We start from the raw sequence: 230,722 nt of genomic DNA, 5'->3' as shown, positions 1-230,722 counted from the left end.
GTTAATCAGTCAATATTAATAGAAGCTGCAGGAACATTGTTCTAGCTAAACTTTAAAAACTTATATTCTGGGCCAGGTGCGGCGGTTCATGCCTGTAATCCCAGGACTTTGGGAGGCCAAGGCGAGTGGATCACCTTAGGTCAGGAGTTCCAGACCAGCCTGGCCAATATGGGGAAACCCCCATCTCTACTAAAAATACAAAAATTAGCTGAGTGTGGTGGTGGGTGCCATAATCCCAGCTACTCGGGATGCTGAGGCAGGAGAATCGCTTGAACCCAGGAGTTGGAGGTTGCAGTGAGCTGAGATCATGCCACTGTACCCCAGCCAGGGTGACAGAGCAAGACTCTGTCTCAAAAATTAAAAATAAAAGTTATATTCCATAGTCATTTTTTTTTTTGACGGAGTTTCGCTCTTGTTGCCCAGACTGGAGTACAATGGCATGATCTTGGCTCACTGCAACCTCTGCCTCCCGGGTTCAAGTGATTCTCCTACCTCAGTCTCCTGAGTAGCTGGGATTACAGGAGTGCGCCACCACACCTGGCTAATTTTGTATTTTTTGTAGAGACAGGGTTTCGTCATATTAGGCAGGCTGGTCTTGAACTCCTGACCTCAAGTGATCCACCCACCTTAGCCTCCCAAAGTGTTGGCATTACAGGCATGAGCCACCACGTCTGGCCCATAGTCTTGTTTTGTCTTTACTTCTAAGGCAGTATAACATGTCACAAAACTGATATTTTAATCAAACTATGTCTTGATAGTATTAGATTAATATATGTCCTGCCTAACTAGAATATTCACGTTTTAAATTGGTGTCTTCATGCAGAAGGGTGTCTAATGGAGATTTGTGGGGTTGCTGCTTGAGACTGGCAAGGATATGTTGGAGCATTGAGTTCTCTGTTGCCCTTCAAATCATGCCTTGTGGGTGACTTCATTTATGACTGATCCTGGGGTCTTCCTTCTACATTTTATTCTAATATTTTCTACTTCTCTTTTTGCATTATATTACTCATGATCATCAGGACTAAACATAATTCTTGTATTGGCTGTATTTGCATCATCTCCTTCCTATAAGCTTAGACATTTTTTGAAGCCAGGATACATTATTAACATTGTATCCCTTACCTGTGCTAGTACAGTGTCTTGGCACACAAAAGGAGTTTGATACATGTTTAATTAAATTGTTAAAAAATAATTTTGGCTGGGCGTGGTGGCTCACACCTGTAATCCCAGCACTTTGGGAAACTGAGGTGGGTGGATTATGAGGTGAGGAGTTCAAGACGAGCCTGGCCAACATAGTGAAACCCCATCTCTGCTAAAAAAAAAAAAAAAAAAAAAAAATTAGCTGAGCATGGTGGCGCACACCTGTAGTCCCAGCTACTCAGGAGGCAGGAGAATCACTTGAATACAGGAAGCAGAGGTTGCGGTGAGCCAAGATTGCATCGCTGCACTGCAGCCTAAGTGGCAGAGCAAGACTCCTTCTCAAATAAATAAATAAATTTAATATTGCTTTCTCTTTTTTGTGCCACTTTAGCTTTCACAATTTCCTTGACAAGATTTCCAAAAAATTTTTTTTCACAAAGTTCTATGTCATGACAGTATCCTTTAACTACTTGCTGAATACAGCAATGAGCTTTTTATTCTCAAAAGCCAAGAAGTAATAAGTAACAAAACAAGAAAGTAATTATGATACCAAAATACAGAAATAGGTCATAAGTTAGGTAAGCTTTTAGTTGTGAATGTGTAGAATACTTTAAATGTTATTTGATGAGGTAGTTTAGGTATGATATTCATTTGATTAAATATTATAAACACACTGAAACTAAACTTTTGAACATGTTAATTATAATTTTCTAAACTTACATTGTTCTGAAATAACAATGAACAACTGTATATCATTAATTAAATGCCACAAATCATTAAATCAAACCCTATGTACATAATTAAGATAAATTAGTTATGGTAGTATTTAAATTTGAGTATGATCATGGGAAAACTAAGTATGATAGCTTTTGATGAAAAAGAATAAAATTTTAAGTTAGTATAAGAAAAAATCCAACTTAATCATTTGTATTTAATAATAAAATAACGACTTTTGATCATGATTTTAACAAAATAAATGACTTATCAAACAGTAAGATCTAATATAAATATTGAAGTATTCAGAGAGAATTTCATCTGTGTTTAACTGTTAAGTTGGGATTTTGAGTTGTGAGGGTGATGCTTCAATGATAGGTTGAAAATTATCCATTCTCCCAGTCCCCCTTTTGAGTTTACCTTTGTGGGCTCTAAATTTTTCACCTGGTAAATCAATAAATACTTTCAAAGCAGGGAGTTCTAACTTATCATTCAGTATACTAGTTGGAGACAGGGTTAAAACACCAAAGCTTGGCCAGGTGCGGTGGCTCACGCCTGTAAGCCCAACACGTTGGGAGGCCGAGGTGGACAGACCACCTGAGATCAGGAGTTTGAGACCAGCTTGACCAACATGGTGAGACCCCTGTGTCCGCTAAAAATACCAAAAAAATAGCCGGGTGTGGTGCTTGGCGCCTGTAATCTCAGCTACTTGGGAGGCTAAGGCAGGAGAATCGCTTGAACCCGGGAGGCGGCGGTTGCAGTGAGCAGAGATCGCGCCACTGCACTCCAGCCTGGGCAACAAAGTGAGACTCTGTCTCAAAAAAATAAAAATAAAAAAAAAAAGAAAAAGAAAAAATCACCAAATCTGTAAACTCTTAAAGAGTTTATCCAGACTAAAGTGTATACTTACTACTGAGAGCATTTTCAAACTTCTGTGACTTCAATACTTGTACAGTTAAGGTACATTTATAGTATTAGTGAATTTTAAAACACCCAAAGAACAGTGCCTTTCACAAAGGTTTATTTCACTAGCTGTATGAACAGTTAAGAACAGCCTGAAAGATCAAAAATAGTAACTCTTGATTTAGATTTCTTACATTTCTGCTCCAAAGTACAAAGGTACTTAAATTAGAAGTTATAAAACTGATCCCACATTTTTTTGTGTAATTATCATTTCGCAGTATTGGTAATAATAAGAAATAACGTGTCTAATGACTATTCTTCAAACTTACTTTTAGACTCATTCTTACATACTAATTTGCAAATAAGCAAATGTTAAGGACTATATCAAAAAAGGCTTTAAAACAGCTAGTGAAAATTTGGGTTCTAGTTTCTTAAATTACATTGAATTCAAAGGTCACGTGTATTATGTACATTATAATTGTTTTCATGAATAAAAATTACTGATATGGGAAAGTTGCTTTAGGAGAATTTTCTCAAGTAAATCTAGAGAGTAATAGATTCGCATTACTAATTAGCAGTGTAAATATTACTTTTTAAAGGTGCGTTAGTTTCAAGAATGTTGGGGTCCTACAGGCATGATGACACTTTGTAACACATACTTTAAAAAAAAAATCTTTTCCTCTGCTCCCTAAATCTCTGAAGTGCCGTAAGTATTAAACAGAACTGATGTGAAGGTATCTTCTGTTCAATCTGGATGTTTACACATGCAAAATATTTTTGAAGATATGGATTCTAATTTGGAAGAAGAAACATAGCAAAAAATTTTATTTCTTATTAATTTATTTTCACATCTTTAAAATACAAGTTAAATCGTAATTGGAATCCCTTTTCCTATCGTGTAGTCAAACGTCATTACCAGACTTGAAGGCTTTACTTTGTTATCCATGTGTTTATGAACCCCCAGCGCTCTCCCTAGATCTTTTGGCTGATAATCTCAAACATGGAGGATGCTTCTGAATCTTCACGAGGGGTTGCTCCATTAATTAATAATGTAGCTCTCCCAGGCTCTCCTCTGTCTCTTCCTGTATCAGTGACAGGCTGTAAAAGTCATCGAGTAGCCAATAAAAAAAAAGGTAGAAGCGAGGAGTGAAAAGCTCCTCCCAATAGCTCTTCCTCCTTCAGAGCCGAAAGTAGATCAGAAACTTCCCAGGAGCTCCGAGAGGCGGGGAAGTGGCGGTGGGACGCGATTCCCCGCGCGGAGTCAGGCAGTGGCAGCGGGAGAAGCGGCGGCCCGGGGCGCGGCGGGGCCGGCCAGAGGCGGTCCCCCGGGAGGACAGGGTCTCCCCTCGGTGCCTTTGTAGTGGCGAAGGTGGACAAGTGGCCGTCGGCGTGTTCGCAGGTGAGGGTAGCTCGGGAGCCGGCCGGCGCCGGCGGGGTAGTGGAGGCGAGCCGGGAACAAAGCGTAGCAGCGCCGGGGTCCGCCCGCGGCGAGCGCCCTGGCGGCGTTGGGCCGGCCGGCTGCGCGCCGAGCACGTTGTGAGCCTGGCGGCGGCGGCGGCGGCGGCGGCGGGCGGACAGCCGGCCCTGGGGGAGGGGGCCGCCGCCGCTCCCGCACTGCCCCCCGCGGCGGGGCGCCCTGCCCCATTGTGAGCCGCGGCCGGGCGAGGGGAGGTAGGGCGCGCTCGGAGGGCAGGGGCGGCGGCGGCTCCGCTCGCTGGGAGCCCGGACGGCGGCGGGAACGAACTCGGCTCCGGTAGCGGCCGCGGCGCGTCAGTCACACAAAAGGCAGCCGAGCTTCTTTCCCCGCGCGCGGACCGGCCCACGCTGCCGCCGAGCGCTCCCCACCTTACCGAGGCTTTCCTTTCCCTCCAGTTCTGATAGGGAAGCGGGGCCGGCGCCGGCGGCGGAGGGTCCGAGCGAGCCCGCGGGCGGACGGGAGATGCCGCTGCTACACCGAAAGCCGTTTGTGAGACAGAAGCCGCCCGCAGACCTGCGGCCCGACGAGGAAGTTTTCTACTGTAAAGTCACCAACGAGATTTTCCGCCACTACGAGTAAGAGCCGGGCCGGGCGCGGGGCTGCGAGGGGTGAGGGGACTCCCTCCCAGCGCCCTTTTGTCTCTCCTTTTCCTCGTTCGGGGCTTCTGGCGGGGCGACTGGAAGGTGACGGGTGGCCCTGGGACCGCGGTTCTCTGCCTGCTAGTCTCCACCTGGAGAACGCGCGGGGCCAACTGGCGGCGGCGCGTGTGCGGAGTGCGGCTCGGTCCGGGCGGCGGAGCCTGGGGTCCCGGGGCGGCCTCGGGGACCCCTCCTGGCCGCTGCTGACGCCCTCCCGCCCTCTCTGCCGCGGGGCGGTGGAAACTCCCCGCCTCGCCCCTCCCCGCCGTGGCCACACGCGCACTCCGGGGCCAGTTCCGGGATCCCCGCCCGGCGGCCGAGGGGATCCCCGCTAGGGTCAGCGACGCGGGGCCGCGGTCCCTGGGCTGGGGAAGGGAATTCCTGCGGCGGTGGGCAGGAAGCCGCTGGGCTGGGCTTCGTGTTCTCCGTTGGGAGTGAGGTCTGACGTTGGAGCTGCCCCGGGCAGGGGAGACAGGAGCGGAGTTAAGACTCGCTTTAGACGGGAAGGAGGGGGCGTCCCTGCGGGCCCGGGGCGGAGGGCACTGGGCGCGAGAGACTCCGCCGGGGTCTCGGGTCCTGCGCTGCTAGGCCTTGGAGTACGACGCGAGCCGCGCTCTCTGTCACCGCCTCTTCTTGGTGACTAACTCTCGTCTCCGGGGATCTCAGCGTCTCCGCCCCCGGGAGACCAGTGAGGAAGAAGTCGCGGCTGGGCGAGGGGAAGAGGAAGGGGGAAGAAGCAGGGCCTTGGGCGCCCCTCGTTTTCACTTTCGCGTAGCCTAGAGCGCGGCGGTGGGTGTTGGGGGGGGTGGTTAAGGCAAGTTCAACTTCAGACTCAGCCAGTCGCCTCTTTATCCCCCTGCGCATGTGGGCTGCCTGACATGTGCCACTCGCTATTGTTTTGATAAGAACGCGGAGCTGCTGCTGTTGTAGTTTCAGCGCCTACATTTTCACCCAGTCGCCTGATTTATACCAAGAGATCTTGTCCTGTGACACGAAGCAAGGGGGTGTGTTTTAGCGACTTGTGTTTAAACAGGATCTCTTAGTGAGAACCTGAATTGATTAATCACTCAGTGTGATCCTCTCTTTTTCTTATGCTTTATCCCCTCCACTCAAAAGGAATCCCTTTGTGGCTTGGAAACCAAGTGTAATGCAGCCAAATAAAGTCGAGTGTAGGGAGGCACCTTTTCTGAGTGGGAGCTTGACTGAGGGAGGGTTTTGGGCAAACAACACCTAAGAAATGAATAGTGAGGTTAGAAAAGTTCCTTTGAGCATTTATTTTAAGTAAACCTTTTTCTTCAGCTCCACAGGAAGTTACCCATTAAACATTTTATATCTAGAGGAGAAGATAGAGTACTTGTTATCAGGCAGTACTTTTAAGTAGGAGTGCACGTCTCATTTTCCTCCTGTGGAGACTTGTTTTGTTACTCAAAAACTAGTTAAGTGAACTTGGATTAGGTAATTGGACAAGGAATTTTTTTTTTTAAAGGATTTTAAAGCTACAGTCCTTGCTAATAATTATGATCTTTTAAAAAACTAAGTATTGCCGGGCGCGGTGGCTCAAGCCTGTAATCCCAGCACTTTGGGAGGCTGAGGCGGGTGGATCACGAGGTCAGGAGATCGAGACCATCCTGGTCAACACGGTGAAACCCCGTCTCTACTAAAAATACAAAAAATTAGCTGGGCATGGTGGCACGTGCCTGTAATCCCAGCTACTCAGGAGGCTGAGGCAGGAGAATTGCTTGAACCCAGGAGGCGGAGGTTGCAGTGAGCCGAGATCGTGCCATTGCACTCCAGCCTGGGTAACGAGCGAAACTCCATCTCAAAACAAAAACAAACAAACAAAAAAACTAAGAATACCAATAAAGTAGTAAATAAGCTTAAATTTCAAATTGTAGCAGTCTTTTAAGAGGCTTTTCTCACTTTAGAGGATAGGATGAATATGGTTGTTATCCTTTGTGAATTAAATCCTCTTAATGCACTTTGGTTCTTGAGCTGAATTACTCTAACCATGGAGAAATCTGAAGGAAATACAGAAGATTTTTCGCATTCTAGAACTATCTATTTTCCACTATTTTTATTTGCTGATTTTGAGACAGGGTCTCGTTCTGTCGCTCAGGCTGGAGTGCAGTGGCGCAGTCTTGGCTCACTGCAGCCTCAGCCTCCTGGGCTCTAACAATCTCCTCCACCCCCATCTTACCACCTTAGCCTCATGAATAGCTAGGATTGCAGGTGCATGCACCACTCTAATTTTTGTATTTTTGTAGAGATGAGGTTTCGCGGTGTTGCCCAGGCTGGTCTTGAATTCCTGAGTTCAAGTGATCTGCCTGCCTCAGCCTCCTAAAGTGCTAGGGTTACAGGTGTGAACCCCCCCACCCCCATCTGTATCTTCCATTAAGGAACTGATGCCAGGCACAGTGGTGCACGCCTGTAGTCCCAGCTCTTTGGGAGGCCAAGTCAGGTGGATCACGAGGTCAGGAGACTGAGACCATTCTGGCTAACATGGTGAAACCCCATCTCTACTAAAAATATAAAAAAATCAGCCAGGCGTGGTGGCACACGCCTGTAATCCCAGCTACTGGGGAGTCTGAGGCAGGAGAATTGCTTGAACCCAGGAGGCAGGCAGAGCTTGCAGTGAGCCAAGATCGCGCCACTGCACTCCAACCTGGGCCACAGAGCAAGACATTGTCTTAAAAAAAAAAAAAAAAAAAATTAAGGAACTGTATCTTTTGTATTCACAGGGCATTTAAACATTTTAAATAACTAGATTTTTATTTTCAATTTTTGTTTTTTCCCGTGTGCTGAAGTGGAAAGGCTTTTGGAAATTACAAGCAGTCCCAGGGAGATTATTGGTTTGGAAGCGAAGGTGTTTGATCATTTACCCTGAATTAAGCAGTATTGTTGATGTTCTTAGGTTTCTATGACTGAACAAAAAGAATTTTGACAAAATTGGAAGAAGACTGCCATTATGTTAAATTTTGAATTACTTTGTTTCTCATAAATGATTACAAAGAGATCTTTCAAAAAATACATTCCTGGTACATGGTATATGGTGATCTGTAGTATGGTAATCTGACCTTTGGAACAACTCTGGAGAAACTAGGAAGGAAACCTCTGCAGGCCATTGTTACACTGCATATGGGATAGCCACCCCAAAACAAACAACAACAACAAAAGCACCTGTTTTCACTTGTTAAATCATCAACTGGTTTATGTGAATTTGTTTGAAGACTAGCCTTTTAGTGTATTATTTTGAATATTTTTCTTCTGTATTTCTCTGAAGACCACTATGCTCACTTATTTGCTTGCATTTTTTATTTCTTGAATATGTTTCTCCAATCAGTCTAAAAAAGGTTTTCTACAACTTCTAGCCTTACTCACTTCCCAACACGATACAAACTTGCCTGTAATCGTTGTTAGTAGAGGTTGCCAGTGACTTTTTTTTTTTTTTTTTTTTTTGAGATGGAGTTTCGCTCTTGTTGGCCCGGCTGGAATGCAGTGGTGCGATCTTGGCTCACTGCAACTTCTGCCTTCTGGGTTCAAGCAGTAGCAGTTCTCCTGCCTCAGCCTCCTGAGTAGCTGGTATTACAGGCGTCCACCACCATGCCCAGCTAATTTTTTATATTTTTGGTAGAGACAGGGTTTCACCATGTTGGGCAGGCTGGTCTCAAACTCCTGACCAAAGGTGATCCACCTGCCTCTGCTTCCCAAAGTGCCGGGATTACAGGTGTGAGCCACTGCACCTGGCCACCAGTGACCTTTCAATTGCTAAATAGTTTTCTGTCTCTATCTTACTTGATGTAATAGCCTGCTTCCTTTTTGTCTTTCTAAGCAGCAATGGCCACTCCCTCCATTTTATCTAGTGTAGCATCCCATGTTATTGCCTTGTCATGCAGTGTATTTGTTGCCTCACCTTTTTTTTCTTTCTGAGATGGAGTCTTGCACTGTCACTCAGGCTGGAGTGCAGTGGCACGATCTTGGCTCACTGCAATCTCCACCTCCCAGGTTCAAGCAGTTCTTTGCCTCAGCCTCAGATAATTTTTGTATTTTTAATAGAGACAAACTTTCATCATGTTAGCCAGGATGGTCTCAATCTCCTGACCTTGTGATACACCGGCCTCGGCCTCCTAATGTACTGGGATTACAGGCATGAGCCACTGCACCTGGCCTGTTTGTTTCCTCACATTTTGCCTTCTGCAAGAACCTGAACTCTTTGAAACAGCGACAATGAACAGTATGCATCCTCAGTGATTATAGAGCACAAACCTCTTCCTACATTCTTCTTAACTAATTGCTAACTCTTGTTTGACCTGCTTTCATAGGTAAAGAAGACTCAATAGCACATCAGCTATAGGCAAATGCGTAAGCTAAGGTGCATAATTTAGCCTCTTAAATATGATTTATTCTGGCTGGGTATGGTAGCTCATTCCTATAATCCGAGCATTTTGGAAGGCCAAGATGGGAAGATCACTTGAGGCCAGGAGTTTGAGATCAGCCAGGTCAAAACAGTAAGACCCTTGTTTCTACAAAAATAAAAGTGTTCTGCAATTACGGCTAGCTGACAACAATTTTGTTTATTTTTGGCTGCAGATTGTTAAAAAATGGAACAGTCAGGTCTGAATACAAGAAATTCTAGACTTGAGGGATAGGAAAATGATTTGTTGTATTACCTAGTGATTTCATCTGATCAATAAAATAACATTTTTTTTTGCCATGTAGGCACTTGGAATTGGGATATATTTCCCATCTTTGAATGAGTCCAGACTTCCATACAGAATGTATGACTCTGTTTCACAACATTACTAACAGGTGGTCCAAATTATGTTTCACCCTGGCTTTTCATTGAAAGAGGTTTGACTAGATTTTAAAGCATCCTGTTTTCATTGTTCAAATGCTCTTCCTTGTTAGTAAGTCAATCCTTTCAGCAGCCTCTCTTTTTACAGATGAGGAAACTGAAGTTGGGGTGGGGGGTAAATCCAAGACTACAGTGTCTAAAATTATTTAGTAACTGTTAATTGTTAGAATCTAATATCATGATTCTAGAATTTATGCTCTTTTTACTGTTTACTGTCACACAGTGCTCATTATGGAAAATTCTTCCTAATATTTGTTGAAGTATGCACTAAGAAAATAAGGGCATTGCCAGGAATTCAAACTGGCTGCCTAGATCTTTGTGTAGATACCACTAAGTACTGTCTGCTTAGACATTTGGTTTTTTACTATACCCCAAGTGATTAAGCTCTGGATATTAAATGGACACACCAGAACATCATCAATTTGTAGTGGGGAAGAATGTTTTTCATCCTGACCAGTTTCTACACTAATGGTCAGTTACATGTGAAATCTAGTTATAATCAAAGGCTATTTGGTGAGCATGGGGTTTTCAAAGAAAGTTGGATAATTTTCATAGCTAGTGTCTTATTTATTCATTTATTTATTTTTAAAATGGGATTTCTCCATGTTGGTTAAGCTGGTCTCAAACTTCCAACCTCAGGTGATCCACCTGCCTTAGCCTCCCAAAATGCTGGGATTGCAGGTGTGAGCCACCACGCCTGGCCAGTTAGTGTCTTTAAATGAGATATTTAGCTTCCCTTTAAGGAATAAGCCTGCCACATAGTCCTGATACTTGGATCCGTGAGTCCTTTTTTTTCCTGGATGGTATAGCAGAAATTCCTAAATGCTTTTCTTTTTGAGTTTTATCTTTTATCTGCGTAGCAGACTACTGTGTTTTAAATGCTTCCTTTCTTCAGACTCCCTGGCTGAAGCGATTCTCCTGCCTCAGCCTCCCGAGTAGCTGGGATTACAGGCACATGCCACCACACCAGCTAATTTTTATATTAGTAGAGACAGGGTTTCTCCATGTTGTCCAGGATGTTCTCAAACTCCTGACCTCATGATCCACCCGCATTGGCCTCCCAAAGTGCTGGGATTACAGGTGTGAGCCACTGAGCCTGGCCAGTAGAATTTGTTGTTTCCTACACTTGCCCTCAGGAGCTGACAAGAAGAAATATCTTTAGATGTTTGAGATAGTTCTGTCTCTTTCTGCTCCCATTCCCAGTGTCTAACTTTCTCTCAGGAAAACATGTTTCTCTGACATTGTTTCTCTACCATACTGGTTATTCTAGAATTAATCTGCACATGTGGTACCTGTATAATAAGAATTGATACTCTTTTATTGAGTACTCTTACATTTTAGGGGCATTTATTTGCTAAGAATTCTTTTTTTTTTTTTTTTTTTGAGACAGAGTTTCGCTCTTGTTGCCCAGGCTGGAGTGCAATGGCGCGATCTCGGCTCACCGCAACCTCCGCCTCCTGGGTTCAGGCAATTCTCCTGCCTCAGCCTCCTGAGTAGCTGGGATTACAGGCACGCGCCACTATGCCCAGCTAGTTTTTCGTATTTTTGGTAGAGATGGGGGACCAGGATGGTCTCGATCTCTTGACCTCGTGATCCACCCGCCTCGGCCTCCCAAAGTGCTGGGATTACAGGCTTGAGCCACCGCGCCCGGTAAAGAATTCTCTTATTTGATTTTCACATTGACATTCATAGAGGAACCAAATTTAGAGAGGTTGTGTAACTTACCCAAAGTTACATTCTTTTTCTTTTTCTTTTTTTTTTTTTTAAAAAAAAGATGGGGTTTCACCGTGTTGGTCAGGCTGGTCTTGAACTGCCAACCTCAGGTGATCCGCCCGCCTTGGCTTCCAAAGTGCTTGGATTACAGGTGTGAGCTACCACCCCCGGCCTCAAAGTTGCTTTTTTTTTTTTTTTTTAAACATGGGGTTTCACCATATTGGTCAGGCTGGTCTCGAACTCCTGACCTCAGGTGATCGATCCGCCCACCTCAGCCTCCCAAAGTGCTGGGATTACAGACGTGAGCCACTGCGCCCGGCTAAAGTTGCATTCTTAAAGTAAAGCTGGGATTCAGACATTTTTCTCTCTCCTTCATATATGTGTGTGTGTGTGTGTGTGTGTGTGTGTGTGTGTGTATATTTCTCTTTCATATTTATATGTATATGTATATGCTCTATATATAGCTCTATATGTATATCTATATATATAATGTATACATATACATATATATGTATATATATACAAGGGCCAAAAAACACACTTTGTCTGTATAGATATGTATACTCTTTCTCACTCGCTCTCTATATATAGATATATATATATATATATAAAGAGAGAGAGAATGTGTGTTTTTTGGCCCTTAAGTAGAGTACACTTTGTATTTTATCTGAATTGTACTCAGTTTCTGATTTTTATGTGACAATTTAATGTTTCACTAGGTTTTTTTTTTTTTTTTTTTTTAAGACGGAGTTTCGCTCTTGTTACCCAGGCTGGAGTGCAATGGCACGATATCGGCTCACCGCAACCTCCGCCTCCTGGGTTCAGGCAATTCTCCTGCCTCAGCCTCCTGAGTAGCTGGGATTACAGGCACACGCCACCATGCCCAGCTAATTTTTTTTTTTTTTTTTTTTTTTTTTGAGACCGAGTTTCGCTCTTGTTACCCAGGCTGGAGTGCAATGGCGCGATCTCGGCTCACCGCAACCTCCGCCTCCTGGGTTCAGGCAATTCTCCTGCCTCAGCCTCCTGAGTAGCTGGGATTACAGGCACACGCCACCATGCCCAGCTAATTTTTTGTATTTTTTAGTAGAGACGGGGTTTCACCATGTTGACCAGGATGGTCTCGATCTCTCTTTTTTTTTTTTTTGAGACAGAGTTTCACTCTTGTTACCCAGGCTGGAGTGCAATGGCACGATCTCGGCTCACCGCAACCTCCGCCTCCTGCGTTCAGACAATTCTTCTGCCTCAGCTTCCTGAATAGCTGGGATTACAGGCACGCACCACCATGCCCAGCTAATTTTTAGTATTTTTAGTAGAGACGGGGTTTCACCATGTTGACCAGGATGGTCTCGATCTCTTGACCTCATGAACCACCCGCCTCGGCCTCCCAAAGTGCTGGGATTACAGGCTTTAGCCACCGCGCCCGGCCCTCTTTCACTAGGTTTTTAGTTTTCTCAATACCCAACGAATTAATAGTATGTTGCACTTTGTTCCTCAGTTTGTTCACCAGAGTGTTGGTTGACTTTATATTACAAGTGTGTTGTTAAAAAGTACCTTGTAACTCAGCAATTTTTCCTTATGAAATGTTGGTAAAGAGGAAGGGTCGTCAAATTTTTCCCGTAAAGGGCCAGATAATCAGTATTTTTGGCTTTGCTTGGCCATAGGGCCTCTTTTTCCTATCTAGCTGTGCAGAGGTAGGGGGAAAGCAGTTACTGACAACACCTAAAAATATGAGTATAGTCGCGTTCCCAAAAAACTACAAAAATGGGTGGAGGGCAGGATTTGGTCTCTGGGCCAGTAGAATGCCCACTTTTAGTGAAGAGGATGATTGAAGGAGTGCAGTCATAAATCTTGACATTAATAACCTGTATTAGCCTAAATTTACATTCATATAAAAATGTTTTGGATGTTATTTTTGCTCACAGTAGTAAAATGTGCTTCTTGTAAGTTTCATTAGTTGTAGTCTTACAATGTAGAAATTGAAGAAGCATTGTAACCAACCCCCTAGAGTTCAGTATTAACAAACTCTGCACATTTAAATGTCTATGATAAATGGGTCAAGTGTGAGCAGAATTACTGAAGTGGGAGAAAGTGAAGGTGTATGATATTAGACATGGTGCTGTGGGGTTATGAGTAGGGGAGAGATGACCCTTGGACTTTTCTCCCTTGCATTAAAATTGCCGCTGTGGTAGAGTGTGTCCTGCTCCTTAGGGTAGATCTTTGTGCAGAGTAAAGCTATAATGTAACAATAACTTTGTAAACAGACACAAAGTAAACAAATGGCACAAACATTTTGTAAGAGATAGTGGGAACCTTTGGGTATAAAAGGGCAGCTAAACATCACTGGAACATCACTGGTTGTGGCACTTGTGCCATTGCTCTCCTTGGTATTTTTAGGCAGTGTTAGATCTAGTGTTTGTTTGCAACTCACTTTGCACTTAGTTGTTCCCCTGCTGTGGCATGAAATATCCCATGCATGTTCTTCTCAGTACCCCAGGCACTTAGCTGCTGTGGCTAGAGCTGTGCTGTCCAGAACAGGAGCCATTACTTGGCCAGATGGGTTATTAAGCACTTGAAATGTAATTAGTCCGAATTAAGATAGTAAACACAAAATACACATTGGATTTTTTTTTTTTTTTTTTTTTGAGACAGAGTCTCACTCTATTGCCCAGGCTGGAGTGCAGTGGCACGATCTCAGCTCACTGCAACCTTTGCTTCCTGGGTTCAAACAATTCTCCTGCCTCAGCCTCGTGAGCAGCTGGGACCATAGAGGCATGCCAACATGCCCAGCTAATTTTTTGTATTTTTAGTAGAGATGGGATTTCACTGTGTTAGCCAGGATGGTCTCAATTTACTGACCTCATTATCCACCCACCTTGGCCTTCCAGAATGCTGGTGTGAGCCACTGAGCCCGGTGAATGTTGTTTTTTTTTTTTAAGAAGAATGTAAGTAAAGTATCTCAATTTTTAAAATGTTGATTACATACTGAAATGAAATTATTTTGTGATATACTGGGTTATTTTTATTTTTAAATTTTTAAATGTGACCATTAGAAAGTTTAAATTATACATGTGACTGACCATTCTATTTCTACTAGCACTGGTTTACAGACTAATGTATAAGATATTTAGATTTGAAGTATAATTTTCTTGAGCAGTACTAAGTAATGTTTTAGTACTAAATACTAAGTATGCTTCATGTGATAGATACACCAGTTACTCTGATTTGATCATTACACATTGGATACAGGTATCAATATGTACAACTATTATATATCAATTTTTAAAAGAGGAAAAAAGTATACCTGATGTACATTATGTGTTAGCTGTGTATTGGCTTGAGAAGCTGAATCTTACAGATGTTTGTTTAACATATAAAGTTAGAACGTTCTTTTTCTTTTTCTTTTTTTTTTTTTTGAGACAGGGTCTTACTCTGTCACCCAGGCTAGAGTGCAATGGTGCAATCTGCTCACTGCAATCTCTGCCTCCTGCCTCAGCCTCCTGAGTATCTAGGACTACAGGCATGTGCCATCATGTAGACCTGGCTACTTTTTATATTTTTAGTAGAGACTGGGTTTTGCCATGTCACCCAGGCTGGTCTTGAGCTTCTGGACTTAAGCATTTCCCCTGCCTCAGCCTTTCAAAATGATGGGATTACAGATGTGAGCCACCGTGCCCAACCTAGAACTTTTTTAAAGAAAAAAAGCAGCGTTGTGCTCTGTCACTCAGGTTAGAGTGCAGTGGTATAATCATAGCTCACTGCAGCCTTGAATTCCTGGGTTCAGGTGTTCTTCCCTCCTCAGCCTCCTGAGTAGCAAGGACTATAGATGTACACCACCTAAGTTTTTTCTTCAGTTTTTGATGGAGACAGGATATCATTTTGTTGCCCAGTCTCGTCTCAAACTCCTGGCTTCAGGTGATCCTCCTTCCTCAGCCTGCTGAAGTGCTGGGATTATAGGCATGAGCCATCCTGTCCAGCTAAGACCTACCTGTTAACATCACTTCCCCCCAAAAAAGTTCTAGTATTTTTTAAAACCTTTTTTTGCCCTCTGAGTTCTTCCCTTCCCTTTCTCCAAATTCTTAGGATATCTGCCTTCTGTCTTATAAGGATAACTGCCTTTTACTTTGTATTTTTGATAATGTACACCCATTATTTCCTGTACTAAACCACACTTCAAAAGGATCTTCGTACCTAATTAAGAGCCATATAACTTGGCATGTGTATGTTATTTCTGTAGATCTCATTTATGTTAAGGTATGATTAATGTCTCTTGCTTTATTTCCATAGATACCTTTTTTTAAAGTTGTTCTATAGACAGGTACAAAAGGCACAATCTAAATGGAATTGTCCCAGATTTTTGGAGATGAAACTAATAACAGAGAAAACCTACACGGATAGATGTGCTAACCAGGAAATAGGCCATATAGCAATTTAAGTGCTTTTAGAATGATGGGAGGAGTGAATATTTCAGGAAGAAGAAAAAAATTGAAGAACAATGAATCATGGTTACATATAATAATTGAAAAGTAGACCAAAGTATAAAGGAGGAAAAAATTTTACCTGTATCTTACCACTTAGTGGCAGCCATTATTAACCCTTTTGCATATGTGTAACCATATACACACACACATATATATATATATGTGTGTGTGTGTATGTGTGTGTGTGTAACCATATACAATATATATATACACACACATATATATATATATACTTATATATGTATATATATATATATATATACTTATATATGTATATATATATATATATTTTTTTTGGCTGGACACGGTGGCTCACGCCTGTAATCCCAGCACTTTGGGAGGCCGAGGCAGGCAGATCACCTGAGGTTAGGAGCTCGAGACCAGCCTGATCAGCATAGAGAAACCCTGTCTCTACTAAAAGTACAAAAAATTAGCTGGGTGTGGTTGCACATGCCTGTAATCCCAGCTACTCTGGAGGCTGAGGCAGGAGAATTGCTTGAACCTGGGAGACAGAGGTTGCAGTGAGTTCAGGTTGCACCATTGCACTCCAGCCTGGGCAACAAGAGTGAAACTCCTCAATTTTTTTTTTTTTTTTTTTACAGACAGTCTTACTCTTGCACAGACTGGAGTGCAGTTGCATGATTATGGCTCACTGCAGCCTTGAACTCCTGAACTCAAGCTATTCTCCCACCTTGGCCTCTGGAGTAGCTGGAATTACAGGCTCATGCCACCATAGCAAGCTAACTTTTTACATCTTAAAAATATTTTATTGCAAAATGATATATGAATAATGCTCATTATAAAAATTTAAACAGGGCCAGATGTGGTGGCTGGTTTATGCCTCTAATCCCAGCACTTTGGGAGGCTGATGTGGTGATTTTTTGAGGCCAGGAGTTTGAGACCAGCCTGGCCAACATGGTGAAACTCCATCCCTGTTAAAAATGCAAAAATTCGCTGAGCATAGTGGTATGCACCTGTAGTCCCAGCTACTTGGGAGGCTCAGGCACAAAAATTGCTGGAACCAGGGAGACAAAAGTTGAGTGATCTAAGATCGTGCCACTGCACTCCAGCCTGAACAACAGAGTAAGACTCTCTGTTGAAAAAGTAAATACATAAATAAAAATAAAAATTGAAATAGGCTGGGCATGGTGCCTCATTCCTGTAATCTCAACACTTTGGGAGGCTGAAGTAGGAGGATAGCTTGAGCCCAGGAGGTTGAGACCACCCTGGGCAACATAGCATGATCCCATTTTTAACCCCTCAAAAAGATTAGATGAGTGTCCTGATGCGTACCTGTAGTCCCACCTATTCAGGAGGCTGAGGCAAGACAGAATTATTGATCCTAGGTGATTGTACCATTGCCCTGAAGTCTGGACAACAGAGTGAGACTCTTTCAAAAAAAAAAAAAAAGAAATCAATATAGAAGTATTTAGAATCACAAAAAAAGTTTTTCTTTTCCCTCTTTCCCAGTTTCTCTTTTCTCTATAGGGAATATATATTTTATAGTATGTATATAAATACATACATTTCTGTGATTATTATAATTAATGTATATGGGATTGTATATTCATTGATTTGTGTTTTTCCTACCCGTTATGCCTTAGAAATCTTTCTATGATATAGATCTCTTACATTTTAAAAGAAAATGGATAGAAGTTTTGAAAATCAGTAAATGCTATTATTAAGGAATTCCAGCAGAATAGAAGAGCACTGAATAGAATGGTTCCCCAGTCTTATCCCTAATCCCTTTTACCTTGATTTTTGTATGACATTCCAGAAATCTGTGCTTCTATAGGTACCTGTTATTTTCTTTCCTTTTTCTCTTTTCCTCTTTTTCTTTTTCTTTTTTTAAAACACAAATGAGATCATCATATAGTTTCAAGAAAATACAGGAGCAATCAAACTGGAAATAGGTATTTTTTTCCATTAACAGTAATAGAAATGTTCATTAAGAATTTATAATTATACCTTTTAATGACTGCTTTTTCATTATACAAAGTGCTAATTTATTTCACTTTTCTCTTATTGTTAAATGCTTAAATCTTTCAGTTTTTCACAGTTATGTCAAAGCCTTTAAAAATTTTATAGTTAAGTGTTTGAATTGACTTCAGAGTTCTGACTGCCTTGGAACAAAAAGATTAAATTTTTTAAAAAGTTGAATTTATTCACTTTGACTTCCAGTTTCAAAACTGATGGAACTCAAAAGTCTAGTTTTGACCAATGTGCCTTTAAATTGCAAAACGTAAATATTTAGTTTATATTTTTCTTACATTTGTATTAACGTTTAGAAGTTGATCAGTTACCAAACCCTTGAATTCTGTGAGTCTAAATAAAATTTTGCGTTAAAGGCACAAAAAGAAGCTGATAAGGCTGTGAGCTTTTAATGTAAATTTTGTGAAATGGTAGGTAATGAGTTTTTGTTTTTGTTTTTTAATCAGTGACTTTTTTGAACGAACGATTCTGTGCAACAGCCTTGTGTGGAGTTGTGCTGTGACGGGTAGACCTGGATTGACATATCAGGAAGCACTTGAGTCAGAAAAAAAAGCAAGACAGAATCTTCAGAGTTTTCCAGAACCACTAATTATTCCAGTTTTATACTTGACCAACCTTACCCATCGTTCACGCTTACATGAAATTTGTGATGATATCTTTGCATATGTCAAGGATCGATATTTTGTCGAAGAAACTGTGGAAGTCATTAGGAACAATGGTGCAAGGTAAAGTACTTTTAATTTTTCCTCTTGGTAAGTTTATATTCACATTGCTCAAAATTCAAAACACACAAAATGGTAACCTAAGGAATCTTTCCTTTTAGTGCGCTCCAGCTATCCTATTAACCCACAGATAGCCTTGGCGTTAGCTGTTTCTTACATAGCTTTCCAAAGCCAGTTTATACATATGCCACCAAAAACATGTACATGCATATGTCTGTGTGTGTATATATAACATGTGTCTTATGTAACAAACATGCAAACACAAATTCCTTCTCTTTTTAATGCAAAAGAACATATATACTCTAAATCCCTTTCCACTTAAAAGATCTTGAAGGTTAGTCCATTGTTACATATACCACCTTCCTTCTCTTTAATTTACTGTATAATAAAGTCCCATTATGTGGTTGTTCCATCTTTAAGAGTAGAAATCCTTAGCTAATGATATCTCCTGTGTCCTCATTATGTCACTTAATAGTTTAAATATGCCTGTATTTCTTGATTGATTTTAGTGTTTTGTTTAACAAAACCAGGATTGAGTTTTATGTACTCCACTAAGTTCTCTTTCTTTTATACCTCTTCACACTGCTTAATTGAGATATAATGTATATATGATACACTTCTTTTTTTTTTTTTTTTTTTTTTTTGAGACAGAGTTTCGCTCTTGTAGCCCAGGCTGGAGTGCAATGGCATGATCTTGGCTCCCTGCAACCTCTGCCTCCCAGGTTCAAACCATTCTCTTGCCTCAGCCTCCCGAGTAGCTGGGATTACAGGCATTCGCCACCATGCCCGGCTAATTTTTGTTTATTTAGTAGAGATGGGGTTTCTCCATGTTGGTCAGGCTGGTCTTGAACTCCCAACCTTAGGCGATCTGCCACCCTCAGCCTACCAAAGTGCTGGCATTACAGGCGTGACCCACTGCGCCTGGACCACTTCTCCATTATATAGTATACAAATGCAGTGTTAGTGCTGTTTTCTTTTACCTAGTTCTTCAGGAATAGAGTGGATTTTTCATATATGGAAATTGAAAATGATACAATCTATGGCAGTAAATTAAAATTTATCAGTGTTTTTCTGAAGTCTTAAGCTTTGTGATTGGCTAGTCACTGACATTTATTATATTAACCTTTATAAGCATTAAAACTTTTTGTAGCCTCTTGACTCTAGGATATTAACTGTTTTTTGGATGCCCTGCTCCCATTATTGACCTGAATACTATTTTTTTTTCTGGATTTTAAACTTTAGAAGCCAAAAATTATTTAATTATGTTGTTACTATTATCTTATTTGGAAGATCATTACAAGTTTATATGTAACTTTAGAATTAATATCTTAATAAATTAATATCCATTTTGATTGTTAGGTGCTACCCTACTTGAATCTTTTTTGTTTGTTTGTTTGTTTGTTTGAGACAGAGTCTCACTCTGTCACCCAGGCTGGAGTGCAATGGTGTGCTCTCAGCTCACCGCAGCCTCTGCCTCCCAGGTTCAAGTGGTTCTCCTGCCTTAGCCTCCGTAGTAGCTGGAATTACAGGCGTCTACCACCACACTCAGCTAAATTTTGTATTTTTAGTAGAGACAGGATTTCACCATGTTGGCCAGGCTGGTCTCAAATTCCTAACCTCAGGCGATCCACTTGCCTTGGCCTCCCAAAGTGCTGCGATTACAGATGTAAGTCACTGCGCATGGCCTAAGGCTTCATTTCTCAATATATTGGCTATTCTTTTCGTTGTTGTTTGGGATGAAGTCTGCCTCTGTGGTTTTTTTTTTTGGTTTTTTTTTTTTTTTAAACTTTTAGTATAGATGAGGTCTGACTCTGTTACCGAGGCTAGAGTGCAGTGGTGCCATCTCTGCTCACCACAACCTTCACCTCCCAGGTTCAAACCATCCTCTCACCCCAGCCTCCTGAGTAGCTAGGACTACAGGTGTGTTCTACCACGTCCAACTAATTTTTGTATTTTTTTGGAGAGATGGGTTTCATCATGTTGCCCAGGCGGGTCTCAAACTCATGAGCTCCAGTGATTCACCTGCCTGAGATTATAGGCTGAGCTACCAAGCCTGGCCTATGTCGACCATTTGTAACTGGTGATTATGCCTGAAGTTTACCCCACTTAACTGCAGCATTCTGAATGTATTCTGTTAAAAAGTATGAAACTCTTGTTCTAATACACTTAAATAATTAAACATAGAATTGGGTTAATCTGAAATGTGCTTGTAAGAACACGAGAACATAAATTCAGTACTTTATTAGTTTTATCTAAAAACTAAGAATGGTTATAGTTATTAGATCCAATCCTTAGGTCCTTTGTTCCCATGATCACTTAGATTATAAGTACCATAGGGTTGGGGCTTTTGGGAAGGGTGGAGGTTGTGGAACTTGATACCAGAGACTCCTCAACTCCTCTAGAGACTGGAGACAGCACAAATTAGAGTTCGTATGCATATTTTACTAATACATCCTTCAGGTTGGCATCTTTTACAAAGCTATTTTGTTTGCCTTCTCGTAACTTGCTGTGAGCACTATTGACAAGGGAGTAATAGGTAAGGTAAGAATAGTGAAAATACTAAGAGGTGGCATATGAAAAAGGAGATTAATTGGGGATGATGAATTACAGGAAAGTCATGATTTAAAGGAGGCTCAGGAAAGAGTTAAGTAGAAAAGGGGTCTCAAAATGCCAGTGGATAATGTAGTAAGTTTTTAAGCTAAGTAATTAAATTTTTCAACCAAAAGCAAAAAGTCATCAGGAAAATATTTAGAAATAACTGAAAACCTCTTTCCCTTTTAGGATTGTTATGCTGTTATTTGTTTTTCTGTGGATTTTTTTTTTTTTTTTTTTTTTTTTTTTTTTGCTGGGCCTGGCTCTGTCCTCCAGACTGGAGTGCAGTGATACAATCAGAGTTCACTGCAGCCTCAATCTCCCAGGCCCAAGCAATCGTCCCGCCTCAGCCTCCTGAGTGGCTGGGACTACAGGCATGCGCCACCACACCTGGGTGATTTTTTTTTTTTAATCTTTTAATATAGATGAGGTCTGGCTGTGTTGCTCAGGCTACTCTCAAACTCCTGAACTCAAACAGTAATCCCACCTTGGCTTCCCAAAGTGCTGGAGTTATAGATATAAGCCACTGCACCTGGCCTTTTGTGTGGATCTTGTAAGTCAACTCCATTGCACTATGAAGTGTGAAATTACAACATAATTTACCTTTTAAAGGAATGTACCTATATATGCCAGTCTTGCTGCTATACGATAGTTATATATTTGAGTTCCTTCTTTACGCCAGACACTGATTTAGGTGCTGTGGATATAATGGCTCCCACACTCACAAAGCCAGACATACTTGCTGCTTCTCAAATATGCCAGTCATGATCCCTGCCTCAGGGCCTTTGTATTACTCTTCTCTTTGCCTGGAATTTTTTTCCCCAGATATCAACATAGTGAGTTCTTTTTTTTTTTTGAGACAGAGTTTTGCTCTTGTTACCCAGGCTGGAGTGCAATGGCACGATCTCGGCTCACCACAACCTCCGCCTCCTGGTTTCAGGCAATTCTCCTGCCTCAGCCTCCTTAGTAGCTGGGATTACAGGCACGTGCCACCATGCCCAGCTAATTTTTTGTATTTTTAGTAGAGACGGTTTCACCATGTTGACCAGGATGGTCTCGATCTCTTGACCTCGTGATCCACCCGCCTCAGCCTCCCAAACTGCTGGGATTACAGGCTTGAGCCACCGTGCCCGGCCTCATAGTGAGTTCTTCTACTTCTTCATGTCTTCCTCTATATCACTTTCATTGAAGCCTTCTGTCCTATCTAAAATTTAGCATTTTCTTGCCCAACTTTTATTTATTTTTAAATTTATTTATTTTTTGCCTCCCCTCCCTTGCCCCAACTTTTAAAACATTTTTATTCAAACATTTTAAATTGTGGCCAGGAGTGGTGGCTCATGCTTGTAATCCCAGTACTTTGAGAGGCTGAGGTGGGTGGATCACCTGAGGTCAGGAGTGGCCAGCCTGGCCATTATGGCGAAACCCCATCTCTACTAAAAATACAAAAATTAGGCTGAGCAGGGTGGCTTATGCCTGTAACCCCAGCACTTTGAGAAGCTGAGGCGACTGGATCACCTGAGGTTGGGAGTTTGCAACCAGCCAGACCAACATGGAGAATCTCCGTCTCTAGTAAAGATACAAAATTAGCTGAGCATGGTGGCACATGCCTGTAATCCCAGCTACTGGGAGGTTGAGGCAGGAGAATTGCTTGAATAGGAAGGCGGAGGTGGTGGTGAGCCAAGATTGCGCCATTGCACTCCAGCCTGGATAATGAGCAAAGCTCTGTCTCAAAAAAAAACAATACAAGAATTAGCCGGGTGTGGTGGCGTGTGGCTGTAATTAAGGAGGCTGAGGGAGAGCTGTTTGAACCCAGTAGGGTTTCAACCCAGGAGCATTTTCAAAAAAAGTTTTTTTTTAATTGTGGAAAAATACACAACATAAAATTAGTGATCTTAACTGTTTTTGAGAATACAGTTCAGTCCTCTTCCCAACACTTTGTATTTCTCTTCCATGCTTTGTTTTCTCTTCACATTGGTGCTATTATATTTTCTTTCTTTCTTTTGTTTTTTGGTGGTTTCCTTCACCAGAATGTAAGCTCCATGAGCTCAGGAGTTTTTGTTCACTACTGTATTGTTAGCACTTAAAATGGCACATAGTATGTGAGCAGAGTAGGTATTAAAGTATAAACAATGCAAAACAAATTTCAAATAGAAGTGCTTTGAAGGCAGTGGTATGGTAGAGAGTGAGGGGAGGAAGTGGTTGGCACTTCAGCTAGGGTGGCCAGAGAATGTTGCTGTGGAGGAAATGACGTTTACTCTGATAACAGAATGAAGGAGAAGGAACCAAACATGTTAAGAACTCTTTAGACAGAGGGAAAGGCCCTGAAGTGGAAGTGGTATAAAATACTGCTCTGGCTGCTGTTTGGTGAAATGATTGGAAGGAAGTCAAGCATGGAAATCCTGGAACCAGTTTGGAGACTATTACAACAGGCCTTTCTAGTGCAGATAAGAATTTTGAATCAGACGATAGCAGTACAGATGGAGAGAATTGGATGGACTCAGGATATTTTGGGTGGAGAACTAACGCAGTTTATTCATGGATTGGAGGGATGCTGGGTTGGGCAGGAGAATGTGTGGGAAAGGAGAAATTACGGGTGATGTCTCAGTTTTTTGCCTCTAGTGGATGGTAAGATGAAGATGCTTAGCTCATGCTTATAGTCTCAACTACCTGGGAGGCTGAGGCAGGAGGATCAGTTGAGCCCAGGAATACAGGGTTACAATGAACTATGATCATGCCAACTACACCCCAGCTTGGGTGACAGAGCAAGACCCTGTTTCTAAAAAGAAGAAAAAATATGCGGAAGCCTCAGGAAGTAATATATCAGTTCAGCCATCTTTGCACTCAAATCAGGCCCAGTTATTTTCTGATTGCTCTGATTTTGTGTTTCATGGACCTGTTGCTTATGTTATTCGTAAGTGCCTCTTTTTTTTTTTTTTTTTTTTTTTTTTTGAGATGGAGTTTTGTTCTCATTGCCCAGGCTGGAATGCAATGGCACGATCTCAGTTCACTGCAACCTCTGCCTCTTGGGTTCAACCGATTCTCCTGCCTCAGCCTCTTGAGTAGCTGGGATTACAGGTCTCTGCCACCACACCCAACTAATTTTTGTATTTTTAGTAGAGATGGAGTTTCACCATGTTGGCCAGGCTGGTCTCGAACTCCTGACCTCAGTTGATCCACCCACCTTGGCCTCCCCAGGTGTGAGCCACCACACCCAGCTTCATAAGTACTTCTTACAGGCTACATACGGGGCTGGTTATATGGGGGTTTTGAAAAGAATTAAGATGCTCTAAGCAGCCTGGGCAACATGTCTATACACAAATTAAAAACAAGAAAAAGCCAGGCATGGTGGCATATGCCTGTAGTCTTAGCTACTCAGGAGGCTGAAGTGCGAGGATCACTTGAGCCCAGGGATTCTAGGCTACAGTGAGCTGTGATTGTGCCACTATGCTCCAGCCTGGGTGAGTGAGATCTGGTCACTAAAAAAATAAAATAAAGATATTCTTAAGGAGTTCAGTTAAGGGAGAGACAAACATGCAGACTTGCTAAATATTAAAGTTATGAATAAGATAATTGAAGAGCTTCCGAGTTCAGTGTGGCATTGAGACTAGGCTTAGGTTCCCCACACTCACCGAACACTGAATATTAAGTCTTTTAACCTTTGCCAAATTGGATGATACCTCATTATTTAGCTTGCTTGTTCAAGTATGTTTTTGTTCTTTTTTTTTGAGACGAGGTCTCACACTGTCACCCAGGCTGGAGTGCAATGGTGTGATCTTGCTTGGCTCACTGCAACCTCTGCCTCCTGGGTTCATGTTGATTCTCCTGCCTCAGCTTCCTGAATAGCTGAGGTTAAAGGCACACACCACCACACCCGACTTCTTTTTTATATTTTTAGTAGAGACGGTGTTTCACTATCTTGGCCAGACTGGTCTTGAACTCCTGACCTCATGATCCACCCGCCTTGGCCTCCCAAAGTGCTGGGATTACAGGCATGAGCCACCAAGCCTGGCCTTTTTGTTGTCTTTCTTTCTTTTTTTTTTTTTTTTGCCTTTTTTCCCACTTCTTTTTTTTTTTTTTTTAATTATTTTTTTAATTGCATTTTAGGTTTTGGGGTACATGTGAAGAACATGCAAGATTGTTGCATAGGTGCACACATGGCAGTGTGGTTTGCTGCCTTCCATCCCCTCACCTGTATCTGTCATTTCTCCCCATGCTATCTCTTCCCACCTCCCCACCCCCCCATCCCTCCCCCATTTCCCCCCAACGGACCCCAGTGTGTAGTGCTCCCCTCCCTGTGTCCATGTGTTCTCATTGTTCGACACCCACCTATGAGTGAGAACATGCGGTGTTTGATTTTCTGCTCTTGTGTCAGTTTGCTGAGAATGATGGTTTCCAGGTTCATCCATGTCCCTACAAAGGACGTGAACTCATCGTTTTTGATGGCTGTGTAATATTCCATGGTGTATATGTACCACATTTTCCCTATCCAGTCTATCATCGTTGGGCATTTGGGTTGGTTTCAGGTCTTTGCTATTGTAAACAGTGCTGCAATGAACATTTGTGTGCATGTGTCCTTATAGTAGAATGATTTATAATCCTTTGGATATATACCCAGTAATGGGATTGCTAGGTACCCATCTGACAAGGGGCTGATACCCAGAATTTACAAAGAACTAAAACAGATCTACAAGAAAAAAACAAACAAGCCCATTCAAAAATGGGCAAAGGATATGAACAGACACTTTACAAAAGAAGACATACAGGAGGCCAACAAACATATGAAAAAATGCTCATCATCACTGGTCATTAGAGAAATGCAAATCAAAACCACATTGAGATACCATCTCACACCAGTGAGAATGGCGATCATTAAAAAATCTGGAAACAACAGATGCTGGAGAGGATGTGGAGAAAAAGGAACACTTTTACACTGTTGGTGGGAATGTAAATTAATTCGACCATTGTGGAAGACAGTGTGGCGATTCCTCAATGACCTAAAAATAGAAATCCCATTTGTTCTCTTTCTTTTTTTTTTTTTTTTTTTTTTGAGACGGAGTTTCGCTCTTATTACCCAGGCTGGAGTGCAATGGCACGATCTCAGCTCACCGCAACCTCCTCCTCCTGGTCTCAGGCAATTCTCCTGCCTCAGTCTCCTAAGTAGCTGGGATTACAGGCATGCACCACCACGCCCAGCTAGTTTTATTGTATTTTTAGTAGAGACAGGGTTTTACCATGTTGACCAGGATGGTCTCGATCTTTCGACCTCGTGATCCACCTGCCTCGGCCTCCCAAAGTGCTGGGATTACAGGCTTGAACCACCGCGCCCGGCTGTTCTCTTTCTTAAGTGTGCAATAAGGGTAAAAATACCTTTACTTTTTATTTATTTATTTATTTTTTGAGATAGGGTCTCATTCCTGTCACTCAGGCTAGAGTGCAGTGGCATGATCACAGTTGACTGCAGCCTTGACCTCGTGATTCTACCACCTTTGCCTCTCGGGTAGCTGGGACCACAGATGTGTGCCGCCATGCCCAGCTGCGTTTTTATTTTTCTGTATTTTGTAGAGACATGGTTTTGCTGTGTTGCCCAGGCTGGTCTCAAACTGCTCGGCTCAAGCAGTCTGTCAGCCTCAATTTTCCAAAATGCTGGGATTACAGGTGTGAGCCACCATGCCTGACCTAAGACCTTTTAAATATATGTAAGAAAAAATTAAGAAATAGCCGGGCACGGTGGCTCAAGCCTGTAATCCCAGCACTTTGGGAGGCCAAGGCGGGTGGATCACGAGGTCAAGAGATCGAGACTATCCTGGTCAACATGGTGAAACCCTGTCTCTACTAAAAATACAAAAATTAGCTGGGTGTGGTGGCACCTGCCTGTAATCCCAGCTCGGGAGGCTGAGGCAGGAGAATTGCTTGAACCCAGGAGGCGGAGGTTGTGGTGAGCCGAGATCGCACCATTGCACTGTAGCCTGGGTAACAAGAGCGAAATTCTGTCTCAAAAAAAAAAAAAAGAAAAAAGAAAAAGAAAAAGAAAAAAATTAAGAAATAAAAAATAAAAATACAGTAAGCATCCATGCATTCACCACTTGTGTTAAAAGAAAAACTTAAGACAAATTATATTTAACAGGGTTTAATTGACCAGAAATAGGTTCAGAGTGACTCTGGTGCTACTGTGTGGTTGAAGAGGATTTATAAACAGAAAAGGGAAAGACACATACAGAAAATAGAACTAAGGTACAGAAACAGCCAGATTGATTGCAGCTTGGTGTTCGGCTTATTTAAACATGGTTTGAACAGTTTGCTGCTTTTGAGTGGTTGAAGTATGGCTGCTGTTATTGACTGAGACTTAGCTACTTGTTACAAGAATAGATTATAGTCTGTTTACATACTCAGTTAGATTATAGTTAACCATGTACAGAGAAACCTTTCGGCTGAACCTAAAATATGTAAGGGAACAGAATTATAGGCTAAACTTAACGTTTGGTTTTATTTATTTTTATTTATTTTATTATTTATTTTGAGACTGAGTCTTGCTCTGTCACCCAGGCTGAAGTGCAATGGCATGGTCTCATCTTACTGCAACTTCCTACCTCCCGGGTTCAAACGATTCTCCTGCCTTAGCCTCCCAAGTAGCTGGGACTACAGACTACAGGCATGCGTGCCACACCTAGCTAATTTTTGCTTTTTTTTTTTTTTGAGACGGAGTTTCGTTCTTGTTACCCAGGCTGGAGTGCAATGGCGCAATCTCTGCTCACCACAACCTCCGCCTCCTGGGTTCAAGCAATTCTCCTGTCTCAGCCTCCTGAGTAGCTGGGATTACAGGCATGTGCCACCATGCCCAGCTAATTTTTTGTATTTTTAGTAGAGACGAGGTTTCACCATGTTGACCAGGATGGTCTCGATCTCTCGACCTCGTGATCCACCCACCTCGGCCTCCCAAAGTGCTGGGATTACAGACTTGAGCCACCGTGCCCGGCAATTTTTGCATTTTTAGTAGAGATGGGGTTTTAACATATTGGCCAGGATGGTCTGGAACTCCTGACCTCAGGTGATCTGCCCGCCTTGGCCTCCCAAAATGCTGGGATTACAGGTGTGAGCCACAATGCCTGGCCTTGTGTTTATTTTGATTATTATTTTTTGAGACATAGTTTCACTCTCTTGTCCAGGCTGGAGTGCAATGTTGTGACCTCAGCTCACTCCAACCTCTGCTTACAGGGTTCTAACGATACGTGTGCCTCAGCTTCCTAAGTAGCTGGGATTACAGGTGCACACCATCATGCCTGGCTAATTTTGTATTATTAGTACAGATGGGGTTTCGCCATCTTGGCCAGGGTAGTCTCAAACTCTTGACCTCAGGTGATCCACCAACCTTAGCCTCCCAAAGTGCTGGGATTACAGGTATGAGCCACTGTGCCCAGCCAACACTTGGTTTTAATAGGATACCTTTATCTCTGCTTTTTGTTTATAGTTTGAGAAAAATTTTATGGAAGGCAGGTAGTGATAGTGAAGGGCAGGCTTTGGAGTTAGACTTTGTTAGACAAAGACATCTTTTGGGTTATTGTGAGATTGAAATGAAAATGTATATATATGTTTGTATGCATGTATTGTACACATTTTGAATTGCCATAGAATATGGTAGTATTTTACTGGGGGAAAATGCTGTTGACTTGAGGCTTATGTGGTAGTTAATTTTTTTTCTGTTATTGATTTTAATTTTCTATTGAAAATTAAATTTTATAATTAAACTTCAAAGATATCTTGCAATTTTAACATTTTATTTTATTTTACTTATTTATTTTGAGACGGAGTCTCTGTCACCCAGGCTGTAGTACAATGGCTGATCTTGACTCACTGCAACCTCTGCCTCCATGTTTAAGCAATTTTCCCGCCTCAGCCTCCTGACTAGCTTGGACTACAGGCAAATACCCCCACACCTGGCTATTTGTATTTTTAGTAGAGATGGGGTTTCACCATATTGACCAGGATGGTCTCCATCTCCTGACCTCGTGATTCACCCACCTTGGCCTCCCAAAGTGCTGGGATTACAGGCATGAAACCACTGAACCTAACCAAATTTGGTAATTTTTTAAATTAAAGTGCGCTTTGGGCAACCTATTTTCAGACTTTTTTTTTTTTTTTGAAACAGGGTTCCACTTCGTATGGAGTGCCGTGGTGTAATCACAGCTCACTGCAGCCTCTGCCTCTTGGGTTTAAGCGATTCTCGTGTCTCAGCCTCCTGAGTAGCTAGAACTACAGGCGCCTGCCACCATGCCCGGCTAATTTTTGCATTTTTAGTAGAGATGGGGTTTCGTCATGTTGGGCAGGCTGGTCTTGAACTCCTGGCCTCAAGTGATCTACCAGCCTCGGGCTCTCAAGGTGCTAGAATTTACAGGCATGAGTCACTGTACCCGGCCATTTTCAGACCTTTTTACCAGCATCTTTTTAAAAATAAGAATTAGCATATTGATGTCACCTTTGAAGTAGATATTCAAAACCGGGTTAATTTGTGAATAGGTAGCTGTTTTTCTGCACAGTTTCCACCTCTAACCTCCTCCTTTTTTTTGAGACTCCTGTCGCCAGATTGGAGTGCAGTGGCATGATCTCAGCTCACTGCAGCCTCTGCCTGCCAGGTTCACACAGTTCTCCTGCCTCAGCCTCCCGAGTAGCTGGGATTACAGGCACATGCCACTATGCCTGGCTAATTTTTTGTATTTTTAGTAGAGACAGGGTTTCACCATGCTGGTCAAGCTGGTCTCAGACTCCTGACTTTGTAATCCACCTGCCTCGGCCTCCCAAAGTATGGGTATTACAGGCGTGAGCCATTGTGCCTGGCCACCTTTAACCTCTTCTATTTTACCAGTTCTACCTACAGTTTTTTGTGTCTGGAAGGAATCTACATTTCTGTTGAAATGTAGATATCTTTACAGTCTGTGAAAAGCTACATTTTGCAACCACCATAATGGCTATGGAATACTAATTCCATTTGGGAGAAAATTGAATGTGTGCAAGAGAAAAGATACTTGCTACAGAGAAGTGGCAAAGGTTTGGCCAGGCTTGGTGATTGACACCTGTAATCCCAGCACTTTGGGAGGCTGAGGCAGGCAGATCACAAGGTCAAGAGTTCGAGACCATCTGACTAACACGGTGAAACCCCCATCTCTACTAAAACTACAAAAATTAGCTGGGCGTGTGGAACGTGCCTGTAGTCTCAGCTACTTCGGAGGCTGAGGCAGGAGAATTGCTTGAACCTGGGACACAAAGGTTGCAGTAAGCCAAGATCACACCATTGCACTCTAGCCTGGGTGACAGAGTAAGACTCCATCTCAAAAAAAAAGTGGCAGGGATTCTAAAAATTTGCCTACTTGGAGAGTCAGCACTACCCTTAAGGAACCTCTGTAATACTGTGTCTCATAAGCTAGTGTACAGACTGCTTAATAGTTCCAATTCTTTGGAATATAACTTTAGACATAAAAGTTAGCTGAAAATCTAAAACTGGGTAGGGAACACTGTCACAGTGTTCATCCATGTGTTTTACCTCTGATTAGACTATAAAAGCTACTCAAGCGCCTATTGACCTAAGTCCTATACTAAAATTAAAACATTAGTGTTAAACTGTCTCAAGTTATTTTGGGATCCTCTTTGAACTTTTTGTGTGTTCGTTTTTGAGACAGCATCTTGCCCTGTTGCCCAGGCTGGGGTGCAGTGGTGGAATCTCATGTCACTGTGATTTCCATCTCCTGGGTTCAGGCAATTCTCCCACCTCAACCTCCGGAGTAGGTGGGACTGCAAGCCCGTTCCACCACACCTGGCTAATTTTTGTATCTGTTGTAGAGATGGGGTATCGCCATGTTGCCCAGGCTGGTCTCAAACTCCTGGGCTCAAGCAATCTGCCTGCCTTGGCCTCCCAAAGTGCTGGGATTATAGGCGTGAGCCACTATGCCTGGCCTGAACTTTTTTTTTAGTCACAGGTATAGCTTTTGTCTGTTTGTACATACAGACATTTGAGTGACTGCTACAGTAGCGCTATGATGGGGTATACAAAAATGAATACAAGTCTTTTTCTGTGTAGACACTCAAAGTTTAAAGGAGCTAATAAAGGTTTAAGAATAACTGAAGAAGAATAAATTGCTATAAAAGAGGCACAGTTGGCTGGGCGTGGTGGCTCATGTCTGTAATTCTGCCACTTTCAGAGGTCAAGTGGGGATGGATCACCTGAGGTCAGGAGTTTGAGACCAGCCTGACCAACACAGAGAAACCCCATCTCTATTAAAAATAAAAAAATCCGCTCAGTGTGGTAGTGCATGCCTATAATCCCAGCTACTGGGGAGTCTGAGGATCGCTTGAACCTGGGAGGTGGAGGTTGCAGTGAGCCAAAATGGCACCATTGCACTCCAGCCTAGGCAACAAGAGCAAATGTCCATCAAAAAAAAAAAAAAAAAAGAGACACACAGTAGGCACAGTTAAGATGTTTTACGAGCTGAAAGTGTTTGTGGTAGATTTGAAGCAATATGTGGCAGAAGGTACTTCTAAAAGTGGATATACTGACAAAGCAAGAAGTGGTACCTAATAGCAAAGGAGAAGCTAGAATAAGCAGCAGCTACAAAATTATACTCATGGGTCAGTATAAAACTTGTTAACATTAGAAGACATCACAGACAGAACTGGAAGTACACTAACATTTATTGAGCTTTTCCTGTATGCTAGGCAGTGGGCTAGATGCTTTCATTTCAGTCCTCATAATCATAATGAGTGACCCAAAACTTTTAATTTGCTCCACTTAACAAAAGTAAAGTTTATAAATTTTTAAAAATCTTTTTTCTATTAAAGTAAAAGATTCATATATATATTTTATATATATACATATGTGTGTGTGTGTGTGTGTATATATATATATATATATATATATATATGAGCAAAATGCAAAAGATGAAAGCCTGGAGTTTGTTTTCCAAATACTCCCTTAAGAGATAACCACTATCAGAAATTTAGTGCGTATTTCTCTACCGTTTTTTCTCTACTATACTAACATAAAAAATTAGAAAGCAGCTTTTTTACTTAGTAATGGTTTGGCTGTCTTCTCATATCAGAACACACAGATGTGTGCCCTTTTCTTTTTCCCTCTCTTTTTTCTTTTTCTTTTTTTTTTTTTTTTTTTTTGAGACGGAGTTACGCTCTTGTTACCCAGGCTGGAGTGCAATGGCGCGATCTCGGCTCACCGCAACCTCCGCCTCCTGGGTTCAGGCAATTCTCCTGCCTCAGCCTCCTGAGTAGCTGGGATTACAGGCACCCACCACCACACCCAGCTAATTTTTTGTATTAGTAGAGACGAGGTTTCGCCATGTTGGCCATGCTGGCCATGCTGGTCTTGAACTCCTGACCTCAGGTGATCCACCTTCCTTGGCCTCCAAAGTGCCAGAATTATAGGCATGAGCAGCTGTGCCTGGCCTTAATTCTTTTTAATCTTGTAAACTGATGTCAATTTAGGCATCAAGTGATGATAAACCAATTAGAGCTCTTAACTATTCAACCATTAAAAGTATATTCCCTGCGAACCTTCTATGTTCCATTTGGTAGAATGTTTTAAACAGTTTAAATAAAGTGAAAGAAAATTAGCTGGTGCAATGGCTCACGCCCATAATCCCAGCACTTTGGGACACCAATGTGGGTAGATGGTTTGAGGTCAGGAGTTCAAGAGCAGCCTGGGCAACATGGCAAAACCCCATCTCTATAAAAACAATACAAAAATTAGCTGGTTTGGTAGTGCGTGCCTGTGGTGCCAGGTACTTGGGAGGTTGAGGTGGGAGGATCGCTTGAGCCCAGGAAGCAGAAGTTGCAGTGAGCCAAGATTGTGCCACTGCACTCCAGAATGGGTGACAGAGCCAGTCTCTCTTTTTTTCTTTCTTTTTCTTTTTTTTTAAAGATGGGGTTTCACCATGTTGGTCAGGCTGGTCTTGAACTCCCGACCTCAGGTGATCCGCCTGCCTTGGCCTCCAAAGTGCTTGGATTACAGGCATGAGCCACCACGCCCGGCCAACAGAGCCAGTCTCAAAAAAAGAAAGAGAGAGAAAATTAGCACAATAACCTATGATACAGAGCGTTAAGTACTCACTATATGTTAGAATTAAAAACGAGAAAATTGACGTTTTATCTTTGGGTTCTTTTATATTGCTAGCCCAAATGCTGTCAGTGAATCTTTAAAAGGCATTAATGTGCAGACAAAAGAGAGCTGCTAAATATATTGATGCAGTAAGATGAACATAAAATAGTCAAGAAACAAATATAGTTATTTTGATTTAAATGTATGCATGCTTGGATCCCAGTGATTGGGTACATGTGGGATTAATCAAGTAGAAGTTTTTGAGAAAGGGTTGAGTAGAAATACGAAGTAAAAAATATAGATTAGCTGAAAGGATCACAGGATGGAGACTTCTTACTTAGGGTCAAAGATAGTATAGATTTTTTAGACACACTAAATTGATAAAGTTCTTTTTTCAGAAAGAAGGCTTTTATTTGGTCAGCTTACACTACCTTTTTTTCTCAATCCTGCACCTTCCGTATATACTACTGAATTGGTAAGATTAGAATTGCTAGTTCCAGGACAAAAAAGTCCTAAGCAACATCTCAGAATTGTTTTCAGTAAACCCTGATGAGCCTAATATGTTGATGATACAATTTTTTTTTTTTTTTTGAGACTCAGACTTGCTTGTCAGCCAGTCTGGACTGGAGTGCATGCAGTGGTGTGATCTCAGCTCACTGCAACCTCTGCCTCCTGGGTTCAAGTGATTCTTGTGCCCCAGCTTCCCGAGTAGCTTGGATTACAGGTGCATACCAACAGCCAACCTAATTTTTGTATTTTTACTAGAGACAGGGTTTCACCATGTTGCCTGGGCTAGTCTCGAACTCCTGACCTCAAGTGACCCACATGCCTCAGCCTTCCAAAGTACTGCTGGGATTACAGGTGTGAGCCTCCGCATATGGCCAGTGATACAATTTTTTTTTTTCTTTTTTCTTTTTGAAGTAACAATGGGTATCAGAATACACTAAAGAATCCACACTACTTCTCCCTTTACCTGGAAAAGGAAGCTTCTAGGCTACCTCCTCCTCAGCTGTGGCATCTTGGTATTACTGATTGATACAATTTTTAATTGCTTAAAAAGGGGTTATTTGGGATAACTGTTCTTTTATTTTTAAATTTTTTTTTTAAGTTCTGAGGTACACATGCAGGATGTGCAAGTTTGTTACATAGGTAGGCATAACTGTTCTTTCTCTGGAATCTTAGAACTATGTTTTTTAGGCATATATTGTTGGGTTTTCTCTATGTACCAGAGACCGTATGACCTAATTGGCTCCTGGATTGTCATTGCAGGTTGAACAGTTAACATTTAGAACCCTTATTTACTTGTGTAAGAGTATAAATTGGGAGGTCATTTCTGGGAAACCCTTTTTTTTATATGCTAAAAATTCATACGTAGTTACAAAAACAAATGAAAATAGAAAATGAATCTGTTTCTAAACATTTATTCAAATAGCATATAAAGCTATGTTGTAAATGTTTCTGCATGGATTCAACTGCTTCACAAAATAGTTCAATAAGTTTAGACTTACCATATAAATTTCTTTAGGGCTTTCAAATTATAGTGGCTATTAGGAGCATCTGTCTAATGCCTCATAAGAAAGTCTTTGGTAAATGCTGGGGATAAGAGTGGTTAGTTTTTATGGCAATTTCTTTATTCTTTACACTGATGCCACCACATGCAGTCAGCTGAGTCTCCACTAGGACTTACGATCATTACTGTGGGGATCTTGTTTATAATAAGAAAGATGATAAAAATGGGAGTGGCAAGTAAATTGAGGTTCACATCAATGTGAAAGGACATTCAGTGTTGGCTTCATTTTGTGTCTTTCTGAATTGATTAGCAGCAGAGTGGTGAAGTAGAATAGTAATGGTTCTGAAGTTCTTAGTTACCAATGGCAGGCAAATATTCTAATAGGCTTATCACACAAAAGAGATGAGATTGTATAGCTGCTTCTAACCTAAATCCCCATTGGGAATTTCATATCTACATGGTTAATATTACAGTTTCAGATCTGAGGAATTAGAGGCTCTTCTGGATAAAATATCTCTACTACATCTTTTCCTGCCTCCATCATAATACATTGCAGTTGGCCAATATAAGATGACAGTTTACTGGTTTTGTTTTTTTGAGATGGAGTCTCGCTCTGTCACCCAGGAGTGCAGTGGCAGAATCTTGGCTCACCACAACCTCCACCTCCCGGGTTCAAGTGATTCTCCTGCCTCAGCCTCCGAGTAGCTGGGACTATAGGCACGTGCCACCACACCTGGCTAATTTTCGTATTTTTTTAGTAGCAACAGGGTTTCACCATATTGGACAGGCTGTCTCAAACTCCTGATCTTGTGATCTGCTTGCCTCGGCCTCTCAAAGTGCTGCAGTTAAAACTGTGAACCACCACACCTGGCCAGGGTTGTCTTTCTTATACAAATTCAGGCCAGGTGCAGTGGCTCACGCCTGTAATCCCAGAACTTTGGGAAGCCGAGGGAGGCGGGAGTGGATCACAAGGTCAGGAGTTCAAGACCAGCTTGGCCAAATTGGTGAACCTTCCTTCTCTACTGAAAATATAAAAATTAGCCAAGTGTGGTGGCAGGTGCCTGTAATCCCAGCTATGCAGGAGGCTAAGGCCGGAGAATTGCTTGAATCTAGAAGGCAGAGGTTGCAGTGAGCCCAGATCGTGCCATTGAACTGCAGCCGGGGCAGCAAGAGCAAGACTCCATCTTAAACAAACAAAAAAACAAATTCAGAGGTCATCCAAAGATAAAGGAGAAAAGTGTTACGGTTTTTTATTATTTATTTATTTATTTATTTACACCCATATCTCTTTAGTCAAATGTTAAAATTCTTTTAGAATTTGTCTAGCAGAATTTACCGTTTTTGCTGGAATGTCCCCCCCACCCCCGCCAGCCAAAAAAAAAAAAGTTGAACGAGAAGAGAAATAACGTGTAAAATACTTTTAAATAAAATGAAAAGGGTAGTGAAAGTATGAAAAAATACAAAACTACTCATTACAAAAGTCTGAGCAAAATCTTTTAAAATTAAAAACATATGCTGTGAATAATTCTGAGCAGGAGTTGGCACATTTAAAAAACACAAAGATCCAAATAGTAAATCTCATAGGCTTTGTGGTCCATATGGTCTTTGACACAACTGCCCAGCTCTGCTATTATAATGCAAAAGTAGCCATATACAGTATAGTAATGAATGAATATGGCTGTATTCCAAAAATATTTTATTAAGAAACACTAAAATTTGTTTCATATTGTTTTACATATCACAAAATAATGCCGGAAATTTTTTTGGCAGGGAGACAGCTTCATACTCTGTTGCCTAGGCTAGAGTGCAGTAGCTCACTGTAACCTCGAGCTTCTGGGCTCAGGTTATCCTCCTGAGTAGCTGGGACTATAGGGCATGCCAGCATACCTGGCTAATTTTTAATTTTTTTTTTTTAGAAACAGGGTCTCCAGTGTTGCCCTGGTCTCAAACTCCCAGGCTCACGTGATCCTCCTGTCGTGGCCTCCCAAAAGTGCTGGAGTTACAGGCTTGATTCAACTGCTCCTAGCCAGTGTTGGAATTTTGATAGGGATTGCATTGAATCTGTACATTGTTTTGGGTAGTAAGGACATTTTAACAATATGAACTCTTCGCGTTCATAAACATAGAAATATGTTTCCATTATTTGTGTCTTCAATTTCTTTCATCGGTGTTTTAATAGTTTTCATTGTACAAGTCTTTCACCTCTTTGGTTAAATTTATTCCTAAGTATTTTATATTTTTATACTATTGTTCTCTTGATCGCTTTTTCAAGTAATAAGTGTTTAAACCATTCTTAGCTTGTGAGCCATACAAAAAGTGGTGGTGAGTTGATTTGGCTATGAACCATAGTATTCTGTCTCCTGTTACAAAGGAAAGGCTTAAATAAGGGTTGTAGGATAAAACCACCAGATCCTAAAACCTCAGAGTATAACATACAAAGGTGGCTTGATGCAGTAGAGTCTTTGGGGCCAAACTGACAGTAGTTTTGGGAATCTTCTTTCCTGATACGTAAAACTGGAGTAAACATCTGTATTTATATGGTGGTGGTTGTAGTTAGCTTTTGCTGTATAACAAACCACTCCCAAAAGTTAGTGGCCTGTATCAGTAAACATTGGTCTTACAATTCTGTAAGGTCTTACAATTCTGTAAGACCTTACAATTCTGTGGTTGGTTGGAATGTTCTTAGAATCTGAGCTGACCTTGCTAGGAGTAGATTGTCTAGGTCCTAGAATCTAGGATAGCCTTACACATCTGGGGCCTCAGACTGAGGTGGCTAAAGTCCAATTCCATGTGACCTGTTATTCTACAGGAGACTAGACCTAACTTGTTCACAGGATGGTAGAAAGATCGCAGCAAGAGACAGCAAGCCCCAAAGTGGAAGCAAGGACAAGCCTCAGCATGCTGGATGTTGTTAGTGTTACAGTGACCAAAGCAAGTCACATGAGTAAATCCAGAGTTAATGTGGGAAGGGATCAGAGAGGTGTGATTCAGTTCAATAACTGCAACAGTCTGCCACAGTGCCTAGCACCTAAAGAAATCAGTAAATGTTAGATCCTCCTTGTATTTGTCAGAGACAAATGAAGAATCTGCCAGCTGTGATGACTCATCTTTTTTCTAGCCAGTTCCTAGTTTTCTTACATTATAGTCACCATTCTTGAAAGCTTGCTGTATGTCATTTTAGTGAGATGATGACAATACTAGTAAACTTTTGAGAGCTGACCATATGCAGGAACTATTCTAGGTTTTTGACATACACCTTTTCTTTCCATAAATTCACTGAGTGGACACCCCTCAAATGTGAATGGGCCCTAGGTGCCTTGGAAGAGCATACATGTACTATTATTCCCAGGATAGCCATGTGATCATTACTCATTTGGTCATTTTACAGTTTGAGAAGCTCATACAGAGAAGTTGATTAATTAAAATATGCCCAAGGTCATGAGTGATGATGTTTTCAAGCACAGGTAGTGTCAGAACCACCATGCTTCTGTTTGGGAGGAATAAGTAAATATAAAAACAATACCAAAGGATAGCAGTTAAGAAGGATTAAAAGATAGTATGAAGCCGGGCGCGGTGGCTCAAGCCTGTAATCCCAGCACTTTGGGAGGCCGAGGCGGGTGGATCACGAGGTCGAAAGATCGAGACCATCCTGGTCAACATGGTGAAACCCCGTCTCTACTAAAAATACAAAAAAAAACTAGCTGGGCGTGGTGGTGCATGCCTGTAATCCCAGCTACTTAGGAGGCTGAGGCAGGAGAATTGCCTGAGCCCAGGAGGCGGAGGTTGCGGTGAGCCGAGATCACGCCATTGCACTCCAGCCTGGGTAACAAGAGCGAAACTCCGTCTCAAAAAAAAAAAAAAAAAAAAAAAAAAAGATAGTATGATAGTTAAATGCATTTATTGAACACCTACTATTTTCACTTTGACGATTTTGTGATTTTTTGTCAAAGTGTAGTCAGATTAAGCTTTTGATCATTCACTCTTATTGATTCAGATTTGCTCTGAATTACTACATTGTTGAGGGTTGGAAAGTCAGCATCTTAATCTGACTATTGACTCAAAGAGAAAAATGCTTCAATAAATGGGTTGCCCTGCTGCTTAAATTCTTTTTTTTTTTTTTAACCATTGTGCTAATCAAAGGTTATCTTCATGATTTTACTTGTGTACTCTGCCATGTTTAAGCTTTTTTCTTTTCCAGTATTTTGCTAGCAGATGAAAGAATGCTATCTAGTGGCAACAAAAGGTGACAGCAAGCATGGGGAAAAATAAGATTTCATTTATTTGTTGTAGTTCTGTCTTTTGAGTTGAATTTCCAGGGATGAAAAATGCAATTGTGCCTTTTTTCTTTGAAGGTGGTAGGGAGGATTCTGAGTAAGTATTTTAACATAGGGCACATTTTATATAATCCATTCAGTAAGTATTGTGTGCTGGCTGTTGTTGCAGGCATTGGGAAAAGGGTTATAAATAAGACAAGGACTTGCGACTTACATTCTAGTGCAGGAGAGATTAACACAAATCAGAAGGATAATTTTAGATATTTATTAGTGCTATATAAACAAAATAAAACTTTGCATGTCAGACAAATAATTAAAAAGTTAGAAAAATGCAAAAATATTATAAAAATAAAACTTGATAGGATGGAGTCTTAAATCATATATATTTTTTATTTCAGTCAATTAAGTATCTTCTGAAAACCATGGTACTAGATGCAACAGGGTAATTAAATATGAGTAAAAGATTAGTACTTAATTATTCTCAGACATTATATTCATGTTTATATTTGTAGTAGGGATAGAGTTGGCAAGGCAAGGATAAGTGAAATACATATAAATGACTAGGACTGAATAAGGTAAATGTGTTAAGGACACATAAATAAGGCTGGGCATGGTGGCTCATACCTGTAATCCCAACACTTTGGGAGGCTGAGGCAGGTGGGTCACTTGAGGTCAGGAGTTTGAGACCAGTCTGGCCAACATGGTGAAACCCCGTTTCTACTAAAACTACACAAATTAGCTGGGCATGGTGGCGCATGTCTATAATCTCAGCTACTCAGGAAGCTGGGGTCGGAGAATTGCTTGAACCCAGGAGGCAGAGGTTGCAGTGACCCGAGATTGCGCCATTGTATTTCAGCCTGGGTGACAGTGTGAGATTCTGTCTCCAAAAAAAAAAAGAAAACATAGATAAGTCTTATTGGCTAGTGATTATGTCGCTAATATTCAAATAGAATGAATAAAGGGAACTGTAATGCCAAATAATTTAGCCCTGCATTAATAGCTTGCTGTGATTGGCAATTAGAACAGGCTGATATTTACATTTTAGTTTTCTCTCCAAAGATACACTTGCAGCTTTCTTCATCTCCTTCTAGTCACTGAGTCAGCCAACAGTATTGATTTTCAGGAGTTTGAGACCAGCCTGACCATCATGGTGAAACCCCATCTCTACTAAAACATAATACGAGCAGGGCATGGTGGCAGCGCCTGTAATCCCACCTACTTGATAGGCTGAGGCAGGAGAATCACTTGAACCCGGGAGGCAGAGGTTGCAGTGAGCCAATATTGTGCCATTGCACTTCAGCCTAGGCAGCAAGAGTGAAACTCCATCTCAAAAAAAATACATATATTGATTTGTTGTTATAAAGGTACCCTAAGGATGGTTAAAAGACAAAACGAAACATGTTTGAGCTCCCCAAAAGGGGTCTACGAGTAGGTGGTCTAGCTAGAAAATACCAGTTAAAAGAATTTGAGAAGGGAGTAGTAAGTATAATTTTTTTTTTTGAGACAGTGTCTCACTCTGTTACCCAGGCTGTAGGGCAGTGGTGTGATCTCAGCTCACCACAACCTCCACCTCCTGGGTTCAAGTGATTCTCCTGCCTCAACTTCCCAATTATCTGGGATTACAGGTGCCCAGCTTATTTTTGTATTTTTAGTAGAGATGAGGTTTCACCGTGTTGGCCAGGCTGGTCTCAAACTCCTGACCTCAGGTGATCTACCCGCCTTAGCCTCCCAAAGTGCTAGGATTACACGTGTGAGCAACCATGTTAAGCCTAATTTTATCATCTTAGTTAGTTGTGTATCTAATAATTTCATTGTAAATTCTTTAAGTTGTTTTTATGTACTTTATTTTCTTTCTCTTTTTATTTTTTGAGACGGAGTTTCGCTCTTGTTACCCAGGCTGGAGTGCAATGGCGCAATCTCGGCTCACCGCAACCTCCGCCTCCTGGGTTCAAGCAATTCTCCTGCCTCAGCCTCCCGAGTAGCTGGGACTACAGGCGTGCGCCACCATGCCCAGCTAATTTTTGTATTTTTAGTAGAGACGGGGTTTCACCATGTTGACCAGAATGGTCTCGATCTCTTGACCTTGTGATCCACCCGCCTCGGCCTCCCGAAGTGCTGGGATTACAGGCATGAGCCACCGCGCCCGGCCTTATGTACTTTATTTTAATGTGCATAAAGCACTTGACTTTGCTTTGACTAACTCAGGTTGTAAGAGAGAACCCACCAATATAATGCTTCTTTCTGAAAAAACAAAAAAAACAAAAAAAAACAAAAAAAAACAGGGATTTTAAGATTGATTTTTATATGCTTATGGTTGAGATAGAGACAAACTTTAGGATTTCCTTTACGTATTTTTTGCATTACAACTCTCTGGCTTTTCTACTATAAGTATAGGTAGGACCATTTTCTACTATAAGTATAGGTAGGACCACTCTATACTTCAATGAGATCTAACAAGTAGACTTACCTCAATTAGTCATGTTTTTAGAAAAGCAGTAACTGTTTTTCTTTTAAGCTAAAGAATAATTTAAATCAAACATTAACCTGTATTCAGATAAGCTTTTATTCTTAGTAGTTTAATAAATGTATTACTTTCACTCATTTTAAAAATCAGATTTATAGAATTTGCCTGAGCTAAAATTCACCCTTTTTGGTGTAGAGTTGTGACTTAAAAAATTTTTTTTGATTATTCTTTTTTTTTAAAAAAATTAATTTTGAAAATAGGAAATGTTCATTTTTTTCTTTTCTTTTCTTTTCTTTTTTTTTTTTAAAGACAAGGTCTGGCTCAGTCACCCAGGCTGGAGTGCAGTGATGTGATCTCAGCTCACTTCAACCTCTGCCTTCTGGGCTACAACCATCTTCCCACCTCAGCCTCCTAAGTAGCTGGCACTACAGGTGCATGCTACCATGCCAGCTAAATTTTGTAGTTTTTGTAGACATGAGTTTTGCCACGTTGCTGATCTCCTGAGCTCAAACGATTCACCTGCCTCAGCCTCCCAAAGTGCTGCGATTACAGGTGTGCACTACTGCACCCAGCCAAGTACTGAAATTTGACACAGTTGTGTAATTCACCAGTCAAGACCTACAGCGTTTCTATGACCCTCCACAAAATTCATTTGTGCCCCTTTGTAGTCAACCCTTGCTTCACCTTCTAGCCTTTGACAAACCACTGATCCGATTTCTGTCCTCAAAATTTTGCCTTTTCCAGAATAAAACATAAATGGAATTATGGTCTATTTCTGGACTTTATTCCCTTCCATTGATCTATTGCCCATCCTTTCACCAATACTCCAGTGTCATCATTACTGTAGCTTTATATAATATTTGTTACTTTCATCATGTATTTAATTATTTCTCTCACGAATGTTTTAAATTGGAGTTAATATTTTGTTAATATTTATCATTAGTATTTTAAAATTAAACTTTTTTTGTGATTACTGTAGGCTCACATGTAGTTGTAAAATAATAGTTTCCTGGCTGGGCATGGTGGCTCACACCTGTAATCCCAGCACTTTGGGAGGCTGAGGTGGGCAGATCACCTGAGGTCAAGAGTTTGAGATCAGCCTCGCCAATGCGGTAAAACCCCATCTCTACTAAAAGTGAAAAAATGAGCTGGGCGTGGTGGTGGGTGCTTGTAATTCCAGCTACTCGGGAGGCTGAGGCAGGAGAATCACTTGAACCAGGAGTTTGCAGTGAGCCAGGATCACACCACTGAACTAGCCTGGATAATAGAGTGAGACTGTCTCAAAGAAAAAAGTGGCTTCTCCCATGATTTTATCTTGTGAAATTATAGTACAGTATCACAACCAGAATATTGACATTGATTTAATCGTAATACAGAACATTTCTATCACTACAAGCCTCCCTCACATTGCTTTCTCTTCAGATTTTCAATTTTCTGAAACAAATGTGACTTGAAATCTATATTGCCAGTAACTTTCAAATTTAAAAACCTTATTCAGGTTCTGTGATTCATGAAGTGAATTTAACATACACAAAATGCTTATAAAGTGATCAGTGTTTAATAAATATCTAGCACACCGAATAGTAGACTGCCTTTCCTTATCAGTGGGATTTGTCTTGGATGCATATAATGGAAAAGTGTTCAATAGCATAAACAAAATAGAAGTTTTTCTCTTGTGTAAAATGAGTCCGGAAGTGTGTAGTTTAGGGCTGGTATGATAGGTCCACAAAGTTGTCAGGAACTCAGGCTTTTACTTGTTTTCTGCTTTATCATCGTGATGTTATAACAGTCGTTTTCATTGTTCAGGATGGCTCAAAATAGAGGAAAGGCAAGAAGCCTTTTCCTATGCATCTTTCACATTGAGGCCAGTTACTTTGAAAATACTGTTGCTGTGTTGAAACAAAAGGTCACTTGTCAAATCTGTGATGCCTTTTCATATTTAAAGTGTTGTCTCTGATCTTAAAATGTTAGTCTTGCCTCCTTACAGCAAGGTTATCTTACATGTTTGTGCCAATATACTGGCTGGCATAAAGCTGAGCCCACAAACAACTGAATACCTACTATTTATTTGAATATACTAGTTGGAAATTTAAAGTTTTTAGTACAGTTTAAATTAATTTGGTTGATTCTGCAGCCACACTTAATGAATAAGGCTGTAATATACTTTTGAATACTGAGGAGTTTAAGCAGCATATTAATAATATCCAGATATTTGGAAACTAATTAGAAATATGTAGGGTTTAATCCATGGATTTTCTGTCTATAATTTTCTTTCTAAAGATTTTTGTGGCTGGGCTCAGTGGCTCATGCCTATAATCCCAGCACTTAGAGAGACTGAGGCAGGAGGAATATTTGAGGCCAGGAGTTTGAAACCAGCCCAAGCAACATGGCAAAAACCCATCTCTGCAAAAAAAAAAAAAAAAAAAAAAAAAAGCCAGGCATGGTGGTCCCAGCTACTTGGGAAGCTAAGGTTAGAGGATTGCTTGAGACTGGGAGACAGAAATGGCAGTGAGACAAGATCATGCCACTGCACTCCAGCCTGGGCAACAGAGACCCTGCCTAAAAAAGAAAGACTTTTATTTGTACTACATATGTCTTTTAATAATGGATTTAGTCTTCAGTAAGAATCTAGCGATTATTATCTTGTGATATTTAGGCTGACCTATTATCTTGTGATAATAGGTCAAATGCCAGTTGGAGAAATAATAAGGTCTGGTTCTGTAGTCCATAAAGGGTCTCAGAACAGTTAAAAATGAAACACTTAAAAATTCTTTTTGGCCCGGCATGTTTGCTCATGCCTGTAATCCTAGCACTTTGGGAGGTCAATGTGGAAGCATTGTTTGAGCCCAGGAATTTGAGGCCAGCCTGGGCAACATAGCAGGACCCTGTATCTACTAAAAATAATAAATTTCAGAAAAGAAACGTTCTTTGAGCTACATTGACCTATTTCTCTAAAAAAGTAAGGAATTATAAACAAAACGTTCTTTTTCTGACTTTCCTCATTGACAAGTAATCAACATAATTCACAGTCTTTTTGTGTAAATACCTGACTTGCTTGAGTGCTGTGGTTTCTTCCACTTAAAATGAGGTATCACATAACCTTAATTTAAGGTTCTTTGATTTTTAACTGTAAACTTCAAATTAATCAGTTCACCATTAGAAAATATGGAATGAATTGTCCAAGATAGTGTTGTTGTTGTTGTTGTTTTAATTGAGATGGAATCTCACTCTGTCCTCAAAGCTGGAGTACAGTGGTGTCATCTTGGATCACTGCAGCCTCCATCTCCTGGGTTCAAGTGATTCTCCTGCCTCAGCCTCCTAAGTACCTGGGATTATAGGTGCCCACCACTATACCCAGTTAATTTTTTGTATTCTTAGTAGAGGTGAGGTTTCACCATGTTGGCCAGGCTGGTCTCAAACTCCTGACCTTGTGATTCACCTGCCTTGGCCTCGCATTACAGGCATGAGCCACCACACCTGGCCAAGCACAGTATTTTTTGTAAATATTCTTGCACCTGTATTACAAGAAAATAAAGATTAATGAGGCAGAATGGGGGGCAGATGTGAAGTATGCTATAGATTCTCTAAAAAAATTCAATTTTTAGAGACCCAAAGAGAGGGTTGGTCTCTTATTTCAAGTAGGTCCACCCGAGCTTCTAGATCTTCTTTCCTTTTGCCATTAACTATTTACCTTCTCTCCCAAATACCCTGTAGAAATTCTGCATATGTCTCAGTTTTAGAAAGTTTTACAATTTGCTTTTGTTTTGTTGAATTTTGTTTTTTCTTTTTTTTTGAGATGGAGTCTCATTCTGTTGCCAGGCTGGAGTGCGGTGGCATGATCTCAGCTCACTGCAACCTCTCCCTCCCAAGTTCAAGCAGTTCTCCTGCCTCAGCCTCTCGAGTAGCTGGCATTACAGGCGTATGCCACTACACCCAGCTAATTTTTGTATTTTTAGTAGAGATGGGGTTTCATCATGTTGGCCAGGATGGTCTCGATCCCTTGACCTTGTGACCTCGACCCGCCTCAGCTTTCCAAAGTGCTGGGATTACAGGCATGAGTCACTGTACCCAGCCTGAATTTTTGAGATATAAATTTAACTGGCTACTTAAAATACCTTTTTAGGGGAAGGTATATACATTCCAGAGTAGTCCCATGAAAAGCTATTTCCAGCCAGGCACGGTGACTCACGCCTGTAATCCCAGCACTTTGGGAAGCCAAGGCGGGCAGATCAGCTGAAGTTGGGAGTTTGATACCAGCCTGACAATGTGGAGAAACCCCATCTCTACTGAAAATACAAAATTAGCCGGGTGTGGTGCCTGTAATCCAAGCTACTCAAGAGGCTGAGGCAGCAGAATTGCATGAACCCCGGAGGTGGAGGTTGAGGTGAGCTAAGATTGTGCCATTGTACTTCAGCCTGGGAAACGAGCAAAACCCTCCATTTCAAAAAGAAAAAAAAAAAAAACAAAACTCTTCATGTCCAACTTATTACAGAATTATAGCTAATTTATGTTGTGCCCTTACATTGTACTTGCTCCCATTCCATAGTCTTGATTTCATTCTGAACTGTGTTAAAGTTGTTAGCACTTTAAGGAGCCTCTCATTGCCTGGGCTTAAAGTTCTGAAATGCCCTTGTGTCAACGTAATGGTTCCATCCCCTTCTCTCTAGTAACAGAGTGGAAAATTAGAAAGTATATGGGTTTGAGAATCACAGTTAAAGTTTTGGCTGTGCCATTGCTGGTTGTGTGATTGACAGCAGATTATTTAAATCTGTCCCTGGGCAGGGTGCAGTGGCTCATGCCTGTAATCCTAGCACTTTGGGAGGCCAAGGTGGGTGGATCACTTGAGGTCAGGAGTTTGAACCAAGCCTGGCCAACATGGTGAAACACTCTCTCTACTAAAAATACAAAAATTAGCCTGGCATGGTGGCACATGCCTGTAATCCCAGCTACTTGGTAGGCTGAGGCAGAATTGCTTGAACCTGGGAGGTAAAGGTTGCTGTGAGCCAAGACTGCACCATTGCACACCAGCCTGGGCAACGAATCAAGACTCATCTCAAAACAAAACAAAACCTGGCTCTGAATTTCATCTTCTAGAAAATGTATAACTTGTGGAGTTGATTGATAGATGAGGAGAGACATACATATAAATTACATATTTAATCAGGCACACATGCATGCTAGTAATAGGACTCTTAATTATCAACTTCCACCATGTTCTCAAATAATGGATTATAACCTTAAATAGTTTCTATACTCTTTAAGATCCTCTCGCTGGGTCTTAATTCATGTTTCTCTGTTTTTTACATAGGCCCCTGTAAACTTTGGACTCCCTAGAACTAAGAAATGGTAGCAAGTAGATATGAAAGACATAGACTAAGTCTCTGGAAACCTTTTAGAAGGTGTTGACTTGACATCTTGAGTAACATAAGTTTAGCTAAGTACCTATCGGAAGGGCTAGCCTTGATTAGATGGGCAAGGAATGCTACCTGTGGTTAGGGTGTGCTACAGAGTTAATAGTAGCATTGATAAGAACTACTACAATTTATATAATTTACTTTTGGGCAATGTCTCTGCATTGCACTGGTTTCCTTCTCCCTAATTCTTCTGTCAGGGAATTGTATTTCTTTCTGTTGGTTTTAAATATATTAGTCCTCAAATTACTGTAGCCCTGTGGGACCTACTGTGGTCACTTGTTTCCACTGATGACTGTCAGACCACTTTAGGCCTCACACCAACTATACTTGGGCTCAGAGTGGACTCATTTACTCTGTATTTGACCCATAACCACTACACTGTTGCCACTTAAAGGGCATTCAGCTGGGCTCTGCTAGCAAAGATCATTTCTGTTTCTAACTTGAGAAACCTTGTCATAGGGTCCCTGAAAAGATTCCTTCATCACTTTCGGGAAGCCTTAGTAATATTATGAGCCCTCATAGATCTGATGTCTAAGCCCTTCAAAGGCAGATCTATTTGATTTCTTTCATATTTTTGTACAGTTCATGTGATTAAAGTATAGAGCCATTCTATCAATAGGCTGCATAATTACCTAACAGGTTTTGATATGATTTCCTGTAGTTGTTCCTCTTGAGAAACACTGGTTTATTTCTGCCAGTTAGTGGTGAAAGCCTGCAGTTCTTTAGACATTATTTCCGTTTGCTACTAATGTAGGATTGGTAATTGAGCTTCTTCTCAAGCTTTTCTCTTAGAATAAAACAATGGTGGGTTTTTTTTTTTTCATTTTACTAAAAGAAACATAAAAATTTTACTATTTTAGTCATTTTAAGCGTGCAGTTTAGGGGCATTAAGTACATTCACAGTGTACTTAATGTTGTACACAGTATTGTGTAAATATCACCACTGTTTCTAGAACTTTTTCATCATCCCAAACAGAAACTCTGTACCTATTAAGCAATAACTTCCCATTCTACCCTTCCCCCAGCTTCATGTTCTTTCTCTATGAATTTGCCTATCCTGAGTACTTCATATAAGTAGAATCATATATTTGTCCTTTTGTGGTTTATTTCACTGAACATAATGTTCATTTTTTGTTTGCTTGAGCTTTTTTTGTTTGTTTTTTGAGACAGCGTCTGACACTGTTACCCAGGGTGAAGTGTAATGGTGTAATCATTGCTCATGGCAGCCTCAACTTCCCAGCCTGAAGCAATCTTCCCATCTCAGCTTCCCTAGCAGCTGAGACCACTGGTGTGCACCACCACACCTGGCTAATTTTTAAATTTTTTTTTTATAGAGTTGTGGGTGTTACTCTGTTACCCAGCCTGTGTACATGTTTTCAAGGTTCATCCACGTTGTAGCATGTATCAGGATTTCATTCCTTTTTATGTCTGAATGTTCCATTATGTGTATACAACATTTTGCTTATCAGTTTGTCTGTTGGACACATGGGTTGATTCCACCTTTAACGATTGTGAATAATACTGCTATGAGCATTGGTGTGTAAGTATCCGTTTGAGTTCTTGTTTTCAATTATTTCAGATATATACCTGGAAGTAGAATTGCTGGGCTGTATGATAATTATATGTTTACTTTTTTAAAATTTATATTTATTTATTTATTTTTTGAGACGAAGTCTTACTCTGTCGCCAGGCCGGAGTGCAGCAGCGCAATCTCGGCTCACTGTAAACTGTGCCTCCCTGGTTCAAGTGATTCTCCTGCCTCAATCTCCTGAGTAGCTGGGACTACAGTCACATGCCACCATGACCAGCTAATTTTTGTATTTTTAGTAGAGACAGGGTATCACCATCTTGGCCAGGATGGGTCTTATCTCTTGACCTTGTGATCCACCCTCCTCAGCCTCTCTAAGTGATATGTTTAACTTTTTGAGGAATTGCCAAACTGTTCTCCACAGCAGTTTTACCATTTTACATTCCCACCAGCAATGCACTAGGGTTCCAATTTCTCTATATTCTTATTAACACTTGCTAATTTCTTTGTTTTTAAAAAAAGAAATATAGCTATCTTCATGTGAAGTGATACCGCATTGATTGTCTATTTTCTTCTGACAAATGATGCTGAGCATCTTTCATATGTTTATTGCCATTAGTATCTTCTTGGAGAAATGTCTATTTAAGTCTTTTGCCCATCTTTGAATTGAGTGTTTGGGTTTTTCTTGAGTTATAACAGTTCTTCATATATTCTGCCATATCTTTGTCCACCTGGATGTCAAGGTAAGGCTGGCCTTATGAATGAATTAGGAAGTATTCCCTCTTCTTTAATTTTTTGGAATATTTTGAGATAATGTATGTTAATGCCTCTATGAATGTTGAATACAATTCATTAGTGAAGCCATCTGTTCTTGGGCTTTTCTTTGTTAGGAAGTATACGTACATGCATATATCTTCTGAGACAGCCTCTGCCTCCTGGACTCAAGTGATCCTCCAGCCTCAGTTTCCTGAGTAGCTGGGACTACAACTGCACACTACTATGCCTGGCTAATTTCTGTTATTTTGTGGAGGCAGGGTTTCTTCATGTTGCCCAGACTGGTCTTGAACTCCTGGCTCAAGCCATCTGCCCTCCTCAGCTTGCCAAAGTGCTGGGATTAGGCATAAGCTTTCGCACCCAGCCAGTATTCTCTAATAATCTCTTTTATTCCTGTAAAACTAGCAATAATATTCCCACTTGCACTTCTGATTGCAGTGAATTAAGTCTTTTCTCTTTCTCAATTTTTTAAAAATAGTGGCTTGAAAAGGACCAAGACTAGGATATTTAAATTTAATTGAACTTACGTAAATCTCAGAGGAAATGAGTGATGATAGAAGATTAGATGCTTTGAGGACTTTGAGTTGATCCACATAATACACATTTTGATGATTCTTAAGCCTTAGGGTGCTGTGGAATCAGTTATTTGTTTGGGTTTGGAATTATTAGTTTATTAAATGGAAGGAAAGATTAAACAACTAAGCCTGGAATGGGCAAGTTGCAGCTAAATCTAAGGAAGAACAAGAATAAGAGAACTGATTGCCTCTAGTACCCTTGCCATCTCTTCTCTCTTACAGATTTTACCACCTTTCACTGCACACTGTCCTCCTCCATGTAGTAGGATATATGACTGCCGACAGCACCAGAATTTTATCTTACAGATTCCACAGTGGGAGAGAAGGACTGATTTTTACTTTCTAGATTCCAAGTTTAAAAATCTTGGGAAAGATTTGTGAGCTCAGCAAAGTAGTGCCCACCCTGCATCAGCTAACTCTGTTTTGGGAAAACAGGGCAGCTCTACTAATAATTATGTGGAAGAGGGTAGAATATGAGAAGAACAAAGTTCCTAGGAGAATAGGGCTGGTAAATGAGACAGGATATTCACAGTATACTAAAACTTGTTGATATATGGGATAACCAAATGAATGATACAGTCAGCAGAGTATCTAATCTTGAATCACTTTTTCTCAGAGAATAGAGATTTAGCCCAACAGTAGGTATTTATGTACTTAGAATATTCGTAGTTAATAAAACCTTCCCCAGAATTGCTTAAGAGTTGTAGAGGCTCTAGCCTGGTCAGCGTGGCAAAACCCCATCTCTACTAAACATACAAAATATTAGCTGAGCGTGGCAGCATGTGCCTGTAGTCCCATCTGCTTGGGATACTGAGGTGGGAGAATCAGGTGAACCCAAGAGGTAGAGGTTGCAGTGACCCAAGATCGCGCACTACACTCCAGCCTGGGGGATAGAGTGAGACTCTGTCAAAAAAAAAAAAAAAAAAAAAAAAAAAGAATTGTAGAGATACCATAAGTATGATTTCAGCAATGCTCTCTCTCTTTTATATGTACTCCCTACTATATCTTGCAACTCTTTTTTTAAATGACTTTATTAAGATATATTTCACATACCATAAAATTGACCCATTTAAAATGTCTGTTGGAGGGAAATAGGGGAGGGACAGCGGAGGGTGGGGAGTTGGGGGAGGGATGGCATGGGGAGAAATGCCAGATATAGGTGAGGGGGAGGAAGGCAGCAAATCACACTGCCACGTGTGTACCTGTGCAACAATCTTGCATGTTCTTCACATGTACCCCAAAACCTAAAATGCAATAAAAATAAATAAAATAAAATAAAACATACAATTCCAATTTTAAAACATTTTCAACACCTCAGAAAGAAAGCTTTGCCCATTAGCAGTCACTGCCTATGGTCCCCCTGTCCCTTATCTTCTCTAGGGATTTGCGTATTCTGGATATTTCATATAAATGGAATTTATGGTATGCAGTCTTTTGTGTCTGGCCCCTTTTGTTCGCATAATATTTTCAAGATTCATAAATATTATAGCATGTATCAGTACTTGATTCCTGTTTTTTTGCTGAATAATATTGTATGATATATACCACATTTTAAATTATCTGTTGATGGATATTAGGATTGTTTTTAGTTTTTGGCTATTACGAGTAATACTGTTTTGAACATTTATGTACAAGTATGTGTGGACATAGATTTTATGTCTCTGGGGTATATAGCTAAAAGTGGAATTGCAGGGTCATATGGTAAATCTTTGAGGAGTTGTCACACACACAGTTTTTCAAAGTGGCTCCACATCCTCACCAACACTATTACTGTGACTCTTTTAATAGAGATGAAACCTCACTGTTTATATAAACTCCCTCTAGATAGAGAAGAATTGGATTTTTTTGGACCATACTTCTAGAAGTTGAGCGTCAGACAGTCAGTTATCTAGAGCTGAGATGAAACACCAAGGGAAAGTATATACCAACCAAGAAACATGCGGCAGAACTTTGGGGGAATCATTATATATTTTGGTAATATGAGAAGAACAAGAAGCAGGCAAAGACAGAGAAAAAGTATAGTCAGGGAGGTAGGTTAGATGATGAACAGGGAAGATTTTGGAACATAAAAATAGAGGTGGAATTTTTTAGTAAGGGGTGGACAATGGTTTACAGACAATTAAGACAACTAAGACAAGACTTTGGATTTGTTGACCAATAGATTATTGTGACTTTCTTGGGACAAGTTTTTGTGTATGATGACTACAATTGTGAGAGTGGTAGGGAAGTGGAGAGACAATGTAAATCATACTTTTGAACCAGCTGACAGTAAATGGGAGGAGAGGAGACTTCATTGACGTGTGAATAAGTCCTGGGAAAAGAAGGCACAACATTAAAGAGCAGATTATAAATTGATAGGAAGTGGCTATCAATTTATTTTTTAGCCAGTGAAATGGTCTTTCTTGACAGTCTCGCTCTGTTACCCAAGCTGGAGTGCATGCAGTTGCAGGATCTAAATAGCTGGGATTACAGGTGTGTAGCACTACCACACCTGGCTTTGTTTGTTTGTTTTGAGACAGGGTCTTACGCTGTCATCCAGGCTGGAGTGCAGTGGTACAATCTTGGCTTACTGCAATTTCCACCTTCCAGGTTCAAGCAATTCTTGTGCCTCAGCCTCCCAGGTAGCTGGGATTACAGGTGCGTGCCACCTCGCCCAGCTAATTGTTGTTGTTGTTGTTTTTGAGATGAAGTCTCGCTTTGCTGCCCAGGCAGTGCAATGGCATAATCTCAGCTCACTGCAACCTCTGCCTTCCAGGTTCAAGCGATTCTCCTGCCTCAGCCTCCTGAGTAGCTGAGATTACAGGCGTGTACCACCACGCCTGGCTAATTTTTGTATTTTTAGTAGGGATGGGGTTTCACCATGTTGATCAGGCTGGTCTTGAACTCCTGAGCTCGTAAACTGCCCACCACAGCCTCCCAAAGTGCTGGGATTACAGGAGTGAGCCACCACACCCAGCTTCAAATTTTTGTATTTTTAATAGAGACAGGATTTCGCCATGTTGGTCAAGCTGGTCTTAAAACTCCTGGCCTCAAGCAATCGATCCACCTTTCTCACCTTCCCAAAGCGCTGGAATTACAGGCATGGGAATGGTCTTTAAAAGAAGCAAAATGTCTATAGAGCAGGTTCAGATGCAGATTATCTTTGCTTCGCTTTCCTCTTCCTCTTTGGCAGTCACTATGCTCTGATATAAGCGGATATTTATAAAAATTGGATTATTTTTGTTCTTGGAATCTAACTTGGCTTCAGCAATGCCAGGTCTCTCTAGGGAGTGAGAAGAAGAAGAGTCCATACCGTGGAATCTCTAAAAAGCTAAAGATAGATATAAACTTTCTAGGATATTGAAGAGTATGTTTCTTAGCAGAGGAAAACTGAGGATACACAAGAGGAAAAACACAGTGAAACTGGATAAGAGAAGAGGTTACGGGCTGGAAGAGAACCCTTCTGACATAAGAATATGAACAGTTTGAAGGATACGGACTTCTGATGTTGAGAAGGAAGTCAAAGAGTCTAAGTCAAGATCTCTTTTCTCATTTTCTAATATTAAAGAACTGAGACTGGGACTTGAGGAAATCTGTTTTGAGAACCAACAAAAGTTATCCATAACAGTAAGATGCTAACTTTGAATTCATAGTAAATTCGTGGTTTCAAGGCAGGAAGTAAAGAATTTGGAACAAGAGGGAGTGTGGAAAGAAAGCAGGTGCTGTCTTTTCTAGCATTGAAAATTGGCACAATAGAAATGGGATGAAGCAATATTTTAATTGTGGTTGAATGAGTCTAAATTTGTGGCCCTTAAAATCCATATACGGTATGCAGAGTAAAGGGAGCCAGAATAGGGGTGATAGAGTTAGTGAATAGGAAGCTTTCCAGAGATCAGAAATCACAACAAAAAATGTGAAAATAAAAAAATTATAGTCTAAAGAATTTTAGAATTTAAAATATTGGATGCTTTAAAAAAATGTAAGTCTTAATACCTGTATAATAAGAGACTGTGCCATATTTGACTTGCTAAACAGTTAACTTTAGTTAGGAATATAATTGCTAAGAGAAACAGACATTTTTACAATAATAGCTACAGACTTCAATACTCCACTTTCCATAATGGATGGAACAACCAGGCAGAAGTTAAGAAAGAGAGGATCTGAACAACACAATAAATCAACTAGACATAACAGATATAAAGAGAACATTAAACCCAACAACAACACACATTCTTCTCAAGTGCACATGGGATATTCTCCAGGATAAACTATGCTAGGTCACAAGTTTAGTCTCATTGGATTTTAGAAGGTAGGTAACTACATTAGACAGAATATTCCAGGGAGAGAGCCAATGAGAGCTATAAATCAAGAGAGAGAGATACAAGAAGGGACGGGGAGAGAGTATTGAGAAGGGGACACTGGTGCAAGTCCCAAAATCAAGGCTGGAAAACCAAGAGTTGCTGATGTCCAAAGGCAGGAGAAGAGAGGTGTCCCAGCTCCAGGAATCAGAATGAATCTGTCTTTTCTCTGCCTTTTTGTTCTCTCTGGGTCTCCAGTTAATTGGATGGTGCCTGCTCACATTGAGAGAGAATCTTCCCCAACTCAATCCACTGACTCACACACCACTGTCCTCTGGAAACACCCTCATAGAAATACTCAACAACAATACTTTAGTGACTGTATATTTCTAACGACTAAACAGTACTTCTAGTGACTAAATACTTCTGCCTTTACCTTAATCCAGTCAAGTTGACACCCAATATTAACCATCATAATCTCATACAAGTATCTTCTCTGACCACAGCAACATGAACTTAGCAATCATTAACAAAGGAAAACTGGATGGGAATTTAAAATACACTCTTAACCAGTGGAGCAAAGAAGAAAACCTAAGGAAAATTAGACAATAACTTATAGATGAATGAAAACAAAAATATGACATACCAAAATTTATGGAATACAGCAAAAGCAGTGCTAAGGGGGGAGTTTATAGCTATAAATCCTTACATTACAAAACAGGAAAGATCTCATGTCAGCAACCTAACTTGACAGTCTAAGGAACTAGCAAAACAAACAATCCAGAGCTAGCAGAAGGAAGGAAATAATATAATTGTGAATAATCTTGATAAATTGTGTTTTAAAATAGTTTTAAGCTTTAAATCATATCTAATATTTGCTTAAATTAGATGTTACAGATTTTCTTTTTAAATTGTTGACATCAATCAGCTATAACCTCTACAAACAAAATAACTGTAGTTCAAAGCAATTTGGTTGCTCTGAAATGTTTGGCTATAAAATATCAAATGATTTGCATTTTTAAATGTATCATTTTATTTCAGGTTGCAGTGTAGGATTTTAGAAGTCCTCCCTCCATCACATCAAAATGGTTTTGCTAATGGACATGTTAACAGTATGGATGGAGAAACTATTATCATCAGTGATAGTGATGATTCAGAAACACAAAGCTGTTCTTTTCAAAATGGGTAAGTGATTTTTATTTTTAAATTATTTAGCAGATTGCCTAATGATACTCTGTTAAAATGACTTTTTTTCTTATATTTTTTGAGACGGAGTTTCACTTTTTTCACCCAGTGGTGCAATCTCAGCTCACTGCAGTCTCAGCCTCCCAGGTTCAAGCAGTTCTCCTGCCTCAGCCTCTCAAGTAGCTGGGATTACAGACATGCAAACCATGCCTGGCTAATTTTCTATTTGTAATACTGACAGGGTTTCACCATGTTGGTCAGGCTGGTCTCAGACTCCTGACCTCAGGTGATCCACCTGCCTCAGCCTCCCAAAGTGCTGGGATTACAGGCGTGAGCCACCAGGCCCCTACTTTCCATTACTTGATAAATTTCATTCTGTACTTTAACACTTCTTCTTTTTGGTGCACATAGTAAAGAAACACTGTAACCACCTAAACTTCAGACAACTGATGGTCTGTGTCAGCTGAGCACTGTTGGAGAAAAATTGCACAAACATGTAGCTAGGAATTTAAAATCTCAGCTAAGTCTGGAACTGATTAAAAGTCCTTTTACATGTTTTAGCTCAGTAACCTCTTTTGTTCTCCACAATGGCTATTCTAAATCGTTATTCCTCCATTCTGCTCCCTTTTAGGCATCTCAGACTTCAAAATGCTTTCCCCTGCCTGTCTTGTGTCTTTCTTGGTTTCTTATTTTTAGTGAATAGTACACTAATGTTTAAATAAGAAACCTGATATCACCTACTTCTCTTAATTACTTTGCTCTTGAAATACCAGCATCTATCAAGTTCTGTCTTTCAGAAACTTTTAGTTCTAATTTTCCTGTCAGTAACTACCATAGCTATAACTAGCATTTGAGAATTGACTATGATCAGACACTGTGCTAAGTGCTTTATATGCATTTTTGTCAGTTCTGGAAGAGTGTTGTAATTCTTATTTAACAAGGAAAAACCTGAGACTTAGGAAGGTTAATAGGCTTTGTCAAGGTCATCTAGCACATTGCCTGACAGAATAAATAATTTTTAGGTGAGTGAATGAAGCATGACATGGTACTATATAAGTCTTTGGATACCCGCCTCCCTCTCTTTTTTGAGTTGCTTTTCTTTTTTTATTTTTAAGGAATGGAGTCTTCTTCTGTTGCCTAGGCTGGAGTGCAGTGGTGAGATCATAGCTTACTGCAGTTTCAAACTCCTGGGCTCAAGAGCAGTCCTCCCATTTCATCCTCCTATAGTCCTGTAGGCTAGGACTATAGGTGCATGCTACGATGCCTGGCTTATTTTTATTTATTTATTTATTTATTTTGGAGGAGACAGGGTATCACTATATTGCCCATGCTAATGTCAGATGTCTGGCTTCAAGCAATCCTCCCATCTCAGTCTCTTGAAGTGCTGGGATTGCAGGCAGAACCACTGTGCCTGGCCAAGTTGCTATTATTAACCAGAAGACTAAATTACTGTATTACTTGTTCATGTATTCTATTAAATATAGAGTTTGGGATGCAAAATTCGTGGGAATTTTGGGTTTTTTTGAGATGGAGCTTTGCTCTTGTTGCCCAGGCTGGAGTACAATGGCGCAATCTTGGCTCACTGCAACCTCCACCGCCTGGGCTTAAGTGATTTTCCTGCTTCAGCCTCCCGAGTAGCTGGGATTACAGGCACCTGCCACCACATCTGGCTATTTTTTATTTTATTTTTAGTAGAGACGGGGTTTCCCCATGTTGCCCATGGCTGGTCTCTAACTCCTGAACTCAGGTGATCTACCTGCCTCAGGCTCCCAAAGTATTGGGATTACAGGCGTGAGTCACCGTGCAAGGCCAATTCATGGGAATGATAGTAGTAAATGTATGTCCTTTAGCATGTCTGACAGTAGTTCATGTATTTTGTTTGGACTATTAAAAGATTTCATCCTCGGCCGGGCGTGGTGACTCACGCCTGTAATTCCAGCACTTTGGGAGGCCAGTGCAGGTGGATCACAAGGTCAACAGATCGAGACCATCCTGGTCAACGTGGTTAAACCCTGTCTCTACTAAAAATACAAAAAATTAGCTGGGCATGGTGGCACGTGCCTGTAGTCCCAGCTACTCAGGAGGCTGAGGCAGGAGAATTGTCTGAGGTGAGCCGAGATCGCGCCGTTGCTCTCCAGCCTGGGTAACAAGAGCGAAACTCCATCTCAAAAAAAAAAAAAAAAAAAAAAAAAATTTCATCCTCAAAAAAATGTAGCTATAAATCAGATGAGTGTATACATAAGCACAGATATAAGTCAATACGCAAGTATTCATTAATAATAAATAGAAATAAATTCTCTAATTTATTGGAATGCCTCTTGAAAATTTTAATTCAAGATTAAAAAAAAACTAAGCCCAGTCTTAAAGAATTAAATACAGATTTTGTATATAAAAGGTATTTTTAAAATTCATATTTAAACATGGTAAGCATTTATTTATCTGAAAAAAAAAATTTTTTTGATGGAATTTTGCTCTTGTTGCCTAGGCTAGAGTGCAATGGCACCATCTTGGCTCATTGCAACCCGTGTCTCTCAGGTTCAAGTGGTTACATAAGATTCCAACTATGACATTCTGGAAAAGGCAAAGCTATGGAGATAATAAAAGGATAAGTGATTGCCAAGGGCTTTCAGAGAGGGAGGAATGAATAGAGCCAGAGGATTTCTGGGGCATTGAGACTATTGCGTACAGTACAGTAGTGCTCCCATATCCATGGGGGATATGTTCAAGACCTTCAGTGGATTCCTGAAACCACAGATAGTATGATACTCTATATACACTATGCACAGATTTCATTTTCCTTCTTCACAATTTCATGAATTTGAAATTTATGTGTTCTCTTTGGTGTGTACACGGTGTACGATATAAAGGGAAGATGCATGTCCTGGGTAGGATGGAGCAGGATGGCATGCAATTTAAAACTTACAAATTATTTATTTCTGGAATTTTTTACAAGAAGATACCTGTCATTGCACATTTGTGAAAACCTGTAGCCTATATAACACTGAGAGTGAACACTAATGTAAGCTGTTCACTTGAGTGATAATTATGTGTCAATAAAGTTTAGTAATTTAAAAAAGTATATTTAATGCCATTTTAAATATTTTTAAATGTGTAATTCAGTGGCATCAGTTACATTCACAGTGTTGTGCAACTATCACCACTGTTACTTTGAAATAGAAATTTTGTATCCATTAAGCTATAACTGTGCCTTTCTCCCTCCCCCCAGCCCATGGGAACCTCTGATCTGATCTACTTTATCACTTTGAATTTTCCTACTCTAGATATTTTATATAAGTAGAAATAGGTTTTTTTTTTTTTTTTGCACCTGGCTCATTTCACTTAGCATATTTTCAAGGTTCATCTGTATCGTAGCACAATCAGGAACTTCATTCCTCTTTATGGCTGAATAATCCATTGCATGTTTATATCACATTTTGTTTATCCATCAACTATTGATAGGTATTTGAGTTGTTTCCACCTTTTGGCTACCGTAAATAATGCTGCATTAAATATTGGAATACAGGGATCTGCTTGAGTCCATGTTTTAAATTCATGCAGGTATATGGCTAGGAGTAGAATTGCTGGGTCATATGGTAATCTATGCTTTACTTTTTGAGGAACTGCCACACTACTGTCCCCAGTAGCTGTGCCATTTTACATGCTCACCCACAATATCAGAGGGTTCCAGTTTCACTATATGCTTGCCATCAGTTGTTATACTCTGGTTTTTAAAAATTATAGTCATCCTATTGGGTGTGAAATGCTATCTCATGGTTTTAATTTGCATTTCCCTAATGACTAATGAGGTTGAGTATCTTCATGTGCTTATTGGTCATTTGTATATTTTTTTTGGAGAAATACCCATTCAAGTTCTTTGCCTGTTTTTAAATTAGATTGTTTGACTTTTTTTTTTTTTTTTTTTTTTTTTTTTTTTTTTTTTTTGAGGCAGAGTCTTGGCTCTGTTTGTCTAGGCTGGAGTGCAGTGGCACAATCTTGGCTCACTGGGACCTCCACCTTACAGGCGCAAGCGATTCTCATGTCTTAGCCTCCTGAGTAGTTGGGATTACAGGTATGAGCCACTACTCCTAGCTAATTTTTGTGTTTTTAGTAGAGATGGGATTTTACCATGTTGGCCAGGCTGGTCTCAAACTCTTGGTCTCAAGTAATCTGCCTACCTTGGCCTCTCAAAGTGCTGGGATGATAGGCGTGAGCCACTGTGCTCAGCTGAAGTCATGCAGTTGTTAAATAATATATTCTGATTGTCAAAGTTTTAAAAACAGTATCTTGATACATTTGAGGGGGCATATTGATTTATGTTTATAAATAAAGGTAAATTTTATTTAAAAATTGACTTCTTGGCTATTATTTAATAGTACTAGATAAGAGTTTAGACTGCATTTTAGAAACAATATTTTGTGTCATATAAAATTGAGGTAAAGAGGATTAGAGTTTTAACTCCTAATCTTTCACTCTGAAATTTTACGTATGTATTGTATGTCTGCTTTGAATAATTTTTTCTTTACCCTTCTCTTAATGTTTGCCCTTTAAGAATGGGCTTAGCCACCGCCCAAGAGGCGGAGGTTGCGGTGAGCCGAGATCGCGCCATTGCACTCCAGCCTGGGTAACAAGAGCGAAACTCCGTCTCAAAAAAAAAAAAAAAAAAAAAAAAAAAGAATGGGCTTAGTAATGTTACATTATCCGCTTTCACTCAAAAGTTACTAATAGATTTTTGAAGAAAATTTACATGTGACTATCCTTATAACTTGATGAGACAACATTGTGTGTAATTACTTGATACAGGTTTCCCCTGTTAACAGCCAAATAGTGAAGTTCATCTACAATCACACATTCTCTGGAATCTGAACTAGATTGATAAGACAGTCCTGACTAAAATATCCACTAGTTTACCATCTGAATTCAGTAGCCAGATGTGCCAGGTATAGGTGAGTTTGTGTAGCTGATTTTGGAGTTTGTAAAAGAAACAAAATACGGTATTTGTAGCAGCTCAGATTAGTATGTGAATGATGTTTTCTCATAGTATAACCTGCTATTGTGATTTAAAGCTATCAGTGAGGCTGCTGCTTATTTTTTTTTTTTTTACAATAGATCAAGTTTTATGGAACCATCTATAAACAGATATTAAAAGTTGAAGTACATTATAAAAAATCCTTTATCCTGGCCTGAAAATAGTACATGAATAAGTTACATTTTTGGTTACTTATCCTTTCCTGGTGGTGATTTGCAGGAGCACAAAGGGAAACTGATTTAGAAACAATTAGAATAATATGTATCAAAATATTATATGTGCTTTCACACAATATATTTTATCTCTCATTGTAACTTGACTAATTGTTAGTAGAATAGTGGAATATGAGTGTTATTTTTAAAAAAGCGGACCTAATTGTTTTGCTATTTGTAGTTCCACGGATGGAAACTTAATGTGTGCGAAATAATATTAGCATTTTTAATTTACACTTGTATATCTCACCATAAGTAACCACCTATGGCTAATCATTTAGTGAGTTGTCATTGTGGAATAGTTGTGAACACAATTTGATGTTTTCTCTTAAAAGAACCTTTATGTTGAAAGTATAGGGTTTTTTTTTTTTTTTGGTCATTTCTGTTGTACTGATAGAGAAAATTCTTTAATTTTTTGCATCTTTATTGTCAAATTTTCATAATAGGAGAACCAACTTTCATTATGGTAAAATCAAAGTAGAATTAAAATTTACATATATAACTAGGCATACTGAAACATACATTTGTGAACTTTTGTTAATAAATAATCAGAATGGTGTTCTGATTTTATAAGTACAATATTTGGTGTTTGCTTGTTATTGTAGAAGTAAACACAGGTCTGTACCTGTTGATAATAAAATGGTGAGTCACTGTCATAATTGAGATCACTAAAGTCAACTTGATTGAGCTATTTAGGCCAAGACTTTGGGTAGCAAGAAAAATGCTTAAAATGTAAGTTCTTTTTAATATTACCCTTGTAGTTTTATCTTGTAGGTGAGTTCGTATTATAAGAAGCAGTTTTTCTTGGTCTCTAGTAATTGTACATCTTTGGGAAGAATGCAATTAGGATTTTATTTTATATAGAATTTTGTGTAAGGATTATAGCAAAGCCCCAGTAAGAATATTTTCACTGATTAGGAAAAAATTTCTATTTATCTTCACAAATGAATTTCATGGTACAGCAAGGAAAGTAAAAGATAATTCTTTGTACATATAAACTCAGGTTACAGCCTTAAATCCATTAAGGTACGATCTGGGGCTGGGTGCAGTGGCTCATTCCTATAATCCTAGCACTCTGGGAGGCCAAGGCCGTAGATTACCTGAGGTCAGGAATTTGAGACCAGCCTGGCCAACATGGTGAAACTAAAAATACAAAAAATTAGCCAGGCATAATCCCAGCTACTCAGGAGTCTGAGGCAGGAGAATCACTTGAACCCAGGAGCCGGAGGTTGCAGTGAGCCAAGATCACGCCATTGCTCTCCAGCCTAGGCAGCAAGAGTGAACTCTTATCTCCAAAAAAAAAAAAAAGATAAGGTCTTATATGGTGGTTCACACCTGTAATCCCAGCACTTTGGGAGGCTGAGGTAGCAGCATTGCTTGAGCTCTGGAGTTCTAAACCAGCCTGTGCTGTCTCTGCAGCCTGTCTCTACAAAAACTGCAAAAAATTAGCTGGGCATGGGTGGCACACACGTAGTCCCACCTACCCAGAATATTGAGGTAGGAGGATCACTTGAGCCTGGGAGGTTGAGACAACAGTGAGTCGTGATCGTGTCACTGTATTGCAGCCTGGGATGAGTGAGACCCTGTCTCTCTCACCAAAAAAAAAGGTCCGTATACAAGTTTTCTAGACTGTATACTAATATCTGAATACTTAGTTGGAATCTAAATTTTTAGAAATTACTACTCACATCTTGGTTTTCTCTCCTGTTAGTATAGTCATTATTTTATAATTTATTAAATGTGGGGGAAATAAGATTTTTATGTATTTAATTGATTATATAAAGTATATGTTAATATATAATACATAGTAAAAATAATTTTTTTAACATTTATAATTATTTTTGTAACATTTACTTATTTATTTATTTTGAGACAGAGTCTCGCTCTGTTGCCAGGCATCAGGCTGGAGTGCAGTGGTGGGATCTCAGCTCACCACAGCCTCTGCTTCCTGGGTTCAAGCAATTCTCCTGCCTCAGCCTCCTGAGTATTTGGGACTACAGGCGGGCGCCACCATGCTCAGCTAACTTCTGTATTTTTAGTAGAGACAGGGTTTCACCATGCTGACCGGAATGGTCTTTATCCCTTGACCTTGTGATCCGCCCACCTCAGCCTCCCAAAGTGCTGGGATTACAGGTGTGAGCCACCGCACCTGGCCTTGTAACACTTCTTATTGCCACTGGTAATAATTTTTTAAGTGTAACAATATACTTGATTAATCTCTTACATGTATAAAATGGTAGTGGTTAGTTGCTAAGTTGAGACCTATTTAAAAAGTATTAAGATAACTTACGTCTCTTGTTCTTAAACTGTTGCTAATTCATTAGAACTCATTTTCTTTTTCCTTTTCTTTATTTCAAGAAATTTTCCTCTTCTTTTTTTTTTTTTTTGAGATGGACTCTTGCTCTGTTACCTAGGCCATAGTGCAGTGGCATGATCTCGGCTCACTGCAACCTCCACCTCCTGGGTTCAAGCAATTCTCCTGTCTCAGCCTCCCAAGTAGCTATAGGTGCATGCCCCCAAGGCTGGCTAATTTTTGTATTTTTAGTAGAGACAGGGTTTCACTATGTTGGCCAGGCTAGTCTCAAACTGCTGACCTGATGATCTGCCTGCCTCTCAAAGTGCTGGGATTACAGGTGTGAGCCACTTGCCCAACAGAAGTTTTCTTATTAAGAACTCCTATCATTGCTTCTTTGTTTGTTTTTTGAGACAGAGTCTTGCTCTGTCACCCAGGCTAGGGTGCAGTGGCACAGTCACAACCCACCACAGCCTCCACCTGCCAGGCTCAAGTGGTCCTCCTACCTCAGCCTCCAAAGTAGCTGGGACCACACACGAATGTCACCATATCCAACAAGGGTTTTTTTTTTGTTTTTTTGGTAGATTTCCCCATGTTTCCCAGATTGTTCTCAAACTCCTCATCTCAAGTGATCACCAGCCTTGGCCTCACAAAGTGCCAGGATTACAGGTGTGAGTAATCACACCCAGCCACCACTGCTTCTTTCTGAACATTTAGAATTCTCTCTTTGATCTGTTATCTTAAAACAGTGCTTTTAAGACCACAGGTTGTTACAGCCCCATGCAGGTTGTGCAATTAACTTGATAATGAACTTTAATGGAATAGAAAATACTAGATAACATTCCATTATAGTACAGGTGCATATTTAAATGCATCTACTGGATTATGTGTATACTGGGTCTTAGTGTAAAGATACTTGGCCTTCCAACTTAGTATTTAATGCTATTGTAGGTAAATAGTTTTACTTGTTTGTGTCATATCCCTTTTATGTTAAACCCCTCCCCTGCTCTCTGTGTGCTTTATTTATGTAACTTTGACTATATCTTATTCTCATTGTCAATGCTTCTCTTAATCATCTTAGCATATCATTTTATGCTCTTCTCTATAATCCCCACTTACATCCTCTTTACATGCACAGAGGTGGCATTTTCAGAATTCTACCTCTTCTCTCTATGGCTGCTACATACATTTAAGTCCATGCTGCAGTCAGTTCTCAGTAGCCTTCTAACCGGTATTCCTGTTTACACTCTTTCCCCAAAGTGTCTTCACATAGCAGCCAGAGTGATCCTTCCGAAGTGTAAGTTAAGTCATTATCACCTTATTATTAAAAATTCTCTAGTGACTTTACTCAGAGTAATTTCCAAAGTCTCATATTCTGGCACTGCTCCTGCATCTCCAAATCTTCCTTCATTTTCCTTATTCATTCTGCCGCTGTGTAAATTGTGCACGCCTCCTTCCACCTCAGGGTTTTTACTTCTTTTCTCTTTTTTAAAAAAATTCATTTCCCTAAGATTTTTCATGGGTTACTCCCTTGGCTTTGTTTCCCCCCCCACCCCCCAATCTCTGCTTAAATATCAACTTTCATTGAAGGTGTACTTGGTCAACTTATCAGAGATGATTATCTATATAAAATCATGGCTCCCCCACCCTGCACTTGGTTCTTTTCATAGCGCTTATCACTTCTCCTGTTGTATATGTTTTTGTTTGCCTGTATCTCTGTCCTCACTATGTTTCTATTTTGTTGACTACTGAATCTTCACTATTTAGAATAGTTTCTGGCACATTTCAGGCTCTTAAGTACTGAATAAATTCATGAATACATCCTCAAAGGGAAGAAAAGATGTGAAGTTGGTGGGGAGTAGGAATTAAATGTGTAGTCTCTTTGCCAATTAAACTACACTGTCTCCATTTTTATTCTTGGATTATATATCTATAAGAAAGTTTAAAAGCAAGTCTAAGAACTTTTTTTAATTTTTATTTTTTACTCTTTTTTTTTTTTTTTTTTTTTTGAGACGGAGTTTCGCTCTTGTTACCCAGGCTGGAGTGCAATGGCGCGATCTCGGCTCACCGCAACCTCCGCCTCCTGGGCTCAGGCAATTCTCCTGTCTCAGCCTCCTGAGTAGCTGGGATTACAGGCACGCGCCACCATGCCCAGCTAATTTTTTGCACCTTTAGTAGAGACGGGGTTTCACCATGTTGACCAGGATGGTCTCGATCTCTCAACCTCGTGATCCACCCGCCTCGGCCTCCCAAAGTGCTGGGATTACAGGCTTGAGCCACCGCGCCCGGCTTATTTTTTACTCTTTAAAGTGGGTACTCTGTGCTTCGTCTCTAGTTACTTTCTTCACCCAAGGAAAATGTATTGAGTAGCTAAAATAACTACCTAAAATAAAATAGTTCTTTTTACTGTTTTGGCTAGTAGAATGGTGGAGGGCAGGGATCAGTAACTTATAAAACCCTAAATTCAAAATGCATGGCCACATACAGTGGCTCATGCCTGTAATGCCAACACTTTGGGAGGCCAAGGTAGGAGGATCTCTGGGGGCCAGGAGTTTGAGCCTACTCTCAGCTTTGATGATGCCATTGTACTCTAGACTGGGTGACAAGGTGAGACACTGTCTCTAAAACAATAATAAAATTTTAAAATTTTGAAATATGTGGCCAAGCATGGTGTCTCAAGCCTATAATCCCAGCACTTTGGGAGGCAAAGGTGGGTGGATCACCTGAGGTCAGCAGTTTGAGACCAGCCTGACCAACATGGTGAAACCTTGTCTCTACTAAAAATATAAAATTAGCTGGGCATGATGGCACATGCCTGTATCTCACCTACTTGGGAGGCCAAGGGGGGAGAATAGCATGAACCCAGGAGGTGGAGGTTGCATTGAGCCAGGTTCACACCATTGCACTCCAGCCTGTGCAACAAGAACAAGACTCCATCTCAAAAACAAACAAATATTTTGAAATATGTGATTTTGTTATAGTATATTCTTAGAAAGTGGGTTTCCATTTAAAATCTCATTTTTTGGTTTGTGTCTTTTCCCTCCTTTTTTTAGGAAGAAAAAAGAGGCAATTGACCCCTTACTTTTCAAGTATAAGGTACAACCCACTAAAAAAGAATTACATGAGTCTGCTATTGTTAAAGCAACACAAATCAGGTAAAACTCACTATCTTCTCTATAGTAGTTTAGAGTAGAATAATTATATTTGTTATATTAAGAAGGTCTGATGTAGAACAAATGGAAAGTACTGTAATTGCTTTCCTTTTTAAAAATAAATGTACACTTATATGTATATGTTCATAGACTGATTAAAATAAATCCTAAGAATCCTGATGGAGGCCAGGCACAGTAGCTCGTGTCTGTAATTCTAGCACTTTGAGAGGCCAAGCCAGGAGGATTGCTTGAGGCCAGGAGTTTAAAACTGGCCTGGACAATGGAGCAAAACCCTGTCTCTCTTTAAAAAAAAAAAAAAAAAACCTAATGGACTTCTTGAGCCCATTGTTTAGATGAGTAACCCCAAATAGTCTTCTATCTAAAGAATTAAGGATCCTGTTTATGAAGTACTTTTCATGAGATAACTCAGTTTTTTAAAGCTAATGATGGTGCCCAGTCTGATTTGAATTTTTAAGAGAATTTTAATGATTATAACTGTATGGGTAATAGTCTGATTTTCTAAAATTTGATTTACTCTCTGTAGCATATTTTCCTTAAAGTTTGTTTTCTAAGTGGCTCCTAAACAACAAATGCATATTCTCTTTTTGTAGTAGATTCACTCATGTAGATCTTATAACTTCCTACATAAATACCTCTGAAAGTTTCTTGTGACTTCTACATTAATACTGTTAGAAGATAAAGTGTCCTTTGATTCCTAGGCTTGAAATTCAGGTTATAAATTTACAGAGATTATGGAGTTTGGGTTGAACTCTTTGATGCTATCAGACCGTCTTTCACTTCCTTGCCCCTGTAGCCGGAGAAAACACATATTTTCTCGTGATAAACTAAAGCTTTTTCTGAAGCAACACTGTGAACCACAAGATGGAGTCATTAAAATAAAGGTAATCAAATAATGAAATTATTTGTTGGAAGACAGAAAAGAATATGGGTAGTGAGTGTTATAACATTGCTGAAATGTTATTTCAAAGATGATTAAAGATTGCTCTCTTTTAATCTAGAGCCTATTTTTAGTACTTTGTTTATTAATTACTATTTTTAGAATTTCTAGAATTCCTGGGTGGTTCAGTTACTACCACTTATAGAAAAGATCATTAAGGAAAGGTGAAAATAGAAAATTTGGAAATAGAAAAGTTTATCAGGTGGGACAACTATAGCTTCCTAATACCTGTAATGTGGTTTTGGCTTGCAAAGAATAGATAGAGTCAAAGAACAGTGCTAAACAGAGCCTACTAGGTGAGAGAACAATGTATAATAAAAAGAGCATTGGCTGAGCACAGTGGCTCACACCTATAATCCTCGTATTTTGGGAGGCCAAAATGTACATATTGCTTGAGCCCAGGAGTTTGAGACCAGCCTGGGCAACATGGCAAACCCTGTATCTTCAAAAAATACAAAAATTAGCTGGGTATGGTAGTGGGCGACTGTAGTCCCAGCTACTTAGGAAGCTGAGGTAAAAGATCACCTGAGCCTGGGGAGGTCTCAAAATAATAATAAAAGTATCATGCTAATACTAAGCAGACAGATTATATTTTATTAATGGCCATTAAGAGAGGAAAAAGTCAGCTTTTAGAGATTTCACATTGCACACTAAGTAAAAAGTTAAATGGTAAAACTCAAAGCAATTTTAAAAGATGCAAGATACTCAACTCTCATTGGGGTAAAGACACACTAAGTACAAGAACAGCAGAATGGAGCCTCATGTGATGGTGTATGCCTGTATTCCCAGCTACTCTGAAGGCTGAGGTGGGAAGGATCACTTGAGCCTGGGCTTTCAAGTCCAGCCTGGGCAGTGTAGCAAGATCCTTCCCTCCATCCCCCACTCTCTTTTGAGACAGTCACACTCTGTTACCCCAGCTGGAGTGGAGTGGCACAATCTCGGATCACTGCAACCTCCACCTCCCAGGTTCAATCAATTCTCCTGCCTCAGCCTCTCGAGTAGCTGGGACTATAGGCACGCACCACCACACCCAGCTAATTTTTCTATTTTTAGTAGAGACAGGGTTTCACCATGTTGGCCGGGCTGGTCTTGAACTCTTGACCTTAAGTGATCCGCCTGCCTCAGCCTCCCAGAGTGCTGCGATTACAGATATGAGCCATCACATCTGGCCTGATCTTGTCTCTTGGGGAGGAAAAAAAAAAAGGACTGGGGTGGGGGCGGGAGGCAAGAACAACACACATCTGAGGCTCATCAGAAGGTGGGTGGAGGGAGAGGATGGGGAAAAATAACTAATGGTCACTTGGCTTAAAACCTGGGTGATAAAGTAATCTGCACAACAAAACCCCATGAGACACATTTACCTATGTAACAAACCTGCAAATGCACCACTGAACTTAAAAGTTTAAAGAGCCAATAGAATGGGTTAGAGAGATGTATGTGTTTGTCACAGATCAGCTCCTGCATGTGTAAAATTTGTGCATTTCACTGTATATAAATGTTTTAAAAGAAGAGAAACTTAGAATGAGTTTATGTGAAAAGTTAACATTTCACATTTCTAGAAGCAAGATTGATAAAAATGGACACTTCATTAACTATCAGAATAATAAAATTAAGTCTAACTGAAAAGAAATGAAACAAATTTTAATGGTAAACATTATGAGGTACTCAGGAAAAATAGAAAAAAAATAATAACAAGGATGAGATCAAGCATTAACATAGGTTTTAAAATGTCATGCATAAGTGAGTCAAGATCACAACACTGCACTCCAGCCTAGGTGACAGAAGGAGATGCCATCTAAAAAAAAAAAAAAAAAAGAAGAAGAAGAAAGTTATGCATAGATTTCAAGGGCAAGCACTGGAGGAAAAATAGCTTGAGTAAATACAATGAAGAACTCAAATTAGCTAGAAAAACACTACCCCAGTAGGAAAATGGTCAAATAAATATGATTAAAATTCACAGTGGATGAAATATAAAAACTTGAAAATGTAGGAGTCATCTGAAAAATAAATATGCTCACATTTTTTAAAAATTATGTATCTGCCTTGATAACGATTCAATTTTGCTCTGTCTATAGCATTGATTATCAGGTAGCCATATTAAATGATGCTTACAAAAAGTTTTAATGATTTAGATACTTGCGATAAATGGGTAGAACAGTGCCTGGCACTTGGTGGACAATCAATATATGTAAATAGTTGTATACGTATATTGTAAACAGCCAGTTGGCCAATTCCTCTAATGTACAAAGATTTCTTACACATCAGTGAGCAAAGATGACCCAATTGGAAGCTGGTGATAAAAGACACCAGCAAGTATTTTGCCAAGGAAAAAGTAGTGAACATGGAAAGAAGCTCAACTTTACTTAATAAATAAATGGAAATTAAGGTCACAATAAACATTTTTCACTTAGAGTGTAATAGAGGATTATTAATGGATATGCTGGTGTATTAATCCATTCTCACTGCTATAAAGATATCTGAGACTGGGTAACTTATAATAAGAAAAGAGGTTTAATCAGCTATACAGGCTTCTCCTTCTGGGGAGGCCTCAGGAAACCTACAGTCAGTGCCGAAAGCAAAGAGAAAGCAAGGACATCTTCACATGGCTGACAGGAGAGAGAGAGTGTGAAGTGGGAGGTGCTATGCACTTTCAAACAAACAGACCTCATGAGAACAGCAAGGGGGAAGTCCACCCCATGATTCAATCACCTCCTACCAAGCCCGTCCTCTAACACTGGGGAGTATAATTCCACACGAGATCTGGATGGGGACACAGAGCCAAATCATATCAGCACAATACTTTGTGAGCAAGCACACAAAGTCTGATAACCAGTTTTGGTGAGCATAGACTGCTGTTAGAATCTACAAGTACACAAAATGTGGGTCTTGTGTATTGTGTGTACGAATTAGGCACTTTGGCGATTCATGTATTAAAACCTATTTTGGCCTTTTTGAATGTATGTATATTTGAGAATAAACCATCCATGTGCTTTATATTTACATTCGTATTAAAGGTGCAGTTCTGTAGACAATTACATAATTCTATTCTGTAGATAATTCTTGTTATCCCACATAAATCAGAGGTTATGTGGGATGAAATATGATCATTTTAATGAAATCTTCTTTAATGTGAAATTTTGATAGATTCTTGATTTATTATCATGACCAGAACTGGTTGAGTTTTAGGTATTTAAAGCTGTGCTCTACCTACAAAAATAATTATACACAAAATACCTTTTTCTGTTTTGTTAACTTTTTATATTTTATATCATTATTTTCTCACACATTTCTTGAAAGGAATTTCTGTAAGTGGCATTTGTTTTCATTCACTTGTTTGTTTTGAGAGGAATAATGACAATCTTGGTCATTAGGTAAAAAATAACAGAAAGTCTAGGGTTACACATGGATAAAAGGTAAGCAAGACTGGGTGCAGTGGCTTATGCCTATAATCCCAGCACTTTGGAAGGCCAGAGTGGGAGGATCACTTGAGGTCAGGAATTCAAGACCAGCCTAGCCAACATGGTGAGACCCTGTCTCTACTAAAAATACAAAAATTATCGAGGTTGTGGTGACACGCACCTGTAATCTCAGCTACTCGGGAGGCTGAGGCAGGAAAATTACTTGAACCTAGGAGGCAGAGGTTGCAGTGTGCCAAAATCATGCCACTGCACTCTAGCCTGGGTGACAGAGTAAGACTCCGTCTCTAAATAAATAAATACATAAATAAATAAAATTAAAATTTTAAATTTTAAAAAGGTAAAGTATAGATACAAGGTAAGGAGAGAAAGTCTTGGATTTAGTAATTACTACAGAACCACACTGTTTCTGGGAAGAATGAGTTATTCTGAACTTCAGTTCTTTGTTTAAATATTTTAGGAATTTGCAGATATTTCTGCTTTTATCAAGACTAGAAGGATGTAATGGGAAATTTGATACATTAAGTATTTAGGTTATTACTCTACCATGGGAGGAAAATCTAAATGAATGTTCAGCATTTGGGAAGTGGTTAAGAAAAATTTATCGGGTTAATACAGTGCATTTTTACTGTTAAATATATAGATTGATTATTCATTTACATAGCAAATCTCAGACAAAATTAGTCAGAGCAAAACAGATTATTGAGTAATATAAATGTAATTTTGAAATACAGGAAACTGTACAACCATTCTTGAGGTATTTTTTGGTAATTACTGAATTGTGGTTTTTCTGGTAAGGCTAATTAATTACATTATGAAGGAAGAATTGGTTAAAACAACTAAAATGTACTTTACTACACAATAATGCATAAAATTCTAATGTTTTTATCCTGATCTTTTAACAGCATTAATAGTGGCCATATGACGTGTTAGGGCATATCTGTATATTGTTTACTAATGTGTTATTATTGTACCCTATGACTTTGTTTTATTAAGGAATCATCTCTTTCAATGTACAAAATAGCAGAACAAGATTTTTCTTATTTCTTCCCTGACGATCCACCCACATTTATCTTCAGTCCTGCTAACAGACGAAGAGGGAGACCTCCCAAACGAATACCTATTAGTCTGGTAAGTAGAGAATTAATTAAAACTACATTTTCACTGTTAATAAAACAGTATTCAGAATCAAGAAGTATGTGTGTCTCCCCTCACATTCATAGCTTAGAAGAAGAAACCCAATACCTCGCCAAAAAATATGTGAGTATGTACTGTATGTTGATAACTGCTCAGTAGTGAAGCTTGTAGAGGTTTCAAGTGTAAATTAGATATGACCTTCATACCATAGGGATTTTATACTAAAGTGGAAGCAAGCCTATAAGCAATTACTGAAATGTAAATCAGGGAATAAACTATGGGATTGAAGAGTAAAATAAAGAGCAATAAATTCTGACTGGAGGAAGTTATAGGGGACTTTAAAAAAACAATAATGCAGCTGGGCACAGTGGCTCTTGCCAGTAATCCCAGCACTTTGGGAGACTGAGGTTGGTGGACATTTGAGTCCAGGAGTTCCAGACTGCCTGTCCGACATGGCAAAACCCTGTCTCTACTCAAAATACAGGAGCCTGAGGCACAAGAATTGCTCAAAGCTGGGAGGCAGAGGCTGAGGTTGCTGTGAGCCAAGATCACACCACACTGCCCTTTAGCCTGGGCAGCAAAGCCAAGACTTAGTCTAAAAATTTTTTCAAAACTATACAAATTAATTAGGTTAGAGACATTATTCTTAGAAGAAATAAAAAATAAATAAAAATCTGACATTGTTTAACATTGACCACAAGAACTTTTCTGGTATGTCTTTTTCTGCATCTTTTTTATTTGATATTTATACCATCCAGTTTGTAAAGGAAACTGAAAGTTTAAAGTTTTTTGTTTGCTTTTCTAATGTATTTTTAAGGCTTTTTCTATATATTGCCATTTTTTCCTAAGATATACTTGTAATAATTTATAGATCTACACAGTTAACTCATGTTCTGTTTATTACTAAGATTAGAGTTATTAATAGTTCAGTTTTTTTTTTTTTTGAGATGGAGTCTCAACTCAGTCACCCATGCTAAAATGTAGTGGCATGATCTTAGCTCACTGCAACCTCCACCTCCTGGGTTGAAGCAGTTTTTCTGCCTCAGCCTCCTGAGTAACTGGGACTACAGGTGTGTGCCACCATGGCTGGCTAATTTTTGCATTTTTAGTAGAGATGGGGTTTCACCATATTGGCGAGGCTTGTCTTGAACGCCTGACCTCAAGTCATCTTTCCACCTCGGCACCCAAAATTCTAAGATTACAAGCGTGAGCCGCCTGTACCTGGCCCAGTTATACTTTAGAATAAAAACTCATTTTAGACTGAGCACGGTGGCTTGCTTTGGGAGGCTGAGGTGAGCAGAGCACTTGAGGTCAGGAGTTCAAGACCAGCCTGGCCAACACGGCAAAACCCCATCTCTACTAAAAATTAAAAAAAATTTAGCTGGGTGTGGTGGCACATGCCTGTAATCCTAGCTACTTGGGAGGCTGAGACAGAAGAATCACTTGAGCGTAGGAGGCGGAGGTTGCAGAAAGCTGAGATCACACCACTGCACTCCAGCCTGGAGGGTAAAGCGAGATTCTGTCTTAAAAAAAAAAAGAAAATCATTTTAGTATAAAGAAAATGTAATTGGTGAAAGTTTTAAATTTTTTTCTTCTTATTACTATAAGAACCAGGCATACTATTTTGGTTTGTTTTTTAGGAGGACAATATTGCTAATAAACAGATTCTTGCAAGTTATAGGAACAAAGCTACTAAAGAAAGAGATAAACTTTTGAAACAAGAAGAAATGAAGTCACTGGGTGAGTTTTAACATTCTTTCCAAAAACTGATTAGGAATAAGAAAGAATATTTCTCTGTGCCTGATTGGGGGATGTTTCTGACATGGCATGTTTCTCGTTTATTTTATTTTATTTTTTTGAGATGGAGTCTTGCTTGGTTGCCTGGCTGGAATGCTGTAGCTTGATCTTGGCTCACTGCAACCTCCACCTCCCTGGTTCAAGCGATTCTCTTGCCTCAGCCTCTGGAGTAGCTGGGATTACAGGCACACACCATCATGCCCAGCTTACTTTTTTTTGTATTTTTTTTAGTAGAGACGGGGTTTCACGATGTTGACCAGGGTGGTCTCAATCTCCTAACTTGGTGATCCACCCACCTCGGCCTCCCAAAATGCTGGGATTATGGCGTGAGCCACCACACTCAAGCCACCATGCCCAGACTGGTTTATTGTTTTGAGGTGCAGTTATTTTTTCTATCAGATAACTATTGTTTATTTGTTTGTTTGCTTGTTTTACAAATTAGACTGCTTCATCTCTTAAAATGATATTTCATGGTCTAGTATATTCCCTATTAAATTGCTTAGTGGTAGATTAAGCAGAAGTTTGAGTTTCCAGGGGTTGCAAACTGGGGCTATTATATTTGATTCATACAGCCTTTTAAAACGTTTCTTCCCAAACTCGAATATACATATGAATCACTTGGGGATCTTGTTAAAATGAAGATTCTAAATTAGTAGATCTGGTGGGAAATATGAGATTCTGCATTTTTAACAGGGTGATGATGACCTTGCTGCTGGTCTTCAGATCACACTTTGGGTATTAGGGCTTTCAAAGGCAGGGATATGTTTGTCCTAGTACTGTAGTTTGTCTTAAACTTACCCAGTTTGCTTTTCCTATTTTAATCACCTGCTCGCTCCCTATAGGAATTTTAAGAGTCTACTAAACTATTTCAAGGATTCTGTTATATATGTATATTAAAAAAGCCAACTGTTATTTTTTTGTCTGTATATAGTTCTAAGTTTGATTTTTCTCCACAGCTTTTGAAAAGGCTAAATTAAAAAGAGAAAAAGCAGATGCCTTAGAAGCGAAGAAAAAAGAAAAAGAAGATAAAGAGAAAAAGAGGGAAGAATTGAAAAAAATTGTTGAAGAGGAGAGATTAAAGAAAAAAGAAGAAAAAGAAAGGCTTAAAGTAGAAAGAGAAAAGGTATTCATTGGAGTATGTTAGCTATATTCTGTATATATGGTAACATTACATATCTGCATCCATGGTTGATTTTCAAATGCTTTTACTACTTTCATTCACATTTATGAATGTTCACAGAAAGCTGATAAACAATATTGGTTTATCTCCGTTTTGCTTTGGAAAATTTAACATGCCTTTACACCTCACTTAAAACCTCTTTTAGAATGCAGTTCTACATGATTTCATTGTTTAGACTTCCCGAATTTAGGGAAAATGATATATGTAAAAAGTTTATATGTAAAACTTTAAGAGGTAAATTACACAGTTTGAAAAATAAAATAGGCCAGGCAGATGGATCACAAGATCAGGAGTTCAGGAGCAGCCTTGCCAGCATGGTGAAACCCTTTCTCTACTAAAAATACAAAAATTAGCCAGGCATGGTTGTGTTCGCCTATAATCCCAGCTACTCATGAGACTGAGGCAGGAGAATCACTTGAACATGGGAGGTAGAGGTTGCAGTGAGCTGAGATCGTGCCATTGCACTCCAGCCTGGGCAGCAGAATGAGACTCCATCTCAAAAATAAATAAACAAATAAAAAGAAAATACATTTTAGAACAAGAATGTGTTACTGTGTTCTTGTCATATTTGAAAAGTAAGGTGTATAATAGTATTTCAGCAAATCTTTGATTGTGGTCTTCAGTGGTACATGTTCCTTATAGAATTCTATAGCTGGTTTCCTCCAAAGTCAGTCATTTTCAGATTTCTTGGGATATTCACAAGTAGCCTTAGAGGATCATGCTGTGCTCATTTTAGTTGTCTGTAGTGTCCCTTGAATGTTTTTCAAATAGGCCATTGAGGTGGTGTAGGTCTAATATAAGTTCACTCCAGAAAATGTAGAGGACAGAAAAATCACCTGAAATCTGATGGTAACATTTAGAGATAGAATTAACACTTTTTTTTTTTTGAGGTGAAGTATCACTCTGTCACCCAGGCTCAAGTGCAGTGGCTTGATGTGTGCTCACTGCAACCTCTACCTCCCAGGTTCAAGCAATTCTCCTGCCTCAGCTTCTTGAGTAGCTGGGATTAGAGGTGCCCACTACCACACCAGGCTAATTTTTGTATTTTTAGTAGAGACGGGGTTTCACCATGGTGGCCAGGCTGGTCTCAGAATTCTGACCTCAAGAGACCCGCATGCCTCAACCTCCCAAATTGCTAGGGTTACAGGCATGAGCCACCATGCCTGGCCAGGGATAGAATTAACACTTTGATTCATTTATTTCTAGTCTTTATTCTGTGCCTTGAAAACATGGATTGTTCACCATTTAAAATTTTATATTTTTTTCATCTAACATGATCATAAACATAATCTTAAGTGGAATTTTTAATGACTGTATAACTTAAACAGTTACAGCTAGGTGCTTTATGATTTTTTGCTTATAAATGATACTGCTCTGTTCAAATTTCTGAATAAAGTCTTCTTTTTTGGACTATGTCCCAGGATAAATTTGTAGAAGTAGAATAAATCAAAGGGTAAGGATATTTTTAAAACTTTGTATACATATACATAATGAAGTATTTTCCAACCATGTTCTTACAATGTTAGCAACAATGAATTAGAATTCTAATCTTACTAGATCGTATAAGAATTATTTCTGAGGTTGGGGGTGGATAACTTACTTAAACAAACTATTCAAATCACAGTAAATTCTGTAACTAGGCATTTTATATTAAAATCTGTTTACCTCTGTGTTCCTCATTTCAAAGAAGAGAATAACATAACATATTAAATATACTTAATGGAAAATAGTATTTTATTTACACTGCTTTATTAAAGACACTTAGCAGTTAATCTTGCATTTTTTTCCAAATACCAGAATCAAAAAGTAAGGGTTTCAGAAGACCAGTGAGGAAGAGAAATAACCTGAATTACAAGAGAAGTCCATCTATTCTAATATTGTTGCTTTTAAATATTGTTCCCTCTTTGTGTCTCTAGGATTCAACTGAAATCTTGAAAATAATAAATGTATTACAGATATAAGGGGGAGTTTTACTTTAGGTAGTCTAACAATTTATTTTGTCAGGATCTTATTGATTTGGAGTAGAAGGAAAGTATAGAGCTGCCTAGGCTGGAGGGTAGTGGCGCGATCTCAGCTCACCACAACCACCTCCTCCTGGGTTTAAGTGATCCTCCTATCTCAGCCTCCTGAGTAGCTGGAACAGCAGGTGGGTGCTACCATGCCCAGCTCTTACATATTTGTATTTTTAGTAGAGATGGAGTTTTGCCATGTTGGTCAGACTGGTCTTGAACTTCTGACTTCAAGTGATCCACCTGCCTCTGCATCCCAAAGTGCTGGGATTACAGGTGTGAGCCACTGCACTCAGCCCATTTTCAGTCTTTACAGCATTATTTTAATAGGTATTATTTTAATCAGTACTTCTAAAACTTTAGCATGTATTAAAAAACCACCAGAGAGGCTTGCTAGAATACCAGTTTCTACATCCTAACCTCATAGTTACTGCTTCAGTAGGTCTGGGGTAAGGTCCAAGTATTTGCATTTCTAACAGGTTCTCAGGAGATGCTGATGCTGCCATATAAATTTCTTACATGAATTGTTACTAACTTTTAAAAATTTTTAGGAAAGAGAGAAGTTACGTGAAGAAAAGCGAAAATATGTGGAATACTTAAAACAGTGGAGTAAACCTAGAGAAGATATGGAATGTGATGACCTTAAGGTATAAACATGTTATGTGATGTTTGGCACACATAGGTTTTATATGCCATATGTGGCTTTGCTGATGAAATCATTCTTTTATTTAATAGCAGCCTCTTTTTTTTTTTTTTAATTTAAAGGAGAAGAAATAGCTAGTTAAGCATATGTTCACACTTAGAATTCCAAGGTAGCATTGTTTGTGTTTTATAATAAGCTTTGATAATGATTCATATTCTGTAGAAATAATTGGTCAGTTTGTGTGATCCTTAATCATCCAGAAACCACTGTTGCCAGGCATGCATTTAGCTTGATTGCTAGGTAAGGACTCTGCCTATTTCCAGAAATGGCGTCAAGTGTCCAAATCAAACTCACTCAACTTGATATATAAAGGACAATTTCTAAATCAGTAGATGGTAGATTATGTTCCAAATCATAAGGAGATACTACATTGAAGGTAGATTTCAGCTGATTTTACTTCAGAATGTGGGTTAAGAGACTCTTACTAGGAAATATAGTCAGAAATACACCTCAGCCTAAAGTTATGTTCTTAGTTTGAGGGAGGAAAATGTTCCTTTCTCCCAATCCCTTCTCAGGAACTGTGACTTAGTAAAGTTGGAATCAGTTCAGGACAACCATAATTTTAGAAATTTCAAAGTCAATTGTGATAAATAGCCAGGGTTGAGAACCAGTAGCCTACAAAGAATAATTCTTAATAGTTAGGTTAAAAAGTATGTCATCTCTACCTTTTAAGTTTTCCTGTTCTTGGGTTCAAATAATTATATAAATTGTTTACTCTTTCAGGAACTTCCAGAACCAACACCAGTGAAAACTAGACTACCTCCTGAAATCTTTGGTGATGCTCTGATGGTTTTGGAGTTCCTTAATGCATTTGGGGAACTTTTTGATCTTCAAGATGAGTTTCCTGATGGAGTGACCCTAGGCAAGTGCTCTAGTTAGCTATTGCTATGTTATAGTTCATCCTAAAATTAATGCCTTTAAAAAAACAAGCCATCTCTTAAAGTTCTGTGGGGTCACTGGAGTTGGAATCTCTCTGAAGGCTTGTCTGACTAGGTGTTCAAAATAGCTTCTTCTCGCATGGTTCTGGTGGGTTGGTCCTTTTCATGTGGCCTCTCATTTCATCAGAGTATCTCATACTTAATGTGGCACCTGAGGGCTCTAAGAAGCAAGAAGCAGAAACTGCTAGCCCTCCTAAAGCCTGGGTCTGGAATTGGCACAGCCTTACTTCTGCTATATTCCATTGGTCAGAGCAGTGAAAGGCCACCTTGGGATTCAGTGGGGTGGTGGGTGGAATAGGTTCCACTTCTTGAGCAGGGAGTGGTATATGTGTGTTTGCAGGCAGGTTATTGCCTACCATTTTTGTAATTCTCTTCGGCCTGTGTACTTATGTACTTTTACTTTGTATAAACATTTATAATAGGGTTTACTATAAGGAGAGATTTGGATCAAATTTTGAATTTTTGGCTGTCACATGGTAAAATAATTTTCTTAAAATCCATTGGAGTCTTTGAAATAGAGAATTATAATGCCACTCTTATTTTAATAAAAGCATATTCTTTAGGAGGGCTTTCAAATTCTTTTATTTCTCCTTATGAGAAATAAATGATGAGGCAAGAATCATTGTGCCTTATAGATCAAGGAGGTCTAAACAGTGCTGGTTTAGGTAAGAAGTTTAGGCAAAATGAATTTGATAAGAAACATTTATTTATGACTTAGATACAATATTAGGATTAAAACCTAATGTTGATAATGACCTCTCCTATGCACTCTTTGCACGTAGCCCTCAAGAACAGTGGCACAATAACAAATATTTGCATTGTTATTCAGATTAGAATAAAATTATGATCTTAAAAATGATCCTTAATTCCTACCTTAAATTTAAATTTAGATGAAATATGTTGATCTTTTGAGGCTGTTTTGACTTACTTGAATGAGGTGATTTTGGCTTATGATTTTATTATAATCATTATAAATTGTTTCTTATTTTGGCTTGGATAATCCTTGGCTATACTTTCATAAATGGATGCTTAAGAAAATAGTTGCACATACGATCGTTGATTAAATGTTTATTATTTCAGTAGAGTTGTTTTTCTGTACGTGAACAGAACTTTAAATTCGTTTTAAACATTTTATTCGCAGAAGTATTAGAGGAAGCTCTTGTAGGAAATGACAGTGAAGGCCCACTGTGTGAATTGCTTTTTTTCTTCCTGACTGCAATCTTCCAGGCGATAGCTGAAGAAGAAGAAGAGGTAGCCAAAGAGCAACTAACTGACGCTGACACCAAAGGTCAGAGTTCAACGTTATTGCTGATTGAACCATTGTAGCTTTGTAGTGAAACTAATTTTTAAAGCTATTTTTAAATTAAGTTGGCTTTTATGCTTATAAAATATAGTTATTCAGGTTACCTAATGTTGAATCGTATGCTAACAACATACAGATTATTTTATAAAAATTCTGTTTTAATATAACCTGTGTCTGACAACCTTAAAGATATTTTCCCTTAATCTATCTTACTTTTATTCCTTTAGACTTTTCCTATGATTTAGGAGCATTAGAGATTTCATTGACCAGTATCTGCAATTACAAGAGATTCTGCTAAATAGCATTATAACACTGATTTTTTTTTTTAACCCCACCTAAGGATATACTATTTTTTGGAGATAGAGTTTCGCTCTGTCACCAGGCTGGAGTGCAGTGGCACAGTCTTGGCCCACTGCAACCTCTGCCTCCTGGGTTCAAGCGATTCTCCTGCCTCAGCCTCCCAAGTAGCTGGGATTACAGATGCCTGCCACCACGCCAGGCTAATTTTTGTATTTTGTTAATAGAGACAGGGTTTCACTGTGTTGGCCAGGCTGGTCTCAAATTCCTGACCTCATGTGATCTACCCACCTCGGCCTCCCGAAGTGCTGGGATTACAGGCATGAGCCACTGCACCTGGCCAGGAAATACTTTAATTGTAATTAATACTTTAGAATGAAAATACTACTGCTGATTTCAGTTTAGATCTGACAGTTTTTATATCAGAGTTAAGTAAAATTTTACTCTTTTACTTATTAGTTTGAACTGGATAATTTGCTTTTAAGTTCTGTACACTTAAATATCCGGAGTCAGTGTATTGTACATGTTAGTCTAGGAATAATTCTTGGGGAAAGACCTTTTATATTTTTAAAACAGTATGTTCATAATTTTGTTTACCTCGTGAGAGGAAATTTTGAGCATTTCTATTAAGAGATTGATTTGGCCTCCTGAATAATACCCTGAACTTTACCATATATGAGATTTAGGACCAGAAACTTGATTAAACAATACTTGAGTCTGTTGCATAAAAATTCACAATAAGAAAGAACTGTTAGGAGACATCTTCATGAGAGAATATTGGTACAAAAAGATGGGACATTCTTCCAGTCAGATAGTTTTGTTGGCTTTTGATAATTCAAGCTCATCTTCCTTTATGCCTGGTCTCTGAAGCAACATGATATTGATGAGTATGCATCCGATGTTTGTTGCCTTTTGATTTTACAACCTGAGTTTAAGCAAAATATATTCTCTAGCTTGAGTGCTAACCACCATAGGTCCCTTATTAAGACCATATTAAGCAATATAAAATAAGATGACCCCTATTGTCATCTCAGGTAATTCAGTCAATTAAATGATAATTCTTTTAGCTATTATATTTATTAATGGCCAAGGACGTTATAGGGTTATTGATCAAATTCTAACAGTACAAGACATGAAGCTGTATTTAATTCCAGATTTGAAACAAATGAATTTTGTAGTTTTGGAAGATGAAAGTGGAGTAAAAAGGAAACGGTATGGGAAAATTAGCTAGTATGGAGGAAAAATATATAAGCAATGGTTGGCATTTGAATTGCCATTACACTTTTTTTTTTTTTTTTTTTTTTTGGAGACCAAGTCTCACTCTGTCACCCAGGCTGGAGTGCAGTGGCATGATCTCGGCTCACTGCAACGTCTACCTCCCGGGTTCAAGCAATTCTCCTGCCTCAGCCTCCTAAGTAGTTGGGATTACAAGTGTGCACTACCACACTCAACTAATTTTTTTATTTTTAATAGAGAGAGGGTTTCACCATGTTAGTCAGGCTGGTTTCAAACTCTTGCCCTTGTGATCGGCCCACCTTGGCCTCCCAAAGAGCTGGGATTACAGGTGTGAGCCACTGCACCCTGCCCAACCATTACACTTTCATGATTGATCTGTGAGTTTTTTAATAACTATTCTCTATATAGGACTACGTATAAATATAAGATATATCTCTCTAAGTATTAGCCACTAAATAAAAGTTTTAATGCTCTGTTTAAAAATACTTAGCCTGGGCAACAAAGTGAGACCCCGTCTCTACAAAAAATAAAACAAAGCTGGGCATGGTGGCTCATGCCTGTAATCCCAGCATTTTGGGAGGCTGAGGATCACTTGAGGTCAGGAGTTTAAGGCCATCCTGACCAACATGGTGAAACCCCATCTCTACTAAAAATACAAAAATTAGCTAGGTATAGTGGTGCAGGCCTGTAATCCTAGCTACTTGATAAGCTGTGGCAGGAGAATCCTTGAACCCAGGAGGCAGAGGCTGCAGTGATCCAAGATCGGGACACTGCACTCCAGTCTGGGCAATAGAGGGAGACTCTGTCTCACTCAATGAATCAATCAATAAAAGCCAGGTGTAGTGGTGCATGCCTATAGCCCCAGCTACTTGGGAGGCTGAGGGGAGAGGATTGCTTCAGCCTGGGAGTTTGAGGCTGCAGTGATCTGTGATTGTGCCACTGTACGCCATCCTGGGACAGAGGAGAAATTTTTAAAAAGAAAATACTTATTTAAATGTTAGGGAGAAAAAAAATGTAAGTCTGGCATTTTTCACTCTTTTCTCACTTCCCTATTATTTATTGGCCACATTTTACATGGTTGGTAAAGATCACGTAGCTAATAAGTGATGTAAGAGACTGCACATTATTTCATTTAATTTTCATACTACAGTACTCTTGTGTGGTAGGTATTATTTTCTGCATTTTACATATAAAGAAAGGCTTAGTTTGAAAAAACATGGCTAATAAGGAAATGTTGGGATACAAGTTCAAGCCTAGAGACTCATTACAACTGTGTTATATTGCTTCATAATATGGTAAAGAAGTTGAAATTTTGAATATATGTTTCTCTGGCATTGCCTGTAAAATTATGTCTTTGAGAAAATCTAATTTCTTTGGCCCTTGGTCTCCCTGTTTTTATATCAAACTTGAGAGATTTTGACTAGCAATTTAAAAATCTTATATATAATACATCAGTTCCTCTCTTTAGTTTTATATCGTGAACTAAAAAGCCCTTCAAAGTATGGGAACAAGAGCATCCTCTTTATATAGAATAGTTTTGTGTATTTGTTGTAGTATCATTGTCTAGTGTTAGAATTATAATCTCCTAATTCTAGATTATGATGATAATAAATGTATCTGTTGCAAATAGTCATAAAACACTGGTTACAGTTTAGCTTTATTCTCTTGGTGTGATATACCCAAGTGACTGTCACACTAAGCAAATCCTAGCGTGATATTTATAGTTTCTTAAGAATGCCATATGATAAAGAGCTAAAGAATATATTTTAATATATTTTACTTTAACACAATTAAAAATAGATTTCATTGGTTTTTCATTTCTGAAAGGCCTTTTTATAGCCTTTGTCCTAGGAAATTATAACTTTCTATAGATGGTAGAGGTTGAATGTAGTGATTGCTGCAGGAAGAGAGCCAAAACACTTTTACTTTGTATCTAGGACTGTTGTTAATTTTGGAGTGCTCATTAATTAAGTTTGTTTGGCTTTATGTGGAGAATGAACATTGAGGAAATTTTAGGTCTAGTATTTTCCTGCTACAGAAAAGTGTGATATGTGTCATTTGGGCTAGATTAAGTCTGGTAGGAATGACTTTTGGCATGTATGTAAATTTTATAGTTAGCTTCTCCTGTGTGGCCCTATGTAATAAATGCCATGAAATTGTTGATGATTGTAATCAGATATGATCACAGAGCTGCTTTTTTCCTTTAGTAAAGGACTGTTCTCTAAGGTTAATTTTGTCAGACTGTGGACTTTGGTAGGGGAGTCATATAGCAGAAGGCTAAAGAACCACAGAAGCAGATTAACCTATTGATTTTCCAACTCTAATCCAAGGCATCCTATAAGTTGTTCAGAAATTGTTCAGTGCCACTGCAAGAGAGCTGGAAAGATGAAAAGGCAGAATTCTCATCTCCATATCTCACTTTAACAAGAAATCTCTTATATTGAACTTTCAATAAATATTTTTTATTGAAGAACTTGAGAACTTCGGATCTAGACTAATTCCTTTAAGAAAAATGGGCTGAGCAGGGTGGCTCACACCTGTAATCCCAACACTTCAGGAAGCCAGGGCAGGCAGATCAGTTGAGCTCAGGAATTTGAGACTAGCCTGGGCAATCTGGTAAAACCCATCCCTACAAAAAGTACAAAACTTAGGTGGGCATGGTGGCATGGGCCTTTAGTCTCAGCTACTGGGGAAGCCAAGGTAGAAGGATGGCTTGAGCCATGAAGGCAGAGGTTGTGATGAGCTGAGATCGCAGCACTGCACTCCAGCCTGGGTGACAGAGTCAGACCCTGTCTCAAAAAGAAAAAGGAAAATGAAGGCCGGATTGAGTGACTTGTCTCAAGGGTACATTACTAGGCACTAGCATAGCTAAGACTAGAATACACATTATCTGACTCTTAGTCTGAATCTGCGTACACTGTACTGTGATGTAACAGAAGGGTTTTTCATAGCTTGAAACTTTCATCAATCTATATATTATAATTAGGAATAATTGGATATACTAATGTTTGGCATACATTTGTACCAATACATTTATTGTTTAGTCCTATTTGTTGTAAGCCAAGAACTGTTTCAAAGCTAAAGCAGTTTATTTTAAAAATTCAGGGAAATCGGCCGGGCGCGGTGGCTCAAGCCTGTAATCCCAGCACTTTGGGAGGCCGAGGCGGGTGGATCACAAGGTCAAGAGATCGAGACCATCCTGGTCAACATAGTGAAACCCCATCTCTACTAAAAATACAAAAAATTAGCTGGGCATGGTGGCGCGTGCCTGTAATCCCAGCTACTCAGGAGGCTGAGGCAGGAGAATTGCCTGAACCCAGGAGACGGAGGTTGCGGTGAGCCGAGATTGCGCCATTGCACTCCAGACTGGGTAACGAGAGCGAAACTCCGTCTCAAAAAAAAAAAAAAAAAAAAATTCAGGGAAATCTTCCTTTTTGTTTTTTTTTGTTTTTGTTTTCGAGACAGAGTCTTGCTCCATCACCCATGCTGGAGTGCAGTGGTGAGATCTCAGCTCACCACAACCTGTGCCTCCCAGGTTTAAGCAATTCTAATGTTTCAGCCTCCCAGGTAGCTGGGATACAGACATGCACCACCACTCCCAGCTAATTTTTGTATTTTAGTAGAGACGGGGTTTTTACCATGTTGGCCAGGTGGGTCTCAAACTTCTGACCTCAGGTGATCAGCCCGTCTCACCCTCCCAAAGTGCTGGAATTATAGGCATGAGCCATGGCGCCTAGCCTCTATTGATTGTTAGATTGGAAATTTTTCAAAATAAAAATGTGAAATTTTAATGAAGATAAATCAATAGTTAAGTGATAGTGGTGCCATCTTTAAGTTCTTTTAGCTCATTTTCTGTGATGATTTTGTGATGACTACAACCTATACTTTGTTATGACTTAATCTGAAAATATTAATAAAAGGGCAGGGCAGCACTTTTTAGTAGAGACAGGGGGAGGCCGAAGTACGTTGATCACCTGAGGTCAGGAGTTTGGAACCACCCTGACCAAAAAGGTGAAACCCCGTCTCTACTAAAAATACAAAAATTAGCCATGCGTGGTGCCGCACGCCTCTATTCCCAGGTACTCGGGAGGCTGAGACAGGAGAATTGCTTGAACCCTGCAGGCAGAGGTTGCAGTGAGCCAAGATTGTGCCACTGCACCCCAGCCTGGGTGACAGAGCGAGACTCTGTCTCAAAAAAAAAAAAAAAAAAAAAAACCTCATAAAAGATTGGGGTATCTTTAAATAGATTCCAAATTTCACAGTAGACTTTTCTAAGGTTATATTGAATGAGAGGATTTGTTTTTAATTCTAAAGTGCATTTTATCTTTTGGGGGGATGTTTGTTTACATGTGATTGGTAATTTGGAAATTGTCTTTTCTGTTAAGTTACGAAAATGTCAGTGTGTAGTGGATGATTTAGGATTTATAGCTATAGGTGGCGATGAGGCAGATTGTGAATAATGCTTGTACCTAGTGTTTATTCCTTTGAGGTTTTGAATGTTAAGCTGTTTGCTGTTTCTTTCATCACTTAAAACGGGCATTATTCCCAAATATTCAAGCTTTGATTTGCACTAGAATAAAGTATTTATTTCCTTAAAGATTTAACAGAGGCTTTGGATGAAGATGCAGACCCCACAAAATCTGCACTGTCTGCAGTTGCATCTTTGGCAGCTGCATGGCCACAGTTACACCAGGGTATGTGTGGGTTTCGTTTTTTTTTTGTTTGGCTTTTTATTTTTAATTTTATAAAGGTACATTTACATTCCTTAGTATTTATTGTTTATATTCTAAATGACTATTTCATTTTTAACAACTATAGGCTGCAGTTTGAAAAGTCTGGATCTTGATAGCTGCACTCTTTCAGAAATCCTCAGACTTCACATCTTAGCTTCAGGTGCTGATGTAACATCAGCAAATGCAAAGTACAGATATCAAAAACGAGGAGGATTTGATGCTACAGATGATGCTTGTATGGAGCTTCGTTTGAGCAATCCCAGTCTACTGAAGAAACTGTCAAGCACTTCAGTGTATGATTTGACACCAGGTAAGCTTTGCAAGTTGGAATTTGTATATCCTCCCTACTCCTATCTTCTTACGCCCAGAAAACTAAGGAACTGATGAGAAATTGTACATGATAAATTAGTATTAAAAGAGAAGGAGAGAAAGCAAACTATTGTTACTAGTCTTTTTTTTTTTTAAAAAAAGATAGTCTTGCTGTGTTGCCCAGGCTAGAGTGCAATGGCACAGTCTCGGCTCACTGCAAGCTCTGCCTCCCAGGTTCAAATGATTTTCCTGCCTCAGCCTCCTGAGTAGCTGGGATTATAGGTGCCCACCACCATGCCTGGCTAATTTTTGTATTTTTAGAAGAGATAGGGTTTCACCATGTTGGCCAGACTGGTCTCGAACTCCTGACCTCATGATCTGCCCATCTTAACCTCTCAAAGTTCTGAGGTTACAGGCATGAGCCACCACGCCAAGCCTGTTGTTATTTATTAACTTTAATTACTTATGATTGTCTTTATTTGGATTTTCTAATATTTTTAAACGTATAATTAGTCTTCTACATCTACTGAGTTTAAAAGGGTGAGAATTTGCTAGAAAATTAGCTTTCTCTTATATTCACTAGTATATCAGAAGTTTAAATCTAAATGGCTGCTAAATCCTGCCATTCACTTGAGGCATGAGAAACAGTATATAAGGTTAAGACGAAGCTATTTTTCATTTCCTTTTTTATTAAATTGCATATAGAAGTATAGAGTTTAATTTAGTATACTTCAGAGAACAATAAAGTAGAATACCTTAATTCCTAACAGTGTTTATAATTTATGGTGGTTTTTTTGTGTACTCATTGACAAGTAGCAATTTACCTGTTGTCATTTTTTTTTAATTGATGTGATAATAATTTAGTATTGATTTGAACTTCAATTACTTAGCCGAAAAATTAAAATTTGAGGGATGGGTACAGTGGTTCATGGCTGTAATTCCAGCACATTGAGAGGCCAAGGCAGGCAGATCACCTGAGGTCAGGAGTTTGAGACCAGCTTGGCCAACATGGTGAAACCCCATCTGTACTAAAAATATAAAAATTAGCTGGGTGTGGTGCTGTGCACCTGTATGTAATCCCAGCTAATCAGGAGGCTGAGGCAGGAGAATCGCTTGAACTCAGGAGACAGAGGTTGCAGTGAGCCCCGATGGTGCCACTGTACTCCAGCCTGGTTGACAGAACAAGACTCCATCTCTAATAAATAAATTAATTAAAACTTGAAAAATAATTCTTTGTAATTACAAAATTTCTCATGTTTACTGAAGTAGTCTAGTATTTAAAATGCCTCATGTATCAATAGCTGTTAAATTGGATTCAAAGTTGCTTTTTTTTTTTTTTTTTTTTTTTTTTGAGAGAGAGAGACAGAGTCTCACTTAGTCACCCTGGCTGGAATGCAGTGATGTGATCTCAGCTCACCGCAACCTTCACCTCCTGTCCTGGGTTCAAGTGATTCTCCAGCCTCAGCCTTCCTAGTAGCTGGGACTACAGGCATGTGTCACCACATCCAGCTAATTTTTGCATTTTTAGTAGAGACCTGGTTTCACCATGTTGGCCAGGCTATTCTCGAACTCCCGATCTCGGGTGACCTGCCAGCCTTAGCCTCCCAAAGTGCTGGGGTTACAGGTGTGAGCCACTGCGCCTGGCCCATAGGTGCTTTTTTCTGAAGACATGTCATTGATATGTTTGACTCCCTATTCTTTATTAGGCATTTTCGAATTAAGCCACAAATTTTAAAATTTCAAATACAATTCATTTGTATTGATTGATAATACAGAAGTATTTACCAATTTTTGACAGGAGAAAAAATGAAGATACTCCATGCTCTCTGTGGAAAGCTACTGACCCTTGTTTCGACTAGGGATTTTATTGAAGATTATGTTGATATATTACGACAGGCAAAGCAGGAGTTCCGGGAGTTAAAAGCAGAACAACATCGAAAGGAGAGGGAAGAAGCAGCTGCTAGGTAAGAAATAATTGCAATAATTGTATTTATGAAAGCAGTTTCTTTCTTTGCATTTAAAACCGTATTTCACATGGTGCTATAATGCAGCATTGGCTTATACTGATGTTTGATGGCTTTACTAAGCTTATGAATGAGGCCAGACAGGCGGATCACTTGAGGTCAGGAGTTCAAGACCAGCATGGCCAACATAGCGAAACCCTGTCTCAACTAAAAATACAAAAATTAACTGCACGTGGTGGTACATGTCTGTAATCCCAGCTACTTGGGAGGTTGAGACACGAAAATCACTTGAACCTGGGAGGCAGAGGTTGCAGTGAGCTGAGATAGCAACACTGCACTCTAGCCTGGGCAGCAGAGTGACACTATGTCTCAAAAAAAAAAAAAGAGCTTATGAATGATTACTGCATTATAGTTTTATAGTAACATTTGGAGCACTTGCTATGATTTGATTAAAGGCAAGGTGCTAAAAGTGAAAAGTACATGTGTATCAGATAGACTACAATATTTCATTTTAACTTTTAGAATTCGTAAAAGGAAGGAAGAAAAACTTAAGGAGCAAGAACAAAAAATGAAAGAGAAACAAGAAAAACTGAAAGAAGATGAGCAAAGAAATTCAACGGCAGACATATCTATTGGGTATGGTTTGAATCACACTGCTCACATGCTTCACCATACATAAAGAATAAAAATCAGATACGTTAAATTGTAAAAATGCTTTCAGATTTTTAGAAAAGTTGCCTTTTTATTATAGGTACATGGTAATTTCCCAGAAAAACACTCAATAGGTTATTTTTAACCAATAACATATTTTTATCTCCCCTCCACCAATATCATGGGTGTACGCTGTATTTCACAGAGTTTTCTGGGCGTTACAGAGGAACAGGGTTGAGATTGGTTGTTTTTTGGTAGATGATAAAGGGGAGAGGATGACAGCACCCTAAGTAATTTAGAGACTGCCCAAATATTTGATTGCATTTTAGAATATTTGGGATGGAATTGTCTATGAAAACAAGTAGGAATTTAACAGAAATAATCTTTTTTATGAAATCTGCAAAGGAAAGTTCTGAAAAAATTCAATATTTCAAAATTAGTATATTGACTTTGACTTTTTAATACTTGCATGTAAAAGTACCTATTAATAAGCCTTAAGATCTTAGGTCACAAACTTCCAATAGAAGAAAATACTTGAGCAAATCATATATCTGATAAGAGACTTGTATCCAGAATGTAAAAGAATTCTTACAACTCAACAGTAAAAATCTGAAAGATTCAGAATAGGGAGTTAATTTTTTAAATGTCAAAAAATAAAGAAGAAATGATAATAATAAAAAATTTCGAAAACAACCCAATTGAAATGTGAGCAATAGGCCGGGCACAGTGGCTCACACCTGTAATCCCAGCACTTTGGGAGGCCAAGGAGGGCGGATCACAAGGTTAAGAGATCGAGACCATCCTGGTCAACGTGGTGAAACCCCATCACTACTAAAAATACGAAAATTAGCTGGGTGTGGTGGCATGTGCCTGTACTCCCAGCCACTTGGGAGGCAGAGGCAGAAGAATTGCTTGAACCTGGGAGGCTGAAGTTGCGGTGAGCCAAGATCGTGCCATCGCAATCCAGCCTGGGCAACAAGAGCGAAACTCTGTCTCAAAAAAATAATAATGAGCAATAGATTTGAATAGACATTTCTCCAAAGAAGATATACAATAAGTACATAAGAAGATGCTCAACTTCATTAATCATCAGGGAAATGCACATCAAAACCACAGTAAAATACTACTTCATACCCAGTAGGCTGGCTATAATCAAAGTGACAAAGAATAACAAGTTTTGGTGAGGACTTGAAAAATCAGAACTCCCGGCCGGGCGCGGTGGCTCAAGCCTGTAATCCCAGCACTTTGGGAGGCCGAGGCGGGTGGATCACAAGGTCGAGAGATCGAGACCATCCTGGTCAACATGGTGAAACCCCGTCTCTACTAAAAATACAAAAAATTAGCTGGGCATGGTGGTGCGTGCCTGTAATCCCAGCTACTCAGGAGGCTGGGGCAGGAGAATTGCTTGAACCCAGGAGGCGGAGGTTGCGGTGAGCCGAGATCGTGCCATTGCACTCCAGCCTGGGTAACAAGAGCGAAACTCCGTCTCAAAAAAAAAAAAAAAAAAGAAAAAGAAAAATCAGAACTCCCATACATTCTTGGTGGGAATGTAAATGATGCAGCTACTTTGGAAAACAGTTTGATAGTTCTTCAAACAATTAAACCATTTGTTACTGTATGACCCAGCAATTGCACTCCTAGGTATATAGTGAAAGAATTAAGAGCGTACCTTCACCCAAAAACTTAAGACACAAATGTTCATAGCAGCATTATTATTAATAGCCAGAAGTGATAACAACCCAAATGTCCATCAGTTGATGAATGAATAAAGTAATGGTGTATCTCTTCCATGGGATTTCCAAACAGGAGAATATTATTCAACAATAAAAAGGAATGAAGTTCTAATGCAGGCTTTAATGTGGATGAACTTTGAAAACATTCTAGTTAAGAAGCTGGTCACCACCGGATGCAGTGGCTCATGCCAGCACTTTGGGAGGCTGAGATGGGCAGATCACCTGAGGTCAGGGTTCAAGACCAACCTGGTTAACATGGTGAAACCCCATCTCTACTGAAAATACAAAAAATTGCCAATCATGATAGCTCATGCCTATAATCCCAGCACTTTGGGAAGCTAAGGCGGGTGGATCACCTGAGGTCAGGAGATCGAGACCAGCTAGACTAACATGGAGAAACCCCATCTTTACTAAAAATACAAAATTAGCCGGGCATGATGGCACATGCCTATAATCCCAGTTACTCGGAGGCTGAGGCATGAGAATTGCTTGAACCCGGGAGGTGGAGGTTGCAGTGAGCCAAGATCACACCATTGCACTCCAGCCTGGGCAACAAGAGCGAAACTCTCAAAAAAAAAAAAAATTGGCTGAGCATGGTGGTGAATGCCTGTAGAGGCAGGAGAATTCCTTGAGCCCTGGAGGTGGAGGTTGCCTTGAGCCAAGATCATGCTCCAGCCTGGGCAACATGAGACTCCATCTCAAAAATAAAATAAAACAAAAAAGATGCTAGTCACAAAATCCACATGTTGTATGATTCCATTTATATGAAATGTCCAGAAGAAGCAAATCAGTAGAGAGTAGATGGATATTTGCCAGGGGCAGCAGCAGGAAAGAGGAAATGGGAAATGACTACTAATGAGTATGGAGTTTTTCCTTTGGTATGATGAAAATGTTCTGGAATTGGACAGTGGTAATGATTGGGCAACCTTGTGAATATACTAACGACCACCAAATTGTACACTTTCAAATGGTGATTGTTATGGTATCTAAGCTCAATTAAAAAAAAAAAAAAAAGTAGCATCGTATGGATTTCATGTCTTCATATTTTTAAAGTTATTCATTCAGCCCCACTCGTTTACATTATTCCTGGCTCTCCTACATTAAAGCTTGCAAAACCTGACTTTGGATTTAGAACATAATGGTGGAATTCATTTCAAGGTTTATATAATTTTGTTTTTAGTAAAAGGTGAAAGATTTATACAATCTGAAGAGAAACCAGAGTATATAATTTTAGTTTTAATTTGAATAACATATTGAATTAAATATCCATATTGTGTTCATTCTGGCTGTTTAGTATTTCTGAATCTCTCTCCTCCACTATTTGTCATTTTCTCTCCTTCCTACTCTAAGCTACCACCATGGCCTAGCCAGCCACCTAGACCACTACTGATCTGTTACTATTACTGGTTTCTTTACTAATCTCCCCTCATCTACTTTCTTTCCCAGGAATATTTTTCACACAGTGGCTACAGCACTTTCTAATATCATTTCGTTTTTCTAAACTCTTCTGGTTTTTTCTTATTGTTTTTTGGATAAGGCCTTACAAGGCCCAGCCTAATCTGACCCTTCCTTTTCTTCTCATCTATCTCTTAGATTACTGCTTTCTCCTTTACAGTTTTCTTAAAATTATAAGCTCCTCCCTATCTTCTTGAGCTCTGTGCCATTGCATATGTTATTCCTCTGCAGCACACACCTCCCCATCTCCCTGGTCTCATAGTGTAAAATGTCACTTCTTCAAGCCAACCTTTTTGATCGCTGAGAGTCAGTTTCGCCGGGCGCGGTGGCTCAAGCCTGTAATCCCAGCACTTTGGGAGGCCGAGGCGGGTGGATCACGAGGTCGAGGGTTCGAGACCATCCTGGTCGACATGGTGAAACCCCATCTCTACTCAAAATACAAAAAATTAGCTGGGCACGGTGGCACGTGCCTGTAATCCCAGCTACTCAGGAGGCTGAGGCAGGAGAATTGCCTGAGCCCAGGAGGCGGAGGTTGCGGTGAGCCGAGATCGCGCCATTGCACTCCAGCCTGGGTAACAGGGGCGAAACTCCGTCTCAAAAAAAAAAAAAAAAAAAAAAGAGTCAGTTTCATTCACCTTGAAACGTTTTCACAGTACCTTGAACTTCTCGTTTTAGTACTTACTACGTATTTTTTAAATGATTTGTGTAATTATCTGTTTTCTCTGCAAGACCATAAACTGTGTCATGTTGTTCACTACTTCCTAAGCCTATAATGCCTGATACCTCGTACGCAATAAATATTTCATAAATGAAATTATATATTCGTTAGTAAATGTCATCTTTGTTTTTATTGTAAAGGGAGGAAGAAAGGGAAGATTTTGATACTAGCACTGAGAGCAAAGACATAGAGCAAAAGGAATTAGATCAAGATATGGTCACTGAAGATGAAGATGACCCAGGATCACATAAAAGAGGCAGAAAAGGTAATACTGAAATTTCTTAACAGCATTCTTGTTTGTTTGTTTTTAACTGATAAAGCATTTTATTAATTCAGCTCCTCTGAAATATATTGATTGCTTTCATTTGTGATTCTGGGCTGTGTTTATTTTTCAAATGCCCACCTCATAGCTGTGCCAAGTTGTAAAAATGTGTTATGAAGTCTTAGTACATTCATGATTGGGTCATTATTTACACATCATTTATACTTTAGAAAGAAGAGAGAATATGCCTATGTCTTTAATAGGACAGTTTCTCATAACTTCAATTTTTGGCTAGTCAGCAGTTTTGTTGAATTTTTACATTCACTACTTTATTTGGGCCAAATAGAAATTTATATTCAGCATGCACTGGATGCTTCCTGTGTGCTAGAGATACAAAGATCAATAATGCTCATAATTGGTATCATATTGCTGAAAATGGAAGTCTCTCCTACCTTAAAATTATTTTATAAATTGCTAGATCAAAGCAAATACATCTTTTAAAAGCTGTTGATACAAATTTATTTTGAGGATCCTTAGCCAATCATATTTAATGACTATCCAAGGAAATCCTTAAGTTAATTCTGTGCCTATAATTTGGATGGGATCTTTTTTCTGTATTTTTTTCTAAATGGTTACTCTTAAGTAGATGGAAAATTTCCTGTATCATGGAAGCTGTATTGTCTGATTGCAATGCAATTGATTTCTAAAGCAAACCTAATATGATTAGAGCTTTAAAACATTCTTCTAAATATTGGATCAAAGGAGAAACCATAACAGAAACTAAAAAATATTTAAAACTAATCATTACTGCGTATTAACACTCGTTGGATACAGTCCCTCTACTTAGGGGGAAATGTATAGCTTTAATACATACTAGAAAAGGTGAAACACAAATTGAGCTAGACATTTAAGGAGATGGTGGGTGAAAAGAATAATCCCCCCAAGTTAGAAGGAAATAATACATAAGAGTAGAAATAGAAATAGAAAATAAAAATATAGTAGGGCCAGGTGCAGTGGCTCACACCTGTAATCCCAGCACTCTGGGAGGCTAAGGTTGGCGGATTGTTTAAGCCCAGGAGTTCAAAAATTGGCCTTGGCTACATAGTGAAACCCCATCACTACAAAAAGTACCCAAAAAAATATGCTGGGCATGGTGGCATGCACCTGTAGTCCCAGCTACTCAGTAGGCTAAGTGAGAAGGTCACTTGAGCCTGGGAGGTCAAGGCTATAGTGAGCCCTGATCACGCCACTACTCTCCAGCCTGGGCAAGAGAGCAAGACCCTTTCCCAAAAAAATAAAATAAAAATATAATAGAGAACAACAAATCCAAAAGTGTGTTATTTTAAGAAAGACACAAACTAGACAAACATTTGTTGAAATTGATTTTTATAAAGAGAGAGATCATAATAAACTTAGGGCTGAAAGGGGAGCAACATAACTATAGATAGAGTAGGTATTTAAAGGGGATAATATATAAATTTTTGATATAGAGTAGGAATTTAAAGGGGATAATATAATTTTTTGATAATAAATTTGAAAATATATGCAAAAATAAAATCCTAGAAAAATACAAATTTTCAAAATGGATTTGTGAACAAATTCTTTAATGTGGATGGTCTTAAACCATTAAAGGACTTGAATCAATACTAACATTTTTTTGCAGAGAAAACATCAGTCCTAGACAACTTTATAAGTGAATTCTGCCACATTTTTTAAAAAACAGATAATTCCAATCTTACACAGACTCTTTCAAGCAAAAGAAAGAAGGAAAAAACACTTCCCAAATATCAAACCAATCTGACAACAACCGAAACAACAGAGAAATTTAATTCTAACATATTATCAAAGTCAAGGCAGATTATCAGGGGTCCAAGCTCTTTCTATCTTGTTGGTACTGCTATCCTTAGGGTTTTTCTGCCCGTCTCATGTTCCAGAATGATTTATCACTATGTCTGCATTCTAGCTAGTTGGAAGTGGGTAGGAAGAAAGGGAAGCACAGCCCAGAGGGTACACACAATGCTTCTGATCCTGTATCTTTGAACAAAAGTTTTTCATGTAGTCATGCCTACTATGGGAAACGTCCTTTTGGGTTGCTAAGTGCCCAGCTAAAAACAAGTGGTTCTATTACCTTACACCAGTAGTTAGTAAATAACAGTTTGTATGCCACATCTGGCCTGCCCCATTTTTGTTGTTGTTGTTTTTTGAGATGGAGTCTTGCTGTGTTGCCCACGCTGGGGTGAAGTGGTGCCATCTTGGCTCACTGCAACCTCTGCTTTCCGGGTTCAGGCGATTCTCCTGCCTCAGCCTCCCAAGTAGCTGGCATTACAGGCACCTGCTACCACACCTGGCTGAGTTTTATATTTTTAGTAGAGATGGGGTTTTACCATGTTGGTCAGGCTGGTTTCAAACTCCTGGCCTCAAATGATCCACTTATGTCAGCCTCCCAAAGTGTTGGAATTACAGGTGTGAGCTACCTCACCCAGCCCCGCCCTGTTTTTGTATAACTCATAAGCTAAAAGCTAAAAAGGATTTTTTCTTTTTCTTTTTTTTGACAGCCTATCATGGGACTTTTTTTTTTTTTTTTTTTTTTTTTTTTTTTTTTTTTTTGAGACACAGTGTCACTCTATCCCCCAGGCTAGAGTGCACTGGTGTGACTTGGCTCACTGCAACTTCCACCTCCTGGGTTCAAGTGATTCTCATGCCTCAGCCTCCCAAGCAGCTGGGATTACAGGCACTTGGTACCGCACCTAGCTAATTTCTGTATTTTTAGTAGAGATGGAATTTCACCATGCTGGCCAGGCTGGTCTCGGACTCCTGACCTCAGGTGATCCACCCACCTTGGCTGTAATCCCAAAGTGCTGGGATTACAAGCATGAGCCACCACACTCAGCTGGATTTCTACATTTTAAATGGTGGGGAAAAAAAAGAATGATACTTTGTGATAAGTGAAAATTATATGAAATTCACATTTCACTGTCCATAGTTATATTGAACCATAGCCAAGCTCATTGTCTACGTGTTGCCTGTGATTGCTTTGGGCTACAATAGTGGACTTGAATAGCTGTGAAGACCGTAAGATCCACAAAGACAAATATTTATAAGCTAGTCCTCTCCAGAAGTAGTTTGCTGCCATAGAGGAAGGCCTGGGATGACTACTGAAGGATAACTAACATACTCTACTGTACTTACCAGTATGGAAATTACAGATTTTGCATGCCCCTTTAGATATAACTATATTGATTTCTTACTAACAGAGTGTTAGTAACACCAGGCATGTTGGATTAGGGCCCTACCTTTATGACCTTATACCTCCTTAAAGATTGTCTCCAAATACAATCACATTGGAGGTTAGGGCTTCAGTGGGGAGGGGACACAGTTTAGTCCATAACACCTAATAACTTGGGGTAACTTTGTATCTCATATTTTTCTAATGGATATTTGAAATATACTGATGATGAAACATTTTATTTAACTTATAGGGAAAAGAGGACAAAATGGATTTAAAGAATTTACAAGGCAAGAAGAGATCAACCATGTAACAAAAGATCCTCTTACTGCTGATGAGGAAGAAGTATTAAAACAGGAACACCAACGAAAAGAGAAAGAGCTCTTAGAAAAAATCCAAAGTGCCATAGCCTGTACCAATATCTTTCCCTTGGGTCGTGACCGCATGTATAGACGATACTGGATTTTCCCTTCTATTCCTGGACTCTTTATTGAAGAAGATTATTCTGGTCTTACTGAAGACATGCTGTTGCCTAGACCTTCATCATTTCAGAATAATGTACAGTCTCAAGATCCTCAGGTATCCACTAAAACTGGAGAGCCTCTGATGTCTGAATCTACCTCCAACATTGACCAAGGTCCATGTGACCATTCCGTGCAGCTGCCAAAACCAGTGCATAAGCCAAATCGATGGTGCTTTTACAGTTCCTGTGAACAGCTAGACCAGCTTATTGAAGCTCTTAATTCTAGAGGACATAGAGAAAGTGCCTTAAAAGAAACTTTGTTACAAGAGAAAAGCAGAATATGTGCACAGCTAGCCCGTTTTTCTGAAGAGAAATTTCATTTTTCAGGTAAATTTTTAATGAAAATTATTTTTATTTTTTTTCCTCCCCCTAATCTCTGGTCATTCAGGATTAAGCATTTTTTCAAGCTACTAGAAATTTACACCACCTCATCTTTAATTTAGGTTATCCCCTTAGTTTGCAAGTTACAGAGTTTAGGAATGTATTTCTTTATAGAAACAAGATTATCTAAATTCCACTGGCTTAAATTTGAATTATGAGGAACACATCTATGGTGTAACAAGATACACATTCTTCCTGATCTCCTTATTCCTTGGTCAGCAGACTCTGAAAGCCAAGAATACTTTAAGGCCGCCTTCAATTTTGGATAGATTATGGAGATTGAGGTTACTCATTAAGGGTTTTGACTGAAGAGTCCAGGGAGAAGTTCCACTAATGATCACTTCTTTGGAGCTTGGCTGCAAGGGCAGGTTGGAGAGCAGCATTTCCTGTTTGATGGTTCATCTGTTGATGACAAATAAGAAAAAGCAGTAAGGCATTTTTAGATGTGAGTTTTTGTATTAATAAATGAGAGTCTCTAGGTAAAGAATTGCTTACTTGTTTCCTGTGGGGGAGAAAATAGAGCTAAAAACATTTTAATTAAAATAAATTTTAAAAAAGAATTGCTTAAATTTAGGGGTATGTTACCATGACTACTTTAGTTTTTTTGTTGTTGTTGTTTTGTTTTTTTCCAGGATTAAAAACTACAGATCACAATTCTTTTTTGTTATTTGTTTATTTATTTATTTTGAGACAGTTTCACTCTTGTGACCCAGGCTGGAGTACAATGGTGTGATCTTGGCTCACCGCAACCTCCGCCTCCTGGGTTCAAGCAATTCTCCTGTCTCAGCCTCCCAAGTAGCTGAAACTACATGTGCATGCCACCACGCCTGGCTAATTTTGTATTTTTAGTAGAGACAGGGTTTGGTCAGGCTGGTCTCAAACTCCTGACCTTAGGTGATCTGCCCACCTTGGCCTCCCAAAGTGCTGGGATTACAGGTATGAGCCACCACACACAGCCATTTCTTTTTTTGAGACAGAATTTCATTCTTGTTGCCCATACTCAAGTGCAATGGTGCAGTCTTGGCTCACTGCAACCTCCGCCTCCCAGGTTCAAGTGTTTCTCCTGTCCCAGACTCCCAAGTAGCTGGGATAGCAGGTGCCTACCACCAGGCCCAGCTAATTTTTTGTATTTTTAGTAGAGATGGGGTTTCTTTGTTGAAAGATACAGGATCAGAAGCATTGTGTGTACCCTCTGGGATGTGCTCTCTTTCTTCCTACCCACTTGCAACTAGCTAGAATGCAGACATAGTGATAAATCATTCTGGAACATGAGACAGGCAGAAAAATCCTAAGGATAGCAGTACCAACAAGATAGAAAGAGCTTGGACCCCTGATAATCTGCCTTGATTTTGATAATATGTTGGAATTAAATTTCTCTGTTGTTTCGGTTGTTGTCAGATTGGTTTGATAGTTGGAAAGTGTTTTTTCTTCTTTCTTTTGTGTTTCATTATGTTGGCCAGGCTGGTCTTGAACTGCTGACCTCGGGTGATCCACCTGCCTTGGCCTCCCAAAGTGCTGGGATTACAGGCATGAGCCACCGTGCCTGGCCATTGTTGAGCATCTTTTCATGTGCTCATTGGCCATTTGTATATCTTTCTTAAATATATTTTCAGATCCTTTGCCCCTTTTTAAATTGGGTTGTCTTTTTATTGTGCTGTAAAAATTCTTTATATATTCTGGATACAAGGGCTTTATTTATTTAGAGACAGGATCTCGCTGTGTTGCCCAGGCTGGAGTACAGTGGCATAATCATAGTTTCACTGTAGACTGAAACTCCTGGGCTCAAGCAATCCTGCCTCAGCCTCCTGAATAGCTGTACAAGGGGCTTTATAAGATAAATGATACTCATTCATTCATTCATTCATTTGTGGCACTTGAGGATTTACAAAGTGCTTTTATATCCATTATTTCAAGATCGTAACAATTACATGGAATAATTACAGTTTTTAATAAGAAAATCACGATAAAAGTATTTGATTACTATTTCAGACAAACCTCAGCCTGATAGCAAACCAACATATAGTCGGGGAAGATCTTCCAGTACATATGATCCATTTCAGATGTCTGCAGAAAAGCAACTTGAATTGAGGCTGAGAGATTTTCTTTTAGATATTGAAGATAGAATCTACCAAGGAACATTAGGAGCAATCAAGGTTTGTACCTGTTCCCCTTTTTAATTTGTCTAATCTGCTTGGTCCAGAATTTTGGTCATATTTGTTATCTACATGACATAGACAAGGCATGTGTGTTTTGAATAAACACCAGAGAGTGATGAAAACTAACTTTATTCCCCTCCATCACAATATTTTTTATGAGATTTTCATCATATGTTGAAATGTATTAGGATATTTTCTTCTTCCTTGACTAGCCCCTGCCTTCTCTGCTGAGTCGTTCATTTGTTGGTATCTTTGTCACCTTTTTAAAATCTGTAATTCATGGCAGATAATGTATTCTGTTCATGCCTTTGCCATCATCTGCCATTTTTTTGCTGCTATCAAGTGACCAATCTTAGAACTGTTTGTGATGTATTTATACAGAAAGTAAGGTTTTCATCTATGAAGAATATGAATTCCATTTTGGCTACTTAGTAACCTAATTTTTAGATTCCTTTTTAATTCATAATCATTTCTAAAATATCCATAAATTGATTTTATATGTATATTGAACTTCCTACCTCTCAGAAACAATATATTCTATTTTTCATGGTTAGTAAGTTTGAATTTTGTTACAGGTTACAGATCGACATATCTGGAGATCAGCATTAGAAAGTGGACGGTATGAGCTGTTAAATGAGGAAAACAAGGAAAATGGGATAATTAAAACTGTGAATGAAGATGTGGAAGAGATGGAAATTGATGAACAAACAAAGGTCATAGTAAAAGACAGGTACAAAAGGATTTTTTCCAAAGTAACGATTACTTTTCTTTGCCTTTTTTTTCTTTTTTTTTTTAGTAAGTATGTTGCTTTTTCTTATTTTTAAAAGTTGTCATGAAGACCACTGGAATAATCATTTTCTAAAACTCAGGATCTTTGTTACTCCACTTTGTACTAATGCAACCAAAAGACAGTTTATTAGAATAATGATAATTTCTTTAGTATTTTTTTTAATATTTGAACTTAAGGTTTTATTAATTTCAGAAAGTACCTATACTATCATTTTTTTTTTTTCTGTAGGGAAACTTAGTAAATTGGTAAATTCTGGTAGACTTAAATATTGTTTGAGCCAGGCAAGATGGTGTGGGCCTCCTGTAGTCTCAGCTACTCAGGAGGCTGAAGCAGGAAGACTGCTTGAAGCCAGGAGTTGGAAAACAGCCTGGGCAACATAGTGAGAAATCCTGTCTCTTTTTAAAAAAAGAAAAAACTTTTTTTTGAAATTAGCTGGGCATGGTGGCATGTACTTGTTTTTGTTTTTGTTTTTGTTTTTTTTTTTGGAGGTGGGGACAGAGTCTCGCTCTGTCGCCAGGCTGGAGTGCAGTGGCTCAATCTCAGCTCACTACTACCTCCAACTCCCTGGTTCAAGTAATTCTCCTGCCTCAGCCTCCCAAGTATCTGGAATTACAAGCACACAACACCACGGCCAGCTAAGTTTTGTATTTCTAGTAGAGACAGGGTTTCACCATGTTGGCCAGGATGGTCTCAATCTCCTGACCTCATGATCCACCCGCCTCGGCTTCCCAAAGTGCTGGGATTACAGGTGTGAGCCACTACCACTGGCTGGCATGCACTTGTAGTCCCATCGACTCCAGCTTTGTATCCCAGGACTTCAAAGCTGCAGTGAGCTAATAATGATTGTGCCACTGTACTCCAGCCTGAACAACAATGAGACCTCTTCTCTAAAGAAATAATTGTAAGTAGTAAATATTATTAATCAGAACCTATAACCATATATCTACTTTTTTTTTTTCAAGATTATTTTGGATATTATGTGCCTTTAAGCAGTTTGTCATCTAGAAGGGAACAATGGAGATACATGAGGCTAGTATTACATTTACTAGAACAGGGTGCTGATAGAAGGTTATACCCCGTGCAAATGAAGTACATGGGAGGGCTACTTGTCTTAGGGGAACATGGGAGATAATAAAGGAAGTACAAGAGGCAGTGACCACAAAGCTGAACCCTAAAGTTGAGGAAAATAGGACACTGGGAAGAAAAACCATGTACAAAGGCTTTGAGTGAATGAGTTTACACTTTAACGTAATCATTTTAAGCCGGGTGTGTTGGCTCATGCCTATAGTCCCAGCACTTTGGGAGGCCAGGGCAGGTGGATCACAAGGTCAGGCGTTCAAGACCAGCCTGGCCAACAGAGTGAAACCCCATCTCTACTAAAAATACAAAAAATTAGCTGGGCATGGTGGCACATGCCTGTAATACTAGCTACTTGGGAGGCTGAGGCAGGAGAATGGCTTGAATCTGGGAGGCAGAGGTTGCAGGGAGCTGAGATTGTGCCACTACCCTCCAGCCTGGCAACAGTGCCAGACTCCATCTCAAAAAAAAAAGAATTATTTTCACTGGAGTGTGAAAATTTAATGAAGAGGGAGCAAGACTGGAGGTTAATGAACTAGTTAGGTAGCAATAAATCCTACCCAGTAGTTTGAAGCAAGAAAAAGTGTTGAAACGAGAAATAGAGATAAACTGCCCAAGATACTTAGGCTTTAAGGCCTATTACAATGTCACCTCTCTCAAACCTTTCCCATAAGCCTTCCCTCTTCTACTTTCTCTCCTTCAAATATTTACCTTTAGTCCTTCTAAATGAATCTCCCTTCCCTACTAATTTACTGTAGCTCCTTGAGGAAGTCATTTTTTTTTACAAAGGTGGAAATAAGCATTTGAATCAATGAATGGACTCAACTTATAATTAATATTGTTTTTAAGTACCATAAACTCTTAAATGTTTTAATTGTAGACTTTTGGGGATAAAAACAGAAACTCCAAGTACTGCATCAACTAATGCAAGTACACCACAATCAGTGAGCAGTGTGGTTCATTATCTGGCAATGGCACTCTTTCAAATAGAGCAGGGCATTGAGCGGCGTTTTCTGAAAGCTCCACTTGGTAAGTATCTGTTTTTATTTCAAAATATAAGTTATAAGTAATTTTGAGTTGCCCTTTAATTAATAGAACTTTATTGGCTGACATAATCAAATTGATAAACTAATCTTAAGAACTTGAGATTATGTTTTCATTTTTAAATGAGTTATTTTAAGTGAGGTTTATTTTTAAAATAATACAGTCTTTTGTGAAGAGTTTCATTAAAAGAAAGATTACCAGCTAGGCACAGTGGCTCATGACTGTTAATCCCAGCACTTTGGGAGGCTGAAAGTGGAATTGCTTCAGCCCAAGAGTTTTAGACCAGCTTGGGCAACATATAGCAAGAACTCCATCTCTACTAAATTAAAAAAAAAGAAATTAAAGCAGGCCTCATGGCATACACCTGTAGTCCCAGCCACTTGAGGAGTCTGAGGTGGGAGGATTGCATGAGCCCAGGAATTTGAGGTTACAATGAGCTATGACCACACCATTACACTGTGCCCTAGGTGACAGTGTAAGACCCTATCTCTTTAAAAGAAAAAAAAAAAAGACCACCAAAACCTGTAACTAGTCAGACCTTGAATAATCAAAGATTATGTGTAACTTTTTTTTTCTGTTATTTAAAAGAGAACCCCAAATAAGTGACTGAAAAGATTACCATTTGGGGCATAGTTTAATGATAAGGGTCACTGACCCACATGCTATATAAGAAGTGCTAAATGAGAAATACCAAGTTTTAAAAGAAACACAGATGAGGAAATGCTCTATACTTCATAGTGAGGAATAATACTATCTGTATCACTTTTTGGCAATTTATGAAATTACTGGGTTTTTAGGGACTAATCGAGGAACCTAATCATTATGTTTTTGGAAAATACCTGTTTCAGAATTCTAAAATTCTTTTTGAGATGTTTAATTTATAACTCATCATATTGAGATATTTATATTGTAATGGGATCATGGAAGAAATATGAAAGAACTACCTGAATTGACTAAAATCCTTAAATAATTTTTTGGGCTGGGAGTGGTGGCTCCACGCCTGTAATCCCAGCACTTTGGGAGGTGGAAGCAGGTGGATCACCTGAGGTCAGGAGTTCAAGACCAGCCTAACCAACATGGTGAAACCCTGTCTCTGCTAAAAATACAAAATTAGCTGGGTGTGGTAGCACATGCCTGTAATCCCAGCTACTTGGCAGGCTGAGGCAGGAGAATCACTTAAAGCTAGGAGGCGGAGGTTGCAGTAAGCCTAGACTGCACCATTGTACTCCAGCCAAGGCAACAAGAGTGAAACTCTATCTCAAAAAAATAAAAATAATTTTTAAATAATATTGAGTAATAGAACAAAGTTTTCATAAATAGTGTGTAATCAGAGCAGTTTTGAAATGTGAATATATTTGTAATGTGAATATATTTGTAAACTTTTCAATTGAAGAGTTTGTGGCCAGTATCTCATTAAGTCTGTTCACACTTTTATAAATTGATAATCCTACCATACACTTAATAATAACACACTGACCACATTAAAAGTACCAATTATAAGAAATAAAATATGTATAATCAGACACAAGAACAGAAAGCCAAATGCGGCATGTTCTCACTCATAGGTAGGTGTTGAACAATGAGAACACGTGGACTCGGGGAGAGAAGCATCACACACTGGGGGCAGTTGCAGGGGTAGGGGAGAGACAGTGGGGGGTGGGGGGTATAATATGGGGAGAAATGCCAGATATACTATGCACCTAAAGTTAAATAAATAATTAAAAAAAAAAAAAGAAAGAAAATACGTGTAATCACAGCTCCCAAAGGTATTAGAGTTGGTATTTGCTGTTACTTTTATTTCCCAGTCTTCAGTACGTCTTAGTATTTTCTTTGTCTAAATCCAGTTATGCGTACAAGGGATCATTCTATTTATTACAAACACATATTAATACACAATTACCTCAATTAAAATTTCAATTTAAAATTATTTGTAAATCATGCAGCTTTTATAAATTTAAGACACTGCTACTAACACTATGATTCCCAAAGAGTAAAAGAATAAGACGCAATACTGCTTATTTTCCCACATCTGAAATTTTCATTAAAGTTTTTTATAAGTTGAAGATGGGGAATCAGATTGATTGTTTAGTATATCTGTGTTTTGTTTTCATCTGCACATCTCATTAAATATTTAGACAAAAAGATTAATACTGAGAGGTATTAAACTTGTCTAGTAGGTTATATGAGAGATACTGTTCCTTATGCTGGTTTGTATACAGTGATTTTTCAAACATTAATTTCATCCCAAAAGATAGAAAATTATAATTCAGGGCCGGGTGCAGTGGCTCACACCTGTAATCCCAGCGCTTTGTGAGGCTGAGGTGGGTGGATCACCTGAGGTCAGGAGTTTGAGATCAGCCTGACCTACACAGAGAAACACTGTCTCTACTAAAAATACAAAATTAGCCAGGCGTGGTGGTCCACACCTGTGATCCCAGCTACTAGGGAGGCTGAGGCAGGAGAATCACTTCAAGACCCTGGAGGTGGAGGTTGTGGTGAGCTGAGATTGCGCCACTGCACTCCAGCTTGGGCAACAAGAGCAAAACTCTGTCTAAAAAAAAAAAAAAAAAAATTATAATTCAGGGTCTTAAGAAATAAGTGAAATAAGAAAAGTTTGTTACTTTGACAGTGTCAAAGTTAAATTTTGGTCAAAGTCAAATGTTGGTCATTTATAATATGGGTGTCTACTGTTGGTGCTCCATAAAAAGTTATTGGAATAACTTACGCCTTTGAAAGATCTGTTTTGCACAGGACAGCAGGAGATGGAGATAGGCTATCTGAAATAAAGTAATCAATAATATCATTAATTGGGGAGGGAAAAGCAGGTTTTACTTTATGAATATTTGAGATAGATTATATATTGAAATTCTCCATTTACCTGATAATATTTCAGCATAGTAAATTAATCATAGTAGGCATTTTCCCAATCTAGGTTCAGAAATTATTTTCAGTTTCCTGAAGAAGCATGTAAAAAACTAGTATGTCCCTTTTATTCTAGAGATTAATCATACTGATAAAATTAGACGTTTTTTCATTTGGGGAAGATAAAATCTTGTTTTAATTAACTGTTTGAGGTAAGACATGAGGATATTTTTTAAGATTCATAATTCCATTATTTTTAAAGTCATGGCTAAACCCCTTAAGCTATGAAAAAAAATCCTCAACTAACTTTATCAATTTGAAATTAGGTAACACAGAAATTAATAAGGATCAAAAGGGAGATAGAAAAAAAAGGACAAGAAAAAGGGAGAGGAAGATCAATCTAGTGTGAGAGATGGTAAATTTTTAACTTTTTAAAGAAATTTTGTGTGTTGTCTTTTTAAAGAATTATGATTTTACTTTTTCTGTGGCAGAATACTGATTTGCATATTTAGCTTTTGAAGGAAAACTTTGGATTTGATTTTTTTTTTAAGGGAATGGACTTCGGAATAAGCTAAAAAATATTATCTTCCTAGTATTTTCCTTTCTGTATTTCACACCTTGGCTAATTACTCTTCTAAATTGGCATATACAAAGTTGACATTGGTGTATCTTCATATACTTAGTGAAAAGAACGAATGGCTGTGGAACTTATGTTTACTTGTTTCACATAAAGTATTTTATTCACAGCATTTTTTTTCTTTTCCTAGCTAGGAGAGACATAGGGCAAGAGTTTTTATATTTCGTCCCCCAAAGAAGCCTGTCCTGTTCACTTGGATTACTGTATAGTGGCCATTGAACAGTATGAAGTCTCCCAGTTAATATTTGATGTGACTGCCAATATTTTATATTAGTAAGATCCTTTTAGTAATTTCTTGAGGAATTTATCTGTGCTAGCATAATAGAAGATAAAAGAGAAACAAGACATATTCTGCCCTTTACATTTGTGTAATCTGGGGCAAAAGCAAAGTTTAATATAAAGAAACAACAGAAAAATGGAATCCTATATACTATATTTTATACTTGTACTGATACTTAATATCAGTACTGTGCAAAAATAGAAAAAAAGGTACATTCATTATGGACTAGTCACTAGAATAATAATAGCTTTGAGCTACCGCTGGTTTAATTTTCTTAAACCACCTCATTAATCAAATCCCATAGCATTTCACCAACCTTTGCATTAAAAAAAAATCATTAAACTAATTTCCAAGATTCCAAAAGTTCTTCATAATTTGTCTTTTTTCCCATCCCTTCACTGACCTCTGCAACCTTATTCATTGCCATTACCAATGAGAGTATTCCCTGATTTACCCAGACAGATCATCATCTTTGAACTATTATTGCTACCTCATTCCTTGGAGGCCCTGCTCAGGCCAGAACTTTTTATGAAGGCTTATATTTTAAAAACCAAGACAAGTAAAAAACTCACAATGAGAGGGGAGAAATAAATCAAATGTATTTAAGTGGACTGTACTTTCCAATTTATTTATATATAGTATACACACACACACACACACACACACACACACACACACACACACAATTTTTTTTTTCAAGACAGAGTCTTGCTCTTGTCACCCAGGCTGGAATACAGTGCACAGTCTGCAACTTCTGCCTCCCAGGTTCAAGCAATTCTCCTGCCTCAGCCTCTCAAGTAGCTGGGATTACAGGCACTCGCCACCATCCCTGGCTAATTTTTGTGTATTTAATAGAGATGGGGTTTCACCGTGTTGGAAAGGCTGGTCTCAAACTTCTGGCCTCACGTGATCCACCCGCCTCAGCCTGCCAAACTGCTGGGATTACAGGTGTGAGCCACTACATCCAGTTCCAATTAAAAGTTAGAGACCGTTATGGATAGTTGGCAGGGAAAGTGAATAAAATTGAAAAAAAAAAAAAGATTGTATTAACATAAAATCTAGCTGGTTTATAGACTGTCTGCAAAAGACATCTAAAGCAACATAAAGATGGAAAAATACTATTGTTGCTGCAGTCTAAATAATAATCTTTGTATTTTGCCAACTTCATTAATATTTCTTAAGCTTTGAAGAACCATTGGACCCATCCATTGTGTTTTGCCTCAGTTTTTAATCTCAGTTATTTTGAAAAGTTCTAACTGGTTCTTTTTCAGACTGGCTGGTTATTTATTCATATTTTAAACTTTTACTTATTAAAGCATACTGAACACAGTTATTTTATATTCTGTTTCTTATTCTAATATCTGAAGTCTTAAATGAGTTTGATTCTGCTGGCTTTCACTTAGTGTTTTCTTTCCACATGTACCCTGTGGTTTTGATTAACTCATTCCTCACACTTATCTGTGGAAATGTCTTCAGAGAGAATTTGCAAAGATTTGTAATTGTTTTTGCCATTCACTTGAGGTTACTAGCAACCCTAGAGTACTTTAAAATCTTAGCTGTGTTTTTTCTGGTTCTAAACCTGTTCGAGGCTTTGCTTGATCCTTAGGGAGACTTATTTCCCCTTTCTACCCAATGCTAAAGTCCAGATGAATCAATTTTCTTGCTCCCCGTTTTTTATGTAGCACCTATGTCCACCCTGACACTTGAAGGGGTAGCCTTCTGGGGCCCTAGCTTTTTAGAGAGGGACTAGCTACCTTCGTGGGCCCCAGGTTTCATGTCCTGTCTTTCTCACCCTGCCCAACTGATAAACAGGAGCTCAAGGTCCATTGATACTTGAGAGGTCTCTTGGTTTATGGTTTCAATACAAACAAATTCATTGTGTATTTCTTCACTTTTCCAGCAGTACTAAACATTCCTTTAAGATAGGGACCACAGAATAGACTAGTTTCATATCTTATAAAGTGCCGCATATAGGGGGAGGTATACAGTGCACAAATAATGATAGTAATATTAGCATTTACTCTGACAGGCATTTTATATGCCTTATGCATATTATTTAATGTTTCCAACAACCCTCAGAGGTTGATACTCTCCATGTATTACAGTTGAGGAACCTGAGAGACAGATGAGTTAACTTGCCCAAGTTATAGGGGAGCCAGTACTTAGCTCAAAGCAGACTGACTCCAAAGCCTGCATTTTCTTAACCATTATGCTACTGCCCAAGAGGTTTTATTTGAGGATAATAGTAAGAAATAATGTTATTACAGAACCAGATTATGTATGGAGTTTTATGTACCTTGCAGAATTAAGTATAATGTTTTAGGAAGATTAAGTGGAATAATACTAAAGATTGAAGTGGAAATCACACACCAGTGTAAAATGACCATTGATTGATAGCATTTAATCAGATGACTAAATTTTTTAGCTCAGAAGATAAAGGAATGGTGATGTTGAGTGACAGAAGGTTTCAAATGTTTCTATGTAAGTGTTAGTGCTAAAAAAAATTGTTTTTGGTAGTATTAACATTGTTAAGCCGGGCGCGGTGGCTCAAACCTGTAATCCCAGCACTTTGGGAGGCTGAGGCGGGTGGATCACGAGGTCGAGAGATCGAGACCATCCTGGTCAACATGGTGAAACCCCGTCTCTACTAAAGATACAAAAAATTAGCTGGGCATGGTGGCACGTGCCTGTAATCCCAGCTACTCAGGAGGCTGAGGCAGGAGAATTGCCTGAGCCCAGGAGGCGGAGGTTGCGGTGAGCCGAGATCACGCCATTGCACTCCAGCCTGGGTAACAAGAGCGAAACTCCGTCTCACAAAAAAAAAAAAAAAAAAAAAAAAAAACATTGTTTTTATAAACTGTTTTCTTAGAGATAGGAGATATTTAGGTTGGAGAACAATCCATCTTTTACATGAAATAAGGAAATAACTTTATTCAAATGAATAGTAACTTAAACTTGGAATCATATGTAGCCAGTTTTTAAAATTAGATTAAGATTTGATACACAGACTAGATTGGGAACACATTGTCTGAATTATTTTTGCCTTTATTAAAATCCCTTAGCATTTGATTTGTGGATTTAAGTAATTCCTTATGTCATAAACAAGATGTGGCTCAGCAAACATTTTCCATGAGATTTTTGTTTTTAATATCAGCATGGTCTTTTTGTTAAGTATCACAAGAGTAGAAATGTAAAATCTAACCTGTATTTAAAATAGCAACAAACTATTTCTAGTAAGATTACTAGGTTTGCCTAAAAATTGTAATCACTCTTCCTTTTCATTTAAGATGCCAGTGACAGTGGGCGTTCTTATAAAACAGTTCTGGACCGTTGGAGAGAGTCTCTCCTTTCTTCTGCTAGTCTATCCCAAGTTTTTCTTCACCTATCCACCTTGGATCGTAGTGTGATGTGGTCTAAATCTATACTGAATGCTCGTTGCAAGATATGTCGAAAAAAAGGTGATGCTGAAAACATGGTTCTTTGTGATGGCTGTGATAGGGGTCATCATACCTACTGTGTTCGACCAAAGCTCAAGGTATTTTTTTTCTTCTCAGATTAGAATTGAGACACTAAGATTTTGAGTAATAGATGATTAAGGATCATTTATTTGATTTATTCAGACTGTGCCTGAAGGAGATTGGTTTTGTCCAGAATGTCGACCAAAGCAACGTTCTAGAAGACTCTCCTCTAGACAGAGACCATCCTTGGAAAGTGATGAAGATATGGAAGACAGTATGGGAGGTGAAGATGATGAAGTTGATGGTGATGAAGAAGAGGGTCAAAGTGAGGAGGAAGATTATGAGATAGAACAAGATGAAGATGACTCTCAAGAAGAAGAAGAAGTCAAGTAAGTCCTAATATGCAATAAAATGAGTCAGTAAGTCTTAGGCAGTTTCTCCACTATTCAAATACAAATGGAATAGTTGGGGTGTGTAACTTGGTTTAAAACTAATATATAGGCCAGGCGCAGAGGCTCACACCTGTAATCCCAGCACTTTGGGAGGCTGAGGCAGGTGGATCACCTGAGGTCAGGAGCTTGAGACCATCCTGGCCAACATTATGAAATGCTGTCTCTACTAAAAATACAAAAAATAGCCAAGGTGGTGGTGGGCGCCTGTAATCCCAGCTAGCAGAGAAGCTAACATAGGAGAATTGATTGAACCCAGGAGGCAGAGGTTGTAGTGAGCCAAGATAACGGATCACACCATTGCACTTCAGCCTGGATGACAAGAACGAGACTCCATTTCAAAACAAAACACAACAAAAAACTAATACGTAATGGCCTGAAGTTACCCTTGCTTTTTACATATTATAAACATTCAAAACTATTCCCAAGGTAGTATTGATAATTTGGGGAATCTCAGAGTGATAGATAAATGCCAGGAAGCACACTATATGTTTATACTCCTGCCACATTAGCACCTGGAAACAGCTTTTATACTACCATATAACTAAGTATTCTGCAACTTGGCATGCTGTGTCATTCAGGCCTAATGAATGAGTATGGAGCCTGGATATTTCCTTCTGTGGCAGCACTGGGGCAGTCTCCCCTTACTTGAACCTCTGGTTGAGGCTGAAATAAAGGGACATTTATATCCACAAGGTAGATATACAGGCATACCTCACAGATATTGCCGGTTCAATTCCAGATGACAGCAATAAAGCAAGTCCCAAATTTTTTTGGTCTTCCAGGGCATATAAAAATTATGTTTACATTATAGTCTCCTAAGTACAGTAGCATTATGTCTAAAAAAAAAAGTACATTTTTAGACTTTAAAAATAACTTATTGCAGGCCGGGCGTGGTGGCTCACGCCTGTAATCCCAGCACTTTGGGAGGCTGAGGCGGGCGGATCACGAGGTCAAGAGACAAGACCATCCTGGCCAACATGGTAAAACCCCGTCTCTACTAAAAATACAAAAAAATTAGCTGAGCATGGTGGCACGCCCCTGTGGTCCCAGCTACTCGGGAGGCTGAGGGAGAATTGTTTGAACTGGGGAGGCGGAGGTTGCGCCACTGCACTCCAGCCTGGCGCCTGGTGACAGAGTGAGACTCTGTCTCAAAAAAAATAAATAAATAAAAAATAACTTATTGCTAAAAAATGCTAACAATCACCTGACAGAGACAAAAAGTGAGCTCATACTGTTGAAAAAATTATGTCAATAAACTTGCTTGATGCAGAGCTGCCACAAACCTTCAGTCTGTTTAAAAGAAAAAAAAAAGAAAACTTTGTAATTATAGCATGCAGTGATGCGTAAAACATAAAATGAGGTGTGCTTGTGTCTAACTGGTAGCTATAAGCTACACAGATCTACTAGGGGTGTTCTGTCAGCAGGCCTGACCATAGCCATCACACCAGGGAAGTCACTGTGCTCCTTGTTCTTGTCATTCCCCTCCCCACCCTTTTTTTAAACATTTGAACCCCATTATAGAAGCAGGAAAATAAGTATGAAGTAAGGGTAACCTAGAACTGTCAGAGTGCAAAAGGACCACAGTCAGAGAAGTTAATGTAGAACCACCACATCTGTTTTAAACAAGGTTTTAAGAAATAACAGCTAGAAGAGCCATCTTTCCTGTAGCTTGTGAGAGCAATATTATGTTCAGCATAAAGATGATAAAGAATGTGAAAAATTCTTGCTAGTACACAGGATAAACTCGAAGTCCAGGTATATGGGGAAATGGATAATGAGGCTTAATGGAGGTGTTGCATCCTTTTAATTAAAAACAGTTAAAAGATTAAATATAGTTTTGTATTTTGTAGTCAGAAGACAATAGAGAGGTTCTTGGTGTGTTATTTAGGAACCATGGGTTCAAGGCCCACTTCATTGGCAGCCATTGGCTAAAACTGTAGGTTACCTCAGTATCAATGATAATGAAAAGTGGCAGTCTCCTGCAGCAAAAGGAAACAAAATAATTTCATTTTAAGATTAGTTCATTACCCTTAAGTTTTCCAACATGATTGACTAAGTCTATTTGTTGAGTCTCTTGAGCATATTATTACAATTTATCAGAATTTAGGACTTGATTTTCATGATGATGTCCTGAAGTTACCAAGAAAATACTGACTGGGCACTGTGGCTTGTGCCTGTAATCCCAGCATTTTGGGAGGCCGAGGTGGGCAGGCCACTTGAGTCCAGGAGTTTGAGACCACCCTGGGCAACATGGCAAAACCCCATCTCTAAAAAAACCACAAAAATTAGCCAGGCGTGGTGATACACACCCAGCTACTCAGGAGTCTGAGTTGGGAGGATCACTTGATCACAGGGAGGTCAGGCTTCAGTGAGCCGTGATCATGCTGCTGCACTCCAGCCTGGCTGACAGTGATACTCTGCCCCTCCCCCCAAGAAAGAAAGAAAATATGAAATTTTCTCTTTGCAGATATTCTCTTTGCATTTCAAAGAAATACAAGAAAGCACATTTAAGATTTCCTTGAAAACTTGTTGACTCTAAGTTTAAGGAATTGAGTCTAGGAGTAAGTCTCAGTTAAATAGAAAATGTATGTAAACTCATTAGCTAAATACAACAAGGAGAATAGAGTTTATCATATGTTCATCATTGCTCTGTACAATAATTGTGTTTTCTAACAATATTTATAGCCTACCCAAACGAGGAAGACCACAAGTTAGATTGCCAGTTAAAACAAGAGGGAGACTTAGTTCTTCTTTCTCAAGTCGTGGCCAACAGCAAGAACCTGGAAGATACCCTTCAAGGAGTCAGCAGAGTACACCCAAAACAACTGTTTCTTCTAAAACTGGTAGAAGCCTAAGAAAGATAAACTCTGCTCCTCCTACAGAAACGAAATCTGTAAGAATTGCCAGTCGTTCTACTCGCCACAGTCATGGCCCACTGGAAGCAGATCTATTTGTGGAATTACTTAGTCCTCGTAGAAAACGCAGAGGCGGGAGAAGTGCTAATAATACACCAGAAAATAGCCCCAACTTCCCTAACTTCAGAGTCATTGCCACAAAGTCAAGTGAACAATCAAGATCTTTAAATGTTGCTTCAAAACTTTCTCTCCAAGAGAGTGAATCCAAAAGAAGATGCAGAAAAAGACAATCTCCAGGTATGAAGAGATCTAAACTCTTCCTTCCCTAGGAAAATTGAGTAATTTGGACATATTGAATGTTAAGATGCTTTGGATCATTTTTCAAAGTCTGTTACTAAGATACACAAAGTTATTAGGGAATAGTCTGACCTGAAACATAATAGTTGTTGAATAAAGGTAAATTATATTACTAGCCTTTCTACTAGTGAAGCAGAGTAATAAAGTTGAAAATGGTGTTCTGTTTTTAGTGGAGATATTTGGCCAGTATTTGAACAGTGTCAGCATACTACATTATAACATATTTCACTCTCCTACCTTTTCCTCCCTCAAAATGCACATACTCATCATCACGTAGACAAGCTGCATCAGGTTATTTAGTAAGGTTCTCATCTCTAATACTGAATTTGGGGGAAAGGGAGAGTTGGAAGCAGTAATATTTTTAGGAACTGATGACCAGCTGTCTTTATATTTTTTATTTATTTATTTAGAGACAAGAGTCTCACTCTGTTGACCAGGCTGGAGGGCAGTGGTGTGATCTCGGCTCACTGCAGTCTCTGCCACGTGGGTTCAAGTGATTCTCCTGCCTCAGCCTCCTGAGTAGCAGGATTATAGAGATGCACCATCACACCTGGCTAACTTTTGTATTTTCAGTAGAGACAGGGTTTCACCATGTTGGCCTGGCTGGTCTTGAACTCCTGACCTCAGGTGATCTGCCCACCTCAGGCTCCCAAAGTGCTGGGATTATAGGTGTGAACCAGCGCACCTGGCCTCAGCTGTCTTTTTAATTCTCATTTTTGTTTATAGTAATCATTATTCATAGACAAATCTCTTTATTCATAGATTCATAATCTCTTCAATCCTGTCCCTTGTTTTAAATGTTAGTGATAAAATTTTGATTTTTTAAGTTTATTGTTACTATTGTATTATACCAGTCGCTCAGGCTGGTGTGCAGTGGCGTAATTGAGCTCACTACAACCTCTGCTTCTCGGGCTCAAGCTATCCTCCAGCCCCAGCCTCCCAAGTAGCTGGGACTACAGGGATGCACCATCAAGCCTGGCTAACTTTTGCATTTTTTGTAGAGACGGGGTCTCGCCATGTTGCCGAGGCTGGTCTTGCATTCCTGAGCTCAAAGCTATCCCACCCCAGTGTCCCAAATGTTGAGATTACAGGTGTGAGCCACCACACTCAGCCCTATTTTTGTTTTTTTGTTTTTAATGAACCTAAACATAAAAAAATGCCACTATTTCTCCAAAAAAAGCCACTGTTTTTTGAAGATTTTTAGATATGTTATATTGCATTATTCATATACACTTAAGGACTTAATTGGTGAAAGAATGGCATGTAATCTATTTATGCAGTCATGAGATTGTCACATTTTTTAGGGGAAGTGTCACATAATTTTGCACCAGTAAAGATCTAATTTAGCTTTTCCTATCCCCTTATCTGTTTTGCTTTTCCCCAGTTCTCTAAGCTATTTTGGAGAAATAATATAATTGAAATATTTTTATTCAAAAAACTATGGAAGAAAAATTTCTAGTTGTCATTGATTTGTGAAATTGCTAAGCCTGTAATAAGGACAGATAAAAGGGAAAATGTTAGGCCGGGCGCGGTGGCTCACGCCTGTAATCCCAGCACTTTGGGAGGCCGAGGCGGGTGGATCACGAGGTCAAGAGATCGAGACCATCCTGGTCAACATGGTGAAACCCCGTCTCTACTAAAAATACAAAAAATTAGCTGGGCATGGTGGTGCATGCCTGTAATCCCAGCTGCTCAGGAGGCTGAGACAGGAGAATTGCCTGAACCCAGGAGGCGGAGGTTGCGGTGAGCCGAGATCGCACCATTGCACTCCAGCCTGGGTACAAGAGTGAAACTCCGTCTCAAAAAAAAAAAAAAAAAAAAGGTGGGGGGGGAATGTGTGGACCTACCCTGCCAGGAGAGAATTTAGACATCTGGATACATATATGGACTATACTACCCTTTCTACCATTGCATATACTTTAGATTTCATTATACTATACATTTCTTGGGTCTGTGAGAAAGCATTTGCTTAAGAACATTTTCTAGATACTAAAATTAATATCTCTGGCCAAATGTGGTGGCTCACACCTGTAATCCCAGCACTTTGGGAGACCAAGGCAGGTGGATCATTTGAGGTCAGGAGTTCTAGACCAGCCTGACCAACATGGTGAAACCCTGTCTCTACCAAAAATACAACAATTAGCTGAGTGTGGTAGCAGGCACCTGTAATCCCAGTTACTCGGGAAGCTGAGACAGGAGAATCTCTTAAACCTGGGAGGCAGAGGTTGCAGTGAACTGAGATCACACCACTGCACTCCAGCCTGAGCGACAATGCAAGACTCTGTCTCAAAATTAAAATAAATAAATAAAATTAAGGTCTGTAAGAATAATCATTTACTAATGAGAATTGCTTTTCCATTATGCAAGGTAATTTATATATAACCCTAGTGTCTACATCTGAAGAAACTACTTTCTAAAGAATATGCTTTAGCGCCGGGCGCGGTGGCTCAAGCCTGTAATCCCAGCACTTTGGGAGGCCGAGGCGGGTGGATCACGAGGTCGAGAGTTCGAGACCATCCTGGTCGACATGGTGAAACCCCGTCTCTACTAAAAATACAAAAAATCAGCTGGGCATGGTGGCGTGTGCCTGTAATCCCAGCTACTCAGGAGGCTGAGGCAGGAGAATTGCCTGAACCCAGGAGGCGGAGATTGTGGTGAGCTGAGATCGCGCCATTGCACTCCAGCCTGGGTAACAAAAGCAAAAACTCCGTCTCAAAAAAAAAAAAAAAAAAAAGAATATGCTTTAGGAAATAGTGGAGAATTGCTTAGTTTCAGTTAACTGTAGCTGAAAAGCATTTTTAATAAATTTGAGTAATAATAATCCACAAACTTTGTGTTCTAGATTTTTCTTTTGCATCACACTCTGAAAATCTGTTCCCAATGAATGTTTAATTCAGTTGGACTTTTTTTTTTTTTTTTTTTTGAGATGGAGTCTTGCTCTGTTGCCAGGCTGGAGTGCAGTGGCCCAATCTCAGCTCACTGTAACCTCCGCCTCTGGGGTTCAAGCGATTCTCCTGCCTCAGCCTCCCGAGTAGCTGGGACCACAGGCACATGCCACCATGCCCAGCTAATTTTTGTATTTTTAGTAGACACAGGATTTCACCATGTTGGCCAAGATGGTCTTGATCTCTTGACCTCATGATCCGCCCACCTCAGCCTCCCAAAGTGCTGGGATTACAGGCATGAGCCACTGCGCCCAGCCTCAATTGGACATTTTTTTTTTTTTTTCTTCGAGACGGAGTTTTTTGCTCTTGTTACCCAGGCTGGAGTGCAATGGTGCGATCTCGGCTCACCGCAACCTCCGCCTCCTGGGTTCAGGCGATTCTCCTGCCTCAGCCTCCCAAGTAGCTGGGGTTACAGGCACGCGCCACCATGCCCAGCTAACTTTTTGTATTTTTAGTAGAGACGGGGTTTCACCATGTTGACCAGGATGGTCTCGATCTCTCGACCTCGTGATCCACCCGCCTCGGCCTCCCAAAGTGCTGGGATTACAAGCTTGAGCCACCGCGCCCGGCCTCAATTGGACATTTTTAAGATCAAAAGGAAATAATATTTTGCCCAGATTTTCATCTCTCTCAGAAAATATTTAACATCTCAGTATATGTAGTATCTATTTTTTGTTTGAATGTGGTATTTATATATCCCGTTTGGCTTGTAGTGAACAAATATTTTGCTTTGCTATCACCTAAAATGTTTAAATTATTTATTCAGAGTCATCACCTATGACACTGAGTCGAAGGAGTTCTGGCCGACAGGGAGGAGTTCATGAGTTGTCTGCTTTTGAACAACTTGTTGTAGAATTGGTACGACATGATGACAGCTGGCCTTTTTTGAAACTTGTTTCTAAAATCCAGGTAATTACCAGACTTAATAAAATGTATTCATGTACATTATCTGATTTAGTCCACATGACAACTTTTAAGTAGTCAAAATACCTGTTACTGTCTACTTCTTTATTTTTTTTAGAGACAGGGTTTCTGTCACCCAGGCTGGAGTGCAGTGGCATGACTTTGGCTAGCTGCAGCCTCAACTTCCTGGGCCCAAGTAATCCTCCAACTTAGGCACTTTATTTGGGACTACACATGCCACTATGCCCAGCTAATTTTTTTCTTTTTTAGAGATGGAGTCTCACTTCATTGCCAGGCTGGTCTTGAAGGTCAGTTCCTATATTGAAAACAATAGAGTTGGATAGCACAGTTTCCTCAGACCCTTCTAATTTTGTGACTAACTGTTTTTTTTTTTTTTTCCTGAAATGGAGTCTCACTCTTGTTGCCCAGGCTGGAGTGCAGTGGCGCAATCTTGGCTCACTGCAATCTCCTCCTCCCGGGTTCAAGCAATTCTCTTGCCTTAGCCTCCTGAGTAGCTGGGATTAGAGGCACCTGCCACCACACCTGGCTAATTTTTGGATTTTTAGTGTAGATGGGGTTTCGCCATGTTGGCCGGGCTGGTCTGGAACTCCTCCCCTCAGGTGATCCACACATCTCAGCCTCCTGAAGTGCTGGGATTACAGGCGTGAGCCATCGTGCCTGGCCAAGACTGATTCTTTGTAAATGATGAGCATGTGTTACAGTGACCTCATTGTTTTTGTTCTATGTAATGAATATGAATAGAGTTAATTGAGTACCATTAATCATGTTTTTCTTATGTAAAGCAGTGGTTCTCAAACTACAGCATGCATCAGAATCATTTGGAGGGCTTGGCAAAACAGGTTCCTGAGCCCCAGGGTTTCTGATACATTAGGTCTGGGATGATATCTAACTCGTGGATTTCTGACAAGTCCCCATATGATGCTGATGGTCCTCGTCCAGAGACCACATTTTGAGAAACACTGATATAAAAGGTATTCTGGGTCAGGCGTAGTGGCTCATGCCTGTAATCCCAACACTTTGGGAGGCCAAGGATCACCTAAGGTCAGGAGTTCAAGACCAGCCTTGCCAACATGGCAAGGCCCCATCTCTATTAAAAATGTAAAAATAAGCTGGGCACGGTGGTGCATGCATGTAATCCCAGATACTCGGGAGGTTGAGGCAGGAAAATCGCTTGAAACGAGGTGGAGGTTGCAGTGAGCCAAGATCATGCCATTGCACTCCAGCCTGGGCAAGACTACATCTCAAAAAAAAAAAAAAAAAAAAAAAAAAAAAAAAAATTATTCTGGCTGGTTGCAGTGTGTGTCACACCTGTAATCCCAACAGCTTTGGGAGGCTGAGGCAGATGGACCGCTTGAGCCCAGGAGTTTGAGACAAGCCTAAGCAGCATGGTAAAACCTTGTCTCTACAAAAAAAAAATACAAAACAAAACAAAAAAATGAGCCGATTGTGGTGGTTGCATGCCTTTAGTCTCAGCTACTCGGGACTCTGAGGAAGGAGGATCACTTGAGCTTGGGAGGTAGAGGGAGGCTGCAATGAGCTGAGATAACACCACTGCACTCCAACCTGGGTGACAGAGCAAGACCCTGTCTCCAAAGGGGGAAAAAAAAAAGATATTCTTAGGTAACAGTGATGGCCTAACCTAATTGAAAGATATGAAATGGTGTTGCAGTTAGATTATATATGTATGGCAGAATGTGATGTGTTATATAGCAAAGGTATAACAGTGTTATGGTACTATAATAGAAGTTAGCATGGTGTTACAGAAGTAGAGAAGACAGATTGATTTGAGCATTTCAGAGAGAAAAATAATAATTAGAATGTTTTTTAAGGAGAACTGTTTGGGACTGGTCATTGAAGAAAGAATTTCAACAGTAAGAAATGGAGTAAGGATGTTTCAGGGAAAAAGGAAGATAATATAAAGTAGACACCCAGAAATTAGACTATGGTGAATGGTGGGTGATTTGAATGAGGTTAGGTTAGAAAGTCTCAGACACAACTGTATTGTAAAGGTTCTCACTTACCAGTGTGAGGGAAAGGTTTCTGAATGACAAAGTGACATCATCAAAATTCTACTTTGAGATTTCTAGAGCAAGAATGAGAAGGATTAATTAATATTGAATAGCATCGAAAAAAATTAAATCTCAGTTTGACTCATTTTGCCTGGGTGATTTTTGTCCTAAGTTATACTTTGTTATATACATTTTATTCCTTATTACAAATTCAGTAATGCTGATTGAAGGAATTTTTTTTCTTTGGTCACAAGTGACAATGGGGTGTGTGTATATATATAGATATGTAGAGAGAGGAGAGAGCCATGAGCAAGACCATACTTTTTTTTCTTGTCATAATAAATTAACATTTTTAATGGTATCACTTAGGCTTCTATAATATTTACTGAAAACATTGCATGATTTTAGCAGACCACTAATATTCAGAGGTTAATATTGAGTTGCTTTTTAAATCGAAAACTTTTAGTTATTTGAACAGTTCTTTCCAATTAAGTTTTCTGTGTGGAGAGAGATACTTGAATTATTTTACAGGTCCCAGACTACTATGACATCATCAAAAAGCCCATTGCCTTAAATATAATTCGTGAAAAAGTGAATAAATGTGAATATAAATTAGCATGTAAGTAATTTATGTTTTTTTGATACTTATTTTTCTAAGACATTGTTATATCACTTTTGATATTTATTTTTGTTTAAAGAGGTAGAGGCTGTTTTTCTCTTTTTGAAAGCATGTGTTAATGCAGTTGTGTAGATGGCATGCCATGAGGTTCCGCAAGTACTTATTAGTGTATGTGGAGATGAACGATGGATTAGGATCAAGTAAGTTAAAGATATTTTATAGATCTGATCTTACTCAAAGAAGTTCTTTATAATTACATAATGTATATGATCACAGAATTGTATAGTTTCAATAAAACAATTTTAAAGTATTTACAATTAAACAGTTTTAAGCGTCAGTTCTGCTACCTTTTTTCAGAATCTTTTTTTTCTTTTTTCTTTTTTTGGAGACAGGGTCTCATTCTGTTGCCCAGGCTGGAAGTGCAGAGGCAAAATTTAGGTTCACTGCAGGCTTGACCTCACAGGCTCAAGCTGTACTCCCACCTCAGCCTCCCAAGTAGCTAGGAGGACCACAGGTGGAGGCCACCATGCCATTTTTTTTGTTTTTGTTTTTTGTGAGATGGAGTCTACTCGGTCGCCAGGCTGAAGTGCAGTGGCATGATCTCAGCTCACTGCAACCTATGCCTCCCAGGTTCAAGTGATTCTTCTGCCTCAGCTTCCCCAGTAGCTGGGATTACAGACGCCTGCCACCATGCCAGGCTATTTTTGTATTTTTAGTAGAGATGGGGTTTCACCATGTTGGCCAGGCTGGTGGCCAAACTCCTGACCTCAGGTGATCTGCCTGCCTCAGCCTCCCAAAGTGCTGGGATTATAGGTGTGAGGCACTGCACCTGGCATGCCTGGCTAATTTTTTATATTTTTTGTGGAGACAGTTTCACCATGTTGCCAAGGCTGATCTCGAACTCCTGACCTCAAATGATCCTCCCACCTTGACCTCCCAAAGTCCTGGGATTACAGGCATGAACCACCATGCCTGGTTAATTTTTGTATTTTTTGTAGACACAGGGTTTCACTGTGTTGCCCAGGATGGTCCCAAACTCCTGAGCTCAAGTGATCCTCTTGCCTCAGCCTCCCAAGTGCTGGGATCACAGATGTGAGCCACCATGCCAAGGCAGAGTCTTCTCTTTCTAAAGAAAATGTGGGCTTCCATTTTTCTTATGAGATTTCCAGATAGGATACAAGAATTTTATTATAATTTATGTACTTTCATTCTAATCTTGTTTGCTCTATTTCCCTTTCCAGCTGAGTTTATTGATGATATTGAGTTAATGTTTTCGAACTGCTTTGAATACAACCCTCGTAACACAAGTGAAGCAAAAGCTGGAACTAGGCTTCAAGCGTTTTTTCATATTCAGGCTCAAAAACTTGGACTCCATGTCACACCCAGTAATGTGGACCAAGTTAGCACACCACCGGCTACGAAAAAGTCACGAATCTAACTTTGTCCTTTGAAAGGATGTATATGAGGAAAAACAAATTGTTCATGAAAATGGAACATTAAATCATTCTCTAAAGCAGACATATATGTATAAAGCAATAACAACTGATTGACCACATGAAAGTGTGGCCTGCACTATATTCTCAATTTTAATATTAAGCACTCAGGAGAATGTAGGAAAGATGTCCTTTGCTACAGTTTTGTTCAGTATCTAATAAGTTTGATAGATATATTGGATACAGTACTGGTTTACAGAGGTTTTTGTACATTTTTGAGATCATTCATGTGTCCAGAGATCTTGGAAAATATTTTTTCACCTATGATTTATTTTGTTATTGATGATTTTTTTAAAGTTGTGATATTAAGGGAGAGTTATCTACATGGATGATTCTTCTACTATAGGAGAGTTTAGAAAAATGTGTTTATGTCTTCATTGTTTAATGAATACATTCTTTCAACACTACACATGAATGAATCCAATCTTATATCCTTGAAGTGCTGTACCAGTGCTGGCTGGAGGTATTAAGTCTGAGTTTATTAACTAGATATTTATTTAGTATTGAAAGTAATTTGTGAATTTTTTTTGTATTTATAAAATTTATACCTGAAAAATGTTCTTTAATGTTTTAAACTTTTTACTGTTTTTTATTTCTCTTAACTTCCTTAATGATCAGTCAAAAAAAGTAACACCCTCCCTTTTCCCTGACAGTTCTTTCAATTTTACAGAACTGTATTGTAAGTTTCTATATACAGCTTTTTAACTGTACAAATAAAATAACTTTTTTTTTCAAGTAATCTGGAATTCTGTAGTTTTTACAATCAGATTTGGACTTTTCCATGTGATCCAAACAGACCATAGGAACCAATGTTTCATTGTACCTGAGTCTCTATAGCAGTAATTTGCTTATTTTTCTGCCCAAACCCTTGAAGAGTAAGAACTGTTTAATCAAAAACAGTAACATTATGTGCATGGATTCTCATTTAAAAAGAGAGAAAGTTTGGAGTACACTTACCTCATTGAGAAACACTCTAGAAATTAAAGTTTGCGTTCAGATATAACATAAAAGGAGCTACTTCTTAGGTATGGAAGACACAGGGGCTTTAGTTTTGTAACATACTTTTCAGGATGCAAAAGGCAGGTGTCTTCCCTATTCTCTGGGACTCTGGTAGGTGGGAGAGAACCTTCCCTCTATTTTCTTAAAATCCTGAGGATACTGCATTATTAATTAATTAATTTGGAAGTTTACCCCTCTTTCATTTCTAATATAATTTGAGATTATCAATTTTCTAGATTCTTTACATGAATACATCTACAACTGTAACTTTTGGCAAATTTGTATAATTTTATATGCCATAATTTTACTTAGTAGCATTTAAATATCGAGACTTCTGAAAATACAGTGACATGTTAATAAGTTATTTGATTACTATTCTTCACTTTTTTTAAAAATAAAATTTTTAAGTTTTTTAGAATAGAAACAGGGTCTTGCTGCATTGCCCAAGACTAGTCTTGAACTCCTGAACTCAAAGTGATCCACCTGCCTCGAATTCTCAAGGTGCTGGGATTACAGGTATGAGCCACTGTGCCCAGTCAATATTCTTCATTGTTAATGTTAATAAGAAGCAACTTTTATATTAGATTTTCTTCTACACTCTAAACACTAAGGAACCATTTCTGACCAACTAATTATGGAATTATTTAATCTGCTAGTCAGTCATAAAACTTGCAGTTTATTTACCCTTTCTCAGACTGAGTTGACTGAGTTAAAATTTAAGACATTACCCTTTTTTTATTTTCTGGAGTGCAGTGGCATGATCTTGGCTCACTGCAACCTCCACCTCCCGGCTTCAAGCAGTTCTCTTGCCTCACCCGCCTGAGTAGCTGGGATTACAGGCATGTGCCACCACACCTGATTTTTAGAAGAGACAGGGTTTCACCATGTTGGCCAGACTGGTCTCAAACTCTCAACCTCAGTTGATCCACCCACCTCAGCTTCCCAAAGTGCTGGGATTACAGGCATGAGCCACCACACCCAGCCAAGACATTACCTTGCAATCTGCACAGCCAAATTGTCTTATATGCCAAATTCATCATTTATTCCCATACACATCTGCAGTAATTAGAAATTTTAGGCTGGGCATGGTGGCTCATGCCTGTAATCCCAGCACTTTGGGAGGCTGAGGTGGGCAGATCACCTGAGGTCAGGAGTTCGAGACCAGCCTGACCAACATGGTGAAACCGTCCTACTAAAAATACAAAAATTAGACAGGTGTGGTTGCAGAGCTTATAGTTTGCAGTGAATGCCAAGAACTAAGTACTCAGACAGTTCCAGCTGAGCGGGGCTAGGGGATAGTTCTTCCAAGACAGTCCACCCCAGCATCCGTCCAGCAAGTATTTATTGAAAGGGCTTGTATTAACTACAAACATCCACTAGATGGTCATTTGAGGTGAGTTGCTGATGCATCTGTGACCTTGTACCACTCAAACTGCATTCTTGGGAGGCTGTTTTCAGCATTCCTTATCACACCACATACTCCATTCCCTGTTCTGTTTTCAGGGTCAAGGAGTTCCATTCCCATGCACAACTCAAATGCCATGTACATAAGCTTGAATATGTTGCTGTGTGCCCCCTACAGTGGTGGCAGGCACCTGTAATCCCAGCTACTTGGAAGGCTGAGGAGGAGAATTGCTTGAACCCAGGAGGCAGAGGTTGCATTGAGCTGAGATCGCACCTCTGCACTACAGCCTGGTGACAGAGCAAGACTCTACCTCAAAAAATAAATAAGCTTATGGTTTTAAAAGCATTAAAGCAAACTTCTAGACTGGGGGAAAACATACAGAAACATCAGTATACATGTTATTTACTGGTATGCAAATGACCAAGCAATTATTTATTTAGAGATAGGGTCTTGCTCTGTCGCCCAGGCTGGCATACAGTCTGTGACACTGTCATAGCTCACTGTAACTTTGTAACCTGAAACTCCTAGGCCCAGGCAATCCTCTCACCTCAGCCTCCCACAGCTCTAAGATGACAGGTGTGAGCCACTGTACCCAGCCTAATCTTTATTTCTTTCTTTTCTCCGTGAACATTTTGTCTTAGGAGCTAGCAACTTTCTATCAAAAAATTTTGAGAAAATAATACTGAGTATAGATGAACAAATCTCTAAAGTTTAATATTGTGACTTAAGCCTTTGTTGAGGCCATTATTAGAGCTATATTCTTTTTTCCCCCCAATAAAATGAAATTTTTATTTCTGTTTATAAAATTAACAAATGGTGCTTGTCCACAAAAATAGAAAACAAATATATAAAATAGAAATAAACTTAGTGTATAATTTTCCAGATTCCTTTCTTCAACAAAATGGGATCATGGTACACAAATCCTATGTTAGACATTTCATTCGGTAACATACTTGTTTGTGAGCTGTCCAGTACTCCAGTGTCTCTAGATCTCACCTCATTTGGAACCCTTCTCTCAGATAACTCAGTTTTGCATTTATTTAACCAGTTATCAAATGACATCTTTTTTTTACTGTGAAGTCATATGACATTTAGATCGTACAAAAATTATTTCCTTGGTATATTTTGGCTATAATTAACTCATGTTAGTAATACATTTCGTATGTATTACTGATTAATATAACAGCTGCTTCTGATCTAATGATCTGAAGAGTGGCAATAGGTATTTGATTGTAAATACTTCCTTGGCTTAGCTTTTTTTGACTGGTATTTGTATTTGTTCTTTTACCTGATCCTATGAACTTCCCCATGAAGGAGGAATTGGGATAGAATTTGATATCCTGCTGTAAACAATTTAAAAATTAGACAAAATAACTAACTCTGGCAGCAAGTCTAAGTACTACAAGATTTCCCTGTCACCTTCCTAAATGACAAAACCAAGCAACTCAACTTTTTTTTTGAGATGGAGTCTATCATCCAGGCTGGAGTGCAGTGGCGAGATCTCGGCTCACTGCAACCTCCATCTCCCAGTTCAAGTGATTCTTCTGCCTCATCCTCCCGAGTAGCTGGGACTAGAGCTGTGCACTACCATGCCCAGCTAATTTTTTGTATTTTTAGTAGAGACGGGGTTTCACCATGTTGGCCAGGCTGGTCTTGAACTCCTGAGCTCAAGTGATCCACCTGCCTTGGCCTCCTAAAGTGCTGGGATTACAGATGTGAGCCACCACACCCAGCCTCAACTTCTTATTTGTAAAATTCACTCTTTTCCCCATTATCTACAGTGGAATTTATGTTGGCCTGCATGATCTGACACTGTTCTGTAGGCCTCATCTATCACCTTGTACCATTATCAGCTATGTACTGGTTTCTGCTCACTGGACTCTGTTGTTTCTCAGATATTGGGAGTCTTGTAAGACTATGCCTTCTCGCTTGCTGTGCATTCTGCCTGAAATGGCTTTCTACCTCCACTTCACCAAGAGGAAGAAAATTACCTAAAAACTTGTTAAAAAAACATCCAGAAGAGAGTTTATTTGAGATGATGGACAGTTCTGGAAATGGATAGTGGTGACAGTTGCACAACAATGTACACTTAATGCCACTGAATTGTACACTTTAAGATGATTAAATCACACGTGTAATCCAAGCATTTTGTTAGGCTGAGTCAAGGAAACTGCTTGGGCCAAGAGTTTGAGATCAGCCTGGGCAATATGGTGAAACCCCACCTTTGCAAAAAATTAGGGTTTGGCACAGACCATGGGTATGGCACACACCTGTGATCCAAGCTACTCAGGAGGCAGAGGTGGAAGAATCGCTTGAGCCTAGGAGGTTAAACCTGCAGTGAGCCATGATAGTGCCACTGTACTCCAGCCTGGGCAACAGAGCAAGACCCTATCTCAAAAAATATATAATTAAAGTGGTAAATGTATTGATTTATTTATAAGACATGGTCTAGCTCTACTGCCCAGGCTAGAGTGCAGTGGCTCAATTATAGCTCACTACAGCCTCAAAACTCCTGGGCTCAATCTTCCTGCCTCGGTCTCCCCGGTATCTATGACTAAGTGCATGCCACCACACCTAGCTAATTTTAAGAATTTTTGTAGAGATGGGATCTTGCTATGTTGCCCAGGCTGGTCTTGAACTCCTCCCCTTAAGCTGTCCTCCTAAGTCTTCCAAAGTGCTGGGAGTACAGGCATGAGTCACCATGCCCAGTCTGATTTATATTTTTTAAATACCTAGAAATGCTAAGTAAAATACTACAAGCATTTGATCTGACTAAATGCATCACTAAGTACACTTGAGAGACTGGAAAAGTATTCTGGAAGTCACATGAGCTGAAGCCACAGCTCTCCTTGTTGTGGTGTGGCAGTTGCCAGCCTGCGAAGGAGAGTTAGTTTCAACACTCCAGGGACTTAGGTTTTAAAACCTATGTGGAGACAGGAGATAGGCCCTTGGGATCACTCAAATCAGGCCTGAACTGAAAACCCATATAAATCCGGAATTCCCATAAAAGTATACCTTTATTGAAAATGTGGGCTGGAAAAAAAAAAATCTGCCAATATGTAGTCCAAAAACCCAAGAAGAAAAAATCTGCTTTAAAAGGTGTTCCTGGCCGGATACAGTGGCTCATGCCTGTAATCCCAGCACTGTGGGAGGGCAAGGTGGGTAAATCATGAGGTCAGGAGATTGAGACCATCCTGGCCAACATGGTGAAACCCAGTCCCTGCTAAAATACAAAAAACGAGGTGGGCATGGTGGTAATGTGCCTGTAGTCACAATTACTTGGGAGGTTGAGGTAGGAGAATCACTTGAACCAAGGAGGTAGAAGTTGCAGTGAGCCGAGATTGCGCTACTGCACTCCAGCCTGGTGACAGAGTGAGAGACTTTGTCTCCAGAAAAAAGTGGTTCTGGCTACTCTGGGCTCACTGCCTATGGGATAGCCCTGCTCTACAAAGAGCAGTTTCAAAAAGGAAAAAAAAAGGGGTCCCAGGTCTGGGCACAGTGGCTCACACCTGTAATCCTAGCACTAGGAGGCCAAGACAGACAGATCACCTGAGGTCAGGAGTTCAAGACCAGCCTGGCCAACATGGCAAAACTCCATCTCTACTAAAAATACAAAATTAACCAGGTGTGGTGGTGCACACCTGCATGATCCCAGCTACTTGGGAGGTGGAGGCAGGAGAATCATTTGAACCCAGGAAGCAGAGGCTGCAGTAAGCCAAGATCATATGACTACACTCCAGCCTGGGCGACAAAGCAAGCAAGACTCTGTCTCAAAAAAAAAAAAAAAAAAAAGTCGTCTTTAGACAGACTTCCACTTCTGGGAAGACAAAGTAGGCATCTTTTCTCTTATTCCTCCCATTCAGTATAACTAAACACCCTAAATGTTCTATAAAAAACAAAAATAAGACCGAAAAGTGGCAATAAGGCAGATTGTCTAAGGGACCTCAGGACCAGAATAAGGACAGTGGTAAGTTGCTAGGTTTTCTGTCTTGTATATCCAGACTTGATGCTGAAGAAGCGAGCAACTTAGAAGTGCCAAGTGGCACAAAGTGTAAAGCTACAACAAAAGCCTCTCTAGCCAAAGAATGAGGACAGGGGCAGCCTAATAAGACAGAACACCTAGAGCAGGCATCCCCAAACTGCGGCCCCCTGAGGCCATTTATCCGGCCCCAAGCCGCACTTCAGGAAGGGGCACCTCTCATTGGTGGTCAGTGAGAGGAGCACAGTATGTGGCGGCCCTCCAACAGTCTGAGGGACAGTGAACTGGCCCTCTGTGTAAAAAGTTTGGGGACGCCTGACCTAGACAATAACCACTGTCCCAGCCAAACCCCACAAAACAAACTGGCCCTACCCACAACCACACCAACAAAGAACAAGTAAGGAGTCTATACTTCCATCCTCAGAAGGACAAAATGAGGTGGTACAGTGCACCCATTGGAGGAGTATCACGGAAGATCAAGTAAGGAACCTGGCCTTTTATCCCTGCTGGCAACATGAGATACCCCCAATCCCTCCCAGTGTCAGTACAGACTATCTCGAGGGCCGATTCTCACAACTGCCCACCATTACCGAAGAGCACCCCCTTTCTGGTGTCAACAGAGGCTGACAGAAGAACTTAAGACTTCTGTCTGTATCTGGCAGTTACAAGGAAGCAACCCAGATTTCTTTGCCAGAATGGTGTCAGAGAAAGCCAACTAACACTAGGTTTAAATAAGATATAAAGTCTCATCATAGGCTGGTCATGGTGGCTCATGCCTGTAATCCCAGCATTTTGGGAGGCCAAAGTGGGCAGATCACTTGAACCCAGGAGTTCAAGACCAGCCTGGACAATATGGCAAAACCCTGTCTCTACAAAAAATACAAAAATTAGCCAGGCATGGTGGCACACAGCTGTGGTCCCAGCTACTCAGGAGGCTGAGGTGGAAAAATCACTGGAGCATGGGAGGTAGGGGTTGCCCTGAGCCAAGATCAAGCCACTGTACTCCACAGCCTGAATGATAGATTGAAATGCAGACATTTTCATATTGTTATGAGACTTTATTTTTATCTTTTGGTGACAAAAAAGTCTCAAAACAATATGAAACTTACTGCATTTCAATCAAAAATCATTCATACCAATAACCAAGATCTCAAACCGAATGAGGAAAAAAAGATGCCAACACCAAAATGACGTTAGAATAATTTGACAAAGATTTTAAAGAAGCCATATAAAAATGCTTCAATGAGCAATTATGAACATCCCTGAAACAAATAACAAAGTAGCTTCAACATACTAGTTTTTTATTGCTGCCATAACAAATCACACAAATTCACCAGCTCAATGCAGATTTGTTAGCTGCAGGTTAGAAGTCTAATGTGCGTTGCAACTGGGCTAAAGTGGTCCACAAGGCTGTGTTACTTTCTAGATACCCTAAGGGAGAATCCATTTCCTCACTCCTTCCAGCTTCTATGTTCCTTGGCATGTGGCTCTCTTCCTCCGTCTTCAAAGCCAGCAACATTACATCTCTGTGCCTTTTTGTCACATCTTCCTCTAATCACAACCAGGAAAGGTTCTCTGATTTTAAGGACCCATGTAATTAGATTGCAACCACCAGGCAATCCATGATCTCCCCATTCAAATCCTCAGCACATTTTTTTTTCCTCAGCACATTTTTAAAGTTTCTTTTGCCACAGTTCCAGGGATTATGACATGGACATCTTTGGAAGGCCATTCTGCCTACCTACCACACTCAGCAAAGAAACACAAAGGCTCAGAATGCAGAAGACATAAAGAAGAACCAAATGGAAAATTTAGGGCAAAATAACCAATAAAAATCTCAATGGATGAACTCAACAGCAGAACAGAGGGAGAGAGGAAACAATCTGTAAACTAGAAGAATACATATTACCCAATCTGAGCAACAGAGAGAAAACAGAACAAAACTGAACAGGACCTTAGGGAACTATAACAAAAAAACTAACATTCATGTCATCAGAGTTGCAAAGGACAGGAGAAAAAAGGTGCGGCTAAAAAAGCCCTCAAAGAAATGACTCAAAATTCCCCAAGAGACAACACACAGATTCAAGAAGCTGAGCAAACTCCGAAAAGGATAAACTCAGAAATCCATGCCAAGACACATCAGAATTAATTTTCTGAAAATAAATGGTGTTTTACCTATGCGGGGAAATCAATCAGAATACAGTAGAAAACGGTGGGAGAAAGAAGAGGCACAATACTTTTTAGGTACAAACTATTCAAGTTTTTTTCAAGAACAAAACTGTTGACTGGCCACAGTGGCTCATGCCTGTAATCCCAGCACTTTGGGAGACCGAGGCAGGCTGATCACTTGAGCTCAGGAGTTTGAGGCCAGCCTAGCCAACATGGTGAGACCCTGTCTCTACTAAAAATGTAAAAGCTAGCCAGGCATGATGGCATGCACCTATAATCCCAGCTACTTGAGAGGCTGAGGCAGGAGAATTGCTTGAACCTGGAGACAGAGGTTGTAGTGAGCCAAGATCACACTACTGCACTCCAGCCTGGGCAACAAGAGTGCTTAAAAAAAAAAAAAAAAAATGCTGGGCACTGTGGCTCACATCTATAATCCCAGCACTTTGGGACGCTGAGGCGGGCAGATCACCTGAGGTCAGGAGTTCGAGACCAGCCTGGCCAACATGGAGAAACCCTGTCTCTACTAAGAATACAAAAAAAATTAGCAAGGCGTTGTGGCAGTCGCCTATAATCCCAGCTACTCAGAGGCTGAGGCAAGAGAATTGCTTAAACCGGGAGTCAGAGGTTGCAATGAGCCAAGATTGCGCTGTTGCACTCCAGTCTGGGCAACAGAGCAGGACTCTGTCTCAAAAAAAAAAAAAAAAAAATGAAGAAGTTATCTAGACTGGATGGAGCAGGTCACACTTCTAATCCCAGCACTTTGGGAGGCTGGGGTGGGAGGATCATTTGAGCTCAGGAGTTCGAGCTCAGCCTGGGCAATATGGTGAAACACTGTCTCTACAAAAAATACAAAAATTGGCCAGGAGTGGTGGCTAGCGCCTATGGTCTCAGCTACTCGGGAGGCTGAGGTAGAAGGATCACTTGAACCCAGGAAGTAGAGGTTGCAATAAGCTGAAATAAGCACTCCAACCTGGGCACTAGACAGAGACCCTGTCTCAAAAAATAATAATAATAATAATATTGGTCAAGGACTATGAGTTGTGGGGAGGTAGAGCTGAAGAAATAGAGTGTGGGGGAATTTTTTTTTTTAATACAGGGTCTTACTCTGTTGCCAGGCTGTAATGCAATGGCATGATCTCCACTCACTGCAGCCTCAACCTCCCCAGATTTAAGTGACTCTCCACCTCAGCCTCCTGAGTAGCTAGGACCACATGCACATGCCACCACACCTGGCTAATTTTTGTATTTTTGATAGAGATGGGGTTTCACCATGTTACCCAGGCTGGTCTCGAAATCCTGAGCTCAAGCGATCCACTCACCTCCCACAGTTCTAGAATTACAGGCGTGAGTGATGATGGTGTCCAGCCAAGAATGTTAATCTTAAGTGTGTATGCATTTAGGACCACAAAACATAAGAAGCAAAAGCTGATAGAACTGAAAAGAGAAAGAGACAAACCCTCAATTACAGATGGAGACTTCAACACCTCTCTTAACAATTACTGGAACAACTAGGCAGAAAATCAGCAATGAGATAAAATAACTAAACAATAGCATCAACCAGTAACTTACAGGTTTAGAAACACTCCAACAACAGAATACACTTTCTTTTCAAGTAACCACAGAACATACACCAAGATATATCATATCCTGGGCCATAAAACAAACCCCAAATTACTGAAATTATGTAGAGTGTAATCTGTGGCCACAATGAAACCAAACTAGAAATCAATAATGGAAACACAACAGGAACATCTTCAAACTAAACAAAATACTTTTAGATAATCCACGGGTCAAAGAGGAGGTTAAAAAAAACATTGAGGAAAAAAAGACAATAGAGTAAACAGAATGAAAAAATAGATATATTTTTTCCCCAAGCTATATGCTTCTTCCTTAATACTCTTCCTCATTTCATTTCAGCTGTTTTCCCTCTAGTCTAAACTAGTCGGCATTTGTTTAACTTACTGACTGGCACAATAATGCTGTCTCAGCACAAAATGTGGTAAAGGTTCTATCAGTCCAGGCCATTTTTGACAATTTCTTGGAGGGAAATAGGCAAACCACAAATCAAAAGAAGATCTGGATCTGAAAATTCATCCTGTATAATAATAGAAGGCAAAAGATCTGTAACTAAAGCAAGTTATAAGTTGTTAGACTCACTATGAACAATTTGGCTACATCTGGTAGAACTACAGAAAGCATGTGGAGCTCACGTGTGTTAGAAATTCTAGCAGATCAGGCCGGGCGCGGTGGCTCAAGCCTGTAATCCCAGCACTTTGGGAGGCCGAGGCGGGTGGATCACGAGGTCAAGAGATCGAGACCATCCTGGTCAACATGGTGAGACCCCGTCTCTACTAAAAATACAAAAAAAAAAAAAAAAGGAAAAAAAAAAAAGAAAGAAATTCTAGCAGATCAAAGACTCTTAGTTTGAACTCCTTCTTAGTAGAATTAAAAATGTATGTCACTAAGCCGGGCACAGTGGCTCACGCCTCTAATCCCGGCACTTTGGGAGGCCAAGGCAGGTGGAACACCAGGTCAGGAGTTCAAGACCAGGCTGGCCAACATGGTAAAACCCCATCTCTACTAAAAATACAAAAATTAGCCAGGTGTGGTGATGGGCACCTGTAATTCCAGCTACTCGGGAGGCTGAGGTAGGAGGATTGCCTGAACCCAAGAAGTGGAGGTTGCAGTGAGCCATGATCACACCACTGCACTACGACCCGGGCAACAGAACGAGACTCTTGTCTCAAAAAAAAAAAAAAAAAAAAAAAAAAAAATCAGTAGCTATACACTAAAAACTATATGAAAGAGAAATTAAGAAAACAATCCTATTTACAATAGCACCCAAAACAAATTTAGGAGTAAATTTAACCAAAGAGATGAAAGACCTGTATACTGAGAATAAAAGATTGATTAAAGAAACTGAAGACGATACAAATAAATGGAATGGCCGGGCGCGGTGGCTCACACCTGTAATCCTAACACTTTGGGAGGCCGAGGCGGGTGAATCATGAGGTCAGGAGATCAAGACCATCCTGGTCAACATGGTGAAACCCCGTCTCTACTAAAAATACAAAAAATTAGCTGGGCATGGTGGCACGTGCCTGTAATCCCAGCTACTCAGGAGGCTGAGGCAGAAGAATTGCCTGAATCCAGGAGGCGGAGATTGTGGTGAGCCGAGATCACACCATTGCACTCCAGCCTGGGTAACGAGCGAAACTCCATCTAAAAAAAATAAAAAATAAAAAATAAATGGAATTATATCCAGTGTTCATGGATTAGAAGAATATTGTTAAAATGTATACACTACCCAAGAAGTCTACAGATTCAGTGTAATCTCTATCAAAATTCCAATGCCAATTCACAGAAATATTAGAAAAAAATGCTAAAATTCAAACGAAACCACAAAAGACCCCAAACAGCCAAAGCAATCTTGAGTGGGAAAAAAATTTTTTTAAACTAGAGGCATCATACTCCTTGAGTTCAAAACGTGTTATGAAGCTGTTGTAATAGCATGGTACTGGCATAAAAACACTTACACTGGAACAGGGAGCTCAGAAATAATCCCAACTATTTATGGTTAATTGATTTTTTACAAAAGTGCCAAGAACACACAATGGGGAAAGGACAATTTAATAAATGATTTTGGTAAAACTGGATATCCACATGCAGAAAACTGAAATTGGACCCTTATCTCATACCACATACAAAAATCAACTCAAAGCCAGGTGCAGTGGCTCACACCTGTAATCCTAGCACTTTGGGAGGTCAAGGTGGGTGGATTGCTTGAGCCCAGGAGTTTGAAACTAGCCTAGGCAACATGTCAAAACCATCTCTAATTCAAACATTCTTATACAAAAATTAGCCAGGTGTGGTGGTGCATACCTGTAATTCCAGATACTTGGGGGGGCTGAGGCAGGAGGCTTGCTTTAATCTTGGAGGTTCAAGATGCAGTGAGCTGTGATTCTGCCACTGTACTCCAGCCCAGACAACAGTGAAACCCTGTCTCAAAAAAAAAAAAAAAAACACTCAAGATGGATGAAAGACTTAAACATAAGACCTGAAACTGTAAAACTACTAGAAAAAAGCCTGTAATCCCAGCACTTTGGGAGGCTGAGGCAGGTGGATCACGAGTTCAAGAGATCGAGGACATCCTGGTCAACATGGTGAAACCCCGTCTCTAATAAAAATACAAAAAAATAGCTGGGCATGGTGGCACGTGCCTGTAATCCCAGCTACTCAGGAGACTGAGGTAGGAGAATTGCCTGAACCCAGGAGGTGGAGGTTGCAGTGAGCTGAGATCATGCCATTGCACTCCAGCCTGGGTAATAAGCGAAACTCAGTCTCAAAAAATAAAAATAAAAAAAGCAGAGGAAAAGCTCCACCACATTGGTCTGGGCAATGATTTCTTGAATAGGACTGCAAAAGGACAAGCAACAAAAGCAAAAATAGACAAGTGGTTTATATTAAACTAAAAAGTTTCTGTATAGCAAAGGAAACTTTTTTTTTTTTTTTGAGACGGAGTCTCAGTCTGTCCCCAGGTTGGAGTGCAGTGGCACAATCTCAACTCACTATAACCTCTGCCTCCAGGGTTCAAGCAATTCCCCTGCCTCAGCCTCCCAAGTAGCTGGGATTACAGGTCCCTCCGCCCAGCTAATTTTTTGTATTTTAGTAGAGATGAGGTTTGACCCTGTTGGCCAGGATGCTCTCAATCTCCTGATCTCGTGAGCTGCCTGCCTCAGCCTCCCAAAGTGCTGGGATTACAGGCGTGAGCTACCGCACCCAGCCTGCAAAGGAAACTTTTAAGAAGAGTGCAGAGATAATACAACTTGGAAAAAGTATTTTCAAACCATACATTTATAAAGGGGCTAGACCAGGCCTGGTGGCTCACGCCTGTAATCCCAACACTTTGGGAAGCTGAGGCAGGCGCATCACTTGAGGTCAGGAGTTCAAGACCAGCCTGTTCAATGTGGTGAAACCCAGTCTTTACTAAAAATATAAAAAATTGACTTAGAAGGAAGATGGCTAACTAGGAACAGCTCAGGATTGCAGCTCCCAGTGAAAGCGCAGAGGGTGAGCGGACGCCGCATTTCCAGATGGATTTTTATTGCCCACAGACCAGGAGATTCCCAGGCAGAGGAGCCCCATGGGTGGCCAGCATGGCTGGTTTGGCCCGCGGGGCTGCTTTGGCCTGAGCTGCTGCTTTGCCGGCGCCCCAGCACGGTGGTTCTCCATACAAAATACACTGGTCCGGGTGCCCTCTTAGCTGGCGATTGGAGCCCCGGGAAGGCAGAGTCACCCATTCATCTGACTAAAAAGGGGACTGAAACAGGGAGCCAGGCCAGGAGATTCCCAGGCAAAAAAAGTGCCACGAATCTCAGTGCCACTGTTTCAGCCTACGCAGTCAGTTGCCAAATGAGAAACCACACAGATCCTGGCGCCTTTTCAACATATGACTGGAACACCTGCGAGAGAGTTGACCATTCAACTAAAAAACAAAGGCTCTGAGGCAGGGAGCCAGATGATCAGACTCAGCTGGTCCCACCCACAAACACACAAAAAAAACAGCAATTGGAAACGCTCTGGGTTGAGAGTTTCACAGCAAGCACAGCTGAGCCTGGGAAGGTCCAGCTCTGTGAGGGAGGGGCATCCATCACTACCGAGACACTCCAACACTATGAAGGTAGTCCGCCATTGCTGAGGCAGCCCACCGTTGCCAAGGCAACCTGCCATTACAGAGAGAACCCGCCATTACAGAGGTGGGCCACCATTGCTGAGGCAGTTCTAACTACACCCATATAAACAGGACTGCAGGGAAGTTCACACGGCAGCTGGGCAGAGCCCACAGCAGCTCAGCAAAGTCCCCACAGGCAGACAGTGACGAGGCTGCCTCCTTGCTGGGCAGGGCAGCCCTGAAAAAAAGGCAGCAGCACAATAGGAAACTCATAAATAAAGCCCTAACTCCCTGGGACAGAACACCTGGGAAAAAAAGGGGTTTATGAGTGCTCCTGCAGCAGACCTAAACGTACCTGCTCAGCAGCTCTGAATGAGCAATAAGCTCACAGCTCAGCACTTGAGCTCCTATAAAGGACAGACTGTCTCCTGAAGCAGCTCCCTGACCCCCGTATATCCAAAGAGTCACCTCATAAAGGATAGATCAGACTGACATTTGGCAGGTATACTTCTGGGACAAAGATAGCAGCAGAAGAAACTGGTGGCAACCCTTACTGTTCTGCAGCTGCTGCAGGTGATCCCCAGGCAAGCAGGCCTGGAGTGGACCTCAGCAGTCCTACAGCAGAGGGCCCAGACTGTTAGAAGGAAAACTAAGAAAAAGAAATAACTTCATCATCAACAAACTGGACGTCCACTCAGAGACCCAATCTGAAAGTCTACAACTACAAAGATGACAGGTGGATAAATCCACAAAGATGGGGAAAAAAACAGCGCAAAAAGGATGAAAACACCCGAAACCAGAACACCACTCCTCCTACAAGGGATCACAACTCCTCACCAGCAAGGGAACAAGGCTGGATGGAGAATATGTGTGATGAAACGATAGCATCAGGCTTCAGAAGGTGGGTAATAAGAAACCTCTGTGAGCTAAAAGAACATGTTCTAACCCAATGCAAAGAAATGAAGAACCTTGAAAAAAATTTTTGACAAAATGCTAACGAGAATGGACAACTTAGGAATATAAGTGAATTGATGGAGGTGAAAAACACAACACAAGAACTTCGCGAAGCATACACAAGTTTCAACAGCCAAATTGACCAAGCAGAAGAAAGAATATCAGAGGTCGAAGATCAACTCAATGAAATAAAACGAGGTGAGATTAGAGAAAAAAGGGTAAAAAGGAATGAACAAAGTCTCCAAGAAATGTGGGACTATGTGAAAAGACCTAATCTACGTTTGATAGGTGTACCTGAATGTGACAAAGAGAATGAATCCAAGCTGGAAAATACTCTTCAGGATATTATCCAGGAAAACTTCCCCAACCTAGCAAGGCAGGCCAATATTCAAGTCCAGGAAATACAGAGAACACCACAAAGATATTCCTCATGAAGAGCAACCCCAAGGCACATAATCGTCAGATTCGCCAGGGTTGAAATGAAGGAGAAAATGCTAAGGGCAGCCAGAGAGAAAGGTTGGGTTACCCACAAAGGGAAGCCCATCAGACTCACAGCAGACCTCTCAGCAGAAACCCTACAAGCCAGAAGAGAGTGGGGGCCAATACACAAAATCCTTAAAGAAAAGAACATTCAACCCAGAATTTCATATCCAGCCAAACTAAGCTTCGTAAGTGAAGGAAAAATAAAATCCTTTGCGAACAAGCAAGTACTCAGAGATTTCATCACCACCAGGCCTGGTTTACAAGAGCTCCAGAAAGAGGCTCTACACATAGAAAGGAACAACCAGTACTAGCCGCTCCAAAACATACCAAATGGTAAAGAGCATCAACACAATGAAGAATCTGCATCAACTAACGGGCAAAACAGCCAGCTAGCATCAAAATGGCAGGATCAAATTCACACAAAATATTAACCCTAAATGTAAATGGACTAAATGCCCCAATCAAAAGACACAGACTGGCAAATTGGATAAAAAGCCAAAACCCATCGGTGTGCTGTATCCAGGAAACCCATCTCACATGCAAGGATACACAGAGGCTCAAAATAAAGGGATGGAGGAAGATTTACCAAGCAAATGGAGAGCAAAAAAAAGCAGGAGTTGCAATTCTCGTCTCTGATAAAATAGACTTTAAAGCAACAAAGATCAAAAGAGACAAAGAAGGACATTACATAATGGTAAAAGGATCAATGCATCAAGAAGAGCTAATAATCCTAAATATATATGCACCCAATACAGGAGCACCCAGATACACAAGGCAAGTTCTTAATGACTTACAAAGAGACTTAGACTCCCACACAATAATAGTGGGAGACTTTAACACCCCATTGTCAATATTATACAGATCGACCAGACAGAATATTAACAAGGATATCCAGGACTTCAACTCAAACCTGGAACAAGCAAACCTAATAGACATTTACAGAACTCTCCACCCTAAATCCACAGAATATACATTCGTCTCAGCACCACATCACACCTACTCTAAAATTGACCACATAATTGGAAGTAAATCACTCCTCAGCAAATGCAAAAGAATGGAAATCATAACAAACAGTCTCTCAGACCACAGTGCAATCAAGTTAGAACTCAGAATTCAGAAACTAACTCAGAACCGCACAGCTTCATGGAAACTGAACAACTGGCTCTTGAATGTTGACTGGATAAACAATGAAATGAAGGCAGAAATAAACTGTTCTTTGAAACCAATGAGAACAAAGACCCAACATACCAGAATCTCTAGGACACATTTAAAGCAGTCTCTAGAGGAAAATATACAGCAATAAATGCCACATGAGAAGCAAAGAGAGATCTAAAATCGACACCCTATCATCAAAATTGAAAGAGCTAGAGGAGCAAGATTAAAAAAAACTCAAAACCTAGCAGAAGACAACAAATAACTAAGATCAGAGCAGAACTGAAGGAGATAGAGACATAAAAAAAACTCTTCAAAAAAATCGATAAATCCAGGAGCTGGCTTTTCGAAAAGATTAACAAAATAGACATACCACTAGCCAGATTAATAAAAAAGAAAAGAGAGAATAATCAAATAGATGCAATAAAAAACGATAAAGGGGATATCACCACAGATTCCACAGAAATTCAAACCATCATCAGAGATTATTACAAACTCTATGCACATAAACTAGTAAACCTGGAAGAAATGGACAAATTCCTGGACACTTGCCTCTTCCCAAGCCTAAACCAGGAAGAGGTCGAAACCCTGAATAGGCCAATAACAAGGTCTGAAGTTGAGGCAGCAATTAAGAGCCTACCACCCAAAAAAAGGCCAGGTCCAGATGGGTTCACAGCTGAATTCTACCTGACATACAAAGAGGAGCTGCTAGTACCATTCCTTCTGAAACTATTCCAAATAATCCAAAAAGAGGGAATCCTTCCCAAATCATTTTATGAGACAAACATCATCCTGATACCAAAACCCAGCAGAGACTCAACAAGAAAAGAAAACTTCAGGCCAATATCCATTATGAACATAGATGCAAAAATCTTCAATAAAATACTGGCAAGCCGATTGCAACAGCACATCAAAAAGCTTATCCACCATGATCAAGTAGGACTCATCCCGGGGATGCAAGGCTGGTTCAACATACACAAATCTATAAACGTAATTCACCACACAAACAGAACCAAAGACAAAAACCACATGATTATCTCAAGTGATGCAGAGAAAGCCTTTGACAAAATTCAACAGCCCTTTATGCTAAAAACCCTCAATAAACTAGGTACTGAAGAAACGTATCTCAAAATAATAAAAGCTATTTATGACAAACCAACAGCCAACATCATACTGAATGAGTAAAAACTGGAAGCATTCCCTTTGAAATCTGGCAGTAGACAAGGATGCCCTCTCTCACCACTCCTATTCAATATAGTACCAGAAGTTCTAGCCAGAGCAATCAGGCAAGAAAAAGAAATAAAGGGTATTCAAATAGGAAAGGAGGAAGTCAAATTGTCTCTATTTGCAGAGGACATGACTGTATATCTAGAAGACCCCATGGTCTCAGCCCAAAATCTCCTAAAACTGATAAGCAACTTCAGCAAAGTCTCAGGATACAAAATCAATGTGCAAAAATCACAAGCATTCCTATACACCAATAACAGACTTAAAAAGAACCAAATCAAGAATGAACTGCCATTCGCAATTGCTACAAAGAGAATAAAATACCTAGGAATACAACTAACAAGGAATGTAAAGGACCTCTTCAGGAGAACTACAAGCCACTGCTCAACAAAATAAGAGAGGACACAAACAGATGGAAAAACATTCCATGTTCATGGTTAGGAAGATTTAATATCATGAAAATGGCCATACTGCCCAAAGTAATTTACAGATTCAATGCTATCCCCATCAAGCTACCAATGACCTTCTTCACAGAACTGGAAAAAAACCACCTTAAACTTCCTATGGAACCAAAAGACAGCCCGCATAGCCAAGTCAATTCTAAGCAAAAAGAACAAAGTGGGAGGCATCACACTACCTGACTTCAAACTATACTACAAGGCTACAGTAATCAAAACAGCATGGTACTGGTACTAAACCAGAGATATAGACCAATGGAACAGAATAGAGGCCTCGGAGGCAACACAACATATCTACAACCATCTGATCTTTGACAAACCTGACAAAAACAAGCAATGGGGAAAGGATTCCCTGTTTAATAAATGGTGTTAGGAAAACTGGAGAGCCATGTGCAGAAAGCGGAAACTGGACGCCTTCCTGACACCTTACACTAAAATTAACTCCAGATGGATTAAAGACTTAAACATAAGACCTAACACCATAAAAACCCTAGAAGAAAATCTAGGCAAAACAATTCAGGACATAGGCGTAGACAGTGATTTCATGACCAAAACACCAAAAACATTGGCAACAAAAGCCAAAATAGACAAATGGGACCTAATCAAAGTCCACAGCTTCTGCACAGCAAAAGAAACAGTCATTAGAGTGAATTGGCAACCAACAGAATGGGAAAAAAAATTTGCAGTTTATCCATCTGACAAAGGGCTGATATCCAGAATTTACAAAGAACTAAAACAGATTTATAAGAAAAAAACAAAGCCCATTCAAAAGTGGGCAAAGAATATGAACAGACACTTTACAAAAGAAGACATACAGGAGGCCAACAAACATATGAAAAAATGCTCATCATCACTGGTCATTAAATAAATGCAAATCAAAACTACATTGAGATACCATCTCACGCCAGTCAGAATGGCAATCATTAAAAAATCTGGAGACAACAGATGCTGGAGAGGATGTGGAGAAACAGGAACACTTTTACACTGTCAGTGGGAGTGTAAATTAGTTCAACCATTGTGGAAGACAGTGTGGCGATTCCTCAAGGACCTAGAAATAGAAATTCCATTTGATCCAACAATCCCATTACTGAGTATATATCCAAAGGATTATAAATTGATAAATTGTTCTACTATAAGGACACATGCACACAAATGTTCACTGCAGCACAGTTTACAATAGCAAAGACCTGGAACCAACCCAAATGCCCACTGACGATAGACTGGACAGGAAAAATGTGGCACATATACACCATGGAATATTATACAGCCATCAAAAACAATGAGTTTGTGTCCTTTGTAGGGACCTGGATGAACCTGGAAACCATCATTCTCAGCAAACTGACACAAGAGCAGAAAATCAAACACTGCATGTTCTCAACTCATAGGCAGGTGTTGAACAATGAGAACACATGGACACAGGGACGGAAGCACTACACACTGGGGTCTGTTTGGGGGAAATAGGGGAGGGACAGCAGGGGTGGGGAATTGAGGAGAAACAGCAGGGGGAGAAATGCCAGATATAGGTGAAGGGGAGGAAGGCAGCAAATCACACTGCCATGTGTGTACCTATGCAATAATCTTGCATGTTCTTCACATGTATCCCAAAACCTAAAATGCAATAATATATATATATATATAATCAGCCTGGCATAGTGGCATGTATCTGTAATCCAGCTGCATGGGAGGCTAAGGCAGGAGAATCTCTTGAAGGGAGGTGGAAGTTGCAGTAACCTGATATTGCATCACTGCACTCAAGCCTGGGTGGCAGAATGAGACTCTGTCTCAAAAAAAAAAAAAAAAAAAAAAAAATTACCCCGCAACTTTTTTTTTAAAAAAAAAGGGGGGGGGGAGCTAATATCCAAAATATATAAGGAACTCAATTCAATAACAAGAAAACAAATAACCCAATTAATAAATGGGCAAAATACTCAACGTCTCTAAGCATAGGGAAATGCAAATAAAACCATGAGATATTACCTCACACCTGTTAGAAGGGCTATATGGAGGTTCCTCAAAAAAATAAAAATAGAAATATCTTATTATCCAGCAATCCCACTTCTGGGTATATACCCAGTAGAGTTGAAATCAGTATGTTGAAGATGTATCTGCACTTCCATGTTCATTTCAGCATTATTCACAATAGCCATATAGACATGGAAGCCAACCTAAACGTCTACCAACAAATGAGTGGATAAATCAAATGTGGTGTGTACATACATAAAAGAACTATTTAGCCTCAAAAAAGAAGGAAATTCTGTCATTTGCAACAATATAGATGAACCTGGAGGACATTATGTTAAGTAAAATAAGCCAGACACAGAAAGACAAATATTGTGTGATCTCATTTACATGTAGAATCTAAAAAAGCGGATCTCATAAAAACAGATTAAAAAATGACCAGAGGTGGGATGGGTGGGTGAAGGGAATAGGGATAGGGGAGATGATGATCAAAGGGTACAAAGTTTCAGTTAGACTGGAAGGATATGGTTTAGTGATACGGATTATATCAATCTCATAAAAATATTACGTTTATTTTCTAATTTTAAAAGATTCAAATATTTACTAAGAACACCCTGTTGCCTAGGCTGGAGTGCAGTGGTACCATCTCAGCTCACTGCAACCTCTGCCTCCTGAGTTCAAGCAATTCTCCTGCCACAGCCTCCCAAGTAGCTAAGATTACAGGCTCAGGCCACCATGCCCAGCTAATTTTTGTATTTTTAGTAGAGACAGGTTTCACCATGTTAGCCAGGCTGGTCTCAAACTCCTAACCTCAAGTGATCCACCCACCTCAGCCTCCCAAAGTGCTGGGATTATGGGTGTCAGCCACTGTGCCCGGCCAGAAATTTTTAAATAATACGAACTGCCACAGCCTAGAAGATAGCAGAATGTTCTTCATTAAAATAACAACAATAATAATATTGAAGCTGAGCAGAGTGACTTGGCTATAGTCTCAGCTACTCGGGAGGCTGAGGCAAAAGGATCACTTGAGCCCGGGAGTTTCAATCCAGCCTGGGCAAGACAGCAAGACCCTGTTTTAAAAAATATTACATATTGAATATTTATACTACAATCAGTAAACATGGATGTTAATATAAACACCTCAGGAATTCAACAGTGGCCTGTGTGTTTCAGGTGAAAACTATCTCTAGGACTGAAATTATTCTTTCAGAGATAAAAATGCATTATGGAAAAAAAATCAAATAAAAGAATAATGCATTTTGGGAAAAGATACTTCCTTTCTGAGGAAATACAATACAATGTCAAGTACTCCATGATTCAGAGCAAATGTCTGTTTTTCATAGTAAACACTGGACCAACACCTGATTGCTGCCATGGTTTGGCTGTGTCCCCATCCAAATCTTATCTTGAATTGTAGTAATGCCCATGTGTCAAAGGCAGGGCCAGGTGGAGACAACTGAATCATGGGGAGTGGTTCCCCCCATACTTAGTGAATAAGTGTCATGAAATCTGATGGTTTTATAAAGGGAGTTCCCCTGCACAAGCTCTCTTGCCCGCGACCATGTCCTAAGGCATCACTTGGCTCCTCATTTGCCTTCAGCCATGATTGTGAGGCCTCCCCAGCCATGTGGAACGGTGAGTCAATTAAACGTCTCTCCTTTATAAATTACCCAGTCTCAGGTATGGCTTTATCAGCAGCATAAGAACAGATCAATTGCCATTTTGGCATGTTTTAGGTGAGGGAATAGGTTTCTCCTTTTTTCTCATGCATAAATGGTCTTAAAATGTCATTCCTATAGAGGCTTCGTTATCAGCACTCCTATTAAAAGACCTTACCTATGACACATTCTGAATTTGGGTGGACTAAGAGAAAACAGAACTGATTTCACACAGTACCACATAAAATATGCTCTTTCCTGTCTTTGATCCCCTCCAGCTCCAGGATACTATCACTTCCTGTTCCCTGGTGGGCCTCTCAGGATAAGATTTGGGAAGTGCACCAATCGACCAGCTGAGGAAATCAACATCTTATTCTCATGAATAATCTCTGTAGCCCTCTACAGAGGGGTCAAAATTAATGACAAAAATCTTTCAATATATTTTTACAAACACGAGTAACACATTAAAAAGATCATAGGCTTTAGAACCAACAATCTTAAGTTTAAATTTTTAATGGACATTTATTTTATGGACAAGTTACTTAACTCTCTGAGCCTGTTTCTTCATCTGTAAAAATGGAAATAACAACATCTACCTTGTTAGAATTGAATGTGCTCACTTTGAGATTACATTAGCTGTTCTTACTTTTCCTTTTTCACTTTCCACATTATACTGAAAGGTTCATAAATATTACACATCTCTCTCTATCCACCTTTCCTATCATCATGACAATTTATAATTCCACATTTCTGGTTCAAGATTGCTATAGAATTACTGTTACTGAGTATGGATTATAAAATTGATATATTGAGAAATTATTTCTATGGTCAGGATATATGTAAATGGGGGTGGGAAAGAGAGAAAAAAATTTACTCTGCTAAACTGCCTAAGTAATGCCAAAGAAGGACCTGGGCTAAAAACATTGAGAATAAATTTGGGGCTGAAATAGTGCCCAAAGAAAAAAAAAAATCCTTCGATACTAAATAAATCATCTGTTCAGGTGTCAGTCTCCACCCTGGACAGAGCGCTCAATGGCTGGAACCTTATTTCAGTTAATCATATGTAACAACTTTTTTTTTTTTGAGACGGAGTCTTACTCTGTTGCCAGGCTGAAGTGCAGTGGCACAATCCCGGCTCACTGCAACCTCCGCCTCCTGGGTTCAAGTGATTCTCCTGCCTCAGCTTCCCGAGTAGCTGGGACTACAGGCGTGTGCCACCACGCCCAGCTAATTTTTATATTTTTTAGTAGAGACAGGGGTTTTACCATGTTGGCCAGGATGGTCTTGATCTCTTGACCTTGTGATCTGCCCATCTCAGCTTCCCAAAGTGCTGGGATTACAGGCGTGAGCCATATCACAACTATTAAGACAGAGCTGCTTATATAAAACAAAGAGTAGTTGAAGTCAAGTAACAGTGTCTTGAATGAGACAGAAATTTCTCTTTCATAGACTGTAAGTTTTGCAAGGAGTAAAAAAAATAAAAATAAAGAAATTTTCCAGCTCGGCACAATGGCTCATGCCTATAATCCCAGTACTTTGGGAGGCCGAGGCAGGTGGATCACCTGAGGTCAGGAGTCCGAGACCAGCTTGACCAACATGGTGAAACCCTGTCTCCACTAGGCAGGGTGGCACATGCCTGTAATCCAGCTACTCGGGAAACTGAGACAGAACCACTTGAACCTGGGAGACAAAGGTTGCAGTGAGCTGAGATTGCACCACTGCACTCCAGCCTGGGCAACAAGAGCAAAACTGTCTCAAAAAAAAAAAAAAAAGACACGCACCAGAAGATGGAGGTCCTCTTTCCTTGACTAACACAGCCATGGCTCATGGTCCCAAGAAGCATCTGAAGAAGGCAGCAGCTCCAAAGCATTGGATGCTGGAGCAAAAACTGGTGTGTTTGCTCCTTGTCCATCCACCAGTCCTCACAAGTTGAGAGAGAGTGTCTCCCCCTCATCATTTTCCTGTGGAACGGACTTAAGTGTGCCCTGACAGGAGATGAAGTAAAGAAGATTTCCTTCTCGGCCTTTTGGCTAAGATCAAGTGTAAAGAAGATTTCCGTGCAGCAGTTCATTAAGATCCATGGCAAGGTCCGAAGTGATATAACCTATCCTGCTGGATTCATGGATGTTACCAGCATTGACAAGACTCAAGAGAATTTCCATCTGTTCTATGACACCAAGGGTTGCTTTGCTGTACATCATATTACACCTGAGGAGGCCAAGTACAAGTTGTGCAAAATGAGAAAAAATCTTTGTGGGCACAAAAGGAATCCCTCGTCTGGTGACTCATGATGCCCACACCAACCGCTACCCTGATCCCCTCATCAAGTTGAATGACACCATTCAGATTGATTTGGAGACTGGCAAGATTACCAATTTCATCAAGTTCAACACTGGTAACTTGTGCATGGTGACTAGAGGTGCTAACCTGGGAAGAATTGGTGTGATCACCAACAGAGAGAGGAACCCTGGATCTTTTCACGTGGTTCACATGAAAGATGACAATGGCAACAGCTTTACAACTCAACTCTCCAACACTTTTGTTATTGGCAAGGTCAACAAACCATGGATTTCTCTTCCCTAAGGAAAGGGTATCCGCCTCACCATTGCTGAAGAAAGAGACAAAAGACTGGCAGCCAAACAGAGCAGTGGGTAAAATGGTCCCTGGGTGACATGTTAGACCTTTATATGTAATTAAAAATAATGTGGCATGATTAATAGCAAAAAAAAAAAAAAATTCCCTTTCACATTAAAGTCCACAGGAAGGCCATCTAGGACTGGCATGGTGGCTCTATAATCATCCAAGATCCAGGCTTTCCTCTCTCTTTCTGCTCCGTTATCCTAGCAACTGGCATTCATTCTCAAGATCACCTCATGGTCCAAGAGGGCTGATGGCCCTCTAACCAGCAAGTCTGTGCCCAAGCCAAAAGAAGGAAGGACAGAAAGGCAGAGAGAACACACCTGCCAGCTGAGTTAGCTTCTTTTAGGCAGCCTTCTGGGAAACTGACTTGATACTGGTAGAATTAGTCACATAGCCATATCTCATCAGAGGGGATGGAAAATTCAGTCTTTTAGCTGGGGACATAAGCTCCAAATAAACTGGGGACTGATATTCTTTTACTAAAATGCAATGGAAGAATGGACATTGGTGGTCCCAGCAATCTCTGCTATAATATTTCAAACCCATGTGAGAAGGGCCAGGCAAAGTGGCTCACATCTGCAATCGCAGCACTTTGGGACCCAAGGTGGGAGGATCACTTGAGACTAGGAGTTTGAGACCAGCTAGGGCAACACAGTGAGACCATGTCTCCACAAAAAATTAAAAATTAGCCAGGCATGGTGGTGGCATGTACCTGCAGTCCCAACTACTGGGGAGGCTGAGTTGGGAGGATTACTTGAACCTAGGAGATCAAGGCTGCAGTGAGGTATAATCACACCACTGCATTCGAGCCTGGACAACAGAAGAAGACCCTGCCTTTAAAAAACAAAAACAAAAATTATTTGAGAGGGTAAAAATGTCAAGCACCTTCGAAAGAAGACAGCCTTATAGGCCTCATCTACCTAGGAAGTCTGTTCCATCTTTTCCAACTTTAAGTGATCCTAGGAACATTAGAAAAGTAGTGAGTCCTTCCCACAGCCCCTCACCCTTTTGTAGGGAGTTTGTGGAAACAGAAACACTTTAAAAGCCAGTTAAGTCACCTCTGCTTCCATTCTTGATTGGTCTCTAACTAGCCATGGGGCAAACTTGTCTCTTAGGGAGGAAAACATTACAGCCTTTAATTAGAGTTTTGAAATTCAAGCCTAAGTAAGACATGTGATAACTGAACAAGTAAGTGAAAGCAAAAAATCACTTTAGGTAAAATATCTAGATTTTTAAAATATTGTTTTACTAGAAAATATTAAAGCCTCCACAGTACTCTCCTCTTTTAAAAAAGCTTTCCAGCTGGGCACAGTGGCTCATGCCTATAATCCCAGTACTTGGGGAGGCCAAGGCAGGCGGATCACGAGGTCAGGAGTTAGAGACCATCCTGGCCAACACAGTGAAAACCCATCTCTACTAAAAAAATACAAAAAAAATAGCTGGGCGTGGTGGCAGGTGCCTGTAATCCCAGCTATTTGGAAGGCTGAGGCAGGAGAATCACTTGAACCCGGAGGCGGAGGTTGCAGTGAGCCAAGATAGCACCACTGCACTCAAGCCCGCGCGACAGTGTGAGGCTCCGTCTAAAACAACAACAACAACAACAACAAAAACAAAACAAAACTTTCCAGGCCAGACATGGTGGCTTATGCCTGTAATCTCAGTTCTTTGGGAGACAGGGCAGGCAGATCACTTGAGTCCAGGAGCTCTAGACCAGCCTGAGCAACATAGCAAAACCTGTTTCTACTAAAAACACAAAAATTAGCCAGGCATGGTGGTGGTCACCTGTAATTCTAGCTACTCGGGAGGCTGAGGCAGGAGAATGGCTTAAATTCAGGAGGCAGAAGTTGCATGCAGTGAGCCAAGATCACATCACTGCATTCCAGCCTAGGTGACAGAGTGAGACCCTGTCAAGTAAATACATACATGCATACCCTTCCATAGCATCCTATAATCCTTGGGGCAAAACCCAAAACTCCTTAACAGTAAACACTCTACATTTTCATGGTTCAAGGTGCCTTTAGTGTCTCAGCAGTTTTTTTCAAGGCCCACTCAGGCCAAAAGAAATAGCTAACATTTTGATCTACTAAGTAGTTAAATCCAAACAATAAATATTCATGTACTAACAACTTAGTGCCTTTTGGGCACTCCATAACTTCTGAAACCTTAGAATCGTATTGGACACAGCCATCCTCATCTCTTGCTCCACGCTGATTTTCCCGTAGGTCTTGTTTTATCACAGCAAGGAGGAAAAAACACATCCAAAGGAATGTAGCTGGATTTAAGATGGAAACCAGCTCAAGGTAGTAGTTCCCATGATGTTCGACAGATGTCGCTGTGTTTCTCTCAAATTTTAAAAATATCCAATGTGTCCTGGTGAGTTTGCTGGTACACCCCAGGGAGCCTCAAAACACAGTTTGGGACATGTTTTATAAGGCCTTGCATTAACTAGCCCCTGACCATTTCTTCAGCCTCATCTGCTACTGCTATCCTTGTTTACTACACTCCAGTTCTACTGGCCTTTTATTTTCCCAAACAAGCCAAGCTCCTCAGTGTTTTCTCATGCTTTGCCTTTGTTTGGAGGACTTTTCAACCAGATAAGCCTTCTTTACTTCTCCTAGGTTATATAAGGGACCCCTGTTACTCTCTCACTAGCCTACAGGCTCCACGAAGGCAGGGACCATGTCTGTTTTCTATACCATCTTAATACCCCATGTCTAGCACAGTTCCAGGCACATAGTAGAAACTCAAGTGGTTTAAAAATATGTATGTTTCTGGCCAGGCGAGGTGGCTCATGCCTGTAATCCTAGCACTTTGGGAGGCCAAGGCAGGTGGATCACCTGAGGTCAGGAGTTTGAGACTAGCCTGGTCAACATAGTGAAACTCCATCTCTACTAAAAATCCGTAATATTAGCTGGGCATGGTGGTGTGCACCTGTAATCCCAGCTACTCAGGAGGCTGAGGCAGGAGAATCACTTGAACCCAGGAGGCAGAGGTTACAGTGAGCAGAGATCATGCCACTGCACTCCAGCCTGGGCAACAGAGCGAGATTCCACCTCAAAAAAACAAAACTAAACTAACTAAATAAAAGATATGTTTCTGGCCGGGCGCGGTGGCTCAAGCCTGTAATCCCAGCACTTTGGGAGGCCGAGGCGGGTGGATCACGAGGTTGAGAGATCGAGACCATCCTGGTCAACATGGTGAAAACCCGTCTCTACTAAAAATACAAAAAATTAGCTTGGCATGGTGGCTCGTGCCTGTAATCCCAGCTACTCAGGAGGCTGAGGCAGGAGAATTGCCTGAACCCAGGAGGCGGAGGTTGCGGTGAGCCGAGATCGCGCCATTGCACTCCAGCCTGGGTAACAAGAGCGAAACTCAGTCTCAAAAAAAAAAAAAAAAAAAAAAAAGATATGTTTCTATTTGACATTAATAAATTAATCTTCAAACACACAAGTAATCCAGTAGTGAAATACAAGAGAAATTCCTTTCTTGTTAACAGATCAGTTCATCATCTAAAAATTGATGGCATCTTAGAATGTGATTGCTAGCATACTTATAATGGCATTTTAATTAACTAATTAATTTATTTTTTTAATGAGATAGGGTTTCTCCATGTTGGTCAGGCTGGTCTCGAACTCCCGACCTCAGGTGATCAACCCACCTCTGCCTCCCAAAATGCTGGGATTACAGGCATGAGCCACTGCACATGACAATGGCATTTTAAAAAACAAATTAGAGGCCAGGTGCAGTGACTCACACCTGTAATCCCAGCACTTTGAGAGGCTGAGGTGTGTGGATCACTTGAGGCCAGGAGTCCAATACCAACCTGGCCAACATGGCAAAACCCCATCTCAACTAAAAATATAAAAATTAGCCAGATATGGTGGCATGTGCCTGTAGTTCCAGCTACTCAGGAGGCTGAGGCAGGAGAACCACTTGAGCCCAGGAAGCGGAGGTTGCAGTGGGCTAAGATCCTACCACTGCACTCTATCTGGGCAACACAGTGAGGCTCCTTCTCAAAAAAAAAAAACTAGAGAAAAAATAGTCTTTTCAATGAACGGTGCTAGAACAACTGGATGTCCATATGCAAAAGAATGAAGTTGTCCTTTCAGGCCCACTTCTTGCCTAAAAAAAAAGAATGAAGTTGTCCCACTACCTGACCATATTAAAAAATTAATGCAAAATATGTTATAGACTTAAATTTAAGAGCTAAAACTATAAAACTCTTATAAGAGTAAATTTTTATAACCTTAGATTAGGCAGTAATTTCTTTGATGTAACACTAAAAGCACAAGCAACAGAAGAAAACTTAGATAAACTTCATCAAAATTTAAAACTTTTTGGTTTCAAAGGACACCATTAAGAAAGCAAAAAGAGCCTACAAAATGGGAAACATTTTTTGCAGATCATATATCCAATAAGGGTCTTGTATTTAGCATATATGAAGAACTCTTACAACTGAATAAAAAGACAACCCAATTTAAAAATGGAGCAAAGATAAGAATTTCTCCAAAGAAGATGCAAGAAGCACATGAAAAGATGCCCAGCATCATTAGACATTAGGGAATGCAAATCAAAACCACCAAGAGATACCACTTCACAGCCATTAGGATGGCTAAAATTAAGAAGACAGACAATAAAAAGTGTCGACAAGGATATGGAGAGGTGAAATCCTCAAACATTGAGATTATACAACGTATGAATGAGATTATAAAATGGGGCAGCCACTTTGGAAACAGTTTGAGAGTCCTCCAAAGTGTTAAACATAAAGTTACCATATGGCCCAATAATTTTTTTTTTTTTTTTTTAGATAGAGTCTCACTCTGTCACTTAGGTTAGAGTGCAGTGGCGCAATCTCAGCTCGCTGCAACTTCTGCTACCTGGGTTGAAGTGATTCTCCTGCCTCAGCCTCCCAAGTAGCTGAGATTACAGGCACCCACCACTGTACCTGGCTAATTTTTGTAGTTTTTAGTAGAGAGCCTGGCTAATTTTTGTAATTTTTAATAGAGACGAGGTTGCACCATGTTGGCCAGCCTGGTCTTGAACTTCTGACCTTGTGATCCACCCACCTCGGTCTCCCAAAGTGCTGGGATTACAGGTGTGAGCCACTGCGCCCAGCCATGACCCAGCAATTCTACTCACAGGTATATACCCAAAAGAAATGAAAATATATGTTCACACAAAAGTTTGTACATGAATGTTTACGGCAGCATTATTCATAATAGCCAAAAAGTACAAACAACTGAAATGTCCTGTGATAGTGCTATGCAACAGAATATGATTTGATCATAAAAATAAATGAAGTAGTGATACATGCTACAAACTAGACAAACCTTCAAAACATTAGACTAAGTCAGAGAAGCCAGTCACAAAGACCACCTATTATAAAATTCCACTCACACAAAATGTCCGGAACAGGGAAATCTACAAAGATAGTAGATTAATGGTTGCCAGGGGCTGAGAGGAAGACAGGATGTAAAGTGACTGTTAATAGGTATGGGGTTTTCTCTTTCAGGGTGATAAAAAGGTTCAAAATTAGATAGTTTTGATGGCTGCAAAACTAAATATACTAAAAAACATGAAATGGTACACTTAAAGGGGCAAAAATCTTGGTCTGTGAATATCTCAATATACCTATTATTTTAAAAACATTTGAAAAATCATGTCTCCATCATCTGCTGAATAAAGTTCTGACTGTAAGATTGCCTACAAGGCTCCTAAGATCTGATACTTCCTACCACTCCTTCTTTATTCCCTCCAATCCCAGAGGCTCCAATAAACTACCTGGGGTTTCTTCTGCTTCACTCATGCACTGCAGCTTTGTACATTTGGTTCCCTTTGCTTTGAGTGACCTTCATCTGCCTAGTAAATGCCCACTTGTCCCTTAAGACCCAGCTCATTGCACACTGTGCTGGTGGCCCTCCTTTGTGCTCACCTGACATCCTGTGCATATGTCATTGTAGCATGCCTGGAATTGTTTCATAAATGTCAGCTTCCTTGCTGTGCTCCCACAGGACTGACTTTCTTCAAGGCAGGAACTATGTTTATCTTTGCACTCCCAACACACAGCAGAGGTGCTCAATAAATGAAATAAAGGAATTAATGGATTGAATCTATAAATTCTTCATGCTTATATTTGTTTTATGATCTCTCTCTCTTATTCATGTCTCTTAACATACAGTTTTTATATGTTACATTTTTCATGTCTGTATGATTAGCCTATTGTTTTAAAATCTACAGCTTTTGACTAGGTGTGGTGGCTCATGCCTGTAATTCCAGTATTTGGGAGGCTGAGGCAGGAGGATCCATTGAGCCCAGAAGTTCAAGACTCGACTAGGCGACATAGAGAGACTCCATCTCTACAAAAAATACAAAAATTAGCTGGGCACACACCTGTAGCTACTCAGGAGGCTGAGCCTGCAGTGAGCCATGATCACGCCACTGCACTCCAGCATGGGTAATAGTGAGACCCTGTCTCAAATAAATATTTTTTAAATAAAAACAAAAATAAAATATACTGGGTTTTTGTTTTTTGAGAGAGAGTCTCACTCTGTCACCCAGGCTGGAGTGCAGTGACTCGATTTCAGCTCTCCGCAGCCTCGACATCCTGGGTTCAAGCCATCCTTCTGCCTCAGACCCTCAAGTAGCTAGGATTACAGGTGCGCACCACCATACCCAGCTAATTTTTGTATTTTTTGTAAAGATGAGGGTCTCAGGGCCGGGCATGGTGTCTCAAGCCTGTAATCCCAGCACTTTGGGAGGCCGAGGCGGGTGGATCACGAGGTCAAGAGATTGAGACCATGAGACCATCCTGGTCAACATGGTGAAACCCCATCTCGACTAAAAATACAAAAAATTAGCTGGTCATGGTGGCGCACGCCTGTAATCCCAGCTACTCAGGAGGCTGAGGCAGGAGAATTGCCTGAACCCAGGAGGCGGAGGTTTCGGTGAGCCAAGATCGTGCCATTGCACTCCAGCCTGGGTAACAAGAGCGAAACTCCGTCTAAAAAAAAAAAAAAAAAAAAAAAAAAGATGAGGGTCTCATCATGTTTCCCAGGCTGGTTTCGAACTCCTGAGCTCAAGCAGTCCGCCTACCTTGGCTTCCCACAGTGCTAGGATAACAGGCATGAGAAATCATGCCCAATCAAAATCTACTGCTTTTGTAATAAAGTAAGTTAAACACAGGAGCGTTTAATAAATTACAAGTGAGTTTCTTTTCTCAGGTGATGTTTTATAAGGTTTGTATAATTTAGATAACCAGTTGCTATTTACTATCACAATTCAATTACTATTAATTAACATTGTGATTGAAGTTTTACAAATAACTGGTGAGTGAATCTGATAGATTGTATGAGTTAATAAGTTGAAGCTGGTATGTATTTACACCATTGAAGTTGGTAATTACAGAGTTTAAGACCACTTTGAAGTACATTTCACTAATTATTGCATTTCAATACTGCTACCTCTTCATTACCACTTCATGTGACACAGATTACTAATAAATTCCTTTACTGTGAGGTCATTCTCCTAAATTAGGAAGAACCAGAGATGAGACACATAAGACCCAAAGTGAATTTGTGGATCAGAGAGTGAGTCACAGAGATCAGACTCCAAAAAACACCTCCCACTGTGTCTATTTTCTAGTTCTAAGTTCAAACTTGGATTTAGAAGAATATATGACTTGACTCCTCATCAGTCTTTTAGCTCAGGTGTGGGTTAGGAAGGATATGTCAGAGTGAAGACGGCATGTGTGTAGAAAGGTACATTTTGAAGTGGTAGACAAATGCTCACATTTATCTTTGTCAGGAAGTGGCTGTGGGAACTGAGAATGTGATGTCTGCTGACAGGGAGTAGGGCTTACGCAGAAGTTGTCTGCATAAGCTTCCAGATTCACTGTTTTAGATAGTTCTTTCAAACTTTTACACGCCACAGAATCTCCAGCTACACTGTTTCTCAGGTGTGGTGGCTCACGCCTTTAATTCCAACACTTAGAGGACGCCAAGCGGGGAGGATTGCTTGAGCCCTGGAGTTGAGGCCAGCCTGGCCAACATAGTAAGATCCCCATATCTGTAAGTAATAAATAAAAAGATACATAACAAAAAATTGTTTTGTGGGGGAATATATTATGTACATTAAGGGGTGATCACCTTTCCAATTTTTTTTTTAAGAATCTTGAGTAAACAAACTTTAGCTGAGCTTTCAGAATCAATGAGGATTGGGACGGCTTCAAGACTATTGCCTATGAGTTGATAAAATCAGTGCTTTCATTTTTACTCTGCACTCGGGGTAATAATAGCTCCAGGGTTCCTATTTGTTTGCTGGACAAGGGCTTTACATGCATTATCTCTCTTGATCCTCCCCATAATCCTGAGAGGGAGGAGGCCATATAATTGCTATTTTACACATGATTTGGAAACCAAGCCTTACAGCAGCTAAATCAATGGCCTGAGATTGCACCACTACTAGTGTCTGAGAGGAGATTACATTCAGCGGTTACTCTCACCAAGTTCCTAATAGTTGTTACTGCCATCCACAGTGTGATCTAGTAAATGGATAATTATAGCTTAGATGTTTACAGCACAAAAGCGTCTAGTACTGGACTGTGTCTTTCTATCACACCTGTTAACCGTTTGCTTGAGCTTGAAATTCCTCAGAACCGTTGCGGTGTGGTAGGCAGAATAATGCATCCCCTCCTCACCAAGATGTTCCTGTCCTAAGCTCCAAAGTCTTTGACTGTTATCTTATATGACAAAAGGGACTTTGCAGATGTGATTAAGTTAAGGCTCTTGAGAGGGGGGATTATCCTAAACCAACAAGTAGGGTCCAAAGTAACCATGATGGTCCTTGTAAGTGAAAGATGGAGGCAGGAAAGACAGAGTCAGAGGAAATGTGGTGACAGAAGCAAAGAACAGAGTGATGCGATTGCTGCCTGGGGCCACAGACCAAAGATTATGGGCAGCCTCTAGAAGTTGGAAAAGGCAAAGAGAGTCTCCCTCTACAGTCTCCAAAAGCAATGAAGTCTTGCTGACATTTTGACTTTAGCCCCATCAGGCTTATTTCTGCCAGTTGCAGTGGCTTATGCATGTAATACCAACTATTCAGGAGGCTGAGGCAGGAGGATCACTTGAGGCCAGGAGTTTGAGGCTGCAGTGAGCTCTGATCACACCCTGCACTCCAGCAGCCTAGGTGGGCAACAGAATGAGAGACTATCTCTCTTTTTAAAAATAGACTTATTTCTCTGACTCTGTAAGACGATAAATGATCAATTTGTGTTTTTTGTTTTCTGTCTTTTGTGGTTCTTTTTTAGATAGAGTCCCGCTCTGTCGCCCAGGTTGGAGCCCAGTAGCATAATCTCAGCTCACTGCAACCTCTGACTGACTCATGGGTTCAAGTGATTCTCTTGCCTCAGCCTCCCTAGTAGCTGGGATTACAGGCAACCGCCACAATGCCCGGCTAATTTTTTTGTATTTTTAGTAGAGATGGGGTTTCTCCATGTTGGCCAGGCTGGTGTCAAAACCTCCTGACCTCAGGTGATCCGCCTGACTTGGCCTCCCAAAGAGCTGGAATTACAGGTGTGAGCCATCATGCCCAGCAAATTTGTGTTGTTTTAAGCAAGTAATTTTGTGGTAATTTGTTATAGCAATAATCGAACACTAATACACCTGGTGTCTGGCACTCAGATCCCTCCATTACACAGGGACCAAAAGTCACGCAGCAATGATTGGCAATGCTACACCTTTACCAAGGGGTGGTAAGTTCTGGTTATTACTCACAGGGGTGAAGACAGAAAGCTGCTACTGGCCCTGAGGTTCTCAGCACCATCCTCACAAGGGCATGTAGAAAGGCCTCGAAATCTTCAGAAGCTTCCTTTTTGTTGTCTTTATACCACTAAAGCATCTTAAATTTATTATTTCAGCATCTGTTAAGCACCACCGTTGTTTAATACGTACAGGTTCCAGAAATTCAAAGATAACTAGGACTCAGATCCTTAAGGAGTTTATAGCTCAGTAGGGTGGCAGAAGGCATAAACAAATTATTACTATGTAACAAAATGTATGCAAGACAAAAATATCTTCAGGAAAAGAATCCTAGAGCATGAGAATTACAATCTCTGTCTGCGGAAGGTAAGAGGGAATGGGAGGCTTGGAAAGGTTGATGTCCAAGCTAGGGGCTAACATGTTTGGAATCCCCAGCTTTGGTGGGAGAGGTTCTGACAACCACTCTAGGTCCCAGTGTCATCAGACCTGGTTTCTGCTGGGGCTGGTGCAAAACTTCGAGGTTGGGAAGGGAAGGAGATCCCAAGATGAAGTGGACAGTAATTTGCTGATACCTACACATAGCAGATGATCAGAACCTTGGAGATCCATTCTCCATAACTTCTTGGAAGTTCAACAGATAAAGTGAAAGGTTTCATGAATTATAAGGTGCTAGCTAGACATGAAGTAGTATCCACTTGCTTGGGATTCATGCTTAGACATTGGGAAATTCCTTCTCAATTTTTGTCTCTAAGTGAAGTCTATCTTCCAATTAAGAAAACAAACCCAAGATATAAGACAGAAAAGTAGGTCTATGTTTCGATGCCTAACATGTTCCATTTAAAATACAGTAAATTTTGGCTGAAAGAAGTTATCACAAAATCTAGGGCAAACACCATCTCATGATTCTCCATGCCTAACCTTAATCCTGAGACCACCACCAACACACCATTTCCTACTGAACACTGATATACTCAGAAACTGAAATCTAAAGCTGGAAGGGCCTTAACAATAACTTAATAACAGTTTCTTTTACAGATGAAGAACCCTGAAGCATGGAGGAGTTAAGGTTTAAAAAAAAAGTTAGAGAAGCTGCCTTGGCGCAGTTTAATGGGCTTTGCTAGAAGAGGCTGCGTCGGCTTATTTGATGTCTGTCATAGCTGGAGCTTCATGAAATGACTGAGAGAGAGTACAATCTATTTCCTAGGAAGTCTAAAATGTAAAAGAGTATTACTAAGGAATGCTACCACCTAATTTTTTAAAATCATCATTATTTCAACTAGAGTTTGCAAAAGTGATTTTCCAACACTGCGTATCATTTTGTTTTTGCTAAGTACTATCAACTGGGGCAATCCCTTGTAATGTTTATTCTCATTTAACTCTGAACAACTGGGGGGTTTCCAAAAAGGCTCAAAATGTTGAAATCCAGCCTCTTTCGGGGAAACCACAGGAAAATAAGGAAAGACACCTTCGCAGGAGTTCCCCTCACACGCACTCACCCTGGCGCAGGGCCCCACGGAGGCGGTGGAAACGCCCCTCTGGGCGTCCAGCAGGTTCTCCCGCCGGCTGACGGGTGGTGCCCGGGGCCTGAAGGCGGCTCTGCCAGGCCGCCGGGGCTCTGCTACCGCCGCGCCGCTCCCCCGGCCTGCAGGACTCGCGCTCTGGGGTCACGTCGAGGACGCGGGCAGCTGGGGGGCCGGGGCCGCGAGACGAGGGCCTGCCTGGGAGCGGGCGGCGCCGGCGGGGGAACCGGGCGTGCCCACGTGACTGCCCCGCCCGCCGCCTGCGGCCCGCCGAGCCCCGCCGCCTCCCTCGGGCTGCAGCTCCCGGCGTGCCCCGCACTCGCCGCTGCCCACCCGCCTGCCCCTCCTTCTCCTCCCAGTGCCACAGAGCCGGAGCCCGAGCTGCCGCCGCAGCCACAGCCGAGGGCACTATGGTAAGAGGGGCGCGCCGGCCGGGAGGCCGCGGCGTGGCGAGAAAAGCCCCCCGCACGGCCCCGGGAGTGAGGCCGCCATTTTAACCTGATTTTGGCCTCCAAGGTGGGCGCTTCTGCGCTGCGGCCCCGCCGCTCTCCAGCCTACCGGCCTGCCCTCCCGCCGTCAGGCCCGGCCCTGCTGCTCTTTGGATTTTGGGGGGGGGAGGGCGCGGGCGCCGGCGCGGGTTGGGGGTAAAGGCCGGGCGGCCGGAGGCGCGAGAGGGTCTTCGGACTGCAGCCGCTCGCGCCGCCTTTGGCTTTCGCTTCCTAATTTTATTTAACACGCGGGGCTTTAAAATTGGTGTGTGCTGCGAAGGCTGTGTGGGTCAGGGTCTGGACGGCCTGTGATAAAACCCTTACGGGGAGATTAAAGAAGAGGGAAAACACTTTTTAAAATGCTTTCTCGCGGTAAAAGCTTTTTACACTGGACCCGTTAGTTTTGGAGTGTCTGCATGTGAGCTGTGGGGCCGTGGGCGGTTTGGAGTTTATGCTTGATTCTCTTTCCTTATGAGGAAACGTTAGTGGCTAGGATGACTTTAAAGAAAAAAATAGTAGAAGCATTAACTGAAATCCAAAAGTGTTTTTTTAAGGCCAGCCGAGTTGACACAATACAGAAGGTATTTTTGCTGCCGCTCCTGAAGCTCTGACATCACCCAGTGAAATAGGAAACATTTCAGGGATGGGACAACTTGTATTTGTCCCTTTCGCTTCCACGTCCAAACCCCTTTAAGAAGGATGAATGGGCAGGATGAGTTAGACTCCTTCGCTGTATCGTCTACTGATTCTTAAAATGTGGCAAATCTGATTGGACGACTTACATGGTACGGTGCAATTTTTGATGTCCAGACTAAAGTGAGTCTTCTCTAGGCAAACAGTAATTTTGGTTAAAACCAAAATACATGTTCTGAATTACTGTTCTGTGTTTATTTTCAGGCTTCTGGAGTTACAGTGAATGATGAAGTCATCAAAGTTTTTAATGATATGAAAGTAAGGAAATCTTCTACACAAGAGGAGATCAAAAAGAGAAAGAAAGCAGTTCTCTTCTGTTTAAGCGATGACAAAAGACAAATAATTGTAGAGGAAGCAAAGCAGATCTTGGTGGGTGACATTGGTGATACTGTAGAGGACCCCTACACATCTTTTGTGAAGTTGCTACCTCTGAATGATTGCCGATATGCTTTGTACGATGCCACATACGAAACAAAAGAGTCTAAGAAAGAAGACCTAGTATTTATATTCTGGTGTGTAAAAAAAAAAGAAAAAAGTACTTTTAAAATGCAAGGATTGTTGTTATCATAGTCGGTCATACCTTTGTTTTTCTTATAAGTGGGATTAAACAATTTTTTTTTTCCCGTAGGGCTCCTGAAAGTGCACCTTTAAAAAGCAAGATGATTTACGCTAGCTCTAAAGATGCCATTAAAAAGAAATTTACAGGTACAAACTTGAATATTTTGTGCAGAGAAATTACTCTTTATTAATTATAATAAAGTAATAGGTTAATGTTTTTTCTTTTAGGTATTAAACATGAGTGGCAAGTAAATGGCTTGGATGATATTAAGGACCGTTCGACACTTGGAGAGAAATTGGGAGGCAATGTAGTAGTTTCACTTGAAGGAAAACCATTATAAAATGACAGTCAAGTGCCATCTGGATCTTAAGGAGCTTCCATTTCTCTAGCTCAGACCATTGGAATAGTATTAGGTTTTGTTTTTTGTTTTTTTCCACTGGGCCCTTCCAACACAATGAAGGAAATATCATTTATTTAAGCAGCCTATCAGTGATTGCCATTAGACTGTTTAATACTGTTACTTTTATGTAGAACCCAAGGAATGCCTTCCTGTCACATTTTAGCCAAAACAACTGGTTATATGCCTCCCTTGCAGCAGACACTACAATGAATGTGATCTTCAATGTGAATAGCTTAGAATACTACAAAGGATAAGCTAACTGAATGCCTTGAAAGTATTATCCACTGGTCAGTTGGTCAACTTTTTTCAGTATTATTTATAGTTGCACTTGATTGCAGTTCTGTGAGGATTGAGCATTGATACACCTCACCTGCCTTGGCAAGCCTATTTTTGTGACATGGCAGCACGGATATAACACTATGCATTAAAAGCACTTTTTGTAACAAGTTTAATACCCTAAAAGGAATGCCAATTAAGTTTTGTTAACTGTGTCATCAACTTATCCTAGTACCTCAGTGTTCATTCCTGTTACCTGCATATCTTCTTAAATAGCTGTTATTAATGCCTATTTGTTTTCCATTGAGTGTACACTACTGAATAAGTGTAGGGGTTTTATGTTTACCATGTGAGTCCTGCAACACTAAAGGTATTTTGATTATCAGTCATGATGGCAATTTCTGTATAAAAGAGCCTTAAATGGAACATTGTTTTGAGATCAAACTCCCCACCCTCACAAAAATGGCCACGTTGCAATAAAAATTGTGGCATATTACAGAACGTTGCCTTGTTTTCCTTGGAATTTTTGCAAAATGTTATATGAAACAACTTCTAGAGTAAGAAGAGCTATTAATCTCTGCACTGGTCATTTGAGAATTTTTTTTGTATAACATTCATGTGTGATGTTTTCCAGATTTGTTGGATTTATTTGGTTTAAAAAATAGTCTATCTTAAAGCCAACTAATATAAAATACCATTGTTAAAGAATGGTACTTTTATAAACATTAGTGTATTTATTTCCTTATGTGTTAATATGAAGATCAGAAATTATTTTTTTCACTTTGGCATAAATACTTTTCAATATCTGATTTGCTCTCTGGATAACTTAGCATAGTTATTTTTTTATTTACATTTACATTTCTAAGTAGTTGTAGCAGGAAGCTCTCATTGCTTATTTGGTCATAATGAAAATATTTGTAAAATGTCCTTCAACACTAATATTTCTGATGTTTTGGAACAGTCATTTCACCTATTTCTGAATATATTTTGCAAATTGAATTGGAGTAGGAATTGATAAAGCAGTCTTAAACATTAGTAGTGGGATTTGGCTGTGGTCCAGGCTGCGCTCCTTATAGAGAATTTGATCTGTTCAGTGTGAGCGGTTTGCTGTTAGCCAGGGCTATTTATGGCAAACACATGCTTTTGTATCTTGTCATAGTTATCCACAAATGGCAAAACTGGACTTGATTCTACTGGTATGCAAAACAGGCATGCTAGTAAGCAGTCAGTCATGGCTCAGAACTTAACCCATAGCTCTGAGGAGTGCTTTTATCAGAAAACAGGAAAGAAAACATCCCTTAAAATTTTTTTTTGAATGTGTGGAAATAATTTGAGAATGATTAGTTTTTTTCCATATTTTTGAAAGATTTTTCAGACGTGAACATTAAAAATAGGGTTGAAATGTCTAGGCTTCCACTTAAAATTATATGAATGGTTTGGGATCTTTTTGCACTGAGCAATTTTATTTCAGGCTTCCAGCTGTCCTGTGAGTTTTTCCTGGACATTTCAACGGTTTTTGGTAAGGCCAGACTCTAATAAGCAAAAAGAGAATAATGACATACACTAAACAATATGCGTAACCGATACTTGCACCATGGAATTTTTCATTTATTTCCTCATACTTTTAAAAAGTAGGGGACTATAAATCAGTTATGTAGTATCTTTTGTTTTTGTAGCTGATTCCTTAAACTTTCTTGTATGCTTCATTAGTAATTTCAGAGATTAAATATTGCTTTAAACTGTGATACTTTGATTTGCTAGATTGACAAAACATATTAATAGAGTTAATTTCATCTTTGAAATACATCTTTGTGCATAGAGCCAAAAGGTAAAAATAATAGTTCACTTGTTATTTGAGATTAATTTGGCATTTGAAATGATTATTTTCTTTTACAATCATTTATAATGAATCAATGTTCCAGTTAGCTTTAAAAGGTATACGGTGCTAATTAGTAAAATATTGAAGGCAATATTTTACTGCTAGCTTGCAAAGTTATAAGAGTTTAAAAAATAAAATATATGAAAATATTTAAAGCTGTTGAGATGTGTTTACTTATACTGCAGAACATTAAAAGTTTAAAAACTGGTATTTCAGATCAAAAAGGCATTATTATCTTCAGTTTTTTAGGATTCTAGTTGATAATATCTTGTCATTTATCAATACCAATTTTCCTTGAAAACAGAGTATTATAGCAATTAATTTTAGCATTTTTAGAAAAATGGAAACAGTTGGCATGTGGCCCAAACTGGCTGTCAGCTGTCATTTTCCATCATTATCTAAAATAGTGTGGCCAGCATTGTGTATTGAAATGTGCCTTTTTCGTAGATTGGAAGAGAAGGCTCTTACTGGGTTTGAGTCTCTCTGATACAGAACATTTGTAGCAGCTAATCTATGGAATCAGGCAAATAAACTTTGGGAGGAAATTCTTTTAAAATTGTTTTCTTGTTAAGGAATAATCTCAACAATGGTAAATTATCAAGAGGTTGAGAACACTTCATTAGGTTTGCCACTCAACAATCTCATTCTGCTTTTCATAGGTCCTGCTTTTGCTTGCAAATTTAATAGCAGGAGATGCAAAACAACGTGAATGTTCATTTTTCTGTGAATAGTATTAAACTTACTAGGGATTTGCAGGCAGGTGCCAGTGAATGTTGCCTTTTTTTGTTGTTGGTGGTTGGTTTTGTTTGTTTGTTTGTTTGTTTGTTTGAGACAGGGTCTCACCCTATTGCCCAGGCTGGAGTGCTGTGGTGCAATTTCAGCTCACTTCAACCTCAACCTCCCCAGCTCAGATGATTCTACCACCTCAGCCTCCCAAGTAGCTGAGACTATAGACATGTACCACCATGCCTAATTATTTTATTTTACTTTGTTTTATTTTTGTGTCTCTTTTGTAGAGACTCAGTTTTGCCATGTTGCCCAGGCTGATCTCCAACTCCTGGGCTCAAGCTCTGGTCCCACCTCAGCCTCCCAAAAGTGCTAGGATTGCATGTGTGAGCCACTGCACTCTGCCCAAATACTGCTTTTGAAGATAGCATGAGTTTATTGATGTTCTCTGTCTTCTCTCAGCCCATAAAGAAGTCTGAGGCTTCTCTTCTGCTCTGGAGCATCCAACTAATTGCTTTTTCCATGTAGAATTGGAAGAATCATCCCTCCACTTAAATTTCCTGTCATAATGCAATTGGGCAAATTAAATCTCTGAGCCTCAGTTTCTTAACCCATAGTATGGGAATGATAATATCTGTCTACCATACGTTTCCTGAGCACTAAATATGGAAATGGTTTTTGAAAACAGGAAAATGCTATGTAAATATAATCTACTCATCCCTAATAACTGTATGTAAGTAGATAAATATTAAATGTTTTCGTTAAAAGTGAGATGTATTATAAATCATTGAACCTCTATTTTTTTTTTTTTTTTTTTTTGAGACGGAGTTTCGCTCTTGTTACCCAGGCTGGAGTGCAATGGCGCTATCTCGGCTCACCGCAACCTCCGCCTCCTGGGTTCAGGCAATTCTCCTGCCTCAGCCTCCTGAGTAGCTGGGATTACAGGCACGCACCACCGTGCCCAGCTATTTTTTTTGTATTTTTAGTAGAGACGGGGTTTCACCATGTTGACCAGGATGGTCTCGATCTCTCGACCTTGTGATCCACCCGCCTCGGCCTCCCAAAGTGCTGGGATTACAGGCTTGAGCCACCGCGCCCGGCCGAACCTCTATTTTTGTAACTTCCGTGTGTGTGTGTGTGTGTGTGTGTGTGTGTGTGTGTGTGTGTTTTGGACAGGGTCTCACTCTGTTGCCCAGGCTAGAGTGCAGTGGCACAATCATAGCTCACTATAACCTTGAACTCCTGGGCTCAAGTGACCTCCAATCTCAACCCTGCCGGGATTATAGACATGCACCACCATGCCGTTAATTTTTTTTTTTTTTTTTTTTTTGACCCAGGCTAGAGTACAGTGTCATGATCTCAGCTCACTCCAACTCCGCCTCCTGGGTTCAAGCAATTCTGCCTCAGCCTCTTGAATACCTGGGACTAGAGGCACATGCTACCACACCTAATTTTTGTATTTTTAGTGGAGATGGGGTTTCCCCATTTTGGCCAGGCTGGTCTCAAACTCCTGACTTCAGGTGATCTGCCTACCTCAACCTCCCAAAGTGCGGAGATTACAGGCATGAGCCACCACACATGGCCTGCACAGCTAATTTTTTTAAAAAATATTTGCCAAGACGGGCTCTGATGGTGTTGCCTAGGCTAGTCTTTGGATTTCTGGCCTTAAGCAATCCTCCCATCTCAGCCTCCCAAAGCACTGGGATTATAGGTGTGAGCCACTGGGCTGAGCCTATTTAGTATATATAGAGATGGGGTTTCACTGTGTTGGCCAGGCTGGTCTTGAACTCCTGACCACAGGAGATAATGCCCACCTCGGCCGCTCAAAGTGCTGGAATAACAGGCATGAGCCACTGGGCAAGCCCTATTTAGTGTATTTTTAAAGTAGCATCTTTCAAGAATATTTGAAAAACAGTCTTAAGAGTTTTTGCTTTCTAAAAAAGCTCATGCTCATAAAAATCTAAAAAGTTTTGTATCTCAAAGATGTTCCGAAATATTTCAGTACTGTCAACTTACGGAATCTGTGGGAAACAAGGATTGTTTAGACACATTTACAGAAAGCTGGTGTCTCTTAGTTTTTTTCTCGAAACTTGGATATCTCCCTCCCCTACCCATCTTTTTAAGAAGAGATAGTACTTTATGTTATAATATTTAAGTCCTAGGACTTTAGCATTAGATTGCCTGGTTTTTTACATAGAGTCCTTTAACACTTAGTAATTGGATGGTGTTAGACAAATTATATAACCTCTCGGAAGCTTACATCTACAAAATTTGGATAATTGTACTCCATCTCATAAGATTGTGAGGATAACTGAAAGTACTTGGATTAGTTCCTAGCACATAGTAAGTGCTCAGTAGAATGATCCTAAGATTTACAGTCCAAACCAGAACACTTGCTGAGAATGAAAGAGAGAGCTATTAATTATGCCAAGACAACAGGCTTGAGATAAGCCAATCTCAAGCAAACGAGGAGGTGTGGTTCAGAAGTATAGGCTAGTATTAAAATGTAATACTCAAATAGAATGAACTGGCTGGGGACAGTGGCTCACACTTGTAATTCCAGCACTTTGGGAGGCTGAGGCAGTGGATCACGACATCAGGAGTTCAAGACCAGCCTGGCCAACATGGTGAAACCCCGTTTCTACTAAAATTACAAAAATTAGCTGGGTGTGGTGCCAGGCACCTGTAATACCAAATACTTGGGAGGCTGAGGCAGAGAATTGCTTGAATCCAGGAGGCAAAGGTTGCAGTGAGTGGAGATCGTGCCACTGCACTCCAGCCTGGGTGACAGAGCAAGACTGTCTCAAAAAAATAGAATGAACTATAAAGATTAAAAATCATTTATTTTAATTATATAATTAGCATACTGACTTGAGGATCTCATGAAGTACATGTGTATTAAGTAAACCTCGGCAAGATCAAATTTGACTTAAGCCTTTTTAATAGCTTTCCTTTTGACTTTCATACTTGTAAACTGTCAGATACTATATTTTGCTGCTACCAGTATGTTTTATCTATAGCAGCTTCTGCTAATTGTTGCTTTTCATCTTGTGGATTTGGAAAACCAGGTTTGTTATAACTGCGTATAAGCAAATAAATAGACCCAGAGTGAAGGCTTGAGAGAAAAATGGCCGAACACATGAACCTTATTTGGGCTGTTTAAATAATTTTGTAGTGTACTTTCTGGGTTTAGGATTTTTTTTTTTAATTTAAAAAAGAGGGCTGAACTGTAAATAAAAGAGGCATTACTGTATCCCAGGGAGGCACCTGCAGTATTAGTAGTATTTAAGGAAATCATACCTCCGTTGACTGTACCTGTATCATTAAAGGCCCACAAATAAATTTAGAATTTTTTTCCCTTTTTTTTTTTTTTTTTGAGACGGGAGTCACTTTGTTACCCAGGCTGGAGTGCAGTGGCCTGATCTCAGCTCACTGCAACCTCCACCTCCCAGGTTCAAGTGACTCTCCTCCCTCAGCCTCCCGAGTAGCTGGGATTACAGGCTCCGGCCATCACACCCAGCTAATTTTTTTTTTCTTTTTTTTTTTTTTCTCTTGTTGCCCAGGCTGGAGTACAATGGTGCAATCTCGGCTCATCGCAACCTCCACCTCCCAGGTTCAAGTAATTCTCCTGCCTTAGCCTCCCAAATAACTGGGATTATAGGCATGCACCACCATGCCTGGCTAATTTATTTATTTTTTTTTGTAGAGCGGGTTTCTCCATATTGGTCAGTCTGGTCTTGAACTCCCAGCCTTATGTGATCTGCCTGCCTCGGCCTCCCAAAGTGTTGGGATTACAGGTGTGAGCCACCAAGCCTGGCCAATTCTTATATTTTTAGTAGAGACAGGGCTTCACCATACTGGCCAAGCTGATCTCGAACTCCTGACCTGAAATGATCCTCCTGCCTCAGCTTCCCAAAGTGCTGGAATTACAGGTGTGACCCATTGTGCCCAGCCAAGAGAAGGTTTATTGATCTCTTTTTTTTAGATTATTGAAACAAGTAATAAGCTATAAGAACAATCATTTGATAAGCAAAGTACTCTAAAAATATTAATGCCAGCTGGGCATGGTGGCTCACACCTGTAATCCCAGCACTTTGGAAAACCGAGGTAAGTGGATTGCTTGAGTTCAGGAGTTCAAGAACAGCATAGGCAACATGGCAAAACCCCATCTTTACAACAAATACAGAAATTAGATGGGCAAGGTGATGCATACCTATGGTCCCAGGTACTTGGGAGGCTGAGGTAAGAGGACTGCTTCAACCCAGGAGAGCTAAGATCATACCACTGCACTCTAGCCTGGGCGACAGAGACCCTATTTCAAAAAAGAAAAAAATCCCGGTTGACATTTTTTTTTTTTTAGTTTATTAGTTTTTTTTGTTCTTTTTTTTTTTTTTTTTTTTTTTTTTTTTTTTTGAGATAATTTCATCCTGTCGCCCAGATTCGAGTACAGTGGCGCAATCTCGGCTCATTGCCACCTCCACCTCCCGGGTTCAAGAGACTCTCACACCTCAGCCTCTAGAGTAGCTAGAAATACAAGTGTGTGCCACCATGCCCAGCTTATTTCTGTATTTTTATTTATTTGTTTTCTGGGTTTTTTTTTTTTTCTCTTTGAGACCGAGCCTCACTTTATTACCCAAGCTGGCGTGCAGTGGCGCCATCTTGGCTCTGCAATCTCCGCCTTCTGTGCTTACCCACTTCTCCTGCCTCAGCCTCCCAAGTAGCTGGGATTACAGGCATCTGCCACCACACCAAGCTAATTTTTGTATTTTTAGTAGAGACGGGGTTTCACCATGTTGGCCAGGCTGGTCTGGAACTCCTGACCTCAGGTGATCCGCCAACCTTGGCCTCCCAAAGTGCTGGGATTCCAATGTGAGCCCTGGCACCGGGGCTAGATTTTCGTGCATGTACTCTAGACGTTCATCTAGACACTTCACTTACTCTTGACTTCTGACAGCTGATTTGATTCTGCATAGATAGCAATTTAGTAGTTTATCTGGGATTACAGAAAACTTTGGAACAGATTTTTGCTCAAATGAGTAGTCATTTTTCTCTTACATGTGGAAAAGCACTTATGTTAATGATATATTATTGGGGCATGTTTTCTCTCATGTGTTCTTAATAGTGAAATTTCAAATATTTCCCTTGGAAAGTTGATAGTTACTGGATTACAAAATTCTTGAGCATATAGCCCAAAGCCTCCTTAATACGTGTTTCTGTGAGCTGCTGGGGACTTTTTTTTTTTAACTGCAAACTAAATCACCAGACAAAGAGAAAGCCAGTTCCCAAATTGGCATAACTAGACCTTGTTTGTTCGTTTATTTGTTTATTTGAGACGGAGTTTCACTCTTGTCAGTCGCCCATGTTGGAGTGCAATGGTGCTATCTAAGCACACTGCAACCTCTGCCTCCCAGGTTCAAGTGATTCTCCTGCCTCAGCCTCCCAATTAGCTGAGAGGACAGACCTGTGCCACTAGTCCTGACCTCAGTTGATCCACCTGCCCCAGTCTCCCAAAGTGCTAGAATTACAGGCGTGAGCAACCACACCTGGCTTAGACCTAGTTTTATAAAAGGTAGAAATGGGCCAGGCACAGTGGCTCACACCTGTAATTCCAGCTACTCAGGAGCCAGGTGGGTCACCCGATGTCAGGAGTTAGATACCAGCCTGGTGAACATGGCAAAACCCCATCTCTACAAAAATACAAAAATTAGCTGGGTATGGTGGCCCATGTCTGTAATCCCAGCTACTCAGGAGGCTGAGGCAGGAGAATCACTTAATCCTAGCAAGTGGAGGTTGCAGAGAGCTGAGGTTACACCACTACACTCCAGCCTGGGTGGCAGAGCAAGACTTCGTCTCAAAAATAAATAAATAAGGTAGAAATGGCAGCAGAGTATTTTGTTCTAGAAATCACAAAACTTAGCTGCACTGCGCAAGAAATAAGATGATATGAAAGATGTCTTATGTCCCGGTCAGGCGTGGTGGCTCACGCCTATAATCCGAGCACTTTGGGAGGCCAAGGCAGGTGGATCACCTGAGGCCGGGAGATAGAGAGGAGCTTGGCCAACATGGCGAAACCCCATCTCTACTAAAAATACAAAAATTAGCTGGGCATGGTGGTGAACACCGGTAATCCCAGCTACTCAGGAGGCTAAGGTGGAAGAATCGCTTGAACCCAGGAGGCAGAGGTTGCAGTGAGCCGAGATTATACCACTGCACTCCAGACTGGGCGGCAGAGCAAGACTTCATCTCAAAAAAAAAAAAAAAAAAGAAAAGAAAAGAAAAGAAAAAACCTAATGACATTCTCATAAGAACATCCTAAAAATGGGCTGATTTATATGATTAATATCATTGAGTAATATGAATGATATTCTGGCTAACTCTCAGAAAATCGTATTTATTTTAATTTTTAAAATAACACGTTTGGTGGGGAACCTCTGCAAAATATAGAAAAGAACAAATAAAGCTAAATCATGACTTGCTTTTAAACACTACAAATTACTGTGTTAAGTAATTATAACTAATAGGAAGACTCCTGTAGCTAAACTGGTTTTAAGTTATCAGTATATGTTGGTAAGATGGAAACTTTACTCAAATACTGTTTGTGCAGATTCCTTAGTATTTTTCATCCCAGATTTGAATCTTGAAAATTATGCATTGCACCTACCTGAATGCTCGATGCATGACTTAGTGCCATCTACCATAAATATCTGAAACCAAAAAATGTTCTTCTGTTTCTTGTGCCACCTGCTTTTGTTATGTTGGGAATTGATAATAGGCACCCCGTGCATGATTTGTACTGTTCCCCAAAGGAATTATTTTACAAAATAAATCCAATATATCAGTATTCTACTTTTCCCCTTCTATTGGTATGATAAAGTTTAATAGTAGCTAGTTCCTGGTGCTCAGTGTAAATAATCCATCCTCTAATCTGCTTTGTCCCTTTCATATAAAGATGTAAGATAAAACATAATGTATATATTTTGCACTAAGCCAGAAGCACTCAATTATATTTTATTAAAAAGTGATAGTTACTAATTTGGCTCAAATTACGCAGATCATATATTGACTAATTGCCTCATGGATATTTAGTTTTCATTTAACTAAGAGTTTGCATTTTGTGTGCTATTCCAAGAAAGTCTGGTAATCCCTGTGATTAAAGAAACATGATTTATGTTTGCTGTGGAGAAACATGATCATCCTGGCTACTATGAATCACTCTGGAAACATCCCTTCTGTTTCCCAATTACTCAGCTCAGATCATTAGATCAAATTCAGTTCAACAAACATGAAGCACCTTTCTTGGTCTCAAAAAGCTTTCCATGATATAGGGAAGGCAAGCAAACATATAAACAAATAATTATGATATACTACAATGTGATAAATACAACCATATGTTACTACTAGATTTAGAAGAGGGAATGCTTAACTTTGGAGTTGATATGGGCTTGGAGAAGGCCTTCCGGAAGTAATGTTTGAGCTGGGTTGTGAAGGATGATAGAGAAATCAGTATGAAAGGATTTTCCTAGACAAAGAAAAACTGCAGATGCCTTGCAAATGGTTTATTACAGCTGCTGCTGGGTCAAGCATAAAGTACTGTGATGACAGGAGTGCAGGAGAGGTGGGTATGCGCTAGATCATTGAGGGCCGTGGATACCATGTGAAATTGTGTGCTAAGGAGCTGGTTCAGGGTTTTAAGCAAAGAAGTGGTATGATCTTTCTGAAATACAAATCTGATTGTTTTGTGACTATGGTAAGAATGTGCATAAGGAGAAAAGAAATTGAAGGCGATTAAGAGGCCTGAATCAAGGCAGTGGTAAATTCATTTGGGGTAGGTGGATTTGAGAAGTATGTAGGATAAATGACAGGATTTGATTAATTTCATAATTAAATGAAAGAATGCAGAGCTTTAATAATTATTTGGAAGATATTGATTATACTTTTAGTATTGTCGACATTTAAGATCATTTAAGTTTTAGAATTGGCTCAGGAAATTCATAAATGTGGAAAGAAAAATATATTTAAAACATTTTTAATGAAGAGAACATTTTGATAGCATGAAGTAAATCATTGGCCAAGAAAATCATGTGCTGTATCTGAATTTAGATGTGTAAGCCTGATTTGCAGCAACATGTAATAATGGTTTCAATAGATAAGAAAATTTTTAAACTCTCATAGCTATAAGATCTTTGAAATGGAATATCCTATAGTTTAAAAAATCATGGTTATATTTTCTGTTATTCTATGTTTTTCCTTTTACTGTAAAACTTGTCTGTCTACCTATAAGCCATCGCCAAATTCCTCTATCAAGTATTTGTTTTTATGAATTTTTAACATCGTGGAGATTAATACAGATTTTGCATTGAGATTAATACTGAATTTAACTCGCATATTATTGTCAGCATTTCCCCATCTGGTGACATTTTCAGAAACTCGATTTTTTTTTTTTTTTTTTTTTTTTTTGAGACAGAGTTTTGCTCTGTTACCCAGGCTGGAGTGCAGCAGCCCACTCACAGATCACTGCAACCTCCATCTCCCAGATTCAAGCAATTCTTCTGCTTCAGCCTTTCAAGTAGCTGGGATTACAGGCACCCACCACAATACCCAGCTAATTTTTGTATTTTTAGTAGAGACAGGGTTTCACCATATTGAGCAGGCTGGTCTTGCACTCCTAACCTTAAGTAATCCACCCACCTTGGCCTCCCAAAGTGCTGAGATTAAAGGCGTGAGCCACCGTGCCCAGCCCCTGTATCAAATATTTTATAAATAACTTAATTGAGCAATATTCTTTTATCATATAATCTGCTCATTAGAGAAAACCTGGCCTCCTCTTTGCTGGTGATAGAAAATGGAATTTTCAGGTCATCTGAAAGATCACTTTCTATTAAAGAAGATTTTAATTTTTAGTAGTAAGTACAAATTATTTATAAACGCAATGTTTATAAATACACAATTCCTTTTACAAGTACCATCCAGAATCAAAGATTCCTCTTTTTTCACCTCCTTGTAGTAAAACAACTATATTGTTTTTTCATCTTGCTTTTATGGTAGATAATTTCACTTTTCTGAGAGGCCTTGCACTCATCAGGAAGCATTTACTGAGTGTCTATTTGTAGAACACTGTTCCGGTCATCCTGAGAAGTAAACTTCTCAAGGGCACTTTTATAATCCAGTTGTAAAGACAAAATAGACCTGTAAATTAATAAGTATACAGTGATAAGCAATTGAATAAGCATCAAGGGAATGCAAGAAAAACAAAGAAGGATCCAAAAGAGAACAGATTTTCTAGAACTGAGTTTTATTCATTCATTCATTTTGAAACAGAGTTTTACTCTATCACCCAGGCTGAAGTGTGATTGTACCATCACAGCTCACTGCAACCTAAAACTGGGCTCAAATGATCCTCTCACCTCAGCCTCCTGAGTAGCTAGGACTATAAGTGCACCACTATGCCTGGCTAATTTTATATTTTATTTTTTTAGAGATGGGGGTCTCGATTTGTTGCCCAGGCTGGTCTTGAACTCTTGGGCTCAAGCAATCCTCCTACCTCAGCCTCCCAAAGTGCTGGGATTATAGGCATGAGCCACCATACCCAGCCTAGAAGTGAGTGTTAAACAGCCCTTAGAGGAAATAAATGACATTTCCCTTCAAATATAGCTTATTTATTGAGACAGAATTGTTCTGTCTCCCAGGCTGTCGTGCAGTGGCTACATCTTGGTTCATTGCAACCTCTGTCCCTCAGGTTCAAGCGATCCTCGTGCCTCACCATCCCAAGTAGCTGGGACCACAGGTGTGCACCACCACACTCAACTGATTTTTGTATTTTTAATAGAGACAGAGTTTTGCCACATTGGCCGGCTGGTCTTCAACTCCTGGCCTCAATTGATCCACCCACCTTTACTTCCCAAAGTGCTGGGATAACAGGCATGAGCCACTGAGCCCAGCCTCAAATTGTTATTTGAAACGTTCCAACAGGCTTTCTTCACTAAGAATCTCTTTAATATCAAGAACGAAAAGGGCCTTTTAATCACCACTTCCATTAAATCATTTGGGAGAAGGCCTAGGATCAAAGTAAAAACCAGTTGGGAACTCCATGTTCCTCCTGGGTATTGTCATGGAGCCCTGAGATTCTACAGGCCTTCCTAACGTTTTTTCAAAGATCCTCAGACTATGAACCCCTCTTCAGAATAATGTTTTTGAACTAATAATACATTTTTTATATTAATATATAAAACTTGTGATACCACAATATGTATGTTTCTTTAACAAATTACATAATATTTACTGGCAGTCTGATTACTATAGTTAATATGTAGATGAACGTAAATAATACTTGGAGACATTCTGCAACAACATAACATAACGTGAATATGTCAGAGATTTCTTTTTTTTGGTTTGAGATAGGATCTTGGTAACGGATGCCTCTTGGTTTACCTTTCTTTCCCGCTTCAAGGGCATACATTAACAAAAGACCGACAGGTTTGGGACCATGCCATTGAAACGGGAAGTTTCCTTGTGCCCCCTCGCAGGGCGTGCAGAGGGGTGTGACTCACTTTTTCAGTGCCCCGATGCTCAGACTTCTAGGGGAGCATACAGACCGGCAGGCTGTGGGGCTCTGACCCCACGGCAGTGTCTAGGGGTGAATGTTTACAGCTCCTGAAGCTCCAGTGGGCATGTGTTACAGGGTTCTCTTTTAGTTTTGCCATCTACAGACAGCTTGTGTTAATCAGCTCAATTAGACCCTCTACCTTATCTCAAGGACAGAGGGATTTCTGTATCCCGGTGTACCAGAAGAATCAGATCACGGGTGGGCCTGGAGAATGAGTATCAGGTTTTATTGAGTGGAAGTAGCTCTCAGCAGATGGGGGAGCCAGAAGGGAGATGGTTTTCCCCTAGAGTTGGGCAGCGAACCCAGCGCTCCTCCCACTGCCCCAGCCAAACTCCAAAGTCCACTTCATTTTGCTGGTCAGTGGCCTGCCTGCGTGCTGGTGCCTGTCTGTACCTTCCTCTCGAAGTATATTTACCTGTGTGTTCCTACACTGATTTGCTGCTCTCCAGGTCCAACTGCTGCTTCTGTCTCTGCCTCGCTAGGGCGCGGGTCTTTATAGGCACAGGATGGGGGTGTGACAGACCAGGGTGGTCTTGGGAAATGCCTGTCCTCACCTAGCTCCCTTGGGGTGGAGCCCTAGCCAGGGACCACGCCCTCCTCTCCCCAGCACTTCCCTTCCCTTTCTTCCGTGTCTTTTTTTTTTTTTTTTTGAGATGGAGTCTTGGTCTGTTGCCCTGGCTAGAGTGCAGTGGCACGATCTAAGCTCACTGCAACCTCCGCCTCCAGGTTCCAGCGATTCTCCTGCCTCAGCCTCTCGAATAGTTGGGACTACAGGTGTGCGCCACCAAGTCCGGTTAATTTTTTTTTTTTTTTTTTTTTTATAGTAGAGTCGGAGTTTCACCTCATTAGTCAGGTTGGTCTCAGTCTCTTGACCTCATGATCCACCCACCTCGGCCTCCCAAAGTGCTGGGATTACAGGCATGAGCCACAGAGCAGGGCCTCTTGTGTGTCATTTAAAGGGACCCCGCTCTTCCCTTCCCAGCACTCCCCTTGCATATCACCATGACAACAGAAGAAAGAGAATTGACCTGCACAGAGCTCAAACCTTAAGATAATATTTTAGCATGAAAGAACTCTGGTGGTTTATAAATCTTTTCACTTTCTTCTTTCTCTAACTGGACTGATTTTCAAATATCCCTCATCTTTTCTCATCTAAAGCATTGCCCCTAGCCCAAACAGTGGAACTCAAATCTGTCCCTGAAAAAAATGAGAATGCTAATATAAAATGTGGGCAGTGGTTGGACATGGTGGCTCATGCCTGCAATCCTAGCACTTTGGGAGGCTGAAGTGGTGGATTGTTTGAGCTCAAGCGTTTGAAACCAGCCTGGGCAACATGGTGAAACTCCATCTCTACAATAAATACAAAAATTGGGGCAACAGAGTGAGACCCTGTCTCAAGTAAATACATACAGACATACATACATAAATACAAGGTGGACAACATGATCAGGAGTCAAAGAAAAGTGGATAATTTCAGTCACCGATTCAGCAAACATTTATTGAATGCCTAGTATGTACCAAACACAGCACTGACTCCAGATGTTTAGTTTCCCTCCAGGGACACATAAAACTATCCAGACTTTTTCAATCAAAGCCACCGGAAGACTTTTTGCAGTGTCTACCACTTACATAGCTAAAGCACATCCTATAGTAGAGTGTTAACCTTAAACAGATATTGCTTAACAGGTTTAAAGAAGTAGGAAAACAGGAAAATCCCTGTGGGTGTGTGTGTTTGGGGAAAGGGGTGGGGAAAGGTGATTGATAACTTTCAGACTTTGGAAATAAGTGGTGGTTGAATTTATGGCTTAATCAATAAGCGTGTCTTTTTGCTTTTTTGCACTGTTCTAGGGTAAGGAAGACCTCAACCCTTACTCTGCATCTGATCCTTAGCATAAAGTACTTAATCTGGGCTGGGTACAGTGGCTCATGCCTGTAATCTCAGCACTTTCGGAGGCCGAGGCAGGCGCATCATGAGGTCAGGAGTTTGAGACCAGCCTGACCAACATGGTGAAACCCCATCTCTGCTAAAAATACAAAAAGTAGCCAGGAGTGGTAATGCATACCTGTGATCCCAGCTACTTCGAAGGCTGAGGCAGGAGAATCGCTTAAACCCAGGAGGTGGAGGTTGCAGCGAGTGGAGATCACGCCACTGCACTCTAGCCTGGGCAACAGAGCAAGACTCCATCTGGGTGGGGAAGGGGGAAGTACTTAATCTGTAGAAAAATCTATTGCCACATTAGAGGTGATGATTGTTGAAGTGTGTGGTGTGTGTATCTTTGTCCATTCATTTAAAAACAATTTAGTGAATACATTCTCTGTGTAGTATCCTTAACTGCCCTAAAGAAGCTTTCAGGCCGGGCGCAGTGGCTCACGCCTGTAATCCCAGCACTTTGGGAGGCCGAGGTGGGTAGATCACAAGGTCAAGAGATCGAGACCATCCTGGTCAACATGGTGAAACCCCATCTCTATTAAAAATACAAAACATTAGCTGGGCATGGTGGCGCGTGCCTGTAATCCCAGCTGCTCAGAAGGCTGAGGCAGGAGAATTGCCTGAACCTAGGAGGCGGAGTTTGCGGTGAGCCGAGATTGCGCCATTGCACTCCAGCCTGGGTAATAAGAGCGAAACTCTGTCTCAAAAAAAAAAAGAAGAAGCTTTCAGAGAAGAGAAATGCAGTTGGTCCCAATTTAACCATGGTTTGACTAAACGATTTTTCAAATTCTACGATGGTGAAAGTGACATGCATTCAGAACCCTTCTAGATTTATGATGGTATTGCATCCAGATAACTCCATCATAAATTGAAAGTCTTCAACTTTTGATATTTTCAATTTACAGTGGATTTACCCGAACATGACACCATTGTAAATGGAGCAGCATCCGTATATGTCAGTGGCCACCACACAGAGGAAAGTGTTTGTGTTGCACTTTAGACAATATGTTACATGGTTTTTGATGATATATTATTAATTCCATTAACTTGACTGTAAATCACTCAAGGCCATTTACAAATACAACATGAATAGAGGAAAAGTCCATTTTATTTATTTTTCACAAAGACAATTGGGATCTTATTGATCCCCTTTGTACCAAATGATCAAGCTAGAGAAATTGGGGGCATATTAAATAAATATCATTTTGTCATAAAAGGCTATGTCACATTAGAAGTGTTTTTTTGTAATACAAAAATTAGCTGGCTGTGGAGGCGTGCACCTGTAGTCCCAGCTACTCGGGAGACTGAGGCAGGAGAATCACTTGAACCCAGGAGGTGGAGGTTACAGTGAGTCATGATGACTGTACTCCAGCCTGGGTGACACAGCAAGACTCCATCTAAAAAAAAAAAAAAAAAAAAAAAAAAAAAAAAGGTGTATTTTTGTAGCATATTTCTTTCTCGGATGCAGTTACATAATTCTTAGAGCACCTTCTGTGAATGCTTATCATACCACAAAAGACATGTCTACGCTGTCAGGCAAAATTACCTGGCAGAAAAGCCTGGCTTTTGCAGTCAGATGTGTTATTAGAATGCTTGCTCCTGCTTTATACTAGGTGCATGCCCTTGGGAAAAGTGTCAGCTTTTCTGGATGTTAGATCCTCATCTGAAAACAGAAATAGTACTACCTTTAGAGTTGTTGAATAATCAATAATAGCTAGCTTTTTTTAAAAAGCTTACAGGTGTAAGCTGTAAGCTTTTTTTAAAAGCTAGCTATTACATTGGCTGAGTGCAGTGGCTTACACCTGTAATCCCAGCAATTCATGAGGCAAAGTCCACAGAATCACTTGAACCCAGGAGTTTGAGATCAGCCTAGGGAACGTAGAGAGATCCTGTCTCTACAAAAAGTTAGAAAGTTAGTTAGGCATGGTGGTGTGCACCTGTAGACCAAGCTACTTGGAGAGGCTGAGGTGGGGGATTGCTTGAGGCCAGGAGGTTGAGGCTGCAGTGAGCTGAGATTGCACCTCTGCACTCCAACCTGGGTGACAGAGCAAGACCCTGTCTCAAAAAAAAAAAAAAATCAACTGGGTATGGTGATGCATACCTGGATTCCTACCTACTCAGGGGGCTGAGGCAGGAAGATCACTTGAGCTTGGGAGATAAAGGCTCCAATGAGCTATGAACATGCCACTACACTCCAGCCTGGGCAGCAAAGCAAGACCTTTTCTCAAAAAAAAAAAAATCAACATGTAATAATTGTACATATTTATGGGGTGCAACGTGATGTTTTGATATTTGTATATTGTGCAGTGATCATATCAGGGTAATTAACATTGTTAAAATACACGCTGTGAATGAAGAGACCCCCACCAAACAGGCTTTGTGTGAGCAACAAGGCTGTTTATTTACCCAGGTGCGGGTAGGCTGAGTCCAAAAATGAGAGTCGGCAGAGGGCAGAGGGATAGGAGTTGGTTTTATAGGTTTGGGGTGGGCAGTGGAAAGTTACGGAAGTTAGAGTTTAGGGCAGTTTTTTGCAAGCTGGGAGGGAGTCGTAGGGTCTAGAGTCACGACGTTGACCAAGGTCAGTTACAAAGTCCAGTGGCTTTGTCAATTGAGGCCGAAATAAGAAACAATAGAAGAACGTGTCAGGTTAGTTAGGCGCCACAGAGGTTGATCGCTCTTCCATTTTTCATGATCTTCCAGCTACTTCAGGTTTTCTTTTTTTTTTTTTTTTTTTTTTTTTTTTTTTTTTTTTTTTTGAGACGGAGTTTCGCTCTTGTTACCCAGGCTGGAATGCAATGGCGCGATCTCGGCTCACCGCAACCTCCGCCTCCTGGGCTCAGGCAATTCTCCTGCCTCAGCCTCCTAAGTAGCTGGGATTACAGGCACACGCCACCATGCCCAGCTAATTTTTTGCACCTTTAGTAGAGACGGGGTTTCACCATTTGACCAGGATGGTCTCGATCTCTCGACCTCGTGATCCACCCGCCTCGGCCTCCCAAAGTGCTGGGATTACAGGCTTGAGCCACCGCGCCCGGCCTACTTCAGGTTTTCTAATTGCAGAAGTCACTCCAGAGATGTACGTGTGGGTCACTGGGGTCATCATAGCATTCATGTCGCCGTCGGCCTGAATGCTAATTGAATAAACAAATAATTGTTTATTCAATTGTTTATTAATTGTTAAATAAATTATCTATTATCTAAATAAATAATTGTTGTTTTTATGTAAACCAGTCGGGCCTTGTATATGATACAAGGTTTAAGTCGTTACATGGTTTACATAAAACAACATTCTTCATTTAGGAATAGGCAAAGACCTCCAGTCAGTAAATCAAGACCTCTGCAGTTTTGGAGGACAACTGCGGCTAGAGAATTTACTTGAGCTTGAAGAAGGGATGGTGATTGATTAATTCCACAATGCTAGCAGAGAAATTAGAGAGGCTATGGAAGGTAAGGATTGAAATGGTAAGGCCTGCTATGTCTGTGCCAAGTGCAGTAGTAATTCCTAACCCTACAAGTAAGGGGATCAATGCAATGACCTGCTTGTGGTATGTCAGGACCACATGGGGAACAGGGAGGCTTTTGTTTCCATTGGCAAACTGAATTTTGGGAGTAAGGAAATCTAGGGTACCAGTGCCTGTCCAGTTGGTAGGAAGGCAGATGTAAGAAGAAGAAGAACCACAGAGGAAAAAAAGTCCTTGGCTTAGACAGAACTGGAAGTGTAAACTGAAAAGGTGAGAAAGTGTTCTGAGCGGCCTGGGGCCTTGGACCCAAATGCCAAGGGAACCAGCAAGGGCTGCAGCTATTATCAGGGCAGCAGCAGCTGCTGCGCATAGGCATGAGGGCCAGCCCAGGACTGTGAGGTTAAGTTGTTTGGGTAAAAAGGCTACAGGCTGGGCTGTGGGCCCAGCTCCTGTGTAAGAATTCTGACAGCACAGCCTTTTCTTTCTGCTGTGTAGAGAGAGAAGGGTTGGGAGGAGTTGGGGAGCGCTAGTATAGGGGCTGTTTCCAAGGCCTTCTTTAAAGAGCGAAAGGAAGAATGGGGTTTATGGGCTCAGCTAAGTTTCCTTTTGTAAGTTTACAAAATGGTTTGGTTGGGGGGGGCAAAACCTCGTATCCAGAGGTGAAAGTACCCTACAATGCCTAGGAAGGAGAGAAGCTGCTGTTTAGTAAAAGGAGTTGGGGTCTGGGATACCAACCGGACACAGTCAGCGGGGAGAGCACATGTGTTCTGTTGGAGGACTATAGGTGATGGATGGGGAAGAAATTTGGGCTTTGGGAAAAAAAAGCGTTTTTGAGGTCAAGAACAGAACAGTGAGTTATGAAAGGGAATATGGAAGATAGGAGGGTGCGGGGATTTGGTACAACCAGGTAGATGAGAAGTACAATCTGATTGATGAGGCAGAGGTCTTGGATTAGTCTGTAGAATTTGTCTGGGTTTTGGACAGGTAGGGAAGGGGAGTTGTAAGGAGAATTTGTAGGCTTTAAAAGGCCATGTTGTATTAGGTGGGTGATAGCAGGCTTTAATCCCTTTAACGCCTGTTGTGGGTTGGGGTACTGACGCTGAGCAGGGTAAGGGTGATTAGGTTTTAATGGGATATAAGGGGCGTGTGATCGGTTGCTGAGGAAGGAGTAGAGGTGTCCCATACCCGTGGGTCGAGGTAGGGAGATGAGAGGAGGTTGTCAGAGAGGCTGTGAATCAGGGAAAAGGGCAGCTATAAAATGTGACTGTAGTCCAGGAATAGTCAGAGAGGCAGATAATCTAGTTAAAATGTCTTGGCCTAGTAGGGGAACTGGACAGGTAGGAATAACTAAGAAGGAGTGTGTAAAAGAATGCTGTCCAACTTGGCACCAAAGTTGGGGAGTTTTACGAGGTTTAGAGGCTTAGCCATCAGTACCCACAGCTGTGATGGGGCAAGGGCAACAGGCCCTTCAAAAGAAAGCAAGGTGGAGTGGGCGGTCACCATGTCAATCAAGAAGGGGACGGACTGACCCTCCACTGTAAGAGTTACCTGAAGCTCTGCATCTGTGATGGTCCAGGGGGCTTCCGAGGTGATAGGACAGCGTCAATCTTCTGCTGCTAAGCCAAGGAGATCTGGGAAAGAGACAGTATTTTGAGCCAGGCTGTCTGACTTCCATGGGGGTCCCGCACAGATGGGACATGGCTTAGGAGGAATCCTGGGCTGCGGGCATTCCTTGGCCCAGTGGCCAGGTTTCCAACACTTGAAGCAAGGTGTGGGAGGGGAAGCTGGACGCTGCAGCCTGGGCATTTTGAAGTATTTGTGAGCCGGTGGTGTGGCTGGGATGTCTCTTACGGCAGAGGCAAGCATCTGCAGTTCTGAGATGCCCTGCCGCCGGGCAGCTTCTTCCCTGTTATTGAACACCTTGAAGGCAAGGTTTATTAATTCCTGTTGAGGGGTTTGAGGGCCAGATTCCAATTTCTATAGTTTTTTGTCATGTCAGGGGCTGATTGAGTGATAAAATGCATATTAAGCGTTCTTCATGGGTGAGAGTAGAAGTAAGGATGACATTTAAGTCACTCCAGGTGAGATTATAGGATTGGGTTAAGTATTGGAGGATTTGATGAAAAGGAGCCTAACCGTTGGTTGATTTGGGAAAGGTCGGATAAAGAGAAAGGAATGTGCACCCTAACTGCGCCTTTGGCTCCAGCCACCTCTCAAAGGGGGAATTGTCGGAGGAGTTAGCTGCAGGACTAAACTGTAAGCCGGACCAGGTATAAGGTGGGGAGGTGACAGGAGGGGCATAAGGAGGTGGGGTGTGGGCAGAGGAAGAGGAGGAAGGCTCTGGCGGGGCAGGAGGAGGGTTTGGGCCTCGATTAGGATCTGGTTGGGACAGGCGGGGAGGAGAAAGGTTGGAAGGGAGAGTACACAAGGAGGACTCTGGGTTACCCACAGAGGCAGGAGGGGCAGATGGAAGGGAGAGAAGGAGCAGAGATTACGGAGGGATTCGAGTGTAAAGAAAAAAATGCCTAGATGTCTGGCACCTTAGACCATTTGCTCATTTGTTGACAAAAATTGTTTAGGTCTTGCAGAATAGAAAAATTGAAAGTGCCGGCCGGGCGCCTTGGCTCACGCCTGTAATCCCAGCACTTTGGGAGGCCGAGGCGGGTGGATCACGAGGTCAAGAGATCGAGACCATCCTGGTCAACATGGTGAAACCCCGTCTCTGCTAAAAATACAAAAAATTAGCTGGGCATGGTGGTGTGTGCCTGTAATCCCAGCTACTGAGGAGGCTGAGGCAGGAGAATTGCCTGAACCCAGGAGGTGGAGGTTGCGGTGAGCCGAGATTGCGCCATTGCACTCCAGCCTGGGTAACAAGAGTGAAACTCTGTCTCAAAAAAAAAAACAAAAACAAAAACAGAAAACAAACAAAAAAAAAAGTGCCGTCTTCTGGCCATTTGGAACCATTGTCTAATTTGTACTGAGGCCAGGCCATGTTACTGAAAGAGAATTAGACTTTTAGGTTTTAGATCGGGTGACAGTTGAAGAGGTTTTAGGTTTTTTAGGATGCAGGCTAGAGGCAGAGACAGAGGAATAGAGGGCAGAATATAGCCCATGGCAGAGGAGATAAGTTTTAAGGGAAGGAGCAGAGACTAGGAGAAGGAGCGAGCAGCTACCAGGGTGTTCAGTAGGCATCCCTGACTGATTCCTTGGCTGTAACGTGGGTGAGTGATCAAGGCAGGCATCCCCAAAATTGACCAGTCACTAAGGGAAGAGTCTTGTCTTCCTGAGTCCATGATCTATGTTGGCGTTTTTGAGCGAGAGGGATAGACTTGTCTCCTCTGTCACTACAAGGATAAAGAGTGTCTCCTTTGTCTCTACTAGAAGGAGAAAGATTTAAAGGAAAAGATGGAGAAAGAGGGAGAGACTTGTCTCCTTGGGATTTAAAGGAAAAGAGAGAGAGAAAAAGAGGGGGAGACTGCTTACCCAATCTGAAGGGGCGATCTGAAGGTGGCACACTAAGCTCAAGCTGCTGGGCTGGTCTGATGTGTTGAGGTCTCAGGTGGGTCTCTTCACAGAGGGAGAGCTGGTCTCCCCAAAGGAGTACCCCTGTCCCCGGTTTTGGCACCAAATGATAAAACGCGCACTCTGAATGAAGAGACCCTCCCCCGCCCCCAAACGGGCTTTGTGTGAGCAACAAGGCCTGTCTTTTCACGGAGGTACAGGCGGGCTGAGTCTGAAAAGAGCCTCAGCAGAGGGCAGAGGGATCGGAGTTGTTTTTTTCTGTGCCTGGCTTATTTCACTTGACATGATGTCCTCCAGTTTCATCCATGTTGAAAATGACAGAATTTGGGGGGCTTTTTTATGGCTGAATAGTATTCCATTGTGTACATATGCCACGTTTTCTTTTCTTTTCTTTTTTGGTAACAGAGTCTCACTCTGTTGCCAGGCGCCAGGCTGGAGTGCAGTGGCATGATCTCGGCTCACTGCAACCTCTGCCTCCCGGGTTCAAGCAATTCTCCTGCCTCAGCCTCCCAAGTAGCTGGGAATACAGGCGCACACCACCACACCCAACTAATTTTTGTATTTTAGAAGAGATGGGGCCGGGCACGGTGGCTCAAGCCTGTAATCCCAGCACTTTGGGAAGCTGAGGCGGGCACATCACAAGGTCAAGAGATGGAGACCATCCTGGTCAACATGGTGAAACCCTGTCTCTACTAAAAATACAAAAAAATTAGCGGGGCATGGTGGCACATGCCTGTAATCCCAGCTACTCAGGAGGCTGAGGCAGGAGAATTGCCTGAACCCAGGAGGCGGAGGTTGCAGTGAGCCGAGATCACGTCATTGCACTCCAGCCTGGGTAACAAGAGCGAAACTCTGTCCCAGAAAAAAAAAAAAAAAGAAGAGACGGGGTTTCACCATGTTGGCCAGGATGGTCTCCATCTCTTGACCTTGTAATGTGCCCACCTTGGCCTCCCAAAGCGCTGGGATTACAGGCGTAAGCCACGGCACCCAGCCATGCCAGGTTTTCTTTATCCGTCCATTTGTTGTTGGATGCTTAGGTTGACCTCATATATTGGCTAATAAGAGTTAATTTTTATTGAGCACTTACTATGGGTACTTCTTATACATTATCTCATTTTTTCCCTAAAATAAGTTAGTAGTAGTGCTACTACTTACTCTATTTACAGAATAGAAACTAGCTTAGAGGTCAAATAACATGCCCAAGCTTACGTGACTAACAAAATAATGAGACAGAATCCAAACCCAGGCAGTTGTGGCTCCAGTCATTCTTCTTCTTCTTTTTTTTTTTTTTTTTTTTTTTTTTTTTAAGTCAGAGTCTTATTCTGTTGCCTAGGTTGTAGTGCAGGGGCACGATCACAGCTCACTGGATCCTCCTACCTCAGCCTCCTGAGTAGCTGGAACTATAGACACATGCCACCATACACAGCTAATTTTTTGCATTTTTTTGTAGAGCTGGGGCCTCACTGTTGCCCAGGCTGGTCTCAAATTCCTGGGCTCAAGAGATCTACCTGCCTCAGCCTTCCAAAGTGCTAGGATTACAGGTGCATTGCATCCAACCTCTTTTCCTTTCTCCTTTCTTTCTTTCTCTCTCTTTTTCTTTCTTTCTTTCTTTTTCTTTTCTTTTTTGAGACAGCTTCACTCTGTCACCCAGACTAGAGTGCAGTGGTGCCATCTCAACTCACTGCAACCTTCACCTCCCAGGCTCAAGCAATTCTCCTGCCTCAGGCTCCCAAGTAGCTGGGATAACAGGTGCATGCCACCATGCCTGGCTAATTTTTGTATTTTTAGTAGATATGGGGTTTCACCATGTTGGCCAGGCTGGTCTCAAACTCCTGACTTCAGGTGATCCTCCTGCCTCAGCCTTCCAAAGTGCTGGGATTACAGGCATGAGCCACTGCCTCCAGCCTCTCTTTTTCTTTTTTTTAAACCGTCTTATTAAGATATAATTCACATGCCATATGCTTCACCCATTTAAAATATATAATCCAGTGCCAGGCACGGAGGCTCATGCCTGTAATTCCAGCACTTTGGGAAGCCAAGGCAGGAAGATTACTTGAAGTCAGGAGTTCCAGACCATCCTGAGTAACATAGTGAGACTCATCTCTATGAAAAATTTAAAAGTTAACCAGGAAAACCTTCTATGCTCATGGATTAGAAGAATCAATATCATCAAAATGGCCATTCTATCCAAAGCAACTACAGATTCAGTGGTACTCCTGTCAAATTATCTATGTTATTTTTCACAGAATTAGAAAAAAAAATTCTAAAATTCATATGGAACCAAAAAAGAACCTGACTAGCCAAAACAATTCTAAGCAAAATAAAGCTGGAGTCATCACCTTGACTGACTTCAAGCTATAAGACTGCAGTAACCAAAACAGCATAACACTGGTACAAAAACAGGCACATAGACCAATGGAATGGAATAGAGAACTCAGAAATACAGCTGCCTTCTGATCTTTGACAAAATTGACAAAAGTAAGCAATGAGGAAGGGACTCCCTATTCAATAAATGGTGCTAGGATAGCTGGCTACCTACGTTCAGAAGAATGAAACTGGACTACTACCTTTCAGTATATGGAAAAATTAACTCAAGAAGGAGTAACAATTTAAATGTAAGACCTCAAACTTTAAGAATCCTAGAAGAAAACCTAGGAAACACCATTCTGCACATCAACCTTGGGAAACAATTTATGAGTAAGCCTTCAAAAGCAATTTTTTTTTTTTTTTTTTTTTTTTTTTTTTTTTTTTTTGAGATGGAGTTTCGCTCTTGTTGCCCAGGCTGGAGTACAATGGCACGATCTTGGCTCACTGCAACCTCCGCCTCCCTGGTTCAAGCAATTCTCCTGCCTCAGCTTCCTGAGTAGCTGGAACTACAGGTGTACGCCACCACGCCCAGCTAATTTTTGTATGTTTAGTAGAGATGGGATTTCACCATGTTGACCAGGATGGTCTCCTTCTCTTGAACTCATGATCCGCCTGCCTCAGCCTCCCAGAGTGCTGGGATTACAGGTGTGAGCCACCACAGCTGGCCTCAAAACAATTTTGACAAAAATAAAAACTGATAAGTAGGGCCTAATTAAACTAAAGAGCTCATGCACAGCAAAAGAAACTATCAACAGAGTAAACAGACAACCTAGAGAATGGGAGAAAATATTCACAAACTATGCATCCAACAAAGGTCTAATATCCGGAATCTACAAGAAACTTCACAATTCAACAAGCAAAAAACAACCCCATGAAAATGTAGGTGAACGACGTGAACAAACACTTTTCAAAAGAAGGCATGCAAGCAGCCAACAAACATGAAAAAATGCTCAGCGTCACTAATCATCAGAGAAATGCAAATCAAACCAAAATGAGATAGCATTTCAGGCCAGTCAGAATGGCTACTAAAAAACAGGCCAGGGCAAACATGGTGGCTCATGCCTGTAATCCTAACACTTTGGGAGTCTGGGACAGGCAGATTGCTTGAAGTCAGGCACCAGCCTGGCCAACATGGTGAAACTCTATCTCTATTAAAAATACTAAAATTAGCCAAGCATGATGGCAGGCACCTGTAATCCCAGCTACTCAGGAGGCTGAGGCAAGAGAGTGGTTTGAATCCTGGAGGCAGAGGTTGCAGCTAGCTGAGATTGCAACACTACCCTCCAGCCTAGGTGACAAACTAAGACTCTGTCAAAAAAAAAAAAAAAATTAAAACAAACAAACAGGCCAGATGCAGTGTTTCATGCCCGTAATTCCAGACTTTGGGAGGCTGAGGAAGGAGGATTGCTTGAGCTGAGGAGTTCAAGACCAGCCTGGACAACACAGTGAGACTGCCTCTACTTTAAAATGTATATATATATAGCCAGGTGTGGTGGCATTTACCTGTACTCCCAACTACTCAGGAGGCTGAGGTGGGAGGATCGCTTGAGCCCAAGAGATCGAGACTACAGTGAGCTATGATCGTGCCACTGTACTCCAGCCTGGGGGACAGAGCAAGACCCTGTCTAAAAAATAAAAAGATAATATATTAATACAATCCAATGGTTTTTAGCATATTTATAGGATTGTGCAACCATCACTACAATTTACTTTTAGAACATTATTGTCCTCCCTAAAAGAAATCCCATACCCATTAGCAATTGTTCCATCCCCACCTCCTCACTGCCAAATACTAATCTACTTTCTGTTCTATAAATTTGCCTATTGTGAACATTTTATAGAAATGCAATTCATTTCTATAAATGAAATCATTACTTAGAATGTTTTCAAAGTTCATCCATGTTGTAGCTGTATCAGAATTTCATTCCTTTTTATTGCCAAATAATATTCTATTGTATGGATATACTACATTGTTTATCCAGTCATTAGCTGATGAGCTTTTGAATTGTTTCCACTTCTTCTCTATTATAACTAACGCTGTGTCGTTTCCCCTGCTTAAAGCATTTGATACATAACGATCTCTGTCTGACTCCATTCCAGAGTAAGACAGAGATGCTTGGTCTCAAACATTTTTTCCTTGAGGATTACTGTGAAAGTTGTGCTACAGCATAATCATTGGCTCTATTTATTTGTTTGTTTATTTTTGAAACAGTCTTGCTCTGTCGCCCAGGCTGGAGTGCAGTGGGCAGTGGCATGATCTCAGCTCACTGCAACCTCTGCCTCCCAGGTTCAAGTAATTTTCACGCCTCAGCCTCCCAAGTAGCTGGGACTATAGGTGTGTGCTACCACACCTGAATAATTTTAGTATTTTTAGTAGAGATGCCGTTTCACCATGTTGTTTAGGCTGGTCTCAAACTCCTGACCGCAGGTGATCCACCCACCTCAGCCTCCCAAAGGGCTGGGATTACAGGCACCTTGGGAGGCTGAAGTGGGATCACTTCTGTAATTCCAGCCCTTTGGGAGGCCCAGGTAGGCAGATCATAAGGTCAGGAGTTCAAGACCAGTCTGGCCAACATAATGAAACCCCGACTCTACTAAAAATACAAAAAATTAGCTGGATGTGGTGGCATGCCCCTATAATCCCAGCTACTTGGGAGGCTGAGGCAGGAGAATCATGTGAACTCAGGAGGCAGAGGCTGCAGTGAGCGGAGATTGTGCCATTCAGCTCAGGAAACAGTGCAAGACTCCGTCCCAGAAAAAAAAAAAAAGAAAAAAAAAAAGGGCTGGGCGAGGTGGCTCAAGCATGTAATCCCAGCACTTTGGGAGGCTGAGGCAGGCAGATCACCTGAGGTCAGGAGTTCGAGACCAGTCTGACCCACATGGAGAAGAAAACAGAAAATTAGGTGGGCATGGTGACACACGCCTGTGATCCCAGCTACTTGGGAGACTGAAGCTGGAGAATTGCTTGAACCGGGAGACAGAAGTTGTGGTGAGCCAAGATCATGCCATTGCACTCCAGTCTGGGCAACAAGAGCAAAACTTCATCTCTAAAAGTAAATAAATACATATATATGTGCACAATGCTGTTATGAATGTGTACAAGTTTGCATGTGTGGTTGTATGTTTTCATTTATCTTAAAAATATATGTACCTAGCTGTCATATGCTAGTAACATGATAATTATGTTTTTGTTTTTGTTTTTTAAGAGACAGGGTCTTGCTCTCTCACCCAGGCTAGAGTGCAGTGGTACAAACATAGCTCCCTGCAGCCTCCAGCTCCTAAGCTCACTGAGATTTCCACCTCGACCTCCTCAAGTGCTGGGATTACACATGTGAGCCCCTGTGCCTGGCCTGTTTAACTGTTTGAGGACATTATTTTTATTGTGAAAATTTTCAAAAGCTGAGAGTACAGAGTACCTGTATCTCTCCATTTAGAGCCAATAATTATGGACATTTTTTTCAGATTCACATCCCTGTTTCTCTCTCTGATTTCATTTTTTAAAGCCAGCACTCTTACCTACTAAATTACATTTTTCCCCAATTAAATGAGTGTACATAGGTAAAATAGTATAATGCTTGGCCAATAATGGCAACTCAGAAATGTAAATTCCCTCCTCTCCTCTTTTTCTCAATACTTAGAAATGTAGGATTTGGAGCTGCAAGTTCTACATCCAGGTAAGAGAAGTGAAAACTGAATTAGATTCATAAACCTCAAAGTCAGTGGAACTGGTAAAGTCGCCATCCAAACTTGATGATCCAGGGGCTCAATTGCTGGTTGATTTTACTAAGCTGAGATAATTAGGAAGAGCAAAATATATTCTATGAATAGTTAAATTACCAGGTTTGGGGGTGGGGTTCGGGAAGAGTCCAAACCATCACAACTGTTTTTCATTTCAAGGCAGCAGACACTTCAGCTCACACAACATGCAAACAAACCTATTGTAAAGCAAAATTTAAAATCTCATTTACTAATGCAGACTTTTTCACGTTCCCCCTACTGAGTGCCTGGACATAAGGAAGAAACTGTATAAGTGAACTAGCCAGTGCTGCAGTTTTACCAAAACACCAACAGAAAGGGTCAGTTTCTTTCTGGACAATGATATTGAACAGGTGAAAAGTATGGCAGCACATTACTTTTCACTGACTTTTGAAAAGAATCAACCCTAACTTTAGATCCTTGGGGTACCCAGAACAACTTTCACTCCCATGAAATCCATATGCTTACAAGAAGCTATTGATCTTACTGGAATTTTTATGAATTCCAAATCTGCCAGTCATAATTTTCAGGCATCAGACCTTTAGCAGCCACTTCTTATCCAGGGATATTTCTGTAACAGAGGTTTTCTTCCCATTGCAGAGGTAAATCTTGCAAGATTATGCCTACTTTTGGTCTTGCAAACACCCAGTTCTACTGCCCGAGTCCTACTAGATCTAGACCGGAGATTCTGAGCCCTGGCTGTGCATCGGAGAGAGACCATTATTACTTCCAGCAAAATTAACAATTTCTTAATATAATCTAATACTTAATCTATATTCAAAATTTCCCAATTGTCTCCATAATGTCCTTTTACAGTTTGTATGTTCAAACCAGGGTCTAACAAAGTCCACACACAGTTTTTTATTCTTAAGTCTCTTATAATCTAGAACAATCTTAAATACCCCCAGCCTCCCACTTTTTCTTAATGCCATTGACTTGATGAAGAAACTAAGTCAGTTTGTCCTGTCGAATGTCCTACCTTCTGGATTTGTCTAATGGTTTCTTTGTGATGGCCTGCCCCTGTTCCTCTATTTCTTGTATTTCCTGTAAGCTGGTAGTTTGATCTAAATAACTGCTTAGCTTCAGGTTACACATTTTTGGTAAGAAATTTGCTGGGCATGGTGGCTCACACCTGTGATTCCAGCACATTGGGAGACCAAGGTGGGCAGATCACCAGGTCAGGAGTTTGAGACCAGCCTGACCAACATGGAGAAACTTCGTCTCTACTAAAAATACAGAAATTAGCTGGGTGTGGTGGCATGTGCCTGTAATCCCAGCTACCCAGGAGGCTGATGCAAGAGAATCGCTTGAACCCAGAAGGTAGAGGTGGCAGTGAGCTGAGATTGCCCCACAGCACTCCAGCCTGGGCCATAGAGCAAGACTCCATCTCAAATAATAAATAAATAAACAAACAAATAAATGTATTACCTTAAAATTTTATTTTTATTATTTTTATTATTATTATTATTTTTTGAGACGGAGTTTCACTCTTGTTACCCAGGCCGGAGTGCAATGGTGCAATCTCGGCTCACCACAACCTCCGCCTCCTGGGTTCAGGCAATTCTCCTGCCTCAGCCTCCCGGGTAGCTGGGATTACAGGCATGCGCCACTATGCCCAGCTAATTTTTGTATTTTTAGTGGAGACAGGGTTTCACCATGTTGACCAGGATGGTCTCGATCTCTCGACCTCGTGATCCACCCGCCTCGGCCTCCCAAAGTGCTGGGATTACAGGCTTGAGCCACCGCGCCCGGCCTTACCTTAAAATTTTAAAACAGCCTTTCCTCGGAAAAGGAAAAAAATGAAAATAAAGTTCATATCCAATTTCAATGATATTTTCAAAAAGAAAAAATACCCAGAAAGTTGAAACTACTGGACCTGGAGGATGAACTGTAGGAAGCAAGGTAATTGACATTCAGGAAATTAATTCCTGAGTGGCTTTCTAAAAATAAACCCAAACAACAACAAACACCTGGTGTTGCCATCCTAAAGAGAGGTGAGGAAGCAAACATTGAATGGATTCATACACTGAAGTGCAGCTCAGCTGCAATAGCTGTGGCCCTCACAAATCTTTAATAAGGCGACAACAAGCAGGAAACAATGCAGCCAAACTGATTTAACTTGTGTCAAAATCGCAGTGGGCAGCAGTGGCATCTGGACAACCCTCTAGCTGATGAACATGGGCTTAGAGGACCTCAGCTTCTCCACAGCAAATTGGCAAATTTGTTCTGAAACCCAGTTGATAACTTTGTAAAATATCTGGGATTGACATTTCGTGTTCCCGTCAAGGTCATATGGAGTGAGACAGACCAGCTTTGTAACCGTATTTGTTAGGTTTTCTCTGGTGGAAAGACTCCACTGGAATCCCAGCTCCACCACTTACCAGCTGTGTGACTTTAGCTGCAAACCGCTCCCGGGCTTCGTTTTCGCGTATGTAGATGGGGAGGATCATTCCTCCCTCACCAGGAGGCTGTGCAGATGGAATGTGAGAACATATGTGAAAGTCTAGACCAGAGCCTGACAACTGGCAGGACCCACATGTTACTACTCCCCACCTCTATGATGACCCAACCCAAGAGAGAGAAGCAAGCCAACTGTGCCTGTATCTGAACAGCAGTGAGAGACACAGCCAACTTATTCTGTGCAAGCAGGGTTCTTTGCAAGTGGTGGAGGCTTCAGAGAGGGGATAGAGGCAGCCCTTGCCTTCAGGAAGCAGCGTCACTCACCAACCCTTTCACCCATTAGACTGTTAATGGAGGTTTTAAATAGAAAATGATGTGATCTTCTTTCTTGAATGATAATACTGCTAAAGTTTCTAAATATAAACTTAAACTGTGATACCCGCTACATGCACACACAGACACACAGTCCTCAAGTCAGAGTAGTGACTGTCCACCTGTCACAGCTTTTTCACAATTTTTTTATTTTGAAAAATTTCAAAGATAGAAAAGTTGCAAGTAGTACGATGAACACCATATGTCACCAGATGTTCATGTAGACTTATCAATTAAATTTTACTGCATGTACATTCTATTTTTTGAATATTTAGAATTGAACGTTCTATTTTTAAAAAATCATTTGCTGAACCATTTAAGAGTTAATTATAGACACTGTGACACTTCATCCAAAAATACTTTGGCATGTATCTCCTAAGAATAAAAATATTCATCCTATGTAACTATAAAATAAGTATCTCACTCAGGAATTTTTATTGTACTGAAGATACCATTTGTATTCAGAATTTCCCACTTATTCCAACAATATCCTTTGTAGATTTCTAAAACCCAAGATCCAGAAGAAAAAAGAAAAACAAAATCACATATTTCATTTAATTGTCATGTCTGATCTAGTCAGTTTCTGAAATTTAGCCCTTTCCTTTTTGGAGCTAGAGCTGTTGTTTTCCCATTACTTGTATCCACTTCAGTGGGTCTCATAGCTAAATGCAAGCCCCAGTAATTTTATATCTTCACTTTTGATCCATGTACTTAAAAAAGAAGTGACTTGTATTGAATATAATCCCACCATTTCTCAGTTCTTAGCTTTAAACAATATTTGAATAGATTGGTAATGTTAATAGCACACTCGCAGTGACAGATCTAGGCAGGGAAGGCAGGGAGCATTCAGCTAAGGGCACATTCAACTCACAGTAATGACTGAATATTCAGGTGACAAGCTGTGGTTGGAGATGAGACCTGAATCTCTCCCTAGGTAAGGTAAAGAAGGAGCTACAAAGAGTAAGAGGGGAAGCCACAAATGGATAACTTTTCCCAGAGGAGAGAATATTTTGTGAGAAGGACCCGTCCGAATGTTGGGAGACTTCCAGGCCAGAAGAGAAGCAGCAGGGTATGCTGGAGACCCAGAAAATCCAGGGGAGTGGGGTGTCCTAGGAGGCAAGGAAGGAATGGGTGAACAGATAATGAGGAAAAGACAATGAATTTTATCCCTGAGCTGCTTATGGTTTTTAATTAAAGATGTGAATTAGGTCAAGTGCTGTGGTGCACGCCTGTAATCCCAACACTTTGGGAAGCTGAGGCAAGTGGATCACGAGAGGTCAAGGGTTCAAGACCAGCTTGGCCAACATGATGAAACCCAGTCTCTACTAAAAATACAAAAATTAGCTGGGTGTGGTGGCATATGCCTGTAATCTCAGCTACTTCGGAGGCTCATGTTGGAGAACTGTTTGAACCCAGGAGGTGGAGGTTGCAGTGAGTCAAGATCGTGCCATTGCCCTCCAGCCTGGGCAACAAGGGTGAAACTCTGTCTCAAAAAAAAAAAAAAAAAAAAGAAGAAGATGTGAATTAATTCTCAAGACCAGGCCAGGAGAGGGGCCTTGGGGCCCAGAGCTATGCCAGCTGGAGTCAGATCAGACAACCTTCTGGAGAAGCAGGGTGGAGGCCAGGCCAGAAGCTCAAGGCCCCAGACCTCAGATCTGAGGCAAGACTCCTTTAGGTAAGCAAACAGGAGTAGGCACTGGGAACTACGGAGAGGGAAAAGCCTAAGAATAATCATCAGGAAGAGAAGTTGCCAAGGAGAACGTGAAGGGACAAACTGGAGGACAAAAGCCAACTCAGTTGGGATGACCAGGGAACAAATGGAAAGAATCTGTGTCCTTAACAACACTGAGTTAACCAACTGCAAAACTGCCTCACTGCTGTACTACTTCTTGTAATGTTCTGTATTTTTTTTTTTTCAAAAGAGGCAAACTAAATCAATAAATAAGGAAACTCCCAAAAAAGCACAGTTAAAAAGAAAAGTCTTAAGAGCCAATAAAATGAAGTAAAATTATCAAATAGGTGAACATAATGTAATTACAATAAATGTAGCAAATCCACTCAAACTTGTTAAGTAGATCTTAAGCATATAATTAGATTCAAATGTTTATAAAGAACAAGGCTGTCAGTGAATAACTCGATTTTTTAAAAATCAGAGAAAAAAACAGAAAGGCAAATGGAAAATCTGACCACTTTGGGAGGCCAAGGTGGTCAGATCACCTGAGGTCAGAAGTTCGAGACCACCCTGGCCAATATTGTCCCTTCATGTTCTCCTCAGTGACTAAAAATACAAAAATTAGCCAGACATGGTGACAGGCATCTGTACTCCCAGCTACTTGGGAGGCTGATGTGGGAAAATTGCTTGAACCCAGAAATGGAGGTTGCAGTGAACTGAGATACTGCCACTGCACTATAGCCTGGGCAATAGAGCAAGACTCTGTCTCAAAAAAAAAAAAAAGAGAGAAAAAATTTATATAACTTTCAGTTTCTTAAGACATATGAATGTATATATATGTACATATATATATCCACAGTCATGTATTAACCATGGAGAATACATCTGAGAAAAGCATCACTGGGCAATTTCATTATTGTGTGAACATCATCAAGTGTACTTACCACAAACCTAGATGCTATGCCTGCTACACACCTAGGCTATATTGTATAGCCTATTGCTCCTAGGCTACAAACCTGTACACCGTGTTACTGTACTGAATACTGCAGGCAATTGTAACACAGTATTTGTATATTTAAACATATCTAAACACAGAAAAAGTGCAGTAAGAATATGGTATTATAATCTTTTTATTTATTTATTTATTTTTGAGATGGAGTTTCCTTCTGTTACCCAGGCTGGAGTACAGCGGCATGATCTCAGCTCACTGCAACCTCTGCCTCCCTGGTTCAAGCAATTCTCCTGCCTCAGCCTCCCAAGTAGCTGGGATTACAGGCGTGTAATCACCACACTAGGCTAATTTTTGTATTTTTAGTAGAGACAGGATTTCGACATGTTGGCAAGGTTGGTCTCCAACTCCTGGCCTCAGTTGATCTGCCTGCCTTGGACTCCCAAAGTGCTGGGATTACAGGTGTGAGCTACCATGTTCGGTTTATGGTGTTATAATCTTATGGGACCACTGTCATATATGTGGTTTGTGGTTTACTGAAATGTTATATGGTGCATGACACTACACACACACACATGCACGCACATATATGTATAAGTATATAGACATATATATATAGGCATGTGTGTGTATATATGTGTGTGTGTCTATGTATAAGTATACACAACTTGCCCCATGAAGGAGGCACTGATGAATATGGAAGCATTCCTGATTGTTCAGGTGTTGTGAGCAAGGGAAAGTTCAGTATCAACTGCTGAAAGTTGAAAGCGGTTTGAGGTGCTCTTGCCAACTAACAAGGGAATTTTTGCTAGAATGAGTAGTGCGTTCACAATACATGGCATTAATTTGGTTTGAAAGCAGTGTTCGTGTGCCGGTAGAAGAGGGGGACGTGGCATGCAGTCTCTATTGTCTTGCGTCTCTGTTGTAAACTCTTCTCAGTAGATACTGAATCATCAGGGTGAGATTAACCCCTTCTTCATCTCTGAAAAATTAACCCCACAGCACTCCAGTTCACCAGTACAAACCTTACTGTAGAGTTGTTTACAAGATTGTGAATTAATTCATTGGCTTCTAATTTGCAAGTTGAACACTAAAATTTTCAATCTTCTTGCCTTCTATTTATTTTGGAAACATTCTGTGCCCGAGTTATGGCAAAGGAAAGGAGAAGTATATTTTCACCCTCAAATTGCTGGACTGACGGTTTAAATGAAACACCCATATTCCATTTAGAGGCTGCACATTGACTGGTTTCCTGTTCTTACGTCCCCTAATTCTTAAGTGAGGGCGCTGGGGACTTTAACAGCTGCACATTTCCAACACAGTCCTCCCTAAATGGTGTCAAATGGCTGGGAACGAAGTTGTGGTAACTCTGGATGATTTATGCAGCCACTTAGTCATCGTTGTTCCGTCAGGGGAAACAATGAGAGGCTTTTGTTTGTGTTTCTGTGTGTAGGGCGTGAGGGACAAAGAGAAGCAAATATTCATATAATGAAACTTTGGTCCTCTTTTTCTCTCTCAACAGAGGTCTTTAAATCACTATAAATATAACATAAAAATGGAATATATACTGCATTGTGGCTCTTTCTACATTGTTTTCATGTATTTGCCTAGAAACCTGCTTTTTTCCCTTGTCTGTTCTTTCAAAAAAGTAATGCATAAATACATCCTAACCATAAAATAATCAAGCGTTATGAAAGTACACAATAAAAACCCAGTCTCCCTTCATTGCCCTCACCCAACCTCTACCTCCATCATCCAGCCCCTACAAAAATTATCTTGTTTTTTTGTTGTTGTTTCTGTTTTTTAACCTCCATTGCCCTGGTTTGGGGCAGTTTCATAAGAACAGAAGACATGTTGCAAGCAACAGGAAAATTCTAAAATATGGAAAATCAGAAACCACTGCAAATGGCCCCCACTGTGGAGCATACCTCAGCAAGCACCAGGGAAAACTGCAGCAGTGTTTGAAGGCATATCGAGTAGCTCCTCTGAAGAAAAGGTACGTGGAGCCAAAAATATCTGGGTTTGTGTCTTTCTACCTCTGCCACTAGCTAGCTGCGTATCTTAGGCAACTTTAGTTTCCCTAGCCATAAGGTAGACACGGTCACAGGGGAATAAAATGAGATTGTGTGTGCAAAACACGTACCAAATGCCTGAATATTAGGTCTTCAGCAAATATTCGCTTTCCTCCCACCTCCAGAAGAACTTTGCAGCATCTGAGGCGTCTAACAGCTTATTCCTGGTAAAGTTGTAGTTATTTCTAGATGTTTGTGGGGAAATGATAATCCTATTTTGTACACTGGTTATAGATGGTGAAAAAGAGCATGGTTTGCTGTCCTGCTAGGCTGCTCAGAGCATGTCAGTGTTTTGCAGGGTTAATTAAATGCTGATGTAAAAATAGGTCTCCACCACATTTGGGTTCAGGCAATTAATGTGGATTCAGGCAAGAGTGTTCGGGATTAAGAAATCCTGGTAAGCCAGGTGTGGTGGCTCACGCTGGTAATCCCACGCTTTGGGAAGCCGAGGCGGGTGGATCACTTAAGCCCAGGAATTCAAGACCAATTTGAGTAACATAGGGAGACCATCCCCCGTTTCTACAAAAAAATAAAAAAAGCCAGGTGTGCTAGGGTACACCTGTAGTCCCAGCTACTCGGGAGGCTGAGGTGGGAAGATTGATTGAGGCTGCAGTGAGCTATTATCATGCCACCGTACTCCAGCCTGGGTAACAGAGCAAGCCTCTGTCTCAAAAATTAAAAATAAATAAATAATTAAGGAAATCCTGGCCAGGTATAGTGTAAAAATACAAAAATTAGCCAGGTGTGGTGGCACGCACCTATAATCCCAGCCACTGCACTCCAGCCTGGGCAACAGATGAAACTGTCTAAAAAAAAAAAAAAAAAAAAAAAAAAAAAAAAAAAAAAATCCTGATAATCTTGGGTATATTATCTCCTGGAAACCTGTATCACTAGGTGACTCATTAAAAGAACAAATTTAATAATGGGAAACACTGATACAAGAACACTGAATTCTCATTAGTATTTTAAATACGGAACACTTCATAAATGTGCGTGTCAGCCTGGGCAGGATCTGTGCTGATTTTCTCTGTATTGTTCCAATAATCCATGCTCGTTTCAGCAGTGTTCAGGATTAAGAAATTGCTTTTAATAGACTCCTTTTTTTTTTAATTTTAGGCAGAGTTTTACTCTGTCACCCAGGCTGGCGTGCAGTGGTGCGATCTTGGCTTGTTGCAACCTCCACCTCCTGGGCTCGAGTGATCTTCCAATCTCAGCTTCCTGAGTAGCTGGGACTACAGGCACAAGACACTATGCTCAGCTAATTTTTGTATATATATATATTTTTTTGGGGGGGGGTAGAGACAGGGTTTTGCCATGTTGCCCAGGCTGGTCTCAAACTCCTGAGCTCTAAGTGAATCTGCCTGCTATGTCCTCTCAAAGTGCTGGGATTACAGGTGTGAGCCACCATTAGTAGACTATTCCCTAGAGCAGTTCTAGGTTCTTAGCAATATTAAGTTGAAAGTACAGAGATGGCCGGGCATGGTGGCTCACACCTATAATCCCAACACTTTGGGAGGCTGAGGCAGGTGGATCATGAGGTCAGGAGTTCAAGACCAGCCTGACCAAGATGGTGAAACCTCGTCTCTACTAAAAATACTAAAATTAGCTGAGCACAGTGGCAGGAGCCTGTAATCCCAGCTACTTGGGAGGCTGAGGCAGGAGAATTGCTTGAACCAGGGTGGCAGAGGTTGTAGGAAGCCGAGACGGAGTCACTGCACTCCAGCCTGGGGACAAAGTGAGACTTTGTCTTTCTTTCTTTCTTTCTTTCCTTCCTTCCTTCCTTCCTTCCTTCTTCTCTTTCTTTCTTTCTCTCTCCTTTTTCTTTTTTCTTTCTCTCTCTCTCTCTCTCTCCTTCTTTCCTTCCTTCTTTTGTCTTTCTTCCTTTCTTTCTCTCTCTCTTTCTTTCTTTCTTTCAAAACAGAGTCTTACTATGTTGCCCAGGCTGATCTCGAACTCCTGGGCCTAAGTGATCCTCCCGCCTCAGCCTACCAAGTAACTGGGGCTACAGGTACACACCACTATGCCTAGCTGCCTTTTCTAGAATGTCATATAATTGGAAACATACAATAGGTAGCCTTTTCAGATTGGCTTCTTTCACTTAGTAATAGGTATTGAAGGTGCCTCCATGTCTTTTCATGGCTTGATAACTCATTTATTTTCAGTGCTGAATAGTATTCCATTATCTCCATGTATTATCCATTCACCTACTGAGGACATTTTCATATTGCTTCCATGTTTTGATCACTTTGAACAAAGCTGCTATAAACATTGATGTGCAGGTTTTTGTGGGGACATAAGTTTTCAACTTATTTGGTAAATACCTAAGAATACAATTGCTGTATCTTGTGGTAAGACATTTAGTTTTGTAAGAAACAGCCAAACTATTTTCCAAAGGGGCTGTATTATTTGGCACTCCCAACAGCAGTGAATGAGAGTTCCTGTTGTTCCCCATCCTCGCCAGCATTTGATGTTGTCAGTGTTTTGGATTTTTGCCGTTCTAATAGGTGTGTGGTCTTATGGAATTGTTGTTTTAATTTGTACATCCCTAGTGACATATCAAAATCTTTTCATGTGCTTATTTGCCAACTGTATATTTTATTTGGTGAGTTTGTTCTGATCTTTTGCCCATTTTTAAATCAGGCTGTTTTTATTATTCTGTGTTTTAAGAGAGCTTTATCTATTTTGAATAACAGTCTTTTATTAGAAAAGCCTTTCGCAAATATTTTTTTCCAGTCTGTGGCTCATCTTCTCATTCTCTTGAAATTATTTTAAAATTATTTGTGGATGTTGATAGACATGGCTATTTGGGAGTTCAGAGGCTTCAGTTTTTATTACCAAGTAACTGTTCTACAGTCCTCCAACAGGCAAGCTCATAAGCTGAAAGTATCGGCCAGGCACAGTGGCTCATACTTGTATAATCCCAACACTTTGGGAGGCCGAAGCGGGTGGATCACCTGAAGTTAGGAATCTGAGACCAGCTTGACCAACATGGTGAAACCCTGTCTCTACTAAACATACAAAAATTAGCTGGGCATGGCAGCAGGCTCCTGTAATCTCAGCTACTCAAGAGGCTGAGGCAGGAAAATCCCTTGAACCCAGGAGGCGGAAGTTGCGGTAAGCCGAGATCGTGCCACCGCACTCCAGCCTGGGTAACAGAGTGAGACTCAGTCTCAAAATAATAATAATCTGAAAGTATCTTTATGAAAATAAAGATTAAGGCACTAACTCCCTACTTCTGGAGGGATCCACTTGCATTTTCTGCAATCTATAAAGCCTAGAGTGCCCTCTGCTGTTTACCTTCTGAAAACCAGGCAGCCGATGGTTTCAAAAGACTATTTTTGAAATAACATCATAAATAATAACCCTTAATCTCCTGTTTCTTTATCGAGTGACCTTCTGAAGGCTTATCTTAAAGAGAGAAAAATGACTATTATTTAGTAGCAACTTGATTCCTTAGTTAGAAGTGTGTCTTATTCCACACCACCAGCCTGTGGAAAAAGAAAAAGAAAAAAAAGTGCGTCCGATACATTTGCAGAATGTGTAAAATGTTTTTTAAGCATGTCTGAGATACATTTTATTTTATTTTGTTTTACTTTATTTATTTACTTTTTAGAGACAGAGTCTGGCTCCATTGCCCAGGATGGTGTGCAGTGGCACAATCATAGCTCACTGCAGCCTCCATCTCCTGGGCTAACGTATCCTCCCACCTTAGCCTCCCAAAATCCTGGGAATACAGGCGTGAGCCATGTGCCAGGCCAGATACCATTTGAAATGTGATCAGTATGTCTTTTGGTTCTCAACAGACATATTCCCATATTGCCTGGCCTACTAAACTGAAATTTATTTATTTATTTATTTATTTTTGAGACGGAGTTTCGCTCTTGTTACCCAGGCTGGAGTGCAATGGCGCGATCTCGGCTCACCGCAACCTCCACCGCGCCCGGCTCCTAGTGAATTTCTTAATACACATGTTTAAATTTCAGTTTAGGCCGGGCGCGGTGGCTCAAGCCTGTAATCTCAGCACTTTGGGAGGCCAAGGCGGGTGGATCACGAGGTCAAGAGATCGAGACCAACCTGGTCAACATGGTGAAACCCCGTCTCTACTAAAAATACAAAAAATTAGCTGGGCATGGTGGTGCGTGCCTGTAATCCCAGCTACTGAGGAGGCTGAGGCAGGAGAATTGCCTGAATCCGGGAGGCGGAGGTTGCGGTGAGCCGAGATCGCACCATTGCACTCCAGCCTGGGTAACAAGAGCGAAACTCCTTCTCAAAAAAAAAAAAAAAAAGAAATTCACTAGGATACCAGGTGTGATGGCCCACACCTGTAATTCCAGCACTTTGGGAAGCCAAGGTAGGCAGATCACCTGAGGTCAAGAGTTCGAGACTAGCCTGGCCAACATGGCAAAACCCCATCTCTACTAAAAATACACAAAAAATTTAGGCAAGCATGGTGGCATGTGCCTTTAATCCCAGCTACTCAAGAGGCGGAGGCAGGAGAATCACTTGAACCAGGAGGCAGAGGTTTCAGTGAGTTGAGATCATACCACTACATTCCAGCCTAAGTGACAGAGCAAGAGTTGGTCCATCTCAAAAAATTTAAAAATATATAAAATTTAAAAATAAATTCAGGTTAGTAAATCAATAGCCTCTTTAGAATCAGATTATGAGCTGTGGCAGTGGCTCACACTTGTAATCCCTAGCACTTTGGGAGGCCAAGACAGGAAGATAACTTTAGGCCAGGAGTTCAAGATCGGCCTGGGAAGCATAGCAAGATCCTGTCTCTATATGAAAAGCTATATAATAATAAATAAATAAGTAAAATCAGACAATGTTGCTGATGTCTTCAAAATATTGCATATATATATGTGTGTGTGTGTGTGTATATATATATATATGTATATATATATAGAGAGAGAGAGAGAGAGAAAGAGAGAGAGAGAGATGGAGTCTTGCTCTATCACTCAGGCTGGAGTATAGTGGTGCAATCTTGCCTTAATGCAACTTCTGCCTCCCAAGCACAAGTGATTCTCCTGCCTCAGCCTCCCAAGTATCTGGGACTACAGGTGTGAACCATAATGCCCAGCTAATTTTTGTATTTTTAGTAGAAATGGGGTTTTAGCATGCTGGCCAGCCTTGTCTTGAACTCCTGACCTCAAGTGATCCTCTCGCCTCAGCCTCCCAAAGCACTGGGATTATAGGTGTGAGCCATCCTGCCTAGCTTCAGGGAGAGTTGTTTCTAAAATGCAGGTCTGTGGCTGTCTGTAGCATCTTATATCTGCAATCCAAGCACTTTGGGAGGCCATGGCGGGAGGATTGCTGGTGCCCAGGCTGTTCAGACCAGCCCTGGCAACATAGCATGACTCCATCTCTACAAAAAATTTAAAAATTAGCCAAGGGTGGTTGTGCGTGCCTGTAGTCCTGGCTGCTTGAGAGGCTGAAGTGGGAGCATCACCTGAGCCCAGGAAGTCAAGGTTGCAGTGAACCATGATCATACCACTGTGCTCCAGCCTGGGCGACAGGAGTGAGACCCTGTCTCAAAAAAAAAAAAAAAAAAAAACGCCAGGCAAAGTGGCTCACGCCTGTAATCCAAGCACTTTGGAGGCCAAGGCAGGCAGATCACCTGAGATCGAGAGTTCAAGACCAGCCTGACCAACATGGTGAAACCCCGTCTTATTTAAAAAAAAAAAAAAAAAAAAAAATTTCTCAAATGAGTCACATCACTTCCATACCTTCTGTATCAGTAACATGTTATTCTAAAACTTAGTTAGTGGCTTAGAAAAACAATAATCATGTATTATTTCTCATGGTTTCTTTGGGTCATGAAATTTGGAAGGGTTTGACAGGAAGTTCTTGCTCTGAGAAGGATGCAATCAGATTTTGGCCAGAGCTGCAGTCATCTCAAGGCTTGAGTAGGGCTGAAGGATTCACTTCCAAGCTGACTAATTCACATGACTCGCAAAGTGGTGCTGACTGTTGGTTGGTCACCTTCATTCTTCTCCATATTGGCCTTTCTACAAGGGTTATTCAGGGTCCTCATAGGATTGTAGCTGGCTTTTCCCAGAGTGAGTGATCCAAGAGACTGAAGCAGAAGCATCAGTGGCTTTTATGACAGCCTTGGAAGGTCCACCATCACTTCTGCTATCTTCCATTGGTCACAGAGGGCCAACCCCAATTCAATATGGAAGGAAACTACACAAGGGCGTGAATACCAACAGGCAAAGATCACTGAGGGCCATCTTGAAGACTGGCTATTACAAAACCTAGGCTAATATGCAGTCTCCTTTAAGAGTTCTACAAGGCCGCCGGGCGCGGTGGCTCAAGCCTGTAATCCCAGCACTTTGGGAGGCCGAGGCGGGTGGATCACGAGGTCAAGAGATTGAGACCATTCTGATCAACATGGTGAAACCCCATCTTTACTAAAAATACAAAAAATTAGCTGGGCATGGTGGCATGTGCCTGTAATCCCAGCTACTCAGGAGGCTGAGGCAGGAGAATTGCCTGAACCCAGGAGGCGGAGGTTGCGGTGAGCCGAGATCGTGCCATTGCACTCCAGCCTGGGTAACAAGAGCGAAACTCCGTCTCAAAAAAAAAGAGTCCTACAAGGCCATTCACCCTTGTCCTCAGGAACAAGGACCTGTCATGTCTTGGCACATCTCTAAGCTTGCTATTTTAGAAGTAAGGCATAGTTCTTCATTGATTCATTTACTCCTAAGGCCCAATAATTAGAGGTGATGAGACTATTCCAGTGGCTCATTTATTTTAATGTTCTTGGAGAAGAGAGTGTTAGTGCCACTGAAAACTAACATTCTGTGGTTAGAATTACAGACAAACACAAAATTATATATAAGTCATCTACATAAAACAATACACATTAAACTAGATATGTGTATTTAGAGCAAAACAACATACTTCATAAAAAATATATTCAATAATTCAAGTAGGACATTGTCAACATTTAAACTTAAGATTTAGTTAATAAAATTAAATAAATCCAATATTTGTCCTCTGCTACCTCTTCCTAAAACAAGATACCACAGTATTCTTTTTTTTAGAGATGGGATCACAGTCTGTCACCTAGGCTGCAGTACAGTACTGCAATCATAGTCTTAAACTCCTGGGCTCAAACAATCCTCCTGCCTCAGTGTCCTGAGTAGCTGGAACAACACGTGCATGCCACCACACCAGACTAATTTATTTTTATTTTATTTTTATTTAATTTGTTATAGAGAAAGGGTCTCATTCAGTTGTCCAGGCTGGTCTCAAACTTCTGGGCTGAAGCAATCATCTGGCCTCAACCTCCTAAAATGCTGGGATTACAGATGTTAGCCACTTTGCCTGGCCACAGCATTCTTTTCTGTTTCCTCCTATACCTGCTCCCAGCCCAATTCTTGGCGTAAAGCTGATGATTAGCTGGGCTCAGTGGCTCACGCCTGTAATCCCAGCACTTTGAGAGGCCAAGGCGGGTGGATCACCTGGGGTCAGGAGTTCAAGACCAGCCTAGCCAACATGGTGAAACCCTGTCTCTACTAAAAATACAAAAATTAGCCGGGCATGATGGCACACACCTGTAATCCCAGCTACTTTGGAGGCTGAGGCAGGATAATTGTCTGAATCTGAGAGGTGGAGGTTGCAGTGAGCTGAGATTGTGCCATAGCATTCTAGCCTGGGCAAGAGAGCAAGACTCCATCTCAAAAAAATAAATAAATACAAATAAAGTTGATGATCATTAAATATTTGTTGAATTGGATTAATACCAGGAATAAATAATCCTCTAGTCTTCTCTTTGTGATTCCTTTTGAATTTCTGTGGAGCAGTAGACAGTATTAAGCTTCAGGCATTACACTAAGGATTTCACATGTATTATTTCATTTCATCATTATGCCAACCTAATAGGAATGGTGCCTTATTTTATCCATTATATATATATTAGAGAACTGAGTCTCAGAGAGGTTGGTTGGTCTCTACTAGTCTTATCCTCTCCAAATTCTTCTTCTTCATAGCCCATATTTTATGGAGTCTAGAAAGAGACTAACTTTATACCTAGCTATAAATATACAGATTCTCTAGTTTATACATATATTTTTTCCCCGCTCCTTTTGCCCAGGCTGGAGTGCAGTGGTGCGATCTTGGCTCACTGCAACCTCCACCTCTTGGGTTCAAGCCATTCTCCTGCCTCAGCCTCCTGAGTGGTGGGACTAGAGGCATGTGCCACCATGCCCAGCTAATTTTGTATTTTTAGTAGAGATGGGGTTTCTCCATGTTGGTCAGGCTGGTCTCGATCTTCTGACTTCAGGTGATCTGCCTGCCTCGGCCTCCCAAAGTGCTGGGATTACAGGTGTGAGCCACCGTGCCCAGGCCTCTAGTTTCTATTTTAAAGACTATTGTGCTTTTATTTAGCAATAATATTAGCAAAATGACTTTTTCTTCAGGATATAGAGGAATATGCTATGCCTAAACAAAAAGTACTGCACTTCCTGCTTCCAAGATACACTTTTATTGTTCTCATTGTAAAATTCTGAAATCAGTATGTAACTTATACTTGGTGTAAACATTTAACATGTTCCCTTTATTGTTTCTCCCAAATGCTGTTGGTGCATTTTAAAATTGCAGAAACACACTATGTCAAAACTGTGGCCCATGTCTCCTACTTCCCCATGGTCTGTTAGAAAATGTGATGACTCTGACAATAAATATGCTTCATAAAGCTGGGCTGACATCCTGTTGTCTTTCAGGAACTTGCTGGCTTGCTGCCAGACAGATATATTTATCAAATGCATCTGCAGAGTCAAGCATTTTTATTTTTGAGAGCTTAAAGTACTTTAGAGACTCTAGTTTCTATTCTGTAGTGAATAGGGGTATAACATAAAATCTCTTACATGTCAAAGAAAAGAGCATTTATTTTCCTGGAAAAGGCCGTTTTTGTCTTCATGAAATAACTTGAACTTACTGGCTTAAGGACTGTTATTATCCTCCTCACCACTGCCATCATCATGGTGTACATTCAGCAGGGGAAGAAAATTCAAAACTGATCCCAGTGTTAATTAGAACTATTAGGGTTTAGGAGCACATTTTAAAATTAATTTAAAAAATGAAGCCCTTAGGAGTAAGTTCGATGGCCTGGAGCAAGTAAAGAAAGAGCTAAACTACTCTATCAGATATAAATTAGAATCTGAGGGAGTGAGACAAGTTAGCCAGGTAAGGAGGCACTGGGGCTGCAATCTGGCCATGTGTTGTGAGGCCTCCTGAATATAGTGCCGTTTTGTTTTGTTTTGTTTTGTTTTGTTTTGTTTTGTTTTGTTTTGTTTTTGAGACGGAGTTTCTCCCTTGTTACCCAGGCTGGAGTGCAATGGCGCGATCTCGGCTCACCGCAACCTCCGCCTCCTGGGCTCAGGCAATTCTCCTGCCTCAGCCTCCTGAGTAGCTGGGATTACAGGCACGTGCCACCATGCCCACCTAATTTTTTGCACTTTTAGTAGAGACGGGGTTTCACCATGTTGACCAGGATGGTCTCGATCTCTTGACCTCGTGATCCACCCGCCTCGGCCTCCCAAAGTGCTGGGATTGCAGGCTTGAGCCACCGCGCCCGGCTTTGTTTTGTTTTTTGAAACAGAGTCTTGCTCTGTCACCCAGACTGGAGTGCAGTGGTGCGATCCACTGCAACCTCTGCCTCCCGGGTTCAAACAACTCTCCTGCCTCAGCCTCCCAAGTAGCTGGGATTACTGGTGCCTGCCACCATGCCAGGCTAATATTTGTATTTGTAGTAGAGGCAGGGTTTCACCATGTTGGCCAGGCTGGTCTTGAACTCCTGACCTCAGGTGATCCGCCCACCTCAGCCTCCTAAAGTACTGGGATTATAGGCATAAGCCACAGTGCCAGCTTAGGGTGCCTTTTTCTAAATGTGCCCAAAGGCACTATAAGTGACCTTAAGACGGACCCAGCACAACGCCTAGAGGCTACAGCCTGAATGGAAAAGACACAAGACGATTTCTCCTTAAAAGGGAATGAACGAGGAATTTTTTTTTTTCTTTTTTTGATACGTAGTCTTGCTCTGTCTCTCAGGCTGGAATGTAGTGGTGCAATCTCGGCTCACTGCAACCTCTGCCTCCAGGGTTCTTGCAATTCTCCTGCCTTAGTAGTAAGGAGGAGTAGCTGGAACACAGGCACATGCTGCCACGCCCGTCTAATTTTCTGTATTTTAGTAGAGCCGGGGTTTCACCATGTTGCCCAGGCTGGTCTTGAACTCCTGAGTTCAGGCAATCCTCCCGCCTCGGCCTCCCAAAGTGCTGGGATTACAGGCGTGAGTCACTTAGCCCAGCTTGGACCGGGAATTTTTAAGTTAAGAAATGTTAAAATCCAAATTAGGTCAGTCTGCCCTAGAATGTGATCCCCCTCTGTGTCTCTCTTTCTTCATTACTAATGCAGTGTGGATGAGTGGTGCTTCACAGAGAAGAAACTGAGGCAGTTCCAGGGCCAGTGAGAGGACAAAAAAAAAAAAAAATTGTATAAACAAGTTGTATATTGCCCAGGCTGGTCTTGAACTCCTGGGCTCAAGTGATCCTCCAACCTTGTCCCCCCAAAGTGCTGGGATTACAGGTGTGAACCATCTTTTTTTTTTTTTTTTTTTTGAGACGGAGTTTCGCTCGTGTTACCCAGGTTGGAGTGCAATGGCCCGATCTCGGCTCACCGCAACCTCCGCCTCCTGGGTTCAGACAATTCTCCTGCCTCAGCCTCCCGAGTAGCTGGGACTACAGGCGTGCGCCACCGCGCCCGGCTAATTTTTGTATTTTTAGTGGAGACGGGGTTTCACCATGTTGACCAGGATGGTCTCGATGTCTTGACCTCGTGATCCACCCCTCTCGGCCTCCCAAAGTGCTGGGATTACAGGCGTGAGCCACCACGCCCGGCCTCAAGATTTTTAAAGATATACAAAAGCTAAAAGAATTCATCAGCAGAATGCCAGTATTACCAAAATTGTTAAAGGAAGTTCTTCAGCTAGAAGGAAAATTATACCAGATGGATGTCAGGATCTACACAAAGGGATGAAGAAAATGGAAAATTGTAAATACGAGGGTAAACATAAAAGACATTATTTATTTATTTTTGAGACAGAGTCTCATTCTGTCACCCAGGCTGGAGTGCAATGGCACTATCTCGGCTCACTGAAACCTCTGCCTCCTGGGTTCAAGCAATTCTCCTGTCTCAGCCTCCTGAGTAGGTGGGACTATAGGCATGGGCCACCACACCCTGCTAATATATATATATGTATGTATTTTTAGTAAAGACAGGGTTTCACCACATTGCCCAGGTTGTTCTTGAACTCCTGAGCTCAGCAATCCACCCGCCTTGGCTTCCTAAAGTGCTAGGATTACAGGCATGAGCCACTTCACCCTGCCAATTTTTAATAAACAATGTTTATTATTTTTGCTTATGTACTGTGAGGTTTATAACAAACAAAAATAAAATGTATGCCAACAAAGGCTAGGAGGGAGGAAATGAAGATACACAGCTGTAAAATCCTTACACTAGATGTGAAGTGGTATACCATTGCTTCAAGTCAAATTGAAAAGCTGAAGATGTATATTATAAACCCTGTTTTTAGTCCATTGGAGCTGCTATTACAAAATATCACAGACGAGTGGCTTATAAACAAAAGAAATTTATTTCTCACCGTTCCGAAGCCTGAAAAGTCCAAGATCAAAGTGCTGGCAGATTCAGGGTGTAGTAAGGGGCCACTTCCTTGCAGAGTCTTCTCACTCTAACCTCACATGGTAGAAGGGGTGAGAGGTCTCTCTCAAGTCTCATTTGTTTGTTTGTTCGCGAAAAGGTTGGACTCTGTTTCCCAGGCTGGAGTGCAGTGGCATGATCTTGGCTTGCTGCAGCCTCCACCTCCCAGGCTTGAGAGATCCTCCCACCTCAGCCTCCCAAGAAGCTGGGACCACAGGCACGTGCCATCATGCCTGGCTAATTTTTTGCATTTTTGATTTCACCATGTTGCCAAGGTGGTCTCAAACTCCTGAACTCAAGCAATCCACCTGCCTTGGCCTCCCAAAGTGCTGGAATTACAGGCATGAGCCACCACTGTGCCCGGCCTCAACTCTCTCTTCTAAGGGCACTAATCCCATTTACGAGAGCTCTGACATAATGGCGTGTCTCCCAAAGGTTGCATCTCCTAATACTATCACCGTGGAGATAAGGGTTTCAACATACGAAGTTTGGGGGAATTTAAACATTCAGAATATAGCAAACCCTGAAGCAACTACTAAGAAAAAAATAAAACAAAGACTAATAGCCAATAAGTCAATAAAGGAGATAAGATGGACTGATAAAAATACTGAATTGATCCCTAAGAAGGTAGAAAAGGGAGAGAAAGGGAAAAGAGAACAGGTGGTACAAATAGAAAACAGAAAACAAATAGCAAGATGGTTTATTTAATTACAAACATATCCCACATCAGTAGTCACATTAGATATAAATGGTTCAAACATCCCAATTAAAAGGAAGAGATGATAAGATTGTTTGGATACAGGCCAGGTGCAGTGACTCAAGCCTGTAATCCCAGTACTTTGGGAGGCCGAGGTGGGCAGATCACAAGGTCAAGAAATTGAGACCATCCTGGCCAACATGGTGAACCCCGTCTCTACTAAAAATACAAAAATTAGCTGGGTGTGGTGGCAAGCGCCTGTAGTCCCAGCTACTCGGGAGGCTGATGCAGGAGAGGTTGCAGTGAGCCGAGACTGTGCCACTGCACTCCAGCCTAGCACCTGGCGACAGGGTGAGACTCTGTCTCAAAAAAAAAAAAAAAAAAAAGATTGTTTGGATACAAAAGTAAGAACCAAGTATATGATGCCACAAGAAAACCATTTCAAATATGAAGACACAGACAGGTTAAAAGAAAAGGATGGTAAAATATATATCATGTTAACACTATTTAAAAGAAAACTGCAGGGGCTATATCAATATCAAAGAAAGTAGATTTCAGAACAAAAAATATTAATAGAAATAAAGAGGTTCACTTTATAATAGAAAGGGGATCAAATTCCTCAAGAAGACATAATTCTAAGTATTTATACACTTAGCAGCAGAGTTTCAAAATACATGAAGCACAAACTGATAGAACTGCAATGAGAGACAGACAAATCCGCCGTTAGAGTCGCAGATTTGAACACCTCTTTCAATGATTAATAGAACAAGTAGACAAGACTGAACATTATCAACCAATGTGACCTGACACTTATAGAACACTCTGTATTCTATATATATTCTTCTCAGAATACACGTCTTTTTTAAGAGCACACAGAACATTTATCAAAATAGACTATTTTCTGGGTCAAAAAACAAGTCTAAATACATTTTTTAAAGTTTCCAACTTTTATTTAAGTTCAGAGGTACATGTGCAGGATGTGCAGGTTTGTTATATAGGTAAATGTGTGCCATGGTGGTTTGCTGGACAGTTCATTTCATTACCTAGGTATTAAGCCCAGCATTCATTAGCTTCCTGGTGCGCTCCCTCCTCCCACCTGCCACCCTCCAACAGGCCCCAGTGTGTGTTGTTCAACCCCATGTGTCCTCGTGTTCTCATCATTCAGCTCCCACTTATAAGTAAGAACATGTGGCATTTGGTTTTCTGCTCCTGTGTTAGTTTGCTGAGGATAATGGCTTCAAGTCTAAATACATCTTATAAGTTTCTGTCTTTCTTTTCTTTTCGAGACACGGTCTCATTCTCGTTGCCCAGGCTGGAATGCAGTGGCTCGATCTTAGCTCACTGCAACCTCTGCCTCCCAGGTTCAAGCAATTCTCCTGCCTCAGCCTCCTGAGTAGTTGGGATTACAGGTGCCTGCCACCATGCCTGGCTAATTTTTGCATTTTCAATAGAAATGGGTTTTCACCATGGTGGTCATGCTGGTCCCAAACTCCTAACCTCAGGTGATCCTCCTGCCTTGGCCTCCCAAAGTGCTGGGATTACAGGCATGAGCCACCGTGACTGGTCCCCTTTTTTTTTTTTTTTTTCCCTGAGACTAAGTCTCCCTCTGTGACTCAGGCTGCTAGAGTAAAATGGTGTGATCTCGGCTCACTACAACCTCCGCCTCCTGGGTTCAAGTGAGTCTCCCACCAAAGCCTCCCGAGTAGCTCGGACTACAGGCACACACCATGACTGCTGGCTACTTTTTTTTTTTTTTTTTTTTTTTTTTGTATTTTTAGTACAGACAGGGTTTCACCATGTTGGCCAGGCTGGCCTTGAACTCATGACCTCAGGTGATCTGCCCACCTCAGCTTCCCAAAGTGCTGGGATTATAGGTGTGAGGCAACCCACCTGGCCAAAAGTTTCAAATAATACAAAGGATGTTGTGAACATAATAAAATTAAATTAGAAGTAAACAACAGAAAGATATTTGGAATATCTTTCTGGAAACCAAGCACAAACTTCCAAAAACCCATGGGACAAAAAAAAAATCAGAGGGAAATTAGAACATGTGGCTCCTTTATCTACATTTTAATTCAGTGACATAATTTTACCTGTCAAATGCTAGTTTTTGTTGTAACCAAGCGAGCACAAAATCACCACTGGGACAAAGACTAGGCCAAATTACAGGGTCTTTATTGCCGGCGGCCACGGAGGACTCACGTCTCTCTAACTTGTGGCCCGAAAGGAGGGTGTCAAGACCTTTTACGCCCTTAAACCACCTCCTGGGTAGGGGTGAGGGTGAGGGGCTTCGGACATTCTGAGGGCCAGGGGACTTTGGACATTCCGATTGTTACTTAAGTGGTTCACAGAAGTCAAGATAAGTGTTAGTTTACTCATTGTCTGAGTAAAGTGGAAATTACAGACCTTAGTTACTTATTACAAGTCTTAGTTTTTCTTTTCTTTTCTTTTCTTTTTCTTTTTTTTTGAGACGGAGTTTTGCTCTTGTTACCCAGGCTGGAGTGCAATGGCATGATCTCGGTTCACCACAACCTCCGCCTCCTGGGTTCAGGCAATTCTCCTGCCTCAGCCTCCTGAGTAGCTGGGATTACAGGCACGTGCCACCATGCCCAGCTAATTTTTTGTATTTTAAGTAGAGATGGGGTTTCACCATGTTGACCAGGATGGTCTCGATCTCTTGACCTCGTGATCCACCTACCTCGGCCTCCCAAAGTGCTGGGATTACAAGCTTGAGCCACTGCGCCCAGCCAAGTCTTAGTTTTTCTTAAAATGGCACAGGGGCCAAAATGGCGTTGGTTTGGACGGCTTGCCTGTCACATTAAGGTTACAGAGAGCAGTTTCAATGGAAAGCTGAGGTATGGTCAAGGTATGCAGTTTATGAGGCAATTACCATGTCACAGTTCTACTTCTTCAAATTTATTTTTCCTATCCATTCAGCACACAGAAGAAATCTTGTCACGACATGTTTAGGGTTTAACATATGTATTTTATTTCTGAAAATCTGATTGTTGTCCTAGTGAGAAGTGCTATTTTACAATAAGAGATCTTGTAAATTGAGGTGAAGGAGACCAAAATCCAACCCAAACTAGAAAAAGGAGGATTTGCTGGAGGGATCCTGGAATAGCTCACAGAATTGAGAATGCCATGTATTTGTCTTGTATTGCTGCTGTGCTGAATTACCACAAACTTAACGGTTTAAAACAATACATATTTATCATCCTTTCACTTTGGAGATCAGAAGTGAAAAAGGAGCCAAAATCAACGTGTTGACAGGGCTGCCTGCATTCCTTCTGGAGGATCTAAGGCAGAATCTGTTTCCTTGGCTTTTCCAGCTTCTGGAGTTTGGTGCATTTCTTCTGTCTTCAAAGCCAGCAATGTCGGGCTGTCTTTCTCACACTGCCATCTCTCTGGTATCGGCTTCAGGTTCCTTCTTCCACTCATAAGGATCCTTGTGATTATATCATATTGAGCTCACACATTATCCACAGTAATCTTCTCATCTCAAGGTCAGGTGATTAGCAAATTTAATTCCATCTGCTGATTTAATTCCCCTTTGCCATGTAATGTAACATATTTACACATTCCAGGGATTAGGACACAGACTTTTTAGGGGCCATTATTCTGCCTGTTATACCATGTACACTGTTTGGGATTAAAAATGCACCACTGCAATCCCATAATGAGGAAAGGGGCAGGGAACTGTGGCTCATACCTGTAATCCTAACACTTTGGGAGGCTGAGGCAGGAGGATTGCTTGAGGCTAAGTGTTCAAGACAAACCTGGCCAGCAATAGCGAGACTTTAGCTCTAAATAAATAAATAAATAAATGAAACATAATTAGTAAAAGAAACTGTAGTCTGTTTCAGAAGGCAATGTAAGCAACTTCGTTGGCAAATGAACTTTTTATCTCAGGATGCCTTTAGAGCTGCAGAAATAAGTGAGTTCTACACAAGTAGAAAAAGCAAGATCAGAAGTAAGAAAGGGGGAGAGAAATAAAGAAGTGTGTTTATAAGCATGCCAAGGCCCTTTTTTAGGAGCACTCAAACTTCAAGCTCATTTATCTCAGGATTGTATCCTTATCAGAAAACTTAATTTCTATAGAGGATATGCAAAATACTCTCATGCTATTTCTTGTCTCTGCAATTTAGGAGACAATGAAATAATGAGCCAATTGATACAAAAGCAATTTTACATTAGATGTACTAGTGGAAAACAGTTTGCATTTGCACGTAATTCAGGCCTTGTTGAAATACCTAGCCAGCACTGCAGTTCTTTGGTCCACTCAGCAGAAGCTCCGATATAATTTCACATCCGTCATTCAATGAAGGGTGCGCAGCCCCACTGCTTTGCTTGTTCCAAGGAGACTGGATTAGACAACCGAGATCAAGTACAGTTTATCTTTCCAAGTAAAGTTCTCACGTCCCAATTGTGATCTCTCCCTTCCCATACAACGAGAGTTAGGAGGAGGACTCCCACATCCAGCTACTATGAAGTCATTGCAACAATCTAAATTTTTTTCTTTTCAAAGTTACCTGCTGTTTAGCTTTCCAGTCTCAAGACCAGTCCCCCTCATTCAGTGGTAGCTCAGGCACTAGGTTTGTAACAAGTCTTCTATTCCACCTGAAGCTCTGTCCTTATCTCTAGGGAGCTGTGCCTCCACTCAGCTTTAGCCACTGCCTTCCATGGCCACACCTTAGATCTTCCTGTCACTGGGAACTGCTACTCTACTGGAATAATAGATTCAAACTAGAATCACAGATGCCATCCTCACAGCATTCTGTTCTTCCAGTTTTTTTCACTCAATAATTCTCCTCTCTGTTTTAGTCTACCTGCTGTAATAAACAAATTAAGGTTGGATGTGGTGGCTCATGTGGGTAATCTCAGCACTTTGGGAGGCCAAGGTGGGCAGATCACCTGAGGTCAGGAGTTCCAGACAGCCTAGCCAACATGGTGAAACCCTGTCTCTAATTTTAAAAATTACAAACATTAGCTGGGCATGGTGGAGCATGTCTGTAATCCAAGCTACTTGGAAGGCTGAGGCAGGAGAATCACTTGAACCTGGGAGGCAGAGGTTGCAATGAGCTGAGATCGCACCACTGTACTCGAGTTAGGTTCCGTCTTAAATAAACAAACAAACTTAAAATCTGAGTGTTTAGTCAATCATTGCTATCTGGTAAATCACCCTAAGATCAGCCCTGTGTGGGGGTTCATGCCTATAATCCCAGTGCTTTGGGAGGCTGAGGCAGGAGGATCACTTGAGCCCAGGAGGTTTGAGGCAGCAGTGAGCTATGATCACACCACTGCATGCCTACCTGGACAACAGAGTGAGAACCTGTTCCTTAAAAAAAAAAAAGAAAGAAAAAATTTTTAAATGAGGCCGGGCACAGTGGCTCACGCCTATAATCCCAGCACTTTGAGAAGCCAAGGTAGGCGGATCACCTGAGGTCATGAGTTCGAGACCAGCTTGGCCAACATGGTGAAACCCTGCCTCTAATAAAAATACAAAAATTAGCTGAGTGTGATGGCAGGTGCCTGCAATCCCAGCTACTTGGAAGGCTGAGGCAGGAGAATCGCTTAGACCTGGAAGGCAGAGGTTGCAGTGAGCAGAGATCACACCACTGCACTCCAGCCTAGGGGACAAGAGCAGGACTTTGTCTCAAACAAACAAATCAACCAACCCACAACGACAATAATCATTCACAGATTTGTAGGTCAGCCGGGGTTTGGCTGATGGATCTGAGCTTGAGGCAATGGCAGAGATGAACGAATGCAAGTAGAAGCGCAAGCAGTGTCTTAAGGCCTAGATACACTGTCACTTCAAATCACACACTGTTAGCCAAAGCAAGTCACGTGGTGAAGCCTAAAGTGAAGGGCCAGGAAGTCTGCTCTGCCCTCAGTGAGACCATGGCAAGGATATAGACATAGGGAGTGTTGAAAAATTGGGGCCAATAATCCAACCCACCACAGTGACTTAACACAGTAAATTAACTTTCTCCTTCATTTCACAGTCCAGTGTAGTCAGCAAGGAAGCTCTGCTTTACCTGGTCATTCTGCAACACAGGCTCCTTCTACTGCTTGGCTCACTGCATCTCTTTTGGCTTCCTAATTCTCTGCATTCAGCTGGTAGATGTGGAGAGATGGAGTGTCTAGATCACTGTAGTCAGCAGAATAATGGCCCCTAAAGATGTCCACATTCTAATCTTTGGAATCTGTGATTGTTATCTTTATTGCAAAACAGACTTTGCAGATGTGATTGAATTAAGGGTCTTTTATTTATTTATTTATTTATTTATTTATTTTATTTATTTTTTTTTGAGACAGCGTTTTGCTCTTGTTACCCAGGCTAGAGTGCAATGGTGCAATCTCGGCTCACCGCAACCTCCGCCTCCTGGGTTCAAGCAATTCTCCTGCCTCAGCCTCCTGAGTAGCTGGGATTACAGGCACGCGCCACCATGCCCAGCTACTTTTTTGTGTTTTTAGTAGAGACGGGGTTTCACCATGTTGACCAGGATGGTCTCGATCTCTCGACCTCGTGATCCACCTGCCTCGGCCTCCCAAAGTGCTGGGATTACAGGCTTGAGCCACCGCGCCCGGCCTATTTATTTTTTAAAGATGGGGTTTCACCATGTTGGTCAGGCTGGTCTTGAACTCCCGACCTCAGGTGATCCACCCGCCTTGGCCTCCAAAGTGCATGGATTACAGGCGTGAGCCACCATGCCTGGCCAGATTAAGGGTCTTAAAATGGGGAGATTATCCTGGATTATCTGGATGGGCCCTAAATATAATGACCTTATAAAAGCGAGGCAAGAAAGTCAAGGAGAAAGAAGTAAGTAGGAGATATGAAGATTGGAAACACTGGAGCGATGTGAGGAAGGAGTCACAAGCCAAGGAATGAAGACCTCCAGAAGGCAGAAAAAGCAAGGAATCTTCACTAGAGCTTCGGAAGGAAGGAACCCTGCCAACACCACTCTGACTTAAGCCCTGTGAAGCTCATTTCATACTTCTGGCCTCCAGAAGTAAGTGAATATATATATGTTGTGTTAAGTAACTAAGGTTATGGTAGGTTGCTATAGATGTGCACATATCGTCTTCAATCATGTTCCATCGAACTTAGGCACACAGCTACTCCTATCCGTACAGGGGCCAGGGAATGTAGTCTCTTTATGTGGCCAGGAAAAGAAAGAAAGAGGGTTGGGGCCCGTCGCCCCACCATCCCTTCATGGAGGCTTCCAGACCATGAATCCCACCAGCCAGACTGACCATCCTTCAGCTTCTCAAGAACACCACACTCCTGTCTTGTACCACCTCTTTTTAATTTTTTCAAGACAGAGTCTTGCCGGGCGCGGTGGCTCAAGCCTGTAATCCCAGCACTTTGGGAGGCCGAGGTGGGCGGATCACAAGGTCAAGAGACCGAGACCATCCTGGTCAACATGGTGAAACCCCGTCTCTACTAAAAATACAAAAACTTAGCTGGGCATGGTGGGGCATGCCTGTAATCCCAGCTACTGAGGAGGCTGAGGCAGGAGAATTGCCTGAACCCAGGAGGCGGAGGTTGCGGTGAGCCGAGATCGTGCCATTGCACTCCAGCCTGGGTAAAAAGAGCGAAACTCCGTCTCAAAAAAAAAAAAAAAAAGACAGAGTCTTGCTCTGTCGACAGGCGCTGGGCTGGAGTGCAGTGGTGCATCTTGGCTCACTGCATCTCGTGTTCTGGGTTCAAGCAATTCTCCTGCCTCAGCCTCCCAAGTAGCTGGGACTACAGGCACGTGCCACTTAATTTTTGTATTTTGGTAGAGACAGGGTTTCACCATGTTGGTCAGGATGGTCTCGATCCTTAACCTCGTGATCCACCCGCCTCGGCCTCCCAAAGTGCTGGGATTACAGGCGTGAGCCACCGCACCCAGCCCCTCAAACATCTTTATAGCTACTGCAGCCTCAGCCTTTTAATGAGTTCTGTGGCAGGTGATGGTGGTTTTTCACTGGAATTTCTAAAAGCCTCCCATACCATGTTTACACCATTAGATTAAATGCAATGGGGGAAAGAGATTTTTTTTTCTTCTTTTTTGGAGATGGAGTCTCACTCTATTACCCATGCTGGAGTGCAGTGGTGCAATCTTGGCTTACTGCAACCTCTGCCTCCCACATTCAAGTGATTCTCCTGCCGCAGCCTCCCAGGTAGCTGGGACTACAGGCAGGTGAACCACACCTGGCTAATTTTTGTATTTGTAGTAGAAACAGGGTTTTACCATGTTGGCTAGGCTGGTCTCAAACTTCTGGCTTCAAGTGGTCCACCCACCTCGGCCTCCCAAAGTGCTGGGATTACAGGCATGAGCCACCACGCCCAGCAGAGATATTTTTAGTAATTTAGAATTTATTGCATGCTGCCAGTATGCTTTTAAAATGAGAATACACATGTTCTATTTTACTGTCCTTTTTAGAAACTGTAAGGCAAAGGAAATTGTGTAGATAGCAAGGTCAGAGAAGAGACCAAAAAATGTGGCTGTAGAATATAAAAGAGTAAGTAATTCAATGCATTTTCTGAGTCATAAAGGAGAAAGAAACCTTAGGAGGTCATTTGGCTGAACTCTCTGCTTCTGAAAGCTCTAGACTGAAATCATCTCAGATGCAGTTGGTGAGGGGGGTCTGATGAGAAGCGGGGAGAGGAGGAGACAAGAAGAAGGCCAGTAAGTGTGATCTATTCTAAGACCCCTAGGCGTGGAGATGAGAAAAGGCCTTTTCAAAGTTTTGTTCCAGTCCTCAGAAGATCTCTGCATAGCTGAAATACTCAGTGCTAATATTGGCTAGAAACTTTACATATGGAAGAACTTCCAGCATCCAACTCAGCTGTCTTCTAATTTTAAGGAAGAGCCGAGGGTTGGGAAACTTCTGGGCCTCAATCACACTCCAGGGAAAGCTAAAGTTCAACATCTCCCCTTACCTGACTGGGCTGAAATACCAGATTAGAAAAGGGGCAGCTTGGCTGGGTGTAGTGGCTGACGCCTGTAATCCAAGCACTTTGGAGGCCAAGGCAGTCGGATCACCTGAGGTCAGGAGTTCAAGACCAGCCTGACCAACATGGTGAAACCCTGTCTTTATTAAAAAAAAAAAGAAAAGAAAAGAAAGAAAAAGAAAAGGGGCAGCCCTCCAAACAAGTCATCTCTGCGTTCTAAAATGGGAAACAGGGCAAGAACCTCCCCTTACCATCAGCAGTTGCTTCAGAGTGTTTGATGCCCCAATTCCCTTCAAACGTAAAGAAATCTAGATCCCTGTGCCTGTCCATTCCCTCCTCCTATCTCTCTCACTTCACCCTTTTCTCCTCACCTAACCTTGTCTCCTCCTCTTCTCTAGACTCAGGGCAAGGTCTTAGGAGCAGGCAGGAATATCTTGTTTACAATCCTCAGAGCTTGATACTGTTTTCTAACTAGACTACCCAAATGTCTTTCAAAAAAGGGCAAGTAACTACTCTCTCTTGTCATGGGGCAGTAAATCTCTAGAGTTTTAGTCCAGAGATAGGAAGCTAGCGAACAAAATTTGAAGAAGTGTTTAAATTCATTGTTTTAATATTTACAAAAACAAGTCCTGTTTCACTAACGAGCGGCAAATCCAAGACTCAAACGCAGTTTGTCTGACTTAAGTCTTTGCACTTGAAGAAAATCATTCTTTAACTCTTCTGCTCAAGGTCAGTCTTGCTTTATATTCCCCAGCTTTTTACTTCTTTCGTCGTTGTTGTTGAGATAGGATCTTGCTCCGTTGTTCAGGCTGGAGTGCAGTGGGGCGATCTCAGCACACTACAATCTCTGCCTCCCAGGTTCAAGCGATGCTCCCACCCTCTCGGCCTCCCGAGTAGCTGGGACCACAGGTGCGTGCAACCCCCATCTAATTTTTTGTATTTTTTGTAGAGACAGGGACCATGTTGCCCAGACTGATCTGAAATTCCTGGGCTCAAGCAGTCTACCCACTTTGGTCTCCCAAAGTGCCGGAATTATAGGCATGAGCCACTGTGCCTAACCAATTCTATTTTACTGCAATTCATTTAAAACTACTGTTGGGGTCAGGTGTAGTGGCTCAGGCCTGTAATCCAAGCACTTCGGAGGCCAAAGCGGGCAGATCACCTGAGGTCGGGAGTTCAAGACAAGCCTGACCAACATGGTGAAACCCCGTCTTTATATATATATTTTTAAAAACTACTGTTGGATTCCATTAAAGACTTACTATGCTACTGCTATGGTGGATTTATTCCTGCCCTTAAGGAGATTTAAATTCTTTGGGATTTCTGCTCACCATGATTTCCTGCATTATCCCCACCTTCAACTCTGAATGTTTTTTTCTTTGTAAATGAACCTCCTTGAATCAGCTTAATTTAAATGTCATCTGTTTCCTATTAAGCCTTGATTGATAGAAAGGATCTGCTGGAACTCATGTGGCAGGTGACTAGCTGAGGCATGTGCCCCTTCTAGAGTTCAGAGTTATTGCTGCCCAGAGCAGGGGTTACATTTCCCACACCTGCTGCCTCAGGATGGGCCACAGGACCAATCCAGGCTCAAGTGATGTTCCTGCTGCCAGGTTTTGGCCTGCAAGACTGTCCATTTGATCCTGGTGCTCTCTCTGCCCTCACTCAACAGCATCTGCACATCTAGGGCAAGCATTCTGAATCCTTTTGTGCTGTAGATGCCTGAATCCCTTCTCAGAATAATGCTTGTTTAAAAATAAGCTTTTTAGGCCAGGTGTGGTGGCTTGCGCCTATAATACTCGCTCTTTGGCAGGCCGAGGCAGGCGGATCACTTGAGGCCAGGAGTTCGAGACCAGCCTGGCCGACATGGTAAAACCCTGTCTCTACTAAAAATACAAAAATTAACCATATGTGGTGGCATGCACCTCTAATCCCAGCTACTTGGGAGGCTGAGGCAGGAGAATCACTTGAACCCAGGAGGCAGAGGTTGCAATGAGGTGAGATCACGCACCACTGTACTCCAGCCTGGGTGACAGAGCAGGACCCTGTCTAAAAAAATGAAATAAATAAAGAAAAATAAGCTCTTTATTTTTCAATAATTTTATATTTACAGACAAGTTGCAAAGATAATAAGTACAGTTCTGCATGCTCCTTACTCAGTTTCAGTTTCTCTAAAACGGTCATCCTACGTTACTATGGTACATTTGCCAAATTAAGAGACTAACATTGGTACATTATTGTTAACTGGACTCCCGACTGCCACTAGCTTTTCCACCAATGTCCTTTTTCTGTTCCGGGATCTAATCCAAGAAACCACGTTGTATTTAGTTGTCCCCACTGGTCTGTAGTAGTGTCTCAATCTTCCCTTTTTTTTCGTGACTTTGACAGTTTTGCAAAGTATTGATCAGGTATTTTGCAGAATTCCAGAGAAATGATTAAATGCATAAAATTGAGTCATAAAAGAAGAAAATCATATTAAATATAGGTATTAACATATTTGTAGAGACAAGGTCTCACATTAACACGGCATTAATTTTGTTTTGTTTTGTTTTGTTCTAAATCAGTCTCTGTAGAGATTGTCATAAATTGCCAGTGCCAAGTGTATTGCAAGTTGTCATGGCGGGGTATTGGGAAAAGCTTTCGGTTAGCAATAATTGCACCTCAGATAAACCTCATTGGCTATGATACTGCCACTGCACAAAGCTCATGGTGTTAATGTTAATGTGAGACCTGACCATGTTAACGTGAGACCCTGTCCCTTTGATCCTGGTGCTCTCTGTGCCCTCACTCAACAGCATCTGCAGCTCTAGGGCAAGCATTCGGAATCCTTTTCCACCAATGTTCTTTTTCTGTTTGGGATCTAGTACAAGAAACCACACTGTATTTAGTTGTCTCCTCTGGTCTGTGGTAGTGTCTCAGTCTTCCCTTTTTTTCATGACTTTGACAGTTTTGAGGAGAATCGAAATCCTCACAAACAATTTTAAAAGGCCAGGCACAGTGGCTCACACCTGTAATCCCATACTTTGGGAGGCCTAGGAGGGAGGATTGATCGAGCCCAGGAAATAAAGACCAACCTGAGCAACACAGGGAGACCCATCTCTACAAAAAAAATTTTAAATTAGGCTGAACATGGTGGCTCATACCTGTAATCCCAGCACTTTGGGAGTCCAATGTGGGTGGATCAAGAGGTCAAAAGTTGGAGACCAGCCTGACCAACATGCTGAAACCCCATCTCTACTAAAAATACAAAAATCAACTGGGCACAGTGGCACATGCTTGTAGTCCCAGCTACTCAGGAGGCTGAGGCATGAGAATCGCTTGAACCTGTGATGCAGAAGTTGCAGTAAGTTGAGATCGTGCCCCTGCACTCCAGCCTGGGCCATAGAGTGAGACTCTGTCTCAAAAAAAAAAAAAAATTAGCTGGGTGTGGTGGCATGTGCCTGTGGTCTCCACTACTGTGCAGGCTGAGGTAGGAAAATCACTTGAGCCTGCGAGGTGGAGGCGGCTGTGAGTTGTGTTCTCACCACTGCCTTCCAGCCTTGGTGACAGAGTGAGACTCTGTCTCAAAAAAAAACAAAAACAAAAACAAACACAAACAAAAATATAGAATAGGCTGGGCATGATGGTTCACACCTGTAATCCCAGCACTTTGGGAAGCCAAGGCAGGTAGATCACTTGAGCCCAGGAGTTCAAAATCAGCCTGGCCAAGATGGTGAAACCCCATCCCTATTAAAAATACAAAAATAGAAAATTAGCCAGGGTTGGTGGTGTGCACCTATAGTCCCAGCTACTAGGGAGGCTGAGGCAGGAGAATCACTTGAACCCAGGAGGCAGAGGTTGTGATAAGCCGAGATCATATCATAGCACTCCAACGTAGGTGGCAGACTGAGACTCTCTGTCTCTTAAAAAATGTATATATATGGGCTGGGCGCGGTGGCTCAAGCCTGTAATCCCAGTACTTTGGAGGCCGAGGCAGGTGGATCACGAGGTCAAGAGATTGAGACCATCCTGGTCAACATGGTGAAACCCCATCTCTACTAAAAATACAAAAAATTAGCTGGGCATGGTGGCGCGTGCCTGTAATCCCAGCTACTGAGGAGGCTGAGGCAGGAGAATTGCCTGAACCCAGGAGGCGGAGGTTGCAGTGAGCCAAGATCGCGCCATTGCACTCCAGCCTGGGTAACAAGAGTGAAACTCTGTCTCAAAAAAAAAAAAAAAAAAAAAAAAAAAAAAAAGCAACAACAACAACAACAAAAAAGAAACAGCTAAAGAGGAGAACTCAATGCCTGGCTTCAAAGCTTCAGAGGACAAACTTCTTAGGAACTAAACCGGCTGGTGATTTTCAATTAAAGCCAATGCTCATTTACCATTCCAAAAATCCCAGGGCCTTTAAGAATTATGCTAAATCGGCCAGGCGCGGTGGCTCACGCCTATAATCCCAGCACTTTGGGAGGCCAAGGCGGGTGGATCACGAGGTCAAGAGATTGAGACCACCCTGGTCAACATGGTGAAACCCCGTCTCCACTAAAAATACAAAAATTAGCTGGGCATGGTGGCACATGCCTGTAGTCCCAGCTACCCAGGAGGCTGAAGCAGGAGAATTGTCTGAACCCAGGAGGCGGAGGCTGCGGTGAGCCGAGATCGCACCATTGCACTCCAGCCTGGGTAACAAGAGTGAAACTCAGTCTAAAAAAAAAAAAAAAAAAAAAAAAAAAAAAAAAAATGCTAAATCAGCTGGGCACGGCGGCTCAAGCCTGTAATCCCAGCACTTTGGGAGGCTGAGGCAGGTAGATCACAAGGTCAGGAGTTTGAGACCAGCCTGGTTAACATGGTGAAACTCCATCTCTCTATAAATACAAAAATTAGCTGGATGTGGTAGTGAGTGCCTGTAATCCCAACTACTTGGGAGGCAGAAGCAAGAGAATTGCTTGAACCCAGGAGGCAGAGGTTGTGGTGAGCCGAGATTGCGCCACTGCACATCAGCCTGGGTGACAGAGGGAACCTCCTTGTCTAAAAAAAAAAAAAAATCCATTTTTTGACAGTGATCATAAAGATAATTTTTTAAAAAAAATCCAGATTCCATAATACAGAAAAAAGCGGAAGTTGAAAAGGCTACACACACATACACGCACACATACACACACACACAGACACAGCACACATACACACGGAAGGAAAAGGGGAAGTCACAACTTTATAGAAGCAGTAGATGTTTTATTTGGGGAAAGTGCATTTTTTATTCTGAAGGTAGGAATTCTTTTTTCTTTCTTTTTAGAGATAGGGTCCCATTCTGTTGCTCAGACTGGAGAGCAGTATCATGATTACGGCTCACTGAAGCCTCGGACTTGGGCTCAAGTGATCCTCCTACCTCAGCCTCCCAAGTAGCTAGGAGTACAGGTACATGTCATTACACCCAGCTAATTTTTTAAAAATGTATTTTAGAGAGATGGAGTCTTGCTAGGCTGCCACTAGCTGGCCTAGGCTGGCCTCTAACTCCGGGCCTCAAGCTATCCTCTCACCTAAACCTTCTGAGTCGCTGTGATTACAGGTGTGAGCCACTCTGCCCAGTTGAAATTCTTTTTTTTTTTTTTTGAGACAGGGTCTTGCTCTGTCACCCAGGCTGGAGTACAGTGTTATGATCTCGGCTCACTGCAACCTCTGCCTCCTGGGTTCAAGTGATTCTCCTGCCTCAGCCTCCTGAGTAGCTGGAATTACAGGCATGTGCCACCATGCCCAGCTGATTTTTGTATTTTTAGTAGAGATGGGGTTTTGCCATGATGGTCAGGCTGGTCTCAAACTCCTGACCTCACGATCTACCCACCTCAGCCTCCCAAAGTGCTGGGATTACACGCATGAGCCACTGTGCCTAGCCATGCGCCCAGCTGAAATCTGAAATTTTTGTTTGTTTTGTTTTTGAGATGGAGTCTTGCCCTGTCACCCAGGCTTGAGTGCAATGACCTGATGTTGGCTAACTGCAACCTCTGCCTCCTGGGTTCAAGTTATTCTCTTGCCTCAGCCTCCCGAGTAGCTGGGATTACAGGCATCGGCCACCAGGCCTGGCTAATTTTTTGTATCTTTAGTAGAAACAGGGTTTTATCATGTTGGCCAGGCTGGTCTTGAACTCTTGACCTTGTTATCGGCCCACCTCAGCCTCCCAAAGTGCTGGGATTACAGGTGTGAGCACCATGCCTGGCCAGTCAAAATTCTTAAAGAGAAATAGTGGATTACTTGCTGCACAGAGTACAACAATTTTGTAAAAATTTAAAACCTTCTTTTCCTATGATTAAAAAAACACAACTAAGTCTTATATTGCACAGTAGGTGTATTCTCAGCAATATGACTAAAAACAGAATTTTGGGAAATGAAATATTTTAGATGCTTTTCTGACTTTAAAAAATAGAGTCATTTCTGGGTATAATTCTTCTGAAAGGTAATTGAGGGACTTTGGGAATCTTAAATTTGAGCCCCCCACACACACACTTTTTTTTTTTTTTTGAGACTGAGTCTCACTCTGTTGCCCTGGCTGGAGCACAGTGGCCTGATCTTGGCTCACTGCAACCTCCGCCTGAGTAGCTGGGACTACAGGCATGCACCACACGCCTAGCTAATTTTTGTATTTTCAGTAGAGACAGGATTTCACCATGTTGGCCAGGCTGGTCTTGAACTCCTGATCTCAAGTGATCCACCCACCTCTGCCTCCCAAAGTTCTGGGATTACAGGTGTGAGCCACTGTGCCTGGCCTTGAGCCTTTATATTAATTTTGCTGACAACTTATTAGTGTCATGTTTTAGGCCCTTTCTTTTTTATATTTCTCCAGGTCTTATCTCTTGTGCTTCCACTGCAGATCTGTGATGGAGGAATGAGGTCATAAAATCATCAATGTTGGCCGGGTGTGGTGGCTCAAGCCTGTAATCCCAGCACTTGGGAGGCCGAGGTGGGTGGATCACGAGGTCAAGAGATCGAGACCATCCTGGTCAACATGGTGAAACACCGTCTCTACTAAAAATACAAAAAATTAGCTGGGCATGGTGGCAGGTGCCTGTAATCCCAGCGACTCAGGAGGCTGAGGCAGGAGAATTGCCTGAACCCAGGAGGCGGAGGTTGCGGTAAGCCGAGATCGAGCCATTGCATTCCAGCCTGGGTAACAAGAGCGAAACTCCATCTCAAAAAAAAAAAAAGAAAAAATCATCAATATTGAAGTGTAATTTAGAAATGATTTAATAGCATGCTGCTGCTGTTCCAGTCATGGAGCAAAATTAAATCGTCATCTATGTCTCTCCCTTTAGGAACCTCTATTAAAAATAGGAAAGCCGGGCGCGGTGGCTCAAGCCTGTAATCCCAGCACTTTGGGAGGCCGAGGCGGGTGGATCACGAGGTCGAAAGATCGAGACCATCCTGGTCAACATGGTGAAACCCCGTCTCTACTAAAAATACAAAAAAACTAGCTGGGCGTGGTGGTGCACGCCTGTAATCCCAGCTACTCAGGAGGCTGAGGCAGGAGAATTGCCTGAGCCCAGGAGGCGGAGGTTGCGGTGAGCCGAGATCGCGCCATTGCACTCCAGCCTGGGTAACAAGAGCGAAACTCCGTCTCAAAAAAAAAAAAAATAGGAAAAAGGCAGTGTGTTACAGTTCAATAGTCTTTAGCTTCCAGATAGAATTCTTCCAAATATAATTAGAGGTACTGACATTAATCTATCTATATGTACCCCAAGATTTGGTTTCTGTAGAGATCAGGTCACTTCTTCTCTTGGTCTCCAGGCACCATGGTCAAGATAAGCTATTTCACCATTGGTGCTTATTCCTAGGTCTGAATCCCAGGGAAGTGGACGTTGATTATTTCTCTAAGAGTGATTTAAATCTCTGGGACATTAGCTTTTCCACCCTCATTCTACTGAGACATGATTTTTACTTTTTTGACCTTGCAGATATAGTGCTTGCTTGCTTATTGATTCATTTAAATAAAATGTGGTTTGCTTTTATTTTTTAATGCCTGAATTATGGGGGAGATCAAGGAGTGATAAGACTGACAAAATTATTTTGTTCATCTGATTTGGTCCATTAACTGAGGTCAATAATGTTCAATCCAAAAAGTTACTAGAAAAAAATTGGTAGATATTTATGTCATTTTAGAGTAGGCAGGGTCTTTTGTGGCATTATCACTAAAATAAGAAATCTAGGCTGGCCGCGATGATGCATGTCTGTAATCCCAGCACTTTGGGAGGTTGAGGCAGAAGGATCACTTGAGCCAGAAGATCAGCCTGGGCAACATAGAGAGACCTTGTCTCTACGAAAAAAAAAAAAAAAAAAAAAAAAAAAAGTTTAAATTAAAAAAAAAATCCTAAAGGAAATTGATGGATCTAACTACATTAACTTAAAATACTTGTGCATGTGAAAAACATCTGTGGTTTTGGGATATACATCATGCATGATTCCTGACTCCTAACTACTACAGTCCTTGTTATCATGTTGGGGTATGTTGGGCCTCAGGAAACAGAATCTCTCTCTGACATTTTCCTGTCCTTCTTTCACCTGCCCAAGGCAGGACTCTAATCTGATTGTGGGTTAAAAGTCCCTCATTCTGGAGAGAATCCCGGTCCATACCCTAGAGGAAGGAATGTTACACAGGAAGGCCAAGAAAAAATCAGGACAGGCCTTGTTAGGTTTAGATCATGTGCTTTTTGTCCAATCACATTTCTCATGGTTGTCATTCATCCCTATGTAATGAAGCCTCCATAAATACCCACAAGGATAGGGTCTTGAGAGCTTTCAGATAGCTAAGCATGTGGGGGTTCCTGGAGGGTGGTGCGCCCAGGGAGGGCATGGAAGCTCTTCGCTCCTTTCCCCATACCCCACCATACACATCTCTTCATCTCTTCCCTTTGAAATATCCTTTATAATAAAACAGTAAACATAAGTGTTTCCCAAAGTTTCATAAACCACTCCAGCAAATTAAACTCAAAGAGGGGGTCATGGGAACTCTAACTTGAAGCCAGTCAGTCAGAAGTTCCAAAGGTGTAAATGGGGCACCTGGGGTCTTGGGGACTGAACCCTCAATTTGTGGGCCAAGTAGATAGTGTCAGAATTGAATTGGGGGACATTTAGCTGGCGTCCACTACTTGGTGTGTGAGAAAAAACTCAAACCACTTTGGTCATAGAAGTTTTCTATGCTGATTATTGTTGTGGTGGTGTGAAAGCAGAGGAAAAGCACGGTTTAAAAGAGTTTACTTGAAATCGGGCCGAGCGTGTTGGCTCCTGCCTGTAATCCTAGCGCTTCGGGAGGCCGAGGCAGGAAGATCACTTGAGCTCAGGAGTTCGAGCCAGCCTGGTCAACATAGTGAAACCCCGTCTCTACTAAAAAAATACAAACGTTAGCTAGGCATAGTGGCACGTGCCTGTAGTCTCAGCTACTCGTGAAGCTGTGGCAGGAGAATCACTTGAACCTGGAAGGTGGGGGTTTCAGTGAGTTGAGATCATGCCATGGTACTCCATCCTGGGTGACAGAGCAAGACCATCTCAAAAAATAAATTAACTAATTAAAATAAAAATATAACTTTATCATACCCAACAAAGGCTTTTGTTTTGTTTTGTTTTGTTTTTTGAGACGGAGTTTCGCTCTTGTTACCCAGGCTGGAGTGCAATGGCGCGACCTCGGCTCACCGCAACCTCCGCCTCCCGGGTTCAGACAATTCTCCTGCCTCAGCCTCCTGAGTAGCTGGGATTACAGGCACGCACCACCATGCCCAGCTACTTTCTTGTATTTTTAGTAGAGAAGGGGTTCACCATGTTGACCAGGATGGTCTCGATCTCTTGACCTCGTGATCCACCCGCCTCAGCCTCCCAAAGTGCTGGGATTACAGGCTTGAGCCACCGCGTCCAGCCTGTTTTGTTTTGTTTTTAAACAAAAGACAAGGTCTTGCCCTGTCACTCAGGTTGGAGTGCAATGATGAGATCTTGGCTTACTGCAGCTTTGACCTCCTGGGCTCAAGTGATCCTCCCACCTTGGCCTCCTGAGTAGCTGGGACTACAGGTATGCACCACCACTCCCAGATAATTTTTTTTTAAGAGATGGTGTCTCACTATTTTGCCAAGGCTTGTCCGGAACTTGTAGGTTCAAGGGATCCTTCCACCTCAGCCTCCCAAATGCTGGGATTACAGGCATGAGCCACCACCCTCTAAAATACAAAAAATTAGCTGGGCATGGTGGCGTGTGCCTGTAATCCGAGCTACTCAGGAGGCTGAGGCAGGAAAATTGACTGAACCCGGGAGGTGGAGGTTGCGGTGAGCCGAGATCGCGCCATTGCACTCCAGCCTGGGTAACAAGAGCGAAACACCGTCTCAAAAAAAAAAAAAAAGATAAAAAAAGAAAAATATGTCATGTAAACCTGTCTTAATTTCTTTTCTTCTGAAATTCCTTGATTTCTATTACTTGGCCTTTTGACAGTTGTTAGAAACAGTTACTGATAATTCCTTTTTTTTTTTTTTTTTGAGACAGAGTTTCGCTCTTGTTACCCAGGCTGGAGTGCAATGGCGCGATCTCGGCTCACTGCAACCTCCGCCTCCCAGGTTCAGGCAATTCTCCTGCCTCAGCCTCCTGAGTAGCTGGGATTACAGGCACGCGCCACCACGCCCAGCTAATTTTTTGTATTTTTAGTAGAGACGGGGTTTCACCATGTTGATCAGGATGGTCTCGATCTTTTGACCTCGTGATCCACCCGCCTCGGCCTCCCAAAGTGCTGGGATTACAGGCTTGAGCCACCGCGCCCGGCCTAATTCCTTTTTATCATTCACAAAATGTAACTGGAGACCTTTGCTCAGAAAGGAAAGCTGTGGTATTAATTAACAACTTCATTATTTCAAGGTCCATTTCTCTACTCATGTGAGTTTTTAGCTATGAATTATAGCTGCAGTAATTACCATATATTTGTTGGTAATTTTAGTTGTGTTTCTCGTATTTTAGACCCTACCTCTTTTTTCATAACTAATGATTTTAAAGTTTTGGCATTTGGGAATTACAATGTTTCTGGACTTTATTTTTTTAAATTTTTTAGAGATGGAGTCTCACACTGTCAGCTGGACTGCAGTGCAATGCTATGACCTTGGCTCACTGCAACCTTTGCCTCCTGGGTTCAAGTAATTCTCCTGCCTCAACCTCCCGAGTATCTGGAATTATAGGTGCCCACCACCACACCCGACTAATTTTTTGTATTTTTAGTAGAGACAGGGTTTCACTATGTTGGCCAGGCTGGTTTCAAACTCCTGACCTTGTGATCCACCGGCCTTGGCCTCTCAAAGTGCTGGGCTAGGCGTGAGCCCCCGCACCCAGCCTGTTTGTTTGTTTGTTTGTTTGTTTGTTTTGAGACGGAGTTTCGCTCTTGTTACCCAGGCTGGAGTGCAATGGCGCGATCTGGGCAACCTCCGCCTCCTGGGTTCAGGCAATTCTCCTGCCTCAGCCTCCTGAGCAGCTGGGATTACAGGTACATGCCACCATGCCCAGCTAATTTTTTGTATTTTTAGTAGAGACGGGGTTTCACCATGTTGACCAGGATGGTCTTGATCTCTTGACCTCGTGATCCACCCACCTCGGCCTCCCAAAGTGCTGGGATTACAGGCTTGAGCCACCACGCCCAGCCCTGTTTGTTTTTGAGACAGGGTCTCACTCTGTTGCCCAGGCTGGAGTACAGTGGTTCAATTGTGGCTCACTGCAGCCTCAACCTCCCTGGGCTCAAGTGATCCTCTCACCTCAGCCTCCCAAGTAGCAGGGACCATAGGTGTGTGCTACCATGCCTGGCTAGTTTTTGTATTTTTTGTAGAGATGGGGTTTCGCCATGTTGCCAAGGCTGGTCTTCACCACCTAGGCTCAAGGAATCCTCCCACCTCAGCTCCTAAAGTGCTGGGATTACAGGTGTGAGCCACCATGCCTGAGCTGGACTTTATTTAAACGTTGAAATGTAAAACTTTTGGTTAATGATAGGAAGCATTTGAGGTGGTTCTCTGTGGCACTTCTCAACCTTTGTCCACAAGGATGCACTTGATCTTCCTATCAGTTGTATGCAAATCTCTCCCATTTGTTGTAGCTCCACTCCTTTCTGTCCATCTCAGAAGAGCTCTACCAACATTACCTTTAATCCAAAAACAAACCAACAGGAAATAGTGGCACTTTTAATCAGTAATAAATTCCTGGAACATTCCTCCTGACACTTCATTGCACTACAATGACACCACATGATGCCTCATGACTCACAGCAAAAAAGACTATGTTAGTAGTCATCGCAATGCACTGGGAAACAAGAAACAAAAGACAAAAAATAAAGTCCCTCTCCCCCGCATTTTGGAGAGTAACCTTTGTTGGAGCAATAACTTAACCTCTCTATACCTCAGTTCTCCTTATATAGAAAATGAAAGCTACAAGAAGGTCTTATGAAAATATCAATTAAGTGGTTTTTAAAATTTTTATTTATTATTATTTTCTTTTTGAGACAGAGTCTCACTCTGTCATCCAAGCTAAAGTGCAGTGGCATGATCTTGGCTCACTGCAAACTTTGCCTCTCGGGTTCAAGCAATTTTCCAGCCTTGGCTTCCTGAGTAGATGGGATTACAGGCTTGTACCACCTCACTGGGCTAATTTTTGTATTTTTAGTAGAGATGGGGTTTCACCATGTTGGCTAGGCTGGTCTTGAACACCTGACCTCAGGTGATCTGCCCATCTTGACCTCCTAAATTGCTTGGATTACAGGTGTGAGCCACCATGCTCGGCCAAATTATCAATTAAGTTTAATATTGTTTTGAGAGCTTCACTTCAATAAAATAGGATGGAGGTCCTGGTAGAGTAGAAAGTGTAAGGGTAGCCAAGAGAAAGGAGAATAGACCCAAAGTCAAGCAAGAAAGTTTATTAACCCGTTGGGCTGCTCAGAGGAGGCAGCAGCTCTGAGCTTACAAAATGAGAGGTTTATATGGGGTGAGGGGGACATAAGGGGGTTTCAGATGACAGGCACAGAGATAGTTCCTTAACTTGCAACAGACCTACAATACATCATCCTGTGACTTTTGTGGCGGCAGTCTTTAAGACCAAAACCAGGATTTTTTACAGATATGTGTCAAACAGGAATTTACGAGTATGGATAACCAACATATTGTTGCAAGAGCGGCCGTGGGAAACAGATCTCTCGGACACCGAATATTGGAGGAAAAAGTTTATTCGGCCGGGAGCCAGGTGGCATATTTGCCTAATATCCAAGCTCGCCTAACAAAGGAAGGTTTCTTCTTTGTATAGGCTAAAGTATTTTAGATGTTACACGTGGAAGAATCTTAGGTTCATAGCTTAACATATGAAAAGGGTCTCAGTTTACAGTCTTAGGAATTACATATGAAAAGGGGAAGTTTAGGATCTTAGGAATGAGAAGCATTTCAGTTTACAATCTTAGGAATGAAGAAGAAAAAAGGGAAGTTGATCTGAGATGCCTGAATCTCCCTCTTCAATATGTTTTCCCTGTCCTCCCTTGAGCTGCCCGGATGGCTGTAATCAGGCTTTGCTTAATTGCTGCATGTCTGGCAGCTTTGGTGTTGCCCCTAGGTAGAGGTTTAGGAGTGCAGCTGCAGAGCAATCAGAGGGGGATGGGGTCAGCCTGCGTGGAGGGGGTTTTCTGAGACAGCACAGCTCCTCCCTAACAGGGAGAGATTCAAATGTAGAAGGCTTGGAATCACAGGCTGAGGAATTGAATCGCTATGTAATGAAGGCTTGTAAAAATTACTGAGTAGGGTAATAGCACAATCATCAATATCTGTGTTTTAGGAGGAAAACTGGCAGCAGTGTGTAAAATAAGAGAGAGTGATGAAAACTAGTAGAGTCAGGAGAGTATTGCAAAGGTCTAGGCAAGAGATGTTGATGGTAATTGCTGTGAGAATTGGAAAAATTGGACTAATTCAAGAGGTAAGGAAGATAATTATAGAAGCAATAGGATTTGGTTGGATATGAGGAGTAAGGGAGAGTAAGGATTTTTTTCTTTTTCTTTTCTCTCTTTTCTTTTCTTTTTTTCTTTTTGAGACAGCTTTGCTCTGGAGTGCAGTGGTGCAATCTCGGCTCACTGCAACCTCTGCTTCCTGAGTTGAAGTGATTCTCGTGCCTTAGCCTCCTGAGTAGCTGTGATTACAGGTGCAGGCCACCACGCCTAGCTAATTTTTGTATTTTTAGTAGTGTTTCTCCATGTTGGCTAGGCTGTCTGGAACTCCCGACCTCAGGTGATCTTCCCGCCTTGGCCTCCCAAAGTGCTGAGATTACAGACATGAGCCACAGCGACCGGCCCCTAAAGTACGGATT

At 41.0% G+C, this 230,722-nt stretch overlaps 3 protein-coding genes, 1 long non-coding RNA gene, 2 other non-coding genes and 2 pseudogenes across 11 annotated transcripts; 4 read left to right on the top strand and 4 right to left on the bottom strand.

Moving 5' to 3' along the window:
* Positions 1–2,853: 2,853 nt before the first annotated feature.
* Positions 2,854–4,633, bottom strand: LOC120363966 (uncharacterized). The gene has a single exon (XM_039469150.2). The coding sequence runs from the start codon at positions 4,400–4,402 to the stop codon at positions 4,019–4,021; it is 384 nt and encodes a 127-aa protein (XP_039325084.2). The 5' UTR covers positions 4,403–4,633; the 3' UTR covers positions 2,854–4,018.
* Positions 4,634–4,696: 63 nt separating this feature from the next.
* On the top strand, positions 4,697–121,625 carry BAZ1A (bromodomain adjacent to zinc finger domain 1A). 2 transcript variants are annotated; one of them, XM_010334953.3, is made up of 26 exons: positions 4,697–4,809; positions 18,354–18,632; positions 55,173–55,316; positions 65,901–66,002; positions 66,814–66,901; positions 71,370–71,504; positions 73,151–73,250; positions 74,264–74,430; positions 77,048–77,143; positions 77,923–78,061; positions 79,279–79,425; positions 85,572–85,667; positions 85,792–86,016; positions 87,814–87,979; positions 88,502–88,615; positions 92,677–92,801; positions 96,278–96,874; positions 98,918–99,081; positions 99,660–99,814; positions 101,832–101,980; positions 109,062–109,309; positions 109,395–109,621; positions 112,370–112,836; positions 116,608–116,750; positions 119,306–119,393; positions 120,635–121,625. In XM_010334953.3, exons 1-26 carry the CDS (start codon positions 4,697–4,699, stop codon positions 120,829–120,831), a joined length of 4,671 nt encoding a protein of 1,556 aa, XP_010333255.3. In that variant the 3' UTR covers positions 120,832–121,625. The 2 variants fall into 2 exon arrangements, with proteins under 2 accessions (XP_010333255.3, XP_039325077.1); XM_039469143.2 differs by lacking the exon at positions 85,572–85,667.
* On the top strand, positions 36,121–36,182 carry LOC120364143 (U7 small nuclear RNA). Its single transcript, XR_005579486.1, has one exon. It is a non-coding gene; the product is annotated as a U7 small nuclear RNA (small nuclear RNA).
* Positions 96,874–157,192, bottom strand: LOC104650758 (uncharacterized). 3 transcript variants are annotated; one of them, XR_012516228.1, is made up of 6 exons: positions 156,892–157,174; positions 133,321–133,437; positions 119,741–132,660; positions 118,787–118,848; positions 104,721–104,772; positions 96,874–97,330 (listed from the first exon to the last, which is right to left on the bottom strand). It is a non-coding gene; the product is annotated as an uncharacterized LOC104650758 (long non-coding RNA). The 3 variants fall into 3 exon arrangements; XR_012516226.1 differs by lacking the exon at positions 119,741–132,660 and having other exon boundaries at positions 156,892–157,192; XR_012516227.1 differs by having other exon boundaries at positions 118,787–132,660.
* LOC101052958 (small ribosomal subunit protein eS4, X isoform-like) lies at positions 144,686–145,655 on the top strand (annotated as a pseudogene).
* Positions 157,193–157,233: 41 nt separating the features above from the next.
* CFL2 (cofilin 2) lies at positions 157,234–161,359 on the top strand. 3 transcript variants are annotated; one of them, XM_003924212.4, is made up of 4 exons: positions 157,234–157,328; positions 158,301–158,608; positions 158,725–158,801; positions 158,883–161,359. In XM_003924212.4, the coding sequence occupies exons 1-4, from the start codon at positions 157,326–157,328 to the stop codon at positions 158,993–158,995; spliced, it is 501 nt and encodes a 166-aa protein (XP_003924261.1). In that variant the 5' UTR covers positions 157,234–157,325; the 3' UTR covers positions 158,996–161,359. The 3 variants fall into 3 exon arrangements, with proteins under 3 accessions (XP_003924261.1, XP_074249462.1, XP_003924262.1); XM_074393361.1 differs by lacking the exon at positions 157,234–157,328 and adding an exon at positions 157,720–158,219; XM_003924213.4 differs by lacking the exon at positions 157,234–157,328 and adding an exon at positions 157,721–158,188.
* A 34,646-nt stretch (positions 161,360–196,005) lies between these two features.
* Positions 196,006–196,103, bottom strand: LOC120364133 (U6 spliceosomal RNA; annotated as a pseudogene).
* A 22,869-nt stretch (positions 196,104–218,972) lies between these two features.
* On the bottom strand, positions 218,973–219,113 carry LOC120364046 (U4 spliceosomal RNA). Its single transcript, XR_005579404.2, has one exon. It is a non-coding gene; the product is annotated as a U4 spliceosomal RNA (small nuclear RNA).
* Between the last annotated feature and the right edge of the window lie 11,609 nt (positions 219,114–230,722).

This window comes from Saimiri boliviensis, chromosome 2 (genome assembly GCF_048565385.1).
Source record: "Saimiri boliviensis isolate mSaiBol1 chromosome 2, mSaiBol1.pri, whole genome shotgun sequence".
Taxonomy (NCBI): domain Eukaryota; kingdom Metazoa; phylum Chordata; class Mammalia; order Primates; family Cebidae; genus Saimiri; species Saimiri boliviensis.
Note: the sequence above shows the minus strand (reverse complement) of the source record. Positions and strands in the feature narration are given on the sequence as shown.

Bases quoted from the DNA above. Each gene is read 5' to 3' on its own strand.
- BAZ1A (XM_010334953.3), top strand. From the start codon at position 4,697: ATGCCGCTGCTACACCGAAAGCCGTTTGTGAGACAGAAGCCGCCCGCA. The intron at 66,003-66,813 runs GTAAAACTCACT...TTGCCCCTGTAG, and splicing joins GTTAAAGCAACACAAATCAG to CCGGAGAAAACACATATTTT. The intron at 96,875-98,917 runs GTAAATTTTTAA...TTACTATTTCAG, and splicing joins AGAGAAATTTCATTTTTCAG to ACAAACCTCAGCCTGATAGC.
- LOC120363966 (XM_039469150.2), bottom strand. From the start codon at position 4,402: ATGGGGCAGGGCGCCCCGCCGCGGGGGGCAGTGCGGGAGCGGCGGCGG.
- CFL2 (XM_003924212.4), top strand. The intron at 158,609-158,724 runs GTGTGTAAAAAA...TTTTTCCCGTAG, and splicing joins GACCTAGTATTTATATTCTG to GGCTCCTGAAAGTGCACCTT. The intron at 158,802-158,882 runs GTACAAACTTGA...TTTTTCTTTTAG, and splicing joins CATTAAAAAGAAATTTACAG to GTATTAAACATGAGTGGCAA.